Source organism: Morchella importuna (genome assembly GCF_003444635.1).
Source record: "Morchella importuna strain M04M26 chromosome Unknown Morimp01GS002, whole genome shotgun sequence".
NCBI lineage: Eukaryota > Fungi > Ascomycota > Pezizomycetes > Pezizales > Morchellaceae > Morchella > Morchella importuna.
The window spans coordinates 1,488,145-1,736,712 of NW_025763399.1; the positions used below are offsets into that span (position 1 = coordinate 1,488,145).

General features: G+C 47.8%; 49 protein-coding genes across 49 annotated transcripts; 26 read left to right on the top strand and 23 right to left on the bottom strand.

Annotated features, from left to right (window-relative positions):
- Window positions 1-371: 371 nt before the first annotated feature.
- On the bottom strand, window positions 372-2,480 carry LAJ45_01258 (uncharacterized protein; the record flags this gene model as incomplete). The annotated part of the gene is made up of 1 exon (XM_046110853.1): window positions 372-2,480. One exon carries the CDS (start codon window positions 2,478-2,480, stop codon window positions 372-374), a length of 2,109 nt encoding a protein of 702 aa, XP_045976031.1.
- Window positions 2,481-3,358: 878 nt separating this feature from the next.
- Window positions 3,359-4,325, bottom strand: LAJ45_01259 (uncharacterized protein; the record flags this gene model as incomplete). Its single annotated transcript, XM_046110854.1, has 2 exons — window positions 3,359-3,842; window positions 3,907-4,325. The coding sequence occupies 2 exons, from the start codon at window positions 4,323-4,325 to the stop codon at window positions 3,359-3,361; spliced, it is 903 nt and encodes a 300-aa protein (XP_045976032.1).
- A 3,866-nt stretch (window positions 4,326-8,191) lies between these two features.
- Window positions 8,192-10,667, top strand: LAJ45_01260 (uncharacterized protein; the record flags this gene model as incomplete). Its single annotated transcript, XM_046110855.1, has 2 exons — window positions 8,192-8,336; window positions 8,395-10,667. The coding sequence occupies 2 exons, from the start codon at window positions 8,192-8,194 to the stop codon at window positions 10,665-10,667; spliced, it is 2,418 nt and encodes an 805-aa protein (XP_045976033.1).
- Window positions 10,668-21,292: 10,625 nt separating this feature from the next.
- LAJ45_01261 (uncharacterized protein) lies at window positions 21,293-22,669 on the bottom strand (the record flags this gene model as incomplete). Its single annotated transcript, XM_046110856.1, has 2 exons — window positions 21,293-22,051; window positions 22,208-22,669. 2 exons carry the CDS (start codon window positions 22,667-22,669, stop codon window positions 21,293-21,295), a joined length of 1,221 nt encoding a protein of 406 aa, XP_045976034.1.
- A 7,613-nt stretch (window positions 22,670-30,282) lies between these two features.
- Window positions 30,283-30,736, bottom strand: LAJ45_01262 (uncharacterized protein; the record flags this gene model as incomplete). Its single annotated transcript, XM_046110857.1, has 2 exons — window positions 30,283-30,405; window positions 30,611-30,736. 2 exons carry the CDS (start codon window positions 30,734-30,736, stop codon window positions 30,283-30,285), a joined length of 249 nt encoding a protein of 82 aa, XP_045976035.1.
- A 3,264-nt stretch (window positions 30,737-34,000) lies between these two features.
- On the top strand, window positions 34,001-34,864 carry LAJ45_01263 (uncharacterized protein; the record flags this gene model as incomplete). Its single annotated transcript, XM_046110858.1, has 6 exons — window positions 34,001-34,014; window positions 34,145-34,154; window positions 34,217-34,330; window positions 34,397-34,462; window positions 34,535-34,550; window positions 34,617-34,864. The coding sequence occupies 6 exons, from the start codon at window positions 34,001-34,003 to the stop codon at window positions 34,862-34,864; spliced, it is 468 nt and encodes a 155-aa protein (XP_045976036.1).
- Window positions 34,865-36,567: 1,703 nt separating this feature from the next.
- LAJ45_01264 (uncharacterized protein) lies at window positions 36,568-38,217 on the bottom strand (the record flags this gene model as incomplete). The annotated part of the gene is made up of 1 exon (XM_046110859.1): window positions 36,568-38,217. The coding sequence occupies one exon, from the start codon at window positions 38,215-38,217 to the stop codon at window positions 36,568-36,570; it is 1,650 nt and encodes a 549-aa protein (XP_045976037.1).
- A 420-nt stretch (window positions 38,218-38,637) lies between these two features.
- LAJ45_01265 (uncharacterized protein) lies at window positions 38,638-39,165 on the top strand (the record flags this gene model as incomplete). The annotated part of the gene is made up of 3 exons (XM_046110860.1): window positions 38,638-38,692; window positions 38,773-38,949; window positions 39,065-39,165. The coding sequence occupies 3 exons, from the start codon at window positions 38,638-38,640 to the stop codon at window positions 39,163-39,165; spliced, it is 333 nt and encodes a 110-aa protein (XP_045976038.1).
- A 409-nt stretch (window positions 39,166-39,574) lies between these two features.
- LAJ45_01266 (uncharacterized protein) lies at window positions 39,575-40,832 on the bottom strand (the record flags this gene model as incomplete). The annotated part of the gene is made up of 3 exons (XM_046110861.1): window positions 39,575-39,974; window positions 40,045-40,553; window positions 40,620-40,832. The coding sequence occupies 3 exons, from the start codon at window positions 40,830-40,832 to the stop codon at window positions 39,575-39,577; spliced, it is 1,122 nt and encodes a 373-aa protein (XP_045976039.1).
- Window positions 40,833-43,558: 2,726 nt separating this feature from the next.
- Window positions 43,559-47,975, bottom strand: LAJ45_01267 (uncharacterized protein; the record flags this gene model as incomplete). The annotated part of the gene is made up of 14 exons (XM_046110862.1): window positions 43,559-43,814; window positions 43,894-44,054; window positions 44,110-44,201; window positions 44,256-44,333; window positions 44,396-44,720; window positions 44,776-44,876; window positions 44,936-44,939; window positions 44,998-45,039; window positions 45,100-45,158; window positions 45,216-47,272; window positions 47,329-47,365; window positions 47,435-47,704; window positions 47,766-47,884; window positions 47,959-47,975. The coding sequence occupies 14 exons, from the start codon at window positions 47,973-47,975 to the stop codon at window positions 43,559-43,561; spliced, it is 3,618 nt and encodes a 1,205-aa protein (XP_045976040.1).
- A 4,342-nt stretch (window positions 47,976-52,317) lies between these two features.
- Window positions 52,318-53,440, bottom strand: LAJ45_01268 (uncharacterized protein; the record flags this gene model as incomplete). Its single annotated transcript, XM_046110863.1, has 3 exons — window positions 52,318-52,494; window positions 52,623-53,298; window positions 53,370-53,440. The coding sequence occupies 3 exons, from the start codon at window positions 53,438-53,440 to the stop codon at window positions 52,318-52,320; spliced, it is 924 nt and encodes a 307-aa protein (XP_045976041.1).
- A 1,664-nt stretch (window positions 53,441-55,104) lies between these two features.
- LAJ45_01269 (uncharacterized protein) lies at window positions 55,105-56,992 on the top strand (the record flags this gene model as incomplete). Its single annotated transcript, XM_046110864.1, has 3 exons — window positions 55,105-55,140; window positions 55,239-56,255; window positions 56,453-56,992. 3 exons carry the CDS (start codon window positions 55,105-55,107, stop codon window positions 56,990-56,992), a joined length of 1,593 nt encoding a protein of 530 aa, XP_045976042.1.
- A 2,302-nt stretch (window positions 56,993-59,294) lies between these two features.
- Window positions 59,295-60,650, top strand: LAJ45_01270 (uncharacterized protein; the record flags this gene model as incomplete). Its single annotated transcript, XM_046110865.1, has 1 exon — window positions 59,295-60,650. The coding sequence occupies one exon, from the start codon at window positions 59,295-59,297 to the stop codon at window positions 60,648-60,650; it is 1,356 nt and encodes a 451-aa protein (XP_045976043.1).
- Window positions 60,651-65,107: 4,457 nt separating this feature from the next.
- On the bottom strand, window positions 65,108-67,118 carry LAJ45_01271 (uncharacterized protein; the record flags this gene model as incomplete). Its single annotated transcript, XM_046110866.1, has 7 exons — window positions 65,108-65,559; window positions 65,621-65,709; window positions 65,770-65,813; window positions 65,877-66,561; window positions 66,637-66,758; window positions 66,854-66,901; window positions 66,984-67,118. 7 exons carry the CDS (start codon window positions 67,116-67,118, stop codon window positions 65,108-65,110), a joined length of 1,575 nt encoding a protein of 524 aa, XP_045976044.1.
- Window positions 67,119-68,731: 1,613 nt separating this feature from the next.
- Window positions 68,732-71,716, bottom strand: LAJ45_01272 (uncharacterized protein; the record flags this gene model as incomplete). The annotated part of the gene is made up of 2 exons (XM_046110867.1): window positions 68,732-70,425; window positions 70,582-71,716. The coding sequence occupies 2 exons, from the start codon at window positions 71,714-71,716 to the stop codon at window positions 68,732-68,734; spliced, it is 2,829 nt and encodes a 942-aa protein (XP_045976045.1).
- An 11,082-nt stretch (window positions 71,717-82,798) lies between these two features.
- Window positions 82,799-85,590, top strand: LAJ45_01273 (uncharacterized protein; the record flags this gene model as incomplete). The annotated part of the gene is made up of 6 exons (XM_046110868.1): window positions 82,799-82,915; window positions 82,996-83,497; window positions 83,552-84,047; window positions 84,171-84,469; window positions 84,538-84,989; window positions 85,411-85,590. 6 exons carry the CDS (start codon window positions 82,799-82,801, stop codon window positions 85,588-85,590), a joined length of 2,046 nt encoding a protein of 681 aa, XP_045976046.1.
- Window positions 85,591-86,674: 1,084 nt separating this feature from the next.
- On the top strand, window positions 86,675-87,268 carry LAJ45_01274 (uncharacterized protein; the record flags this gene model as incomplete). The annotated part of the gene is made up of 1 exon (XM_046110869.1): window positions 86,675-87,268. The coding sequence occupies one exon, from the start codon at window positions 86,675-86,677 to the stop codon at window positions 87,266-87,268; it is 594 nt and encodes a 197-aa protein (XP_045976047.1).
- A 6,662-nt stretch (window positions 87,269-93,930) lies between these two features.
- LAJ45_01275 (uncharacterized protein) lies at window positions 93,931-96,049 on the bottom strand (the record flags this gene model as incomplete). The annotated part of the gene is made up of 3 exons (XM_046110870.1): window positions 93,931-94,974; window positions 95,027-95,599; window positions 95,678-96,049. 3 exons carry the CDS (start codon window positions 96,047-96,049, stop codon window positions 93,931-93,933), a joined length of 1,989 nt encoding a protein of 662 aa, XP_045976048.1.
- A 355-nt stretch (window positions 96,050-96,404) lies between these two features.
- On the bottom strand, window positions 96,405-96,983 carry LAJ45_01276 (uncharacterized protein; the record flags this gene model as incomplete). The annotated part of the gene is made up of 4 exons (XM_046110871.1): window positions 96,405-96,507; window positions 96,579-96,614; window positions 96,677-96,810; window positions 96,872-96,883. 4 exons carry the CDS (start codon window positions 96,881-96,883, stop codon window positions 96,405-96,407), a joined length of 285 nt encoding a protein of 94 aa, XP_045976049.1.
- A 5,741-nt stretch (window positions 96,984-102,724) lies between these two features.
- On the bottom strand, window positions 102,725-103,583 carry LAJ45_01277 (uncharacterized protein; the record flags this gene model as incomplete). Its single annotated transcript, XM_046110872.1, has 3 exons — window positions 102,725-103,052; window positions 103,116-103,341; window positions 103,424-103,583. The coding sequence occupies 3 exons, from the start codon at window positions 103,581-103,583 to the stop codon at window positions 102,725-102,727; spliced, it is 714 nt and encodes a 237-aa protein (XP_045976050.1).
- A 3,728-nt stretch (window positions 103,584-107,311) lies between these two features.
- Window positions 107,312-109,319, bottom strand: LAJ45_01278 (uncharacterized protein; the record flags this gene model as incomplete). Its single annotated transcript, XM_046110873.1, has 6 exons — window positions 107,312-107,314; window positions 107,578-107,792; window positions 107,847-107,872; window positions 107,930-108,147; window positions 108,985-109,014; window positions 109,083-109,319. 6 exons carry the CDS (start codon window positions 109,317-109,319, stop codon window positions 107,312-107,314), a joined length of 729 nt encoding a protein of 242 aa, XP_045976051.1.
- A 1,962-nt stretch (window positions 109,320-111,281) lies between these two features.
- LAJ45_01279 (uncharacterized protein) lies at window positions 111,282-112,621 on the top strand (the record flags this gene model as incomplete). Its single annotated transcript, XM_046110874.1, has 6 exons — window positions 111,282-111,347; window positions 111,412-111,429; window positions 111,519-111,765; window positions 111,828-112,079; window positions 112,145-112,295; window positions 112,345-112,621. 6 exons carry the CDS (start codon window positions 111,282-111,284, stop codon window positions 112,619-112,621), a joined length of 1,011 nt encoding a protein of 336 aa, XP_045976052.1.
- A 2,909-nt stretch (window positions 112,622-115,530) lies between these two features.
- On the bottom strand, window positions 115,531-116,225 carry LAJ45_01280 (uncharacterized protein; the record flags this gene model as incomplete). The annotated part of the gene is made up of 2 exons (XM_046110875.1): window positions 115,531-116,127; window positions 116,178-116,225. 2 exons carry the CDS (start codon window positions 116,223-116,225, stop codon window positions 115,531-115,533), a joined length of 645 nt encoding a protein of 214 aa, XP_045976053.1.
- Window positions 116,226-116,924: 699 nt separating this feature from the next.
- On the top strand, window positions 116,925-117,887 carry LAJ45_01281 (uncharacterized protein; the record flags this gene model as incomplete). The annotated part of the gene is made up of 4 exons (XM_046110876.1): window positions 116,925-116,952; window positions 117,059-117,381; window positions 117,472-117,714; window positions 117,780-117,887. The coding sequence occupies 4 exons, from the start codon at window positions 116,925-116,927 to the stop codon at window positions 117,885-117,887; spliced, it is 702 nt and encodes a 233-aa protein (XP_045976054.1).
- A 6,583-nt stretch (window positions 117,888-124,470) lies between these two features.
- On the top strand, window positions 124,471-125,943 carry LAJ45_01282 (uncharacterized protein; the record flags this gene model as incomplete). Its single annotated transcript, XM_046110877.1, has 3 exons — window positions 124,471-124,508; window positions 124,576-124,793; window positions 124,877-125,943. 3 exons carry the CDS (start codon window positions 124,471-124,473, stop codon window positions 125,941-125,943), a joined length of 1,323 nt encoding a protein of 440 aa, XP_045976055.1.
- Window positions 125,944-128,203: 2,260 nt separating this feature from the next.
- LAJ45_01283 (uncharacterized protein) lies at window positions 128,204-128,925 on the bottom strand (the record flags this gene model as incomplete). Its single annotated transcript, XM_046110878.1, has 3 exons — window positions 128,204-128,482; window positions 128,569-128,681; window positions 128,907-128,925. The coding sequence occupies 3 exons, from the start codon at window positions 128,923-128,925 to the stop codon at window positions 128,204-128,206; spliced, it is 411 nt and encodes a 136-aa protein (XP_045976056.1).
- Window positions 128,926-130,401: 1,476 nt separating this feature from the next.
- On the top strand, window positions 130,402-136,199 carry LAJ45_01284 (uncharacterized protein; the record flags this gene model as incomplete). The annotated part of the gene is made up of 4 exons (XM_046110879.1): window positions 130,402-130,702; window positions 130,759-135,559; window positions 135,632-135,741; window positions 135,817-136,199. The coding sequence occupies 4 exons, from the start codon at window positions 130,402-130,404 to the stop codon at window positions 136,197-136,199; spliced, it is 5,595 nt and encodes a 1,864-aa protein (XP_045976057.1).
- Window positions 136,200-137,846: 1,647 nt separating this feature from the next.
- LAJ45_01285 (uncharacterized protein) lies at window positions 137,847-139,764 on the bottom strand (the record flags this gene model as incomplete). Its single annotated transcript, XM_046110880.1, has 4 exons — window positions 137,847-138,666; window positions 138,746-139,187; window positions 139,249-139,499; window positions 139,601-139,764. The coding sequence occupies 4 exons, from the start codon at window positions 139,762-139,764 to the stop codon at window positions 137,847-137,849; spliced, it is 1,677 nt and encodes a 558-aa protein (XP_045976058.1).
- Window positions 139,765-141,869: 2,105 nt separating this feature from the next.
- LAJ45_01286 (uncharacterized protein) lies at window positions 141,870-142,876 on the top strand (the record flags this gene model as incomplete). The annotated part of the gene is made up of 2 exons (XM_046110881.1): window positions 141,870-141,938; window positions 142,028-142,876. 2 exons carry the CDS (start codon window positions 141,870-141,872, stop codon window positions 142,874-142,876), a joined length of 918 nt encoding a protein of 305 aa, XP_045976059.1.
- A 1,792-nt stretch (window positions 142,877-144,668) lies between these two features.
- On the top strand, window positions 144,669-146,228 carry LAJ45_01287 (uncharacterized protein; the record flags this gene model as incomplete). Its single annotated transcript, XM_046110882.1, has 2 exons — window positions 144,669-144,950; window positions 145,032-146,228. 2 exons carry the CDS (start codon window positions 144,669-144,671, stop codon window positions 146,226-146,228), a joined length of 1,479 nt encoding a protein of 492 aa, XP_045976060.1.
- A 1,656-nt stretch (window positions 146,229-147,884) lies between these two features.
- Window positions 147,885-149,109, top strand: LAJ45_01288 (uncharacterized protein; the record flags this gene model as incomplete). The annotated part of the gene is made up of 4 exons (XM_046110883.1): window positions 147,885-148,040; window positions 148,140-148,810; window positions 148,862-148,901; window positions 148,969-149,109. 4 exons carry the CDS (start codon window positions 147,885-147,887, stop codon window positions 149,107-149,109), a joined length of 1,008 nt encoding a protein of 335 aa, XP_045976061.1.
- A 1,859-nt stretch (window positions 149,110-150,968) lies between these two features.
- Window positions 150,969-152,781, bottom strand: LAJ45_01289 (uncharacterized protein; the record flags this gene model as incomplete). The annotated part of the gene is made up of 5 exons (XM_046110884.1): window positions 150,969-151,068; window positions 151,143-151,377; window positions 151,441-152,223; window positions 152,290-152,516; window positions 152,594-152,781. 5 exons carry the CDS (start codon window positions 152,779-152,781, stop codon window positions 150,969-150,971), a joined length of 1,533 nt encoding a protein of 510 aa, XP_045976062.1.
- Window positions 152,782-155,686: 2,905 nt separating this feature from the next.
- On the bottom strand, window positions 155,687-156,853 carry LAJ45_01290 (uncharacterized protein; the record flags this gene model as incomplete). The annotated part of the gene is made up of 1 exon (XM_046110885.1): window positions 155,687-156,853. One exon carries the CDS (start codon window positions 156,851-156,853, stop codon window positions 155,687-155,689), a length of 1,167 nt encoding a protein of 388 aa, XP_045976063.1.
- Window positions 156,854-157,294: 441 nt separating this feature from the next.
- LAJ45_01291 (uncharacterized protein) lies at window positions 157,295-159,838 on the top strand (the record flags this gene model as incomplete). Its single annotated transcript, XM_046110886.1, has 5 exons — window positions 157,295-157,307; window positions 157,361-157,728; window positions 157,794-158,050; window positions 158,120-159,454; window positions 159,514-159,838. 5 exons carry the CDS (start codon window positions 157,295-157,297, stop codon window positions 159,836-159,838), a joined length of 2,298 nt encoding a protein of 765 aa, XP_045976064.1.
- Window positions 159,839-162,697: 2,859 nt separating this feature from the next.
- Window positions 162,698-163,971, top strand: LAJ45_01292 (uncharacterized protein; the record flags this gene model as incomplete). Its single annotated transcript, XM_046110887.1, has 4 exons — window positions 162,698-162,902; window positions 163,113-163,185; window positions 163,365-163,805; window positions 163,878-163,971. 4 exons carry the CDS (start codon window positions 162,698-162,700, stop codon window positions 163,969-163,971), a joined length of 813 nt encoding a protein of 270 aa, XP_045976065.1.
- Window positions 163,972-166,647: 2,676 nt separating this feature from the next.
- Window positions 166,648-170,904, top strand: LAJ45_01293 (uncharacterized protein; the record flags this gene model as incomplete). The annotated part of the gene is made up of 3 exons (XM_046110888.1): window positions 166,648-169,655; window positions 169,721-170,212; window positions 170,280-170,904. 3 exons carry the CDS (start codon window positions 166,648-166,650, stop codon window positions 170,902-170,904), a joined length of 4,125 nt encoding a protein of 1,374 aa, XP_045976066.1.
- Window positions 170,905-173,265: 2,361 nt separating this feature from the next.
- LAJ45_01294 (uncharacterized protein) lies at window positions 173,266-177,600 on the bottom strand (the record flags this gene model as incomplete). Its single annotated transcript, XM_046110889.1, has 8 exons — window positions 173,266-174,520; window positions 174,753-175,948; window positions 176,051-176,186; window positions 176,246-176,473; window positions 176,871-176,895; window positions 176,954-177,087; window positions 177,264-177,413; window positions 177,485-177,600. 8 exons carry the CDS (start codon window positions 177,598-177,600, stop codon window positions 173,266-173,268), a joined length of 3,240 nt encoding a protein of 1,079 aa, XP_045976067.1.
- A 1,664-nt stretch (window positions 177,601-179,264) lies between these two features.
- On the bottom strand, window positions 179,265-182,697 carry LAJ45_01295 (uncharacterized protein; the record flags this gene model as incomplete). Its single annotated transcript, XM_046110890.1, has 4 exons — window positions 179,265-179,277; window positions 179,332-179,400; window positions 179,652-180,878; window positions 180,929-182,697. The coding sequence occupies 4 exons, from the start codon at window positions 182,695-182,697 to the stop codon at window positions 179,265-179,267; spliced, it is 3,078 nt and encodes a 1,025-aa protein (XP_045976068.1).
- Window positions 182,698-190,676: 7,979 nt separating this feature from the next.
- On the top strand, window positions 190,677-191,999 carry LAJ45_01296 (uncharacterized protein; the record flags this gene model as incomplete). Its single annotated transcript, XM_046110891.1, has 5 exons — window positions 190,677-190,989; window positions 191,059-191,109; window positions 191,184-191,492; window positions 191,631-191,758; window positions 191,823-191,999. 5 exons carry the CDS (start codon window positions 190,677-190,679, stop codon window positions 191,997-191,999), a joined length of 978 nt encoding a protein of 325 aa, XP_045976069.1.
- A 508-nt stretch (window positions 192,000-192,507) lies between these two features.
- Window positions 192,508-193,373, top strand: LAJ45_01297 (uncharacterized protein; the record flags this gene model as incomplete). The annotated part of the gene is made up of 3 exons (XM_046110892.1): window positions 192,508-192,594; window positions 192,666-192,736; window positions 192,803-193,373. 3 exons carry the CDS (start codon window positions 192,508-192,510, stop codon window positions 193,371-193,373), a joined length of 729 nt encoding a protein of 242 aa, XP_045976070.1.
- Window positions 193,374-196,222: 2,849 nt separating this feature from the next.
- On the top strand, window positions 196,223-196,759 carry LAJ45_01298 (uncharacterized protein; the record flags this gene model as incomplete). Its single annotated transcript, XM_046110893.1, has 4 exons — window positions 196,223-196,273; window positions 196,369-196,475; window positions 196,552-196,561; window positions 196,634-196,759. 4 exons carry the CDS (start codon window positions 196,223-196,225, stop codon window positions 196,757-196,759), a joined length of 294 nt encoding a protein of 97 aa, XP_045976071.1.
- A 1,174-nt stretch (window positions 196,760-197,933) lies between these two features.
- On the top strand, window positions 197,934-202,095 carry LAJ45_01299 (uncharacterized protein; the record flags this gene model as incomplete). The annotated part of the gene is made up of 3 exons (XM_046110894.1): window positions 197,934-198,314; window positions 198,362-200,040; window positions 200,115-202,095. The coding sequence occupies 3 exons, from the start codon at window positions 197,934-197,936 to the stop codon at window positions 202,093-202,095; spliced, it is 4,041 nt and encodes a 1,346-aa protein (XP_045976072.1).
- A 3,077-nt stretch (window positions 202,096-205,172) lies between these two features.
- On the top strand, window positions 205,173-206,428 carry LAJ45_01300 (uncharacterized protein; the record flags this gene model as incomplete). Its single annotated transcript, XM_046110895.1, has 5 exons — window positions 205,173-205,264; window positions 205,331-205,368; window positions 205,430-205,521; window positions 205,619-205,927; window positions 206,069-206,428. The coding sequence occupies 5 exons, from the start codon at window positions 205,173-205,175 to the stop codon at window positions 206,426-206,428; spliced, it is 891 nt and encodes a 296-aa protein (XP_045976073.1).
- A 3,898-nt stretch (window positions 206,429-210,326) lies between these two features.
- LAJ45_01301 (uncharacterized protein) lies at window positions 210,327-212,010 on the top strand (the record flags this gene model as incomplete). Its single annotated transcript, XM_046110896.1, has 5 exons — window positions 210,327-210,388; window positions 210,467-210,572; window positions 210,639-210,958; window positions 211,010-211,193; window positions 211,273-212,010. The coding sequence occupies 5 exons, from the start codon at window positions 210,327-210,329 to the stop codon at window positions 212,008-212,010; spliced, it is 1,410 nt and encodes a 469-aa protein (XP_045976074.1).
- Window positions 212,011-212,499: 489 nt separating this feature from the next.
- Window positions 212,500-213,297, bottom strand: LAJ45_01302 (uncharacterized protein; the record flags this gene model as incomplete). The annotated part of the gene is made up of 1 exon (XM_046110897.1): window positions 212,500-213,297. The coding sequence occupies one exon, from the start codon at window positions 213,295-213,297 to the stop codon at window positions 212,500-212,502; it is 798 nt and encodes a 265-aa protein (XP_045976075.1).
- A 670-nt stretch (window positions 213,298-213,967) lies between these two features.
- Window positions 213,968-214,643, top strand: LAJ45_01303 (uncharacterized protein; the record flags this gene model as incomplete). The annotated part of the gene is made up of 4 exons (XM_046110898.1): window positions 213,968-214,106; window positions 214,216-214,299; window positions 214,395-214,484; window positions 214,567-214,643. 4 exons carry the CDS (start codon window positions 213,968-213,970, stop codon window positions 214,641-214,643), a joined length of 390 nt encoding a protein of 129 aa, XP_045976076.1.
- A 5,493-nt stretch (window positions 214,644-220,136) lies between these two features.
- On the top strand, window positions 220,137-225,132 carry LAJ45_01304 (uncharacterized protein; the record flags this gene model as incomplete). Its single annotated transcript, XM_046110899.1, has 3 exons — window positions 220,137-224,044; window positions 224,102-224,743; window positions 224,802-225,132. The coding sequence occupies 3 exons, from the start codon at window positions 220,137-220,139 to the stop codon at window positions 225,130-225,132; spliced, it is 4,881 nt and encodes a 1,626-aa protein (XP_045976077.1).
- Window positions 225,133-228,109: 2,977 nt separating this feature from the next.
- Window positions 228,110-229,695, top strand: LAJ45_01305 (uncharacterized protein; the record flags this gene model as incomplete). Its single annotated transcript, XM_046110900.1, has 4 exons — window positions 228,110-228,236; window positions 228,304-228,501; window positions 228,564-228,785; window positions 228,851-229,695. 4 exons carry the CDS (start codon window positions 228,110-228,112, stop codon window positions 229,693-229,695), a joined length of 1,392 nt encoding a protein of 463 aa, XP_045976078.1.
- A 1,360-nt stretch (window positions 229,696-231,055) lies between these two features.
- Window positions 231,056-236,583, bottom strand: LAJ45_01306 (uncharacterized protein; the record flags this gene model as incomplete). Its single annotated transcript, XM_046110901.1, has 8 exons — window positions 231,056-234,035; window positions 234,088-234,207; window positions 234,266-234,413; window positions 234,475-234,618; window positions 234,677-235,527; window positions 235,598-235,915; window positions 235,969-236,092; window positions 236,178-236,583. 8 exons carry the CDS (start codon window positions 236,581-236,583, stop codon window positions 231,056-231,058), a joined length of 5,091 nt encoding a protein of 1,696 aa, XP_045976079.1.
- Between the last annotated feature and the right edge of the window lie 11,985 nt (window positions 236,584-248,568).

Sequence of the window (248,568 nt, forward strand, 5' to 3'; positions counted from 1 at the left end):
CCATCTTCTAAAATGCTTTAAAAATAAAAAAGTAACACCCAAACCGGCCCCCAATGCAAACCTCTAACAAAACACCGCCATATATACATCCATACACGCATTTTTCTTAATTTACTTACATTTGACTGACCTTTCTTTCCTCCAAACTTGATAGGGATGTTTATTCCTACCTTTCACATTATAAATTTCCCACCACGCCCAATCGATTTCTCCTTAAACCTCAACTTCCTCTTCTCCTCAACCTCAATTTCCTTCTCCCCCTCCTTTAAACCTTAGGCGCTAGTTTTCGGATTCGGATTATCCTTCTTAGGTGTTCTTTATCTCTTTCTTCTCCAAACCTCCTCCCCCTCAAACAACAGATCTACTTTGATCTATCCCTCCAGTCCCGCTTTGCTTGAACTGTCGTGTTGATCCTGAAAGGACCTCCCCTTCAAAGCCTCCCGCCTTTCTTCTCGTTTTCGGTGGTGTTCCTTAAGTTGGTCTTTCAGGTTTCTACCAACAAAGCGATCATCTCGAACCTCGCGCATACGCCGAGATAGAATGTCGTGCCAAACCCGAGAATTCACACGATCCGACGAGCGCGAACTGGCACTATGGGCATCGAGTTTTTTCACCGGTTCCAAATCCTCCCACCCTTCCTCTAATGAACCGAGAATTTCGACATCATCCCTCTTCGTTTCCCTCCTCATACCCCTAATATGTGGTGTTTTGTTGGTGTTCCTAACCCACAGTCCCTTAGTCTTATCGAGGCGGCCCAGTAACTCTGACTCTTCAAATCCCCTGTCGAGGGCCAACCGGATTATCCCATTGCGAATTTCCTCCTTATTGCAAACCCGACACAATCTCAACATTTCGCGAAAAGCCCTGATATCCGCAGGCATGCCTAGTCCGTGGCGGTTCCACTCTCTATCCCGCCTCATGATATCCCTCCAACAACGCAGTCCTCGGTCCCACTCTTTCATTTCCCTCCACATTCGCATAATAGATGTATACAACGGGATACTTGGTTTCGGATCATCCGGGCATTCCCTCGACATTGCACGTGTATAAACCCTTACCTGTTGCGCCTTTCCGAAACGGGCAGCGCCATGAATCAACGCCTCCAGAGTCAACTTTCCCCGTCTCTTCTGCTCTCTAGTTTTCGCGGTTCTGTTTTTCCCAAAGCCCCACCACCGAGCCATATTTCTCTCACTCGTGATTTTGGCGATACGCTCGAACCCTTCCCGATCGGCGGTTTTGACGCAGAGATTGATCATGCGAACCACTGTGTCTTCGTTGGGTTTTCCTCCAGGGCCGAGGCCTCCTTCAAGCATATTTCGAAACACGATGTGAGCGAGAGAGCCATTGCGGACACGTGTGAGTCGTTCAATGAGAATGTTGTAAGTCTGTACGTTTGGGGGATGTGGAGAATTAAGCAGGTTATAGCAGATTCTCGCGATGAGCGCCGGGGGAGGAGGGCGGGTGCCTAGTAAGCGCAAAAGGGATTGATTGAGAGTACTATTATAAGGACTTGAGGAATAATTTGGGAAGGGGGACATGTAGGGCGTAAAAATTGGGTTCTGGCTTCTCTTTGAAGGATCTAAACTGATATCTGCGGCAGAAACAGGTTCGGGCTCTGATTCGGGTGGTAAATCATAATAGTGAGTAGAGATGTACACGAGGGTCTTGTCCAGTAAGGCCATTTCGTCTTCTAAAGATTTTTTGATATCCTCAATTTCTTGCTCCGATTCAGGGTTTCTTCTGACCACCTCATCCTCGTTTTTGTGGATCTGACGCCGTTGGGTGGATAATTGCTTTATTTTCGCCCGTAGTTCTCGACTCAGACGATCATGCTCGAGAAATCGAGATGTCAATTGCGTAGTAGATTTTTCAATCTTAAGAATGGCCTCCTTGGAAATAAAACTCGGCTTGCGAACTGACCTTAGCTTATCCGGTGGGAGACGTGTAGGTGTTACCTGGTGTTCAGATTCTCTAGATTTGTTTCTATTTTGGGGAGGCGGTGGTAGTTGTATCGGTGGAGGTCGTATCGGCGGAGGTTTTATTGGCGGGGATTGTATTGGCGGGGATTGTATTGGTGGAGGTTGTATTGGTGGAGGTTGTAGCGGTGAAGGCTGTAACTGTGAAGGTTGTAGCAGTGAAGATTGCCCTTTCGTCCCCGCGTCCAGAAGCCCACTTTCATAAATAAAAGCCAATTTCTGCCTTCTCCTTCTCCGAGCCTTCGAACGTGTCTCTCTTGCTTCACCAGACCCTATTGCCCTATTTCCCTCGCCACCGCCAGCGCCCTTCTTCATCGGCCCCGCATCCCCAGAGACAGCCGAGTAAAATCGTTTATAGAACTCTCCAAACTTATTCTTCAGCAAGCATTCGTCCGCCCTATCAGACAATGCCCTATAAGAATAAGAGACCGCAATTGTTGATGTGAAACCGCCGCAGGATGGTCGAGTGAGAGAAGAAGAGGCTCTGAAAAGGAAAGGTTGCATATCTTCTCCTCCAGCGCCATTTGTTGATCAAACAAAAAGGTTGTAAGGATCTATGGGGCGATGACGGAGGGAGGCGGCGGGGGGGGGGAGAGGTAGGGATGTGTGTGGCGTGTGACAGGCGGGCGGAGAGCGGGGAGCGGTCAATTCATGACCAATTGAGGGCGTTGGTTGGTGGTAGTGGGGTGTTCCATAGATGATCATCCGATGTTGTATCTGCGGATTTTTTTTGGGCAGGGGCGATTTTTTTTCCTTTTTTGCTGAGTCAGGTGGGGTGAACGGAACCCCCCTCCTCTTGGCGGGTGCTGCGGGTATTCTGCGCTTCGCATTAATGTCAATTGGAGATATCGAGGAATCTTTCTTGAAGATTATAAAGGTAGAGAGGGATTCAATTCCAGGTGGAAATAATCACCAACAAGCGAATTCCGGTGGAATTTCTAACGAGTCTACAGGCGGATATAGAGTTCAAGATCCTGGAATATTACCGCTTTTGGAGCAAAATCAATTTATATCATATTGATATTTATCAAGGTCGCCTTTTATCTGGATTATTTTTGACGGTAAATGAATAGATTAATCTGGTACATCTATCTGTAGGTGTCACCACTTTTCACACAACGCAAACTATGTAGCAGTATAGTTGATAGATATTCAGACCCTCATATGAATTCTTGATAGTTATTATGTACCTGCTTTTCTTGACAAGCTATAGCTAAGAGATACTAAAAGAAAGAAAAGAAAGAAATTACAGGATAAAGAACTACAAAACTTATTGGTTACATGCATAGCGCGTCCGAAAACAGGATATAGAGATGGAAATTAGAAAAAATCGATTGTCAAAAAAGAAGAGATATTCGGAAAAAGAAAAATAAGACATGAATTTATTTCCTTCCCTTCTCCAGTATTTCTCTTATCTTCTCCCTCGCGCCTGTCGGTTTCCTCTCCAGCAGGACCTCCAACAGCGGGTCAACAATGTCGCCCTCTCCCGCCTCAAGCGCCTTGTAGATAGTCACAAAGGTCTTGACAATCTTCTCATTCTGACCAGCCTTCAGCGCCGCCAATACATACGCCTCCTCTGACACCTCGAACGACAATGGTTTCCCAGTGACCTCGGTGATGAGTTCGGCAGTCTGGCGAAGAGTGAGAGTTGAGGAACCGGTCAAAAGAGCGATAGTATTTCGGTACTCTTTGCTGTTGCTGAGGAGTATTCGTGCGTTGGCTTCGGCAAGCTCTTCTCGTGAGATCCAGGATAGGGGGCCGTCAGCAGGAACAACGACACGGGTAGTATCAGGAGTCCAATTGAGCATTATAGGGAAGGTTTCAGCGTAGATGCCCTCGCGCAGGATTACATAGTTGATCCCTGATCTATTAAGTTTTAAATCCGTGGATTAGTAGGTATTTTCGATCACTGATCTCAAAATTCTCTTACCTTTTGATGTACTCCTCAGTTTCCAAATGCAATTGCTGTACCTCCGACACGCTCTTGCTCTCAAACCCCCCATAGTAAGAGCTCGTGTAGTAAATGATTCCCACACCTGCTCTCTTGACTGCATCGATGGCATTCTTGTGTTGCACAATTCTCTTCTCATTATCAAAGACGTCCGTCGATATGATCAACACCTTTTCAGCGCCTGCGAACGCCTCCTCTAGAATGGCAGAATCATCATCAAAGTCGGCGTAGCGGAACTCGACTTCTGATAAAGCTTTGAGTTCATCGGAGACTTTCCTCAGGTCGCGTGATGTGCCGATGATCTTTTTGGGGTCCTCAAGCTTTTGGTTAAAAGCGTGGAGGTGCTTGATGATGGAACTGCCTAGAGCGCCGGTTGCGCCGGTAACAACGATGCTCATTTCTGAAGTTTTTGTGCGGTTTTGTGTGGAATACAAAGTCTGGATAGATGTTTTACGGATGAACTTTTTGAGGCGGGGCTCACTCTAAATAAAAACAACTTTTCTTCTTCAGGCGGGTATAGTATTCGTGCGTTATTTGTCAAATTATAGGCATGACATCGAAACAAAAACTTCCTGCAGGATGGTTGGTGGTGGCCCCATGTGGTGGTGTTGTCCCTGCGCATATATGCGGGGTACTAACCAAGGTGCGGGGTATCATTGGTGAATAAAATTTGCACGAAACTATTTCTGCTGAATAGCGTTTAACTGGAGTTGTTTCAAGAGTCATAAAAGTCCTAAAGTTGATCGATTTTGAGCCGGGATTGTTCCCGGTGCAGCTCTGATACATGTTGCGAGTGATGCCCCATGACTCGTTATGGTTACTGAACTCGCCCCCACAAGTGTTTGATATCTTTTGAGTTTTTGAAGTCGAAATAAGGTAATTTGTAAGATTAGTGTATCCATAACCTCGGGGTATTACGTACATCCCGGGTTCAGTAGGAACTGATAGGCGCCCTAACCCTAGAAGGGAAATGTTGAAACGAAATTCCATTAGATATCATCAGGCTTCAGACGAAATTCTTCGTATTCCATATCGCAGACAAAAACAATTTTGAACTAGAAAAGGTTGTCCTTCCACACGGACATGTGTCCGATGCTAGAGTCATTGAGCCGAAGTGCTCATGCTGGCAAAAGGAACATTCTGCTTCGTACCGGACTGCACCGCAACCAAATCTGCCCGGACGGGCCGTAAGAAAGCATCACAAGAAGTCACTCGAATTGCCATTAGGCTCAGCGGTTATCGAAGTTGGTACAGAAAAGAATCGAGATGTAAGATTCATTGAACCAACCTACTATCTTCTTGACATTAGCGTTCCCACGGATAAAGAAGAGTGGATCGTGGAGTTGGATCAGGAACGCATAAGCATAGAGTGGCTTGCAGCTATTATTTAGTGAAGTGGACCTTTCTTGGAGTTAAGACTTTGTTTGTTGTTTTTTACACAAGGCGCCTTCCCCCTCATCGACGTGGCAGCTTAGTGCGATCTCCTGATCACAGGTGATCACTCGCACACTTGTTTTTCCCCTTAGCACTAAACAAGCCGCATGGCCAGCGCGTCAAGACAACGAATAGATATAATCATAATCAGCAAGACTCGATTGTTATAGCCTGAAACAATTGAGTGCTTAAAGGACTTTGCATCTTTAACCGGACCTTCCCGGACCGTTGTGATGGTGTTATGGTAGGAAGAATTTTTCTCCGACATATTCCTTAAGCTGTGGATGTGCTAGAAACAATACGTAAACGTTTTTCGATCATCATGAATTATGATATCTGCGTGGGTGCGCGGAGTGTGTGTGTGTATGTGTTGGCTTTGGCTCAGGAGTGATTGAGTCGAGCCTGATGTCCAGTGCTCTGCGATTTCATCCTTGGCACAACAGGAATTGCCAATCCTAACCAACCCTAACCCTGGGATGCGGTTCGCATCGCATTTAAACGGAGCTGTTGCTGAATTTCCGGCTTCGCTACTGTACACATCTCTGAATGGGAAGGTTGAATGGTGACGCATTTTCCATGTGATAATAATATGCGGATTCAATTAGCAACAGCCCAGACCACCGGCAGATAGACAGATGGAGTGATGGCTCATGAGATCTCATCTGTTTCCTGATCTTATTGTTTGCACGTGGACATCGAGCGTCTCGACTATCTATGGGCTTCATCAGGCCCTGGCATCGTTCTTCAAATCGAGATGAGTTGGCGTTCGATTGGAGTAAACATAGTGGACGTTCGTCATTGAGCTTGACATTGAACAACTCATAGCTAATTGCAATAAGACTCATCTCTGCAGTCCTGATCTGACCGCATATCGGGATAGAATCATACATACCTTTCAGATCTCAGTGAGTCCTGAAGTCACTAACTGTAGGCCAAAGCAGAGGTTGGGGCTGTGATGTTTCTGGGTCCATGGAGGTGGACTTGGACTCCAGGTGGATCGGACAAGGTCAAAATGTGATTGGGGGGAGCTTACCATGATAGATTCCGTTATGCTCTGTGACACGTCTCTCCCAAACTGCACCTCACCGCATTACAGTATCTCCGTAATGCCGGAAAGTTAAAATTGACTTTCACTAGGGGTATTCAAAGTACGGGATGTAAAAGCTTGCAGTAGCTGAGCCCCTAGGGACTTCGACCAATGGGACTTGCTCCCATGTGGCATTCCCCCCCTAGATGGAGAAGGTACATGTAGTATGACATTAGTATAAATTTTCGTGCCTTTACACTTTGGGTGCCTCGATGTGCCTCGATGGCACAATTTCCTATAAGCATAAATAAATTACATATCTGTTCTATTTGGCTTTGTGAACATTGGACATATCTCGCGGTAGCTGGTCTCTTACACAACCGCCTTAACGTGCATGAAGGCAGGCACTGGGTTAGGCATAAAATACGAAGGAACAATGTCAAGTATGCATAACCTGATACAAAGAAACGTTTCATTAAAATGATCATTCGGGTTGAAGAATATTCACCTGTAGATGTGTAGTTCACTCATCTGGTCGTATAAGGTGAATAATGGTTTGATTTCGCAATTGGTATATCCCCCGAGCTCGGCTCTTTGCTCAATAAAGCTGGCATAATAAGTGTAGTGGAAGTTTAGATATCTCTCCAAGTTGGATGAGGCAAGGTATAAACGTTATTCTCATGCGTTTATGCCCACCCCATATATATCTATCTACAGGTTCAACCCAATTTAGACACAGCTAGTACTCCGATATTTCATATTTTATGGGTGTGTTATAGTATTTCTCTAAATTCAAACCTTCGAACAGGTGTTGATTTGCCAACGGACATCTCAGATATGTTTTAGAGTAGCCTATAGCTCTCTTCTCGATGATCTCTTTGGATCAACTAGAAGACTTAAGCTTATAAAACCTTAAAACTAATTTAAGGCCAACGCCTTATAATATGCATATGGTCCTTTGACTTATTTCATGCAAGATCCAAGCCTAAGATAGATTTTTGATAGAACGATCGATCTTTTTGCGCTATAAATCAGATAATTTGGTTTGTGTTTTTTCCTCGTTCATTTAATACATGCATATAATATGATAGCAGTTAACTTCACGAACACTAGCTAGGTTAACGCGTTACTGCATGTACCCGTTATATCAATACGAGAGAGTCGTAAAGAATAAGCTCGAGCTGTACTATATGAACAAGGTTGTGTGATGAGGCTGATGGCCCTGTGGCCGAGGAAGCAAGAATAATATATCTTCCCCGGAAAAGAAAAGGAGAGCACAAGAAAAACCCTTCAAACCCCGATTACAAATCAGACCAGCAAGATTCACAACCTCTCACTCGACTGTACTCCCCGTTCCTAGAATATTCCACCAACCATTTTCGATCAAGGTCTTATACATAGGGGCCCGTTCGGCAACAGTCCAAAATGGCGTTTGTAGGGTTAAAAACTCATTGAAATGGACTTCTTTGTTAGGCATTGGCCCTTGAAAACTTCGTGTTGTCTTGCTGCCGAAATATCTACCTCGAATGCCGCGACGCAGACACGGTTGTGCTTTTCTCCAGATTAGACTGAGGCATGACCCCACAAAAGATTCTCAAGGCTATTCAATTTGCCCATTTAGCCCACTTAGAAAATTCAAATTCAAATCCCCACTACAAGCTCTGTTACGAAGTAAGGAACCATGTTTGTGCACCCATGCATGGTTATCATGAAGCTCCCGATTTCCACTAGCGCCCCCACCACTCACCATCTCAACGCGTCTCCCCTCCAAACTCTTCCAACGCGTCTCCCCGCCAGGAAGAAATGTCGAATCCCAACTTCATCGTCCACGACTCCGAAGCCGAATCTGACGATGCAATCCCGGATGAGCACCATCAAAACCGACAGCTACAGCCAGCCGCTGACGCTCCCTTCCTTTCGGAATCCACCAACCCCGCCAGCACCGATGGTATTTGCCCCCAGCCCACCTCTAAGACTAAGACCAAGACCTAACACACTTTCTCTAGAAATCCAGCGGGAAGGGATCGATAAAGCGCATGCAGCGCTTCCCTCGACTGGCACGATAGCCCCACAGGTCCCTGCCGACCCTCTATCAGAAAGGACGAAAGCGAAGCGACGGCAGACTACAGATGGGAGGTTAGAGAAGGATATATACGCTTTCGATGCGTCAGAGGAGGATGAAGACGCTCGCCCAAACAAACGGAAGCGGCCGCTACCAGCCGAGAAGAAGAATAAGACGACATTCAACAGAGACGACTACGAGACTGTCAGTGACTACGGTGACGGGAGGAAGAAGCCCAGCAGTAAGAAGAAGCCGGCAAAGCGGGCAAAGTCTACTGGTGGCATGTCAATTATAGACTCTAACGGATCCGACGAGGATGATTGGCGGCCCAGTATGGCGAAAACCCCGACATTGGGGAGGAAATCTACAAGGAATAATACGCATGAAGTGGATTTATTGCCGCCGCTGCCAAAGCCGAAAAGGAAACCCAAGGAATCTCCGAGGATAACTACTACTTCTACTACGGGTCTGGAATTTGATGGGGACCTCACTCTCAACTTCAATCGGAGCACTGAGTTCCAAGTTACTGGGACAGAAGGGCCAACCCCACCAACGCCACATAATTTCATGGTAGATCTTAGTAAGGACCATCTAGTCCTCCCCGAGGAGCGTCGCGCGGAGTACGACCCTGTTCCAGTGTTGTACTCGTCCACGGAACTACCGGAGAATCCACCTGGCAATGGCGCCTACGGTACACCAGACCTACTCAGTACAATTCCCGACCCCCCATATGATCCCTCGCTGCTCAGTACGATTCCAGACCCCCCATATGATCCCTCACTGCGGTCATCACAGATCGAGTTTCAACATTTGGATCCCCCACATGCAGCTCCTCTAGCAGCTGCACCAGCACCTTCCGACAGCACACTATCATCTCTCCAGAACAGCCCGCCTCAGGATAAGCCACCAGCAAAAAAAGCAAAAAAGCGTGCCGCAACAGACCAGAATCTTGATTTTACCGCAGATAACGGCTTCGGCGCATTCCCAATTGCCTCCGAGTGGCGCGCAGCAAAGGGGAAAGCCAGGCAAGGGATGTCACAAGCTGCTCCACGTCGCAAGACAATGAACGACTTTGACCCCGAATCAGGAGACGATGACGCCTGGGTTGGCGAGGTAAAAAACACAAAGAAAAAGAAACCTGTAGCGAAGAAGCGGAAATCTGCAGTGGTTGAAGAGGATGGGGGCACAGAGGTGCAAAAGCAGAAGGCGAAGGCAAAGAGAAGTAAAAGCAAGCCAATTGAGACTGTGACGATCTCAGACTCCGAGGATGAGTTAGCGGTGCATCCTACAGTGAGACGATCAGCCACAGTTCAAGTTTCTGGTACTAGTTCTCGCAAAGATGCGACAGCAATTATGGTAGGCACCAAGACGGATGTCACTCCAAACCCTGGAGAGGAGTTCTCGGGCTCCATTGCAGTGACTAATAGTCTTCCATCGGTTGAGCCCAGTGAAGACCAACTCATGCCTAAGCCCAAAAAAGTACACAAATGGCAAATGCTCAAGAAGCAGGCCGTCACAGGAAGCAATGAGAGTGGATCTCCTCTGTCTTCCATCTCAGTCATGAACATGAATGATGCCCCTCTTCCCCCTCCCTCTTCTCCTCCAGTCCCTGTGCCCCTCGAACCAAAGGAAAACCCAGAGCCTAAAAAGAATCTCCCTGCGCAAAGACGCAAGAGCAAGAAGGAAGACTCTGATGAAGAAGATTGGGACGGCGATCTGGAGCCCAAGAAAAATCAGAAGAAGGAAACCAAGCCTAAGGCCCCACGTGCGACCAAGAAAGCAGCTGCAGCAAGGGAGGAGAAGGCGCGGTTGTCCAACGAGATGGTGAAGGATTCTGATGATGACGGGGAGAACGTGGAGGATCTTGCTCAAGCGGAGCCCGTGAAGAAGGCACCTACAAAGAAGGAGCCTAAACTCTCTAGAGCTGCGGCAGCTAAGGCAAAAAGAGAAAAGGAGAGGATAGAGGCAGAGGCAGAAGAGACCGCCGACGAAGAGGACGGGGAGAAGAAGGAGGCTGCTCCACCACCGCCGCCGCCGCCACCACCGCGGCAGCCTCTCAAGGTAGAGACGCAGCCCGAAACACCGAGCAAGAAGCCTGCGGAGAAGGGGAAGTCCAAGACCCTGCATAGTCCGATTAATAAGGGGCCTGTTAAGTTCCGAGTTGGGCTGAGTAGGAGGGCACATATTGAGCCGTTGCTGAAGATCATAAGGAAGTAATCAAGGATTGGTTTGAGGGGACTGTTTTTTCTTCTCTTTTTTTCCTATACAGGGTGGAGCTTTTTTTGCTTCTGGGAGTTTTATCGGTGGATTGGTCAGGGTATATATTTTCTAATGTACAAATCGTCGCTTTTACTTTCTATTTCTTTCTTAAGTATTTGTGGTGTTGGGGATGCTTACTTGCTTGTTTTATTACTTGTTAGGGAGGAGTCCTCTCTTAGGGTATTTGGCTGTAGATATCACGGCAGCAGATGAGTGTTAGAAGAGAATACCTGGCTACTTTGTAAATGCGGATGGTATATCCTCAAAAACAGTACATAATCAATGAGTTAACAACATGCAACATGCCCCAAATAAATTTGGAGAAACGACGGGTCGATTCACTGTCCAGGCTTAACAAAAAAAAAAAAAAAAAAAAAAAAAACTGTCCAGGCTTGGTGGAGTCGAGTGATAGACTATGATGTTGTCTCTTGCTACGGAAAATGGGAGGAGCTGGCGAGGTCTAGATTTGTCTAGAAATTCCCCCTTAATAACGGAATATATCTGATGGATCTGACCTCAAGTTGTTCTTCTGACGGCTACATCCTTTTTTTCCACCTTTACTATGTAGTACCTTGAAGATACAAACAGACCGACTAGTTTATTACAAGTTTCCCAAATTGATCGTTACTTTATGATTGGATTGGGCGTCTATTATCCAGGGAAGAAACGCCCTTATTGGTTGAGAAAGCAGCCAATAAATAACTCCCTTTTTAATTTTTTCACCGCAGAAATAGATGGCATAAATTAGAATTCTTTGTCGGCAATTAACTATGATAATCCTGGAGAGCACTGAATCAGGGCAAATCCTAGGCAGTTTCAAATTGCAACTGTATTTTTGTGAGACCTACTTAGTATTTTTTGAAACCCATGCATGACGAGTGCGAGTTACGGTAAAAAAAAAAAGCGTCCGAACACGTGAATATGGGGGTTTCTCTTCTAGATGGGAACCTCCTCTTTTAATTGTCTCCTGTTTTATTAACTAATACTATCATGTAGTGTTCTTGTGTGTGAGTACAGTTATGCATATGAGAGGACTCAACGTAAACCATCCTTTTGATCCAAGTTTTCCGAGTGATATTTCATGAGTATAGATATTACAGTTTAAAAATCGGCCAAGTGAAAATTTTCCGCATTGCAGCCTCATCGATATCAACAACTTCACCATGCATATAACCTATCCATTGTGTCTTTGACAGCATCAATTTACCCCCATGGGTGTTCCATAAACCGTCGGGACTCGCGGGACATGTCACGCTGTCCATCTCCTGCGCATGCGCGCGGGGACCAAGAGAACAAGTTGCGGGCCTCTTCCGAGTCATTTGACCTATGACTTAAATATTACATGCACCTCGTGGTCCTTGATAGAATTAAAAGGGTCATCATCGAGAGTTCACGAGGCACATTCGTACAGCAGCACTCAGCGTGGGTCAGTCATATGCTCCTCGGGGGGATTATAGAGCAAAGATCAATGGTTCAGACTTAAGAGACTCATATTTTTAAATGAGGCTCCGCCGAGGGAAGAAAAGAAATACGAATACTGATATCCGAAGGAACAACCAGTGCTTCACAGGTATTGGACCCAGGTTTTCACCATTGATGTCACCAACGTCAATGTGATAACCGACTGGCGAAGTCTAATCTAAGGGCCAGATAACCAGCTGAGCCGAGTAAGTGTAATTTCCAGACCAGGACTCCCCTTATTCCACAGCCTCTGCCTAACGTTACCAAACATTCCCCGAAATTGGGACCTATAGCTATCCTGGAACCGTGGGTCGTCGTCCTACGTTACTGGCGTGTCATCCGATCCGTGAAAGAAAAAAAAAGAAGAAGAGCGCGGGAAGGCAACGACATGTCATCCTAAGCTGAGAACGAGGAAGAAAACCGTTGCCAAAGAACTGGTTATGTGTCACATTACAGTCATCCAATCCAACCCTCCGATCATTTACTCTGGTAACGAACCAGTTTGATTTGACCTCTTCCTTTCTGCCTTAGCACGAATACGACTAATAATTAAGGGTACATAGCTAAAATTTGCAACCCTCCAAACGCTTACTTCATACCGTATTGACTCGAGTCACCGCCATAGGGTACAAATGTTACACAAGACGTCGAAATTGCCCTCTTAGGCAGTATGTCTCGGGCTCAGCTGCTCAGCTACCAATGCCTGTGTGACAGCTCCCTAAGGCGGTAGTGCTAATCTACATGCAGAAGAGATTCAGAACGGAGAAAGTGCATCTCATATAAGAAGCATTTCCTGGAGAGCCAAAAGTAGAGTAGCACACTCCCGCATAGGCCACGAATGATATCTGGTGATTCTGTATCATTTCGCACTTCTCATACAAATGCACATATGTACAATACACTCTAGCTTTCAACCTAACAACAACCACAGAACAACAACATCATGACCACAATGGAAGAGCGCGATTCTGCCTGCAGGAAAGAAAAAAAAATATTTTCAGACTACATATGTGAACGTCAATATCGAGAAGAGAACTGTCTCGCTGACTACGTGGAGAGTACATACAGTTAGGCATGGCAGAGTACTCCAACAACATACCAAGCGCTACAAGAAACAAGGCAAGTAATTACCTGCATTACAAGGACTGCGCGATCAATTTCTACAAAGCGGTTCGAGGTCATGATGTAATCCAGCAGGAGAATTACTGTATGCTTCCCACTAGCTCCCGGCGTGCTTATCCTTTGTTCCTAGCTCTGAAGAATTTCAAGGCCCACGCGCAGCTAGGATCGAGATATATATTATACTTCATGTTATTGGAGGCTTGTGGGCTTGCGTCAATGCTGTATCAGTTGATTAATACATACATATATGTAGTTTAGTCTAGGTAGTCTGTGGGTATGATATGCAGTAGACACGCTCGCTCGGAGACATATCTACGGCATGTACTGAACTAGAATATGTAAAGCACAGCTGCGCTGATAAGAATCAAGGACAATGCTATTTATCCCATCAACCGTAGCAACCGAGTTAAGGACCCGATTGGGCCTCACTTGAAATAAAGTGACCTTTCTTAAATTCACAGCAACACCAGCTTCGTGAGTACTATATTAGGAGCTCTTATTGGGATCGGTTGATAAACTTTCCCGCTTCTTTGTTATTAGTGAACAGGGCTGGATTATATCGTTTTTATGTTTTTATCGAGGTTAGAGTTGCAAAGTACCCAATTGGAACCTCAGGCTTCTACGGTTCATGGGATAAGATCACACCTACTCTGCCTCAAAGACAAAGCTACTGTAAGCTCCAATCACTACTATCACGATTTTGGTTAGCTTGATTAACGAGGAGCTCATATCATATTTTCTCCATAAATCACGAATTAGATCGCTGATTACGTGTAATAGACCGTAACCGCTGAAATATTACACTTATGCACTCGACTCTAAATGTATAGATATACTGATCTTAGGTCAGATAAATTATGCCTCCACCCCTCAAGGCTGACCTCCACAATTCACAGGGTCCCAAAGCACCTACATGGAGTTGCCCAGCCTAAGCAAGTGTCAAGCAGTGGAGGACTATGGTAATTTGAGCTGTCACAGCTCCTCCACACTAGAGATGTAGCTTCAAATAAACTAGCGATTGGGAGATCCATGATACATCCAGTCCCGTGGTAACAAGCCAGAATTACAATTCTCGACTTATATGGTGACACGTCCACTATTTCCCACTAGAGAAGAATAGAAAACAGTCTCAGGATGAATCTGGCTTCTCTCTCTCTTTTTTGGTACCTGCTTGAAAACAACCCCCCACCCCCCTGCATAAGGGAGAGCCTTCCTTCAGATTTAAGAAGAGGCATTGGCTGTATGTTAGATCCAGAGGAGATACTCTGAGTGGGCTGATATACAAGACCCCGGTAGTTGAGGGTATCTGCAGGAGTCCGTCCGTGCGCAATGTATGTGAGTGTGGGGAGCTTATCGATACGCGCGCACCCCGGATCTCCAGTTGAAAAAACGTGGGGGGAAGGGTGCGTGGGGAAAGATGTGGGGCGAGGCGGCTGTTCCAGATTCGCAATTTAGTGGGATTTGACTGCTTTTGATCGAACATAAAAATGCCGTGTCTCTCTGATGCCAGGCGCGCCGGATTCGTACTCTCCGGCGCAAGCGGCGTATCGGTCAGCGCTTATGTGAAGAAAAGTTCCACAAGAAAATATCTTATCGCCCGTTGAGTATGGTGCGCTGCATCTTCGACATGTTGTTTCCGCTTCGCGTCCAAATATTCCTATTCCAGCACAGGTTTTGCTCGTGACCTTGAAGTAAAACTCCAGTCGAGGGCCCCTGCCCGTCTCTGTGCCATAACTGCACAGACAGAACATGCTTCTATCACGAATGAACGGAGATCCTCATTCTCAGGAGAATTAATTCGGTGAAGTGCATTGCCGCGCCGGACCGTTCAACGATGTCCCGCAATGCACGCCCAAGCCAGTGGAGACGAGCCACGGTTCCTGACCTCTTTCCCCCGAGGGTGCCAGTTGGCACGCTGCCCCTTGCCGTGCCGTTTGAAAGAGTGGCTATCTCGTTTCGGTCTGCCTCTCAGCAATTGGCCCCCACTGAGGATGTGAAGCACCACAACAGCTTTTATTCATGCTGGTTACCTATTCGAATGTCGAATGAAGCACACCTCTCACTAGCCAACCGTAACAAGTTGCCGGTTATCAACGGTGTAGCCTAGAGTAAGTGGATGCTAGGTACAGTAGATAGCCCTACATATCTTGGCCTATCACAGAAGGATAGTTTGAGGCCTGAGCTGTGATGATTGGTATCGTGTTGACATGTTTCAGTCCTAGGATCCATGGGAATGAACGTGGTCGTATCTAGGGGCTCTTGGCAGGAATGTCTTAGTAGATCCTTAGGATAGAGGCGGAATGAGGTCTGCAGTTGAGATAGCATGAGTGCGAAGGCTCTGTGGCTTCCACGACGCAGGTTGTGCGATCCATTGTTCTCTGGAGCATCTTGCGCACAGGGTGCTGTATCACGACTTTAAGCTTCGTGGTGATGCTGATGCTCATTGTAACAGTGACAGCTCCCGAGAACCAGGTATCAGAGTCTGCCTTGAGTGTCAAGTGGAGTACTCCTGAATACACTTTTAGAGCGGATGTATACTATAGAGTATTATAGTTGCCGTTCAATTACCCTCGCCCATTATTGTCGGCCCGTGCCGTGAGAGCTCAAGTCTAGACCTCAGGCCGAACATGCAGAGCAGAGCCGTCGTTGATAAATTGGCGGTTATATAGGCACACACTACCGGGACATACCAGACTAAATAAAATTCATAAACTGCACTTGTATGTTCCGAGAAAAGAGCACCCTCCCTCCGACATGATCTATATGATCGCACAGCATACAGAGCTCGGCTTCGGCTATTTTAGAAGCACAATCCTGTTAGTTACTCTACTCTATAGTTGTGTCTGAAATCGTCGCGATGCTGCTCTCCGGCTCAAGAACCTGTGTACTACCTTCACCACCCACCACCACGACCTCTTTACCTACTCCACCACCTCTCTCCACCTCAATGATATGACATGACAGCCCATGAGAATTAATTGTTTAATCATTTATTTCCTCAATTCCCATCTGTCGTGCACATCACTCACTCTCGTCTCGCCGATGACCGATTCAGTACTTAAACCTATCACACCTGTATGTGCCAAAACCTTGCTTGCAATTGCAACCACCATACAACGACACCCCCTCAACCTCTCGATCCCGTCCGATCACCAAGGCGGCAATAACCCTGCTTCTTATTATCCTCAATCGTCGTCAAAATCATGGTCACACTAGGTCACAAATGCAAACTGCATGCCTGACCGTTTAAGTCTGGACCGTTGACCGTTGCACAATCACAATTTAAACAACCCCATCCACTCAAAACTAGGTATTCACATCTCGAGAGTGAATGAATCAGTCAGTGATAGCTACTGCATAATGACGCGCGCGGCTTAACGATGGAGGGAGAGATATTCTGGAACATCATCTCGAGCTTTCATCGCCGCCTTGATGAGAAGGCATCTTGCTTGTTTTCTTTCTACTCAGTCTAAGAGGTTGATTTCTGATTCTAAATTTAGAGACATGTAACTCTTCTCAGATCATCCCTCCTTCCCGGCGCTTGCGATTAGATTGCTTACTGAAACATCCACCCATCCCATCCATCCACCCATCGCTGTGCCGCGCCGTTTCTCTCTTGCGTCATGTCAGTCAGTCAGCAAAGGCAAGCACAAAGGCAAAGCGAAAGAAAAAAACAATTTTAGGGTTGTTGCGCAAAGCCTCCCAGGAACCCAGGAACACACAGAGCCTTCGTCTGAACATTTCGCAGCCTCAATCTTATTTTCGTCAGACCATAAGCTTCTATGATAAGATCCCACGCCCTGGTTAACGTTCGTTAGGGCATAACGGTACGGTACCGTACCTAGTAGGGTAGATTGTGGCCCGTTCGCTCGTGAGGCTCGTTTCGTTAGGTTGCGAAGGTGGCTCCTTCGGTCCCACAAACATAGCCCTTAGCTCCCGCCGCCTGCTGACCACGAGGGACGGGAGATCTCTCTCTCTCTCTCTAGGATGTTTCGTTTCGTTTCGTTTCACATAGCATGCTTTACTCTCCGTGATGACTAGTAGCAAGACACGGCAAATATGTTGATTTTTTTTTTTCTTTCTCGCTTTCATGTGATGTGTGCCAACTACTGCCAGGGGGAGGTGGAGGAGACTTTAGACATCTGCCATCTGAACTTTGTGGGTGTCGAACAAAAACCAACATTCTGTTGGAAATATCCCCAGGGTTTCCAACAAAAACCACCAACAGGGAGAGAATTGTGACTCTTATGATCATGAAGCTACTCACTCACATACACACTCTAGTGAAGCACATACTTTACATGCCATACCCTACCTACATACTCGGTGCCAATCCTGCAGGAATGTATGTACGCACATCCCGTAATCCCCGTCCCACAAGCCAAGTCAAGAAGTCCATGATTTTATTCCCTCGTCACTCAAGCAAGCCCAACAAAAAAATATTAACGGAACCGGGTAACAAACACGCGCCACAAGATAAGAAAAAAAGAGCCCTGTCAAATAATTTGGTGACTTGAGTTCTGAGTGCCCTGCACGCTTTATCATGATTTTACCCATGATCCGCCCGGTCGCGTGCGGGCCGAACAAGGCCTTACCTGCGTTCCTGCCTGCCCGAGTCCACTCGACGCTCTCGCGAACTCGCACAGGTGAGCGGGTAAGTGACCAACAACTTAAAAGCTCTCTTCTTCCAGAAGGGTCCCAATTGGTCATTGACCTCCACAACTAACTAAACTCTGACTGCATAAAATGCGGTTAGACCAACAGGAAAACCCCTCTTCCGCATTCGCATTTCTTTCCCCAAAGGTTGTAAAACCTCATTTTCTCCACCTCAATTTTCAGGGCTGGCCATGGGTCTCACTGACTCTCACACAGATATGTGTGTAACTTTTTTTATTTTATTTTTTTTGTAGGTGGCTTGTCGGGGAAACAAGTTTGTTCATCCTACGGCTCCGGGGGGTTGGTGAGACAGAACAAAGGAGGAGGTGGAAGAGGGAAGGGAAAAACTTCTGCGCCGGCCGGCAGGCTGGTTGAATTGCAAAAAAACCTCAACCTCAGGATCGGCGGCGGATCCGGAAGCTGGAAGCTCTCAGGAACTGAACTGAAAACTCAGCTCTTTTTTTTTTTTTTTGACCACAGTGAATCGCCTTACCTAGGTACATATCAATCATTACGGGTACGGAATTTTTATTTTTTTTTCCTTGCAGCCGCAAAAATAGGCGGGCTGAGTAGTAGAATTATCATCTAGTGTTCTACAATTGAAATTTGATGTAAGTATGTGTATGTAGGCGGTAAGACCTACATACATGAATTACGAGCAGAGTGAGCAGAGAACGGTACCTCCAGCCCAGGTCTTGAAATTGTCTCTCCGTGACGAGACGAAACATATCCGCTCTCTCCCTCCGGTGTGTGGGAAACAGCCTCCCTCCCTTCCTACCTGCCTGCTTGCCTGCATAATGAAAATAAGGTGGTTAGATATCAAAGGCACCCACCTATGACCTACCTGCTCATACTCTACGTCCCTACGTATGTACCTCTTCCCCAATTGAAAGGTTCCCTCGCATCGCAATCCCCAGGCCCATCATAATACCGCACAATTGGGCTGGTATCCAATCCAATACGGAACCCTTCGGCACGTGCCTGCACTGCCGCTGGGCAGACAGGTTTGCTTGTGGTGAGGGGGTGGGTGGTGGAGGAGATTGAGAATAAAGGAGGGGTAGAAGCATGGTGCGATACAATGCCATACTCTTCGGGGGGGGATGGGGACCCTAACCCAGGTTCACCGAGTGAGCGCGCGCGCCTGCTGCGATCATGATACTCTGCTATGTACATAGCTAGAGCATCTACAGTATTAGCTAGCTCCGCCATGAGGCATAAGCATAAGCATGAAGAGGAGGGGTAATGAATTATTTGGAACATCGCCGCAGGTAGCGAGGCGAAACAGATCTAGAAGAGAGATCTCTATCTATCCAAGCTCCGTTTCGCTCGTCCGCCCTCTCCGTCCCCGCATTGAATGATCATGGAGCTTGATCAAGACTCGAGAACGTGACCTCTAATCTTAGTACTAGTTAGCCAAATTAGTTGCTTTACCAACAATTAATAACAGGACATGCTTGAAGCGAGGGCGGGGCTACTTGCTACTAGAACTAATAATTGATGCAAACTCCCCTCCTGTGACGCAATGTAAGGGTTCCACGTTTGCATTTCCATTTACATTTCCCTATTTTCGTTTTGGGGAGGGAGGAGGACGTACAGGTGCTCTCCCACTCTCACTCTTCTGCGCGTCTAAGGGATGGTTGGTTCTTGCGCTGTGGGGCGGGGTCTACCTACATACATACATGCAGGTGGAAGGTTATGAGGCTCCAACACAGTCCATGATTGGTAGCGGGGACGATCTTGGTCTCGGTCCTAAAATACAAATGGGAAAGAAGAAAAAAAAACAAGCAACTAGAGTAACGAGTAGCTATCGCGAATAAATGTCATCCAAAGAAAAAGGTCTGCAGGAAAAGGGAGGCTTCATGAACGCGCGCGCGCAGGATAGACTTTGAGGGGTGCAAATGTCATGTTGGACGGAGAGATTGCCGCATATCAGTGCTGGATGGTTTGTTCGTTAACCGAAACCTACGATGCTTCACATTGATTTTCAGGTCAATCAATCATCGGCCTGCCATACAGCAAGCAGCATATCTATATATCTATCGACATCCGTCTTTACAGCACATAGATATAGATAAGTACTCTACAAGGTTATATGAATGGAAGATGAAGGTCGCCAGCGAATGTTTTTTTTTTTTTTTTTTTATATAGCAGCAGATAAACGTTAAGCAAAGGAGAGAAAAAGGAAATAAATAAATCTCGAAATCAATAACTTCTTTCAAAACATGATCCATTACAAGTACAGTCTTTCTCTGTCGAAACTTTTCCGTGAAATCAAAAACATCTGTTGTTACAATAATTCTCAAATATTAAGCCCTTAGACCAACCAACCCCGCCTCAAGACGTCAAGGCGTCAAGGATTCCCAAGCCCAGAAAAAAACACCCCCGACCACGCGATCTCAGAGATTCAAACAAAGATGGAGCAGGGATTTTTTGTGTGTGTTCAGTGTGCTGACGATGACGATGAACGATGATGTGTGCATGCATGCAGGAAGGGTTTCCATGACATGAGGAGGGGTAGAAGAATGAGGGGAGAATGAATGGAGCGCGCGAACTTGCAAAATAAAACAAAAGAGAATCGTATTATGACAAAAGAAATAAAGCGTATAACCAGTCACAATATTCTGACAAGCCTGTCAAAACTTGAAGGTCCGAAAATAATCCTCCACCGTACCCCGCGATAATTCACTCATCTCGCCACTGCGTACGTCGACCATCTTCGACTCCTTCTCCAACCCAAAAACAAAAAACAAAACTACAAGTGGTATCTTCGCAAATAAAAATCAAAAAATAGAAAACTAATCCCCCTCCCCCAAAACCAACCAATATATAATAAACCCTAAAGTTTCAAAGCATGCCAGAAGATTCAAGGACCCCCTTGTATGCAGATAACTTTTCCAGAAAGAAAGGAATAATAGAAAGAAAATGAAAACCAATGAACAGGACCAAAAATATTCCCAATGAAGAAAAGAACCCGATAACTTTTCCCAATACATAAAAGATAAAGATAAAAAAACCCCATCACGAAAACAAAAAGTTCCCCGCCCACCAACCCACCCGTGTAAGTAGGAAACTAATAATACAGCCGATTGCTTTTGTGGAAATGCTCCCAGCCCATGAAAACCAAAATGAAAGAAACTTACATAGACCAGAATAGTGATTAAAACATAAGAGTCACAAAGGTAAGTATAAAAAAGAAGAGGGTATCGAAAGTGGGTATTAAAAATGAAAAAAAAGTTGAATAGGAAATAACGCCTCAAATATCTAAATGTTTAACTGGTCCAAAAACTTTTTGTTCAATTCCAGTGAAAAGAACGCCGTGAAAACTTTTGGTTGCTGATTTCCACCTAAGCGTTGGGACTTCGCAGGATGTCCTCGCAGTTGACCTCGAACCTCTGACACCAAGTGGCCATGCCCCTCATGAGTCTCTCCGTCCTCTCCCATTCCTTCTCGCCGTTGAACATCGCGTCAACAAACTCAGCTCCAGACCTCTTTCCCATCTGGACAGCTGGCTTGTCTTGAGGGCCTGGCGAAGCGACACCTCGGGCGCCCCTCCACATGTAATCCTCGCAATTCCTCAACAAAGACTTCAACTTCTGCCAAAGCCTCTCTCCACTCTCCATGAAGTCGTCCAAGATCTCTCTGTTCTCTGGTGCCTTGATGCACCCAAAGAATTCCCTAGCACGCTTCAACTTGGAGCTCAGCTCAGTGAGAAGCTCCCACAATCCACCAGCAGTCTTTGTGGCGTCGTGGGTCTTTCCATGGTGGTACTTGGTCCAGTTGAAGATCCACTCTCCCAGAGAGTTGGCATCAAAAACTGATCCCAAGAGGATGATTGGTCGTTCCTCTGGGTCCCAGTTCTTCAAAGAGTAGTCTAGAGGAATTCCATGCTCTACAGCCTTGCGTCTAACCGCCTCAGCATCGGTGGTAGCTGGCTCGGTCTGAGATCTGGTGAACTTGGGCTTTGATTGCTGTGGCGGGGAGCGGGGGGTGGGTTCGCCGGCTTGCCAAGTCGCTTGACGCCTGGTGGTCCTTGACCTTCTACCATCCGAATCGCGGGTGGGGGGGGGTGATTGAGGGCCAGGGGTGTATGATTGCTGGGGAAACTGTGAACGGGGAGGGTAAGAGTCAGTGACGGTCCTGGAGGAAGAGTAGATATAGTAGGACCGCGGACGCCGGCGTCCCGACTTGCTATGCCGTGCCCGATGGCGGCTAGAACTACCACCACGATAATCTTCTGAGGGGAAGGAGGAGGAACTCACGTATTCGGCTTGCTGAGCCGTGAAGCCCGGTACGTAGGAGTAGATATGCGGCATTGTACCACTGCCACTGCTGTGGTGGGCATGTGCGGATGGTGGTGGAGTGTGGAGAGGAGTCGGGTTCATGTATGCGGGTCTGTGACCTGCACCTGGACGAGGAGAGGAAGTACTCGCGTGGTACTGTTCATGGGGGAATTCACTATGTTCATGGCCACTCCTTCGGGAAGAAGAAGGACGTTTGTGGTGAACATATTCTGCCGAAGCTCCTCCATTGAAATCTTGAGTCCTGCGTCTGGAGGCACTCGGAGTTCTTGGGGATGGGGCAGGGGTGGGGATAGAGGCGCCGAAGCCACCTTCGTAGAAGTTCGCGCGGGGAGGCATTCCACCTGGTGGGGGGCTTGTGTAGCCGCCGTATCCTGGAGGATAGAATGGACTAGAGTAGGCGGGATGCTGCTCGAATTGCATTATGTGATTTTTGGTGTTTTGATTGTAATGGTAAAATACGTTTCGATTTATTGATCAAAACGTAGAGAGATAAGTAGTTACGATAGATCTGTGATTCGTAACTCTAGCATGTAAGTATGGGGGGAGAATAAGGTTGTGGGTGATGGTTGATAAATATTGTTGTGATTTTTTCTTCTTTTTTGGTAGGGAAAAAACGACAAGCGAAGTTTCTCTAGATGTAGTAAAAATCAATCTTTTTGAGAGGAGTGCTAACTGTCACTCAAAGGTGAACCTAGGGATGCACAATGATAAGGAATGGGGATCTCGAGAGTGAGCAGAAAGAAGAAGTGGAAAGAGAAGGGCGTGGATGCAGGCGGGGGTATTATACTCTACCCTCTCTCCAAATTCATCCACACACCACACTAGCCTAGACCAGAGAAGCAACTCTTTCTCACTACTGACACAGCAGCATCCACACCAAAGAGAGTGCAGTATCCCCCTCATCCTCGTCTATGTACTATCAACCACACACAAGCGACCGAGGGCATATGTGACTCTACCAGAGAAATTTCGCAATACTATGCAAGTCAGGTTATCCCTACCCTACCCTCCCCAAATAACTTAGGTCCCACACCTACATTAGGTCCCACCAACCAGTCTTTTCTTCACAGAACAAGGAACACGGTTGCGAGTGCGACTTGCGACCGTGCGTGTCTTGAGGCTATGCACCTACTCAGGTCAAGGACTTCGCGATGTACTCAAGTTACGCCGCCATTCGTCGTTCAGGCGTTCAAGGAAGAAAGAGAAGAGTGAGGTAAGGTGAGAACAAAACCTCTGTACGCCAGTGGAGCTTTCTAAATAGCCATCACCTAGGTACTTTATGCAACGGCGCACACAGCAGCAGCATCAAGAAAGAAACTCGTTTACGCAGGTGCATTCACACATAACGAGTGCAACGTGCCACCCCAAAAAATAAAACAAAAAAAATATACATCCCTAACTCATACTCATCTCTCTTCTTTGCTGAGCATCTCCCCTGGAATTCGGAACTACTCAACCGTTTCTGCCCTTTTTTTCCTTTCCTTTAAACCCAAACCTATAGCGCTCGGCCATTGAAATGCAAATTAATCGGTGTTTCCCCGACGGCGGTACGGTATGGATGAAGCAAGGGGATCGATTGAGAGAGAATACATACAAGGAATAAAAAAAATAAAAATTGAAGGCGTTGTCTTACACACGCAACGCAAGTCCGTCACGTCCTGATTACAACAAGCGACTCCAACCAAGTAGCTTCAGTTCGCCATCAACTGGGTTTCGTTTGTCAGCTTCGTCTACATCCTACTACTACCTACTAGTACTACGATGATGTAGAGTACCTACATGTACCTACATAAGCGCAGTGCGTCTCGCTCGTTCGCTCGTTCGCCGCTGCCAGCTGCTGCTACATATGATAGTCTATTGTTCAGCACGGTTCAATGGTACCAACTGTAGCTTTCCAGCACTCTCCAGCTTTTCCTGTTCTCTTCTCGGCGATACGCGTCTGTATCTATCCAACTAAACCCCCCAACATACGGCTTTCACTTTCACCTTAGAGCTGGAGATGGACGGGAACCAGCTCCATTATCCTCCACCCTCCCCCAACTTCAAACAAGTGGCCGGGATATTGAGAAATGAACTAATTTTAAATGGGTTGAAAAATTTATCTAAACAGGGGGTTGATCAACTCCCCCCTTTGGTGCCCTAGTGCTTTTTTTTCACTCTGGAAACAAGGAGCGACGGTGACACAGCTCCCGCCATGGCAATTGGCCGTTGCAGAAACAAAAGGGAGCTTCCGTGCGCGCGCCGCAAAAATATTGACGAGGCCCACCGGTCCTGCCCCTTTTCCAGACGATCGGGTCCGGAAATTTGAGACTCGTTCTCAACAAAGTTTACAGAGGTTGAAACCGACTTCCCCCGAAAGTTACCTCGTTTATCAATTGATGAGTAACTTATTGTCTTCGGTTCTCTCTTTACTAGATACAGATAAATGATTGCAACTCAACCAATCCCAGGCAGTAGTAATCTGGAAGAAGGGAATGGTGTCCCTTGTGAGCCGGTCCCGTCGCAAACTACAGGTCCTGTTTGATATGTTTAATTTTTCACCACCACCATCACCCGGCGCTCTCACAGGCGCCGAAGTGTGATGTGACCCGATACACAGATCTTCAGGGCAGATAGCTCAGCTCTACCTACTCTACTCTCGAGTAGTAAATAATAATATTCCTCCTCTTCGGCTTCTTCTTTCACACCCTCTCCTCAATATTTATCTCCCATCCATCCCTTAGTGACTGCTAAAATAAATAGGTGAAAGTTTTTTCTTTCTTTCCCTCGTGTTGCATCACCAGTTTGAGTGATTTTTATTTCGAGCGTGTGTTCCATTTTTTTTTGTGATCATCGCGATTCATCCTGGGACCAAGGATGGGGGTTGCTTTACCACAAGATGGGGTGCGAAAAAATAGTTCCGCTATGATCGCCTCTGAGAATTTTGGGAATCTCGGCATTTTCTTTTTTTGCCATACCCACTCTTGTTTCGAGAAAGAGAGTAACGTAGCAGAGCCGATCGGTACATATGTACGGCCCCGCCGGTCATTCGGGCTTTCAATCGGTCGGGGTGCGAAATGCACCAAGACGTAGGTGTGCCGCCGAACAATGGGAACCTGTTCACAATGACGATGTATGCATTGTGTTGTGTAAGGCGGGGGGATGATCCTCTACGTGAGCTGTCGCCCGGCTTGCCTTTTCGAAATGGAGATTCTGATTTGACAGTTTCTCCTCCTCCTTCCTCTCCATCTGCGGCTAGCGACGCACGCTTCTGTCACCCAATTTGATTGATGGCTGCCGCTGCTGCTGCGCTGCTGCCGCGGATATGTACGATATGGGGAGGTTTTAAATATTCGCCCATACCTTTCTTTGGATGTGAGGGTGCGAATTGGTGATTGGGCCATCCAGGTGTAAAAGATGTCTGCCAGAAGAAGATATGGAGGGATGATACTTTTTGTCAACTGTACCAGTGGTCGGGCTGGATTCGGGGGGTTACCAGCTTTGAGATACCGCGGGGGGAGATTGGAAGCGAAATGCGGTAGTCTGCTGGGTGCATGATCGTGGTAGTGGTGGTGGGCGATTGATGTTGGGGAAAAGTAGAGTAGAGTATGGGGGAGAGTAAGTGATGGTGATGATGGGTGAGTGACTGCGGATGAGTGAGTGAGTGATCGTGAGCGTCGAGTATGTGCAACCTCAGAACAACCTCTTCTTCCCCCAACGCCTTTCCCACCCCCTGCCATCGATAGCATAACGAGTGCCCACAGACATACGGACTGTGCGTATCATTGAGACCTGTTCCACCCCCAGCCCAGTGCGAGTGATATCTATGCTTCCTCATGCATACTCTCTACATACATCGCAAGTTCGCAACTGCGACACCAGATTTGAAAGCAACCAGAAAGGAAAAAAAGCTGAGGCCATCCCTCCTTGTCCGCAAAGAGACACAGTGCCCGTGACCAGAAGATTCTGGAACACTGAACAGAACAGCGCGTCACCGAAAAGGTCCGTGATCTCAACTCCCCAATGTATGTACCTACCATATACTTCTCAGCCTTGTTGGGAGGTACCTAATCTAATCTGCGTGAGTAGAGTGCTACCTGCATGAAGTACTCGGCCCTATGGGAATCGATACCCAGAAACGGCTGCAAACCATCCTCAACCTCTTGGTCATGATGTATGATGTCGCCAGCTACATAGCTACATGTAGCTACCACCACCACAGCAAATAAACGGCGACAATTAAAACCGCAATCATCATCATCACTTCCTCATAGCCACACCAGAAATAGTCATCTACTATTACTAACACCGCTCAAAGCCTCCCTCCATCTAGTAATTTCTCGCACCGTCTCTCTTCTGAACAAAGTATTTAAAATCATCACTCACACCCACACCGGTACTACGTGTTGCGTTATTGTGCGTTGTCCACACAACGCCCCCAGCCAGCCAGGGAGAGAGGGGGGGTGGTTTGGTTGGTTTCAATCAATCAATCAAAACCCACCAGTATGGTATGGTCTGGTCTACGGTGAGAGCGAGCAAGAAAAAAAACCAGTGAAAAAAAAAAGAGGGGGTGAATGAGCGCTCTACTATTGGTCCGGTCACAGACCCTGGAAAACACATGTACACGGCGCTGCAGAGAGTCAGAAGTACTTACATGGAGAGAGGTATCCACTCACTCACCTTCACTCATGCTCTACGCGCTGACGTGTTTACTATCATGCTATGAAGAGGGGTCCGCAAATCAGGATCGAAAGTTTCGATTGAAGCCTGACGCCTGAGGAGAAGGTTAGGTAGCGAATTCAGCATTTCACGAAACGGCTGTTGGGTTGCTAGACCGGATGGGGGTGTGTGCTGTTGGACTCCCCATGATGACTCATTTGTCACACTAAGGGGCTTGCACGTGACAAAGCTTATCTCGATTGCTAAGCGAGACTGACGAATGACGCGCTCTCGCGTGTTACCCGGACGTCTTGGGGGTTCAATGATAAACGACTCTCTGCGCTCCCATTCATCCATCTACTCTCTCACACACACACTCACGCACGCACACCCCGGTCCCCACAACAACCGAGTTGACGAGCACGTGCAAATTGGCAAATATCGCAAAAGTCTTTGATATATCACAAGGAAACGCATAGAGGGAGGCAAAACAGAGTAAAGAGGAGGGCAGTGTCATTTCTGCTTTTGGCACTGGCGAAAAAATGAGTCAAGCCCGGGCCGAGGAAACAAATTCAACTGTTTACAAACGACGCGCAATTCAAATTCAATCCGACTACTTGGGATTGGACAGTTTCTTGTTAATTCGAGAGGGCATCGCCGATCGAAATGAAAATGAACAATCTAGTCTCGCAATCCTCACTTCGCTTCGCTTCCCGGCGCGCGCACCCCCTGACTGCAAGTGACTAAACCTGACTGACTGACGGACTGGACTGGGGTCTGACTGAACGAAGAGACTGACTGAGACTGAGACTGAGCGCACATGCTTCTTCCCTGGTTGCCGGTTTCTTGGTACTTCTGGTTTGCCCGTTTATTTGCCTTCTTCTTCCCCTTCTGCTTATTCCCCTACCCCACACACCCCTAAAATAAAACATGAGCACCCAGTTTCATACACATGCTGCATACCTCCAATCGCGAGGACTTTCTCCCCCCCCCCCCCCAGCCCCTGAAACGGTGGCAATCCCGACGTCATCCACAGCCCAACCAGCCCTTCTCACGGACGTCGGTGCGCAGCAGCACGATACGATACGGTCCTGCAGGCAGAGATAGATGTAGGGCATATTTGTAGGTAGGGCTAAGCTAGCTAGCTAGAATCTATAGAAAAAGTATCATACCGAGACCGAGGCAACCCAGGATAAGGATGAGGATGATGATGAGGCAGGCAAGGCAAGGCAAAGCAAAGCAAAGGCAGGCAGAGCAAAAGCAGGTCCGGGAGTTGAGCAGGGATGGCCGATGCTGGCTGCAAGGGACGCGGCGTCGCGGAAATCCCGGGTCATGTGATGGTGATGGATGCTGCTTGCTGTCTGTGAGTCTAGCTGTGACTATTGCGACATAACACTCTTCATACACCCCCCCCCTCCCCGCCACCAGATAGATAGATAGGGGTGGCGGACTTGCACTTGGACTCGGACTTTGACTCGCTTGTGGTGGTGGCTTCGTGAGTACTTACCACTGCGCGCTCGTGATAGGTATCGTAGAAGCTGCCGACCTTTATTTGGTTTGTGGATGGTAGGGTGGGAGGTACGGTCTAGCGTACCCAGCTAGGGTAGGATATAGCTCATCGGAAACCACGCATCCTGATTGGACGTGACCCGCATACAGTCACTCCGAGGAGGGTTGTTACGAAGACATGACAGGGCGGTGTTTTTTTTTTGGCTGGGCTGCAAAATCGACGGCCGTGAGAATGGGTGCTGGACGATACGATACGATACGATACGAGTCAGGCTGTGAATGGTTTGCTTTTTTTGTTCACTTTTTTTGTTGAGTTTGTCGATTGGAGAGCGAGAGAGAAAAAGTTTAAAATTGGATACAGCAGAGTAGAGTACATACATGGCTCTGCGCTGCGCTGCGTGGATGCTCTATTCTAGATCTACGGATGACGTCGTGGGGGCCGGAGGGCGAGAGCGAGAGCGAGGGCGAGGGTTAGCTAGCTGGAAAAGCAGGTACAGTAAGTAGAGTACCTATGTAGAGCACCGTATATACCGTACCCACTGTACAGTCCAGCCGGCGCGGCCGCGCGCGGTGCTCTATCGCCCCTGTCTTGTCTAGGAATCATATCATAATCATCTTGATACCTTATCGGTTTCCAGAACCCCCCCCCCAATCTCCCGCGACTTAATCACGAGTAATGCATCGCAGTCTACACCTACCCTACTCGTGGAAGGTAAGGGTGGATGGACATAACAATCGAGTCATAGTCCGCCGGCGCTGGCGCCCAAAGCTCCCTTCCCCTCCGACTGGACGTGGGTGTTTCTTTACTCTACTTTCGCTTAGGAGATAGCATAGACATCACACGTAGAGTAAAGAGTACCTAACCAGGTGCCCGGGCCGGGGGTCGCGCGCGCGGGGAAGAAGAGGTTGTGTCCCTCATCCTCATCCTCATCCTCATCCTCATCGGCCTGTTGCGCGCATGGAGAGTAGAGTACCTACTGCGCTAGTGTCATGAGATCGCACTCGGCTCGTTTGTTGTCAAGTACAACCTACATACTAGGCACACGCAGGTACTCCACTCCACTCCACTCTACTCTAGGTAGCTATCGACTTGCGTGTCAGAGTGCTGTGTGCAGCACGTGGGGAAGATCCTTTGGTTCGCGTCCCTGTCAAGATAGTCTGGCGAACCTCCCTCAGTGTGTGGGGTTTCCTGATCATCTCGAGGGGGTGATGAGGTGGTGATCAGGAGGGAGTGAGTTAGCCAGTACCGCCAGGGTTAGGTGTGGTGCTTCAAGACTACGGGATGCGGTAACTGCAGAGAAGAGCACCGTTCAATCTAGAGCGCTCATGTGCTGTGACATGACATATGGGAGATATTAAGACAGTTGATGCAGCCCGCCAGGTACTCTAGCTAGCAAGAGGCTCCGTCCGAGCACAGCGACAGATGACTCTCTCTCTCTCTAATAGACTCTCTGTTTTCAGTTCACGTCTATCTGACGGTCTGTCTGTCTGTCAACTGGCTAGCTTAACGGTCTCTTGTCCGGCCGGCAAGCTCGGGATGACCCTAATTGTACACTGCACGCGGACTCCATATACTGAGAGCAGCAATTGCTACAATGATAATAATAGTAAGAGCAATTCTTTGTGATGGTCCGCTCCCGGTGTTTGTGTTATGCTTGACACGACTTGACCTGACTCTCCAGGTCCAGGGAAGTACCGAAACGTCAGTCTACATATCAACAACAACAACGATCTTTACATCACTCGGCCCGGTGAAGTGCGGTCGTTCGTCTCCTAGCAACCGTTGCCGTAGCAATTCCTGCGGGGATCCATGGCAGTTTGGAGAGGATCACTTCTTCTTGCTCTTCCAGGAACTTCGGGATCGCCAGTACTAAGCGTCTCTGGGACTAGAACGTGAGGGGGAAAGATGAAAGGTGAAAGGTGAGCGAGGTGATGATGCAGCCCCCCCAAGCCCATCCATATCTCCCGGCCGGGTCGTCGGTCTGTCGGCGGTGAGGAATGTATGCAACCTGCAAAACCAGAAAAAAATAAAAAAAGAATTAGACTTGATGGAGCACATATCTGCATACGTTGAACTGTTACATGGTCACGAAAAAAACTGCCGTCAGGATATATAAAAAAGAAAAACAACAACAAGATCCTAACTTTACTACCCCAACCCGGAGTGGGATTGACCGCTGCGATGCGATGTTCGGGCAAGGAAGAGCGACCAACTTTAGAATAGAGGAGTAGCAACCCCTCTCCTCTCCTCCTCATCCTCTCTCGTTCCTCCTCCGCGGCCGCGGTAAGTATTCTAATCGAGTCGGATCGGTTTGCCTGGTTTGTGGGGAACTGGACCATGATCTGCTGGAGGGGGTTCATGGAAACGGCCCGTTACGTGCATGTGTGTGTGGTTTGTTTCGGCCGGCCGGCCAAACCAAACGGAACAGAACCGATTATGGTTTTCGGATGTCATGCATTATGTTCCGTAAAGGATCAATGGCGTTCCATCCGTGATAAACAACAATTGTCAATCGATAACCATAGAGTAAAATGCTTCAGCTAGAAAAATTCATCATCATTGTCCATAGTTCCCCCCCCCCCCCTTTGAGCTGAGGAGCTCCTGAGAAGAAAAAACGCCTGTTCGTGCCTAACTATTGATTAATTGTATGTAATAGCTTCATACTCCCCTGAAAACTCCAGTTTACTCTAGATATATTGAGCTTCCGCTACAGATCTGTGGTCACTTACTATTCGCTGAGGACCACCGGCGACCATTCCCGCGACCATTCTCGCACTAGAGAACCCTACTACTCTCACTACTGGCCGCGGAAAAGAGCCATACCCGCTCCAAGGAAATTCTCCGTAGCTAGAGTTATCCGTCCAAAGTGCCGGCTAGTAATTGTTCCAGAAACTCAACCCCATTTCCGTAGGTACATAGCTGCAGTCTAATCCCACTACTTGGACCTACAATTGCACGGGTAGAGTAAGCACCATACTTGGCCGCCCCCAACCCAATATCAACCGACGCCCACGGGATCAAGCCACATCGCCATCGGGAGCATGCGGGTGTGTTAAACCCGTCCGCGCCGTTCAGAACTTAGCACTCGGTTTCACCGTTTTTTCCGACCCAACATAGGGCCACCTTGCGGCTCAACCATCATTGGCAAAATACATGTATGTACGTATGGGCCGGGGTAATGTATTGGGTCTGTTTCATGTGTTCACCGGGGTGTAGAGTACCGGACCTACTCTACAGTACACATGAAAAATGAGGCAGCCAGCTGGACAAGTGGGACAAGTGAGTTGTCAGGACTTGGGGGGCAGATTGAAGTGGCAGCCGTAGGTTCGTAGCTGGTTTCATGATTCGGGAACCCGAGTGACGTGGTGTGAACCAGGGGATCGGGGAGGAAGGCTGAGCGTGTTTATATATAGTTTTTGAAACTCGATGATGGGTATAACTGAGTGTAGAGTACGCACACTCATGATACCCCATAGCTTTGGTGGGGAAGAGAAAACAGTGCTCTAATTCATCAGATCTATCCATTGTAACTGTCTCATCGATCGAGGCGGCTACCTATGTCTGGGGGAGAGGAGACGAACAAATGATTAGCGCCTGATTCTGATCTTCTGCAGGCCCCCATCTTAAGGCAGGCTGCGTTGTAGATGCGCCTCGAGCCCTTCCTGGTTGCAGTTCGCATAAACCTTTGTTCTCCGACTTGATCTAGCCTTCGGCATTTAGAGCATTATGTACTTATGCAGATCTTGTCCCGGCAGAGTTAGCGGGATATACATAAAACATATCGTCTCTAAAGCAGGCTACAGCTATCTTCGTTGGTATCTTAGTCGTGATAGTAGTTTCCCAGAGTCGAGTGATATATCATGAATATTTTGCCATCTGGATAGCGGATTTTCAAAGTGGCAACCTGGCCTCAAAATGGCCCATGTATTTAATTTGATGACTGCCAAAATTAAAATTAATTACTACGAGGGAAGAGAGAGGGGAATGTTCAGAATATAGGGCGGTGAGAATTAAAGACTTCGCACGAGCTAGCAAGGCGTATAGTAGCGTAGTTTTGCGGTGAGAATAAGCTCTTACGGCAAATAATATATCGTTGCCAGCAAGATAGCTAAAATCTCGTGATTAGAGGGCCTCGTTCGAGCTCCCGCTGCACACAGTCAGCAAGAACAGGGGAGGGGAAGGGAGGGAATAACAAGCTTACTAACTAACCTAGATAGTGACATGATTCCAAAGTTGACACCCCTGTAGAGGCTCTGTATATATTCCTTGCGTGCGTTGACAGCTAAGCAATTGATCTGGGGATGGTATATGAGGTGATATGCTCTAGAAAAATTGCATCTAAGGCGAACCGACTGAAGGACGTGAAATAACAGGGCCTCGGCCAAGATAACAAAACCGCCTTTTTCGGTTATATGATTTTTTGGACCTGGAATTCTATAAAATATCAACTTTCCGTGGGGCGAGCGGTATATAGTACAGCTGCAGGGTCAGCCCCAACAAACTGGATGTATAGGTATATACTAAAGAACTCGTACCGGGATTGATATATAACGGCACATATAGATAACATGCTATCTATCTCCAGTCGGGTCCCATATTCTATAGTACTTGTTAGTCTTGAGGTGTCAATCCGCGTTGTTGCAGACTTACAAGTACTTGGTGGCCAGATTTTGCTCGGAATCTTGTTCCAGGTTGTGGTGTGCCTAATTCATGTAGCTGTTTGATGAATATTGCATTGTTATGGATGAATAGCTGGCATTCGAGGTGATGTGTTCAAGTTCCGCGGATGTAGCTACCAGCGAATAGGTGATGAGGGAATAGAAGACACAGTTGATATTTGATTTTGTTAGTAAGATGCGTAGATATCAAGAGCAGTGGTAGGTGTCAAGAGCAATGTAGGAATAGCGCTAGTGGCCGGAAGTAAACACATTACACCCACAACACACACCCCGGTCAAAACACCTCGACTGATCTGGAGATCAAACTACCGGGTGATATTCTATGATGGCCCGCCAAACAGATGCATATGTGGCGGAACATAACCCGTACACAGCGGTAACGCCGCGAACACGTGCACTGTTTCGGGACCGGTCCGAAATGATTGGAGGGCTTGTTACCGGGGCGTTTCGGCTGCAGGGCCCGATGGGTGGGGCTCTGGGTTTCGATTCAGAGGGGAAAACTCGGTTTTTAATTTGACTATATGCATTTGATCTGGGGCGAAGATCTAATCTTCACTGGGCCGGTACCGGAAAGATAGGTGAATCGGCATATGTGGCTACTGTGACCATGTACTACGTTTGGTTTCGGTAAAATGTGGATTTAATTACTATCTATAGAATACACTGTAACTTCTGGATCTACATGTACTTTATACCAATACTCAACGCATATAGCTGATCGAAGGGATTTTCGATGGGAATTTATTTTGCTCGATCGAGCTCCCCAAAATATCTATCCAAACACACATGTCACTCACACAATAAATGAATTATCAATCACCTACGCATGTCATCCTATAGCTCTGTAGCCCTCTCCAGTCAACCCATTAACCGTTCCCTCAAGGATTCTAAGCCCAAACCACAGAAACCCACGAGTGAGCACCCATGACCCACGTCACGTGCATGAACCTATTCCACCCACCCCACCTTACCCGGCCCATCCCACGCCCCGCACTCCAATCAAACAAGCTCAAACAATAATCCCCACATCCCAACAACCAAAGATGCTAGTCCTGACCCTCACCGCAGACCTCTCCGGGTACCTCCCACCCCCCTACAGCGCAGCTTCGGAAACCAATGCTAACACCAGGCCGCCCCCAGAGTCACAAACCTCCGCCGGATGACACGGAGGACAACCCGTTCTACTACATGCTGAAGGTGCAGTGCACGTCGTGCCGTGAGGTGCACGAGAAGACGGTGGGCATTAGCCGTTTTGTAAGTTGGCGAATCCAGAGAGGAGAGGAAAGGGAGGGAAGGGGTGTAGGGGCTGACTGTGGGTAGGATGAGAGAGAGATGTCAAACAGCCGCGGCGAGTCCAATTTCGTCTGGAAGTGTAAGAACTGCAGTGTAAGCACCCCCACAACTAGCTCTCCAGCTTAGTATCATTGTATACATATCCTAACACCCCCGCCACTACAGCGCGAATCTTCAGCAAGTAAATAAGCCCGCCATTCTCCCAGCGGTAGTGGTTCTTGTGGGATACTAACACAACACTACACAGTGATCCGCGCAGCTCCAAAACCGTACACACAGTGCTCCCCGCCCAAGAAGCAGAACATCCTCGAGTTTGAGTGCCGCGGGTGCGAGTTTAAGGAATTCAGCGCGGAGGGCAACTGGCTTGCGGAGGGGCTCGAGTCTGGGACCAAGTTTTCGGAGATTGATCTCACGGACGAGTGGTTTGAATATGATGAGAAGGCGGGCGAGGAGGTGACGATTAAGGATATTAAGTGGGAGATTAGGAGGGGGTAGATAGCTAGATAGTGGGTCAGATGTTCTTTTCTTTGGCTGATTTTTAGGGCGCTTGAGGGCGTGGCGTTTAATGGATGGATGATATCATTGATGCGCGTGCTGGCCCTGAGGGCGGTGGTGCGGATGTGCTGAGGGGAGTTTATGGGCGGGTTGATGGACCTGCTCATGCTCGAGTGATATCGTGTGATGAGAGATGACGACCCACGAGGTTGTAAGCAAGCGGTGGAAATGTCTTGATTTGGAGCACCATTTCTAGACCACTGCTTTCGCAACTACACAGATCCCATAGGGTACTAACACCCAGGGATAGGTCTACTAATCCCGCCAATACTTGGTTTTTTTACAAGCTCTCAGTCGTAGTTACACAGCCCCCTACAAAAATAATATTGTACGAGTCCGGTACTGCGGCGAGTGACGGCGTGTGATGCACGTCCGGTTGCAAAATGTCCCTCCATCACAGCCATTGTAGCCAGACCAATTGCACTCGACTTTCAAGGCTGATATCTGTCCTTTCTGGGAGTGATACTTAAGGCGTTGGCCGCCACAACCCACACAGATCATCCGTTAATCATGACAATCACCGTCCAACGAGTCGGATTGGTGCATCCAACAAGCAGATCGAAACGAACCTATACGAACACCAGTTGTCTACTTTGAACTATCATCATAGGCTCATTTACGGGCCGTATATAAGAGTCCGCATGAAATTCCCTCAGGCAGCAGACGTTTTTTCTCGTCGACTTCTACCGCTGAAAGGACACATGCTAAGATGACGGGGAAACATGGTCACATACTCCGTGAAGGGTCTAGGCCAGCTGCATTTACTGGTATGCAAAGTTTGACTGGGACGTGCCAGGGCAATACTACCACTACGTCTAGTTGTTTCTCCTATTCTGAAAGAGTGGTCAAAATGGGCAATATCTCTGGAGTGAGTGCATTACTTTGCTTGTTTATATACATCTATCGAACTAGCCCTACCAACGCCATAGTGTCCCCTCTCGGAATGGGGCGACAATCACCACACTGCTTGGTGGCTGGTCTGCGTCTATGCCTATCCATGGCTATACCGTCTTCCTGCCCAAACCGTGTCCGAACGGTGTTTATCACAACATTCTCGACTGTCTTCAAACCCAGGGCTGGCAACAGCCTATTCTGGCTTCCAGGATAGCCTCCCGCCCCCCCTTTTGATTTATCTCCCAACAGTCCCTCAAAGCACCACCGACTTTCACTCCCTGCCAAAGCTACCACAGGGTGCTCTTCTGTTGGATGCCCTACAACTATAGTAATGCTTCCAGTCAATCATTGGCTACCCTTGAGTCCTCGACTGAACTCCTGTACTCGCTCCGAGTGATATAACATGCTACAACTACCTTTCTCTTCTTGTTTTATATCCTTTTCATTATGCACCCAGCCAAGTACTGATACTGGTGCTTATAGAAACATCCTTCTCCCTAACACGCGCCACAATACCGGGATCACACCCTTCCCTATGGAGCCCGGGCTCACAACCCGCCGAGGAAGTACCGCAGCAGGAATGCCTACACCCGTCTGCGTATGCGCCTTCCTCACCTGCTGCTGCTGCTGCTCTCTCGCCGCCTGCCACCCCCGTGACAAGCTATCAGTTCCCGCCCCCCACATACCCCACACGCCCCCCAGCCTCGGGAACGCCTTCCCGGCACCCGCCAACCCCAGCACCCCCGCCCTTACCCACCTCCTATCAACTCCCCCCCCCCCCTCCGCGCCCTCACCAGCGATGCCAACACCGCCAATATATCCCCCGGCGTCCCCCTCGTCACCGACCACCTCTCTCTCCTCCTATCCCTCCTCATCACTGCCCTCCCCCGCACCCTCATCCTCGTCGGCCGCCGCAGCCCGCGCGGCCGGTCAGCACGCACGAACGGCCGCCCGCGGATACAACGCACGATCTTGCGCCGACTGAGGAACTTTGTGATGCGTGGGCGGGGCCGGTAGGGCGGCGCGTGGGTGCGGTGGACGCGCGGGACGGGTGCATAGGGGCGTACTGCGACTCTGTGGGCGAGCTTCGGCGGCTCTTTGGGGGGGATTTCGGGGTCTCGGTGGATTCGGGGCGCTCGGGCTGGTGTTTCGGGGGTGGGGGAGAGAGAGGGGACGATGATGCGGGGAGAGTGGCGGGGAGGCGCGAAGAAGGTGGCGTGGATGGACTTTCCGAGGCGGCGGCGGTGGCTGCGTTCTTGGGTTGTGCCGGGGAGGGCGTCGACTTCCTCGTTGGTGAGGAAGAGGCGGCGGATTTGGGGCGTGCTGAAGGAGTGCCAGATGCGCTTTATTTTGAAGCGTTTCTTGGGAGTCTCTGGGGTGGTTGCAGTTGTGGATACAAACTCGGGGGTCATTATGGCTGTGAGTTCGAGCTTTGGGGTAATGATAGCGGGCGCAGGATCTATAGCTAGATCAGGGGTCAGCTCTAGGTTCACCTGTGTGGTTTCTGTCATTCCCAGTTTGGGCTTTGTTGCGATTGCCATGGTCCCCGGGATATCATTGACCTCTTCCAGTCTCGAGATCTGAGTCTCTGGCTCCTTTTCTGCGTGGTCGTGCGGATATGTAGGTTTCGATGCACCCTCCGATCCTACCACCACCGGCGAAGTCACCTTCCCCGCCTTCGGAATCCTTTTGAGGCCCCGATTTCTCCTCCGCTCCACATACAGCCTCTTCTCCGTCGCCGGATACGCACTCAGCACCGTACCCAGCTCCTCTCCCATCCCCGCTGCATATATCACACACAGATACTCCCTTCCCGGCCTGCCTCCCTCCCCACCAAGTTCAAGCTCATACCACCTCGATCTCTGATCCCCAAACACGGGCTTCCCATTCACCATATGCCACCTCACAAGCTCACACACCTCGCTCTCCTCCACCCCGTACGCAGCGAAATTGGCCTGGTGGCGCCGCAGGATGTGCCGCAGCCCCCAGTACGGCGTGCCTAGCTGCATCGCCAGATTGCCGCTCTCCCAGAGGCGCAGTGACGGCTGGAGGCCATGGGTGTGCACGGCGGCGCGGTTGTAGCGGTGGGCGAGCGTCCAGAGAAGCGGCTCTTCGTGGGTCTTGCGGCTGCGGATCCGACGCGTGGTGGCCGGCGTGAGCGGCTCGATCAGGGAGTAGGCACGGCGCTTGCAGAGGAGGACGCGGGTGGCTTCGGCGGCGATGGCGGACCATTCTTGTGTGTGGCGGGTGCGGGCGCAGTCTATGTCTATGTCTATGTTTGTGTTCCGGGGGGTGCTGGGGTGGTGGTGGTGGTGGTGGTGGTGGTGGTGGTGGTGGTGGTGCTGTTGTCGGTGACGGTGTCGGTGGCGCCCGGCTTGGGGGGTGGGTGGAGGGGCCATTGTGGGTGGGGGTGTCTGGCTGTCTGTCTGGTGGAGGTTAGGGATTGGGCATTGATCTTGGTGGGTTTGATATCTCTCTGTAGCTGGAGGTTAGGGATTGGGTATTGATCTTGGTGGGTTTGATATCTCTCTGTAGCTGGAGAGTGGAGGTTATTATATATGTAGATTATCGAGTAGAGTCTGTCTATTAGTAGTCCATGTATGTATCTACTCTATTTACATGATTTGGGAATAGTTGACCCCACCGCAAACTCGACCCAGAAAAACTCGCAACAGCCCCACCATCACCCGCAGAGCCGCACGAGGGTATTTGAATCTCCCTCCATTCATCCCCGGCCCTCTCCCACCCCCCGAACATCTCTCGATACCTCTCTCCCTCTCTCCCACCTCTATACACCTCTATACACAATACAACCACCAATGGCCCTCGCCGCCTACCGCCACCTCATCCGCGCCGCCCGCACCGCCTTCGAAGGTCTGTCTCCCTCCCCCCATTGTCCCCCACCCCATTGCTCCACACACACTAACCCCCCCCCCCTCTCCCGGGGGTTATAGGCGACACCTTCGTCCTCACCGCCGCCAAAACCGAAGCCCGCCGCGGCTTCGAGGCGAACCGCGCCCTCCCGCGCGACAGCGACGATACACGCTCGCTCGTCAGCAACGCGGAGGAGGTGGCCACGATGCTGAAGAGGAATGTGGTGCAGGGGAGATTGAATGGGGATGGGCGGTATGGTGAGTGTTCCACGACCCTGGGGGGAGGGGGGATGGTGGAAGGGGATGGGGGGGCATTGGGGCATTGGGAGTGAGAGGAAGGAGGGGGGGCTAATAGGATGGTGGTGGTGGGCAGAGTTGAGGATTCATGATGGGATTGAGAGGGGTGATAATGAGAGTATTAAGCAGGCGAGGGGGACGCTGGGGGCGGGGGGGAAGGGGTGTTGTTCGGCTTAGGGCTGGCGTTGGGGGAGGGTGAAGGGGAGGATGTGGGGGGGGGGGGGGGTTTAATGGGTAGGTTGTGGGCCGGTTTGGGGGAGAGGGAGAGATACCATGTACATGTAGTTAGAATTAGTGGGTAGAGGAGTGTAGTTTTTTTTCCCTTCATTTTAACTACCTTTTTCTTTTGCGTTTTAAATTTTTTTGCGTTTGGGGGTCTGAAGCTCTACTCTATAAATATTGTCTTTTTTTATGGTTTCCCTTTTGGAATGCGGAATGGCTAGCTAGCTACGATGACTATTGTACAAAAATTGGAATCTGATTACCCACTTCATGATGAACACGCAAAGAAAAAGAGCAAGAAAAGAAAAAGGAAAAAGCGAAACGCCCACACGCACACACTCATCAAATTGCCATTGCCCTCGCACTACCCCGCCACCTGACTCGGATACGCCCGGTCCTCACTCCCCGGCGGCCCGACCAGCATCCCCTCCAGATCCTCCACCTCCCTCTCCCTGCCCCCCTCCTGCGCCTCCTCCTGCGTCTCCTGCGTCTCCACGACCGCAGCACCACCACCGCCGCCCCGCCCGCCCGCCTGGGAGCGGTCCATGTTGCCCAAAGGCCGAGTGCGCCCCCATTGCACGCGCAGCGGGCAGCCGGCAATGACGGCTTTGCCCTGGCACGAGACGGCGGCGGCTTCGGCGCCGGAGCGCGTCTGGAAGTTGACGAAGGCGCAGCGCGAGCGGTGTACGCAGACGATGGACTTGAGGGGGCCGAAGGCGGTGAAGAAGGTGCGGATGTGGTGCTCTGCGAGGTCGTCTTCGACGCTGTTTGGGTGTTAGTAGTTCGGACGGAAGAGAAGTGGGTGTTAGGAAGATAGAGAGAGAGAATACGTACCCAGTGAGGAACAACGACGTGATACTCTGATCATCCGGCGGAATGACATCCTGCGGCCCCGGCGGCACCTGTCCCACCCCCGAAAACCTCCCCCCCCTCCCGCCCCTGCCGCCCCTGCCGCCCCTGCCACCAGCACCCCTCCCTCTCCCTCCCTCTCGATCCCTCGTCCTCACGGGCCCCACCCCACCACCACCTTCACCACCACCACCACCACCCGAGCTAGAGCCCTCCCCCCCGCCGCGCTTCCGCCGGTAGTACGGCTCGCTGCCGGCCAGCTTCTTGAGCAGGTCGCGCGCGGCCGCGTCCGTCTTGTCGTACTCCTCCGGCACCTGTCCGTCGACCAGCGCGCCCTCGTGGTTCTGCGCATAGTACTCCTTGTTGATGCCGGAGCTGGGGCCCTGCGCGACGAGCTTGAGCGCGGCGTCGCGCACGGCGATGGGCAGGCCGAAGGAGAGGTCGAGCATGCAGCATTGGCAGCAGTTCTTGAGGCGTGCGCAGGTGAGGCAGATCTGGGCGTGCGAGTGTCAGCGAATGTTAGAGAGCAGGAGGGAGAGAAGGGGGCAGGGGAGACAGACGTTGGTCTTCTTGAAGCGCGAGGTGCGGTCGGCGGCCCAGCGGAAGACGGTGAAGGGGCGCGTGCAGATCTTGCATTCGAGACCGCGGTCCTCCTTGATCATCTGGATGAAGGGGTTGTCGGTGGCGGAGAGACAGTCGTTGCACACGGCGGGGAAGTCGGTCACTTCGGCGCCCGAGCGGTTTATGTCGGATTTGGGGCCGGCGGGGGGCATTGCTGTGTTTTTGTGTGTGTTGTTTGTGTATGGGGGGGTTGGTGGTGAGGGAGTGGTGGGAGTGGGAGTGGAGTGGTGAAGTGGTGAGTGAAGATGGTGAGTGAAGATGGTGAGAGAGAGCTTGGGTGAGTTGTTGTGGCGTTAGTAAGCGTTGCCAAGGCGATGATGGACTCGATGGAAGAAGAAGGGATTTGGAATTCTGAGAGTGCAGATGGCAATACTCTACAGCTACTATGGCATTTACTTCCAACGCGGTCAGCATGAAGAAACTGATTTTACAAATGATGAAATTAATATATTTACAGATTAGCTAGACCAACTATGCTACAAAAAAGGAGATGATCGATCTACCAATCACTGACCGTGATATATGAACATGAGAGCTCCATGAATTGAAGCACTAAACAATACATGTTAAACGGCTACCGCCAGCAAAGGAAATACATCTAAATCAAGCCAGCATCTAGATTTGGGAAGTAATTTACAGATACGGGAACAGTTAAAGGTGCCCGTGATGGCCGGAAGTCTGTTCAGAACCGACCAGGAGGCTGCATACGTAGGTGCAGGGCTGTGTATAGGCATCTTATGATCTAGAGTTGAGCGTGTCTGGCCATAGTGTCGCGCTCCTTCTACGTGGCATTGTGGTGAGAGAACTAGCGGAGTGGGTTGGCGAGTGATATTCTATGAGTTTAATTGCTTGTATCCATGGGCTCACTCTCGGTATGTAAATTATGTATGTAGCTATGGGCCGTGTCAATGGTAGATTGACTACAAGCACATGTATATTATGTAGTCCTTGCCAACGGCAATAACACTGTGCCCGTAGTTATTGGCCTGGGAACGAAACAGCATACGGGGCTTAAACGGGTCCTGGCAGCGTCAATTACCAAATTTGCAAACCAAAGAGACGACTGATGTAGTTTACCTATAATGCATAACAGGCCTAGGGAATATACATATGGGGGGGGGGGGGGTACTGTGATAGTTTAGACTAAGAACCCCCGAGTATCGAATGACTGTAGAAATTCACATATTTAGTAAACACAAGGTTTAAATCTGTACAGTTCGGCACTACTATTAAGAACCAGCAATGCATTTTCCTTCAACAACGGGAGTTTTAATTCCCCTGGTATTTAAAAAAACAAAAAACAAAAACATACCGTCAGGATCTAGCACCATGTACTGGCAGAACGGCTGCCGGTAGAGATACGCCACGGCGTTAATTTGGACGAAGAATACCCAATTCCACCACTCTTGCCGACTATCGACTACATGTATGTACCTAGCACTCCACTACTCTCCAAAATCTGTCGCAGCGGATCATGGAGTATCACTCGAACTGGTTCTGCGTAGTGCTTGGGCTAGACCACCACAGTAACTCAAGTAGGGCCTTCGGGGCGAGCAGTAAAGTATTATTGCGCCGATTAATTTTTGGCGTGGCTGTCTGGTGGTAGGTGGTGGTAGGTAGTAAAGGGTGGCTTATGGGCTTGTAGGCTCGTGGGGGGGGGGGGGGGGGCAAGGGGGCTTTTGTTGCACTATATATTTCTTCTCTCTTCCCCTCTCCCCCTCTTTCTCTTACATCCTCTCTCTTTCATCATCATCATCATCGCCACCATCATCCTCCGCGATTGAACATATCATCAATACCAATGGTATAACTGACCACAGACAACATAGAAGTTCTTTCCATCGACTAAAGCAGCAAACCGCAATGCAATGCAACGTACTTCTCAAGCCTTACGGAAGGATGGAAATACGCCCCACAACAAACACAAACAGTCCTCGCTCCTGGATGGATGAACATCAAACGCCTAGCTAGTACCTCTCGCCTTCTTTTCACTGCAGGTGAGGGGGGGCGTCATATCCACAATTCTCCTTGATCTTGCCCCAGCCAGCCAGAGGGCGTGGGCGCCAAAGCATCCGCGATGTTGCCGCTAGCTAGTGAGCATGAACTGTGTACTCCCACTAACTACTTACCACTGCCCGGCCAGGCAGAATCTGGAGATAGGAACCCTAATGGGTCGCGAAACATCATCTAGATTGGTTTACAACCAGTCCCTGGATGGCTGTCACGGCACCGCCATGGTCAAGGGATGCATAGCGGAAGCAGGATCCATATCCATGAATTGAAGAAGTATGAAATAGGAATAGGGAATGAGCAAGCATACGATATACATGGATCGGGTACACCTAATCTCCAAGTCTAATTGTGCTCGGTGTGGTAAGATCTTGGGTGATAATGTATGATGCAAACGCTTATAAAAAAGTTTACAACTGTTCCGCCGGCGCCCTCGCAACTGAGAACAACAAGTTATAAGAGATAAGGCCCTGCGAGACGATCTCTCTACTTAAATGTATAGAACAGTGGCTGAATCATCACTTATGCCTGCTCTGGCTAGAGATAGAGAGAAGGAATCCCGGTTCGAAAACCGGGTTGACGGCCAAATATAAACGAATTTCTCATGTATCAAGTAATTCCCTACGCAGGGCACCCATCCTCCGCGGTTTTTGGCAGCTGGTTTCTCAAATGGTCACTTGCGCTACGCTTATCACTTGCAATTCATCTAACTATAGCTGCTGGCTGTTTAAACAACCAATTAAGGCTATACGCCCCTCTAATAATAGTAATAAGAAAAAACGCAAACAAGACAGCCGTTAAAAGAAAATCGTCTAATAAAGAAACTCGTACAATACAACTAGTGTTACACCAGTGCGAAAAAGACTCATTAAACAACAGAGGAAACGTTGACCGAAGGGATGGCTACTGCTCCCGGAACATCCTCTGTTTTCTCTACTGTTGCCGTGGTGGCCGGGGCGGCATAGGTTGTGCGAGCGCCCGCAGCAGTAAGGCCCTTGCGAATGGCGAGGACACTGTCGACAATGACAGCATCAATGCCCTGGTCTACTTGAACCTTTACGTTTTCTGGATCGTTGTTCAAGACACCGTAGGTGATGCAGACCAACCCAGACTCCTTTACAACCCTGTAAATAAAGAATTATATATTAGTAATTGGTATATCAGGACGATAACTCTCTGGGCGATAAAGAAAGGGGGACAGACTTGATCAACCGCGGGCAGAGAACCAAGGGTTCAGCTGCAGACACAATCCCTAGCAAATTCCAGTTGCTAGCGAATCTGATGGCTTCTTGGACACAAGAGGCCCTGATATCTGCCATGGGGTGGGTACCACCATCTGTAAGGAATAAGATGGGGATGGATGGCTTCGGGATTGTTAGTAACCATAGAAGCTACATTAGGGAGATTCATGCGACATACCTGCTTAAAGGAAAGCAACAAGCAAATATCTGGATTGAAACTTGAGAAAATCAAGTCTCGCCCTTTGACATTATCATAGACAACCTTGAGGACTATCGGAAATGTTAGTGAGCTTATCCACATAAAACAGAATCACGAAAACCTACTTGTGTCGACCCAGTGGTTCATCTCGATTGCAAAGCTATCCATTTCATGTTCCTCGGTCTCCTGTAGCATAGGATATTCTGTATTACCATCTAGATTAACAATTGCTTATCATGTTTATCTTGAGGGTCAGGTAACGTACTAAGCTCAATGTTGAACCCAACGCTTTGTGGCAACTTTTTAAATGTTTCCTCAAGAGTTGTGAATGGTGATTGGATACTGCTGCCTCTGACATTGGCCTTGAATCCATTCTTCATGAACCCCCTCGTGTGTTTCATGCGACCATGAGAATCAACATGGTGATCGTCATGCTCGTTCAATGACATGGAGCGAGTCCTGCGGAGACGCTGGGGCGGCACCTGACGACCTTCATGAATGGTGTCAGGGCTATTACCACTGTCCCAGGGGCGATTAGGGGAGCCCGTTCTCCGGTGGCGTGGGTTTTGATGTTCACTGATTGACATGAACTAAATTTTAAGTTTTAGTAAATCCCTTATCGTGCGAAGGCTGATTTTGAAATACCTGGTCCAGCGTCATTGTGTGTACAGGTGCATCAATTCCTGTCTCGCCAACAAGGAAATCATGATAGATGACGGGTACATGGTCCTTGGTTAGTTGCACATCTGGAAAAACAGCGGTTAGCATGCCTAAAATGATCACACTGATTTTTTTCGGGTCATACCAAACTATATATCAAATTAGCACAGTCTCAAAAATAAAAAAAAAGACACAAGGGCAGCTCACCTCAACATACTCGGCCCCTAAGTTGGCAGCAGCAATAAAAGACTATGAAATCGATTAGTTCATGTTCACCTTACATAAAACTTTATAGCATATTTAGCATACCAGTAGAGTGTTCTCGCCTAGCTGAAGCGACTTTCTGGTGGTCGTGTTCTTTCCAAGGCCTTCACAAGAATTAGCTATGATGAATGTTTAATGAAGATCACTAACAAATCAAGTACCTCGATGACCAATAACTCTTGTGGGTGCCAAGCTTTTCCAGTAAGTCTGCTTTTTGGTGACCTCCATATTCGGGTGCTCGAATGGAGTAACAACCCGAAACTCAAAGTTGACACATCCGATGATCTCTAGGCTGTTCACAGCAAGAATCGGGACTTGGATATCGCCTTGCAGAGCAACTCTACTCCTCCCCAAGCCTGGCTTGATCGAGCTCAAAAGCGCCACAGCACGGCCTATGATTCTATCTTTGGCGCCTGAGTATGTCGGTACTAGATCAAACATAAGCTTGACTTTACTAGCGTCCTTAGTCTCAAAGCAAATCGGGTCCTCAGAAGCAGAATTTGTGTGGACGGGTAGGTCAATGATTGAGGGCTCGCCAGTCGCATTTTGGGCCGAAACAACGAGGGAAAGTGCTGTATCCAACTGGGTCGAATGTGCCTCAGATAATGGGATTTTGTCTAGCTTTACAGCAGACATATTCTTTCGAGTGTCTGTGCTTCCTAGAGTAACCAAAATCATGGTTTCTCCCTTTTTCAAGTATCGATGCCCAAAGCTCTTAACTGGTTGAGCAATAGGCGCTGTAGTTTTTCCGGAAGACCCGTTGAGAGATATCATCTTCTCCAAGCTTGATGGCGGAGAAGGTGTGACAGAACCTGGGAGTACTTCGGGGACGCTAACATTCTTCGCCAATATCCTAGCTATATCAAGGTGACCTCTAAGACTTGCGTGTTCTGCTGCTGTCCACCCAGATAAATCAATTTTATCCAGCTCACTCCCAGCTTCTAGCAAAGTCTCGACAATTTGGGTTTTGCCCTCGACAGCTGCAACAAACAAAGGCGTCCAGCCATAAGTTTTTTCGGCAAGCTCAAGGTCCGCTCGCTGAGTATCGTTTCCCTCCAATAAAACTTTCGCGCACTCAACATGACCTAACCTTGCAGCATGATGTAATGCGGTCTCGCCATTACCATCCTGATAATTGATATCAACACCAGCCTCAACCAATAACTTGACGATAGCAGTGGCATTTGCTTTTGCCGCCAAGGCCAAGACTGCAGATGACTTTGAAACAGCCTTTCTGGCTGAAACGATCTTGTCATCGCTGCCCAGACCGCCATCCCAGCTCTCAGCTTGTAGCAAAAGCTTTGTGGTTTTTGGGTGCGCTCCCATGACGGCCAAATGCAATGGCGCAAGTCCATCAGAATCCTGCCAATTTGGTGAATCGATTCCGTCTGAAACGTCAAACTGCCCCCACTGCCGCATGTACTTGATGACCACTTGGCAGATCACCACAAACCCATATTGTGCAGCATAATGAAGTGCCATCCGACCATAAGAGTCCCGAACCGCCAGAGCAGGCCGTTGATGGGGACGAAGCTTGCTCAGCAGGTGTTCCAACAATTTCACAGAACTATCATGTGCAGAAAGCTTTAGGGTTCCGTCAAGCTCAGTGGTATTCCGAGATGAGGGAGGTAAAGAGATTGGAGATTCTGCTGGGGTGATAAAAAGTGGAAGGTTTGAAGATGTCTGAAGTAGAGACGATCCTGGCGTTGGTGTATCTAGTAAGGACAAGTCTGTTGATGAATCAATAAGGGATTTGTTTCTCCCGATGGAAATTACTAAACGATGAATGATGTTCCTTTCGTTGATATCATCATCCTCGTGTAATGTCTCGATGCGTCCTAAGAGCAAGTCGATACACGCCAAGGCCTTATTGGTGATTGCACGTTGTAGAAGTATAAGCAAGAGCTTCTGTGTAACATACTCACCCACGAGAGCATCCGATAAGCTCGTCGAATTATCTTCACGTATGCAAAGGTCAACCTTATCTGCTGTTCCCTCCGGCGCCCCTGGTGCGGTGCCCGATGCAAAGCGACGTAAGGTAGGTCGGACAGAAGACTCAACATCGTACTCAGCACCATCTGTCCCACCAACTTTGGAAAGCCAAGTATTGACGGTTTGCATGGCCGCGATAACCTCTGTGGCCGAAGCAAACGGCTTAAGGATTACTTTAGACTCGAGGTACCGCTTTTGTGCGCAGACATTCGTCTTTTTATCCACTCTGTTGAAATATTAATGAGGCGCATTCATAGCGGGGTATAAATTGCGGAGTCATACTTTTTCAAGATTTTGATAAACCCTCTTCGGTTGACCTCTGCACAGAAAGAGAAGTAAGTATCATTGACAGCTAAAGCATAACTTGACTATGAATTTTGAAGCTTACCTCCATACCACTGCAGCTTCCGAAGCCCACTTCTCAGCTCAAGGAGAGCACCTAGAAGCTCAGACATCTCATCGCTGTCCATGCCAAAACCATCTGGGGCAGTCTCTCCAGAATCTTCGCTCTTGACACTACCGCTCTCAGAAGTCATCCAATCAAAGTGTTCGCCATAACGCCCTTGCAACAATTTCAGTCGTCGCTGAGATTCGGCAAAACGTTTATTGAAGAAGGAGTCAACAGTCTCAAGGTTGCGGTCAAGTTCAAAAAAGAATGCTGGGTTTGAGTTGTCAGTGGCTAAATAGCTCCCACAGTAAAATAAGACAGATGAGCTTACGAGTCAAATCAGCTTCTCCAGCGACGCGCTGATCCGAGGTGACAGATTTGATATGTTTTTTGAGGCCCTTGTAATCGATATAATTTGAAGACCATTCTGGGACCTGGTTCCTGGGTAAACTATATGTAACGAATTCCACAAAAGTAAGCGGACAGATCTAGATCCTGGCAGTTCAGGGGAGGATATGACGTACGATTTACCGAACTTCATCGCGATTGAATCCTGAGCTTTACTCTTCAAATGCGCAAAAAGAAAAAATAAATGGGATGGGTATAATAAATAAGATTTAGAGGGGCGGCTTTGAGATGAGATGGAATTGGAGTGGTTATGTTGTTCGCTCGGAGGGATGTTGCGCCTCTTTCAAGTGAGCTTTAAGTCAGTAGGTGTGCCTGTCGACAAACCGAACCTGATCGTGTCCAAGCTAAAATCTCCGGTTGGTCAGCTAGCCTTCCCTTGGTACAACGCGTTTGCGCAGCAAGGAAACAAGTTGTAGAGCAAGGCGTTTGATTTTGCAGGGAGGGGGTACTAACTCAATTCCTTTCCTTGTAGCACCCTCCCTTGAGTACACCGGCAGCGGGAAAACCTAGGAAGAATTCGGAATATGGAAATGCTCTGTTCTTGACAACCCTCTTATCGAAAGGAACCGCGGGGCTTTGGTGATGGAAGAAAATTCTGAATTACAGAGCTTTCAAGGTCGAGGGGCACAATGCTAATTAAAAGCCCCCGCGCAAAAGATTTATTGGTCATAGCTCATAGCTCTTTTTCTTTCTTTTTATGGCGGCAAATGCAGTTTCACTCACACACAGTAGCTATCAACGCGCGCCTTTCCCGATTAAAATAAGCTCCGTAATCTGGGCTCTGCGGCTTCTGTATGAGAGATGCAGTGCTTCTCGAAACACAAACCCTAACCCTCTACAGCTCCATCTCAATACCGGTATCTGGTCTGATTATGATGAACATCTGCTTGCATATATTGATATTCCTTTTGATTGGATACGATAACAACACCCGGAGTTGGCCATACCGAGTCCTTGTCTTCGACTCGGTAGATGCACGATCAACGAATTAATCTATCCTATTGACAGAGCAATTGGAACACGTAGCAGGAGATCTGGAATCAATAATGCAAGTCTTCAACCTCGACTTGTACCTTCTAACTCTTGAGTAGGACCCCTTTATTTCCTTGCATCAACTTCGTACTCTTAAAAAGTGGAGTATGTACATACATGTACCTACTCTATTCTAGAGAGTAGTTAATGCCTCCTCGGCACAGTGCCTTGAGGTGGTGGGTGTGCTCAAGGCAACCTATCAATAGGAAGCTCGGTCCCGGTCCGGACAGCGGCAGAATGCAGTGATGCTTGTTCAAGGACCCTGATCTAACCAATTAGTCTCAAAACACCAACACCTGACCCAAAAGAAATCTCACGATAGTTGCTGTCTTGCCCCTTCCTTGCGCTACCACCTTGTTATATTCAGCCACCAGCGCCAGATCAGCTACATTTCGCCCGGTATCCAATTTTTCTAGAGCTTTTATCCTGTGGTCTTGTGATCCACTCCGCTCGTGGCCATGATTCCATAGGGTATCCGAAGCGAAGTGTGCCCGCTATAAACCCTAGGTATGCGGGGTGCATGCGACGTTGGATGGAACATTTACCATCTAGATTCTAATGGCTGACGTGAACCGATTACATACATGTATCCACCAGCGTGGCTAATAATGCAAACCCACGGACTCATCCAGGAACAACCTCTCATCCGCGCTGCGCATTTCGACACGTACGTAAAGAAGAACCTCGAGATTACCTATAATATATCCGTGTGGATGGGATGGACTTAAATTTGTTTTGCTTTGTTCAACGTCGCCTGATCAACCAAATGGCGAAACAACTTGTGCTCTATGAGCAATCACAACGCGTTACAAACACAATTGATTGTAGACTACATGTACCTACTATTGAGAAATAGCTGATATTTGCTTTGGGCTTTCTCAAAGTAAGGTGGGGATGGTTTCGTTGGACGAACCCTGCAGAATTTTACTTTTTGCTTGATGAAGTCTTCGAATCAAGGCTACACGCTAGAATCGAGCATTTGAAATCTCTGGCACGCAAAGCACAGCCCCGAGACAATTGAGAACTAAAGACCGGCACTGGAGTGGGAATAGGTACCAGCTTTAGAGTAGGAGTACCGACCGCATCATTGGAGAGACTTACTAGATCATATATCAAAATCCAAAAGAAAAATGACCTGCGATCCCAACTGAGAGTTACACAAGTCATGAAGGTATATCAACTGCGTACCGATGGTCATCTCAATGCACCCCTTTGGCAAAGCTCGCGTGCTCATTTTTTGAAGACTGGAATTGGTTCAATTACAATTGACATACATCAAAATTGGTACTTGCGCAGTTTTTATACCTTATGTGAAGTACCATGTTCATGCAAAGGATAGCTGTCTCGTGATTGGCTCTAATATAGTAGGAAATGTGTATCTGGTATCCCTTGCTCAACACTTATCAATGACACCATCCACTGTTGAATTGTTGAAGAGCTTATATAGATCACCGCCCTTGAAACCAGCTGGGTCGACGTTTTTGGGTTCGAGACCCATGTTTCACGGAAGGGGGCATATTTCAACAGAATCAGAGCGTGCAGATCATCGGCTTATGGCCTCCAGTTTATTATATATTTGGACGCATGCTAGAATATGCTCGATAGGAATTGCGTTTGGGCCACAGCGACAATACCCTAATAATCAATTTAGACGAGTGGCCGGTCACACAAGACGTCCGAGTCCTCTTGACTTGATGAAGAAGAAGAGAACCTGCGAGGTTGATTGGTTGAGGTTGATTGATCGATAACTCAATAAGTACGAGAGCCCGCTAGTTCAAAGCCGAGTCGGACCGAAAATCACCGGAATAGCAATTACAGTGTTATCAGAGATTGATTCAAACTGATGTGGTGTTTATGACGTTCTGAAACACGGCAGATAGGACCTCGAAATCCACTTTGACCATTGTTAAGCCCATGAATGAATCCTATCGATCATATTATACTCTATTCACTTACATATATGGCGGCCCTAAATGTCGAGCCTAGAATAACCGTTAGTATTATGCTAGAACAGATAGACCTGAACGAAGAGGTTTGCTAGTTAAGATGATGTGTGTCGACGTCACTGCTGATGTGAATCCTACTAGATAATATACACACACCCAAGACTAACGTTATTTAAACATTTTTGTAGGGCTTGAATTATTTGTTGATGCCGCTGTGCCGAATATTAATATACACTTCTACCACTGATATCATAACACACCGGAGAATTGGCTATGCATGCAAGATCAAAATTGCGACTAATGGTCACTTTTAAGGTTGATCAATGGCCTTCGACCAATTGGTTAGATACATGTAGGTAATAAACCCTAGCCAGATATAGACAATCCATCGAGTTCTTGTGGTATTCTTTGTCAATATTACATATCCACTAAACCTAGAGGCTACATGTGCTTTTCTACATACAAGGTGGCCGACTATCAGCGCAGAATGACATACATGCTTTCTCAACGAAAAAGCTCTTGAGACAGTTCTACCAGTTCGAGCTACTTCTGAATATACTCCATTTATAAAAAGGATTATGCCCAGCACGATGAAGCCCAGTGCATGAAATTCTACACAAAACGTTGTGGTGCAGGTTACGCGTATAGGTGTTGGGGACACGATTCAGCAATTACGTGGCTGAATTCGGTCAAGCATGTCTGTTCGTTTCTCAGACTGTATAGGACTGGGCTGCGGCACCACCGTCTCAATACAATAATTATCACTCCTCAATACTCTTCATCCGAGCATAACCTATATACATATGATGGCGAGATCCCGACCACGAACAGTATGAAAACGTGTCATTTTGATGATTATTACTACCGAAACAAGCGTGTCCACCCAACTACATGTATTGTTAGTAACCCCATCCGAGGACGATGGATTGCAATTTATCTTTAATGGAGGGCAGTGCTAGGCATTACACCGTGGTATCACCCAGATAGGATTACCTTCACAGATTATCACTCGGCTCATGAAGTTCACTATTTCAAATGCAAAAATGTCCGATTTGGAGGATGAAAAAACCAGATCTATTGCAAACTTTACTTATGCCTACAACCAACCCTGTATCAAAGCCCATTTTACGCCCAAGAGAAAGAATCACCCTCCACACCTAGGCAGTCGCAGAGGTTCCGTTGATTTGTTTCGCCGTTTTTTTTTTCTTTTTTCTTTCTCTAATTAATCCCTTAATCACATGCAACCTTACATTTACGGCGATACCGCACTACCCTAGAACTATCCTACATCCGCCGCCATCTCAACAATAAAGAAAATGAAAATGTAAGGAGAGTAATGACAGTAAAGAAAATGAAAGTGTAAGGAGAGTAACTAGTAAACAATTTTGATCCGCCTCTACTAACTCAATATGTGACCTTTTTCTCTCCTCCCCATACTCGGAGGCCGTACTACATATGCCGCTTTGTGCTAGTGGCGACTCGCCGAAACCCTGTATCTTATGCCTGCCCGTTTTGTCTTCGATTTTCCCCAACAATACCCGCCCTTCTGATATCTCGCTTTCTTTGCCCGTGTGGGTCCGGTTGTCTTTGCTTCGCCTTTGGCTCCTCCTCCTCCAGTCCATCGAGTCGCTGCAGGAGATACTCAATCTCGATCTCCTTTGTTTGTGGAATAACCTGAGGAGAGAAAAAAAAAAAAAAAAAAAAAAAAAACAGTTAGTTCCATTTTCGGTCTTCCAGAATTGAATCAAAAAAAATAAAAGGAAGAAAGAAAAAAAAGAGAAATAAAAAAAAAAAAAACTTACATAGTCCTTATACATCGCCACAACAGCCTCCACATTAATTTTCGGCGCCGCCGCCCCGCCCTTGACACCCTCCTTCTCCGCCATCGGATCCGTCCCATACGTCTTCGCCTTCAGCTCCAGCCTCTTCAACACCTGCTTCTCCACCGCCTCATTCGTAATCGCCCTCTCCAAGCCCTCCTCATCCCGCGCGCGGATCATCTTGGCATACTTCTCCGGGTCCTCGCGGAACTTTGCCTCTGCCACAAACTTTCCAAAGTGGATGCGCCTCGACAGCGCCTGCAGGCACGCTACATCGCTCACTGCGGTGCTGCCATAGTTCTCGCGCGTCTCGCCGTGGTCGTCGGCCGCGGTGGTGGAGCACGCGGCGGGAAGGATGTGGTTGATGTACGACTCCTTGAGCTTCTGGTTGCCGTTGACGGTGTTGGGGTGGAGCAGGACGGGCCACTGGAGCGGCGCGAGGATGGGCTCGGGGAGGTCGGAGGGGAAGAAGGCGTACTCGTCGGGGGCCTGGTAGCGGCGCACTTGGGCGTGGATGCGCTCCTGCTGGTGGAGGATCCAGTCGAGGAAGGAGCCGGTGTGGTTGGGGATGTGGATGGCGTTGGGGGTGTAGATGGTGGGGTTGAGCGGGAATTGGACGCGCTCGATGAGGTGGAAGATTATTGTGTCTTCGAGACGGCTGTTGTGCTGGCGGATGGGAAGTTAGTACTGTACTGTGGTGGGGCGGGGGGGGGGGGGGGAGGTGCGAACATTAACTGGTAGCGGATGTTGTTGAGGTCGAGCGCGGAGGAGGCGTCGAGAAGGTCGATTGAGCCGTCCATGGTGATGTTTTGGGGGGGTGGAGATGGGGGAATTTGGGGGGTATGTAGTATTTGGGCGAGGGATGGGGAGGAGAGTTGGCGTGGAGGTCTGGTTCTTTTGTTGGCTTGTTCCTCCCTTTCAGTCTTTGCTCTTGTTCGTTCTCTCCTCTTGATTGTACTCGAATTAGCTGTGGTGTGCGGTGTGTACGGGGGGGGGGGGGCAATTATCCCCTTAACCCGTCAATTGCTGGACCCTGGTGATATTATAGGGGTTGAACTTGTACGGGGGATCTATTATTTGATAAGAAAAGATGGCGGTGGTGGTGGTGGGTCAGCACTTTGGGCGACGGTTGAAAAAAAAGTCGGTTGCAACGGACTATTCGTAGGGTAAATCCGCGATCATAACAGTAATTATATACAAAAAATATATAATTTAAATAAGTAAAAACAAAACTTTGGTAGGTTACAAGACTACAATCCCTTGGAACGGACATTGAAAGTTGTCAAATTCACGACCTGGACCGTGCACCACTTAGTAACTTAAGGGGAATTATCTTGCTTTTTACAGTAACAGAGCCAATCAAAAGTTACCACACAAGGCTAGTGAAGGTCGCGAATTTGACAAATCCGTGGAAGGGATAGCCTGTATCCAAACGATAGTCCAACCTCACTTTTCCGTACATAGGCCTCTACCTCCATTGATTTTTGCACACTGAGCTACTGTCTATCCCTTGGACTGGTGAGACACTGATTAGGTGTGTGGCAGAGTGACTTCGCCACAGAGGGCAAAGTCACTTAGCCACCGCACATAGTTCCCCAGTGAGGAAGTCAGGGAATCTGCAACTAGTCTAAGGGATAGTTACATAGATGTGTCATGTCTCACCGGAGGTCTGGGGCCCCTCATGATGATGATGCGGTGGATTAGTCAGACAGCGTATGTCAATACTGATCCCACGACGACTGTATTATTGTGTTGTGCTGGATATGAGATGCTGCTAGGTAGATACATATATACAGCTTTAGATACAGTAAAGATATACCTCAATGTAAATGCCTATCTCTCAATATACAAAGTCCATTTACTCCTCCCTTGAGATAGAATCAGATCAGTGAACACAGTACGACACCAATTAAGGGCCAAGAAAACTACAGTATGTATGTACAAACACGGGAAACGCTAGCTGAGTAGAGCACTCTTCCCTACGGCCGCCCAATGCCTATGCCCGATATGCGGCCTGCCTCCTCCGTAATGAAAATTCTGAGTATCTTCATGTCCCAAAGACAAGGCAAGACATCTCGCAGTGCCAATCCACATCATCCCACGGCAAGCCACAAAATAGCAATTAATTAGATTACATGTACATGTAGTTACCCATTTACCGACATCAGGCTCAGACATATATACACGTAGAGTAGAGTAGGGAAATGCACAAGAGCGCTGGCTGGCTAGTGTCGTTGTTGTCGTTGTCGTTGTCGTCGGAAAAGACTTCTTGCGGGCGAACCAGCCAGGTTACACCAGGGTCAGGGCCAGGGTTAGGCTCCCGCAGCGCTAATAAGCATTGCGGCTCTTATCGCCCTCCCCACCCCGGATCAGGCAGGCAACCCCAGATAAAAGTAACATCACGAATATCACAATATCACGGGGATTTCATATATACCGACAAACACTCACGCTGCTGCACGCAATGGCAACTCCCCTGCGCATTGCGGTCGAGGGCTGCGTAAGTTTCTCTCTGCTGCCCCCCCCCCCCTCCACAAGAACCTCCCCCCACGAGCCTCTAAATCCTCTCCCCGCACTCACCACTAATACTATTACCAGGGCCATGGCACTCTCAACGCAATCTACGACTCCATCGCCAAAGCCTGCGCAATCAACAAATGGCCTGGCGTGGACCTCCTCATCATCGGCGGCGACTTCCAAGCCGTGCGCAACATGCAGGACCTCAACATCATGTCCTGCCCCGAAAAGTACCGCGCCCTCGGCGACTTCCACGAATACTACTCTGGCAAGCGCCGCGCTCCCTACCTCACGCTCTTTGTTGGCGGCAACCACGAGGCCAGCTCGCACCTCTGGGAGCTCTACTATGGCGGCTGGGCCGCACCGAATATCTACTACATGGGCGCCTCGTCGATTGTGAATTTCAGAGGCCTGCGCGTTGGTGGCTTGAGTGGCATCTATAACCACCACCACTATCACCTCCCGCATCATGAGCGCCTCCCGTATAGTCCCAAGGATGTAAAGTCTGCGTACCATGTCCGCGCGTACGATATGTTCAAGCTGTACCAAGCGCAGGAGCCCATCGATGTGATGATATCGCACGATTGGCCGCAGGGTATCGAGCACTGCGGCGACATGGACGGGTTGCTGCGCAGGAAGCCGTTCTTTCGGGCTGATATCGAGAAGGGCGAGCTGGGGTCGCCGCCGGCGAGGAGCCTCCTGTATAAGCTGAAGCCAAGATACTGGTTTAGTGCGCATATGCATGTCAAGTTTTCGGCGATCGTGGACCATGAAGCTGCGAGTGGCACGGTGAAGAAGGTAAACAAGACGAAGGACGTGGAGAGGGTGAAGGCGCGGAATCCGGAAGAGCTGGATATCGGCCTTGAAGATGGGGAGCCGGCTGCGCCGGTGGTGGTGAAGAATCCGGACGAGCTGGAGATCGAGCTAGATGAAGAGGACGTAGCTCCGGCGGTGCCGGCGAAGAATCCAGACGAGCTGGACCTTGACCTGGACGACGAGGAGGAAGGCGGAGTGTCTGTGCCGCCAAAGAACTCGGACGAGATCGAGCTCGACCTTGACGAGCAGCCCGAGAACCTTCCTCCCGCTGCGGCCACCGCAGTCTCTAAAACCAACAGCGACGAGATCGACCTCGACCTCGACGACGACGCGGCGCCAAGTACCATCCAGCCCTCAGCGCCCGCCCCCAAAACCATCACACCCCCCGCGCAGCCCCGAAGACCAATCCCCGCAAACACAAACCGCCACACCCACTTCCTCGCGCTCGATAAATGCCTCCCCGCCGCGAATTCCTGCAGATCCTCTCCGTCACGCCCACCTCCCCTGCGCCCCCTTCCGCCTCCAGCAGCCCATCCGGCCTCTCCTACGACCCCGAATGGCTCGCCATCACGCGCGCGCTGAATCCGTATCTGCACAACCCGCCCACGCACCCGTACGCATCGTTCCAGGACCCGGTTCACCAGGCGGAAATCACGGCCGAGATTGCGCGGCAGAGGGAGTGGGTGGAGGAGAATATTGTTGCGAGGGGAAAGTTGGGCGTGGAGGAGAACTTTGTGAAGGTTGCGCCGACGCAGGCGATGGTGAAGAGGGAGGAGTGGGGGGTGGGGCCGGCGCCGTATGCGAGTCCGATGACGGAGAAGTTTTGCGCGTTGGTGGAGATTGAGGATGGGACGCTGGTTGGGGGAGGAAGTGGAGGAGGAGGTGGATATAGAGGTAGCGGAGGGGGCGGAGGGTGGAGAGGTGGCAATAGGGGTGGTGGTGGTGGTGGGCGGGGAGGGGGCGGGTACAGAGGCGGCGGTGGAAGAGGTGGTGGAAGAGGGGGTAGGGGTAGAGGGTAAACCTCCCCATTTAACTGATATCATGTAAATAAAAATAATATTTTCTCTCTCACACTCACCGATAGTTATTTGTAATTTCTCGAAGCCTTTCTCTCTGATCGAAGATAAACTTAGCTTGCAACTATATATCCCATAGTCCTTGCCTATCAACCCTCAATTTTTGACATAACCGGCCGCAAGTATGTATACTTGAGGGAGTGAGCGTACGCATAGGAGTCAGCTGATATTTACCCACTGTCATTAACGGTGAATTAAGCTTACTGTATCTATAATATCAGGTTACGTAAGACTCACGAGTGATGATAAATGATGCAAGCAAGCTTCATCGTGTTTTGTTTGGCTTATTTGAGTCCACTCTCGTTATCAGGCTGTTGGTGATCGAATGGATGTCTCGCTATCTGAGGTCTAGAGAAGGCTATGATAATAAATGGTCGGATGGTGGAAGATGAGAGTGATGATGAGTGGATTGGATTAAGTGGGCTGCCGCAGCTTAATTTATGGATCTTTAAACTAACCCATATGCTTAATCGAGTCCAACCATGTATCTACATGTACATGTAGCCATCGAAACTTGCTTGAACACATACATGCATTCTGCTAACCGCTGGGCGCGGCGGGGTGGCGAGAACCGGGAAGTGCGGTCATGGACCATCACTCGGCACTAACGCCCGCACGTAGGGACTAGACCTAAATCGTGATCTGGTTTCCAGACGGTAACGTGCGCACGTTCTAAACGAAAGGCGTGCAGCTTACATGTATGTTACTGTGTATGTTGTTTTGTATGTACAAAAGTTGGAAGTGTCCCGCTGTGAAGACACGGTTTGGACCACGCGCCAAAAGACAACTACATGTAGTGTACTGTATTGTGGACGTGCTATCTACATATATATAAGACATCACTTGAGTACGTGAGAGCCACAGATTTCTTCTCTCTGATTGCTTTTATATCGGTAGCCCTTTCCTCAGTGACCCAGCTCATCTCTTCGTCATACACAAAGCACGGTGACCTATTATCTTCCATCTCCATATGCGTGCTGCCTACTCCCCGGACGACTGCTACTGCACATAGACTTCAACAGTCCATCACATGTTTATCGGGTAGGTAGCGGTTGGGCAGCTATATAAGAAACCAGGCAATTCCCGAATAGAAGAATCGATTGTTGGGATCGATCTTGGCTCACAGATACCCACTCGATTTTTTTTTTTTTTTTTTTTTTTTACCAAGCCTGCCAATTGCCAGATTAGTGCAATCATTCCACGATTAAGGCGAGAGTACAGGGCTGAGACTTAGTCTCGTCCTGGCTCTCGAGCGGTTTCGTCAAGGGCGCTACACCGCACCTCACCCTCATCAAAGAACAAAGAAACGCCCAAACAAGTAGTACTTCTGCAAGTGTTGCTGAAGGAGCATGCCGTATATACGTATCTGGCTCCTCAGATGATGATGAACCTACAGGCGAGCCGTCCGCACATCATGTCGACACGCTATACATATTGACACACACTCTGTGCCGATACAAGGAGCAAGGACCAAGTCACTCAATTGTCGCGCATACTCTATACAAGTCTTCCGGTGAGGATAATGAAATGGACAATGACTGGTTCTAGTAATAAAAGTGGGGTTGATAACCCCAACAAAAACCAATCACATCATAATAGTCACCGAATGATCACAATAATTACTGTCATAATCACCAGAGCCGTATCACAATTAATCATCAATGTATTTATTTTACTTTTTTAACAAACCGAAACAGCCCCAAATAACACCTACAAACCAAAAACACCACAATCACTAAATAACAACAAAGATAAATTTCAATCGCCAATTTTCTTTTTAGCTGACTCACTCTACTCAACAGCTTGAGAAAAGAGAAAACATCCAAAACCCAGCCAACCAAAACCTTTCAAATCCACATTGCATACTCGGTAAATCTATTATATGCTAATAGGATTGGGGCGAGTGATACGCCATGACGATATCACCCCTGCGACCGATTGATTAACTAGAAACATTGGTGATATATACCGATTGTGCACATGTCGGGGATTAATTGACTCAAACTGCAAAGGCACACCTCCGTACATGTCGTCATATGATTATGCGGCAATGCCCGCAGAGGGTTGGCTATAAAAACAACTGCAACTGCAACTGCATCTTCCCTTCCCTTAACACTCCACTCCACCTCACAGCGCGGTTTGACCCCAACCTCCCCCTCCCCCGCCCCCCACCACCACCACCACCACCACCACCACCACACCACACACATCCACCACCCTCTCTAGGACCCCAAAACCTACAACAATGCCTCTCAGTCTCCTAGACCTTCCCGCGGAAGTCATTCTCATGATTAGTGAGAGCTGCAGCTCTAGGTCCGATACTAGCCGCCTCAGCCGCACCAGCCAATATCTGAATGCCCTCCTCACGCCCGTGCTGGACAAGGCCCTCATTGCCGACTACTACCCCGACCGGGTGCTCATCTGGGCAAGCCAAAACTCAAACCTTCCCCTCGTCCGCAAGCTCCTTAAAATGGGCACAGATCCCAATCTCTCCAAGCAAGTCCCCTCGCTCAGAAACGCGCACCGCGGCGAGCGCAATTGGCCCGAATACGGGCTCCTCACGTGCCCGCTCACTGCGCTGCATCACGCCTGCAACCAGGGCTTGCCCGAGATGGCAGAGATCCTCATCAAACACGGCGCCAAGGTCAATTTCAAAGAGCGCCGACGGGACTCTCTGCATTTCGCCGTCTTCAAGGGCAGCCTCGACGCGATCAAGGTGCTTCTCGCCCACAACGTCACCATGACCTGCGTCGACGAGAGCGGTGCAACAGCACTGCACCAGGCCGCCTGCGTGGGCTCTTTCGAGCTGATGGAGTTCCTCATCAACAACGGCGTGCCCATCAACGCCGTCGACAAAAACGGCCGCACACCCCTCCACTTCGCCGCCAGCCGCAAAATGAGGAACATCGAGCTCCTCCTCAAGCACGGCGCCGAGGTCGACTGCATCGACATCAACGGCTGGACCCCGCTCTCCCAGTGCTGCATGAGGGGCAACCTCCTCGCCGCCCGCCTCTTCCTCGCCCACGGCGCAAACCCAAACCACCACTGCACCCCACCCCGCGTCCCCTCTACCAACCTCCTCAGCGTCCTCGAAGTCTCCCGCGGCGACGCCATAACCATGCTTCTCCTCGACCACGGCGCAGACCCAAACTACTGCCAGACGCGCTCCCAGGAGACGGCGCTGCACCGCGCCGCCCACGGCGGGAAAGCAGAGGTTGTGCAGAAGCTGCTCGAGAAGGGCGCGGACGTCGCGGCGCGCGACGTAAAGGGGCAGACACCGCTCCTGCACGCCATCAAGTCCGCGCAGCGGAACCCGGCGGTCGTGAAGCTCCTGGCGGAGCATGATCCGGATGTGGAGGGGATGACAGAGATGCTGCATACGGCGGTGCTGGAGTGCTATGAGGAGGCGGTCAGTATCCTCCTGGAGCGCGGCGCGGACGATAGGGGGCTGCGCCGCCATTGTCGGCCGAGGGTCCAGTATAGTGCTCCTGTACGGGGGCGGGGTGGTGGGCGGCGTGCGCAACGAGCAGGGGCTCAAGCTGCTGCACCGCGTGGTGGTGGGCGGCAGGCTGGGGGCGGAGAGGGTACTGCTCGGTCATAGGTTGAGGGGGGCGGGCGTGGAGAGATTGTCGACTATCTGCGGATGGGCGAGGGAGTTGGTCAATCTTGAAAAGGTAGAGGGCATATTGTGCGGCATTTCATTGGGGAATTTCAAAACGTTGTTAGATTTGGGTTCGAAGTCTGAGTGGTTGTGAGGATAGCTGGGGCCTCGATGGGGAAGTGTGGTGGTATGTAGGTAGTACATAGACACCTCTCGAGGTATTTTACCTACATACACATATAACTACGTAGGCCATAATAGATTTCTAAAAATTGGTGTTCTGGGTTTGGGGGTGTTCTCGGCGTTTTTGGTTTTGGTTTTGGTTTTTGGGTTTGGGAGCTAGCTAGGCGTTCTTGTTCACTACATTTATATCCGCTTTCTCTGTTCTGTTGTAGATATTTGTATCAAATTAGCTATTGTAAGCATCATTATATATACTTAGAAGTGAAGAGGTTACCTACAAGTACGTACTGGATAGATTGCTGTTTGTAAATACAATCGTGTGCGGTGTAGGTACACTTACACTGTCGGAGTTGGATCTTCAGATAGTATAGCTAGTAGAAGTATATATGTGGAGTCTCTAATAGACCTTCAACAAAGTCTGTAACGAACCAAATCTGCAGAATCTAAGTCAGTGAACACATAACAGCTATCAAAGTCGTCGTTGAAAGTACACAATCGTTGTAAAGTTTCTACAATTGAAGTCAATAGAGTTTTTATAATTTAGACAAATTGGATTGGCAACCCTAACCCTATCTCGCTGGTGGCGTTCGGCATGATGGACCATTGTTTTTTTTTTTGCGGGGGAGCTTCGGCGTTTATAAGTACTGTGGATATGGGCGGGGGGGGGGGGTATTTGTTTTGTGGGTGTGGGTGTGGTTTGGTACTATAGGGCTGTGACATGATGTGCGTTCGATACTTATTGGGTATTTGTTTGCTGGATGTTAACTTGGTATGGGTATATATAGGTTAACGGATTGTAGTGTCGTGTAGTGATAGTCCATGAAGACGAGTGCATGTGTGCTTGTTCTGATATCGGGGGCTTCTATATAGGCATGATATTTGGCTGTGGTTTATGTAGGACATGGCTTATACTTGATCATATACTCATGCGTTCGGAATTCTTAGTAGGGATTTGGTTGCAACGATATCCGACCATTTAATGAACGCCCAGTATATGCCCACTTATAGTTGCCCTATAAGCTCGGTGCTTGTAATACTGGTCTTGTAGTGGCTGGTGGAACTAGAACCTAACCCATAGCTACGACTGGCAATATATATAGTCGACTCTCGTCGTAATAGCTATAGTGATACTACGTATGGGTATGTATAGTGATACGGAGGTCTGGAAATGCTGTTTTACTGCTTGTAGGCCATTCTTCTTTCTTATTCCTTATGCTGTGCTACTACTAGCTTCACTAAAAGGTTGTGGAACTAGTGTGTGACTTGATGAGGACGACTCACATGATCAACTTGACTTATATAAAGCATAATGAATTGATTCACATTAAGCTTGACTTTAACGTCGTAATAATAATCTATATGCCCGGTTTTGATGGAATAAATGATTCGAAACAGTTCTATAGTAGTTTTGTGTTGTTCTCCATTGCATCGAACTCACCGGCCATGCACCCTTCACTGAGCGCCGAAGTAAAGCCTAGATGCCAACTAGATCTTTGAATGTGGTATCTCGGTTCAGATGTGTGTGGATTTCGTCTGATGTTACTGTATAGACCTCATGTTGGTGGCATTTAAGTAACAGCTTAAAGAATAGCGATACTCATCTTATTAGGATATAGATTTTCGGTCGAGGTCTCAGCCGTATGCTTAAACTGAGAGTCAACAGTACTATAGCGGTTGCAATTGTTGTTACTATGTTATGAAATTTGATAGATGTTGGTATTTTCAGCGCACCCCGAGTTGGCCATATATATTGGATAGGATATAAAGGGCCCAAATTTCGTTTTTATAAAATGTATGTTTAATTGATTGACTATGTTAAAGGCGCAGTTATGATTACATGTAGACCGTGCGTTGAGGAAAAGTAAAAAGGGCGATAAAGGGTTGGTTAATGGGGGTTTTTCTTTTGTGGCTTTTCTAATGGACGGGCCGCGGACCCAAGCCGCCTAGCTTAAAGGCATATTAAGAAGCGTATTCGATCCCCGGGACCTTTTTCGTATGGGTCACGTATAACGTACCTATTGATTCATTTCCCTACAGCGGCAGAGATTATATACATTCGAATCTCTCTGTAGGGGTACGCTCGGGACCGGAAATCGGTACCCTTATATAGTGCGTGTACCCTTATAACAAGCTAGCTGGGTCGATCTGTACTCAAAAAGCCCAATAGGGAGTCGGGACCGAGAAGTTGTACCCTTACCCTTATAAGGCGAGTATTATTATAGAGAGTACCCTTATAGGGAGGTTCGACGGGATATCTTTGTATATTCTATAGTTTTCGTTCGTATTCGGAGTTAGTTCTGAGAAAAACCCGGGTTTTTAACGACTATCCCAACGATTTTCCTATGTGTTCCTTGGCTCTCGTAACAGAGGGCGCCCGAGCCCTTTCCAGCAACCAGAAGTACCCATTTCTCAACTGTATATTGTCGAAGCGAATCTATAATTCCTTAATATGGTCCTTAGTACCAGAGCCCATCATTGAATGCGTGGTTTCGGGAGGTTGGATATTGACTACGAGCCATGCGATAGGTGTAGGTGGAGGTATAGGTAAAGTTATTTATCGCTTCTAAACCTTATCTGGTTCCTTTTCCGAAGACTTTACTCGGAAATGTTGAGGCATCTAGGAATATGAAAGGTGCAGTTAAATGTGTCCATGGCAGTATATTAAAGCCGATCTAGGTTAAAGTATCTGTCGATACATTTAAGCAAGACATCACCTGTAAATGCATGATTGCTTGCATGGGAAGATTGATTAATATAATGGTGAATTAGTGGGCTATCAGAGCATACTGTAAGGTCAACAGCTAGGTCATGCTGTGCTATGCAAGTCTCAATTGACAAATACCATTGCAGAATGGACTTAAGTTCGGCCCAAGATTACTCTTCAATTGTCAAGGTTGACTGAGTAGAGCACAGCTGGCCATTGGACTAAAAAACCGTGCATCTAATTAATTGCCGAAAAAGCCTACTTTGTATCGATAATCTCACCTCACATACCCCCCCCCCCCCTCCCTCCTCAAATTGTATCAATTAATCAACCTCCCCCAAGATGGCCAAATAACAACTCCTCCCCCACGCGCCCGCCAACTCCCAAAAGGAAGCAAATGTCACGCCTCAGCTAGCTCCGTAAGTACATGTAGATAGGTAGATAGGACGAGAAATACCAACAATCGCTTTAGTCATTTCCACCTGTCCCACCCTGGCCCACGGCGGGAGACTTTTTTTTCTTCTGCTTCCTCCCCCGTCATCGTACGTTGCACATGGTTCTTCCCAAATACTAGGTTTATTTTTAGTCCCTAGCATGCGTAGTTCACCACTGAGGATATCCTTGCTCCTATATCTTTAAAAACCGATTATTGGCTCGACATCCCTCCCCAACCCCCCAACCCCCCAACCCCTGGATGACGCTACTCGCAAGCGAGTACATGTATGTACATGTAGTAGCTGGCTGGCTGGACATACATGCCTTAGTATGTACCTACATAATTCCGCCTTCCCCTCCGATCCTGGAGCCAGCACCCCTAGCTACCTGATCGAAACACGACGTTGCCGAAGGCGAGGCAGGTCCCAATCGATGCCCGTACATATGTACATCTGCAGCTGTCATATTCGGTACGCATTGACCGAACGTCTCGAAAGTTCCTGTGGCCGGCACTCTCGTTTAAGGACGGCCGGGGATGGCCGGATCTTCATCGATTTCTTTTTTCCCCTAGGCCCTCCCCCCCCCCCCCTCTCCTGCTCATCATCCACCCCCCCCCCCCTTCCTCTTACGACCCCCTTTTTAATAATGGCGGCCGAATGTGGAACTTCTAATAAGCCGTTGGATGTTTAAGAACCTCCTCCCCCACCCCCCCGGTGGGGGCCCTGCCCGGGGTAGTGGTAGAGGTGGTTGCAGGTATTCAGTCTGCTACATCATCATACGAGTATGAGTGGTGGTTGTCTGTGGTGGTGGTACATGTATGCAGTCGAGACTCATTCAGGAACGGTCGCTAATACTGTTCCATGCACAGATTATCACTCGAGGGGCTAGTACATAATAGGACGGCTTGGTCATGACTAGTGCGGGCACTAAACTCTTTGAAGAAGAACAACATTTGCTTTTAGGTATATTATAATTGACAGCTAAACTCAACCAACCCAACCAACCCCTCCACACCACCTAATTTTTTTTTCCAATCACACGATCACTAGACGAATCGGACTATCCCTCCCTCTTCTCCTCCTCGTATTACATTACACCACTTTCTTGGGAGAAAAAAAAGCACCTGAAAGAAACATCAAAGCTCCATCATTGCAGTCCCCAACAACTCTGCTCCACTCTGACCTGCATTCACAACCACAAACCAAATGAGACCCATCGCAGCACCAAGAACGATCGAGAACGGCGCAGGAAACCCGAACCAAGCGGTTCCCACAAAGGAGGTTGCCGTGATAACAACCCACCAAGGATCTCTGCCCAATGATGATCCGTTTGCATGGTTCTCATCAACATAGCCCATCTCCCAGAGCCTATAGACAGCGGTATAGATCAACCCTACTGCAGCGGCATTGAGACCTCTGAGGATAGACGCAACCCAAGGTCGACTACGGAGTTCGTTCCAGAATGTAATGGTTGCTGAGGCGAGCAGCATCCCTGGGGTGAATATAGCAATGAAAGCAAGGAGAGCCCCGATAGCTGATGGCAAGGAGCCTGAGTTAAGTGCTGTGAGGGAACCGAGATAGACGGCAACTGTTTTGGGTTAGTCTTGATCTTGGCGATTGGGAGCTAGGATACGGGCTGTCTGGCTTACAGTTGAAGTTCGGCCCTGGGAATGCCTGAATAATTGCCAAACCGAGAAGGAAGTCACGAGCGGTCACCCATCCTTCGTCAACGATATATCTATAATTTACGAGTTATTAATCTACCACAGTAACTTCATGGGGATTATCCTTTACTCACTGTCGGAGCAATGGAATAACGACAGGCCCTCCACCGAAGATGATCTAAAAAAGTTTGTTAGCGACTGAGATATGCATACTGCGCATGAGAACAACGTGGCTACTTACTGTTCCTGCCAGGTACAAGTTCGCAAATAGAGACAACCCAATTGGCCGGCTCTTCAATTCCGCTCTCAACACCAAAATCACGATGAAGGAGATGAAGAATCCGACCACAATCGTGATGGCAAGAGGCATGGGGAAAACCTTGTTCTTGTTGGCTGTGGTAGTGGCCGCTCCCTCGACCACTTCATTCACTTCATTGGCCTGACTTTCGGGATTCTGCGATACTAGCTCCTCGTTCACGGCTGGCCCACTGGATCTTCGGTGAGCAGCAACTGGCTCCTTGACGGACGAAGAAGTCCATGCTCCGTCACCAAGTCCTTCTTCGACAGGTCTGTCGTTGTTACTTTGTCTATGACGCATCCTTTTGAAAAGGTTCTTCGAGTAAAGCAGGGCTTTAGGCCCAAGGCCTCCATCGTATGACATTGTCACAATACCAGCGATGACCATCAAGAGCGGAAAATACCATAGTGCGTTATACAACATTCCCGCTGTGGCACCCAAAAATAAGAGTGCCCTGGAGACTTTGTCAGTAACAGCACGCTGGCCCAATTGAACCGCAGCCAGAGCAATGATCCCTACGGTGGCTGAATTCAAGCCACATAGTAGTGCGTAAACAGGCCTTGGGAGGGTTTCGTCCATTCTCGACACGCCGAGTGATAGGGCAAACATTCCGAGTACTCCCGGCAAACTATGGTTATGTAAACATCCAAGTAAGTAATCAATTAATCGCCTGATGCGGGGAAGAACAAAGGTTAGTACAAACCTGAACAACAGAAACGCCAAAAGCGCGGGTATGAACCCAGAATGAATTAGAGTGATGCAGAACCCAAACTTGGTACTCGCAGGCCCTGGAAGGGCCTGGCAGATAGCAAACAATTCCTGGTACTGTTCCGATTAATACAATTGTTAGCGCCAATATCCAAATATCACTCGGCCCTCTCGTCAGTTAGCGAGATTGGGTACCCCTGAAGGAATCATACCGTCTGCTCATCGATCCACTTGTAGCCGTCGACGAATCGTTTGTGATACTGTATTCAAGTGTTAATCGCTCCACCTTTCATTATCCGACCTTCAATCGCAGGTCAGCATCCGAGTAAAAGGGGGACTTACGATTTGGAAGTGAACAGGCGGTCCTCCAAAGGAGATGAACCCCAAATCCCACATTGTCCTGACCACTTCAGTGAGCCTACTCATCAGAGGCGCACGCCTCTGATAAGTGGTTGATGAGAGTGATGGTGCAGACATTTTGTTTTTGATTTCACTCGATGATAAATGTGCGTTTCAAAATTCTATCTAAAAAATATCTAAATACCCAAAGCCTCCAATGTGTCCGAACGACTGACTCCTGCCGACAGGAAAGAATAACAGAAAGAGGGGAAAGGGATCAAGAAGAGCAAGATCACTCGCAATAAATAATGGTGCAATTTCTCCGCCAAGCGAGTCATTGATCCCTTGGCGAGAAATCTTTTGTCACTTTTGCAGTCCTTTATTTCCTTTTTTCCGCTGTGTCGCTTTCTTGGCCGTTACTCAGCGAAAGAACATTGGACGAAGGATTGTCCGTATCCTGAACACGTGCGCCGGGAGATCAACCAGGCAACGAATAAGGTGCGACTTGTGTGAAGTCAACTAACAATTATCAGTTCCGGGTATTTGTCGTCCAAGACGCGGAAATATCCAATCGGTAAACCACTAATAATTCTCAACGGGTACTAATCTCACTTCAGGAATCTACAATGCTTGTTATTAGAGTAAGGGGGCATATAAGTGGAGAGATAGCTTGGTGGACAGCATCTGTGACATTAACTACTACACGTGTGTATGTCACGTACTCGATTTGCCCACGGGTTTGACTATACTTTAAATTATAACGCACGTGTGACCATACCTTTGTCTTACGTTGTGATTTGCGATGGGACTTCCCGTTGGACCCTCCCGGAATCCGGATAGAAGAGTCGATACTAATAGATATTTCGCAATTTAATTCCATGGGCATCTGTCCGGTATATATTTTTGGAAGAAAAAAAAAATACGTATAACACTATGGAGAGCAGCTCGCGTAGATGGGAAGAGGTATGTAGGCACTCTAGATGTAGTTAAGAGGTGGTGGGGGAGGTATATTTGGTAAGAAGGTACATGTAGGCCTAGCCTTGTATACCGAGATGGGCCGAGTGAGATATGTGCGACTGCGCGGCGAGCTAATCAATTCCATCCGATCTGGCATTTCCACAATTATTGATTTGACATGATGCTAGCGCACTTAGAATATATCTGAGAAGTCTTTTATTTAACCTTTTGGCCTGTAACCCACGTTTTTTTTGTTTGTCCACACCTCTACCTTACCGACCCATCTCCCTCTCCCACGTTCCCAAATGCAAGTAAGGCAGTCATCCGAAGGAAACATACAGGAAAAAGGCTATATACAGTAAATAACAAACCAAAAAGAAAACTCCCTCCTTTTGTCCACGCGCTTTTTAGAAATTAAAAAAAAAAAAAAAAAAAAGAGGAAGGAAAGGAAAGGAAAGCCAAGTAGAGTAGAGTTGAGAAAAGAAACCTGGACCCAATAAGAAAACCAAAGTGCCGATACCTAGATTTTTACCCCGACCAATGATGAAACAAAGGGGAAAAGATTGAATATATGCCAATAACCTCTCGCATTTTCTCTCATCGTTCCATTGATGCTGCGCTGCAGGTAAATTATCTGAAAGGGGGGAAAAAGAAAGAAAAAATCATAAAATCATAACCAAAAAGCCAAACCAAAAAGCAAAAGCCACCGATGTACTCCAAACCGTTATGAAACATTATAAACCGTAGAAAACCCCGCCATGCCGTTTTTATGTGCGTCTTTTTTTCTTCCCCTTTTATATCATCAAATACTCAGCATCCTCGTGACCCGTGACCTTCCTCCACCTCAAACCTCTCCCGCCCACACTCGGGCTGATATTCCCCATTCTCTTTGCTCCAGCAAACATTCCATTTCCCTGATGACCTCGGTCCTCCTCAATGATATCTTCTCTCCATATTTTCTCTAACACATCAAGACCAGAAACTTTGTTGAAGAAACCACATTCACGCTGCATCTCCACACATCGTTCCCTGATCATGTTTCTATGAGCATCTACGACACACTCTGTTCCAGTGATAAAAAGAGGCCAGAGGAGTCTGTGACCAAGCCTAGAGTTAGAGATGCAGTTGACATGATCAAGAACCTCTCTGACTGTATTTTGAAATATAGAGTGCGACGAAGGGAGATGTGGATAGGCAAGTCGATCGATATACAAAATGGCTGCGTAGCGGTAAACATTAGACGCATGCAGCCAATGATTAATCTCGACAGCTTCGTGTGCCTTAGATGACTTTCTTCTCGGACTTCCAGCCGATGGTGGTGGTGGTGGGGACATTGAGTAACTGGATGAAGTGGGTGAAGGAATCGGTACTTCCAAAGGCCTTGAGGGGCTGGCTTCTTTTGACGAGTGGCGTGAGGGTGTGGCTGCATAGATAGCTGTGGGTCTCCATTCGCAAAGATCTTTCTTTATAGCGTTCCAGGCCAACCAAAATTCATCTCTTCCATCATTCTCATCTCTGAAAGGCTCGGTGATCCCATCATCCTCTTCCATATTTCTGCCATGGCTGTCACTGGCAACCGTTGGCATCTGACTCAACATGTTGATTCTTCCCAGTCCAGCCAATCGCATAAACAACTCCCTGTCACAGCCTGTCAAACTTTCCAGGTCCCAGTCATCGTTTGATGAAAAGATCATGTCGAGGTATCCGCCTCTTAATTGCGCCTCTCTGTTGTTGATTGAAGCGCTCATGTTGTCAAGCCAAGTAAACACAGTTTCCATCCAGCCCCAGATTCCCGTCTCCTTTCCAACACATCTCATTCCCATCAGTTTTTTAACTCCCGCAAGATGTGTCTTAAACTGCCCGACACCTGTCTCACTGATGTGATAAAACAACAAGATCAATAGAGTGGCCATCGCCGAGTCTGACTTCGCAAGTTCAGGAATAGTAAGTTGTGCATTGAGAAGATGAATGGAGTTGTTCTTATGACTGAGTGCAGTGGCAGACTTCTCCTTTACCACTGGAGCAACGGCAGACAGTAAATGTAGTCCCTGATGAGAATCAGGAAATGATTGATGGCCTGGAGAGACAGGAGACGAAGGCGAATGAGAGTGCATGGGAGAAACGCTTTTCGGAGAATCTGTGCTGGTTCTTCTTTCGAGTGAGAGTGCGCCTTTCTTTTTTGAATCCAAATGACTGGTAGAAAGGGCATAAATTGCCTCCATAAGAGCTTCGTTCTTGAATGCCATTGGAAGTATTTGTTGTCTATATGGATTACCAGGACCGTCAAAGGCAACCATTGCGGCACAGACTGTTTTATCATAATATTCGATGAGGAAATGAAGTTTTGGAGAAATATTCGCCAACTCAGGAGGAGGAAATTGCACCGACATAGGGGAAATAGAAATTGAAAAAGACTGGTTGGTTGGAGTTGGGGAATTCGAAGTTTGGAATGAAGATGCGTTATAAGAAAATTCAGGGCCACGAGTAACTGAAGAACAAAACCCATCCGGTTAGTAACAATTATGGAGATTTGAAAGAGAGGGAGGGGTATGTAAAAATGGAGGGGGAAGTGTACACTTCGCTTGAGTTCAATAAAATAATAAAAAAGGAAAATCACAAGACACAAAAACGCTTTAGAACGTACCAAGCATATCATCATCGTACAACAAGTCTGACAGGTTACCTGTTCCCGCTTGTACATGTTGTTGATGAAGATTGCCCATCCCGCTGACTCCATTCCACGATCCGCTGTGATGGGGGTGTTGGTTATGATTTTGGTGTATATGATCACTATCCATCATTCGGGAAGATGTTTGCATGATTGGTGCAGTCATAGGGGCATAAGAAACGCCAGATGAAGTGACAGTCATTGAACTTGTGGGGTGGTAAGTAGAGCTTGAAACACCAGTGACCATGTCATACAAAGGAGCAGTTGTTGGTGCAGAAGACATGGGGTAGTGCTGCGAAGAGGGGAAACTAGGTTCATATTCGGACATGGGAGATAAAAGTAGCGATGGAGTTGTTTGGTGTGGAGGAAGTGATACATGCGAATATGGTGACTTGTGATAGTGCTGAATTGGTGCCTGGTACTGCTGCTGTTGGGGTGAAATATGCGAGTGATACTGCTGCTGAGGATTTGAAGAATATGGGGAGTACGAGGAAGGATTAGGCGATTTCCGTGCTTGGCTTAATCTCTGAGACGGGATGCTAGACTGGGAGATTGCGGACAGAGCTGGACTTGTCCCAGCAGTGCTGGCAGAAAGAGCAGAACTGGCTCTGGAGCTAGAACTTGATGGAACCTCCATATTGACGAAGTCGTAACTGGTGATAATGCTTAATTTGCCCACACCAGTATTACGCTGACTATCGTAATCATGTGGATTGCTCTCGGGGGCCTTGGACTTCTTTGGCTTTGCACCGCTTCCATTTGTGGATTTGTCCTCAGACTTCTTCTTGACAATCTTTTGAGTGTTCTTGCTGTCAACAGCAAGGTTCACAATAGGCAAATGCAGTCCTCGAAGCTTCCCACGACTGGCAACGCCAACTCCCCAAGTGAGTTGAGTTCTGTAACCTCTGCAATCATTCCCAACTTCGAGGCATGGACCGCAGTAAGGCCGACGGCGATCACATTTGATACCGTTTGCCCTGCAGGTGAAGCAATCCTCTGCAGCACCAGTGGCTGGAGCTCTGCGGCGGCGCTTTTTGGTGGGAGAAGTAGGGCTAGCGAGTGACGGGGGCATGGAGACAACTGTGGGTTGAGAAAGCATTGCAGTCGACATTTTGAAAAATGATTATTGTTGAAATAAGGAATAGTTCGAGGAAGTTATCTGTGGCTGATTCCTGTTTGGTGGGAGGTCTTTATATATATTTCCTTGTGGGGGCAAATGGCAAGGACGGTGGTAATCAAGAAATAAGAGAATCCTTGGCTTTTGGGAGGGTGGGGGACGTAATTGGCTGGAGGGGAGCAAATTACAGGCAGGATTTGAATATCGGATGGTTCAAGTGAAGGTATCAGCAGCCCATAGCTCGACTTGCACGTCTTTCTCAGCTTTTCTTTTTAGATGGATGAGGGGAAGTTTGATTGGTGTTTGAGATTGTTTGTGCAGTGGCGATTGAGTTATAGATGAGCGAGATTGATAGAGATGTATAGACAAAACGAATGGGATGGATGTGGAGCCTGATCAAATAGGGATAGAAGTGAAAATAAAAGAGCGGCAAGAGACGGGCAATAAGATCTATATGTAGATTTGGGAGGAAGATGAGGGGGAGGGGGAAGTAAAAGACAAAAGGGAGTAGCAGGAATAGCAGCAGGAGGAGGAAGATGAGGGTGTGGAGTGAGAACCACACTACTATGAGAAGTTACCAGGGAAAAGAAAGACGAGAAGAGAAACTAGGCCTGTCAGGCGCAAGGTGGAGGTAGTTAGACGGAAAGCTAGGTACTATGTAGGGTCCTAACCGTGCAGTGAGCGCAAGAGTTTCGCCGAAAGACGAGATCACAGTGGGACACACGGCGAGCACTAGGAGCATGTATTTTAGTCACAAGTGCTGTGGGTCCTGGTCATTTTTACCCCCGGATTTATTTGGACCCGCCGTGGACAAAGCGACAAGCATGCACCGGCGGCGACACAGGGACAGCTACAAAGATACATGCCCAGGCTGTCATATTGGTAGAGTAAAGTAATACCTAGACTTGCGGGACCAAGACATATTATTATGTCTCGAGTTGTCATGATGCAACTGAAGCGCCAGCTTAACCGGAGAGAAACAGCACAATCAGCGGAGAAAGGAACTTAACTGATGTTGTAACATACATTCGCTCATGGCCGGCGCCGTCCTTGCGAATCTTTGGACCACTGTTACATCCACATCTCAGATCGACTCGCCGAGGCCCTTCGACTTAGTCTGACCAGGGGTAAAATCGAGGAAAGGGTGAGGGAGTGAGCAGTGCTTGTCCAGTGCCACACAGGTACACAGTTCAGGCTACTGCTTGATTGCCTGCTGCTGCTGCCGCTGCCGCTGGTGAAATGGGGGATGGATATGATGGTGGGGACTGGGGTTAGAAGACAGATGAGACAAGCGGCGGCTGTTCCCTGCTGCTGCTCGTGATGTCCTTGGCATCATCATCCCCTGTCCAATCAATCATAAGAAAATTATCAACATCGCCAAGAGTAGAAATTCTCAAGAAAAACAGCCTCCCCAGTTATCCCCAAACACTTCTCGGTAGGGATGCGCGACCCTCTGGCCATGGAACGTTCCTGGTCCCTGCCGCTATGCTGCACAACTCTCCACACCTTCTACTCTAAACCCCCAGGGGAGGGGGGGGGGGGGAGTGTGTTAACTGGGGCCAAAAAAAAAAAAGCCGTTGTCAACGTCTTGTCTATCCGCATGCATACTGAGCACGACACCAGGCTGTCTCGGGAGTGGCTTCATGGTCCAGGGCACTGACGAATGGGAAAATCAGATGCATGAGACACCGAGGCTTCGAGGGCGGGGATCAACAGAATGTTCTGCAAGAGTTCCAGAGACGCTGCGGGGACAAGCTGTGGCTCCTCCAAAAGAGAGATCACAATTATATCGTGGTAAAAAGCAAATAAAAAACATTGCCACAATGCTACTTGCTGGATTGGATAAGAAAAATACAAGAAGCCCATGATCTACATCTACGCAATCAACGATCGATCAAGGCTTCCTGAACAGCACGCTGCAACTTACCATGATCCCCTTCACTGGGTCTCCAATCAATTAAAACGTTATTCTATCAACGATCAATGAGCTAAACGATGGTGTGCCAAAAATACACCTTATAAATATCGGTAATATTTTCAAGCTGATGCACTTGTATCTGTATGTATGTACCTGCAACCGAATAATGGCGCACGTGTACCATAACTCGAGGTGCGCGAGTGCGAGACCACGATAGACCCTTTCATTAAACACAGGACTAATACGTAAAACCCGATCATACCTGCGATTCAGGCTGTATTAATAGCTTAATGAACTTACAGATGAACCCCCGCCGTCTGCCGGAGCCCTTAGGACTCTCCTTTACCCCAGATCGAAATTCCAGATAATCAAAACACCGACATCTTTTCGGAGTCGACCCAATGCCGAACCAAGCCAGCAAGAAATGCAATGCACTACACTAACAGTGCAAACGAAGCATAAGCATATGCCCACTGCATTTGCTGTCATCATAGATTATATAGTTAGCCACACCAACATCATGATTGTCCGTTTCTCCTCACAAATTACTACATGGCCGAAGGCTTCTGCCCCCACACACAACATAAAAATGTCCGTGGCTGACCGATTTTTAACCCCCCCCCCCCCCCCCACTTCCACCGCTCGTGTCCCGGCCGGAGGAGGAGGGTCTTGACCCGGCACAGTGGGCTTGTCGGTCACAGCATCGGACATACTTTCAACTTCCCGCTTCCCCTTACACCCATCCATCCTTGAACGATTTTTTTTCTCGGCGCAGTCAATTGCACCCCGGCAGCGTCCCGGTTTTCTTAAACACCTAAACCAGGCCACACGATGATCATCAAGCCCCTGAGCCTGTATATGTATTTGACCTCAGCTCTTCACAACTGATCCTGCCGAAAGAAAAGCTTAGATCAGTATTCGCAATCATTGCCAAATCCAACTGTATCAGGCTAGATATACAACTAAACAAAGCACGAAAAATCCTTTCCATCTTCTCAATACTACGTATTGAAAACATCCCATATCTCACGTGCCGTCTGTGGGTACCAGTGCTACATTGTCAAACACCACAAACAACTAAACGTGCTGGCTAGCGGGGGTGACACGACCGTCAGTGGGGAATTTCGCAGGCTCTACCTGTCTCGGAGGAGATTCCGTTAATATGACTGGTCGAGGGGTAATCTAAGTCATATTGAACCTAGTATGAATTGGGAATTAAGGTTATTGATGCCCCGGGGCTGGAAATATATGTGGTATCGCAAGTCATAGCGTGGACTAAACAAGATCTTTAGTGGCACGACACTGAGGACTTACAGTTATCGAGTCAGTTATAGTATTTACTTGAGCATTTTGACTATATAACGCCAGTATTACATTTAGTACTTCTCTAATATTTAGACCGTCAATCTATCCTAGGTTGAAGCTCAAGTCATCAAATAAGAAGCGCAAGTCTAGATATGTACGCATTAATTCTACATCGGAAGACAAGGTTTCCGGGACTAATCTTCGAACCCAACTCCGAGCACAGAGACTGTCGCCGGTAACTACATAACACTTGGTGTTTTGATTGCAGTGGAAAGGCATGATCACGGCTATCCATGCTGTATTTCCCAGCGGGGTAGCCGTTGCAAAACGCTAATAACCCCAGCGAAGTTTTTCCGAGCTTTGGTAGAGCATGCATAGCATGGGTGTGGTTCTCAAAAACTAAAATCTCTAGATATCACAAAACGCCAACCAAAGCCAAGCGAACCCCGCAGACTGACTTGTTTTTCTCCCGCATCATAATCAATGATTCAATTCATTACCTAACACCATACGGAATCTCGGCGGGCGGTATCTGATGAGCTTCATCTGACCTACATACATATGTATGGTACATAGATTATCACCCGCAGCATGGAGCTTCTTCCAAACTTCCAGGAACATAATTCCCCTCCTTTATAACCCGACAGAACAGTCAAAACGATACTGTATAAGGCATAGAAACGATTACTGATATTTATCTATTAATTTGATACGATAATCTTTATAACGCAGCGTTTTTCACCGTTATCAGACGGCCTAGCTAGGTAGTTAGCTACTGACTTGACCTCCCAGATTTATTAAAACCCCATTCTTGTGTAGTATCAAGAAAGCCATCAGCCACATGGTCAATGATACCGGTCTTAATTTAGATATCTTTTGTCTGTGACTTTCAAATGTCAATGAAATAATGGCAATCAGCTCAGACAACATTTGCATAATCTGCCTCGAACTTATCAGTACATTATCCACTCGCACCAGCGTCTGCGGCACGTAATTGCTTCTTGAATTTTCCCTGACGGCGCTCTGTTAACCCTCGTTCCTTGCATACTCCGCCGAACTATCACACCAACTATATCTCATCAACTATATCTCATAAAGCACTTAGGGTTAACACCAGTTTGTGTTCCGGGAACCGTAGAGCGAGTTCGCACTTCGAGAGAACTAACGTGCAGGCGTTAGTGCTTATTTTCTTTTAGCAGACTTAAACTCTACTATTTCTTGGCAGCCCAGGAACCAATTGCTTCTAAGCTGGCCACGGAATCATTGCTTGAGCACGCTAGGTAACGATGAACTGAGGAATCTCAAGTACTAGTAGGGTCCTTGCAAATTTAAAAAAAAAAAAAAAAAAAAGGAGAATTAACATCTTTGTTCTTGGGATAGTCAGTGATAAAACAGGGACTACATACATAGTCACTCTGCTCTCTACTCTATGTGCATACATAACTGTATGGTCTAGAATACACCTCAGACGCACACGTGGAGGACTTTCTCCCTCAAAACATAGCAATAGAAGGAAGGGAAAGAAAAAGAAAGATTAAGTGTCCCGGTGTATACCGAGATCAGAGACTGATTGCTTCCCCTGGTTTTCAAAAGAAAAGAAAGGCGGGAAAACAAAATACAACCCCTAATTAATTAAAATATGTAGGTAGTCTGAGTGTATGGACGCTGTGCGGTTTTTGGAGGTATGTCATATCGAATTCCCGCGATAAGCTTTTTACCTTTACCATCCTTGAGTATGTAGTTACCTTGCGCACCTGCCTGAGCCCTGGACAGAGTCGTCAGTTAATACGGTATCGCGATATACATATATCGTGTCGGGCCCCTCCGATCAAACAGACCAGACGCCAATACCGACGATAACCACCCTCATTGGACACTGCACCGGTTATGCGACCCTCCCACGCTAATAGAAATATAAACGCTAGGGTGAGTGATCAAGATGAGATCAACTTTATGCATACCTCGCTGTGGCTGTGGTACGGGTGCGGCCATGTATGAATCGGTACTGCACCTCCGCTCTGCCCACCCAACTAATTGGTCAACCATCCAACCCGATTATTACTTCGGTTTTGAATTTTATTCGGTCGGTCGCAACCACCGGTTAAGGAACCGGTCCGTTTGACCATTTCCACCACCACCCTCCCCACGACGGTGCGGTGCGTAGCAACCACGACATAACTCAAGAGTAGGTTCGAGATCGATTGGGAACGAGCCTATCTACTCTACCTACATACATCCTCACACCGTAAATTCGGTTTACTCACATGCGCAGAATACTCCAGCTGCTGACATGTTGCCACCGGCACATTAGGGCATAATCAAGTTTAATGAAAGGTTCTACCCTACTCCAACCCACCGGAGGGGCAACGAATTTCAAGGACCGGAATTATATCCGCCCGTTTTTCCGGCGACAGGAGAGGCATGACAAAGAAAGATGAGTGAGAGTCCATGGCCTAAACTCCGTAGATATATCCAGCAACCCCATAGGTAAAGGGAGACTTGAGTCCAACCCCCTCATATTGTATTGCATGTTGTCGGCATTTAAGGTACTATACTCTACATACATAGTACCTATAGTTCGGATGAATGCGAAACCCGCCCAACCTCAAGATCCAAGCGAAATAGTGGATGGGATTATGATACGAGAGGCATGTAGGCATGTATGTATGGGGTACAGGAGGACAGAACGTCCGCGTGCCTCGTGAGTGAAAAGAAAGAAAGAAAAAAAAGAACGCAGACAGAGAAAATTACGCCGTCATGTTGGCATGTAGGTAAGAAATGATCTGTCTTCCTTTCTTCCCCTCCATTATAACGCGCTAGGTTCAAACATACACTTACAAGCGTTCTAAATTCTAATTCAGATTCACGATGCTCCCTCTCTCCTCCTTTGGAGCGCGTTTAATATCGGACGCGAGTTGGCAAGGTTTTCGGTGATTGATTTTCTCACACGTGAAATGCCTCGCTACCTAGCAAGCCAGCTAACTGGAACGGTATGTATATTATTATCTCTCTTTCTCTCGAAACTTTGCCCCATTGTGGCCATCAATCGAAACCCTAGAGGTGTGAGAAAAAACGGGGACATCTAACATGGGTCATGTTGGGAGCTCTGCTCTGTATCACCCAATCATCCACAGATCAACCAATGGCCCCAATATGCGCGCTGTTAATTCTTGGCTTATGGTGGGGGAGACATCATACATGTAGTGGATGATAGGTTCTATCCAGTCTGATCTTGGGACCAAACAAGCCTCCAACTATCCAGCCTCAAGGTGTGTAATTACGGCCCGAAAATCGTCATTTGCGCAATAAAAAAGCAAGTAAAGACCTATCCTGAATTACCATTGCCATCACCTCTACCTGAGAAGGAGAAACATCTGCCATCAGCATCACCATCAGCAGCAATTTCACAGGGGCGAATTAGTTAACCACGAGCTCGTTTCGTTTCGTTTCGTTTCCTTCACTAAATAACTGCCTGATTTAAGATTACCTTTCATGAGTGGGAAAAATAAAATTCAAATTCAAATATCAACGAAAGAATTCCGAATAAGAAACCTAACCAGCCCATCCACCGTGGGGGCCATTCTCTAAATCCTTCCACCTATCTAACTATACATCATCCAACTATAATAACAGCTAGAACTAACATACGGTGTTAATTTATTTCCCTCCCCCCTAAAGTGGGTACGGTAGATACAGAGGTAAAGTACCTAGGTAATTACAGCAGGGCGGTGGTCCGCCTCATGCACGCCCGCGTTTCTGGCAACTGTGATCCACACCGTCGGGAATCAGACGTCAGTTCTGTGACCTGGTGGGGGAGGGGAAGCTAGGGGTGGTTGGCAGCAGTAGCAAGAACAACAACATGCATGCATACGCCGCTATGGCCGCCTCCCGTCACGCCGAGATTTTTCCCTTAATTCATGTCCTGCCTGTGTCTGAGTGAACCATGGTAGATAGAATAAAATATTAATCAGGAGCTTTTTTGGCTTCTTAATTCAAATCTTGGTTGCGGCAGTTCCGTCATATACCTAGGTAGAGCAGCGGCGCCCCCTGAGTTGAAACTGAGCGTGTCTCCAGAGTGGCTTTGTAACTGATTCCTACACATTACCGCTACCTTTCTTTCTCCACATCTCCATTCAACTACCGCTACCGCTGCCTGCTTGCTTGTATACCCAGCATAGCCCCACGACCAAGGAGGTGGAAATCTCAATCTCCTCCGCGAAACAGCTATACACGAAACCCGCTAGCGATATAAGCTCTTCAGATAATTTAGTTAATTGGACCGAGAAGAAACAACCTCAAGCTAGCTAGAAGATAGCTACCACAAAGATTCCACCATCCGGAGGATACATGTACTTGAAATTATGAGAAGCCGGAAGTTGCTGGGACTGATCCATTATTGGCCACCTGATAGTATGGAATCTAAAATCCCCACACTTCCTTGGCCTTGTTATAGTATGCAGGGGCAACTGTAGTTCTATTCTAGTGGTCCTTATGAAAAATAATGCCTATTGTCCCAAACTAGAGTTGCACTAGTCACTCAGGGGCCATTAAACCTGATAGCCTATATGGATAAACTGTGTCATATACATATCCTCACAGGTGCTAGTCGAATTTTAGATAACTAGGAAAATTCATGTCATTCATTCACTGTGATTGCCTCCCATTCACTCTCAGCTCCAACAAGTATGTATGGTGGTATGAAGATCGAATATCACCTCCAAACTCGTTTTGATATACATGTCTGTCAGTGGCTATATCAATGCAGGGCCAACTGAAGCCTCTGAGGAATACGTGATTGAAATATTCGAATGTATAAGCAAACAAAAGAAATGGATAGTAGATGGAGCAGTAACGTTTGAGGTTAAACTTATATACTCACATGTATCCTAATTCCTCAAGACTTGTCATTTGTTTCGAAATATAAATTATGAGGCAAGCGAGCTTTGAATAAATTTAAGAACGCAAGAATATTCTTAGGCGGTGTGAGCAAGGTTCACGATCCACCTTCTTTCAACAAGAGGCAGTATATCAACTAGCGGCATGATGAGGTACAGAAAAGAAACGGCATTCTATAAGCATCACCATGCATAATGAGGTTATTCTATTCGTCATTCCCGCAAAATAATCTGCAAAATGATCAGTCGGAGTACATTATTAGGCCAATGACCTCAATTCGTTCTCCATACATTCCGAGTATTCCATACATACGTACATGTACATAATAACCACATATCCTCACATCCTCTCCGATGTTCTTCGTTCCCTCTACACATTTCGTCCCTGCAGTAAAAATTAGCTATTTCCAGTAATAACATACGAGAGGGTAACTTATCAAAAAAAAATGTACGAGTCGCCCCCGTAGGAACGACCCGGCCCAACTCTAACCAGCATCAACCTCAACATACCACCACTTCTACCTCCAGCCCTTCAATCTCACTCAACTCCACACCAGCCCCATCCAGAGAATAACCGAAAGGCAAAACGGACCAGTATGAACTGTCACATCGGGCGCGGGGGTCCAAGTGCCGCATGCCTCCCTGTCAAACTGAGAATAAAGACCGAGGAAATTAGAGTAGTGTGGAGAGAAGGACTGTTAGTTTTCGATGTGTAACATCGCTCGCTCTCCTCTGTTTAGTATGATCCAATCACCTTATCACCTGAGGTGGTAAAATCTCGGCCACTCTCATCAACGCTCTCGACGCTTGAATCTCGCAAGACGCCCATTCTCCTCTCGAATGCAGTCTGCATCCCTCTGACCCGAAGGAGAGGGAACCTTACCCCCGGCCGGATGGCAAGGGTCTCGTTCTCCGTGGTTGTTTGCTCAGCTCCCTTTGCTCCGTTTGTAGGTGGCAGAACTGTCTATACTGTTTTTTTTACTTTCTATTAATCCCCGTTTCCGAGGACTAATGCACGGGAAAAAGCAACAAAAAAAAAGCCGCGTAGTTTATCTCTGAGAGATAGTTTTAAATCAATGTGTGTCTTTCCTCCAAGGAGCTCCCCCAAGATACGTCCTCAGACTTATCTCAAAGTAATTCCAAGGAGGGGACATTCTCACAGTTGGCTGATCTTATCTCAAAATGAGAACTGGTCCTGATTTTAAACCAGTCCAGGTGGAGGGGACGAATGAGGTCATGTTCTAATGACCACTACACTGGAGCTTGATGATGCTGGCTGGTGATGATAGGTACCCATCATCGCCGTGATGATATGTAGTTACCCATCATCGCCAACGTACGCTGAAAGGATTGTGATCATGAGGTTTGGTATGCCTGCGGTCCCCATCAGGAGCCTAGCAACCCACGCTGATAATGACTATTGGGAGGGCTTCCGTATGTAAACCTGAAAGGTTCGCTGTACACCGCGTAGAGCTACATCTGCGTATGCATTGCCGGCAATTTGCCTTTCAGGTGAGTATGAAGCCACATCCCAATGTCCGTTTGTAAAGCATGGGTTGGCTTGCTAGGGAGGCCGACCCTCATGCACAATCCTAACGGTGCGTAACAAGCCTGGGGGGGGACGGCGTCAACGCACTACCAAACATCACCAAACTCCAATGACGTTCGTCACCGCGAAAATAACTCCGCAACCGACAGATTGTGGGGAAAAAGATCGCCCAACAAAGAGCGAATTACGGTAAAATTTACCTCCACAAGACGCATCCCCGAAGGAACGCCTAGAGCCGGTCTAGCAGAGCTCGACGAACCGCGAAACAATCTGTAACCCGCCTGGAAGAGCCCTATTCGACCCGACTGTGACACAAGTGATTGGGTAGTTAGGGTTAAGTTCCCGGTATGGGCGACGAGAACATCTCCCTATACGCACAACCCTAGCCTATTCTTTTTCCATTGACGACGACGGTCGGAAAGTGGTAGGTGGGTCTGCAGGAGCCATAACTTCTCTCAAGGACAACTTCCCCGCGCTGATACCGGGAGACTATGTGGTCGTTTGACTGCTAGAGATTTGTGTTTTGTCTCAAGGAGACGAGCAAAGGGAGCTAAAGCCAACGGACCAACGGAACTAAGGCACAGAGCAGCAAGACAAGTGGTATATGGGCAAAACGAAGGGGGAGAGATGATGAGAAGGATAGAAATAGTACCAGGCGATCTGACAAAAGGTACCAGTGACGAAAGGTTGGAGCAAATCGATGGTTGGGGGCAATCCAGTTATTGTGAGTTGGGTGAGGAAAGAAGGAAGAAGTCTGTGAGACGCGACGTTAAAGAAGTGGAGGCAAACGCGTGCCCCACGTCGTCTTGGCACTCTCAACCCACCCTAAATTTTCACCTTGTGGCTGGCATTTGCATTGTATGGTACGCCCAATCTTATATAACCTGGACAGTGAAAACAGGGTGCTCTGCAGAGTATTACGCTGTGAATTCTCCCACTGGCATTCTTTTTAACTCTATCCTGTCGATTTATATGGCGACTAATATATCGTTATGCCATACTCGGGCGTTCATTAAATGGTCGATATCGTTGCAACCAAATCCCTACTAAGAATTCCGACCATTTAATGAACGCATGGGTATATCTACATAAAAATGATTTACAGCTAAGCAATTCGTGGCTGATAACTACACCCTGTGTTATGTTGCAACCTGACCCCTGCCCAACTCAAAATCATGGGATCGATTTACGCAGATGCGGGGACGTGCACAAGCCACTCTCGCACCCCGCCATCATTTTGTTGCATCGCGAACTGAAATTTATTTTTGGCCGGATAGGTTCTATGCAACTATCCTACAATACTCCACCACTCGCGGTTGCAGCTCACGGTGCTACCTCTCCATCCACGGACACCAACGTACCTCACAATCCTCTATTGTTGATTTTTTCTATTTCCAAGAGATCACCCGATGGATGCCCACCAGCCTGCTGAGCCCAACGTACCCGTATGGTACATTGGTCACCATCTTCCCACCCCAAATGTTGGAATAAATATCGGCACACTCGAGGAAGAAATCAGCAATGGCGTAAATCTCCCCCCAAAAGAAAAAAATAATAATTCTTCACTTGCGCTGGCAGATCTCTAATTACTATGTAAGCATATTAGTATGATATGATAACAACCTACATAACAAATGCCAACTTCCGCGCCCGTATTGAGCAAGCCACGTCCGGCGCTCATGCAGACAATAAAGCCCACCTTTACATCCCCTCTCTCGACGCTGAGGAAGTCAATATTCACCCCGGCGAACACATCCCCCAGGTGATTGCCTTTACGTCCTCATGGATTGACTTGGACTCTGAAGATCCTTTGTTCGCCCATGTTTCTCGACAAGTTCTAGCGCACGAGTTAGAATATGCTGCGTTTTGCGGCGTAAGCACAGTAGTCATTGAGGGGCCAAAAAGGAAGACAAATGTTGCGCAATATGCGCAGATCATACACACGACATTGTTGAAGGGATCATATACACAGATTCATGTTCACCTCCCTATGACAGAGGAGGAAGGAGTTGCGACGAATAATGGGGAAATATATGACGAATTTTCTATGTGGGATGTATGGAACACGATTCGAACAGTGTGCAAATACAATGCAAGACTGTCTCTTGGTACTTATCCCACTCCCCCGAATTATGCTGCCAGTCATTAACCTCAAGCTTCAGCACTCCGCATTCCTGCTGTACTACCCTCCCGTCATCTTGTGAATCGTTGGTTCGCCGAACCTATCCGCACTCTCCTTATCCCCTCATCCACATTCTGCCCCAACCCCAAAGGCTATCCCACTTTCTCAACTGCACATCAAGGCCTGCTTACCCGTTACATGAAGCTTCGCCCTGTACCGTACATCCTCATCTCCGACACACATGTTGAGCCTACACCTGTAGTTGCTGCTGGCTCTGGATCCCGCTCAAAGCCAAGATACGAACCCCTCGGGTACTTGGTATATCTTCGTCATCTCCAGAAGAACCAGCCTCCGCAATCAACTGTTGAAAGGTTCGGGGCAGGATACCAGGACTACCTTCAGGCGCCACTCCAACCACTAGCCGATAATCTCGAGAGTATTACCTATGAGGTGTTTGAGAAAGACCCCGTTAAGTACGACCAGTACGAGAAAGCGATCAAGGCGGCATTGGATGTGAGAGATCCCAACGAGACAATGTAGGTTTCCCCAACTCATTTTTTCCGGACCTTTCGATCATTTCCCTTTAGCCCTATTTTGGTTTATCCCATGCTCAGGATCTGCTGAGATAATCTCCCTGGTTACGCTAATTCGACTGACAGTATCGTCGCCGTCACTGGAGCCGGCCGAGGACCCCTCGTTTCCCGAGCCCTTCGAGCTTCAAAATCGGCTAACCGCAGCATTAAGCTGATTGCAGTTGAAAAGAACCCTAATGCCTACGTGCATCTCCTGCGGCACAACCGCGATACATGGGCTGGACAGGTCACTGTGGTGAAGAGTGATATGCGCAGCTGGAACCCTCCATTCAAGGTGGATATCATCGTCAGCGAGCTTTTAGGGAGCTTCGGTGACAATGAGCTTAGTCCAGAGTGTTTAGATGGTGTGCAGAGGGTATTGAATCGTATGTTTATTTTTTGAATCCACGTAACGAGTGGGGAGGTTCACTGATGATACTACCAATCTCACTAGCTAATGGCGGTATCTCCATTCCCGCATCATACTCGGCACACTACACGCCTATCATGGCTCCTAAGATTCACGCCGACATCCTCTCACGGCGATCTGACCCGGATGCCCCAGAAACTCCATACGTAGTGATGCTACAAGCCATTGAATCACTCGCTGAAAATGAGTACATCCACCGGGCCTGGGATTTCCATCATCCGCTTCCCGCCAACACCATGTCCGAGGCGGCCGCACTAGGTGGTGGCTTTATCGGGCTCGGCGACGGTGGCAATGACCACAACATAAGGAAGTCAAAGGCCACCTTCAAGATTCCCCGAAGGGGAGTGGTGCATGGGTTGGCTGGATACTTCGAGAGTGTCCTGTTTGGGGACGTAGAGTTGAGCACCAGGCCGGATACGATCGATGCGAAGAGTAAGGATATGATTAGTTGGTTCCCGATATTCTTTCCGTTGAAGGTACGTAATGGGAATTCAGATTTTTTTTTTTCTCCCCTTCGTTTCCTCTCTCTATCTACCTTTTTTCATTCTTCCCTGCAAATCCCAGATGGTGCAGATATATATATTTATAGAACCACCCACTACCACCCTCCCCCTGGTCGGTATGGCACTGATGTGGTGTGCGCGCACTGCACTGCACTGGCTGGGATCCTTGTTTTCTTGATTACTCTCCACAAAAATGAGGGGAAGCGAGCGATAGAGTAGATACACATGCATGCATTCTGATCTATTGTTTATCGAACTCGCTTCTTGCATACTCTAGGGTGAGAGGGGAGTGTTAGTAGGGAGTAGTAGCAGGGAGTGGAGGGCTGTCCGGTGTATCACACCGCATGTAGCCGAATCACTGGATGGGATGAACTCATCACTAACAAACCCGCAGACACCGGTGCAGCTTCCTGACGATTCCGAGGTCGACGTGACGATCTGGCGAGAGACTAGTGAGCGAAAGGTTTGGTATGAGTGGAGCGTGGAGGCTTTCACCAAGGGGAGTCGGGGGCAGAGGTTCAGGGTTGGGGTCACAGAATTGCACTCTAGCAAGAAGAATGGATGCTTGATGTGAGCTTGGTCTAATGCCGGAAAAGCGGGCGAAGGTGCGGGAAAGAGTCTAAAAAACCCATACCACTCAGCGCAATTTTGTTCATATCCTTCTATGGATTCATTTGGGAAAACCTGTCCTTTTTTTGGAAACTAATTCTTTTTCTCTATACTTTTTGCACAGACTGGTGATCACAAAAATAAAAAATAAAGTGAAGAGAAACAAAAATAAGCGGTAAGATATGTAAATAAATGATTTGAGTATCGTAAGGTAAGCAATTGTAGGCTCTGCTTACCAAATTGACAACAATTGAAATTCTCATCGGAGTCAGCCGATGCTCTCTTTCACTTCTCTGTCTCCTTTAGTCTTCATTACCTCTTCACACAGACGTTCTTCAAGGATCAACTTTCCCACCCCCCGGCATATAAGACTGTAGAGTAAATGATTAGTCTTACAACGGACGGCTTCATTCTCCGGCTTATTAGGTGAGAAAAATTCTCCGGGCAAGGGCTTATCGGCTGTTTATCGTTGTTGCGCGCGCCGGGATCGGAAAATATCGACATATGAGACAAGCCAAGTGCAATTTTTTTCTTTTCCCCTTTGTCAACGGTAAACCGGGTGGTAAAGATTTTAATCTACATACATACTTACAGTCGCAACTCGATATGCCGGATTGCCAAGATTCGAAGGATTTCATACGGGATAGCAAAAAATCCGGGATAGCAAATTGATTTTGCAGTAAAAAAAACCAAAACCCCAGAGGATTTCGTACGGGATAGCAAGGGACCCGGCGTATTGAGATCCGGCATATCGAGTTGTGACTGTCCTTTACTTCACCTAGGCACATATAGATAACTCTGCGGTCAGGTCTGCTGCTTCTTGCTGCTGTTCGTTCTCGAAGTAAATAAGGAAACTAAAGTTTTGAATCGGTCCAAGGCCCACATCCCTGCTTTAAGCCTCGAACGAACCCTACAGTACTCCTCAAACTACCCCTACCCTACATACCCTACACTCTCTTAGCAACCGACCAATCTTGTCCCATTCCCTCACCGCACCACCCACCACCCGGACCCAGGTCACAGCCCAATCGCCGCACCTCCGCCCCGCCATGACCTCGAACCCCACCACCGCCCTACAGCTACGCCACCTTTGGGCCGCTTCGCACCTCCTCGCCACTACCTCCCCCTCGGTATCGGCACACCTCGCAACCCGTTTACTGCACATCTCGTCCGAAAAGGGGATCAACCTGCCAGACAGTGTCGAGCGAAGCGTCTGTAATGCCTGCGGCACGGTGGCGGTTTGGGGTATCAATTCCCATGTGAGCAAACAGAGGAAAGGGAAGGACAAGGCGATGATGGTGTTTGAATGCCAGATGTGTGGCAGGAGTCGCGCGTCTGCTGTTCCCCTGGCAAAGAGAAGGAGGGGCAGCAGGGCCAGGAAGTCAAAGCTTAAGGCTGCAGTCACAATTGCAGCTCCTCCTCCTCCTACAAAAGCCGATGCGAAAGCTGAGGTTGGCGTGGTCCAATCATCGGGGAAGGCTGCTGGGGCCCAATCGTTGGCAAACGCCAACAGTCGTAAACGGGCAAAGTCACGGAAGGGGAATAGTCTCTCGGAGATATTGAAGGCGAAGAAGCAACAACAGCAGGCTAGTAGTGGAGGAGGCTTTGGATTGGATCTTATGGATTTGATGAAGACGGGGTAGTTAAAGTAGATAGATAGAAATGTTTGGTGATATCATTTTTACCGTCTGATTTTTCTTTTTATGGTGATGTTTCGCGAGGCCTTTTTTTTCCTTGTACCTGTGTCTGTGTGCCTGGCTGTTACTAGTTATGTCTCATATTTCGTGATGTCTGTCTGCCTAACTAGCTCCATATAGATTTGATGTGCAGCGCAGTCCCTAGAGTAGGGTAGAATCGATATATCACTCGCACCTTTAATCTAAATATATAGAGTACGAGAAAAGGGCCCAGATCTGGATCTCCATGGCAATATGGCACGGCGAATCCGGTCAACGGGAACGGATTTGATGAAACTCCACCGTGCACGGGTTTTGTAATGATAGATAACAGATACCTCAGCAGTCATCAGCTAGGATGGGTTCCTCAATCTAGTATATCTTCCTTTGTTTGAGGTTGTCTAAAGGTTGAGATATGATATTGGATGAACTGGCGGTATACGAAACGTTAACGTCTTGGAGAATTGACTGGAGACCAAGAAGTCGGTCAGCATTTGGAAGGTTTTGGCGGTTTCTGGTGCATGTGAATTAATAATAGTGATATAGAGAGTCTGGTCACGGCATCTGGTCACGGCAAGACACTCTAGGCCATAATAAATTAAGGAGAACAGATAGTATTAATGGTACCGTTCTTATAACAGTCATTATGTGGTCTCAATTACGGTTATAACCTTCATTGGTAAACTTAATCTGAGAGTAGGAACGGGCCACCTTTATCAAAGAATCACACATGCGTTTCTGGAGACGGGTTCTGTTTGATATATACGTAAGTAATCAAGCAATACCCTGGGTCGTCCACTCGTATCTTCAGGTTTTTCAATATCGTTATTACCAGGTATCCATACACCGAATGGTGAAGTACTGAATTATCAAACACTCTAGATCTATCGTGTAGAGTAGGTATATCGTGCCACCGGGAACAAACTGTCAAATCCCATCACTGTAGCTAATTGCTCTGCATGACCCTATCTAAGTAGCCGCATGTATGTATGTAGAGTACCTACATGTCTACTTATCTATACTCTACTGAGTCTACTCTACACTTAGAGCGCTCGCCCGAAATCCGATGAAACCCCGGTTCGGCATTCGGCCCACCAGCTCCAATTCTCCGAAGTCCGACCGAGCAACCGCCGACTGACGACAACTATAACTAGCTCTCCCCCTTCAATTACGGACTTCGCGGCCCTAGCAAGAAATATAAATGCACGTTTGTCACACAACGGGCCCTGCAGTGGAGAATAGAAAGAAGCCTTCAAGGCAGAATACGCACATGTACCGTACCTAGGCATGCTCATCTCGTAACAAAACACTAGGGTCCCTTGCTGAGGTTATTTACACATGATAGAAAACTACCTACACCAAGGCCTAGGTACAATAGAGTACATGACGGAGATCACTCATGAGGAAGAAGAAAAAGAAAAACGATGATGATGCGGTGTTTAGCTGCATGATGATGACCGGAGGATCAAATAAGTGCTTATTTAATGCGTATGATTATCATGCGTTTCCTTCCCTTTTTTTTTCTTCTTTTCTTTCACTTTCATGTGTGGTGCGGTTATCGTCGCTATTAATTATCGCAGGCTGGTGTTAATTGTAGCACTGCATTCGAATCTCACTCACGCTATCTACTACCACGTTAGCTTTCTGCGGGGAAAGGAAAAGTAAAGCAAAAAAAAAAAAGAAGATTCGAAAGGAAACAAGCAAACAAGTTTTCCAGAACCCACGATCATTCTCCTGCAGTGTGGTCTGGCCTTGATCCGATATGTGCGGTTCTACATCTCCCCCCCCTCCCTGTTCGCTGCGGTGCGACGCATCGTCTATATCTGTAGCTGGCTAGTGGGCTACAAGAGCTTAATATTCGATACCTAATGGTAGAGTAATAACAATTACTTCGCTGCATCAAGTCATATTTTCCCGCAACCCTTCTTAAATTCTCCCCCTCCCTTAATTCCCATCGTCCGGTCAGCAAGCAAGCAACGCACACACCTCACCTACGGGTATCCGAGACATAACTAAGTTGTTCCTTGCAGCTACTAGCTACATCCACATTTCAAAAGTACAAGTACGCACACATCGCAAACCATTTCTTGCTCTCTCTCCGCGTTGCCATGCCGGGGGAATATCGCACGGGGGGGTAGTCGGGATTACCGCCCGCGACTCTTCTTTTATTCTACATACACAAAAAAGAAAAAAGGAAATCTGTGACCTGGAGCGAATTATGCGGCCGGATCCGGCTTGAAGAAAAATAAGTTTTCTTGGACAAACGCGGGGCAAGATCGTGGATCTCTGGGGAAGTGCTCCTAGCTAAGCTACATAAGGGGGGGGGGGGGGTAAACAATCAGGGGTTGTCATGATCAGTAGCCGCGGTTTGGGTAAACATGCCTCCCTCCCTCCCTCCCTCCCTCCCCCGCGTTATGTATGTGTCCACTCTGGGACATAGAGCACTCGATCGCTATGTATCCAGCAGCCAGCTAGAACAACAATCATAAAAGCTAGCTATGTTTTTAATTAGCCAATTGTGAATTTCCATGCCAGGCGCTCTACTCACCGCCAGGTACACTGCTCAGCGAGTAAAATACAGCTGAAAGTTTATCTACTCGAAACCAGGGCAGTGCGGTTTTGTAGCCGGCACTAGGTTTCCGGCTGGTCGTGGTGATGCAGCGACCAATCAGATTGCAATAGTGGTTTGCCATTGAAGAGTCCTAGGTGTACATAGATCGGTGTTTATTTTAAGCTTAACATATTTTTGACGTCATTTCATCGAGTGGTATGCTTGTTTGGTCACGTACTGGATGGCGACTGAGAGAAGTTGGGTGGTTGTTTGGTGGTAGGCGGTATGAGGTTTTCTTGGGTGTTTGTGCTTACGCGGAGTTGTAGTATACCTAGCTAGGACGTATCGCTTTGATACGACGATAAAGCCTAAGTGTAATTTAAGTAACTCCTAAATCGAGGTACTAATTATCCTAATGAGTGATAAGGGTATGAAGTAAGAATGAGACCGAGAAGTCACAAAACACCAACTGTCACCATGAAAACAGACCGGGAGTCGTAGCAACCTAAACCTAGGGCCGCATGTCCTTTATTTGTTTAAGGATCCAACTGGAATAGGCGAAACAGCATAGTGTAGATACAATGTCTTTCTTTTAGACTATTAATTTGAACTGTTGGGGTCCAAAAACTAGAATCGGCAATTACCGAGTGAGTCATGGTGATTCAATCTTTGTTTGGGTTGGTGTGTTAAAATACATTTTTACGAAACATGGTGATAGAGGCTACGGAATATGTTGGGATAATAATATCGGCGGTATATCGTATTTGGGGACTGTTGTTTTATTTCGGACGGAATGCTTTCAGTCATCCGCAGAAATACATGTAGTCACTCACCACGTTTTTATCAATCCTTAGAGATATTGAGTAGTGCGCTCATATTGTACGTTCAGTAATGCCGAGCTTGTTTGTGTATCTATCTCAATGGATACAATAAAAATCAACGAGATATTTATCTCAGATCAGACAAAACATATTTCTTGTAATCCTTAGGAATAATTATAGTTATCACCATGAATACCCGCTGTAGCGTTGTCCTCAAACCAGGAGCAGAGGGATATTACTTTGTCGTATCGTTTTAGAAATGTGAAGCTACTCTCTTCCTATGAAAGTCTTCCCTATATCCGTGCTCATGCTTGCACGTCGAGGGGAAGGTTGGTCCGAAAAACGCAAATATTCCGCCCACGGAATGGAGTGGGTAACACCATAAACGTAATTAGAATCTCCCAAATCTTCAAAGAGAAAGTAATCCCCTCATAACAATAAAATACAAAAGCACAACCGCCCCGCTATGTAGGATCGTCGACCAGTGTAGTATAGTGCCCAAATCCATGACATACATCAATAAATCTGTAAGATCCGCTGATAGCTATATATACTATACTAACTGTTAACCTAAGTCACGTATGCTCCAAGGTAAAATACCACAGCTAGAGTACAAGAGAGTAACGATATCAGGGGGAAACCCTGATAAACCACTGTTATAAACCCTCGTCGGCTGGGAGGGTTTGAGCCTTCTATCAATGGAGTCGACATTAGTGCTTACGGCCAAGATTCATTCCTAGATGTGATCGGAAGGATAAAATATGTAGAGGTGTTTTGGGTCTCCATTGGCCAGCCATGTTGTTCATCGTCCATCTGTTATTCCTCTTGTCTTCCTATTGTATTAGTCTCAAGACATGCTCAAGAACTATACTTCGCATACATACCTACCAAGCTTGGGTCTATGGTAGCTGAAAGACCGTATATCAATCTGAAAGTCCAAACTCCAGAGACATAAACCGAAAGGGCCCCTACCACGCGCTAGTCGTGTATGAGGAAAAACCAAGAGCAAGAAATACGATGGCGGCTATGGATTAGGAGTCGTGATGATTATATAGATGTAACAAGTTCCATCTTGCTTCTGTTTCTGTTCTGGAGCCATGATTCGATAGCCTCACATTGCCCAGAGCCGAAGTAGCGCCTTGGATCCTGTACCCAAGACCTGCAGCTGAGGTAATAGAAAAATGGAGGGGGGGAGAGGGGACGGCGCTGCATTATCCTTCATGGCCTCCATGAGGGGGTGGGGGTGCTTGACGCATTCCAATACCCTCTGGTAAGGAGTCAGTCCGCACTAGCAATAGCCTGCGACTGCACAAGGCCGCTATAGATGCCGGTGTCTCCACTTCGTAGGGGGCACTGACCGCCGGGGGGAAATCGATGGCTACTTCAACCAGAGTAAAATATTGAGGGGGCGGAGGGGGTGGAACGGGCGCTCTCTGTCCTGGCTTTTACTTTACAGACAGCTTCTATAATCAACAGTAGGCCTAGGTTCGGAGGGGGCTCTGGGATTTTGAAATTCTTGTCGGCTCTTATGATGCTTGTCGGCCTGGGACCAGGTGGGGGGCGAGGTGGGATACACGATAACATTGAAGCTTTGTTATCTTGCTAAAGCATGATGATGGTGGTGTATCATACTTTTGTAGTTTGTGGCGGTTTGGGGCACTGTTCGGTGTGGCGGGGTATGATATGGTGGGGTGTGTCGGTGGTGGGATGTTGGCTCATGTGATTTGGTTCATGTGATATCACTCGAAGGTCTCAAACAGGCCCCCCCCCGCTAGTGGTCACCCACAAATGCTCAAATATTTGTGGTCTATGCTCATATACAGCTTGAATCGGGTATAGGTGTTGACTACATAGACACTCAGGCATGCTAAACTCATCTCACATACATGTAGTCTCTGCTCACCAGATTGCAAAACCAACTATCCTACTTATCCTTAAATCCGCCACTTCTACAACATCTACCCGTCATGACAACATACCCGGGATACACCACCGCACGGCCAATCACACATACAGCCAGCATTGCTCCTCGGTGTCTTGAACACCGCAGCCCCACAGAGCAAAGTCTAAACTTGAGCCTGACAATATACACTTTTTCATTTCTAAGGATAAATTGAGAGGATCTACAAATAAGAAAGAAAAGAAAGAAAAGAAAGAAAGAAAGAAAGAAAAAATATTAAATCATTCGAACCCAAGGCCTCTCTGCTGTCGTCATAAGTTTCCTAAATCAGGGTGCATAGATCACCACTATATATGCTAACAGAGCTTGAAAATCTGCCTGCTGGGGGGGAGATGATAAGCTCTAGTAGCAGTAGCAAAGAATGAATGAATGGCTTAAGCTAGCTTGAGTTTTTCTAGTATTAGCTTGAACTTGAGTTGGCTTGAGCCCGTAAAAAGCAGAGCCCGAAGCACCCGAGCCAGCCCGGCTCGTGCCCAACACTACTCACCCCCGATGCAGGCCGGCATGTTCCCCTCCCTCCCCTCCCTCCCCTCCCCCCCCCCTCCCTCCTTCCAGTGAGACTAGAGGACACTCTACACCCACCCCAACCGCACCACCCCGGGGTTCCGAGGTTTGGTTCTTGGCCCTTATGAACCCGTCAAACCGTCTCCTCTGTCTGCACCTGCGCCTCATGATCAAGGCAGAGTAGTATACAGCACGTGCTGGGGGGCTCTGTCTTCTCTCTACATAGGTGTAAGATCATGTAGCTACTGGCAGGGAACCAAGAGAGTGAGTGGTTATGCTTTAAACCCACTGTTCCATCCTCTCTACCTCTACCCGCTCATGGGTGGTACGTGTGGGTCAAGTGTGTGCTGGAGGAAGAGTTAACGTTACTGGCGCTGATGTGTAGTATGTTGGGTGAGGGGTCGCGGGGCTCCTAGTTGGATCACTATTTATAGCCTCTAGCACTATGCTGCAAACTCACTCTAGGTGATTCATAAAAATCCTGTCGCGCTATCCCGCCCGTACTGCTTCCAGACCCGCAGACCCCGGGTGGAAGATTACAATCACAGATTATCACTCGGCGTCTTTAAGTCCCATAAAAATCATAATCAACACTGCGCAACCATGAAACGAACAAGCTCCTATAGAGTCTCCGAGATTTATTCGTCTTGTTGGGGCTATGTGTATGGGAGTATAAAAAATAATCATAAATAAACAAGAGGACTAAACACTGCATGTATAGCTATCCATGTATACCCCCCTCTACCCTCTACCCTCCACCCTCCACCCTGTCCACCTTCTACACACTACAACCCTACCGCATCACAGCCCTCCTAACCCTCCCACTCCTCCTCGCCCCCTCCACTACCACAGCCCCCGCCGCCGCCGCCTCACGATCAACCTGCAAAAACACCTCCTGCTGCGGCACACTCGGCACCTCTTCATTCTCGTCGTCGCTGACCAGTGGCGGCGAACTCAGGTCTGATTCTTCTGCATCTGCATCTACAGCGGGTGCGGGTGCGGGTGCTGGTGCTGGTGCTTTCTTTGTGGGGCGTTTTTTTTTGGTTGTGGCCTCTGTTGCTGTTGTTGTTGGTGGCGGTGGTGGTTTCTGGCGTTTTGGGTGTGGTTTTGTGGCTTCTGGGGCGGCTTCTGGGGGTGGGTTTGCGGGTTTGGGCTTTCGGGGTGCGGATTTCTTTTTTGGCGGTGGTGGTGCTTCGGCTTCTTCTCCGTCTCCTTCAGGCTCTGGCCGCTCTACTTTCGGCCTCCTCGCCGCCCTCTTTTTCGGCGGCGGCGGTTTCTCGCCCCCCTCTGCATAAGCAGCGTCCTCATCCCCGTCTTCATCCTTCACCCCCTTCTTCGCCCTCCCCCTCTTCACAGGACTCAACCAATGCTCGCACCCCTCCGGCCAATACACTCTCCCCTCACTCCCCCCCATCGCCACCTCCCCCTCCTCCACGCCATCCTCATCCCCCCTCACATGCGGCACCACCTCCGCCACCACGCCACCCCCCGGCCCGATCCCAAACTTGCGGTACAGCTCAAACACCGCCTGCTCCTTGTCCTTCGCCTCGATCATCAGGTCCATGTCCTCCGCGCACGGCGGCAGCCCATACACGCGCTTCGAGTGCTTGCGCATGTCGCGGTCCGTCAGCGCCTCCGGGCGCGGCTCGGAGTAGTGCTGCTTCTGTGTGATTCCTTTGTTAGTCCATGTTGCGGCGATGGCGGGGAGCGTGGGGAGCAGGTCGAGGCTGCCTTCGCGGAGGTTGGGGGAGTGGCGGATGTTGTGGTGGTGCCAGTCGAGGACGAGCGGGATGGAGAGGTCCTGGCAGAGGGGGAGGAGGTCGTGCACTGTGTAGTTCTGTCGGTGGGTTTGTTAGTGGGGGTGGTGGGAAGGGGAAGAGGGGACGTACGACGTCGTCGTTTTCAAGCACAAGGCGTGCCTTGACGGCCGGTGAGAGGGTAGCGTAGTTCGTGCGGAAGCGGGCGAGCGTGGCGTCTTTATCGCCAAACACCCCACCCATATGCAGTATCATAACCGCATCCCTATCCGCCTGTCCCTCCAGCCCCAGCAGCCCCAGCAGCTCCGCATGATACTCCAAGTCCCTCACCGATGCCTCAACAACGTTCCTCTTCGGGCTCGCAATCTGCGTGAACTGGCCCGGATGCGTCGTGAGCCTATGGCCGTACTGCATGGCCAGCGCGCCGGCCTCCCGGAGCGCGGGGCCCGCAAAGGTGAGGGGGTAGCCGTACACGGGGTGGCTGGCGAACGGGAACATCTCGCTGGAGATGCGCAGGAAGCGGATGTTGTAGCGCTCGTTCCAGCGGATCATCTTTGAGAGGTCGCGAGCGTTGGCGAGGCCGAGGGATTCGATGTAGGATTTGCCGGCGGCGGGGGTGCCTTGCTTGAGGATTGTGTCGATGCGGCAGGTGCGGGAGCAGAAGATGGGGGGCGTTGCGCTGCGGAGGTAGGTGTTCAGGCAGGCCTAATAGTGCGGTGTCTGTTAGCTCTCTGCGAGGGGGAGGGGGTGGGGGGGTGGAGCAGGTAAGAGCAGGCGAAGTACATAGCCAATCCGCCCTTTCCACGGCAGTGGGAGATGCGTGCTATTGACCTGTGGCTCGCGCGTGATCATTGTGCCGTCTTTATTCATTGTCTTTATGAACGTCTTGCGATCAATCGCCGGCTTCTGCTTCTTCTTCTTCGGCGCGGGTTTGTCCGACTTCTGCGAGGCCCTTTTACCTTTCCCTTTTGTAGTTTTAGTAGCAGTGGCAGGCTCTGGATCAAACTCATCAGACCCCTCCTCTTCCTCTTCGGGTGCAAACTCGTCTCCAATATGCTCCTGTTCCTCGGACGTCGTAGAGCCTTCGGGCAGTGCGGCGAGAGTCGCCATGCTTGCCTCTGCCTTGATGACTGCTGCGCGCTTGCGCTTCGTCATTGTGGGCGCGGGACGAGGGGGCGGTGGGAAGAAGGGTTTATGTAGCGTGGTGGTAGAGGCAATTGATAGACACCTTGTTGACCTTATAGTTGTGGTTGTGGTATTAATAGTGAGAAGCTTAAGGGTCTGTATCCTCAGCATGCAGTGAGTGTAATTGATGTATCTGAGAGGAGGGTCCGGTCTTCAGATCGGGGTGTGTGTGTGTTCTTTTATGGTGCATCTTGTTACAAGTTCCACTTTACAGACCTGGTTTTGTTGTCGTGTGTGGCGGCGGGCCTCCGAGATGCACGGATGCAGGGTTGCTGTGTGTGAGATTCGCGGGTGGTGGCACAAGATCTGCCCATCGGGAAGCTTATTACGTCGTCATGGCCTGGTCGGTCGGGATAAGGCATGAGCTGCGGGGAGGATATCTCAGCACGGGATCTGCATGCCTTGTCTTGTTCCACTGGACTACTCTCCTGGGGGCAGATGATTAGAGGTGTTCAAATACAGTACTCCAGCATTTAAGGTCTCTTCAGGTGTCTCTTACCTATTTGGACGGACCAGTTTGCAGTGCGCAGCCGTGCTGGGCAATACACAGATCGTTCCTGGTATTACGATAGCGTTTGATGGTTCACAGGTTATCACTCGATCTTGGCACTGTCTTGGTGAGGGGGTGTGGGGTCGGGGTTCAGGCTGTTGGTGGTCGATATCTCGTTATCTGAGGTCTGAAGATTTCTCAAAAAGATGGCCCAGACTCTCTTGCTCGAATGAAGAAAAGACTAACACCGATTGCTGTCAGTCTCTTCGTCTTAAACCCTTCAATAAACACGTGACGCATACCCACACATACATATGTACATACCGGATACAGCAGCTACACAGCCAGCGAACTTCTATGCACTGATATGCGAGCTTATACTTCTTTTTTATATTTATATATAGGCAGAGACATGTCGAGTGATCGGCCGTGACTGGATGAATAGTGCCACTGCAGCAAGTGGTTCAACCCTGCAGACGGATATCTCAACGTCGGCAAAAATGTTGGTTTTCAACGAAAGGAGGGCTGCATAGTCGACCTACAGCGTGGGTGTGACTTTTTACTTCACTGATAGGTAGTGGTGATAGCAACTGCTTCGGCGGCGTTGTCTTCTGTGTCGGTGATATGGCAGCCGATAAATCCTCGTCATTTGCAAATATGGCCATAGTTATTCTACGTGATTCTGCCTAGAAGAGCTGTATCAGATCCCCTTAAGATCTTCAATCTAGATCTAGTTCCTTTCTGTCAGCAAGTATTGCTATCCAGCCGGAATGTTGTGGCATTAGTATTGATATATGACACGCGCAGAAATTGACTGGATAAGCCAATTGTGCATATACAAACCTTTCGAAAACGGGGAATCATCACTACCAAATTATAAACCATCACACATTTTAGGGGAAGATATCTCAAGCTGAGCCCCTTGAGCTCAAGAGGTACGGCCCCCCCTCCCCCACCAACACTTGTCTCTTAGCCACCCCACCTCCCACCAACGGCGCTATCACACCCCCACTGCGTCCCCATAGCAATCTCCAACACGGATTCCCCGTCACCTTAACTCGTACACTCACCACCCCCGCAGAAACCCATATATCGTCCTCACGCCCACAGTCCCCACATCCTCCTGCAGCAACGCCCGCCCCGACCACCACCAACACCCCCCCTTCCATCATCCCCACCCCCCGCCGCAAATTCCCGTCTCACATAGCAGTGACCCCGGTCCATAATCCGCACATCCACTCCTACCCTTATCCCATCCTGCACAATCTCCGCACAACAAGAACCTCCGCAACCCCCCACACCCCGCCCTCAGAACAGGATTCACTACGCACCTACAGCCTAGTAGATGGTGCCGCGGATGATGATTGGGAGACGGCTATGACAGATTCTGTTACTGCGGTGGTGGAGTGTGGGTGTATGGATTGGTGCGCATGTTTAGGAGAGGGTTGTGGTTGTGCATGCTCTGGAGGAATGAGCGGATAGTGGGGGTGTTGCGGGCGGATGGCGGGTAGTGCGAGGCTTCGGGTAAGCTATTGATTAGACGCTCCAGGCCTCTCGAGAGTTCCAGGCGTGGGGGTCAACACACTCGGGGCAATCACTCCTATTCGCCTCGAGCTATATACTGTATTGTACTCGATCAGAGTGTACTCAGTGGGATTGATGTTTCCGCGATTCGAACGTAAGGTTAGAAGTATTCCCAGAGCGGACGATCAATTACTATATCTATACCAAGCTGTAAATATAGATTCAATCTTGATAGATCTAGGTACCCCCTCGGCGGTCCGGCTTAATCAGTGTCAGGTTAACCATATATGGAAGTCGTGAACATCAACAACTGTGAGAATGAATAAATGCGCACATTCATTCACATCTGATAAGATATTGATAATGTATTAGTGTGAGGATATCTCTGATTAATTTTAGGAGTATCTTCTATCATACCTTCCTTCTCCGGCTAACTTGGCAGGTACTAATGGGGCCTGACCGCGGAGGGGATAGTTGGGGAGCTAGAGCGCCTTGATCAGAGGCATCATGTACATCTCTTTGCATGAGCAAGGAAAGGTACGTATGGCTTATACGAGGCTGAGGCCACTCGTCCCTAATGCTCGCCTTGAGTAGCCTCGATCGATCGTGGGCCGGGCTAGGCGCCGGCGGTGAGGATGTGAGGGTTGGCGGGAGTGGGGGGGGGGGGGGGGGGGGTGAGAGGGTGAGAGGTTGGAGAAATCGTGACATGATAGTTTGGAGGAGGATGTTTGGAGGAGGAGTTCGGGTGGGAGGTCTAGGCTGGAAATTGCAGGCCCGGGGGGAAGAGGAGGTTAGTTGTATATTAATTTGCGAGAGGGTTTGATTGTCGGTAGTACTACTGGAGGGTGTGGAGATGCATATGGTCTGTTAAATTGTGCTGGGTATTCTGGGTTAAATACCACTGCATGTAGGTACTGGCAGCCTAGAGCGCGGGGTTACAAAGTCGTTAAGTATCATCTAGAGTATGTATATGTCGACACATGACGCTATCCCTTGGACGCGTGAGACATTTGGAGAATCTCTCTCATGCATTAGCGGGAATTGGCAGTCATGTGACCTAGAATTTGGCTGAGAAAACGTCCGGGTAAGCAGTTTGCTGCATTTATTGGTCTTCGGAATACTCAGAGATGCCAAAAACTTCGCAAGTTGCTGCTTTATTATAGTAAATCGTTTCCTAGGTAGGGCACGCTAATGCATGAGAGAGATTCTCCAAATGTCTCACGCGTCCAAGGGATAGCGGTCATACATGGGATGATCATGGGGGCTGTGCAGAGATGGTGTAACAATAACAATCACAGGATATCACTCGCGTACGTACATACCCTCTGAAATTATTTGCAGATATTATAGATGTATGGTGCGCCCAGTCATAAATGTAGTCAAAAATTAGGGCAAGGTTGAGGTTGAATAACTTTTTAACCAGGACAGATATCAAAAATCGGGTTGGTAAATTTGAAGTACTAGTAATGAAGAATAATTTTACCAACCCGATTTTTGATATCTGTCCTGATTAAAAAGTTATTCAAGCTTGAAATTCGGTATTTTAGTATGTAAAAAGCGCCAAGACTGAGCAAAGTGGAACAGTATTATACCCATTTATACCCTTAAAGAAACAAACCCGATCAGGCCATGGCAGTGATGCAGCAGAAGGCCCTCTTTTATTGGCCCATGAGGCCATATTGCAGCCACAATTGTTCCACTTCTGTATCTTCTGTACGCCACCCCATCACCTTTATGAGTGTGCGCACCATATGTATGCTGATCCCTGCGCTGCTGCATGCAGTTTGGAGGACTAAGCTCTCGATGGAGGTATGCGTGGTCCGAGCGTCATCATGATTCGTCAATCGAGACTCTTTTTTCTACCTGGGCTGAAGTAATTTTGATCCCAGACTTATAGTAATTCTTTTATGGTGTTCGTTGATACTAAATCCAGACAGGCCACGCGTGTACCTTTCTATTTATTCACCTACAGATCTATCTAGCCATCATCATACAATTAATGGAAGCCTTCCCGTGGATATTTTTGAAGGTTTGTAGGCGTCCAAATGTGGTCTGTAGATCCCCCCTGGCCTAAGGAATCTACGGACCACATCCGGACACCTACAAACCCCAAAAACATCTATAGGATGGCTTCCAATCAATCAGTTAATATCTAGCCATCATGATACTTCAACTCAGCGACAGCTAGCTCAAAGAACAATGATGACTAAGCAACACCTGGGGTTTCTATATTGTACCAGCCCAAAACTGAAGAAAACTTTAGGGCACTAGGTAGGTGGTTTGGCCTTATCCCTTTCGTGACCGAACGTGATATGGCCTAACAGTAACAAAGCTCAATAGGGGACGTCGCTAGGCCATACCGCGTTCAGTCACGATTTTGATTTTGACTGACCGCCTAAAGGATAAAGCCAACTTTTGAAAGGCCACCTACTCAGCCTCAGCCTGCCCGCTTAGAAACAGCTTAGGCACTTTAGATAGACATGTTTTCTGTGGGGATGGTAGATGAGACCTAAATATAGATATGAATCAATGTCTGAGGTTCCCCTGTTCTCAGAACTACAGGTGGGTTTTCGAGTGCACGGTGCACTCTGTGGCCCATTTAACCAAAAGTTGACAGCTTCACCAGCTAGCGAAAGGGATAGCACAGATGGATGCTAACAACCCTAACCACCGAGTGATAGTTTATGACTTCGGCGTAAACCCCACTAAGCATTCTAGTTGTGGGGGTGTTAGCCGTCGCTCCAAGGTTTAAGCCCCACTTCCCAGCAGCGAGGTTCAAATAAAGCCCCTTTCACAATGCGTTGCGTGTGCGTACAAACAGTCAGCCATCAATTTCCATCATCTCGGACGTACGTACCGGCCGTATTATTGTTCGGGTGATGACGGACACTGGGTATTGACCGATAGGAAGCTCAAGCAAACGAGTTGTATTACCCCTTTCGGTTGAATGATCCGTCAATACTAAGTGCCTATCAATACATGTATCCATCCTATCTCAACATGAACGGTTATATCCGGCTAGCTGCGCTGCTACTAGACTAATATATACTCGGGCATTCATTAAATGGTCGGATATCGTTGCAACCAAATCCCTACTAAGAGTTCCGACCATTTAATGAACGCATAAGTATGCGGGGGGTGGAATTTCTGACCGCATGTCACCCCCTTACAACCATGAGATTTCGGGCCCAACTGGCGCGCACCAAAACACGCATCTTAAACTATTGCGCACCGTATGCATGCATGCACGTATGTAGGTACTCTAACCATGGGCACCGCGCATGATCACCGCGTGTGGGGGCCGCTAGATAACAAACTTGTTTTTCCTCGAGTAAGATGAGCAAGAACCAAATTGCAAAAGACACGAACATTTATCGGCCTGAAATGTTTCAGAGGCCGAAATCAACACATAATGAGCCGGCTAATCCGGTAGCTACGTATATGGTTTAGATAGTAGGATATAAGGAAGTGGCAAGGAGAACTTCTGGTCGCAGATCTACATGTACATGTAGTTACCCACCGCCGCGTATTATACAGATGCGGCTCGAGTATCGATTCTTGGCTGACGTGATGCCACTTAATTGTAAGCATATTTATTTTAACAGTACTTAGGGGGAAAAAAAAAATTGATAAAAGCATGTTTTACAATTAATGCCGGTTAATAGAGCCTCTATAGATGGAGCCTCTACGAGACCAACGTAAGAGAGAATCAAATATTTTCTTGAGTTTTGTGTGGGACCAGAAGGAGCTCCCAATAACCGTCCTCGGAATGAGCGAGACGTGATAAATCCCTTTTGACCATGTATGAAGCAAAACCACCCCAATTTTGCAGATCCTCCTTGCTCTTTTCCAACGCGTAGATCTAGAGAGAGAGAAAAGCTTGAACCAGCCGGATCCGCGGGTCTGTTATAAATCAATGAATTATAATGCCCGATACCATATATTTACACATGAATTTAATTCTTTAAACCATAGCTCATACATTAATTAAATTAACACCATAATAGATACATACCGCTTGAACCTTCATACCCCACAAATTGAACCGGGGAAACCATGCCTGCGGGTTTTTAGAAAAGAAAGAAAAATGGAGACTAAATAGTTAGTGTTTATCACAAGTGAAAGAAAAACGAAAGAGGTAAATTAAAAAAGAAAGAGGTAAAAAAAGAAAGAGGTAAATTATAAAAAAGAAAGAGGTAAAAAGAAAAGGTAAAAAAGAAAGAGTCTCATGCCAGCTAAGCCTATCCAAATCTCTAGAAGTACAAAACCAAGACCACTAACATAATACAGCGGCCGTTATTTGGTTAGAGCTAGCCGAAATGAAGGTCCTTCCTTGTATTGACCTTGATATTGACTTTGAAGAACCATTCCTTATGCATGCCGCGGGCATGTACATGTATATTCCCTAGCTAAGCTCAATACAGTTACATGGCAGCACCGTATATATATATCAGCTCGAATCTCATAATATGCTTGATGACATGGCCTGATGTATCAAGAGCTCTCGTCGGGTTTCTCTAAGGGTTTCTTGACTACTGTAGTCTGTAGCTCCGAAAGGCCATGATTCAGACAGAACAACACTATAAAAGACAATGTCAGAAAGAAACATGTGAGGGCTTAACGTAGGTTACTTACTCATACTCATCATCAAACAAATTCCCCATGAAGCCCCTGCCGTTCCAGCCTGAGCTCATCCATACACAACCTCGTAATTCCGTGCTTTTGATAATATTTCTATCTCCTTCAGCTTCTAATATTCCTGTGTAGGCTAGATCTGAATGCAGGTCATGATGTGTGCTAGTGATCATCCCAATAAAAGACGAGCCATGCATGCCGATTAGCTCTGTAGATAGTTCAAGATTCTCCACAGGCCACCCGACTAGAGAAGGCATGTTATCTTTTAACTCCCGATCCCCTTCGTAGATGGGCTCTATACTATCGGTCTCAGGATTGGCGCGTCTATAGACATAACAGGACTTTAATATCATAAAGATGCTTTGCAAAATCTTGATGTGCTCTTACCTTGGCTCAAGCTCTTCGCGTGTTATATTCGTCCAGTCGTCAGATATTTCTATTGAATCTTGCGAGTCGCCATCATAACTGTCCTGAGAATCGGTTCCTCTTGCGGCACCCTCCATTCCATTGACCATCATATACCCGTCTTCGTTCAGCCCCTTATATTTAATGGCTTCATATAATTCATCCTGCGGTTCTGGGGTAAAGTAACCTATTTGTGACGGGACAACATCTGGGACAATAATTTTGATTAGATTAAGCCAATTGATCCGCAATTTGTACCTTCTTTCCGAAAGCTTTTTCTTTAAACTTACCTCTTATATATGTCAGGCCCAAATCAACCCCATAATCGTGATTTTCGCGAGCACGTTTCACCTTGTTTTCCGAGATAGGCACCCCACATAATACGAAGGCTGTCCGTTTTCCATCGACATTTGCCCGTTTGTCTTGGATCTGCGCCATGCTCCGCGCCATTCTCTTGCTAATGTTCCTCCAGAGACCCCACTTACTGATCCGAGTTTTATATTGCGCTTTCCTAAGTTATCAATATAAGTCTGATAGTCACATAAGGTAGTACGTTGAGGGAATGAACGGCCAACGAGCGATAAAGACTTGAGCTTGGCCACTGTCTTCGGGTCAGCGCTGTCTTAAGCTAAGCTTAGCTTTCATCGCTCGATGTTCCCTCAACTACATGCAATGTACTCAAGTACACGTAGTACAGCAGATTCATAAAAGAATTCTTACTTTGCGTAAAATCCATGTTCTTCCGCCATGAGTTTCAGTATTTTTCCGAGGGTATATGTATGTTTGCCATTGGTGTGGCTCCTCAGGTAATAATTCTCGATTATTTCACGATGTTTCTCCCAATCTTCAGGTGTCGGTGAGCCAGACATTTCGAGGTGTTTTATACAATAAATGTATATGGTTAACGTAACGCACTTTTCAAAGAAAGATTTTGATAAGATCACTCAAGCCGAAAGAGAGCTCACGAGTAACAACAATACATGCATGTTTGTAGCTAAATGATGTAGGATAATCCGTCTATAAGTAGACGCCATCTGATATGAACGGTACGTCTCGTGCGTGTACCTTTCTTTCTGCCGCCCTGGGTGGAAATATCATTTGCAGTACATACTGCACACCACTTTAATTGAGAGGCTCTCATGTGTACACCATCTACATATTTCGCCAACGTGGCCGGTTCCACAAATTAGAGTCATTTCGCGCACAATGAATTATGTATGTATTCATTAGGTCGACTACATGCACACATTACTTCAAACAAAGATATTCCCCATATTGCCTGTTGCAATTGTTCTACCAACCTTACCCCACAACCAAATTAAGTAAATGCAAAGAACACGACTTTTAATTTATCAGCCGATCAAAAGTTTTGTGGAACACCCTGCCCACCGAAAGAATGAACCGTCGCGTCGTATTCAGTTTTATAGAATTCGGAAGGACATATGCGCGATTGTAAGGGTGAGGAATTTTTTAGCGAGATTGTATGTACCTACATATATATTGTGCATGCGCGTGAACATCTTTTTTAATATATCAGGATAATTTATTCCCCGGCTTTAGGTACCATACTAGCTTGATGGCCCCGAGTGATTCCTCATGATTTAATCATCTCACAGAAGTTAACTCCGATAGCTATCATGACCAAGATAGGGGCCTCACTTCAATCCGGATATGATGATGGGTGTTTTATGTGCTCAGGACTTGGGTCATACTCAAGAGGTTTGGGCATATCCCTGATCATGGTACATACTTGCACAAAGAATTAATATAGAGGACTCGAAGCTAGGATTTACATACTTTTAAAAGGTGAATCTTTGTCTAAAAGTACCTGCATGGCAGTTCATCATACATGTACTGACACCTTTGGGGCGAAGGAGGGATTAAGATGGCGACAGCTTTTGGCTTCAAATTGTGCGAAGTGCTTACATGTAGGTACACACGTCTACCTCGCACAAAATTGGTGATCAGCGTCGATGTGGGTTCTTAGAAAAATTCTTATATGTACATATGTGATATATAGATTTGAAACGACAAGTTGGCAGGGGTCTGGGGTACGGTGATACATACAAATACCTAACAAGGCTGAATATTTGGTCAATTGATCATGATCGTGATTGGGGGCGGATCTGGACGGCAGAGGGCACAATAGTTTGGTCTACTGGAAATTGCATACTTACATGTACACAGTACTTACATATACACAGTACTTACATATATGCATACATGTACTATCGATACATTTATTTGTTTCCATAGCTATCAAATGCATCTTGGAAACCCAAGACTACCTGAACCCCTACTGTCACTGCATTTACTAATTCATTTCTATATGCTAGTAGATATATATATACGTGCTCTGTAGATTTACTTTAAAACCTCGGCCTTAAATTAAAGTGTTTCATAATCTAGACATCCCTAAATATTTCTGCCACATTTCTGCTGACCGATCATGAAGAAGCCACTTGCGCCACACCGGCACCATTTTACACTGTGAAATATAGAGTTACAGAATATTGCACTCCTAGAACTAATCGTGGTGCTCATACTACATACGTATACCGTACGCGTGACTGTGGCCGCGGCCAATGTAATTGATTAGTACATAGTACTGAACCTCCACATGTCTCAGCCCGGCCGTCACGTCATGTCAAATCATTATACCCGGTATAGTATATATATATTTTACCGGCCGGCTCTGGGACAGGAACACCCAAAAATCAAAATCAAGGGCCTGGGCGCCGCATTCGACCCAGTGGGGTAACTATGCAATCATATATTGACTCCGTCGCTTTTTTCCTAAAGACAAGAGATTCTGGTGGGTGCATGTGGTGAAGATAAAGGAAGCTAACCTACATAGTTTGCCTTCCCTGTAGTAGGCTCGCGGATCCTCTCTGAGTCAGAGAGTTAAAACCAAGGTCCCGTTCGGCAACAGCCCAAAACGACGTTTACAGGGGTGAAAACTCCGTTTCAACGACCTTTTTATTAGGCATTGACCCTTGAAGACTCTGTTTTGTCTTGTTGCTGGGCGGGCTCTAAATTGCTGCAAAACAAGATCCGCCGTGAGTGAGTGTACTACATGTATGTTCTCGGTCGAAGACATTAAGCGCCCGTCCGGGAGTCTTGTTAGCACATTGCTAACTGAGAAATATTAAAATAAAGTTCTGGTCTGTCGGACACGAACTCAGTTGGGTGATTTTGTTACAGGTTTTGATGTTGCAACGAGAAAAATTAGGTCTAGCCCAGTTTTTCAGAGTTCAGTTATGGTATCGATATTTCCTTAACAAAGTGGCCTTCCAAACAGGCTGACTTTTGAGATAACGGAGTTTTGGGAAAAGTGTGTGCATTTGGGGGGTCTTAACCTCCGTTTAGGTGGTTGACTAGATTTGTATAGCATGGCACGATCACAATAGGCCGGGGAAATTAAGTGGGATCCTATTCAAATGAGGAATTCATTTTGCAGTAAAAAAATATCGTAGGAGGTGAGATAACTTTGGCCGCAGAAACCCCTATACAAATCTCTTCGGCCATGGTGGTCGATTGTTTCCAGCTTTTGAGCCCTGCCAACAATGAAACAATCTAAGAATTTATCGGGTGCACAGTGCGATATGCTCCCATTCAGCGAAAGTAATAAAGAAATTGTCCAAGCGTCACAGCACATGTGTAGGAGTTTTCCGAGAAAATTTCACTCAAGTTTTCTTCTATTTTGTAGAAAATCACGGGTAATCAATCATTGACCAGAACACGCCTCGATAACTTTATGTAATAATTCCCAAACCAGGCCCGAAAAAAACAAAAAAATGCAGCAAGGTTGTCGAAAAGAAAAGGAAAAAAAAAATAAGAAAAACCCAAGCTCAAACAAGAAGGGAGGAAAGATCGTCAGGAAATTGCAGGCATGAGAAATATCAAGACTGGCGTATACAAGTGATCTGTAGAGATGAGAACAAACGAAACTTAAATTGTGAAACGCAATCCCTCCAGAGAAACAAAAAAAGAGACCTCCTGAACCAGCGATACTTGGGATGACGATAGTTCCCAGAAAAATCGAACGAATCTGCCACCTTTCTCGCCAACTGCGAGACGCCCGATTCCCGAATTAAAAGTTGAACATTGTGTTGTTATTCGTAGGATGCTTCGTAATGTGTTATCGCGTACAGCGTAAAGGATAAGAGGCATGCGGTTTACTGTAAGATAGGATCCAGAATCAGCTTACTATTCCCCAGAGATTTGCTGGAGATTCTTGAGGTAACTGAGAGTGGGAAAGATGCAGCGAAGGATTCGGCGACTGATCAAATCGAAGAGACGTGTTTCGCTTCAGCCTAGGCTTAATCCCCACTACTGCCTGATAGCAGATGCCAAAAAGCGTTGCGTACTTCTGGTGGATTGCCAGTCCACCGCACCAGAGGAAAAGTGAATAAATCAAGAGTGATAATCAGGGTGAACCAACCAAAACGTCATCATCCATCCCAACATCACCATTGCTGGCCCCAACCGCAGTTGGGGCAGCCCCGCCGGCTGTGGCAGCCCCGGAAGTTCCACCAACGAAGTAGTCTGCCATATCAGCATCCAATTCCTCGGCGGTTGGCTTCTTTCGGCTAGGATTGCCAGAGCGTCCACCACGTGCATCACGGCCCCCACGTCTGCCTTTAGCACCGCGAGCTGCTGATGTACCCATGTTTTTAGTGACAGGCTTTGGCTTGTTAGCGGTAGAGTTACGAGCTACGGGAACCTGCTTGGGTGCACTATAAAGTAGTTAGTGTGATTTCTCTGGAATTTTTTCCGAAGGGTACTGGGCATACCCGATGCGGTCTGCGAAACTAGCTGGCGCGGTGGGGTCCACAACAAGTTCAACCTTCATCGGCCTTTTGTCGACCTCAACACCGTTGTATTTTTGGACTGCGGTGGCGGCGTCAGAAGCTCGAGAAAATTCAACAGTTGCAATTCCACGTGACTGGCCGTTTGGTCCATAGGTGATGACGCAACGCTTAATTGGGCCGACAACCTTGGTGAAATATTCCTTGAAAGTAGAAAAGTTGATGTTAGAATGTTCGGTTCCAAAAAATTGACGCCTGACTTCGAATTCTCCAAAAGCTGTAGGAAAATTAAGACACAAAGCTACGGAAACGGGAGCGAGTTTGAGTCTCAAGGAGCATTAAAATGAATACTCCGTGGTTATCGCAAACGACTCCAAAATGCAATGACGAACGATGATGTAGAATGTTCGTAATGGCAACAGCAAAACCAAAAAATTGTATGACGACGTCTGCGTCAACAAAATCCAGGCAGTTCCCAACAGCTTCAGGCATTCAGAAGCTCCCCAGAATTAACCTTCCACATTGATCCAACCTCCTGATTCGAGTTACGATCGAAATCTAGTTGTTTTCAATCTTCGTTCGTTTCGATTTTAGAGGGTGAACCAGAAAGGCATCTGGGAGAGCTCTGCAATATGGCCTCATCGACATGCGAGATATATGCCTGCCAATGTCTGTCCTGAAGCTGTATACATTGGGATATGTAGGGTCGCCACTACATATTGACAAAGGGGAACTGCGGGAAGTATGCAAAGGCATCAGGATGGTTGCAAAAAGACAGAACCACATGATTTTTACCAACAGGAAAAATCTGTACGGAAGTCATTATGCATGGGGAATCATCATCGTTCGCCGTTATGCATTTGGATTCGCGCCGTTGAGTCCCATAGAAGGGTGGCAAAAGGGTCATCATGAGGTGCTCTCATTCCTCACTCCCAAAAAGGATAGAGAAGCTCGCTCGCTGCTTCTCCGGTCCGTAGCGTTTGTGCCTTCGCTTCCCAGACTCATGCCGTGTGTTTGACTTCGTTGTACAATCAACGTACCTTGATCATAGCCTCATCCACATCGTAGGGCTATTATGATTTGTAAGTGACGCGTTCAAAATCAGGCGAAAATCATCAGCGCGTAGAAGCGAGCTTACCAAGTTAGAAACAATAATTTTAGATCCAGCGACCTTTCCAGACGGGCCAGTTGGCACAGTCTTGGTAGCGTTCTGCGTGATAGTTGCGGATGCCTTTTGTGCGGCAGCCCGCTGAGGGCGTTTGCGGATACCGCCAGCGGGAGCATTGCCACTCCTGGCACCGCGACGGCCAGCGGCACCAACACGAGGGCGCTCAGCGAGAATCTCATCCAGAGACTGATCGAGTTTTGAAGACATTATTATAGAATGATGAGAAGGAGTTATGAGGATGAAAGTCAAATGAATACAGTATCGAGCGGATAATGTTGCTGCGAGAGATGCCAACACTTTATCAAGCGGGGTTGATGTTTAGTAGCGGGAGATGGATAGATGAGCAGCAGAAGAGAGTAAGATAAGACGTAGGAAGCGGACGAGGGTGAGAGACTTTTATATGAGAAGTTTGTTGGGGTTGGTGTTGTGGGTGGTGTTGTGGGTGATGAGGATGGGATGCAGAATAGAAGGGACACGAGCGCGGACTTGGGAGAAAGAGAAGGGAAAAGGAGACACAGAACACGTGTTATGTAAGCATATTTGCTCATCAACCAGTCAACCCGAATGCATTCAGCCACAACTGAGAGCTGGCAGGATTGAATGGTGGGGATGCATCACACAGAATACCAATGAATCGACCGGCACATAACTAATCTAGACGCCTACACTGCCCCAGTTTTTCAGCAGGAACGCCTCCAGGTAAAAATCCTCTCTACATTCTTTGTCCAATCCTGCTTTGTCCGGCTGTTTGCACTTGTCACTCTCTGTGCAGTAAAAAATAAATACATCTGCCTGCATCCAGTATAGCGGTCGATGTGGAGTATGTAGCGATGTTGGTTCATGCGGCGCTACAATAGATACTCTATAAAAAGTATTATTCAATACATCCTAGGTTTTGAAGAGTCTTTTATCTCGCTGAAAACTACCCCTTTGACGTAACTTTACTCATCCCATTCAAAGGGCCGGCCGGAATTGTTACATGATCGATCCTAAAGCGATTCCGCTTTCACTGGACCAGTCCTTGGCAGATATTTACTAGATTGGATACATGTTTAAAAGTTGCTCTTCCCGCTTCAGAATAGACTGAACAACCTTCCAGTAAATATTCGAAAGCGGCAGATCATCCGATCGAGAGGGTATATTTGTTGCTGTATTCACAAAGCAAATGGAAATTGTAAACAACAAACTAAAGGTAAACTACATGTAGAAAACCTGTTTTTGTTTTTTGTCCTTAATCCCTCTAAACACCTGGTAGATATCGTACAGATTACAGGCCCTCTACAAAAATCATAGACCTCTTTGCAAAGTGTCAATCGGCCAGTGTTTGGTTACACCTCCAATCCCATTGACCACATCTGTCTTCGCTTTACGAGTTCTTAGCTCAACCTTCCCTCTGAATCGCATCGTATGGTATCGTACTATGTCTATCTGTTTATTGAGCGCGCAAATTAGCCTCATGCGCACCAGTTGAATTCTGTAGTTGCTATAATCACGTACCACGCATTCTCATCGACCAGGCGCCTCCCTAATTACTTCCCACAATCGATGCCTTTCCGTGTCCATTTGTCAGGCCATTCACAGAGGAGTGAGAGAGCTCTCGAGCGTTGACAGCCAAGAAGTGGTAGAGCACGATAAGGCTCATCATTAACGTCCCCAGAAATATTGCAATTGAGTTGAGTTCCGAGTCGGTGATCATATCTGCGGTATGGTATTTTCAAGACAAAAGACTGTTTCTAGAAGGAATACCAGAAGTGAGAAGGGTGTTTTGGATTGCGAAAAAAACGGCGGTTATTGCAAAACAAAGTAGAGCTATGGAGGACGTGTTCTCTTCGAGCTGTAAGAGCCTCCGACAAAGCTACGTAACGGCTAAAGCGGCAACCCATGCATAATACTTCCATGCTCATAAATACGCGTAGATCACAGCAAAACCACTCTAGCCGCCGCCAAGAATCCACAGTTACGACCTCCTCAGCAAGAGAGAAAAGTCAACATTCTAGTGTTTCTAGCGTGCAACAACCTCACTCGTTACAACTCAACTCTGTTGGTTTTTTTCATATACAGAAAAGAAGTAAAACCTCCGTAAGCCTCTCCTACAGGAACCTCAAGATCCGACTTCGGCTGCGAAAAAAAGTTTAACAGAATTGATTAGATACCCCACTACAGCCCACCATGCCACCAAAAGGAAAGGATACCAAGGGAATGAAGCCCTCTGTCCAGAAGAGCGTACAGGACAAGGTAGGTTCCCCCCGCAAGTCCCTTACCATGCTGACACTAACTAACCCTAAACTGCGTATTCCAGACTTTCGGGCTCAAGAATGTTCGTCCACCCCCCTTCCACCTCACCAGCACACACCCCCGGGAATGAATACGAATCAGTCCAGTCACTCAGTCTAACAACCTTCACAGAAAAAAGGTGGAAAAGCACAAAAAGTGATCGCACAACTACACTCACAGGCCAGCGCCTCTGGTACACCCGAGGAGAAACGAAAGGCTGCTGAGAAAGCTCAGCGTGAGGCAGAGAAGAAGGCCGCTGAGCAGGCGAAGAAGGAAGTGGCGGATCTGTTCAAGCCCGTACAGGTACAAAAAGTACCATTCGGTGTTGATCCCAAGAGTGTGGTTTGCATCTACTTCAAGAACGGCCATTGTGAGAAGGGTATGTGTTTGCTTCCTCTGTGCATTACGAAAATTGGGGGGAAATGCTGATTTCTAGTCAAGGCAAGAAGTGTAAATTCTCTCACGACTTAAGTGTAGAGCGAAAGACGCTGAAGAAGAATCTGTATGAGGATGGTCGAGACGAAGGGGCGGACGGTGAGGGAAAGAAGGAGGACGATATGGACAACTGGGATGAAGAGAAACTGCGAAGCGTTGTTTTAAGCAAGCACGGAAACCCTAAAACAACTACCGACAAAGTTTGCAAGTTCTTTATCGAGGCCGTCGAGAACGGGAAATACGGATGGTTCTGGCAGTGTACGTGCTTCCTTTTCGCTCTAACTTAGGAACATATTACAATAACTAACAAGAGTTTATTGCAGGTCCAAACGGAGGTAACGACTGTAAATATAAGCACTCTCTACCGCCTGGCTTCGTTTTAAAGACGAAGGAGCAACGTGCGGCGGAGAAGGCTCTTATGGACAAGTCGCCACTAGCTACGCTCACCCTTGAAGACTTCCTGGAAGGCCGACGGTAACTCAATTATCCTCTATCTAATAAATACCCTGCTAATCATGACTAGTCTCGCCCTTACGGGTACATTAACGCCCGTCACCGAGGAGACTTTCAAAAAATGGAAACTAGAGCGCACTTCTAAGAAGGAAGCTGAGGAGGAAGCCCGACGTGCCAAGGAAGCAACCGGAAGAGCACTCTTCGAGAAGGGCGACTGGCAAAACGAGACCGACAGTGAAGAAGAGGAAGAAGACGACGACGATGGCGACTTTGACCTTGCTGCTCTTAGGAAAGAGACAGAGGCGCTAGAAGCAGATGATGCGCCAATCAAGGTTTATGGGAGCTGAACATATAATTATCTCAAAAAAATAAAAAAGCAAAGAAAATATGCGGAGGAATATATATGGACAGGGAAAGGAGAGAAACGAATACATATTCATCATTGGTGCTCTTAGAAACGCATCACGGGGGAGCGCTTGCTTTTATGTTATGTTTTTATTTTTATCTTTCCTTCCTTTACATTCCTTTGTATTGGCGTGATGTCTTTTTTGGCTTCTTCTGGGTAGGTTTGGTTTTCGCATTTCCTTTGGGGGTGTAACTACATACAGTGTTAAGATTAGGTCTATGGCTTGGCAGGCCTAGGGGGTGTGTATTGTTCGAGTTTGGGCATGCGTCCGCTTGAGATTAAGACTAAAATCAAAGTTCTACAACACATGACAATCATTGGTCATGGTCTGTATGCTAAAAAGTGGAATGCACTCAAGTGTTCCTGATCCAAACTTACAGTTAATTACATGCAAATGCAATTAAGTAATTTAAGTATGCTTTCCTTGATATTTTGATATTGGTGGAAATAAGAGTACAACTGTGGTCAGTACTCTACTTAATAATTTAGGTTACGTCAGTGGGTGTTTGTGTTTTCCGTTCGGGCTCAATTGGGGAATATTGTTGGTTCTGAGTTGATACATGCATGCTCTAAATATTGCAGGGTGACAAAAATAACTACGCACCAAAGTTTGTATTGGAAAAGAGTATTTTCTAGACCTACCACTCCGAAAATGCGACCACTAACTTGATAACCTACAGGAAAGATCTTTGGAGCTCTAGAAACTCCCATATACACTTATGTCTCTCACAGCCTATATAGTTATGCAATAGCTATACTTCAAAGTTCGGCCTTTTTGTTAGTAATCCACACAGCAACCATACAAAAATTGACAACTTCAATTCTTTGTAACTCCATGAGTATACAAGATATCAGAGAGATAACCATATCTCTAAAATTCTGGAGCTTGGGAGATTTGGTCTTTCTGATATGAAATTTGTGGCGGTATGTTTGAAGTAGCTAGGTCCAAAAAACGTTATTTTACCATACAAATTTGGGTGCGTAGTTAATTTTGTCACCCTGCAATACATCTAGTATAGCCATCTGCAAACTTTTCTACCGGTTTACTCCACCAGAGCCGAGACGGCCAAAGCGCCTCCGGAAGGGACCTAGCATCTTTGAACGAACGTGTTACAGTTGGGCAAGTCCATAACTAAGAAATAAAACTACGTACGCCCAGATTTATAGATCCTCCTATAAATCCCTTTGTCTGGGTGTTGCTCTATATACTATGACGATTATATGATTTGGCTAAAGTCAAAATACTTGCAATATGGCATTGCCTGAAGAATATCCCACTTCCCCCAACTCTCATGTCCGCTGCCTGAACCATTATCAACCGTAACGCGCAAGATCATACGAGAAATAGCTAGAGGCGCTCCCATCTTCCCATTCGCCGGTTGGAACACAACTCCCAACAATGTCTATTCCGTCCAAAATTCAAAGGTATCATTGATTGGTGGCCTATTTTCTCGACTTAGACCAGTCTATGAGGAACACATGTCAAATCTAACAACCTCGTTTCCATAGCTCGGGCAGATAGCATACATATCTACAACTACATCTTGTTACCGCCGCCGCTCAGGCTGATTGGCTAGTTGTAGGTCTAAGATTCAATCATCTACATTTCGCTAGCTAAAAGTTATATCGAGTAATCTCTGATATCTAGTAAGCTGCAAAGATTACTATATCCAAACATATCCCCCCCCGCTTTCGCTATTGTCTAGATTTAGAGGGAAATAGAATAGCGGTGTTTGGTGCTTGTATAGTATATTAGTCTCTCTACTGTCATCTAAAGATACTTTGTTGAGGTTTATTTGATGACTACATGCACCTTAGCTTTCGTAAGTACATGTATCGCTCCACGCTCACAACTCCTCAAAATGATCATAAGCTATCACTCGAGGGTTAGGGTTATTGCTGTGTTGGTGGCAACGGCCTAAGAGACCCTGAAGTTTGTTAAAGTGGCTATTAGACTGTAACTGTATATATACGACTTGAATCCCAAGCTTGATAGTAGTCAAGGCTTCATGGATCTGGATAGTTTAACAGGGACATTGAACGTGCTGGCCTCCGCTAAGTTAAGGTTGTACTTACTGGAGTACGAACTCAACTTATAATTATTATGTAGCCAAATCGTCCTCTACTAGTAGTAGTATGTACTCCATGTCTTCTCAAGGTACCTCACTACATGTAGGTATCAAGTACGATTCCGAAACCAGATCTACTATTAGCACTATTAGCACACAACACTAAAGTCTCTTCGGGCTTCTCCAGAGATCCAGATCCGCTAGTCGGGTTCAAACCAGACCAGCCCGATTTAAAATATGGCTAGAGATTGAAGATGGTATGGCTCGAGAAACTATGGGGGGTAGGTGTGTAAACTTCGGCGTTTTTTAAAGAATCGGCCAATCAAACTTATAGAAATTGGCCATAATGGTACTAGCGCCTAGGCTAACCCTAGCATTTTCTCAGACTCCCATACAAACGAAATTCCTCTGAAGTTGACACACCCGCTCTCTAGGCCTTCTCACGCCATAGATAGTTCCTGTTCGTGGATCCTAATGACTGGATAATTTATAGCAGGAAGAACAAGAGCAAGTGCTGCTTGTGTATATATTTATATGGGAAGAGGAATAAAAGGCGACATTCATTATGCGAGCTCTAATGATGGATGAATAACACATAATGCACATACAAACGTCCAGAGTGTAAGTAAAACACAGTGCCCAATTCCCCGGAGGGCAGTAAGTAGAGAAAAGGAAAGGAAAATAAAGGAAGGACTCCCGATGGTCTACACGACCCAAATCACAGTACCGCACAAACAAAAAACAGCCGCGCCACTCACTATCTACTACTCAAACTGTAAATCTAACTCTTCAACATCTCCAACCTTTCCCTCATGTCGTCTAGCGTATCTTGATCCTCCTCCTCCTCGATACCCTTCTCGGGTGATACCGGTGCCGCGGGCGCCGCCACAACCGTACCGCCCATGACCTCCCTCAGAGCCTTCTCAACCTCCTCCTCTACCTCGTCATCCTCCATCTCCACATCATCTGGCAATGAGTCTGCCACCATCTCCTCGATAATCCCAGCCTTCACCAGCTCCATACTGAGCTCTCTCATTGTGCCGGTGAGCTCGGGTAGGCGGACGAGGCTGTTGACATCGCGCATAACACCCGTGCTCGTACGGATAGAGCCCTCGATCTTTCGGACAGAAAATGCCTCGTTGACCTGCATCCCGACGCTCTGGAGCTGGGCCTTGCTAGTAATGAGACGGGAGGATTGCCGCCGGATGCGAACGAGCTCGCGCGCGATGATACGTGTTTGGGCAGCGCTGTTGGCAGAGCGCGATTTGGATGTGGTGAGGATTAGGGATTTGGTTTTGGACTCGAGGCCGCGCAGTTGTTGGATGTGGCGGTCGAGCTCGCGCGTGTTCTTACGGATGAGCTGGTTGCATTTGCGGAGCTGGGGGTTGTTAGTGTGGCTTGGGAGGGAGTGCTTCAGGGGAGATTCACTTGGACGGCGGGATCAGGGCCCCAGATCATGGCTTTGATGGACTCCATGGTGGGTTTGGGTGGTTTGGAGATATGGGTATTGTAGTTGTTTGAGGGAGAGATAGCAGTGAAATAAGAACAGTAATAGGTAGTAGAATAGTAGGATAATACGGTAGTAAGTAAAGTAGATTAGTAGAAAGCGCTTGAATTATTCAGGTCTGTGGCTCTACTAACAACAGCTCATCAGGGGAAGGCACAGCACAGTTAGAGTCCTAAACCAGACACTGCCAGGCCGTGGTTGCAAGAAGTCGGGCTGCAGTCGGCGGTTGACGTCTCCCCGTCCAGTCGCGATACAACGTGACGAAGCTTGATTCCGCTTACGCCTCACCCCCGCGCCGAATCAATAAATCCGTAATGTATGAAATACCCCAATTCACCTCCCATCGCATTTTGACATTCCCATTTTCCCTGAATCCGGGCTCTTGGAAAATCGCTGGCGTGGCGGGCGATGACGTTGCGCGGGGTGTTCCATTTGTTTCGCTGGGGTTCGCTCGTTGGTGGGGTTGTGGGCGATCATTACATTACGCCCATGCCCTTCCTTCTTTCCAACCCTTCCTTTAACTTTAAGGCTTTCTCTTTCTCCCCTTCCCACCTTCCATCAATCACATCAATCAACGTTCATCCCTTTCTCTACCTAAAAACAGAGGAATATTGAATTGCTACCCCACTACTACAAATAGTGATACCCCTCTATACGTAAAATAAGCTATGGCTGCTGCTACCTCAACCCCCGAAGGTTAGTAGCAGGATGATCCCACTACACCCCCCCCCCCCTCTCCTTAATCGTTCATCTCATCTTATCCCGTGAATCCCCACTAACAACTCCCGCCAAAAAAAAATAGTCATCTGGGCACAACGTTCCAGCGCCGACGAGCCTGAGAAGAATGTTGTCTATCTTTCAATAAACGCCTACGACTGCGCTGCAGATACCATCAAGCTCGATATTCAGCCCACCAAGATCACATTTAGCGGAGCGTCCAAAGCTCGCGCATTTGCCGTTGAGCTCGAGCTTTTCGCCGAGATCGACCCCTCACTTTCAAGGCACTCTCATTCGGCTCGCGGTGTCGACTTTGTGCTCAGAAAGAAGGAGGCCAAGCAGGAGTTCTGGCCAAGACTGTTAAAGGAGTCAAAGAAGCAGCACTTTGTCAAGACTGACTTCGACAAGGTGCGTTTAGTTATTTATGATGGGGATCAGATCTACCACCCCCGCCCCCCTCCTCTTAGTTAATGCAATGCTGATACAGTACATGTATAGTGGGTCGATGAGGACGAGCAGGAGGAGGCCGCCGAGGACCCAATGGGCGGCCCTATGGGTATGGGCGGTCCTCCCGGCGGTGAGGACGGCGGCTTCGGCGGCATGGACTTCTCAAAGCTTGGCGGCATGGGCGGCATGGGCGGTATGGACATGGCCTCTATGATGGGCGGCATGGGCGGCATGGGCGGCATGGGCGGCATGGGCGGTATGGGCGGTATGGGTGCTGACATGGATGAGGACGATGTATGCTTCTCCCTTAAACCTTGATCAGATACGAAGAAAGAGTGCTTGCTGATTGTTTTTCTTAGGAGGATATGCCAGAGCTTGAGGACAGCTCAGTAGGTGCCGATGTTCAGGCGGAGGGTGCGAAGGCTGATGCGGCCCCTGCCGCATCTAAGATCGAAGAGGTCAATTAGGGAAGGGCGAAAAATAAATGATCAGCAGTGGCAGACGTGGCTTTCCTTCTTGTTTCTCGTCCATACTAACTTGCGTCTGGTGCGCTCGCTGACCATGGTTGCTATTGTGAAATCATAAAAAAATTACAAAGTAGAATTTCCACCATTCTTTTCTTCTTCTGTGTGTGTTACGAGGTGCGGGATGTGAGGATGTGAGGTGTGAGAGTTGGCCGAGTGATTCTTTGTGAAGTGAATGCTATTGTAGGTAACTATATTTCATCATTTAACAAAGGCCGTGTTTTATTTGTTTTCTTTTATTCGGTGTAATGCAGTGCATTTGTATGTAATGGTTCCAATGTATACCTCAATTCTTTCACTACTAGCATCCGTTGCTGCCTAGATCTACCCATAGATACAGACATCTTCGGTCTGGCACAAATAAGGCAGCCCGCCCAAGCCAAACACAGTACCTACCCCAGCCCTCCCTTTTTCAGCTATACTATCTACCTACCTCTATAGTCATCAGCCCTCATAGTGAGTATATCCAAACCTCTCTACTAAATACATACCTCCACTAGTTACAACCCCTAATCTTTAACTTCGCCGTCGAATTCTAAACTGGGCTAGTCGGGTTTAGAATCAGACTGGAATATGTGGAAAAAGGACTGCATAGTGGATCTACTTCTCGAGGTCAGAGGTCGTCATTTCGCCCGGCGGAGGTGTATAGGGCTAGACATAGTTTTGAGAATATCGAGAAAAGGAGTGGGGTTCGGGGCTGGGATTGGGCGCGGATAGGTGGGGTCGGGGGATGCTTAGGCTTGCTGTAGGTACACGCAGGGAGGTAACGTAGGTACTCGTACTGCCCTCACACTCGACCAATACACTCACTAGCCGCGGTGAATCGTAGCCTCTACATCAGTACTAGTTCACAGTCTTTCGGCTTCATAGCTATATTCTTCTGACCACCGTCACCCCCTGGTGAGCAGGTTATATCAACCGTGAGTGGGCTAACAAAACTCGGCCGGCGAACCAATACCCCATTATTTACCATGGACCCACGACTCACTGCATCAGATCTCGAGCAGGGGGGTATGAATCTGCAGTTGGTATGTACTGAGCTTCCTACTATTATCACCCCTTTTAGGCGCCACTTGTTGGATCGCCGGAAGCGTTGCCTCCCCAATCGGCGTAACCCTAACCCTACGAGTGATATGCTGTGAATATTATGAGTGATAGTGTGTGATTGCAATGTTTGGAGAGCTGGAGACGGGGGAGGATTGGGCGCTGTTTTGATAGGGTGTCAGAGTGGTATGGTGCGGGGGTTTATCGTGCTATTACCCGCTGCTCGCGTATTGACTTGATTACTCTCTACGTCGCTGGGCTGGTGTCTGCGGATGTTGGTGTCGGAGAAGGTGGTGGAAGGCTGGCTATCGGGGGGCCCGCGTAGAGGAGGAATTTTTTCTTAGTGAGAAGCTACCGGAATAAAAACAGAGAGAGGCCGGCTGGGAGTGGTGGGTTCTGTGGTTCGCTTGGTCAAACGTATTGATGCGCGGGCTGGAGGAAAGAGGCTACGCTTCGCGGAGAACGTCTCCTTGACACGGTTTTAAAAACTTGAGCTCAGCTTAATTAATGCTTGACCAGAACAGAGTACACCACTCACTCACTCACTCACTCATCCACTCATAGCTAGCCCCATGCGCCTCCTATTTGCTTGTTTGAGGCTCTAGGTTGTTTTCCCTGCAGCTGCGCAGCCCCTTCTCCCGTCTACACACGTACCATAACTCCTGGCTACACCTCACTGTCAACCTTTGATCCCGCACCCCCCACACCCCTGCCACCTGGCATCTTCATCACAGTATACACTGTAGAGTCCCACTCCAACCGTCACCCGTACCCTACTACCCACACTCGATGCTCTCAGGCCGCGCGCCGATATACAGCGGAACCCCGCCTTAAGACTTTGGAGGCTCAGTAGATGTGGCGGTCGGATTTGAAACACGACTGGTACGTCCGATTCGAAATCATGTTGGTACTGGTAACTTCCTATGGGGTCCTACATACCTACTATCGTTTTGCGGCAACTCAGTGTAACACCGTGACCCTAAATATGTTTGCAGCTGTAGTTGAGGGGTGGCATGAGTCCTAGACAAAGACAATGCAAAGCTTCAGTTCCAAGATATCCCTCATGCTTGGCCAACAGTATCAGGACGGATCTTTCCTTTCTGCAATTGAGGGCACCAGTATTCGGAGCGACTTGCTAATACCTATAGAAGTCGGATGTGGCTTGAGAAAAGAAGGCACTGGATGGGCGATAAGGATAACAGACGCACCAAACTCCTATTGGAATTGGCGGAGCGTACATAATTCGGTTTACGGTTAATGCCCCGAGTACGAGTGATAATCTATGACGACGTTTTATACTTCCTCTTCCTATGTGCACGTCTTCTCCCCCAGTACTTCTTCTTTCTTCTCCACCATACCCACTCGCCGCAAGCACTAAAAAGCTTACTAGAACAACCTCATGGAGAGGGATGTCATTATATTCTAACTTTATTTCTCGATTTATAGGCGCCGCCGAGGGGCTCTAACGATCGGATGGATCGACGCAGTTTCTTGCCCATTTCCCTCTTGTGGGAGCAAAGTGTTGCTTTCCTTGGTTATAGTCCGGGTTTTATGTGGGGCACCCACCTCCAGCCCTAGGACGAGGGATTATCATCGCCCAGTGGCCCTAGACCTAGGATAAACTCCGACTCGAGTCCGCTTTTAACATGAAGAAGGGCTTGAGGTTTTCATTAGAGGTGATAGTCCAACCATACAAATATTTTCGTCTAGCGTCTAAACCCGGAAACAGGCCTTCTAGACGTTGAACGGAGTCTTGGGGCTAAGAATTGTGTGGGGACTACATGCAGTACTTCTGGGTTTGGATAAAGAGAGACAACGCAAATTGTTTTTAACTAGTTACTTTTCTTTCCTTTTCTTTTTTTTTCCCCCTTTCTTTATTATTGAGATGGCGGTGGGGGTGGGGCAGTTCTGGGGCAGTGCAACATGACCGCCATAACTGACGTAAGGTTGCACGCGATTAGCGAACTAAACAAAAAAAACAAAAAAATACTTCTGGGTTTCTTATTCACAGATGGAGCCGAGTCTGTTCTCTAGGCTCTGTATGGGTATAGGAGACGGTGACATTTAGAGGTCCTCGGGGGATAGTAGGGGTGGAAGGGTGCACTCATCGGTATTCATTCGGTGGTGTCTGACAAATACATCGTTTCGTTATTATGCAGCTGGGACTGACAGTTTTCTGCACTGTGTAGATTTTTGTATAAAAGATTATGACCATTGGTCAGGTATATTAAATTCCTTTAATTGTACTGAATCTAGATGGGAAGCCTCAAAACCAACAGCTTTGCGATAAGTTATCGAAAATATTGACACGAGTGTTTTTCTCGATGCCCTTGGGTCTTGAATCTTGATGAGGGCCGATCCATCTCATGTTCGCTTGGTTGTGAGATCGAGAGGTAGATATAAAGGCAACACGGTACTAGCCTTAAGCAGTCTATAGGGCTGAAAGAGTAGGTGGGTGGGGTACCACGTATAGAGGAATACTGTTGCAATGTATACATGTAGTTCTTGACGTAATCATGGGAAAGCACCCATTTTAATTTACACCAAAAATGCCGCTTTCCAGTCCTGTCCCCCAACCACTAATTATCATAGATATTTTCTGAGAAGAAGAATATATATTATATGTTAAGAATCTTTCTATCAGCTCAAAGTCTAAATGGACAACGACCTCGGATTTGTAGCCATGGGATGCTCTCTGGAGATGGCGGCCATAGAGGTCATATGGTATCTTTTTCTATTACAGTTCTAGGGAGTACTAAATCAATTTACAAATGGATATAATTCAATAGGGTCCTGGATTTTTCAAGTTTCATACGATACTTCAAATTTAATTATTCTTGTAAATTTAGCTGTCCTGCGCGGATGGAAACAAACTAGATATCCTCGCACCCCGTAAGCGCCGTAACCTCTTCTAGGGCTTGATACAAAAAGAAGAAAAAACGGAAAGCGCACGTATCTATGTGACTGTCTGGTCCCGTTGTTTTCCTGCATAGCGACCAGCCCCCCCCCCCCCCAAAAAAAAAAAAAAAAAAAAAAAAAAAAAATGCCACCTCCAACGGCGTACCTAACCATGCCACACCCCCAAATTCGAACGGTATGTCAAATTCGTGAGTTCGAAGGTCTTTCTTTCCTTTAACTGCGCAGACTGAATAAACCCCCTAAAATATTACTGGGTTGTATTGAGATATCAGCGGGGTATATATCAAAAGCTTTTTATTAACGGGGTACGGCCGGCCGGGGATGTATATCACTAAGTTGTATTAACTGGGTGGTAGAGAGTCAATGGGGTATCAAACTATCAATGGTGTATTAACTGGCAACGGGCTCATGAGGTCACTGCCCCCACCCCCCCGGGGGGGGCGCAATCAGGATGGAAGGCCGGAATTAATTGGAGCAGAAGGGACCCGCGCTCGCGAGGTCAGCCACTGATGTACATGTACATACATGGTTCCTTTTTTCTAGCGAGAATTTAGGTCGCGGGGAATTTCGGTGTCCGGCTAGACCATCACTTTTCTCGGGTCGGCACGCAGTGACCCAGCCCGTGCACAACTCACACCGCACATGGAGTTTCGCTGGGATGATGAGACAAAAAGTTTTCCGCATCTTTAGATCTGTGAATCATTTACTTAAATTAGTGGGGTGGACATTCGTAAATTTGGATAGACCAATCGAGGCAGCCTTTGGACGAAATTTCTCAGATTTCGCGGTAGTATGACATCAGACAAGATCCAGTAGGTGAGCGGCTGTGCCTGTTTGCGGTGACGACACAAGGATCCTCTAAACGTTGCTTATCATGCAGGAAACTTTTTGAGGGGTACTCGTAGTATTATTTACCTACGACTGTAATAATTCAGCCTTGGTTTACGATCATGAAGTGGTTTTGTAGGTACAGCGACCAGCAAAATTACCCAAAACCACCCAAGTTTGTGCACGCGTACGATTTATACGTTCTATATTCTCCCATAACTATCCCTCTATATCCGTGAATCTATATAAATAGTTTCTCATGCTTTGAGTATATTCCAACAGTATATCTATAGCTATAGTAAGGTTTGCATATGTAGTACTCTAGACCATAGGAGGTACCGGTACACTCTGGTAGGACCGTTGTGGGGATAGGTGTTGTGTGCAAGATCTCTGTTCTTAGCTCTCGATCCTGGCGAAGGTTTAGGCGATAGAATTAGGTAGAAGCCCCCTATTTCCAGAATAATTCTATAAAGCTGTAGGTGATAGGTATTATATTTCTTCTGGGGAGCTCGCGGACAAGCCCCATACATTCCCGATGTTCCCCGAGACCTGCACGTCTCGTGGACCCTGGACTCGCGGACAAGCCTCATACACCCCGTCTTTCTTCGCTTATGTAAAAGTATCATGCATGCGCATGCGGCATGCACGAGTACTTTTAATGGGAATCGCAAATATTCCCTTTTTTCGCTAAAACCATAGCCAATCCTTAAAGTGTAATCTCATCTCCTGCTCTTGTCCCCCGACTCCCAAGCCGTTAAATCTAGGGTAGAGTACCTACATAGAGTACTAACATATATGTATGCAGAATACTTACGCATATATGTACATACCAATTAGATCCTACAAATCCTACGAGCTCAATGTAGTGTATGTATGTAGTTAATCCTTACCCCACCATACCCTGGATCGATTCGATACCGGTAAATATATTTACTTTTTGCGCCTGCGTGTAAGTACGAAAGGTGATACGTACATGTATTGATTTGCCGGTATGCTTCCGGAATGATGGAACCATGGCCAATCACGTGACACTCAAACCTTTACAACAATCGTGATGAAATCAATTCGCTGTGCGGGTTTAGCCTTTAGCATGTGTGGTATATGCTATATATGTGAATTCATTTTTTTATCACGATTATCACCGAAGTTATAGAGGGTTTAAGTATCAAATTTTATTCGGCCTGACGGATTATGATTAAGGAATATGTGCTTAACTACGCTTCAGCACAGGGCTGTCACGGAAGGGAATTTTGGAGTTAAAGGACGGTTAAGGATACACGCACTGGTACCATGATTGAGACTCAGTATTGCCACTCAGCAACCCAGAAAGCAATATGTCTCAGCTTGCTCAACCCTGTTCGTATTGGGTCAACATGCCCCCCATCTAGTAGGTATATGGCAACATTCCCTAGACTCCCCGTTAATTAGATCCTAATGGGCATATGTGTACACCTACATGTTAAGCATGTAAGGCTCCGGAAGGGTGAGCATGCGCAATTCATTGAATATAAAACCAGTCGTGTGAAGAGCATCCGACTACCTAACAACTGGATGGACCATTCCGCAAAGAAATTAATATATCTTCGATATCCCCCACATATATATCTATGCGATGGACCATAAACACGTCAAGTTATCAAAAAGACCCCGTGTCTACACACGAGATGAATGGAAAGACAAGCGTCATGCATTTACAGAACTTTATCTGCATGAGAGCAATACACTGGCTAAAGCAATGGATCTCATGGCAAAAAAACACAATTTTTATGCAACGTGAGTCAGGCCCTTTATCGATATATTTGTGTAAAACAGAGATTATTGATTCCTAACGATAAAGTAGTGAAGCACAGTACAAGGACAAAATCAGAGATTGGGGGCTCGGAAAAAATAGAGTGTACAAATCAAAAACTGGGACTCGAAGGAGGTCTTCCAAGTTCAAACCTGGAATGAAGCCAATAGGGACGGATGAGCGTACCGGAAACTTGCGCAAAAGACACAAAGGAACCGGCCGTAATGATCCGAATACAGATTTGGGTGATTGCGAAAATATTCAGACAGGTACATATATGCATAATTACACAATGTTTTATGTAATAAAGTCAACATTAAGATCTCGTATTCTAATTGCCACTGGGATCTAGGCTTCCTGGTTGTTCCCGCCCATGTAGCACGGCCTACAGAACCTCCGATAGAATTCGAAGCGGCTTGGGAATTCAAACACAATAACGCGGTCACAAGCAGCGTCAATCTTCCTCGCCCCAATTTATATACAGGAAACCCCGACGCCGGCCCCGCGCAAAGTGTATCGTTCTCTGAATCAGCTGCGTCAAGTTCACCGTTAGGGCCTTTCAATGATAATACCATCCAAGAAGAACATCACATTGACATCAACGAATTCGAATATAATAACCATTATATACAAGGGGAGAAGCAAAAGCCCTCCGACCCTATTTTACTCATACCTCCTATCATTGACGAAGCAGTCAAACCATTGACCAAAAACAAGGATATCGACTTATCCGCAGATATAGAGTTGCATGGTGCATCCGAGGGCCATAAAGGGATAGACAGGCTTATACTACAAAAGAACACATCTATTTCAAGTGAGGACTGGTCATGTGGAGAAACACCTCTGAACAAGGCTGCGCGCGCGTATTGCAACTCTGAGGGCGTGATCCGTTTTTTACTTAAATTCAATACGGATGTTTCGTCACGGGGCTTGGATGGAGAAACAGCACTACATTGGGCAGCTGTACGCAATCATAAGAAAGTAGCTCGCCTACTACTAGATAAAGGCATTGATCTTTCACCAAACTCACACGGGGAGACTGCGCTGCATTTGGCAGCATGGTATGGCCACGAAGAGATAGTCCATCTGATACTCAGGAAGGATATCGACCCCTCGCAACAAGATAAAGATGGACTTACAGCACTAGGTTGTGCAGAGCGTAACAATCATGAAAGAATAGCTTGTTTACTGCGTAGGAGAGATATGCTGAAAACCTGGATGGGAGATCACGACGAACAATCTGGTCCATCCGGCCTACACGATGACCCTCCTACCTCAGATTCTAAGACTCTTACGACGTCTTACCCACCCCTCGACACAACAAGCAACTGTCCAGATAATATACCTCCTCTTTGGGGCCCTTATTATAACCCCAAAGAGCGTTCACAGCAAACTAAGCTACACATATTCCATCCGTAGCAACCGAGCAAGAAAAGTTACCATCAACTTGCATCACCGAATGACTATAAAGGCGGCATAGATAATGTATATCATATCTATTGATCGAGAGGAAGTGATTACCACACAAACTTCTTCCGTAAGCTATTCCCGGTGCGTTACCACTGATCTTATTGACCCATATAATGAGGTCTCGGATGCCTCATATGTAGGCATATCTTTGAGCTTCCATGAACCTCTAGATATAACTATAATATCAAGGAGTGGTCCTCGGGGCTCGAGCTCAGCCGGAATAGTGATGTTTCGATCATGGGTCATCACTCGTTATTCGCAGGACCCAAAAATGCTAGTACGAGCGAGCGGTAGAGGTTATTCATCTCTCACGTTCGTATAAACTTTAAATTGTTCTTATCAAATTTACGATGATTTCCAGGGCTTGTGTCGGTGGTCGCCAACTGACCTGGTTTGGTGGTTCTGAGCTCATGGACGGATCAAAACTCGCCAGATGATCGCGTTCACACAGCTTTTTTGTTATTGATTCGGTCATAATTATAGTGGGTAATTATACGGGCTCTATACTTTTGAACATCCATCTCTGATTTTTTTGCGAGGCAGTGAACGGGAGGGAGGGGGATACTGTGTGATGGTGTTAATTTCCAATATGGTGTATGTAAATACATACATATACGCATTTAGAGCTTCGTGGATATACTGTGTGCATACCTTTATAGATGGAATACGACTGGAACTAGTTTTGAGCGAAAAATGATTTGTAAATCAAAATCTTTCGTCCCACAAAAAGTGATCATGAGCTTCCTACTAAGGTCAACTTTCACGACTCCGACCCACCGAAGTCAAAGTTCCACTTGCTCTTTGATTAATGTACTCAAATCAACATTACTGTCCCGCCAAAGTTGGTGTTCTCGACTCTCCGACATCCCACCTGTGGTTTTCTACACTGGATTTATGACGTCTAATTAGATCTGTGATTTCCTCTTTTTATCATAGCTTGTCCACGTTACATCTTTATCACGTCCCCGGTCTCAAGAGGTTATACTATAGATACTCCACAAACATGGAGGAGCCCCACCAAGCGTTGAGCAGAGTTTCGAAGGCGGTAGCTTACGGATACATGTATACCGTGTGTATATGTAGCGAGCATGTACCTGTGCCGAGAACCTTATGATCTCATCTACATAATAAGACAACAATATTTTGGCCAGCACCTGGAGTAGATCCTTATAGACCAGACATGCACATACAAGAAGCCCGGCACAGGCACATTCTCGCCACAGGTGCACTAAGTCCAGTTATTCAAGCAACCTAGATATATATACGGAATCATAAAGACTTCTGGTTGATAGTACCCTATGATAGCTATCGATCCGGTTAGAGTACTTCAAGGTTCTAATTCCGGACGGAACTGCATGTACTGGCTAGTACATAGGGTGAAGAAAGCCACCGAGTGAGAATCCATGCACCAGGTTTTAAAGTTGAAACGACGTCATGAGGCACAAGCAAGCAAGTAACGATTATTTATTACATGAATTAAAAGGAAAATCCATTTATTGATTAAAAGTGCACTTCTATAAAGATTGAGTATGCATGTACCTCGCACTCAAACCGCATCCCAGCACTAACTACAATTAAGTAGCCTCTTCGGGTACGGTCTGCGTGCAAGTCCTGAAAGCCGGATTCAATCGGCCAGGGGGTTTTACTATACGCCATTCGTTTACCTCATCAACCGTGACTATAGCCCCGGAGGGCCGCGATTGGTGAGGAGATAATAGGCGGGATATGATATGGGAGAGGGAAGGTGGGCGGGCTTTAGAATATTTCCGAGATTTATCTGTTGAGCTCCAATGGTATTCATGTCATTAGTATTAGGGGGGTGAAGTCGGAGAGATGGGATTGAGCTTGATGCATTTGTTGCTCCAGAACAATTGTTGATACACAGCCAAATGACAAGAAATGCACCGTACCCCCCGCGGTCTATGCACCCAAACCCCCCCACTCCGTGCCCGCGCTCAAAACACGGAGCTCAGGGCAAAAAAATAAAAGGAAAAAAAACCCCCTAGAATAGAAAAGAAATCCCCCCCCCCAACCGCTGGCCTTCCCCCCTTCCCCCGAACTAAATTTACTTTTTGCTTTCATATATGCGACCGGAAAGAAGAAAAAAAACCAAACCAGTTGTAACCCTTTAAATTTTTGTTTCTTTTTTTTTTTAACGGTTGTGTGCTCGATTGTGTTTTTTTTTTTCAAGGTAAAAAAAAAGTTGAATTTATTCCTTGTTCTTGCCCTTGTCATCCTCCTTGGCCTTTCCTCCCTTCCTCTCTAGAATGGCGTCACGGTCCTTGTCGATCTTGAGCTTGGTGATCTTCACCTTGGAGGGGTGAATGCCGATGGGTACGGACTGGCCGTTTACCTTCTCGCGGTTGAGACGCTCGATGTGGATGACGTACTTGAGACGGTAGACGGAGACGACCTTTCCCTCGCTGCCCTTGTGGAATCCACGGGTGACCATAACCTCATCGTCCTTGCGGATGGGGATGGAGCGGACCTGTATGGGAGGTTAGATCTTTCTTTCTTAAGCTGTAGATGCGAGAGGGAGCTATCCGGGGGGAGGGGGGGGGGGGGGGTAGGTACGTTGTGCTGGGCGCGGAGCTCCTTGGAGAGAGGGGCCGACATGATGACACGGCGCACCGATGAAGGGGCGCTGAAGTGTGCCTTTCTCGACTTTCTGCGAGAGGACGCGAGGGCTAATTGTCGTCCAATGTTTTGTCAGTTCAGAGGTTCACTTTTTCAACAATTCCATATCTTTCTCGTTCCATCTTCCCCAAAAATCTTCAATCCCTCGATCGATTCCCTTCTCTTTCTCTCTCTCTCTCTCCCCTCCAACTTTTCCTCCGCTCAAAAAAAAAATCCCATTCCCTGTTTTTCATTTTCCCGGGGGGAAGGTGGAGGGGGAAAAAAAAAATACGAACCGGAGTTTTGCTTTGCCATTTCTGTCGATTTTTGGTCGTTTGGTGGTGGGGTTGGATTGTCGTGGAAATGTTGTCGTCGTCGTCAATTTTCGGCTGGGGGAAGGGGCGGAGGTGATTTTTCGCTAGGCCTGGGGTAGTGCGTAAAGTTGTGTGGGAAGGGGCAGTCATGGGGTTGGGCCCTAACCTCAGGGTAACTTTGCTGCACCCAACGTCAACAACATCGGATGGTAGGAGCTGGGGTGACACAAAGTTCATGGTCTAAGACATGAGACGAGAATTGGTTCAATAAGTGAAGAATCGAAGACCTAATTTTTATTCGTATACGCATGCTCAGTGTTTATGCACGGGAACGAAAACTGCATAAACGATTCGATTCTCTCAAAAGAACTATTAGGTGACTTTAGCGCTGTAGACGGTACAGCAGTCTCTCGCTTAAGGGTACGCCATAGAAGTTTAAGGATTAAGTGTTAAGAAGGTTTTAACGGGCAATCCTATCCTTATAGGACACCGACATTACCGAGAGGCTGCCGTACTCTGTAGTCGTAGAGGATCATGCGTGACTGACTGTCAGCTACGTATACAACAACTGTGGACTGGACTTATGGCGAGTAGGTGGCATGACAGCTTGCCCTCAATTACGTCGTATAAAGCTAGAAAGTCTCGTCAATTTAGATTTGCCTCAGCTATTATTAAAAGACGCATTGCTTTACAGTACCTACTTGCTACGACCCACGTGCACGCCTATTATATTATCCCTACTAGAAGCGAGAAGGATCAGTGTGCATCGGATCACAAAATCTCTTGAGGAAGCCAGCATCATATTACAGTGGATTCAAGCAAAATTCGCGCTTTCACTTGTTTCATTTATCCAGGTAAGAACACCCATAGTTGTAGTCTGGCGACTCTCTGTGACAACCGTTATGAAACTGCGACTATTCGTTCAACCCTAGCCCAGACCAGACAGGGTAACCACCATCAGATAACGCTAAGATCCTCAAAGCGGATCTGATATGTAGCGCAGAGACACGCCAAGGGCCAGGGCTCCCGTTGTGGCTCCCGTATGATGCTCACACACCCCAGCTTGTGTGTGTGTGTGTGTGTGTGTGTGCTCTGTGCACTGTCCCTGAGGCTCTTCCCAGACAAACGAGCGTGAGAGAGAGAGAGCACACTGTCCGCTCTCTGCCTGCTGTACCTACGAAACTGCATAATCATAATACCTTAATCTGACCTCTCCCCGTGAGACCGTGTTTGTTTTCCCCACAACGACTCACTCCCCCCCCCCCCCCCCCCAACACATCCCATCAATATAATCATCTTCATCATCGTTGAAAGCTCGTCCCAACTCCCACCGGGTTTGTTCCTTCAAGATTCATTGTTCTATCATGTCGCACGCGTACTGACGCGTCTGTTTTTTTCATCTACAGGCGGTTTTGACTGACTCGTTGTCTGCCTTAACCCAACCCAACCCCGTCCGTCCGTCCGTCCGTTCCTTGGAATGGCGTCCAATAATCCCGGCTACACATACCCGCGCCCGCAACAACAGCAGCAGCATCAGCAGCAGCCCCAACAGCAGCACCCCTCGATCCAGAACCACACCCACATCCAGCAGAGCTTCTCACAGCAGGGAAACTACGGCGTAAGTAGAGGTGGCGGAGATGTCGGCAGTGGTGGAGGAGGAGGAGGTGGTGGTGGTGAAGCTTCGGGAAGGACTGAATATGCGGCAGAGAGATGGCCCGACTACGGGGCTCCGCAGCAGCACCATGGACAGTACTCGCCTGGGCTCCAGCACGTCCAGGGTATGGCGTCGTTGGGGGTGCAGTGTCACGCCCGAATTCTCGTACAGCTGATGTAGCACCTTCGTCTATTAACTCTAGGACATCTACTGTTAGCCCAGTACCGGGCCGCGCAGTGGGCACTTTCAATGGCGGAGGCAGTAGTGGTGGAGGTGGAGGAGTGGGAATGGCAGTAGGAGGAGGAGGAGGGGGAGGAGGGGGAGGCTACGACCAATACACTGGCGCGCACTATCAATCGCAACCATCAGCCACCACCGCTGCTACCGCAAACCAGGGCAGCTCGCGGACCGTGACTGCGGGCGCTAGTTTTGGCGGCTACAACAACTACGGCACCCACTACACGCAGTCGCAGCCGCCCATAACCATCGCCGAGATGCAACAGCAGCAGCAGCAGCGCACGGCACCGCAGCAGCGAGTGGCGGCGCCAGAGTATATCGACTACTCCACTGCCGCTGCTGCTGCCCCCTCTACCCACGCGCACACCCACACGCACACCCACACCCCTGCAACAACCGCGTCGCAGAACTACACGCCATCGTACCAGACTGCAGACTCGATCCGCACGCAGCAGGCAACGTCCCTGTCCACGCCCACGCCCGTGTACCAGAACGCCGCCGCCGCCGCTACCACCACCGTCCCATCATCCTATGAGGGCACATACACACCCGTGGACCCGCAACCCCAGCGGCAGCAGCAGCAGCATCGTCCACGACAACCCCAGGCCCAGCCTGCCGCCCCTGCACAACAACCCGCGAAACAGAAACAGCAGCCTCGCGCCCCCCAATTCCAATCGGTGAACCAGCAGCAGCAGTCACGCAACCCCCAACTCCAGGCCGTGAAGTCGCCGCAATACCAACAACAGCCCGCGCCTGCCGCAACGATGCAGTACAGCAATGCCTTTTCCCAGTCGCAGCAGCAGCAGCAGCAGCAGCAGCAACAGCAACAGCAACAGCAGGAGCAACCAGCGATCCAGCGCACACCCACACCATCTTCAGTCGCAGCGCCATACCACCAGCCGGCGCCCGTGCACTCGCCCCAGATCCAACACACGCATGTCACGCCATCGCAGCTGCACTCCCCGCAGTTACAATCCCCACAGATCCACTCCCCGCAAATGCAAACACAGTCCCCGCGCCAGGCCCCCGCCCAACCCCAAGCCCAGATCCCGCAGCAGCAGCAACAATACCAAGCCCCCGCACCCCCCTCCGAACCCCCCGCCCAGCAAAAAGCCAAGCCAAAGCCCCGCACTAAGAAGCCGCAAGACCCGAGCCTCCGCGTCAAGGCCTGGGAACCGACAATGCCCATGCTCTACCGGCAGGCAATGCACCCGGCGCATAACTACATGCCCTCCGAGCCGCCGGCACAGGGGCTCGGCGGCGGCGGTGGTGGTGGTGGTGGTGCCAAGACGATCACGATTGATCCACAGCGGGAGCAGGAGCAGCGCCAGCTGATTGAGGCCCAGGCGAAGCGGATAGAGGCCGACATGCATGCGGATCTGCAGGCACGGAAGCAGGCGGAACAGAGGGTGCAGTATGAGCGGCAGCAAGCGGAGCACCAGCAGCGGGCTTATCAGGAAGCGCAGCAGCGGGCGCAACAGGGACAGCAAGCGCGCCAGCAGCAGCAGCAGCAGCAGCAGGAGCTACGCGCTCAACATCTGAAGGCAGAGCAGCAGCTGCAGGAGCAGGAGAATGCGCGGCAGCGGCAGGAGCAGGAGCAGGAGCATTTGCGCGCGATACAGGCGGCCCGCCAGCGGCGGCTTGAGCAGCTGGCGGAGCAGGAAGCCCAGCAGATGCAGGTGCGGATGGAGGCCCAGCGCCAGGCCGACCTACAACAAGCCCACCAGCAGCAGCAGCAGCAGGCCGAACAGCACGCCCAAGCACCCCCACAGCACGCCCAAGCACCCCCACAGCAAGCAAACCAAACCTACCCCGAAACCCAGAACTACCAAGCAGCCCCGGCACCAGAAGCGCGTCCAGCGGCACCGGCACCGGCGCTCAACAAGGAGCTGATGGAGGCGCAGATGAAGATCATGGTGGAGCGGATGCGGTACTACCAGTCGGCGGACCCCATCACGTTCCAGCAGGTGTGGGAGAACGTGCGCAAGAGCGGCGGCGGAAACAATGCAGGCGCAATTACTAACGGTAGTGCAAACGGCGCGATTATGGCTAGAGACGGGAGCGCGGGTAGTAGTAGTGGTAGTGGTAGTGGTGAGGACAGGGGACAGAATAACAGTAATGTAGATACCCAGCGGCAGCCAGCCCAGAATGCCAATGCCAGTGCCAGTGTCCCAGCAGCCCCAGCCCCAGCCCCAGCGCCGCCGCCTGCACCAGCCCCAGCAGCAGCGGTGGTGGCCGCCCAACAACCAGCGCCAGCGCCGCCAGCACCCGTAGTAGTAGCAGCGCCGCCAGCCCAAGCCCAAGCCCCACTGCGCAAGTCCGGCCCCGTAGACATCAAGACCGCGCGAGCAATCAGTAAATACCTTCACCAGCACTCTGGCCACAGCCCCCCGGAAGCCGCCATTCTCGAGCTCATTCTCAGCGTCACGAGCTTTATTGCGCTGTGCGACAGGCTGGAGGTCATGGGGTATAAGTTCCACCGCGGTAACTTCTCGAGGTATCTTTTGGTCGAGGTTGATGGTGGAGACGCTGAAGAAGAGGAAGAACAAGCGGAGCTGGGGGTGGAGGCGGGTGAGATTGATATGGGGGAGAGTAGGGTGCTGGGTGAGGTGGAGGATGATCAGGAACAGATTCTTAGAGAGCTTAATGAGACGCGGAGGTCGTCGCCTTCTCCTGTTGTTGTTGTGGAGGAGGTTGTGGATGTGGAGGAGATTGTGGCTAGTGTCACACCTGAGAGGGCTGTGGTGGGGGCGGCTGGTGCGGGCAGAAGTGCGGCTGAGGAGACGGGTATAAAAACGAAGCGGGGGAGAGGCAGGCCGAGGAAGTCGACGGGACAAGAACAACAACAACAACAACAAACGCAGACACAGACACAGGCGGAGAGCGCGATGATGGAGGCTGAGGCACCAAAGACGCCGTCTGCGGAGGCGGAGGCGGCGAATGGCAGCTCGCTTCCGACACCGACGAGTGTTGTTGTTGGGGGGTTTGGTTCTACTTCTACTTCTGCTGCTGCTCCACCACCATCATCTCTCTTTCACACCAACACCAACACCAACACCAACACCAACACCAACACTACATCCCACCACACCAACAACGCCAACAACAATAACAACAACACCAACAAGAACAAAAACAACAACTTCATGCCCCCCCTCTCCAGCAACACCACCTCCCACTCCTCCCCCTCCCCCTCCCCCGAAGCAGGCACGTCCCCCACCGCCGAGTACCTCGCAAAACAATACGTGCCCCGCCGCCCCACGCCACAGAGCGTCAAGGCCCGCGCCGCAGCAGCGCCCGCAACAGCCGGACGCCAGTTTGTCGCGCCATCGCAGATCTACCGCCCGCCGACGCCGCCGCCAAGGATGGTCGAGCAAGAAGACAGGGCAGATGTTGAGATGATTGACCCTGCCCCTGACCCTGCCCCTGCCCCGGCACAGGAAAAGGGAAAGGGAAAAGGAAAAGGAAGGCTCATCGTGAAGCTAAAGGTTAAGAAGCCACCCGCTCCCGCACACGTTCCGGTACCGGTCCCGGCTAGCGCGACGATCGATTTGACGGGAACTACGCCTGAGCCCCCTACACACAACCACAACCACATGCCCGCGTTTGGCGAGCTGCGCGAAGCAGACCTAGAGTGGGGGCAGCACACGCACGAGGCAAGCCCTGAAAAGCGCCCCGTTCTCATCCCCATCCCCATCCCACTCCCTCTCCCACACGCAACCCCAGTCCCACCCCCAGCCCCAGCACCAGCCAAGCAGCGCGAAACCGTGATCCAGCCGCTGAAGCGCGAAAAGGCGCTCGTCAAGCTCACATACGACTCCACCACCATCGCGCGCGACATCCTGCTCGTAATGGGACGGCACCCCGAGATGCGTGCGCTGAATGCGCATCTGGACGCGCTGCGGTCGGTCGCGGGGAATGAGGTGGATCTGGCGACGGTGCGCTGGGACCTGTTGGATCCTGGGCCGGAGTTTGTGATGTTTGGGGGAGATATGGCGATGGAGGTGGGGGATATGGCGGATGACGAAGATGATGGCGGAGGTGCTGTTGCGGCGAGAGTGGTGGTGCCGCCGGCGGTGGGGAAAGTTAAAGGTGCGATACAGCAGGTGGCGCCCGTGGCTGGAGCTGGAGCGGCAGGAAGGGGGAGGGGGAAGAAGAGGGGGAGTATGAGTGTGCTGGGCGCTTCGGTGGCTAGCTTCGGTGCTCAGGGCGGGTTCACGACTGCGTCGAATGGGAATAGTGGTGGTGGTGCGGGCTCGGGCAACAATACTACTGCCACGCCCGCCTCCGCCTCCGCCCCGGCCACAACACCGCGGACTCAGACTCAGACTCCCGCAGGGAACAACAACAACGGCGGCTCAACCGCGCGCACAGCCAGCACCCTCCGCACCGTCATGACACCCGACGCCGCGGCAGCAGCTGCCGCCTCCTCCCCCTCGCGCAACTTCTCCGTCGTCATCCAATCCCCACGCACCAGTGGCCCGCGCCCACCGCCCCCCACCACAACCACAACCAACGCCCTCAAGCGCAAATCCACCTCGCACTCACCAGCGCCCAAAAAGCCCGCGCGAATGCGGCGCACCAAGGCGCGCGACGACCCGCCGCCATCGGGGTTCAAGGTGTTCAAGTGCCGCTGGGAGCACTGCTTCGCGGAGCTGCACAACTTTGAGACGCTGCATGTGCACGTCGTGCGTAACCACGGGATCAAGGGCACGCATGGCGGGTTTACGTGCCGCTGGGCGGGGTGCTCGCGGCCTGCGCCTGCCGCCGCGAAGCGCCGTGGGGGAGGGACGGGGGAGGGCGGGACGGGGGCGAGGTATCCGTGGGATTTTGATACGCTGGAGCTGTGGACGGGACATATGGATTCTGCGCACCTGGACGCTGTTCGGAGCGAGCTGGGCATGGGGCCGGCGGTGGGGCTGTTTGGTGCGTCGTTGGCTTCTTCTTGTTTTTCTTCTTCTTGTTAGTGGGTGGATTGCTGACGGTAGAGACGAGTGCTAGACCGTGACGCAGCTGTCGCAAGCGACGTGGACTATCTTTCCGATAGCCGCGGACGGCAGGTTACGCCGATTGCGCGGCCCGCGCCGGAGGGGTATGTGTTTTTGCCGCCGCCGCAGGTTGCGAATCGGCATTTGGTGCGGGCGAGGAGGTTGGGGGCGGGCATGGAGGGGAATGAGATGGAGGGGCTGATTGATAGGGAGATGGAGGCGTCGTTGGGCGTGGTGTTGATTAGGAGGGCGAGGCCGGAGGGGGAGGTGAGGAGTGGTGCTGGGGGGAGTGCTGGTGCTGGGGGGAGTGGGAGTGGGGGGCAGGGGCAGCAGGCGGAGGCCCCGGATGCGGATGGGTGGGTGAGGCAGATGAGGTTTACTATCCACCGTCCGTAATTAGGGGACGCGAGGGTTTCTTCTGCTGGGGCTAAGGAGTCTGTTGGCGGATAGATGGCTGGGTAATGGGAGGAGTAGGAGGAAGGAGGAAGGGGGGGTGTAAAAAGATGGGTCTTTCTTGTTTTTTTGTTTTTGTTTTCCTTTTTCTTTTTCAATGTCTTTTGTTTAGAAATACACGAATGACGATGATGCGTTACTCAATCTTGGTTTTGTCTTGGTCTTGTCTTGGTCTTGGTCTTGGGCTTTATTTTTATCGTTATCTTTAGCTTTATCTATAGTCTAGTCTAGCCTAGTTGGTTTGTTCTGTACGCGGTGGTAGTGGTAGAGAGGGAGGGAGGGAGGCGGTAGAGAGAGAGAGAGAAGGGGGGAGGGGAGGGGAGGGTGGTATGTAATACCCATGAGCCTGGGCCGATATCTAAACATTATCTCTTTTTCTTGCTGTTGTTGTGGGTTGTCTTTACTCTCGGTCCAAACTTCTAGCTAGCTGTAGCTGTCGTGTATTTGTTATTTTATACCATTGGATTTTTTTTCTTCTTTTTCTTTTCTTCTTCTTTTGGTTTGATTTGTTTTCTGGTGGCCGGTGGCTGGTAGCTAGTACAGAACTGCGTGCTGCTGGCCTGTTTCTGGGGCGTGCATGGGGAAGAGTAGAAGTAGTGGGTGCTAGGGCGCCGGGGGCGCCGGGGGCGCCGGGGGAGGGGGAGGGGAGGGGGGGACGGGGGACGGGGGTGTAGAATTAGAACGCGGACATCAATCAATCAATAAGGGTATAATAACTCTGGAGGGCTCGGACCGAGTGATGGGTTGTGACTAGCCGCGTGTTTCGGCGCTATGGGGGGGGGGGGTAATGATCGGATGGAGGGTAATGATCGGATGGAGGGTAAAAATGGGGGGTGTGGGTGTGGGTGGGGGTGGGGGTAGGAGGGGTGCTTGGGATTCATGGTAGATTGCATGTGGTTGATGCTCGTCGGCTAGGTATATATAGTACATGTCAAGCACATATGTACCGGGTGTTGAGGGTAAGTGATCAGAATCTGATAAGTGAATGTTACGGTGAATAGGTGTATTTGTCATCACATTCTGATCACTTTTCGCTACACCCTAGTACATGTAGTTATGCGGGTGGATTGGCCGTGGTTTAAGGCTTTGGGGGGGGGGGGGGGGTGTTCTTATAAAACACGCTAATGTGCGATGTTACTTACATGTAGTAGATACTCGATGGCCAATATGTATGTGCATGGAGATTTATAACGGTTGCCAAGGCTTGAGATACGTGCGGGGTTTGGCTTCTTTCATTCTGTGCCGGTACCTTGGGCTTGGATATCATATCAGGTCTCGAGATTTAATTAAAGCAAAGGGAATTTAATTCTTGGTGTGGGATGTAGTTGATACATAAGAGAAAGAAGAAGAAAAAATATAGTCTGCGTGTGTAAAACATAGAAAAATGCATGTGTTTGGATACGAACTTAGAATCGCCCCCCCCCCCCCCCCCTCTCCTAAACACCACGAAAAGAAAGAAAAAAGAAAAAATGCCCTATCTCGCATTGACCTCGGGGATATGAATGTGTAAATAAGCCATTCTGAACAGTTTTTGAAATGAAATGACTATCACGACTATATCTGGCGCATTACCGGGGCGTCGATATCACTCTAGAGCAGCAACTGGACTACCTTTTCATAGCCTTTAGACGCTGCTAGATGTAGGGCCGTCCTTCCAATTTTGTCCTTTGCTGAGACATCGACACCGCTCTGGAGCAGCAGCTGTACTACCTTTTCATGGCCATTAGACGCCGCCATATGTAGGGCCGTCCTTCCAATTTTGTCCTTTGCTGAGACATCGACACCGCTCTGGAGCAGCAGCTGTACTACCTTTTCATGGCCATTATACGCCGCCATATGTAGGGCCGTCTCTTTATACCAGTCCGAGGTTACTGAGACATCGGCACCGCTCTGGAGCAGCAGCTGTACTACCTTTTCATGGCCATTAAACGCCGCCATATGTAGGGCCGTCTCTTCACTTCCGTTCTTTGCTGAGGCATCGAAACCGCTCTGGAGCAGCAGCTGTACTACCTTTTCATGGCCATTAGACGCCGCCATATGTAGGGCCGTACCTTCACTTCCGTCCTCTGCTGAGGCATCGACACCGCTCTGGAGCAGCAGCTGGACTACCTTTTCATGGCCATGATACGCCGCCATATGTAGGGCCGTCTCTTCACTTCCGTCCTTTGCTGAGGCATCGAAACCGCTCTGGAGCAGCAGCTGGACTACCTTTTCATGGCCCCCATCCGCTGCCCAATGCAACGCCGTGCGTTTTTTATCATCCCTTTCCCAAACACTGTGACCTTGCTTGAGAAGCAAAATAACTATCTCTTCACGGCCTTGATATGCTGCTTCGTGCAGGCTAAGGGGTTCGTTATCGTTTCCCAATCCATCCCCTAGGACGTCTTGCGAGGGCCAAGAGAGCGATGATCTGAGGTCAGGGAGAATTGCAGTTTAGAGATCGAAGTCCTATTTAATAATTAAGATAGATGAATGGGTGTGAAACTCACTCGTCACTTCCCAAGTCGGCATCAAGCTCAATAATCTTATTCCCCTCATCAGAACTGTTATGAATTTGAATTGGTTGCTCTTCTAGAGCCGGGATCAGCGGTGCAGGGGACGATGTGTTGAAGGATCTCTGGCTTTGTCTTTGCTGGCCAGAGAAGGTTTGTTTAACCGAATAGTCGTGTTGCGTCTTATTGTCAAGTGTCTTTCCGCAATCTAAAGCTCTACCTGTATTTGCTTGTTGATCGAGGACTTCGTTTCCCAGCCCGGCTTTGTTGATCTCATGGGTAATAAGAGAAATACAATCCATGTGAGGCCTTTCACTGTCAACACCCCCCTTGTTTACAATCTGTGGATCCTGAGATGAATTTGCAGTCGTCTCATAATCGACTGCCGGGGGCTCATCAACTGGACGAGGTGTAGAGTAGGAAACAAAAGGGGGTGTATCTGTGAGCGTATACATGTCAGATACTTATATCTAGGCATCCCATATTCTAGAGGTATTTACCAACTTGTTCCCTTCCCCAATATTGATCCAGATCCGGACCTAGACCCTCAGTATCTAGTACTCCTTTGTGTCTTTTGCGCAAAAAAGTAATTTTCTCTCCGCTTATCTCTTTACCTTTGTATATGAATGTTGTTTCCTTATCTTCCACGTATTTTCGCTTGCGCTCTTTCCGTAGAATCCCCAAAGCAGTAGTTTTGTCGATATTTTTTTCTAGACCCCAGGCTTTGATTTTTTTCTTGTATTGCGCTTCACTATAATTTCACTCGTATATCAGCCAATTGTCTTTCCTCTTTGCATTGCACTTATGATTTATCTTCGCATTTTAAAAACAAGGTCGAGATATCCCACTTACGTCGCATAAAAGCCGTGATCTGCTGCCATCAATTCCCTTACTGTCGCTAGGGTATAATCTTGAGAGTACAATTCCACAAATACTGGGCGCTTTTCCTCCCACTCCTCCTTTGTATAGACGCGGGGCCTCTGAGGGGTAGCCGCGAGCACTGGGTATTGGTACATTGGACGAGTCCGTTCTTATTTGATAGTGTGTATGTAGTAGGATAATATAGTACTAGTGATTTGAACTGAAGATATGAACTTTTGGTCTGTGGTTTCGACTTGGAATAATATATTGCTGTTGTGATGCCGATGGAAATAAAGTGCGCGAAGTGCTCTGTTAAATAATTCGGTTTGACACTTGAGTACTGCAGGACGAGGCTGAATACGTCGATTTAATGTTGCCAAGGATATTTGATCATTGGCTGGACGGAGGTTTCGTGCATAATATTGGTGTGGGTGTCACTCAGAAGGCGTGTGTGACGTGACCCGGACGGAAGTTTCATGCATAAGTAAAAATATCGCTTGAGGTTTCCGATTTTAAGACATAGCTACATGTATGTACATGTATCTAGGGAAAATCTGAATGGGCATGAAATCAGAAAACGAGCAATTGTGCAAGGAATACTCATAGAAATTCCTCACTTAGTGAGGTGAATTAACGGTACTCTACTACTCCTCTTGGAGAGCATGGATGCTGGCGCATGATCATAATATCTACTAGGTACTCTAGCACAACTTCCACCGAATTGATGGAGAATAGCAGTCAACACAAGCTGGAGTATATATCATATACCATCCCAGTGGGAGGACTGGGTACGAGCCTAACCATATACAAATACGTATGTTATACCGGCCTAGGTGTAAGTCGTGCTAGTAGAGTGTTGGGAAGGGCTATATAATATGTACATATGTATGTACGTAGTATAAGTAAAGCTACATGTAGATACCGACCTCTCCAACGACAGGAGCCAGGCTTTATCGGTACGAGCTATAGCGCTAGTATTCTGCTATGGTATAATTAATCGACATATGCAGAAGTACGGCGCTCGACAAAGATCGAAGAATACAAGATCGATTCGTACGTATGGAGCTAGTATGCATCTATGTATCTGTTAAAATGTCTTCCATGACACTATGGGAAGTACTCTAAACATACGGTAGTTTACCAAGACTCCTACGACTCGCGATTTTATTTGTAGAGAACGGCTCCATTTACCAAGCGCAGACACCTGGCACGGAATTACAGTGGTACTCATACGGCCGGGCTATTATATATCCGAATCCGGCGGCCCGAGCAGCTAGCTGGCCAACAGCTATTGGCTAGCCGAAAGTATCTCGCATATATATTCTTGGCGTCCTAATCCACAATAAATATGCGGCTTCGTGGATGTCACACTGTTACCGTAGGATCTCGAGTTATTTGGGGGGTTGCCAAGAAAATAGCGCTCTTCTGCAGGATCTAAACTAAATGTGGTTTTAGCAGGTGGCCTTGGCAACCCCCCGAGATTTTACGGTACTCCACTCGGGTACAGTTAACATACTTACGTAGCCAAAACGAAACTATAAGTGTAGTTTTTGGGTGTTCTGAGTACAAACCTCTAATCCATTGGCTAGACAATAGTTTCGTGCATCAAGGGAGGTGGGGGTGATCCCGGAAAAGACAGGAGTTTCCCGCATGAGAGGCTACAATAACTCCTTGCTATTGGCCGAACAAAAGTCGCTTGCATAAATCGTCAACGGCTCGCGACCAGGAACTCATACAGGTGCTCCACGAAATCGCAGCTTAGAACATTCGAAACCCTCCGGAACCATGGAGGCGGGAAAGTAGCTTTACTAGAAGGTGATTCTGGTGTTAATAATATTGGACAGACGAAAGTTCTTTGCATATATTACTATACAGTTCATCTCATGCACGGAACTTTCGTTCAAGGAAATGATTGCCGCCGATATACCAGTGCCAGCTGCAGGTTGAATCTTGCCTCCTCACTCACTCACATACTCCTCGCTCGACGTACTGAAGATACACATATATATATCTCGTTCATTTCTCTTCATGAGCCGGTCTCAACTTTATCAACCCAATCCATATCCAACTTAACATTTCAAATTTTGCCTCACTCCGGGAGAAATCCCTTCTTAAATATATGATATATATATCGGCACCTTGACTCCTCTTCCTCTATTCTCAACATAAACTACCACCACTTCCTATCATTTATAAAGTCGTCATCCTTGAGAACCCTATTATCTCTAAATATTTACTTGCCTAGAACTGTCAAAAAGAAATGGGCAGTATTTTATCAGATTCAGGCCTTTACTATCCAGAGACTGAAACGTCCGAAAGTAGCGCAGAGGTAAGAGATATCCACCTACATGGAGTCTTTGAATATGTCTCTATACCAGTCATGATCAATCGATCTTAACTAACATAATAACAACGCAGATGTCAGAACTTTTGCCGAACTCATGGACCGATTTCCTTAGCAACGATAGCAACGAGGCGCCTATCGACGAAGTGACCCCTAATACATTCGATGAGGTGGATGACATCGATATTCTGTTACACTATCCACTGATACAATCAAGTACCGGTTATTCAATTGATTATCGACCCTTTGGCTACTCATCTCATTCCTCATCAGCTCTATTTCAAAATATCAGTACACATTCACTTGCGAACTCGCCCCATAATTCTATCCAAGAATTACTCCATGCCTCTATCCAGAATTCACCCCATACCCATGCTTCGATCCAGGACTCACCCTATACCTCTATTCAGGGCTCACCCCGTACCTCTATCCAGGACTCGCCCCGTACCTCTATTCAGAACTCGCCCTCTGTGGCCGAGAATTCTACACCCGGTGCATCACCCCCTCCGCCAGTCCCTGCTCTATCCAACGACTCCCATCTCAGCCTCAAGTACCATTGCAATATTCGCGGCTGTCGAAACCGTTCGGGCTTCACGAGCCTGAAATCACGTCTAGTACATGCTCGCAAGGTCCACAAAACCCGATTTTTCTGCAGTTGCCCGGAATGTCCATGGGTACACACGTACAGCAGTTTCTCAACTAAGGAGACTTTGGATGAACATTGGCGGGTGTATCATCCAAACGTGAACCATTTCAGATGCTCAGAGTGTTCATATACGACCGATAATGTGACAAACATCCAGTTGAAACATCTTAACGTGCATTTTAAAGAGGAGGGCGATATATCGGAAGCAATGGTGAGGATTCGGCAGGAGAAGGGGGCAAGACGTGGACGACGTAGGGGACAGGTTGAGAGCGATTAAATACCCCACCTTCTATTTGGGCTTGTGATTTTCTTTATCGGCCTGTTTTACCCTATCGCTCTGTGTTTTCACTACCATCATTACCGGTTCCTTATGTTTCTTAGCGTCTCTATATATTGGGTCATTCCTCTTCCCTTTGTAATAATTTAATATTCTAAACCATGAAGTTTTTTTTGTAACGTCACAATGTTTATCTTCACAGGTTATCACTCATGGGTGTAAACAATAAATCTAAACCAGTTAGCGTCGGCCCCCTCTACTTGCCGAGAAATAGGGCGTTATCCAAACAGCAACGGTTTCGCCCAGTACAGCTCTAAGTTGATAAACATCGCAAGATCTCATTTCAAATAGAATAGAGTTCTTCCTATATAAATCTGGTTGATATGATCATGAGTGTTGCTCTGCGGGACTGCCTCGATGCGACTCGGTTTTCGAGGCTTCCCTTGAGACCACAGTACCTTTTTCCGGTAAGTAGAGTATAGGCTACTGACTACATTTAATTAAGTATAAGGATCGAACACCCGAAATAATTGCGTTGATCTAGACGGAGGTTTAAGTCCTCATCATCATCTTCTTCATTTCGCGCTGAAGCATCGCCGTAAGGTCCATCTGAACTAAAACGTTTCATAGCATGGCCCATAGGGTTTTTTTCTGCTCGTAACACAGAAGAGACGGCAATCAGTGGACACATGGTTGGCCGCTAGCCAGCGCATGACATACAGATAGGTCACTTGAGAATCGAGCTCCCACTGAGATAATTGCCACGAAAAAGAAGATTTACTCAATATATAACATTTTACACAGCTGTCTCAGTAGATCTATTGAAAAACTCGGTCAATGATGGCCTGCTCGAGTAGAGGGGGAGAAGAATCTTTCAGCGATCAGTACACATTTGTCTCCCAAACGTCCCCATCCTACAGTACATGTATTTATCATTAATGCCATAATTTAAGCCGTACCTTAACAGTAAGTTTGATTGCGCGGCGTGACTTATTCATATTCTTCTTACTTTCTCATCCTGCAACGGGTAGTCAGAGCATGGATGGATGGCCATGGGTGTAGGTAATCTGATGGTTACAATTAATGAACTAAACAAACCAAAAAAAAGAGCTGATGGTTACGGGAGTTTCTAATGCCAAAAAGGCTTGGTTTTTTGTCCTGGCGGGCGCGCGTATGCGCACATAACAAGGCCTGTTCGGCTACAACGACCGTGGTTTTTGAGTTGGTGGTTCTGTTGCCTGAAGTTCTTGCCTACCAACACCGCCAAAACTACAAAAGTGCCGAAATTAGCCTAGTGAGTTCGGTTTATCCAATAGGTAAACCCGAACTGTATCATTCCCGCGTCGATAAGCTTTTCTAAGTGAAAGAAGCTTAGAACCATTCGAATTTCAATTTTGCTTAGCACGAATTATTACATACATCCACGGCCGGCTTGCATAAATCGGGCTTTCCGGCACTCGATCTACGCACAAATAGGAGCGGCCCTTTCCGTTTGATCGAGGGCGGGAGTTGTAACTTGTCACATTAACTGAAGTGGGAGGTTCGGAAGACATGCGGGGCATCTACCTACATGAGGTAACTCTACTCTAAGTACGTAACAACCTGGTCCTCATCTATGGGCTTATCTTTATCTGTAGATACATGTATACACCCTGCATTGAGATGTGGGTGAAAACACCCCACCGCTTGGATGAACATAAAATGCAACCTTTCCCCCGAATCCATTGGACTCTGCACACAGGAAAATACCCTTCAAAAGTCCCGGGTCGTGAGATTGATCAAGAAGCCAACAATGCTATACTCACTTACTCTTTCATTGCCGCTCTTGCTGCTCCCATTGGGCGTGCAGGCAGCAACAGAGACCGTCCATGGTGCCGTCATTTTCTCTCGTCATGGTGACCGTTCAGCAAAGGTCTTTCCACCAACAAAACTTACAGCACTCGGCAAGAACCAGCTATACGACTCTGGAGAGTTCTATCGTTCGCGATACATTGGCAATTCCTCGACTGTGATACCGGGTATCAGCTACCGAGAATTCAACAGTGCACAGCTCTACGCAGAGGCGCCGGATCAGGTGAGTCAACCGGCAATCATGAGCTCGCACTCGAGTCTTTTCCACACGGGTGTACTGTGCTAACAAGACATTGGTGGCCAGAACCTCCTGGTAACTTCTGGCCAGGCATTCCTCCAGGGCCTTTACCCTCCCATCACTGGCTCATCCGCAGCTGTCACCACCGAAACTCTGGCAAACGGCTCCGTTATCTCCCTACCACTCGCTGGTTATCAGTACACAACTATCCATACTGTCTCTGAAAGCGATCCATCCACTATTTGGCTCAAGGGTGATGACGGATGCCCTGACTTTACAGCAAAAAGCGAGGAGTTCTATCTTTCTGAACAATATCTTCATCTTCAAGACACCACAAAAAGCTTTTATGAATCTTTCTCCGATATCCTGGAGGGAGTTTTCTCGTCAAGACAATTGAGTTACCACAACGCATATGCTATCTATGACTACATCAACGTCGGCTCAATCCACAATACCACAATTGCAGATGCCGTGTCCTCCGAGCAACTCTTTCAATTGCGTACTCTAGCCGACTCCCACGAGCTAGGGCTGAACGGAAACACCTCAAGCACCTCTACCGTCGCACTTATCTCCGGGCGCACTCTCGCAAACAAGATTATAACACAGCTATCCACAGTTGTTGATTCCAAGGGCGAGGATAATAAGCTCTCCTTACTCGTTGGGTCTTACGACACATTTCTCTCTTTCTTTGCACTCTCAGGCTTGTCCGCTGCCTATGAGAACTTCACTGGCCTCCCAGACTATGCTTCGACACTTGCGTTTGAGCTTCTCTCCTACCAAGACAACGCCGCCTTCCCGAGAAAGACTGAAGATCTCTACGTACGCTTCCTTTTCCGCAACGGCACCAACAGCGATATCAAAGAATATCCTCTCTTTGGAAACACCGATGTGGTGGTCTCATGGAACGATTTTAACGAGAAAATGGCAAGCATCGCCGTCGATTCGGTATCAGAATGGTGCACGCTGTGCAGTTCAGACGAGTCAATCTGCTCCATTGACTCCGATAAGTCTGTCGATACCGCGGATACCACGGACACCAAGTCTGGTGGAATTTCAAAGGCTGTTGCGGGTGTTATTGGTGCACTAGTCGCATTGGCCGTTGTGGGGCTTGTTCTTGCAGTTGCAATGATTGGATGCGGCCTGAGGTTCGTATCGAGAAAGAACAACGCGGATGCGGTGGTGTCTGGCGGGGTTCAGAAATCTGCGGTAGACGATTTCGATTCGGAGCGCAGCGTGAAGGCGGTCTTTCCGAACAAGGTTTAGACTTACACTTCACTAGTAGTGATAAGGATAAATGACGTCCCCCCACAGGCCCCACCTTCCAATTTTGGTTTTCAACAGGGGTCGTTTTTGCTTTCTTTTTGGAATTTTCATTCTATATAGATATTACTTTGAAATTATTGTCTGAGATTTGGGGGTTTTTATTTCACAACTTAGCTGGGATTTGATATTCTGTAGGGAAATTGATTTTATCTCAAAGCCTATTGGGCATTCACAAAACGAACCTAAAGTACGGTCTGTATGCTGCACGTTTTCTGCTGTGTCAAAGTAGAAAAAGCTTAATTGCTGCTGAGATCGATGGTTCGGGTGCTAGATTTCTCCTCGGGAATAAACTGAGCGGAGAAGAAACGTTCCGTCTTACCCTTGCCATCTAGTTGATCTTCGGTAGATAAGCTGTTATCAATAGCAATTGCCGATAAAGGATGCCGTTATCATTAAAGCAGTCGGCATTTGCCCTGGACTAACCAGGTTAATAAAAACCATTTTTGACGGAAAATCTGGATTGTTGGTGGGAAATGCAAGGATTACTAGCCTTTAAATTTCAAAATTGTAGGGAGCAAGCAATCCTGTTTCTGGATCCAGCTCGAGGTTAGGGTTTGTGTCTGTATGGAAACGAGAACCAAGGTGCATTTGAATAGTATCAGTTTTGATCTGTTCAACTGGTAAACATTACGCCGGAAGATCTCGACAATGAGACATTGTAATTGCCTTCATCCAAGCACAGCTTCATTAGAGGGCTACATAATTCCCCACGCGTTGGGAGCATGGGTAGTTGCAAAAGAATGAACTTAAACGTCCACAAAATAACATTTGAAAGACTCAAACCATAGTTTTACCCGGTTTGATAGTGACGGCGAAAACGCTGAGCGCCGTGTGAGAATAGTTCTACAACGAGTGCCGTAAAGTCGACGATTCGGCGTGTGGAGTAGAATCGAGGTTTTATACATGGCAGATCGAATCCTGGTCTGTGCTGTGATACCCCCAAATGGCCACAATTTTTAGGAGAAATTGTTCTGATTACTGGTGGAATATGCCGAAGAGACTGTACTGCTAGAAATATGCTGTTTCGAGTTGTCGTAGACATCAGCTGCAGGTGGGGTACACTGCTCGCACGTGCCATATGGCACCAGAAGCAGACAATCCCGGGAATATTGGCCAAGTGAAATGCACAAACCATGACCTCCACGTTGAATATATAGATGTACAGATACTTCTTGTATGCAGTCTGAAGTGGCCCCTACACGTACTTAGTAGACGGAGTTGGGGATCGAAGAGCCTAGGTCTGGAGCTGGAAGTATATAAGGGTAACTGAATTCTAATGGGCACGAGTTACCCGGGAATCTAGCGGGGTGGGGGGTTGTCCTTTTGGTTTGTCGTGTGCAGTTAACTCCATCGTGCGAGGGAGGGCATGTACCTGTAGTGAGTTTCAATGTAGCACGCTATGTGGGAAATTCATACATGTATGTACATGTATGGCATGCGCACTAGCATGTATGTAGCTAACCGAGTGCTTTCTGGTGATTCGATGTGGTGTCCAGGTTATCAACACTACATAGAATCCATCATCCTCACCACGACATCATCTGAGCAGCCGGTCCCTTATCGATTTCACACTTTTATCCACACCTACGAGAAGCAATGGCCTCTGGGAGCCACAATGAAAAGCTGCACTACCAGCGTAGAAGGTATACTGTTGCCGAGCTTCTGGTGATGGGCAAAACACTACCATTTGTTTGTTGTCCCGTGGCCAATTTCAAACCAGTGGCCTGGACAGAGAATATTCTCATCACAGTGGTACGAAGCTCCGTTGTTCTCGCTAGAATTCACCTTATCTGTTTTCCAACGTCCATTCATGTTATAAGCTTAACTGATCCGTCTCGGTTTTCTTTTCAGGCCCCAACCAGCAATTCTAATGAAAAACACAAGGCTAGGATGATCGCTACAAAGCTTGGTACCCATCGTCCCAGTAACCTCATTAACAGCCGCCAGGAGCAAGAAGCCACCGAACGCCTTGTCCCCAAAAGAAAAGCTTCTCTGCGTGGAACAATCGCGAAACAACAGGCGCTTGCTACAATCCCCGAGGTCCCGACGCCAAAGTCAATCATAGCTACCGAGGCTCCGATGCAGCCGGTTTCTTTGGATTATAGGCTCTCGGGTGGCTACGGGAAGAATATCGAGATTGAAAAGGGTCAGGCAAATAATGTTGGGTTGACGACCAGCATGCATGCATTTGTTCCCGGCGGGACACTCAAGACCCCTCCTATGACTGCCCTTAACGCGGGTGACCTGAGGGACTGGGAGATGGGAGGAAATACACTCGATCACAGAATGAACACTCTTAGTCTTGCTGATGGACTTGGGCTACAAAGGGCGAGCTCCAATGCGGAAATTCTTCCAAGAGCGTCGAATCTTAGCTTCTCCACCAAGCAGAAATTGCCTGCAGAGAACGGGAGGGAGAATGTCAGAACTGTATCGATGACAACAGCAGCGGCAAACCAGACTGTCAAGCATAAGAATAATCTTTCCAACGGAACTTTTCTCCCTACTCCAAGAAACCTCATGAAGTATATCTCTCTCAAACTCATCTAATGAGATTTCACTAACACAAGTAACAGTGAGAGGTCTAGCGGTGACGAGCAACGTGCTTGGATCGATGTGAATGCCCGCCAATCAACCTCTTGAATAAAATTCCAATTAACTGACACGTTATTCTATTCTATAGTACATGCTGGCCAGGCCCATCATGTCCGCCAGCCGATCAGCCCCACAGATCAAGGAACCTCTTGGTGCTAGTATCGATGATTTCGTCGATCCTGACCGTTTTAAACCACTAGACGATTTCTACCTTGATGGGATTAATTGATTGAGTTGATTGCATGCAGTATGTTGATGGGATGCATGGTCGATGGTCATTAATGCCGCTAGTTAATAAATTCAGCCTTTCTTGTCAATCCCCACGGTTAGTTCTGCTTTTCAAAACCTTTGGGGAAAAGGTTGTCTCGAAATATGAGATTAGATCAAAGGTTTCTTAGTACAAGATGGTAGGCTGAAGGTTTAGGTTTAGCATAGGTTTTTACTGATATCAATGTTTGAGAAGTTGTTTTAGTTGGGTAGTTAGATGGAAAAATGGCACCAAAATAATTAAGCTGATGGTAACGCACAGGGGTCAAAAGCCCGTATTGGTGTATACAAATTCGCCCAAACCCTTTTGAGCGAGCTAAGTACAATACATACAGCCACTCAGCAAAAGTGTTCGTGATTTAGTTTTAATGGCAGTGCGTAGTGTGACGCACCCGTAATGTTGACGTTATCGACGTTGAGATTCAAAACAAGGAAAATATATAATATAGTTCGTGACTGTATATAAAAGAAGGTAGGTAATTAGTCTTATTCTTCATTGATTCCGGGCGCTACTGGTCACTGAGAAGTTGTTTCTTGGGATTATTTAATGATTTGCCATGGTTACATATAGAGAAATGGCTCGCTCCGAAATCGGAATCACGAACACTTTTGCAGAGTGGCTGCACGTAGAACTTATATACTAAGTGTTACACATGTTTGTTGCGTATTATCTCGGCTTAAACAAAGCGAAACATTGTAAAAATAAAATACAATATATTATCAAGCCTAAATCCCTGCTCCAGAAGAAATCCCTTCCCCAGAAGAAATCCATGCCAATGATATCTCAAAGTTACAAGTTACCATGATTATCGAATCAACGTTTCACCACATCTGGACATCTGAAGATCTTTGAATACTTCTTTGATGGCCAGTGATAGTGAAAAGTTTGCGTATACATGAAAACTAGCTAGGGATGGCCACCTGGCGACCGCGAATTGTACTTTGATTATGGATATCAAGTCTTCTCTAAAATAATGAGAAGCCTTCGATGGGACTTCGCTTCACCCCCACTCCTCCTCTCCACTCCCCTAGTTAGACCTTTTTTGGTTGCACCGTAGGGTTCGAATATGAATATCTACATAACTTCTTTCGCGACCACCACCCCACCATCCCCCATCCCCCATCCCCCATCTCCCCCAGTGAGTGCTTTTTTTTTTTTGCGTACTTGCATTCCGCATGGTTTATTGATGGGGCGAGTTGGTTCATAAGGGGTAAACACTCTCGACCAATCAAATGCTCAAGCGTTTAGAAAGGCAATATATTGATAGATAATAGATTTTATAAACCCGTGCTTATCTAGCAGAGTCAGTGATAAGACTAAATATCCCCATTAAGCTGAGTTATAGCTTGAGTCAAAGGCTGGGAAGGGCATAGCTAGGGACTAAGACGGCGGTATATACGTACTGGCCAATTATTCAGCGGGTGAGTCGGGCCAGAATGATCCTCGTTCAGTGTGGTCCATGAGGACGCTCGAGGCGAGGTTTGACGGTGTCCTCGAGGTTCCTCGTCCTCGTTGACCCTTGCCCTTGGCTGTCCTTGAGGTTGATCACTGCTGTCCTTAAGGTACCTCGAGGTACCTCAAGGACGATTCCCGGAGAGCAGAAAGCGGTCTTTATTTCAATCAAAAAGCATATTCCATCCTAATTAGTTGACCTCATCTTAATCCAACACGCTATAAGTGTATAATATTCCAAGAATTGTCCTTGAAGGTGCTTGAGGCGGGGATAGATAGTGTCCTCGAAACTCCTTGTCCTTTTATACCATTGTCCTTGAATTTCATCAAAGACATGTCCTCGAGGCGAGGACACAAGGACGCTGGTCCTAGTGGACCGCACTATCCTCGTTGTGTCGTTCAAGATTTTCGCGAGAACATACCGAGTGAGAATCAGAACCGAACGGTGATCTTCCAGACATGATAATGCTATTTCGAGTTAGTTAGGTAGAAATAGTATAGCTATGATATGGAAGAAGAAAAGGAAGGATTTTAAAGCTCACTCTTCTTTTATCCAACTCCCGATAACACTTTCGCCTCCCCAGCCCGAGCTCATCCACACGGAACCTCGCATCGATGATTTCTTATCATTGTACTTGAGAAAATTTTTCCGTGGATGAAATGGGTCTAACTCAGAGCTAGGTGGTAAAAGCTGCAACCAACTCAGATTGTATAGTGGGTCAGGTAGCTCTATTGCCAAAACTGCGTGTACAGGCACCGGAAAATATAGTTGCCGATCTAGAAAGAGACATGTTTTAGAGACAATGTAATTAGGGAATCGCCTCCGCCGTCTCCACTTACTTCTTGAAACTGTTGGTTGAAACTCATGACTACCTAACGAAGAGGGTAGTATGCTACGTTCATGTTTGAATGTCGCAGATACACGTCCCCGGGCCTTCGCTAGCCCTTGTGTACCTCCTAGCTGTAAATTATGGAAAATTTCGGATATGCATTTATTCCATGCCCCTGGGATACATGGGTGGAACGAGATGGTTCTGGATGTCTGTATCTGCCTCAGGCCAACTTGAATATATGTCTGTTTCTGGCTCAGGTCAATAACCTCAAAACTCATAGGAGGCCGTGCGCCAGGGAGATTCCACAAACTGAACTCGATAATTCTTAGGTGTGAAAGCCTTTCGCAAAATCCGTATGGTGTATAAATAACTACAGAGAAATGCTCTTTCTCAGAATCAATACATATAATGTCCATGCTAATCGGTTCGGATGTGGTAATAGGATCGTTTGAGAGCATTTGTTCCTCAAAAAATATGATTTCCGAACTGATTTTTTCATCCAATCCAGCGATATCAACCGAACCCGAATCGAAAAGTTCATCGTTTATAGCTGCGGCTATCTCGTTCGTAGATGCAGCTATCTCGTTCGTAGCCGCAGCTATATCGTTTGCGGCTGCAGCTATCTCGTTTATAGCTGCAGATATCTCGTGTATACCTGTAGCTACATGTATATCGTTTATAGCTACAGTTATCTCGTTGACGTCCGGGCCGTCAACTTCAGCCGAGACATCATGCATAGTAAAATCATTCTGTAAAGTTGGGGTAGAGTAGCTTATGCTAGGCGGCGTAACTGAGTATCCCGTATTAAAATGGATACCTGGGATTGCTGAATGCTATAGCAAGATGGGAAAGTTACCTGATAGCTCCGGATCAGTTGCGACTACTGGTCGGGCCAATCCCAGACGCCTACACGAGCGCTCTAATCTTTCTTCCGAGACGGGTATTCCATGGAACTTGAAGGCCGTCTTTTTCCCACCACTCTGTGCTCGTTTGTCCTGTATTCGTGCCATATTCTTGACTGCATTCTTGTCGAGATATCTGCCGAGTTTCCACTTTTTGATCTTATTTTTGTATTGGGTTTCGCTAATCAATTGCATGTTAGTTGAGGTTGTTATAGGCGTTATAGACGTTACACCAAAAATTCTATCGTTTACTCTTACTTTGCGTTAAACAGGTGATTCTCAGCCATAATCTTGCGGATCTCATTGAGAGTAAGTTTTCCATAGGTATTATCAATGTTGAGATAGTATTTTGTGAAAATCTCCTTAACTTTCTCCCACTCTGCTGGTGTTGGCACATTGGGTTTATCCCATTTAGGGCGTGTCGGGGCTGGGATCGGTTGCACCATTTCTTATTTGTCTGGTGTTAGATGCTAGCTGGAAGGAAAGAGCGAATCAATTGTGCTATACTGGTATGATATAATAATACCAGCTACTCCATGGGAATCATCCCGCTTTATAAGGAGTGCTTATGACCTTGCAACTAGATATCTGGGGCATAATGACAGGGTTTCTTGCACACTCCACTTAATTGCTTTGTCGTGCGTAACACTGATTCTCACGAATCTATTGGCGGATAGAAAGACTTTTGCAGATGTTGTCGCACACTCTGCGGGCCGCAGCTAGGGTGGGGGGCCCCGCTTGGCGCACAGAAGTATTGTGCAGCGGGGTATGTTTAGGGCTAATCCAATCAAGGCTCCCTATTGGTGTAACAAAAGTGTTGTGCAGGGCGAGTCCAAATTTGGAATAGCTACTCGTTGTGGAGTAGAGTAATCCTGGTACTGTCGTCCAGGGGTATTGACGGACAGGGGTCTTTTGAAGGCAAAACTGGGCTTGGCTGTCTCCCAGTGCCTGTCCTGTGAAGGATAGTAGCTAAGTAGTAGGTACAGACACTGGGTGTTGACGGGCAAGCCAAAAGGGAGCCCACCCGTCATCATGACTCATGAGATAAGTGCTACATACATGTAGGTACATGTAGTCTCGTGCCCAGACCTGTTTTGAACTTGTGTCTCCACGAAGTGCGACAAGATGGCTCCAGTTTACTTAAGATCCATGATACCCTACGTACTTACCATCCTAAGCTTCCTCCCAAGCTGGGTAACGTCGATCCCTGGATAGAGTCCTTCTACACATCAGTGAACTGAAAAACGCGGTTCAGTCAGAGCAGGCCCCGGCATGCCATATCAGTTACAGCTGCAGCTGCAGAGCTACACCCCGTATGCCCAGGGTGGTAAAAACAAACCCCATCACAGCTAAACAGCCACAATACCGATGGGAGGAGTTTTATCTCACCTCTCAGCCACCAGAGCGGCAAACCGAACAACTCCCAAGCACGATAGAAGCGGATCAGGACCACATACACGTTCAGCCCGTTCGTTCCCCCGTGACTTTAGCTTGGAGAGGGATATATCGTGAAGACGACTGCCCGCTGAGTTACCTGTGCGGTAGAGATTCTGCGGCTGCGCTATTGTTGCTGTTGGGAGGAGAGGGAGGTCGGGGTATTTGGGCGGATGGAGGAGTCGTTGTTGCCCCGCGAGCTGAGATGCACTATGATGGCCCACGCTGGTTATACTGGCTGTTAGATCTTACTACGCTCGTCATTGGATCTTGCTACGTTACGTCTGCCGCTGGACCTTAATACGTCGGTCATTAGATCGTGCTACGCTGACTATTAGATGTTACTGCTACACCATCGCTCTTTTATCTACTACGCTATCAACCTTACTTCCAAGGACGTACACCTTGCACGGTGCCGCCCAAAGAATGTTAACTGCAGCTAGTGATACAACGATATCTTGCAGCCAACAAGAGCTCAGTCCTTTCCAAACTTGAGGTCAATTACGCTTCTTTATTTGCGTGGCTTTAGTTTGGTAGTATATGCGAACGTTATTTATTACTGATATTATATATATAGTAATGGAGTTTTAGTTTCGGGGGCTAGATATAGTGTGTGTACGTTGAATAGAGGCTGGGCTAATAGTCTAAGGTGTAGATATAGTTAAATTCCCTATAATCAGACCCCGGAATGGCATCATTTAACTAAGGCTTATACTGCACAACTAGAAGAAAACCAGCCTAAAGCCATGAGGGGTGTTCTTATCCCTTCATTAAACCATCAGGCCGAATTCAAACAATAGGATCCCTAACGCAATTTAGAAATCGTGGTGTGTAGAACGCAGAATTTGGGTGTGAAACATATAATCTATCACACATTACCTAAGCACCAGATTCGTGGTGGATTCTGTCGTTGCTGTCCCTATCCTATAGGCATTCTAGATATCACGATTTCCCCCATGACGTTAGGATCCTATTATTATTTGAATTCGGCCTGACGGTTTAATTAAGGGATAACATGAATACGGCCGTCTGCGCGCCCTTACTTTACTAGGGAATTAAGGGGGCCCCTCTATATATGCTACACGAGCACGAGACAAGACAAGGCTCAAGCTCAACGCAAAACGGTCTTGTCTTGTGCCCATCATAACCTGGAAGCCTCGGCACCTGAGAAAAGTCTCGAGAGATCGATATAAGCTAAAACCAATCAAGAAGTTGCCCCTTCTGCATACGTTAGTAACGTTCAAAAGTAGGGTGGGGGGGCAGAAATCCTTGCAGTGGTGGATAGAAGTTGGGGACGAAGTGCACACCGGGTTTTCAGAAGCCTGAGTATGCATGGAGGAGGCCTGAACATTAGGAAGCAAGAATTGCTTTGGATCATATGACATCACTCGGAGGGCTCGAGCCTTGGAAGAAATAAAAATTTTTTTTTGTTTAATTCATTAATCTTGGAAGAAAGAGGAAAACACTCTTGAGACACCTCGTATCGTTAGGGCTCCTGCCTATCGATAGATGGGGAGGTTATTCTTGTAGGGTATCGTATCGTATAGGCTGATTGGGTTTTAGGGACGTTGGTAGTTTTTGTTGGACAGTGGGGGCTAGGGATGGTTTTGATACAGACAACGTTCTGTATATGGCGAACGTCCCGTGTCCACACAGCGTAAAATACCATCATCCCTCTGGGACGAAGATCTATCTGTGGAAATGCACTCATAAATATCCAACTAGCCGTGACAATGATAATGCTCCGCTATTTATTCACATTATTTACTACGACCATCACACCCGCGCGCAGAGACCACCACAATGCACAAAAGCCAGCCAGCTCCATTCGCATCCGCGCGCGCGCTATAGCCACCACTACACATGTATCTATCTACAATAACCCCCCCTCCCCCCACAACCCACACTCACAACACACTACCACCTCCCCGCCCTCCCCTGATCCCCCTCACTATACCCATCCCCACCGCCACTCCTCCGCTCCCTCTCCACACTCTCATCAAACTCCTTCTGCGCCTGCGCCTTCGCCAGCTCCCGGTCCTCCGCCGTGCTACTAAACGAGAACGAGTCCGTCTTCGGCTCGCTACCTGCCGCCGGGGCCCCAAACCCCTTCATCGGCGCCCTCTGCGGCCACGGCGACGTCTGCTGCGGTTGCGTCTCTTCCACCTGCTGCTGCTGCTGCGGCTGCGGCCGCTGCCCCTTCCGTAGCCGCTCCCACGTGCTCTCGCCAGTGCTCGAATGGGCATTCCTCCACCCGCCCCTCACCGGCGCCTCCGCCGCCCCCTCCTTCTCATCCGCAAGCAAAAACGGGTCGTCCCCGCGCTCGCCCTGGCGCTCCCCCTGACTTTCTACCCGCGCCGCAGCAACAGCCTCACTCGGCCTCCCAAACGGGAACGCCGTGCGCTCCGCATTCACCACATCCTCATCGCTCCTCCGCTTGTACTCGGCCACCTCCATCCCGCCCAGACTCTGCTCATCCCTCTCCCTCTCCCCCTCCCCCCCGCGCTGCGCCCCCGCCTCCTGCGCACCAAACGCGCGCGCCCGCACTTCCCGCTCAAGCGCACTCAGCTTGCGTGCCCTTGCGGCCACAACACGCCCCATCTCCGGATCGTCCTTCTGCTCCTTGCGCATGCGATTCAGCGCCTGCACGCTAGCCGTGGTCATGCCATAGAGCATGCCCAAGCTGCCAAACACGCCGACACGCAGCGTGACAGCGACGTATCGGGGGTTGACATTGAAGATGCGAGCAATGGCGGTGGGGATGCGGCCGGGCTTTCGGGAGCGGAGAGCGAAGCCCAGAAGGGCGCCGAGGGAGGTGCCGATGACGTCGCCGTAGGACTGGTAGGCGTAGAAGATGCCGTCGTAGTAGGCGAGGCCGGCGAGCTCGGTGGGGGTCAGCGGGAGGGAGAGGAGGCGGGAGGTGGCGGTGGCTTGGAGGGTGGTGTAGCGGGTGCGGTCGGCGGGGGTGTAGCCGAGGAGGAAGGAGAGCGGGGCGAGGGGCGGTGGAGGGGGGTAGGTTTTGGTGGGGGTGTCGGGGTCGGTGTCGGTGTCGGTGGGGAAGGTGTCGGCTGTGTCGAGGGGCATTGTGGCTGTGGTTGTGGTTGTGTCTGGGGATGTCACTGGCACTGGTGGTGAATGGATGCAGCTGTGAGACAGACTCCCCCTCCGACAGATGTCATGCACAGAGACGTCATGTCTCATTACCCGGCCTGGGCTACCCTCAACCACAACCTCTCCACCACCGCGTAACCCTGAGCACACCACTCCTCTCCGTCCCCCGTCACCCCACACACAAACCCCCCAATCACACAATCTCACTCCCACCCAACAACCACACCGAGTGACACCCCATGACGCAGCCGTGACAGCGCACAGACCACCGCCTGCCCCCAGCCCCCGATCCCTGCCGCGTCGTCACCCCAGCACAGTGCAACAAGCATACCCGCACCACCACTACAACCACAGGCACACCTCCCCTCCCCTCTCCACCTCTCCATCACCACCCCACCTCTATCCCCGCCAAACATGTCGTCCGCAGGTATACACCCCCCCTCCCCCCCCCCAAAGATGCCAAAATCCTAACCCGCACAGACACGCTCCGCATCCTCCTCGCCACCGACACCCACGTCGGCTACCACGAGCGCGACCCCATCCGCGGCGACGACAGCTGGAAGACCTTCTCCGAGATCATGACGCTCGCCAAGACACGCGACGTGGACATGGTGCTGCTGAGCGGCGACCTGTTCCACGAGAACAAGCCGTCGCGAAAGGCAATGTACCAGGTGATGAAGAGCCTTCGCGAGAACTGCTACGGCGAGAAGCCGTGCGAGATCGAGATCCTCAGCGACACCAGCTCAGAGTTCCAGAGCGCTGGCGGGCACGTGAACTATGAGGACCCCGATATCAATGTCGCTATTCCGGTGTTTTCGATTCATGGGAACCATGATGATCCGAGTGGGGTTTGTGGTCGTCTGTTGGCTTTTTGGGTTGCGGGTGGGGCGCTAATGGGGTGTGTGTGAGGTAGGAGGGGCGGTTGTGTGCGCTGGATATACTGTCGGTGGCCGGGCTGATGAACTACTTTGGCCGCACGCCAGAGAACGACAACATCACCGTCACGCCCGTGCTGCTGCAGAAGGGCTCCACAAAGCTCGCACTCTACGGGCTCTCTAACGTCCGTGACGAACGCCTCTTCCGCACCTTCCGCGACGGAAAAGTAAAGTTTCTACGTCCCGACGTGCAGCAGAACGAATGGTTCAACCTGATGTGTGTTCATCAGAACCAGTACGCTCTCTCTCCTCTCTTGCAAACTATCTACAGCTACTAACATAACACCCCCCCCCCCCCTCCCAGCCACGGCCACACAGAAACCAACTACCTCCCCGAAAACTTCCTCCAAGACTTCCTCGACCTCGTCATCTGGGGCCACGAGCACGAATGCCTCATCAACCCGCGCCTCAACCCAGAGATGAACTTCCACGTGATCCAGCCCGGCTCCTCCATCGCCACCTCTCTCTGCCCCGGCGAAGCCGTCACCAAGCACGTCGGCATTCTCTCCATCACGGGCCGCGACTTCCACCTCGAGCCCATCCGCCTCAAGACCGTGCGTCCCTTCGTCATGCGCGAGCTCGTCCTTGCCGACGAACCCGCGCTCAAGCACCTCGCCAAGAAAAACACAAACCGCACCGCGGTCACCGCATACCTGTGCGACCTCGTCGAGACGCTCATCGCCGCGGCCCTCAAGGAGTGGGTCGACGCGCAAGAAGACGACACCCTCACCGCCGCCGACGCGCCGCTGCCGCTCGTGCGCCTACGTGTCGAGTACTCCGCGCCGGATGGCGGCCGCTTCGAGACCGAGAACCCGCAGCGCTTCTCGAACCGCTTTGTGGGCAAGGTGGCGAACGTCAACGACGTGATCCTGTTCTACCGGCGCAAGACGGCCACGCGCCGCGCGGGCACAAAGGGCGCGGTGTTGGACGCGCCGCTCAACAGCTCTACGCTGCTGGAGGACTACGGCGGCAGCATCGATAACGTCAAGGTCGAGAACCTGGTCTCCGAGTTCCTGGGAGCGGCCACGCTCGAGATCCTGCCCAGCAATGGCCTTGGCGACGCTATTGGCCGGTTCGTTGACAAGGACGATAGGCATGCGATGGAGACGTTCGTCGAAGACTCGCTCAAGAGCTATCTGGTGAAGCTGCGCGAGTACGACGACCTCAACGAGGAGAAGATTCAGGAGGTTGTGGACGCGCAGCGCAGCTATCTCGAGGAGGTGTTTGCGAAGGGGCTTGTGAAGCCGAGGTGGCGGCCGGGGACATTCAAGCCGATGCCGCCCGGGTGGGACGAGCACATCGGCGGGCCGTGGGAGGATCAGCCGGCGGCGAGGATACAGCAGGCGGAGAGGAGCGACGATGAGGATGTCGATGACGATGATGATGATGTGCCGGCGCCGCCGCAGCCGCCGAAGAGGGGGGCGACAAGGGGGAGGGGCGCGAGGGGGCGTGGCGCGGCCGCGGCGAGTACGAGGAAGGCGCCGGCTGCTAAGGCACCTGCGAGGGTGACGGCCGCGAAGGGGAGGGGCCGCGCAAAGAAGGCGGTCAGCGAGGAGGAAGAAGAGGACGATGAAGACGATGTCATGATCCTCGACGACGACGACGAGGAGGAAGAAGAAGCACCCCCCGCAAAACCTACGTAAGAAACCCCCCATCCACCCACCTCACTCCTTCTATACAGAACTAACCCCCGCACAGCCGCGCCCCCCGTAAAGCCCCCGCCCCCAAGAAGGCCCCCGCGCCTAGGAAAGCCGCCACACCAGCGCCAGCGCCAGCACCGGCGCCGAGAATAACCACACGCCGCCCCGCCGCCGCGCGGCAGACACGGCTCAACTTCTCGCAGTCGGCGTCGACATCGGCGTCGGGGGTGGCGGCGTCGACGCAGGACAGTATGGCGAGCAATGCGCTGTTCCATCGTGCGATTGTGCGCATCCCGAGTAGCGATGATGAGGACATTGAGGATGATGAGGATGCGGATGAGTTTGTGCCGATGGCGACGCAGAGAGGGGGTAGGAGGCGGTAGACTCACCCGGGGGGGGGGGGGGGGTTTATGGGGGTAATGCATATTTCTGTTTTTAGCTCGAATTGACTCTTCTTTTTTTTTGCTGGCATTTGTGGTTTGGTTAGGGCTGGTAAGTGCTGGTTCTTGCTGGAGATTAAAGGTGGGCCGTATATAATATACAGAGACGGTGGTTAACCTATGAGTCGGTCTGGGTTTGTTTTGTGGCTCTCTATCTTTTCGTGGGCTGTGTTCTACATTAGCCATATTATCACAGACTGAATCTATAGCTATAGCACCTCACTAAATACAGCGGTAAGTTGTTACCAAGTAAGGGTCAAGTATATTTGTTTGTGGTTGTTATCCGTAGAACGAAATCCTCAAGGGATATCCATCCCCAAGCAGGTTCAGTGTTGTAATAACCCCCCAGAGGTTATCTGTCATTGGGTCTGGCAGTAGGAGGTTCCACCTGTCTTTTTTCTCTTTTTTTTTGGGGGGGGGGGGTGGTGGTGTATATACAGTACATGTAGTAGTTGGGTCTGAGTAGAGGAGCCAAGCTTGCGAGAGGATAGGTCATGTGCTTTATGGAGAGCAGTGTGTGTGAATCAGAGATGAACTTGACGATATGGTTTGCTAATCTACTAGAATCTAACCATGTATAAGTTGAGTTGAACAGGTGTCGATTTGACAAGTTCGAACAGATCACCGCTACGTATATACTTAGAGGCAATTGGATTAATTAGGTGTAGCCTCGTTCAAAGATCGCTTTCATACCTATATTTCGTGCAGACACAAGCCCAAAATACAATATGTCTACTAGGCACGAGACTATTCTAGCCCTTGTTTTGCCCATCCCTACGAGCAGCTTTGCTCACACGAGGGCTCTTACCCCTACCAGGGTTATCTAGAGTATATGTTCTAGGCGCTCTAATCTACTGGGGTACGCCCGCCAGAGCCGTAACTTCATAATGTTTTTGAACCTGCCTACCACCAAAATTTGGAGCCTCATGCGGGATCTTGTGGGTGTGCATGCCTAGTTGTAAGTTACACTGGACAGGCGGCGTCTTGCCTTACTGCGAGTCGCAAATGGAGCTATTACCAACTTGGATGATTTCCTGCGCAACACTTTTGTTACAACCAATGGGGGCCTTGGTTAGTTTGGCCCCTAACCCTACTGCGCTGCACAACACTTTTGTTGCGCCAATAGGATATCTTTGTGATTTACACAACCCTGCTGCGGTCAACGTCTACTATGTACTAGAATACACTTTTTCTTAATTCGTTGCGGTCTGATTGGTCGACACCGACATGGGTGTTTAGTAAGCATGACACATCAAAGTACTGAGCACTCGAGAGGAGGAGGACGGGGGCCGAAGGCCTCTCATAATTCTAGAGGGAGAATTAAACAGAGGAGGTGGAATGGGGGGGCCGAAGGCCCCCATCGAAGGCCTTCAATAATTATTTGATACCCATAATCCAATAACTCGCGGTCGCGAGTTGGCACACCCCTAGTATGTATGTACAGGGTATTCACGGTATGTGTGAAGAACCCCCTTTTAGGAAATTTTATTATTGACCAGTCTGCGAGGGCCTGCCATTGGTCGAACTTTAAGAAAGGGGCAACTTGGCAGCCAAGCAAGTATTTGAGGGGTGTGTGCCCCAGCTTTTGCAACTCAACCTCTACCACCGCAATTTGATTCTTTTTCACTCCCGATCCTTTGGAACTCATCCAAAAACCCCTTTGAAAAATTCACAGTACTACTCACATCAAGCAGGGAGCCAGCTCTATCCTATAGTTATTTTTTTGTATTTTTAAGTTAAACATTTAAAGCTTTTAAATAAAGATATGTGAAAGTTCTTCAAACATACTAATTGTGTGGCTAAGCCCATTGTAATGCGTTATAACTCTGAGGGTTATTGGTCAGTTTTGGCTGCCACACGTGGCACCCATAGGATTTCGGACCAATCAATCGATGTTCTTGGTATTTAATGTGCACACCCTGTACTCTAGCCCGCACTGTGCGTCAATACCTGCACAACTCTTTTGACACGCCAATAGGATTAATATGATCATGCAACCAGATCTTACACATGACAAGACTCAAGTGAGTTGTATGTACGTATGTACAAGAAACCCGTCATAAGTTCTCAGATAAATGTGATAAGAAACCTTTATAAGATGGGATAAATCCCATGGAGCAACCCATCATTACAATATTTCATACCAGCATGGAGTACAATTGATTCGAACCAGCTTTATTCCTTCATCAAAGCTTTTCCAGCAACACCACCTAACCCCAGACGAACAAGAAATGGCCCTACCAATCCTAGCCCCAACACGTCCCGGGTGGGATAAACCTAACGTACCAACACCAGCACAATGGGAGGACGTTAAGGAGATTTTAATAAGATATTACCTCGATACCGATCTTACTCTTTTGACATCCGCAAGATCATGGCTGAGGAGCATCAGTTTCACGCAAAGTAAGAGTAGCCTTTGGTGTAAAGTTTAAAAATCCTCAACTGACATGCAATTGGTTTAGCGAAACCCGATATGGAAATATGATCAGAAAGTGGGAACTCAGGAGAAACCTCGACAAGAATACAGTCGAGAATATGTTATGAATATAGGATAGGTGAGAATGGTGTAGTGGGAAGAAGATAGCTTTTAAGTTTGGTGGAATACCCGCCTCGGAAGATAAATTGGAACGCTCGCGTAAACGTCTCGGATTACTCCAGCCCGTTGTAACTAGCCCGGAGTCCTCAGGTAACTTTTATCTTCCTATAGTTGCAGGGATTATAAGCACGAGTTCTACTATACGATACTCAGTTACGCCGCCTTCCATAAGCTACTCTACCCCAGATTTACAGAGAGATACTACTATGAATGGTGTCTCGAACGAACATGATGTTCTGGATGTCAACGAGATAGCTGTAGCTACAAGCGAGGAATCCCCCGACCCAGAACCTGTTGATACATTCGAATTGGATGAGATGGAGATCAAATTTATTGAAAAAATGGGCCCAATCTCCAATCCTGTGAGCAATCGTGCCGAAGTTGAAATTGAAATCACGCGTACTACTTCGGGTTCGTTCTCAGCAGTTTTTCATACACCATACGGGTTTTGCGAAAGGCTCTCAGGCATAAACACTATCAGACTTACTTTGGAGGGACGTGGCACGGAACAGGCAGCGGTCACCAGAAGGAAAAGAAAAAGCAACATCGGTCCTGAGTCCATCTCATTTAGTCTTTCATAGTTCGGGGATGACCGCATATCCGAAATTTATGACTACTTAGCAATATTCAGGGATCTGGACAACCGCACGATTGTAAGGAGTGTGCATGGGCACGAGACTTGGACGAGTCAACGGTATGGCCTGGGATAGGTAATTATTACGACGACCGTCTTTACTCATTGTGAGATCCGAATATCGAATCCGTGGGATGATTATCCGTCCATTATTCGTAAATGTAAGCGGAGGCGGTGGGGGGCGATTCGATCCCTAATCACATTATCTCTAAAAATATATGTATTCTCTTTCTAGATAGGTCACAGAGCTTTACTTCTCCAGGGTTTACAGAGGAACATTTCACAACGGGGGAGTATTTGATAATAAAGGAACTTTTGGCAACAAAGGAACTTTTAGCAAAATACATAGATGGGTATATCCAGAAACCTCACGAGAATAGATGGCTACTTAGCCCTGAGCGAGACTCTAGCCCTAAGCGAGACTCGTTTTCTCCAAACAACTTTCTCGGGGGCAACAAGAAGAAACCGTCGAGCCCTAACCCCCCAAGGTCTACGGAGGAACCTTTGACCACAGAGGAACCTTTGGGAACAGAGGAGATACTAGAATACAGCCATGGGCGAGACTCATTTTATCCAAACAACTTTCTCGGGGGCAACAAGAAACCGTCGATGCGAGGCTCTGTGTGGATTAGCTCGGGATGGGAAGGCGAAAGTATTATCGGGAGTTCGATAAAAGACGAGTGAGTTGAAAACTATTCATTTTATTCTTCCATGCCAATCTATAGAATTTCTCCCTAACTCACTTGGAACAGCATTGTTATGTCCGGAAGGTCACCATTCGGTTCTGAATCTCATTCGGTATGTGCTCGCGAAAATGATAAAAAACACAACGCGGGCCCTCTATAGACCTAAGTCGCCCACTTAATATAAAAACAAGTCTTTCCCGGTACGTATACATACCGCTGCCAAACCCCTAGATAAGCTTGCATCTATATATTCGGACCCTTTACTCAAGCTGACGCCAGCTTAATGGGTGATATTCAGTCTTCCCACTAACCTTTTTTTAGATGCATGATCTATTCGGTACGGAGAAATTTATACCGGGGGGTTACAGGTCACTCTGGAGTTCTGGTTTTTTTTTTGACAATGCAGATATATGTATATATATTGTTAAAGGCCCCCCCCCCCCCCCCCGGGGGGGGGGGGGAATCGAGTTTGAGACCATCAAACAGAAAATAGGGGTGCTCATGATAGACAGAAATCTGCTCACCGGGATACATATCAGAATGGGGGGAACGTTACATGGCAAGAGATTTGAGGGTGGAACGAGAGAGACAATCAAAACTGTAACGGAGTTATTTTTTTCTCTTTTCTTTTGTTGAGATGGCGGCGAATGGAGGGGCCTTCTGGGGAACAATCTTTTATTGGTGTAGGCTGGGGCGGAGACCACCAGCAAGTGTCATAGCCTCCAGGGGCCATATACATGAGTAAATAATTATCAACCAATCAATCTATCTATACATCTTTCGCTACTAGTACTGCGGATACAGAGTTTTGATTTGGAATGTCTTTAACAACCAAGGAACCTCACCACCGACTCCAAAAAACTAAAGTCTATTTTGTTTCGCTAGCAGCTTGATTGGTTGCTTTCAGCCCAGGGGCTATGACAATTGACTTAGGGTAAGATTAAGTAGGGTATCGAATGTACATCTCTACCATGGTACAAAATGCATCAGTAAATGCATCATAAATGCATCAGTGAAAGTCGTCAGTCAACTTATCAGGCCTTGTTCCTAAAACGTGTGGATAATGCATCCACTAATGCATCCTTAATGCATCACAGTCTCCTTTTGCCAAGAGGTCGGGAAATACTTATATCAGGAAAACAGAAATACAAACAGTGCCGGAGTCCCCCTGAATCACGGGTTGAAATGCATCAGTAAAGGCATCGGTAAAGGCATCGGTAAAGAGATTAGTAAATGCATCATACCGAAGAACACTCCTGCCCAGATGCAAAACAAACGAATGTGGAGGGATTGAACCTGAATCCTTTCGATTATCTAGCTTAGACTTGGAGCTTACCACCTGTACCATTATATCTTTTCAATATATAGCACTTACTAGTACAAGCAATAGTGTATAAGCTGACTCAATAGGTATATGTAGCCGAACTAGAGATCCAAAAATATCTAAGTCAATAATCAGTAGAGACAAGAAGTACCAAGAACAGTACTAGTACTAGTAGTATTCGCGGTCCGACGATTTTCCCTACTACACCTTTACCTACTGTCAACGATTTTACCTACACCTTTCCCTACTAAGTACATACTGTCGATGATTTTACCAGCACCTTTCCCTACTAAGTACATACTGTCGACGATTTTCCCTGCACCATTACTTAGTACCTACACCTTTCCCTACTGATTGACAATGTTCCCCAGGAAAGTTGTAGGGAAAGGTGTAGGTAAAATCGTCGACAGTACTTCAAAGTAGGGAAAGGTGCTGGTAAAATCGTCGACAGTATGTACTTAGTAGGGAAAGGTGTAGATAAAATTGTCGACAGTAGGTAAAGGTGTAGGTAAAATCGTCAGCAAATGTGTAGCCTGATGCATTTATTGAGGCCTCGACAAACTTATGCATCAACTGATGCATTTGCAAGCCGCTTTCGTATGGGAAATGCATCAATTGATGCATTTCCTGTCGTGGTAGAGCATGTCAGACCTTCAAATTTGGTAAATTAATTAAGCGTTGATTTAATAATCACAGTGACTTGTATCGTGGAGGTATCGATATATAAAGTCGACTCGGGGTTCTTCTGGAGCAGGAATTTAGGCCTCATGATTGATTCTTTTGCTTTGTCTACAACGAGAGAATATAATATGCATTAAAAATTTCGTTAAAATAGTGCAATGTTTAGGATGTAAATCTGTTATGTACTGGATTAACGATTTTTCAAACGCTTGGGCATATGATGGTCGAGAGCGAGGAACCCTAACCCTACATTGCATGCCGAACTCATTAATAGGATGGCATTGGAGGTGGAATTAACTGGAGGTGGCATCAACTGAGGTGGCATCAGCTGCGGCGATTGGGGGCGGTATTGGGGTTGGTACCTTATTATTAACTGAAGGAACTAGATCTCTACAAAGGAGGTGGACATTTGCGGGAGCTGGCAATGATATAGTTAACAGCAGGAGCTGGCTCATCTACAAGATTCTCACCATGCAGTTATCTATTCACAAATCTGATAGGTGTCGATACGACAAGTCCGAACAGATCACCCATTATGGTTCGATAGGCTCATAGTTAGGGGCGCCAAGTCAAACGAGTGAGACACCATGACTCACACCACCTCACCTCGACCCCATCGAAAGCCGCCAAGACCCCACGAATCCGGAGTCGATTGATTGATTGACTGATGGACCGCGAAGCCCATTTACATGGCGTAGGCAAATCAACACCTATGTTTATTTCGCTGTCCTTAAGGGATGATGGATATGATTAACCCCCTCACCACCAGCACTACGCCCATCTCCCTCACTGTCACTTATATCTCACCACTTCGTACAGTCACTACTCACGATGCAAGCCACCACATACAACGATGAGGGTCAACTTACTGCCTGCGACTTCGTCCTCCTTGTACCTATCGACACACCTACTCCTACCAACACGCCTAGCGAGGCCCTAATGCCTGCTAACCCACCTAGCGAGATCTTAAGTCCCCCGAATAGCCCACTCCATGATATCCTCGTACGCCCCCTTAATGAGCAATTCGAATATGGCATCCATACACCCGCCAATAACCAAGTAACCGGCCTCGCAACACCCGCCGACGAGCACTATTTGAATGACCCCACTATGTCCCTCGAGTATGAGGACCAGTCTATCGCCGTCCAAACCTCCTCACACGACGTGCCTGTTGATGCTACAGCCCTTGCCGGCAGCGGCGAGTCCATGGATTTAAGTATGTCCCCCGAAAATCAATTTGTGGGTATATCCATCACCGCGGAAGAGATATCCATGGAGAAGGCATTGTTACCCTCTGATACCGGATGCATTGAGTGCAGTCAACCCCCCTCCTCCTCTACTGACTACAAGTCTGCCGGAGGTTACTTCAGGTGGGCTGTCGACCGGCACAGGGAGTATACCGCTGCCCTGGCCTCCCGAGACCAGGCCGTTAAACCCCCACCCCCCGTTGAGGGCCGGTCTATCGCCGTCCAAACCTCCTCACATGACGTGCCTATTGATGCTACAGCCCTTGCCAACAACGGCGAGTCTATGGATTTAAGTATGTCCCCCGAAAATCAATTTATGGGTACATCCATCCCCACGGAAGAGGCTCCCTTGGAGAAGGCATTGTTACCCTCTGATACCGGATGCATTGGGTGCAGTCAACCCCCCCCTCCTCCACTGACTACAGGTTCGCCGGTCTCTACTTCAAGTGGGCTGTCGACCGGCGCAGGGAGTACACCGCTGCCATGGCCTCCCAAGACCAAGCCGTTAAACGCCCATCCCTCGCTGTTGGAGAGCCTGTCAACCCCTCAACCGCCAAAGACGAAGAGCCTATTGGCCCCCTTACCCCCGCTGATGGTGAGCCCACCCAACCCCATGCCAGCTGACGATAAACCCGTTGGTTTCGTCAGTCAATACATCAAATATATTGCTCTTCACAACAAGCTCACCGAACTCATAGCCGCCTGCAGTCAAGAAATCCCTGCCTACACGCTCACCGAAGGCCAGCCGGACGACCTCATGTCCGTTGACGATCAACCCATAGAGGCCGTGCCCATCCCCATCCACAGCCCTACGATGGACCTCTACCCCCACCTTGACGAGCTTATGGTAGCCACCGCGAGAGCTAGAGCCGGTGAGGCCCACTACCCGCGAGAAGTGCCGCGAGAAGAGAGTTACAGATACCGGTTTGTTAGAAACGTGATTGCGACTGTCGTGCGCCCACAGAGCAGAATTGTGCATGGGGTCGACGAGCTGATGTATAATACGGCCATGGAACGGCTCGAGGCTGATATACTGCCAGGTGTCGAGCGTGTGTATCAGGACGTGCCCAACTATGTACACCAGGTACCGCGCTCAGGTCCATTGGAGGCAGACCCTTGGTATGTGAATCAGGCGCCGTTAAACACCGAGCATGTGAATCAGCCACCGATAAGTCCCGAGTATATAGATGAGCCGGCGCCGTTAATCATGATTAACGAGTATGTGGATTGTGATGGCACGAAGAGATTGGGGGTCGACGAGAACACTAGTGATGTGAGGGAGACTGATGGGCTGCAGGAAACTGATGGGGTGGTAGACGTATCGAACCAAAAAAGGTTACTAGAGACATCTGAGATCGAAAGTCAAAGGCGCCGAATTAATGATGCAATACAACTCATGATCATGTTTGGAAAACGTAAGCCTGAGGGTGAGGAGCCACCGCCGCTTGGAGAGGAAACGCCTCAACCACTTGACGTGGGGGTGGAAGATCGCCAATTGCAAATGTTTGAACGCCCGAACCCCGGGATAGGACTATTTGCGAATCTGGAACTACAGGAACAATATGAAGTATTCCAGGTGTCGAAAGTACAGGAGGGAGCACTCCAGGTTCCCGAGGTTCAGCTTTGCCACACAGATCGGACACAGAGTTATGAGAGTTGCGAACTGCGGGTGCATGTGACTACCCCCCGGACGCTTGGAAGACAATTGCAATTAGATAAGGCTTTTCAATTGGCTCGAGGAAACATAGATAGATCCCCTGGACTTGAGGCAGAATTTGGGGACCTAGAAGTAAACAGGTATGAGCTCCATGAGCCACAAGCGTTAAGGGAACTACACGAAGTACCTGAAGCACGAAAGGAAGAGTTTCAAGCACCTGAAGCAGATGATGAAGCTGCGGTTCCACTTACCAACCCGGAGGTGCAGAGGGACGGAAGCGAGGAGTTTCCAGATTGGGACCCTGAATTACTGATAAGTTTTGGGAGCGAGGAGCCGGTACTGGCGCAAGAGGAGATATTCAAGATTCCTAAAGTATGGGAAGAAAGGTCCCAAGTATCTGTATTAGCAGAGGAGACGCTTCTAGTGCCTGGAGTAGATCTAGAAGGGGAGGTGCTTAATGAGAGCCAGGAGTGGGAACAAGCGTTGGAAGAGATGTCCGAGGGGCTCGAAGTACTAGATGAAGGGTGGAAAAAGATACTAGAGGTGTCCGAAGAAATAGATGAAAAGTTGAAAGAGATATCCGATGCACTAGATGAAGAGTTGAAAGAGATATCCGAAGCACTAGATAAAAAGTTGAAGGAGATATCCAAAGTAGATGAGGTTTTGGAAGAGATATCCGAGGGACCTGAAACACTAGATGAAGGGTTGAAGCCCCCAACGCCTGATCTTCAACATGACGATTCGGAAGCACAGAAGACATACGAGGGTCAGAATCAGGAGATGCACAGCACAACGCACCAAATACCTCAATCCCAAGCTTGCAACTTGGAAACACCGAGATATGAGAGCCAGAGACCGCATTCCCAAGTATCAGAGGCAGAAGAGGGAGAGCATCCAACATCCGTTATTGAATCTGAAGGCCAGGATGTACAAAGGTATGATTAACAAATCTTCAAAGTGCAAGATGAAAGGACGGGTGTTTAAAGCGGAGAACATATAGGTACGAGAACCAGGAGCCACATATGCCAAAGGAAATGTCCCAGGCGCTTAAAACACAAGAGCAGATGAACCCAGTGCTTGGAGCACGAAAAGAGCCCCAACTACCTGAAAATAATGAATGGCACCCAGCAGTTAAGAAGCACTGCTTACAAAGGGAGGATGGCATCACGTCTCCGGGTCCCGAAGTAGTCCAGGTTTGGCACAATGAAATACAGAGATACGAGAGCCATGATCCGCAGTCATCGGAAAGGTCTCAAACGCCCGAAACACAAGAGGAACATCCTTCGCCATTTCCAGGGATTCCGAATTGGTTTCCGGACAGACCGAGGCTTAGCCAGGAGCCACTTCAAGTTTGGTATCATCAATCACAAAACTCAGATAACCAGCAGTCGCAAACGTCGAGGGAAACATCACGATCTCGGGCTTCTCAAGGACTAGAGCAAGGACTTCAATTGCCTGAGGATGAGCTCGATGGCCCTGGAGTACAATTAAGGTATGAGTGCCTGTTGTCTAAAGCGCAAGAGAAAAATCTCCAAATAATTAAATTATAAAATATATAGGAACGAAACTCAGTTGTCAAGGGTAGTATCCCCGATTCTTAAAGAACAAGAGCAAGCTCGCCAGATATCCGAAGCACGAGAGGAAGAGTCGCAATCACCTAGGACTCGAGACCGGCACCGTCGATCGGAGGGTCTAGTAGAGGGGGAAGCAAGCAATATATCTGAAGAGCGAGAAGAACCAGAGACTAACATACCTGGGATTCAAGAGTGGTATACTCCGATAGAGGCGGAGCATAGGATGTCCGGAGCGCAAGAAGCGCCAGAGACCAACATACCCAGGATTGTAGAGTGGTACCGTCTAATAGAGGCGGAAGCGCGCGGGAGGTCCGAAGAACGTAAGGTGTCGGAAGCACAAGAGGAAGTGCGCCGGGCGGCTGAAGCACTAGAGGAAGCACGCCAGGTGCTTAAAGCACGAGAGGAAGCGTGCTGGGGGTTTGAAGCACGGGAAGAGTCACAATTACCTGGTACTCAAGAATTGCACCCCGAATCACGTAGGGAGGATAACCAGGAGTTGGAGGTGTCGAGAGAAACCTCTCAGACACCTGAAGCACAAGAAGGGGAACTCCCAGTGTTTAGAATGCATGGGGCGCGCGGGGTGTCAGAACCACAAGAGTCACATAGCTAAATACTAAAACCACAGGATGATAGCAGCGGGCACAGTTCATCAAACTAGGAAACAACACCGATAGATACCGATCCGCACATTCTGGCTTAGAAAGAGACTGTTTTAGAGGACTATCTGGAGACAAAAAACTGATTTTTATCTTTGGAATTGGAAGACTAGTATTAGATGCAAAGGAGGCGTAAGATGATGGTCATCTTCGCCCACTGTATTTTAGCTTAGTAGACTGTTGATATAATTCAACTAATTGAGAGGTTTTATTATTTTGAAGTTCTAAAATGACACTTTCGGTATACGTACTCTGAAATAACACATGACGCAAGATGACACGGTTTGCAAGAGGTATTTACTCAACCTCATGCACAGACAATTGGGTAATACAGGTCGATTCCCAGCTCCACTACCCGCCCCTTCCTCCTCTAGAGAAACGAAACATTAAAATAGCGTTTGTAATTTATTCACGGCCACTACAAAAAAAGAACAAAAGTTTCTACAAAAGTACAAAAAGTACTGCAGCGACTTGCGCTACTACCCCCACCCCTGGTTTGAACCCAGGACCTTGTGTGTGTATCCTGGGTAAACACTCAGTGTCTAACCCGACGAGCAGTCTACCACTAGACCACTCGCCCATGCCGGATGTTGCACTGGAAATGATACTTGATCAATTGGCTTGGCATTGTGCCAAGATAAGGAAGAACCCTAACCCTTCGATGTTAATTCTCTCATAAAGAAGTATTCATTTGGACCATGTTGAACTGTGTTATCTTGCATCATGTGCTATTTTAGAGCACGTCAATCGAAAGCTGTATCATTTTACACCCTTTCCGTATTATTTTTCCCTGGCGGAGGTAGGGCAAAGTCTACATGTACTTGACTGTGGCAACGGGTAAAAAAATAAGCCTCCAATCACGATTTACTAGCGAAAAAGGCATATATAAGCGTTTTTTGGTGATTTTAGCATTATTTTAGTATGAGGCTCTATTTTTTCTAAGACTCTCTCCAGAATAAGGCACATACATGTATATGCCTTTAGCTATACATATACATTATATACAGATAATTCTTAAATAAGTCTTTATACCAAATCTGTCTTTTTCATCAATCAAGACTCTCTGGTAGATAAGACTTATTTAAGGCTTATTTAAGGCTAATAAATTCAAATTTTATCGATTATCTTAGCTATATAATAGTTCTAATATCAAAATCTTAATTCTCCCATAGCCTAATGGGTAGATTGAGAGCTTGGGGTATCCCTTGGACGCGTGAGACATTTGGAGAATCTCTCTCATGCATTAGCGGGAATTGGCAGTCATGTGATCTAGAATTTGGCTGAGAAAACGTCCGGGTAAGCAGTTTGCTGCATTTATCGGTCTTCGGAATACTCAGAGATGCCAAAAACTTCGCAAGTTGCTGCTTTATTATAGTAAATCGTTTCCTAGGTAGGGCACGCTAATGCATGAGAGAGATTCTCCAAATGTCTCACGCGTCCAAGGGATAGTATACCTGCAATGCTTTGGGTTCAATCCCTTCCCTTTTCGTTTTGTCTTAAACTTAGAATAAGTCTTAAGATTGAATCAGCCTAAAATCGATCAAGGCTTACATAATCCTTAAATCAAATAAGTCTTAAATTAAATAAGTCTTAAATAAGTCTGAAAAATCAATAATGTTTAATCGCTGGAGTTCGCTGTTAGAGACTTAAAATTAGAATAAGGAATATACTACCAAAACGGTGATATTTGCCTTATTTGAGCCTACCCTAACCACTATTTTTTTACTGCTTCCCGCAGTCAAGTAGTTGCTGAGCCCGTGTCTTGGCGCATGGAATATCACTCGCTTCGTTTTGAGACGATTTTTGTTTTTGTTTAATTCATTAATTGCATTTTTGAGACGATTATTAGGTTGTTGTTGTTTTTTTTTTTTTTTTTAAATCTATTAATTGCATACGATTATTGGTTGGATACAAATACTTGTACCTACATATGCAAGAGCCATATGTGATTAGTGAAACCACATATCCACGCCCCAGTAGTGATTGTGCTCCGGGAATTGAATACTCGCATCTAATCCGACGAATGGCACAACTATGTATTTGTCCGACTAAATAACCGCAAAACCTAAACTCCAAGCCCATAGCAAAATAAATTTTCAAACTCCCCGCCCTAATTTCGCGCCCTCCTAAATCTATAGCTGCGGCATTAGTCAGGGCACCCTAGTAGACGTTATACTACCAACAGTACTTAAGTATTTGGTTTACGTTTATGCCAAATAAAGTAGATATGGGGGAATAAGATCGTTGATAGATATTAATTCATGATTTTTGATATGTTTAACGTTAGTTGCAGCACCGAAATGCTGTGGAGAATATCATGCATATGCATCAGAAACAGATTGAGGTGTTGACACTTTCCGCTCCCGTCCTTTTTCATTGTCGGCCGCAAACCTTCGTTTCAAAGTCGCCAGTTTTTGTGCCGTTAACCCACAGCTGTTCTTTACCGACTCGCTATCAACCAACAAACCAGCCACTACTTCGTGTCCTTTTCTTGGCTCGGCGTCGTCTATCACTTCACCAGATCCACTTGTTGTCAATACTGAAATATAGACTTTTGGGCTCTTCTGGAGCAGCAATTGGACCATTCCTTCATGACCTCTGATTGCTGCAAGGTGCAGTGCTGTGTATCCATGACCTTCCTCCGCCAAAAGGTGTGGCCCCGGACATCTCTCGACTAGCAAGCGAACGATGGTTTCATGACCCCACGATACAGCGAGATGCAACGCTGTATACCCTCTCATGTTGCGGATGGCGAGGACACTACTCGGAATTTTTTCAAGCAGTAACCGAGTGATCTGCTCATGGCCCTTAAGCACTGAAATGTGTAACACAGTCTGCCATCCGGCGGTAATCATGGCTGAAAAATCGATTTTATGTTCGCGTTGTAGCAGTAAATGGACTATTTGGTCGTGGCCTTCCTGTACAGCCCAGTGTAGCGCGGTGTATCCGTTTCCATCCTTCATGGAGAACTCGCTTTCCGTTACACTCTCCAGCAGCAGACAGACCATTTCTCCATAACCCTTCATTGCTGCGATATGCAAAGGTGTCATTCCATTGGCATTCTGCACGAATAAACCAGGAGTCTGTTGTATTAACAAACTAGCGATCCCGGTGTGGCCATTCCTCGCTGCGAGATGTAGTAAATTCCCGCCTTGCCAGTCCGTGGATTCAGCCTCCGTCTTATGAAGTAGGAAACGGACAACTTCTTCATAGCCTCCCTGTACAGCCCAGCCTAGCGCAGTGTATTCGTTTATATCCTTTGCCGAGGGGTCAATGCCATAACCGTTATCAAGAAGAAGCTTAACAGTGGTGGCGTGGCCTTCGGAGGCTACTAAATGGAGAGCTGTTTGTCGGTGGGAGTTAACTTTCGAATGGTCTGTGTTTGGATCCTTTGAAAGTAGTACACGGACCACAGAATTATGGCCCTTTAGCGCAGCAAGGTGCAATGCCGTAAAATTCTCAATGTCCTGCGCTAACCCAATACCCGGAACACTCTCAAGAAGCAAACTGACAATTTTTTTCATGCCCACATACAGCGGCGAGGTGCAGCACAGTCTGTTTTCTATGGTTCTGTGCAGAAAGATCGATTTCGGGATGCATTTCGAGCAGTGAACGGATTATACTCTCATGGCCATTCCGCGCAGCCCAATGAAGCGCAGTACACCCTCCTTCGTCTTCAGATAAAACGTCTACACCTTGGTCAAGCATTTGTCTGAAATTTTCAAAATCCCCTTCTGACGCTGCTTCCCTCAAATCTGATAGACATTTGCAGGAGCCGCCCGTAACCTTCTTGAGGACCTACTCAGAGTCCTCATTTCTTAGGTCGTCAGACAAGAATCTAAGACAGCGAGGACACGATACTGCAGGAGTAGCGCCGTGTTGTAGCAGTAATTTGACAGTGGAAAGGTGACCTTTAGACGCAGCTCCATGTAACGGGGATAGTTGGCCAACTTCCGATTTACCGGATGGTGGGATACCTTTCTTGAGGGGTATCTCTACCACCCTCTCGTGCCCCGCAGCTGCCGCGTTCGCTAGTGCCATATCCATCGGACAATCGTCTGATCTTTCGGGACAGAGATCGCCCAACCTATTGAACAGCCACTCTAATATTTCTACATGACCACCAGATGCGGCGAAATATAGGACGTATGTCTCGCTATTTTTCGGTTTGTTGTCTTCCCTTGGAGTGGAAAGTGGTGGCGCTGTGTTGAAATCGTCTTGAACAGAGCAAGGAAATCCATTCTTGAGAGAACTCTGCGTGTCCTCTATTTTTTTTCCTTGATCAAAATGATGAGATCTTTTGCAACCAGCAAATTTGTCTAGTAGAAGCTGAACTATCTCTTTGTGCCCATTGGCAATCGCTAGAGTGAAAGTTGTCTCTCTATAGCTATCTATTGCTATGATACCAACTCTAGTTTCTAGAAGTACTTGGACAACTTTAAGATGGCCTATTGAACAGGCAAAGTGCAGAGGAAGATAGTTTCTAGGGTATGTCGGCTGATCTGATGAAGAATCAAGTGCCTGCACGTAAGAAGAGAATGTGCCTGTTCTTTTCAAAAACCTCAAAAGTGGATTTTTCGTCAGCGAATTGTCATATTCTACCAAATGAAACATGAAATTCTCAGCAGCGTATCCTAGGAAAGGGTATGCTGCAACCCGTGCTTCGAATTCAGATTGGCAAATCAAGGCTCCTCTCGAGAAAGCTTTGGATAAGAGGTGGGAGGCACAAGCTATGGTCAGTGCCGAATCTGTAGCAGGGCGTACTATTGATATTTTTACGAGGTATTCTTGAGCAGTGGAATGCACAAACTGAACTTTCGAGGTTTTCTCGTCTATGGTCACCAGACCAGAGCAAAGGTTGAGTATTGTTTCTCGATCCGGTAGGTCCAGCACATTGAGCTCAAAGCCGAGTTGAACACCCGCAATATCTTGAAGCTTCTCAGAGGTGATATTACCGTGTTCCAACTCATATACCCCCTGCTTAATACTTATTGCATGCTGGAGTTCTTTGAATGTAAGTGTTCGGTTTACCCCCGCGAGCCATGTGAAAATCCCTAATACCAGCATTCTTTACTCAAGTGACTGCATGCAAAGATTTACCACGATCCTATCGTATATAAGGATGAGCGGGGGTCGATCTGAAGATGTGCTCTTGAAAGCTTTGAGCTCGTGGAGGATTTGGTTTATACTGGGCTGTTGACACAAATGCTGTATGTGAAAGTCAACCAGCAAGAACCTTGAAAATATTAGCAAAGGCTTGGGGAGTAATAAGGACATCATGACCGAGGTACTTACATTCCCTTTGCACATTCTCCGATATCAGAGACAATCCTTTCTCTATACAATTCTTTGCCATATAAGCGGTTGGCCAATAAACTGTCACTAACCCTATGCTCGGCATAGATCTTGATGTCCTCTTCTCTCGCCCTTAATTCGATTTTAGTCGCGAAGTCTAGAGTATTCTGTATATCCCCTGATATGTTTTCCCTACTTGTTAAAAACACATTGGGTGCTCCAGCCATCCTACACAATAACGTCAAAAGTAATTTTCTCTGCTCTCGATCTCCCTTTCCACGCTCACCCAGCGCATCGCAAATTATAAACGTGTTTGTAAAGAAGGAAGAAGCAGAAAGGAAAAGATTGTAAAGACTATCGTATTTAAGAGGGTTGTATGTCTCATGTAATTTACCGGCTCTATCTGGGAGAACTGGCAGTTGAGAAAGTAGCTGTCTCACAATACTGGCAAGAACGCTGGTTGTATCATGAGTGGACTGCTCTTCATGATCGAAATAAATATATGCTACTCCGCAGTTGGATATTGATGCTATATCTAGGAGGTGGTCTACTATTATTGAGCTTTGATGCCGAGGGAATCATGTTAGGTGTTGTTCTATTTATGGTTAAAATCCCGAGTAAATACCTTAGAAATGTTTTTCCAGAACCAGCTATAATAACCATTATCAGTACTAACACCAACTCAAATTCATAAAACAGTACACGTACCAATTCCGTAACCCCAAAGTAGTTGAGAATTTCTATCATTCTTCGCCTTCACCCAATTCAGGAAATCAGGTGACGTCAGGATCCATGCACCAATGTCGCCGTGCCTTTTTCCCCTGGTAGCGGTATGTTTCTTGCTGTATATCTCCGGGTATATCCAGTCTAGTATCTGTTGCCGCCTATTTTCTGGGATAGGGTAGGACACATCAGCTAAAAGGCTCTTCAAGTTTAATGTATATATATATATTTGTTCCTGTCAATTTCGGCAGGATATTTCTCTAAATCTAAGGCTGGGGATTCCTGTGAAGCTAACTCCGGCTGGGAACTAGAGGCCTCAATTTTCATCCCAAGTTCCTGTATCTCAGCTCTTCTCTGGAAAAACGATTCTATTACTTCGCTGCGATAATCTCTGGCTTTTACTTTAGGCTCCTGCGAGGCCTCTTTGGCAGACTTCTCCAACACCCTGGGATTGAGAAAAGTCAGAAACTTCAGCTGAAAAATCAAAGCAATTAAACATATACGACTTGTACTCACGAATGAACGCCCAACAGTAGTTCCTTCCACCCCTCAACACACTTCCTCACATTTCTCCAGTCTACTCTTCGTGTTCTTTTCTTGAGCTTACTAACAAGCGCCTGCAGATCGACCATGCATTTATCCACTTGAACAGCCAACCTTCCGAGGCCTTTCTTAAACTCCGGGTTAGCACTAGCGAAGCCCTCAATCGCTATTACGGCGCCATGGCAGACGCGGAACTCTTCTGTTGTTATTTGTACTATTTTAGATAATGAAGATGAGCCTATGTAGAGATGGCTGAGGTAGAAGTAGCATAAAGGTGTCGCTTCTAATGTGAGCTGAAGAAGCGCTGACGTTGTGAACAGGGGAGCTGGTACTGGGGTAGGTGGATTCGCTATGGGTATGAACTCTCTAGAGAGAGGTGTGCTATTTTTCGGCCGGTGCTAATAAAGTTTAATTTTCGCGCTAAAATAAGGTTCAAAAACACTACTGGGAATTTAGTAAGTTTATATGGATTCCACAATTGATATCTGTTTGGCGGCTGTTTTGTGCTTATGCAGCTCGAGACTAATTGGAAATGGATAGCCCTAATGTAACCTAGTAGATAAAAGTTGAAGTTCTGAGTACATTTCGGCGTTGCTAGGTCAAGCGTTGCATCACTTTCCGGCACCCCCGGGTACATGTATCTATATCTCACTTTTCCTCCTCGCATGGTAGGTAAGCTCAACAAACAGTCCGCAGGAGGTCTAGCTAGGATAATATCTATATTTACTAATTATAAGTTGCAATCGATAGGCTGGCCGATTGCATATTGGGGCCTAATCGATCGAGTAGAGGGCATTAACGGGCTTGAGTGATACAGATCTGTTCAGCAGGAGCCTATATGTTGGAAAAGTCTAATTCACGCAACCTTCATGATCAGGCAGCTGAAATTGGGTCGGTAGAAACAAAAAACATCTCTATCCTACCTACCCCGCTCTTCGTAGAATCATATAGTCTTCATTTGGCGGTAACACAAACATACTTTGTACAAGTAGTTTCCGGCCTTCGGCCGGTACTATATGTATATCAATCAGTCCAATATACAGGCAAACCGCTTTTCGGCTTATTTCTCTATTTACCTGTCAGTCGGGGCTCTCAGGCCGCTGCGCGGCCCTCGACCCCTCCTGGCAGGCAAAGTCCATCACTATATCTAGATCTGCTCTGGTCAATATGTGCATTTTCTGATATCCCCGATATATCAACGGATAGGTCAGACAATTTCTCCAGTTAAAACTACAGGTATATCCCTTTAACAGCCACCAAGCCGCTAAAATCGAACTACTAATCGATTCCCAGAACCAGTAGAAACCTTATTAACACTCTAACAACACTCAGCACAATATCCTATGTTAATATCCAACACAACATGTTTCAAGTGAAACAAAAACATCCCTCACTGAACCAATCAGAAGACTATAAAAGCACATTGCATATGCAGGTTATAATTATATACTTATTAGATATAATTATATACTTATTAGATATAATTATATACTTATTAGATATAATTATATACTTATTAGATATATATTCGAGTCAAAGTCTATTTGTGCCTCTAAATACACGTAGTCTGCTCACGACATCGTACGAACAACCCAATAGATGGAGAACTGCATGTACCAAGCCATTGACGCCTACAATGTTATAACGTTAGTGCATGAATTGCCTACTGAAATTAAGTTTCCATTAATTGGCCGTGCGCGCGTCGAAACGGAGTTTTTGTGGTGAAATTTGTATGTTAACCGAATAACTGTTGCTAATATGAAATCCTAACTCAAATTCATGAGATTTAGATGGACCAAGTGATATTACATGATCAATACCTAAAATCATGATCCCAATATCGTTCCAGGGAAGTGTTCGTCAAAACCACAGAACATACATGCAATGTACTACGAACAACATTTCAAAGTTTATCAATCATTGTCTCGGAGGCCTTCCCTCACCTCTCATCACCATCCTTTATTTCCGCCAAAAAAAAAAAATTACCAAACTCCAACCCAACGTCTATATCTATCCTTTCAGGTGTTTCAGTAGTTAAAGGGAGGAAAGAAAATGGAGGGGGGAAACGAACGAGGGGAGAACCCCACGAATTTAAGTCTTTTTCTTTAATAACGCCCTCCTTTTTCTAGCACTCATGTACTCCTTTTTTTCAGATTTCTCAATTGGGGCCGTCGAGGTCGTATCACTACCCGCGATCTTCTGCGCCTCTGTCACCGCATCCCATACACCTTCTCCCATAAAACCTTTCACCTGTTCCAATAGACTCTCAGGATCTTGCGGCTCCACTCCAAGCACAGGCGAGAAGTTGTTGCTAAAACTCATTATGTTATCGATTTCTCTACTCTCATCATTGTCATCGGTCGCGAAGAGACTTCGCGCAAACTTGACTGATTTCTTAGATGTCGAGGGGATATCAAATGTGGAGAGGCCATGCGGCGAGGATTCACTCTGCCGATTAGCTTTTGGAGATGATTCGGGTGTAGCAAAGGCGTGGAACGGGGTAAACGTTGTTCCAGACTCTTCACTGCCGAATGAGATCTTAAATGGTGATAACTGGCGGCTCGGTGGTGTCTTTGGCGGCGACTCTTCCCTCTCCCTTGGTCCTGGCTCGACTGACCATTGAATAGCTTCTAACTCTGGTGTTTTGCTGATAATCCCCCCCTCTACTTCGTACGATTGATCTGCCCATTGAAGGCTGGAAGTCTTCGGTAGGGTTTCTCCTTTATTCTCTTCGTCGCGCGATTTAGCCAAGCCTTCGGACCCTGGGGTCTTTAATAACTCATCGGGCTCAACAGTCCATTGAACATTCTCCATTCCTGGAGTCTTGAATGGACTTTTCCCTCCGATTTTGTAAGAGTCTACGAAGTGATTCGCGGTTATCAGTGTCTCAGATCGAGTTTCGTCGTCGAAAAAACGAATTGGCCTCAACAAGTCTCCCCCAGGAGTGATAGAAGTTGATGGGTAGTCTCCTAGTGGAGCAGGCGGCTCTTGGATGGCCTCAGCGAAGCCACTCTGGGGGGCGAGAACAGCGTCCTGTGTGTTTTGCCAGGACTTGTGTTGATTCACTAGCTGTGTTCCCAGCGCAGGGTGGGTGGTGCAAAATTCTGTTGGGCATTCTTTATAGGTGTCCTTTGATACAAGTTTTGGCATTGGCTCAGGAGAGCACGGTACATCAATCGTGGCGGTATGGGATATGATAGGTGATTGAGCTTTTTCAAGTCGTGAGATTGGTGTAAGTGATGCGGGGACTTTTGCTGGAAGTTCAACTGGCCTCGCAGTAAAAGGGTCATAGCGTGACACTACTGGCATTTCACCACCATTCATTGAGCTATCGGGGGCAATGTTCTCGACTCTTCTATTTGTATTCCTACATAAATCAGTATCATGAAACCTGTCGAAGCACAAATCCCAACATACCTGTACACAACTGGGCTTTCTGCCACCGGCGATAGAAGGTTCGCAATGGAAATTCTCTTATGATCCGCGCTAAACTTTTGCGAAGCAGCTACATGGCGATTAACCCAGTTTTGAAAAACCTCCTCTCTTGTAGGGTCTTTGCTTGAAGTTGATGATTTCGCTTCTGCGACTTGTTCCTGCCCCGGCTCTGGTATAGCCAAAGTGATAGAAGGCTCTTCACTTGTGACCTCTACATTCCCACAAGGATTATTTGGTTCTGTTACAGCTGCAACTCTCGTATCCGCCAGTCCAGGATCTATTTCTTTGTTCATGATCTCAACCATTTCCGGTCCGTCTTCGGGTCCCGGTACATAAGTAATAGCATCTGCATCCTCCACCTGTTGAAGCACTCCTGGTTCTGTGAACCTCTTTATATCCATGCTCCCTGAAACTTCCTGCTCTTCCGTATGGGTATCCGCTGATCTTTTCCCTTTCTTCTTAGAACCCCCCCTTTGCCTCCTTTTCGCTTTCGGCCGTTCAGGCGCCATGCCGAACGGTGGTACCGCTCCAAAATCATTCTTGGGTCTTGTATTTTTCATATCTATATCACCCGACTGTACTTCAGGTGGGGGCACCACTTCTATAGTATCTAAAATCTGCTCTTGCTCTTGATCTAATGACTGAGCCTCCAGTGTTTTGAAGCTATTTCGTGTGGATCTATGTTTTGCAATTGAGCGAGTCTCTTGAGATGATTCAATTGATTTAGTTCTAGACCGGGTGTTTGTTGGTTTGGGGGCGGTTCGGGGTTCCTGGGGCGGTTCTAATTCAGACTCAGAGGCCCTAGTTAAGCTGCACGTAGACCTGGATCTCGAAGCTAAATCTTGGGTTCGTATCGGTACTTCTAGTATAGGTTCTGTGGTAGGCTTTCGTCCAGGCCTGAGCCTTGGGGCTGTGTCTCCGACCTGCGTTGGCGTATCTGGTGTGATTTCTTCCAGAGAGTTTTCCCTAGGCCTAAGTCGCGGCGTTGAGTCTCGGACTTCTAAAGACCATTTTCTTGTCTTCCGCACAGAAATAGACTTCGAAGTTGAGCAAGCTGACTCCAAAGGCGGGGATGATTTCTTTGCGCTCGAAGACTTTCGATGATTGGAAAAATCTTCAATTGAAATCTGTTGAGGTTTAGGTTTAGATCTATAGAAGGTTCCCGGGGAGAATACTGATGCTACTTCAATAGGAGCCTTTGGCTTCTTTTTGACTGGTGTCCTAAATTCTAGTAAATCTTTATCGGACGGTGAATGAGATCGAGATTGCGATCGATCCGGTACATTTGTTGCTTCAGGCGGCCTTGTACGCAATGGGGTCGGAGTTGAGGGGCCTGATCTGTCCCAAGTAGTATTTGTCCCTCTACTCCACATATGCATCGCGTTTCTCCCAACTTGCGAGGGACCTGGTTCTATCTCCCTCTCTTCCTGCCTGCCCTTTAATCTCTTACTCATGTCTTCCTCCAAAGTCCCTTCTTCTAGTTCTATTGCTTTTCTTTTGGTCTGTTTCTTCCCCTTTGCCCATGGATTCTTAACTACTGGACCCCGTAGTCCTGCAGAATGTAGATAAAGCGGCTCTCCCCGCAAGTAGCTCTCGGCGTGTTTCAACATGCGGCCCCGTTTCGCGGTGGTTTCGGTATCTGAGTCTGAGGAGGATGAGTCTCGTGAGATGATGTCCGAGGGAAGATTATCAGAAATAGGATCGAGAGGGAGTGGCGGAAATAGGGGAGGCGGGGGATGTCCGGATGACATGATGTACTGTGATGATTGATGGATGATTGATTGCGTCGTTACTATGGAGACGGGACTGTACGCGTGGGAAGACGGGAGCTTATCTGATCGCCGTAGGCTGATTATCTGATTGTAATTTACGCGTCTCAATCACGTGTTCATACATATATTACACATAGTTAATTATGTCTTCGATCGCGAGGATCAATAGATACAGTTTTCCTCTAGCGGTTGTTGATGAAACTCAGAGTGGAAAGTCAGACTCCAGAATGTTTTACCTGTGACCTTGCGGCAACCACCCAGCTAAAGCACTGAATTTCGTACTCTCCAAATTTTTACGTTCTCGTCCATCGAGCTTTATGGTGCTTTCAGCATGTCTTCCGCCTTGTCGCTGAACAGTAACTACATCTTAACCACCCTACATCCCTTGCACATAGTCATTGCTCCAGAATTCACCCTTTATTTGCAACTCACACAAGCGGTCTTCTCTCCCACTAGCTTGGGGAATCCGGACCTATTAAGGCTTTGGCCAATACCAACAACCACCCATTCTTCCTTCGGATCTTATTAACAAGAGTCTTTATACAGCTGGCTCTAAATCAATAGGGACATACGCCCCCAAAATATATCCTATGTTGAAGTTCTACATAAAACATATCTATGGATACCTATCTTAAATTATTATAATTTGCAAGTTCTTGCGAACTATATCTGCATTTTGGTTCAATTCCATCCTAAAGATATTTTTAAGCACCTCTACATCAGCTAGCCTCAAAAGGGAAGTTTATGAACTCCTTTGGGGAATTTTACAAGCGTTTACTCCTGATAAGAAGAGTTCGAAAACGTTCCGGTCATATGTGGCGCCATGGTGGCTATATCTCCACTGAGGACATACTTCGATCTTGTGCCCATTGGATCCTCGCCGAATGCTTGTGTGTATATCGTTGAATACAGTAATCATTCTAAGATAGAACAGGAATTACTGCAGAGAAGAGCACGAGAGGCCTAACATGACCTTACAAACTCAGTGCCTTAATTTAGTCGAAAAGCATGGGGCTAGTGAGGAATTAGATATATTTTAATCACCGCCGTTCAATTTCAATGACGTTGCTCGCTAGACTTACATATAGTCAAACGATGCAGCGTCAGGACCCTGTTCCCGGCGACCTCTAGGACGCGACAGAAACGAAAGCAAATAATGATCATACCCCTCAATGCCACCAAGCTATAGGCTTTTGCTCATTTCTTGAATGGAATCTGGGCGGCCTCAATAACATCATCATAAGCGGCGCTCTCTTGGTTCGATATTCAAGACTTCGACTAGAAGTCTTCATAAAGAGGGCTATTCTCCGGTAAAATGAACCCAATAAGTGTGTCTTGCCCTAGGTCGACAAAGGCCGTTTCCACCAGCTACGCCAACCCTGGAGAACAATAAAGGCTTGTGTAATGCACTGCTGATATATTGAGAATTGATGCAAAAGGATCTATGGAAGAGAATAAATCCAAAGTTGCAATTCCCTTTATATCCCAATCTTCTAAAAACTTGACAAGAGACGCTAAATATACATCGGATTCATATCCCTCAGAATTTTTTATCTACGAGCGGCGGACCTGACATTGAGTGTCTTAGCCATGCCAAGTATCAACTATATTACCGAGTTCAAAAACAGAAAGCTAGGCAAAATTGATAAGGCGGTAGAATATCCTCCAATGATTTAGAGATCGTTCGCCTAGCTTCCAGAAGATACCTCGTCGAAGTGTCCCCTTTGGATAGAATGCTGGGCCCATAAGAATTTTGATTTAGTCGAATTAATTCCACCAGCTCGTAGTTACCAACTGCAGAACAAACCAGTAATTTAGCTTAAAACCCTACAAGGTTTAGTCCCTTTTCGTCTCATGGATAATGGCCTAGATGTTTAAGATCCACCAAATAGGAATAGACCCATGGTCACGAAGAACCCCCTATTGCTGGTTTGTTTTAGAGGTAGGTGGGCATAACTAGATCGACTAGCCCCCAGTGCTATTCCAGCGATTCAATCAGTGGTTGATCTCAGTATTAGATCCACCGATAAAAATACCAATAATCGTATCTAGTTTGTGAGTGCAAACTGTGTGACAGATAAGTTTTATGGTCTCTTTTTACAACCTAGGAGGAATATTAACTCCCCCCAAGTAGGTTAGTTGTCGCTAATTGACAGCAGCACAAAACGCTAATATAGAGGAACCTTTTCATTTTTCAGAGGGTTTAATTCCAAGCAATATAATAACGCTATAGCTAGCATTATCTAGGTTGTTGAGTATGAGAGCTAAATCGATATAACAGATGCATACATATAATGAATGAGGTCTCTTCTGAAATGAAGAGTACTGGATGCCTAAAAATGTGGTTTCAGTATCGATTGGGAAGCTCGACTTAGCGTTGCAGATTCATGTAAGTATAATAATTTGTTTTCCCTGATGTAGATCCAACTCAACAGTGACAGAGAAGTGCGCTCCATGATGCACAATGTATCTATATGAATGCTCGAGACAAGAATTCTGGAACCTAAAAATACGAGCTACAAATATGGACAATCAATTTGGTATGCGTACGTGCCCATGAGCATGCGCTTTATTACCACCAAAATCCTTTTCTGTACATATATCTCTCTGAGGATCTCACATGTTCTTATTCCACTCAATTCTATCGGGAAACCTGGACTAGTTATATTAGAATTCCCTTATATTCACATTGTAGTTAGAACGTACAATTTCAAAACACACCTGGCCAACTGAGTATTCTAGAACTAGTGTGGTCGACGAGCCGGCTCGAGACGAGCAAGAGGAAAAGCTCGAATCGGCTCGTGATAACAGCTGCTCGTCTCGATTCGACTTGTAAGTGCTCGAGTGCAGCTCGAGCCACTCGAGCTTTTCAGTGGTCTCAGATGTTTGTCCTTAGGTCATTCTAGGTGATATCGATCTCTTGATCATTGGAACGGGTGTTTCCAGGGTTAGGGCTTCCTACTGACACATTTCGTAAAATCAATTACCAAGGATATTTTCCGCGTTTTTAGTATGGTTAAAATAACACCTCAAAAGCTCGAGCTTTTCAAGTCGAGCAGTGGAGGGAGCTCGAGCCAACTCGACTCGTGAGGGTGGCTGCTCGTGGCTAGTCGAGTTAACTTGTTTTATCGACCACGTACACTATCCAGAACACACGTGCACATTTGCACCTATAGCCGGATCAGATGTATTCCCATCTGCTAGACATGCCAAGTGACGGATCCTAATTTTAGTACCTACAGAGTAGCAGCCCGGCTACCTTGTGCAACATACATACATATATACTCCATTAATTAATGGATTTCGGGCTGGTGAATAAAGGTTCCATGATCAAGGTTACGATTGAATGGTGGTTTGTTCTGCCGCGGCTGCGAGTGGTTTCTGTCTCGATACATGTGGTTTCAATCCATTCATTTTTTGAGTACACCAATGCTGCTGACTCTAGATGATCTGGAGAATAAAACAGAGATCTGATACGGAATAAAATGCCGCACTCATATCAACAACACCACCATATATGAAATCAATCTAGGCCCAAGAACTTGGCGGGAGTCGTTGCGGGCCGGCCGGATACGTACATAAATGTGGTACGTATGTACGTAGGCATATCGATCAGCATGCAGACAGTCCTCCTTCCAGATCAGGATTCGACACTCTAACTACATCACTAGATGAGCCTTTCAATCCATGTGTGAGAATAAAATCGAGCTGGGGCTTCGTCCCCGATAGCATCCTTCCCTGGCCAGTTAACTAAGCCATTGCAGGATGTCGGCATCCAGGTATGTGTATGGGGAGTACCAGCTGCTTATTCAAAGCACAAGCTTCGACTGACCGCTAGGTTACCATCACAAAGTATATGGAGTGGGTCATCTACTTGTTTATTATTTCCCATGTACGTCCCGTGTCGATCTCCATCCCTTGCACTCACCAGGATGCCGAGGGCGACAAAAACGACAATATAGCGGATCTATCCATAGAGCGGGAGTACAAAGCGAAGACTCAAGCTGGCAACTAAAAAGTACTAGTAGGATCCTAGGTAGGAATAGCTCCTCGCTATTACAGGTCTCCAGCCAGTGATTTGAAGGGAAACAGTACGTATACTAGGGTGGGTGTACTCCCGCTCACCCTCTACATATGAGTAGATCCGCACATATTTCCCGATTATATATACGGCTATCTTATTAGAATGCATCAATAGAATGTAAACGTATTGATTTTCACCATGGTCTACTAAGGCGTTTAGTGAAAACAGGCGACTTTTCACGACCTTTTACTGAACGCCATAGTAGAAAGAAAGCCAATTGTTAATACCACCGCAATTAACACACTGCCGAAAATTCATGTTTCCAATCCGTGCCACTGTGGTGTGGACCCTTATGGTTAAGCTTATACCTAGACTTGAATTATAAATGGTAGTCACCGGCCTTTTGATGGTTATTGGGCAGTACAAACAACTACATGTAGTACTTTTGTCATGACGCTTTTTGGGTTATGTTTACGCTCATAAGGGGATCTAGGGCGTCTACAATATAGAGTAATCCGAGACGGAGATATCTATACCATACAAGGAGCCCCTTCTATGCAGGTATATAGGTCAAAACTGGATAATACATGCACTAGTTAGTATTCATCATCGTACGTCATTCGTACCGCCAGCTAATGAAGATTCGATTCTCGTTGATTCCGAGACGAATTTTCCGGAAACCATGCCATCAAAGAAGCAACATATAGGTGTCTTGAGAAACAATCTTTATATAGGCGTACTTTAACCATAGTAAGCATAGGTCGTGAGTACAGCGACGTCGATGTTGAGCCGTATTCTTGAGTCTTCAGGCTTATAATAATCAACGAGTTGTTAATTCGTTAACTATATACATGTACCGGACCTTCTATTTCAAGCCATGCATGTGTATGGTTTCACTAGGGTATGGTCTACTCCCTAGGAACGAAGATCAGTCCCCCAATTTGGCGTGGCTTTCCACCACCAAATGGGTCTGGGATCGAAAAGATAAATTTTAGGTCCTAATTACATGTAATTACAGTATATATACATGTATTCTTACATAGTTTTCAAAAGTCTGCAGCTCACTTATTCTTTAGGAAATACCACTTGTGTACTAGAGTATTGATCACACAGAGGCTTATGTCAACTCTGGCACGGTTACATGGCCCGGCCCTCGCACGAGGTTCACCATATCGGCGTCACGGCAACTCGAAGATCAACATACATAAAATTTTGACCCAATGACCAACTTCCCACAGCCTATGTTAAGCATTGTCTGATATGTCAATAGGGTTGTAAATACAAGTATCTGAGCAGCATCTGCTAGCTAGACGCTCCATTTTAGGACAACTAAGGTTGAAAATATATAATTTCCACGACGTCGATAAAGGTTGCTGAAAAATTTTGCAAGATAATCTCGCATTTTAAATCTCTATATACTCTTTAAAGACGGCTAATAATCGAAACCATCCTTCCGAGCCGGAGACGGTCCACATCTGAAGGGTGACCACTTACCCCGAACTTACATCTAGACAAGTAACACCACATGTCAGACCAATCACTAGATGTATGTACTTCAAAATGCCGCAAACTGAAACAGGATAAAGGAAAGTTTAAACACCAGGATATCAATTGAGTTTTGAGTCTATTTCTCTACAATTCCGGCTATTGGTGGTACTAAGATCGTGTGTGAACTACAAGGCACATCTAAGTGCAATTTCAAGTGTTACGTACATCGAGTAGTATGTACATGTACTTGTATGTATACAGATTTAACCCAATCCAAATAATATAACTCTGCTAGATCCCCAAGACTAGGGAATTAACTGGCTTAGTTGCACAGGTCTATTTACATCTACGAGCATATAATTCAAGAAGTACTGGATCATAATGAAATGCTACCAAGATACCCCATTTAGTGGCAAATGTTTGGCAGGCTACATTAATACATTTTACCTAAAGCCATTGCAGAATTCTATTAATAAGACGTAAATCATTTAAACACTTAACTATACCATTATAATAGTCTATAGATGACCAATTACAAATTTCAGAGACACGTTCGAGGATCTCGGCATGAAATTATCCAAAAGAAACCTCATGCTCAGAATAGTGATAGAAAGCTTAAGAATAACGTGTTTCACGATCACCGGGAAAGCAACCGAACCTCACAAAATGAGGTTGTGGGCACCAAAACACAATATGTGAAGGCAGGCACATATAAGAGGGTTCAGTGTGTCCTTTCCGAATCCTGGAGTTACTTTATAATGAATATAAACCAAAATTTGGTAAAGTCGATAAAGCTTACACTCCCTAACCCAGTCAACGACCTCTCTGAAACAATACTCTCGCTAGATAGAGGTAAATCATGTCAAAAATATTTGGGAGACATCTAAATAATACCTCTGGCTACTTAGTTCTGTAATTGTATATAAATTCGACTTTCTTCAGCAACTTTGGATCATCCCGTTGTCACCCTTGATTGCTTTCCCGGTGACGATCGCTTTCCCGGTGAAACACGTTATTTGGAAGTAATGTAAATGAATATTATGACAAGCTACCAGGACTTTCCGATTAGCAGTTAAGAAGGACTTGAAGGCAATGATGCGAGATTCCCATATACATTGTTGCTGTCAACTCGTACGTACTATTGATCCCACGCAAGTGCTAGTACTGCCCCAAATGCATACATTAAGATTTTATCTTAGATTAGGTACATATATGAATGGGTCATTTTGAAGATTCGGGGAGCAGTTTCCCTGCATTCTCTGGTTTATCAACTCTAGCTACCAAGAACGTCATGAGATGTAGTTAAAAACTACTACGCATGTCTGGGCAGGTTTCAGATGCGACAGAGAGATCTCCACAAACCCCTCCCCCCCCTTTTCTTTTTTTGTGATTACATGTAGTGATGATTGAATTGAGATTATCATCTCTGAGACATCATGTCGTATAGTGACTTTACACTAAACCCCTAGTACCACGCATGGTGTGCGAGTGATGAACCATAAAGAGTTCAAGAATCATACTATATAAAGGCCACCATTACCATCTTCCAATGTAAAAATACAACATCCTCAATTTTCTCAATAAAAGCTACCTAAAATGCCTTTTGTTATCGAAACTTTCTATCCGAAAGCCTCCTCTGATGAAGACAATGCGCAACACCAAGCTGTGGGTGCCATGGTTTCTCGGACCTCAGGCTGAGAACTTTGCCTGGTTCAAGCCATGTATCAACTCGGTCATCGACGAACAGAGACGCGCTAGAGCCTTATACTATCCTACCGATGGGTACGTCCCCCATTTTGTTCCACGGACGAAACAATATTAACTACTTTGGCCGTTTCCAGAAATTCACTACTTCTGCCGTGGGAGACTCACCGACATACTTAGTTCAAGTAGCAAGGCTCGAAAACTATGTCGATAAGCTTTCTGGGCTTCTCAATAAGCATTCGATTCCCTTCTGGTCAGCTCGCTACAGCGCTCATATGACATGCGACACTAGCATGCCAGCTATCCTAGGTTATTTAATGACAATGCTCTTTAATCCAAACAATATTGCTCTCGAGGCAAGCCCAAACACTACTTTACTCGAGATGATGGTCGGTGAAAAGCTATGTTCAATACTTAAATATAATTTCAACCCAAATAATACCAGTAACCCCAATAGCGCAGATAACCTCCCAACAGCATGGGGACATATCACCTGTGACGGTACTGTGGCTAATCTAGAGTCTATTTGGTGAGTCCATGTCTACCATTTCTCCCCCGTGCATTTACATGGACATCTAAGAAGGGCTATTGAACTGACACTAACAATACGAGATAACTTCATATAGGGTTAGTAAGATGAAACTTTACCTATAAGCCTAGTATATATAAATGATCACTAAACTATGTATTAATTCTTCCAGCTCGAAACATCAAATTCTATCCCCTTTCTCTCAAGAAAGCCATGAAGAAAGAACTTTCAATCATCAGCAAAACCTTCAAAGTTGAGACCTGCGAAGGTGGCGACCCAAAGTTATTCAGTCAACTTTCTACCTGGGAATTACTTAACCTTAAAGTCTCAATTATAGCTACTCCAGATACCCCTGATAGACTACAAAAGGAGCATGGTATCTCGTCGAAGTTTTTACAGGACTCGTTCGGAAAATATAGCATTCAAACAATTGGAAATGACGCCCTCGAAAAGGAGTTTGAAATTAATAAACCGGTACAATATATGGTATCTGCCACTAAGCATTATTCGTGGCCAAAGGCTGCTGGTGGGTTTAAATATCTGACCCTTACACCTTAGTTAACAAACCTGCTAACCCACATCTTCATCACATTAGCCATCACGGGTATTGGCTCTGAAAACGTCATCAATGTTCCCGTAGACAAAGGTGCGCGTCTTGACGCAGATAAACTAGATGCATTTTGAAAGAATGTCTCTAAAGAAAACAAGCTGTTTTTGCAGTGGTAGCAATCATTGGCACGACGGAGGAGGGTGCCGTTGATCCACTCGCTAAGGTTCTCAAGCTCCGCAAAAAATACCAACGCCTCGGCATGTCATTCATCGTTCATGCTGATGCTGCTTGGGGAGGCTACTTTGCATCTACTCTTCCGCCAAAACGGGCAAAGGGTCAGCCCGATAATTCTCCAGACGAGGGTGACTATGCAGCAATTCCTCTACGAAAAGAGACAACAAAACAGCTGCTTCATTTGCACCTCGCAAATTCAATAACTATCGATCCGCACAAGACCGGATATGTTCCATATCCAGCTGGTACATTATACTACCGTGACAACAGGATGAAATATTTAGTAACATGGACAACCTTCTACTGAGAGCATTGGTGTCTACGGTGTTGAGGGAAGGTTAGTTTATCCTTTTGTTTGATTGACTTCGTAAACTGACGTCTAGATGGAACAAACAGCAAGCCCGCCGCCGCCGCCGCCGCAGGTGCAACCTTTCTATCACATAAGGTAATCGGCTTGAACCAACATGGATATGGTGGGTTACTCGGCGAAACCGTTTTTACTTGTAGCAGGGTATGTATGCAAACTTCAAAGCTATCCACTTATAACAGCACTAACGTCATCTTTTTATTCACAGCTGTCCGCGCATTGGGCTCCGATGGAAAATAAGAAATTCATCGTCGTCCCTTTAAATACGCCCCCATCAGAGGAGACCGAAGGGCCGGTTAGAGCTGATGCTCTTGACAAAGAGAAGCAAGAAATCCGGGACCGTATCCTCAAAAGGACGAACTGGGAGGTATCTCAAGATACCTAGAGCAACGCAACTGCTTGGATCTCTGGAATCTGATTTAATCGTAAATACATTTGCGTGCAATTTCCGTCTTGAAGACGGGACTTTGAATGACAATGTGGAGGAAGCAAATAATCTCAACCGGCGTATCGTCAATAGGCTGTCAGTCACATCACCTGACAAACTACCTGCCGAAGTTTCCCTTTTCCTTACATCTACGGAGTTCTTACAGCACGAATATGGTGCCTGTGCGGACCACTTCAAGCAACGACTCGGTCTTAAGGGCGAAACAAACCTATTTGTTCTTAGAAACGTGACGATATTACCATTCCCGACAGAGAGGAACTTCATTGCGAAGCTAACTTCAATCTTTGAAAAAGTTGCCTCAGAGGAGGTCGATGTATGTCTATAGCCAGTCTTGAATACCCCCAAAAAACGATTTTGCCACTAACTTGGTCTCTTTTTAATTACATGTAGGCTTGCCGGTTCCGCGTTTCAAATTTCAATCGATGCTACAAACCACAGCTTCACCATGCAGGGCACCACAAAGCTGTACCTTGCTTATAAGCCCTTATTCTATGAGGCGGATAGCCGTACACAGCTTGTCCTTGAGGCCGAGGTTCCAGATGATGCAATGAGTGCATATGTGGAAGCAAGAGAATCCAATCCAAAGCTCCATTTGTTTTGAAGACTCCAGCAGTCAAACTTCCAGATATTTTTGCAGCGGGGACCTTCAAAGCGGATATCAACTTTAGTGGTGGGTATGTATTCTAAATAGGGAATTGCCTTTAATCCTCTAGAAATGTTACGGACTTTCTCCGACCCAGAACGAATCTTCTCAAGAATGTCCAAGCCACCAAAGCCCGCATTTTGAAGCGGCGTGATCTCCGCGCCAGGTTCCGCGACTCCAGTTACCCCCAGAACTACATGCCATTTTACGTTTATGGTACACCCGAGGAAACCCATATCGACCATATGCTCCTCTGTGCGCCCAATATCCAACTCTCGGCTGATAAGGTCACCTTTGATCCCCCGCTCCCTGGTTTGAAGGAAGAACTTGAAAAAGGCGCGATCTTATATGTGAATGAAGTATCTGAGGTCTCCATGCAACCATTTGTTATGCTTCCGAGTGCTACTGGGTTGAGTGAGTCCAACTTCTTCTTCCGCCAGGGGGCAAGCTTCAATGTGACTATCTACAAAGACACGCATGAGGCCGAATCTATGGGTCCGGGACTATCAGCAGTCAATACCGATTTAGAGTTAATTTCGGCAAAAATGACCCTCACTAACAATGTCTATGTCGACAAGGATTGGGTTAACTCTGACCCTCTTGCAATCAAAGAGGTGAATGAGGGCCTCGAGGCGTGGAAGGCCAAGATTGATAAAGAGCTCCCGTGAGTACCAGGGACAGATTGCCGTTGCATGGTAGTCTGGCCTCACCAATCTTTGATTGCGAGTGATCAAGCATGATTGGTGCATTTCAAGTTGTTTTTATTTATGTATTTTTTCCTTTTAGCTAAAACGAACACAAACGATCTCATACCCAGATACTTTAATACGGTAATTATATTCCAGAGTCGTAGTTAGAGTCAGTATGGGGGTGATAGTGATGGGGCCCGGCCGGGTGGTATGGTCTAGATCTATAGGGCAGCTCCTTGAGGCCTGGGACTCGTAGAGCGATGTATACATGAGCTCACGATAATAAAATGTAGTGCAATGGCCTGTGGCACAGCGTACTTTCCTAGCTAGAAAGTGTGCTGATCGCAAAGGTAACCCGAATTAAGTGGAGGCGCTTCCACAACAGATAACAGAGAGAAGTCAACCCAGTGAACGGCCTAAACTCGTGAATAACCTAAAATCCTAAAATAAAAGGCATAGTCCAGTTTGACACAGAGTGATAAGGCATACTCTTAATGAGCCAGAATTGAGCTCGCGCGCTCGCGAGTCGAGCCTAAATCTCGAGCTGACTTGGCCCACGGATCGACAACACTGTCTGAACATTGTCATTGACAGCGAGACCAATTGATTATCTGTTTAGTGTTTTGATCTGAACACAGTGAATAAGGTTCTTAGCCTTTACATTCATCACGCTGTCGTAGGTTGAGACAGTGATCATCCGATCTCTGCAGCTAAGACACTACATAGACCATGCCTTACCATGGCCATTTTATACTGCATTAACTAATTAGATGGAGATTTTCGATCGGGTAGGTTGGATGGAGATCAGAAGCTATGTAATCACAGAACATACCAAGCATTATGCTAAATTTGATGATTTCCAGCTGAAGTCTAAAAGCACGTGCATCATCCCTTGTACTCTATTCGATGCGTATCTTAAAAGGCCTACGATCCTTGTCTTTCCATGATTTGATCCACTCCAGAGCACTACCAATACCACGTTTTACCCAGGCTGATTGAGATTCAATCATGAACGATCACTCATACACGATACTAAAGTAGTCAAGCCGAGGCACCGCATTGTACCGCATTGCGTTACGATCGCAACTGAGGGTAGAGATCTCAAGATACACGTATCTGTAAGGACAGCTACAGAGTTTCATAGTAAATGTAGGTACTTGGGTACAAATAGGTGAGCTACGATGCGCCCGTAAAAAGAAAACACTTCAGTCTTCTGGGGTGCAAAAGAAAGTATGTAGCCACTATCCCCCGTTAAGCTGCATACAAAGTGAAACCTCCGATGCCCACGGCCCGTGACCGATGGCCATGCAAGTGAGCTTTCGCGACTGTACGTACGACATGTACTCGTTTACCACGAAAAGAACCAGAAAATGCAAGTGACGGAAACAGGGATAATTTGTATGAGAGATCACCGCCACTCCATACAAATAATCCTTGCCCTGAGCAACTGCATTTTCTGGTTCTTTTCGTGGTAAACAAGTAGAGCGACTATGAACGTACATGGATAGGCACATACATCACTCAAATCACATGAGCCTCCATTTTGTTTTTCTGCAATTTATCGCATCTACGGCATCGACAAGTCGGTAGAGTTTTCTTGCTGCCACATTTTTTCGGTCCTAAATCGATTTCCCCTCCAGAATCTGACACCCCCGGATTTGCAGTTTCGTTTTGGGGAGTGAACGATATTATTTCCCCGCAAAATCGCACTTGGGACCAGCCGGCACCTGAGAAGCATCGCGCCAGCGCCAGGGGCATGAGATAGCTGAATTTCCCAACTTGGAGTCTGTATACGAGACTAGGATCGCTGTGAGGTTTTACCGTAGTGATGATGCCTGGTACACTTACCACCTGCCGGAGGCCTTCGAGGTTCATATGTATTTTTAAAAAGCTAGAGCCCTCGATGTGAACGTTTACTCTGGACACCCAAGACAAGTTCATAAATCCCGCATTCCGGAGTTGGCCACATTACAGGTATGATTTACCCAACAATCGAGCTGAAATTGATGAATTGGATTTCTTTGCATAGCTGGCTGGTGACCTTAATCCGTGGCCCGCGGAGCCGGCACCGAACGTCTTCCAATTGCGCTGGCACGCCTTTGATGATTGGCTCGCTGGAGTAGCTGCATCCTGTGAAAGTTAGTACGTTAGCAAAAGACTATTCCTCGTGTTCGTGTCCACATATAACCTTTTCAAACCATTTTATTTTGCATCAAAGCGGCTATAGATTTCTTGAACTACCGGAGTATTACGCGAGTTAGAATTTCAAACCATTGCAGGCCAGGGATAATGTCGATGATCGGGGGTGGAGTCGAGGGCCAATGAAATAACAAAAACTTAAAGAGTGTCGGTAGCGGATAACCGCATAAGCAGTTTATACAGGAAAGGGGCATCTTGTCTACATACTTGCTTGATCATTGAATACCGCAGTATTTGTGTAATCTTGTGTAATTATAAGTGGTCGGCTTTAGTCCCCGTTGGACTTGGTATAATTACTGGTATCACAACCAGTCACAATATTCATTTGTAGAGGGAGTGTGGTTGATTACTAGCTCAACTCCGTCCGAAGAAAATCTCATGAATCCCCGAGGAGCATTAGAGAACTTATAACACATGCTCTGGGGATGTTATAATCAGTGTGGTCGAGGTTTGCCGGCAGTGGTTGATAGACCCTAACCCTGGCGCCATCAGTACAAAGCAATATTCCTAAGAGTAGCAACTCTCCGCCGGGATGTTCCGGTAAGATAAAGTTTTCTTGGCAACGATCTGGCTGCATCATGTCAAGAGCCGCTCCTCTGCCGTTGGTGTGCTCTAGGCTTTATCACATCATGTGTAAATTCCCCAGGGTTCTTTCGGGTATCTTAGCTCTCGGAGCTTTGGTAGCTACGATTACCCTTATCTTCTCAAGTCTCCCAATAATTCTCGGGCAATTGTGTTATCCACTCGGCACATCAGGATCAGTTGTTCATCACAGTCCCCATACCCACCGGCAAACTCGCCCAGTTTACCCGCTACGTTCAACAAGCGGGCTAGACATTGTGCTTTCACCATCCGGATAAACCTCAAGCCAGGCCTCCACATGTAGGTACTACGACTACATATCTGTATCCAATGATATGAAACTTAAATGTGATATAACTAAACAGAATAATAATAGGCTCTGCACTGTAAACTTCCGGCCGATTATCCTTAACCCCTGGTTCAAGGATCTAGGAGATCTACTGATCAACGTCTACCAGGTAGACATTACGGAGAAACTGCAAAGAATGTTTCATGTTTCTGGTTCACCTTCTATGGCTAAATACAGTACTGTAGTCGGATACCGCCTAGTTAAAGTATGGGAAAGATTTCTGGTGGACAGATAGTTCCCCACTACTGAGCCGAACGATAAATGGGGAAGCGGCGGGTGCAGTAAACCGAGATTAATATAAATGGTATTTTCACCCCAAATTCAATTTGCAAATTCTGAAGGGTCCAACAGGATCCCTTGGTTCGGCAGTATGTCCCGCTTAGCACAAGTCGACTTGCTTGGCTTTGAAGAACTTTTTTCTTCTTCGGAAATCTCACGATATACACATACGAGATGTTCAGAGCCCGGCCATTACATGTATGCAACTGATGTAGTTTCCCCAATGATGCTGCGAATATTTTTAATGTATAAGTCGGATTGTTTCAAACCACTCGATGTGGGACATCAAGACAGAAAATCTTGAATCGAAAGGAATTACTCAAGATGACGGAGATTAAGATGGCCATGATAGAAGTATTCCGATGTCAAACAAGCTAGGACTTGGCGCCATCTTTTCTTTTGATAAGGATGTTTTGTTTTTATCCATAATCCTATCAAACCCTTGATTGATTGGTTTTGGGATCCCACGTTAGGTATTGTGTGTAGGAGGTTGAGTTGTACATATTGAAATGTGGCCGTGCTAGATCGAGTGCTCACTATCTTGCTGTATCTTGGAACGGTACAGGCACTGGGGTTGCTTAGTTTGGGTAGGTACTCGAGGACGTGTTAGTGTAACTTAGCTAGTTAGCTGGTCTTATGAGGGCCAATAGCGATGTAAGTAGGGGGGAGCTGGGGAGGGAGTGGATTTTTCCCCTTCTTCTCGATCCTGGTTGAGCGCAGTTGGCATCATCTGCGTTGCTTTGTCCGCTTCAACACACACCTTGCACACACTACTGGATAAGAAGAGTACATACATGTATGTTCCTACTTGGTAGACACTGCGTCTCTTTCTGCTCTACCCCGAGATCACATCACAAGGTCCCTCCTGTTCCTGCCTACACCTGCTCATAGTCGCCCCCAGCCGCTCTTCCAGTCTTCACGGCTAGCCAGGACCCCTTCCTTCAAAGACCTCCTCTTCCCCCTTCATCACCCCCCCCTTCCTCTTTCCTCTTTCTTCTCCTTCTCTTCTTTCGTACTCCTGTTTTTGGTGCTGCTTCACCAGCTCCGGTTATCTCATCAAGCGATAACGTCATCACCCCCATACTTCTCCCATCGGACACCTGGCTTCCAGCAGGCTTCAATGACTCCCCATGCCAGTCCCGTTCCATGACCCATTACCTTTGAAGGATTCCCGCCCTCCATTCCACCCTCCTGTCCGCTCAAAGACTCTGCCGATCTTTGGACCATCGACAAACAGTGAAGGTGGCGTTGAAGATCTAAGAGGGTTTAACGGAACACTCCCTACATCACCGTCTCCATCTACACCACAACCACAACCACACCAACATACCTCATCATTACATCCACCCGCATCTACAGTATCCTTTCAAACACTTTCGAACTCAGTTACTCCAAATATTCTGCCCAACAACGACAATGGTTCACGAGCCGGTGAACCCCTTGTTGACGATGATACCCCCCGACCACAATTCCGCCACTGGAGGCCTCATTCTACATCTTCGTTCCCTCCGGTACATAAATTTACACTTGCCGGTATCCTACATTCTAGCATTCCCAGCCACCACCCCAACGGGGTGGCTACACAAACGACTCAAATAACGATGAGCCAAAAGCAATACTTCCACCATATATAAGTCCCGCGGACAGTCCAGACCGTCCATCTACCCCTCTCCCTGGTGCCAGTGGCCTGAGGGCTGTTCTGAGAGCTAACTCAACCGTTGATAACACAATTAATTGGGATGAGAAACTCAGAACTTCGAGCCCTGAAAACTATTTGAAAGCCACATCTCCTATCAAGGAGGGCCAGGTCTCTATAGATTCCGAACTACATATCAGTTGTGAAGATGACGTCGCAAAAGGGCCCATCGAACGATCCTCCTCTATTTCTGCCGTCATGGCCACTGAAAGCAATTCTCGTAGTAGGAAAGCAACACAAAGACTTGGATTGTTCAGAGAAAACGAGCAGGCCATTGAAGAACGAGGGAGAGAAAAACAGCGTCGAGAGGAAAAGGAGCGAGAGAAGGAAAAGGAACGACAGGAGAAACAGCGAGCCAAGGAGGTCGAAAGAGAGGAAAGAAAGAAAGCGGCGGCAGTAGCCGAGGGAAATGAGCAAAATCCTTGTGTTGCTTTGGTTTCAGAAACTGAAGAAAATGAAAGCAAATTACCGCAAGATTCTCTCTCTAATTCTCTCTCAGTTACACATACGAAAGACGATAGATATTTTCCATCATCTTGTGATGAGCTCTCCGTTCTTAAAGCTGTCCCTGGTGATACGCCTTCTTCGGCATCTCATTTTGTGTCTCGCGCCCCAGAAGATGTTACCTCAGTGGCTTCCATCTATATCAATAGATCGGAACTTGAACCACCGCCCCAATCAAACCAAAGGATCATTCCCAATATTCATAACCCAACAAATCTCGCCGTTAGCGCTTCCGAATTCCCAACCTCAAACTTGGTTGAAGGTCAATTAGGCTGTCACGAGCTGTCGGTTGATGTTTCCAGAAAACAAACAGCAAATGATCGGGTTGACCAGGTGGAGGATGAAGATGAGGATGAAGAGTCCGATAAAGATGAGATATCCTCAGCACTTTACTTTCCACATCCGACGCCATCAGTTCTTCCAGACCCTACCACAGCCCAAAATAAATCAGCCTCGGCAATAGGCCTGCATAGTCAACCGATGCGGAAAGATCCGTCTACTACCGATGTTACACGAGATGACATCCTTCCACCTCCTGGTAAAACAGGGCCAGAATTTGATTTGTCTATTCAGTCTGGAGATGACGAGTTTCACTATCACGCAGAGCGACGAAATCGTGTAAATCCTGACGATGATTACAGTAGTTATCACTCTAATAATGAGGGTTATTCATCCGCAGCATCCGGGTTTTCGGAGCTTTCAGATAGTAATGATGATTCGTCGGGAAACGAAAATGGTCAAGATGGATCCGAAATAGACACAACTCCAACTGCTACTCCCATCGCCCGGAACCCGAAGCCGGATCGTTCCCACGGTCAGTCTGCGAATAAATCACATTCCAACGCGTTAGCCCAGACAACCCCCCAGGTACCGCTCGGTGCTGTGGAACTCAAACCTTACAATCATCAGGTCGGAGGTCATACTGCATTATTCAGGTTTTCTCGGAGGGCTGTTTGTAAGAGCCTGAGCAACAAAGAAAACGAGTTTTATGAGGCTGTGGAGAAGAGACATCCAGAGTTATTGGGATTTTTGCCAAAGTAAGCTACCATTTCTATCTAAAAAATTCAACTTGTCTCATTTTCATACGTACTGATTTATTGGGGAATCTAAGGTATATTGGGGTATTGAATGTCACCTTCCGGAAAGCACCTAAGAAGAAAAAGAAGAAGGAGATTGAGAATATCTCTGGAGAAGCGTCCACTGGGGCCGAGGCAGCCACCGTCCCCCCCGTTTCTAGTGACACTACTAAGACAAAAACTGCACCGGCGGATTCCGAGTTTTCTAAAGAACCCAACTTCGTGTCAGCATCAGAAAGCGGGCAAGGAAATCCCTTGTTTCCTTTACCACAAGTAGTTTTTGAGAATAACAGGCATATCATTCCTGAGAACTTGTTCAGACTTTCTACCAGTGCTTCCTCCCACTCTTCCAAATCATCTGTAAATAGCGAGAAAGATTCTGGTATTGGGAATGGAGTAGTGCATGGTAGCCTCGGCTCTGAGAATGGTAGGACGGAGATCAATGGGACACATACAGGAGAAGATACTAGTCCAAAAATCACTCCTAAAAGCCCTAGTTGGGGAGCCACCTCTGTAAATCGCAAATTACAGGAGCAAGTGTTAAGAGAGGTGTTTGGACCCCCGCCAGTACATCACCATCGTCCACATTCCCGGTCACGTTCCCGATCCCATCACACTAATCATCACCATCGACATCAGCATGATGAAAAATGTGCTGCAGGCGAATCTTCGAGCTGTAGCAGAGGCTTCAGAAGAAGCAGCACCGACCTTTCTCACTCTTACGGCAATACACCTGAAGATCGACGCATCAAATTTCTTCGCGATGATGGTGACAGAAAGTACTCTTCTAGCGCCAATGCTAAAGAAGTTTCGACAAGTGGGGCTACCGAGAATAGTGGCTTATTGGAGCGACCAGCAACTGCCTCCCCCGATATTTCTGCTTTTAGCGTTGATCGCGGACTGAAAACTAAGCTGGCTAGAAGGCAGTCAAGCGGAAGTATGCGCAGACGGACAAAGAAAAGGCCATCTTTGAGTCCTCATAACTTTGGCGCGGAGGATGATGGTTACGGAGGCGATCGGGAAGATGAGGTTTTCAAAATGGATGAGGACGATATCATTCCAGGGAAAAAATCATGGGCAGAGAAATGCATGTCACGAAGGTCTTCTCCAACTACTGAGGTCCAAGCTGCTTCAGCCCAAGAACTGCCAACAACCTCCCTTCCTCCCCCTGCAATCTCCCTAAGTCACACGCCAGATAGCCCGTCACCGCCATCGCTAACGTCGCCACCACCGCCACCACCTACGGAGCATCCGACAGAGCGACCGGCGGATCAGCCGGCAGATCAGCCGACAGAACGCGTTGAGCACTTTCTTCTCCTCGAAGATCTCACGGCAGGTATGAAACGGCCGTGTGTTCTTGATCTTAAGATGGGAACTCGTCAATATGGGATCGAAGCCAATGAAAAGAAGCGCCAATCTCAGGCCAATAAATGTGCACTCACTACCTCCCGAGACCTTGGAGTGAGGCTTTGCGGGATGCAAGTCTGGAATGCCAAAAGTAGTACTTACACCTTCGAAGATAAGTACTTTGGGCGAGATCTCAAGGCTGGACGTGAATTTCAAAGTGCGCTTACCCGATTTTTGCATGACGGGAAGGCTGAGCAATCTGTCCTGAGACATATCCCAACAATTTTGGAAAAGCTCCACGCTTTGGAGGTTATGATCAAACGCTTGCCTGGGTATAGATTTTATGCAAGTAGCTTACTCATGCTGTATGATGGGATGGATCATGATCGACAGATCGACCTGAAAATTGTGGATTTTGCAAACTGTGTGACAGCGGAAGATCCTTTATCACCTTTTGCGACTTGCCCACCAAAGGATCGTACCGGTATCGACAGAGGCTATCTCAGAGGGTTGAGGACTTTGCAGAGATATATCCAAAGTATTTGGAGGGATGCAAGAGGTGAAGAATGGGTTGAAAGAGGAGAGGAGGGGCATGGCGGAGGACACCAGCGAGACGAAATAAGCTCAGGTTGGGATATGATGGAAGATCTAGGGGAGGTATCTACATGAGTATGATTATGAGGGCGGGTTTCAATGAAGGTGTTGGAGGTTTTTTTCTTTTTCTCTCTTCTTTTTCTCTCTTCTTTTTCTCTCTTCTTTTTCTCTCTTCTTTTTCTCTCTTCTTTTTTCCCATTGATTTTCTTTTTCTTTTTCATTGGTGCATTGCGGGTTTCTTTTCAACTTGGCGAAGTTGAAAGATTGGAAAGAATCGGTGCTACGGATTGATTTTTTGTTTTATTGCATAACAGCCATTGTGGGGCCCTGCATCCACGTTTTGTGTTCTTTTTGAAATTTGTAGAGGGGAAGCTGGCGAGAGAGCACAGGGGCATTATTTATACATATCTGCTTATGTTCTTTGCTACCCTCATCCATGCATGTTTATGTATCATGGTTGTGATTTTTTCCCCCATCCGGTTTTGGTTTGGATGGTTTTGTTTGTACTTGCCTGGCTACTGCTTATTATAATCATCGAGTCTTTTTTGACATGTTTTGTGTTCTAGTATTTTGTGTGAGATTAAAAAAAAAAGCGTTTTTTGGTATCTTTGATGTCATCTGGGGTAGGGTTAGGTTTATCCTGGCTACGAGTGATGTGTAATGATCCATGTTCAGAACAATGCGCAGTTGTGTGGAGCGATACCTGTGTTACACTCGCGCCGCACATTGGAACTACCTACATATACTGATATTCCTCATAGACCTTTGGTGAGGTGCCACAGATGAGTATCATCATCATGTTCATGTCGTGATGTGTTTTTCTCAACCCCCCAGGGCCAGGAGGAGAAGTAACCTTTGGTCAGACTACATCAACAGATTGCCACTTTGTCAGGTATAAATAAATATCTAGGTTCGCCCCATGAGTTATTTAGAGTATATACATGTAGATATGTATGTCTTAGGTCAGCAGAGATAGGCAGATGGCCATTTCATACCCTACAGGCTTTAACCTACTAACGCACCAGGCGCTGTGTACAGTACAGTGGGATTTTGATTACCAGATCAAGGTCGCCACAAACATGTAGAGCACTATAAATGTAGCTCGCGGGTTGTACAAATACCACCTAGTATACCGGCCAGATGAGCTTTGAAATCAAGTATAACTACGGTACGACAGTACTACATGTAGTCATGGTGGATCTTGTGTACGTTTTTGAGTTTCCTGTTGCTCGCCCCGGCCCCTTAAGTTCAAACCAAGCTTTATCTCTTGTCAGGGCTCGTGCACCCGGCCCTAGCTGCGGTTACCCGAAGTGCCCAGATAAGGCTGGATCTCCGATACATATACGGCTGCGAGAACCCGCTCTTACATGTACTTGGGGTAGAGGTCTGTGGGGGCTTATCTCTGCGCTGGGGCTTTGTGGGGCTTTGGGGTTTTAGAGGTACTCTAGATGTTGAGTGTTGGGTGTTGGGGGTGCGGCGGCGTGCGCGTGAGACATACAGAAAGGTCACGGACTGTACTGATAAGAAAGATCAAGAGGACGTAGAGTAGATAATAATAACTAATCTTGTTCTCAACAACTCCCCCACCCCCCTAAAAGCTGCTTACTATAATTTTAAAATATATAGTGCTCTAGAGTGCATGTACATGATGCATGTCAGACGCAACCTAATTAACTCACGTCATGGAGGGGATCACTTGGCGGAAATAAGCTTTCGCTCGCTATATCCCGGTGCAATTTATTGTATAGGAGGAGTGGACAAGTGTCGTTTAAAGGTACTGGGATGTTACCCTGGAGTACAGTTATGTATATGCCTAGGTGGAGCCTCTCCGTTTCTAAACTTCGTATCATCCCGCCGCACGCCACTCCACTCCGCAGAGCTAGCATCGTTCTATATCACCAGTGACAGCAGATATATAGATGTTTATTACTGCAGCCCAAGGGGGCCAAACATACCCGCACCCAGCTTCGATCAAGTGATGTTTGCTGCTGTTTTTAATTATGGGAAGCATCTCACATATTCATACCGCCTATATGTACTCTATATAAGACGATTCATATATACTACTACCACGTACCAACCCGTATATGCGGCTGGGAAGACGAAACTATTGTTACCATTTTCGTGTGGCTTGTTGTTTGTTCGGTGATAGGTGATATATAGTTGAGACTGCGCGCGTTCCCGGGCCGATTTTTGGCACCAGTGCCGGTGCTTTTAGCTCGTCCGGACATCATGCGTACATGTGTATAGTCCACATCCTCAAAAGTTTAGCTTCCTTCAGTTCCTCTCGGGGTCTTGAGTGTTACTCGGCTTTTTAATATGGTTGGCATGATGATTGAGTATTGGGGAATGGATTTGTCAACCACCGGTCAATGATAGCTCCTGGCACATATAATTGTAATTTTGGTGTAGTTAGGGCTGGAATAAGTATTTATTTACTAACCCAGATCATCCGGTATTCTCTATTTGCAATTTGCAGATAATATACGGTTTGTAGATTGTGTTTTCTGACGTAGCTGCAATCGAACACTCAAAGCCCCCTCTCTATCTGGACGGGGTGCACAGGTGGTTTGTAGGTACATGTAGTAAATACTGACACCGGCGCATCCTCAGCATATATGTACTCTAAACCCACAATACCGCCGCCTTTTCGCTCTGTGAACGGTACGTACATTGCCGGTAACTACATGTATATTCTCCCAAGCCCGCCGTTTTTCTATGTACCGCATACATATATCTTAACAACCCGGCTATCTACATAGTATATAATTCTACTTCAGTTGCATACTTTATAGCTTATGACTAGTGCGCACATCCATCCCAATACCGGCCGGCCCGAATACCATATATAAGTGGCTGATCGCCCGTCAGCACGGATGCTGTCGGATACGGAGCGTTTCGCTAAAATCCGGCACCGGTATAGCAAAACAGTCCATGAGGGTAGTGGAAGTAGTAGCAATTGGGTTACTATATTTACGTTGTCCTCATATTCATAGAATCCGTAGTTGTAGCTTGTAGATAGGTAGGCAACCTGTAGATGTACAGTAGAGTACTGTAACCCATTTTAATATCTCGCCTTGGCGGCGACGACAACCCCGGTCAATGATCGTATCTCAAATCGATAAGCAACCCTGTCCTGTCCTGCCTGCAGCATGCAAGCCGACCTCCGGCCAGCAAGTACAGTCGCAAAGGAGGTACTATATGTGGGGAAGAGTGGGGGAATTCGAACGGAGAAGGGAAGGTGGTTAGTAACGCGCTTTACATATATAATATACCCAGCGGTGACTCACGGCCGCCTGGGTACTACTAGGGTACTTATATCTCTGAGCCCGCGCCCCGCGCAGCTCAGTACCAGTTTACCTACCTAAACGTTGGAGATTACAGTGAATTGCAGCCAGAAAAATGCCAGTCTACTACCAATCCCTCTCCCCAGAGCTGACCGCATGGCTCATGGAGCAGAGCGTCTTCTTCATCGCCAGCGCGCCCTTACTTGGCAAACACGTACCCCCTCCCCTCCCCCCACTCTCCACCTGCCCCATTGAACCTTCCCCCCCTCTCCCCCTCCTCCGACACACAGCTAACACCCTCACCCCTACAGATCAACCTCTCCCCAAAGGGCCTCCCCGCCTCCTCCTTCGCCGTGCTCGGCCCCAACAGGGTCGCCTACATCGACGCCCCCGGCTCCGGCAACGAGACCATCTCGCACGTGTACGAGAACGGCCGCGCCACAGTCATGTTTGCGTCGTTTGCGCGCAGCCCAAGGATTCTGAGACTGTTCTGTAGGGGGAGGGTGGTGGAGAAGGAGGAGGAGGAGTTTGGGAAGCTGTTGGAGGAGATGGGGATGCAGGTGGGGGAGGGGAAAGGTTTGGAGGCAGCGAGGGCGGTGGTGGTGATGGACGTGTGGAAGGTGAGTGTTTGTCTGGGTGTGTGGGGTGTGCGGGGTGTGCGGGCGGGTGGCCGAGCGGAGAGGCGGAGAGGTGGCCGGATGAGATGGGTTAATGCGGAGGGCGGAGAATGGAGAGGATGCTAACGCACCCATCACCAACAGGTCCAAACCAGCTGCGGCTTCGGAGTGCCCATCGCCAGCACCACCGCCTCGCCCGACGGCGAAGTCAAGGCCGTCTTCACCGAGCGCGACACACTGGCAAACTGGGGGCGGAAGATGGTGTCGCAGGGCAAGATGGACGACTATGAGGTAGAGTGGAACTCTGACTCGCTGGACGGGCTGCCGGGATTGCGGTCAGCGAGGCGGCACGGCGGGGAGCGCTGGCTGTGGGTCGGGGATGCGAAGGCACGGGTGAAGAGGGTATTTGGGGAGTGGGATGCGCTGCTGGTGGGCGTGGCGGTGGGCGCGGTGGTGGGCGCGGTGGGGATGAGGGCGGTGGCGGTGGCGGCGGCGGGGAGGTAGTGGGTGGTGAGGAGGGAGAGAAGGAGGTGGAGGGGTGTAGGACACGAAGGTGTGGAGGGGATGGGGTAAGTGTAAAGTACATGTAGGAGGTAGGGCTGCGGGTGGGTAAAGTACATGTATGTATGTAGATCATGGATATACCAAGACACAGAAGAGGCCCGGTCATGAAAGACACGGGGAGAGTCGGGGTTAGCAATTGCAAATAAGCCCTCATCTCAGATATCCCCAATACCTCAGTTCTCAGTCCATGTGTTGCTATATTCACCAATTATCACCCGACGCCCATTCGCCTCGGCCACCACTGACCCGAAAACCCGACACACGCTACCAGCAACACCCAAGGAGACCACAGCTACACAGACAAGAGATAGCCCGAGAAGGCGAGCGGACTTAGACCAGACTCTGCTTAACTACGGTGTTTCTAGTGAAGAGTTTTCTCCGGCCTAAGTGTCGGCAGGGCGGCGGCTGGCTGAGTTCTTGAAAGACCCTTGTAAGTAATTGTTGATGTGAGAGCTGTAGGTACCGGTACCGGCACATGGGGGTGGGGGAGAAAAACGTGGGAAACGCAGATTCCGGGGAAGAACAGATCGTACATGCCGCTAGCTAGGAAACTTTATTTAGGCTTGTTGGGGGTATCTTGACGACATGCAGTGAATTGTGAGGGCGGTCGTGAACGACAATTGCAATATATATGTATTGCTTCGGTGCAGCTGACAGACCAAGAGATATATATATTTTGTGAAAACCGCAATCGTAGCTTTTGTTAGCCTGACTCTATAGACACTTGGCACAAGGCGGTCTACATACGTACCGGTATTGGTTGTGGCAAGTCAATTGCGCTTTATTATGTAGTTTGGACGCTGTTAAACTATCTGTACCTTTGTATTGGAGGTAATTTGTCCTCTAAACCGTAACTATAAAGAGAGGTCTTCCGCTCTCTCTCCTTGTTTCTACTCATCAATTCAAAGAATACATTCCCTGCGTTCTCGTTTCTTTACTTTGCCCCACAAAGATATATCATCTCTGGAAATAGAAACAGCATCATAGCACTGGCCGATGATTTTATTATATATAGCAGAGGTCAGTTTTTCGCTTTGATCCCAAACCGCATTTTTCATTTGCCAAACCACACCCTCGGCGATACGGCTCATCCATCCAGCGAGATAAGCGAAGTTCCAAAAAAGAAAAGCCCGATATCAAAAAGCTTAATTACGCCCCGAAGCCTCTTCGTGACACAAAAAAAATATGCCAATCCAGGTTTTGGTTTGAGCAATCTGACGTCCGTCGCTCTTCATTGGTCGAGTAACTTTACTAATTGGCAATTGGCCCGTAGTTGATATACCCCACAGTTTTTGAAAAACAAAACAATTTTAGTTGTTTTTGAAAGACATCTAGACGGCCCTGGCTACGGAATTCGGAAACTTAAGACCCGGGCCCCGCATAAACTACTACTGAAGGGCTGAGCTGGGGAAAACGCGGGGAGCCGGAGAGCTAAGAAGAGGCGCTTAAGGGCGCCGAGCTCTAAACAACACTACATGTATCCAGGGCGACACATCTTCCCCGAGAACATAGCCTTTGGATATGCGGACAGGATGGAGGAAAGAAAATTCTTAAAGACACCGTAGGTAGGTAGGGCGCCGACAGCTTTATATCATCAAAGACCGTCCCCCCACGAAAGAACAGCCTCCTCCATGAGCCTTCAAAACTGTTGAAACTCCCCAAGCTCCTTACACTAGTCAGAACGAAGTTGGAGCAGCGACTATCAATCACCCCATCCTCTCCTCTGGTGAGAACGTGACTGTCACGGTGCACGTACAATGTCTGAGCGCACGGAGCAACTGCGATAGCGAGTACCCAGGGTCACAGGGGGGAGCTGGACAGATCGCGACATAAAACGTGGCCGGAGGGAAGTCCGGCCAATTGTCCAGACCTTGATGATATCAAAGCAGGTCGAGTACCGTGCTCTTGCTAGGTTTGCCCAGACACATGTACCTACATGAAAAGCAGGTCCGCCGTCATATATCTTTTGGTAGGATTGTGTCTTTTTCATTAACCGCGACGAAAAACAGCCATCAAATTGTTTGAAGAGTAATCTGTCGCGTCGTGCCGAGAGCTAGCTATAGGAGGAGCTCATCTAGAGTAATCGACCTAGTTTTATTCCCGAAAAATCGATTTGCTGGGATGTAGAGCAGAGACATCTCAATAACCCATACCTGTGGTTTATGTGTACAACCGGGAGGCGATTTTTTTGCAGGATACAGACAGATGCAGACAACCAACGTCTTACAAAGGACGGCGCAGCGGAGAAAGTACGGATAAAAGGAGCCCCCACCACGATAACCGCGGAAGGGCGTACGGATGAAAATATGCTCTTCTGAAACCTTTGCGGTCACAATTCCTTATGGCAGAGTATGTAGGTAAATTTGGTTGATATTTTAGTAGAGCTGTCAATGATTTCATACCACGTTTCTGGTGGTTGGTTCTATTGCGTTGTTACTGCTTGCTTGGCAGCTCGGAGATTATTAGTAGGCGGTTAGTGTACTCAGCAAGCCATGGCTTGGGAGCTTGGAAAATTCCCCGACAGCTTGCTCAGAAATCCATGAGAGCTCCTGCTAGCTAAGCTCTAAATTACAATGCTTGACTTGAGAAGGAAAGTGTTGAGTTTGGCCCAGCCGCTCTAGGAAATCCAATCATGTAAACACAGTCAACAACTCTGGGCGGCGGGAAACCCCGGTCGTCCGAGTTCAAAGGAGGTCATCGGGAATACGTGCTACGCCCATGCAGTATCTCCGTTAGAGCGCCGCCCAAAAATCGATGCAGTTCATGATGATTCCGGATCACCCCCTGATTTGTAATTTATCGCCCACCGCGTGGCCGTGGCCGGCCCAATCGAAGGTCAATGCGCATGCATGCCGTCAAAATGGATCATAGGGGTGAGGTTGAAAGCTGCTTGACACCAAAACTCTAAACTTGATGCAGCATCACGACCTTGGCTTGTAAGGAATGATATGAGAAAAGCAGGAGCAGGTAGTGATTTGCAACGATTGATGATCATATAATCACTTCCAATCCCCCAACACCCCAATTCCACGATGAGCATTTACCTTCATCAGAAGGTTGGGAGGGAAAAAAACGAAAGCTCAAACATGGACTCGCGTAACGGCAATTTCCGTTATCGGTTAGTGGGGGGTGAGGGGGGAGGGGAGGGGCGGTTGTGCGGGGCAATCATCGGATACACTAAGCTTTAAGTGGAGTAGCCGTGTGGGACCCTGGTCACCCTTCATCTCTGAGGTTGAAACAAAAACATAGCTGCTGTCGTCATGCCCTCCACCCCGCCATTCGGTGCAAAGGGTCGCGAATAGAGGAGATCGAGAGGGACCCTGAGTATAACAGAACACACTGGTAGTAATAGAACTTTAACCACAAGGGTAACTGCGATGCGTCGCATTCTGATGGAGTTCCTGAAACAATGGATGCTTCGTAGATGGCCACATAGGTGCTTGTTCTAACTCGATGGCTCCAGCGGGGGCCGGGGGGGGAGGGTGTCGAGATGCTTCAAGCTATGCTATGAGCTAGCTTATTCGATCTGTAGAGCAGACCGCCGGCGGCGGTGTGCAGCATGTGCAACCCATATCACATTGCCCGGGGTGTGTTCCGTTCCTTAAATCCTTAACCCCACAGTTGGTACAACGAAAGCCCAAATCATCAGTAATTTCACTCCCTCCCTCGGCTACCCTAGGCCTCATCCCCACCTCTTCTTCCCCAAGAACTCATATATAGCCTTGAGATCCCCCCTCCTTCTTCTGCTTCCTATTCTTCTGTCTCCCCAGAATACCACAGAGTATCTTCTTCATCACCGCAATCTCTATCATACCCACCACTACTACAACCTTCAATCATGAGCCTTACACAGACCATCGAGTTGCCTAATGGCGTCAAATACGAGCAGCCTCTTGGACTGTAAGCTTCTTCTTCTTTCTCTATCTATGGTTGATGATTGATGCATGATGGAATTGGGGACTAAGTGTTTTATCATAGGTTCATCAACAACGAGTGGGTCAACAGTGTTGACGGTGGTTCCTTCGAGGTCATCAACCCTACCACTGAGAAGGTCATCACCTCCGTACAAGAGGCCTCCGAGAAGGTAACCACAATCCCCCACCCCTCACTGCCATCAACAACATCATTGCTAACAATACGGTTTGAACAGGATGTCGACATTGCCGTCAAGGCAGCCCGTGCTGCCTTCGAGGGCGAGTGGTCCCAGGTCACCCCCCAGGACCGTGGAAGGTACCTGAACAACCTTGCGGACCTCTTCGAGAAGAACAGGCTCCTCCTTGCCTCCGTCGAGGCCCTCGACAACGGAAAGGCCGTTTCTGAGGCCCAGGGTGACGTCCAGGCCGCTGCCAACGTCTTCAGGTACTACGGTGGGTGGGCCGACAAGGTCCACGGAAAGGTTATTGACACCGCTCCCGGAAAGTTCAACTACACCAAGCAGGAGCCCGTCGGTGTTTGCGGACAGATCATCCCGTATGTCCCTTCTTTGCTGTGTGGAGAGAATAATTGCTGACAAGTCTACAGATGGAACTTCCCCATTCTCATGTGGTCATGGAAGATTGGTCCCGCCATTGCCACCGGTAACGTCGTCATCATCAAGTCCGCCGAGCAGACCCCTCTCTCCGCCCTCGTGGCCGCAACCCTCATCAAGGAAGCCGGCTTCCCCCCGGTGTCATCAACGTCATCTCCGGTCTCGGCCGCGTCGCTGGTGCGGCCATCTCCGCGCACATGGACATCGACAAGGTCGCCTTCACTGGCTCCACCCCGTCGGACGCATGATCATGAAGGCTGCCGCCAACTCCAACCTCAAGAAGGTGACGCTCGAGCTCGGTGGAAAGTCGCCCAACATTGTGTTTGACGACGCAAACGTCGATGACGCAATCAGCTGGGTCAACTTCGGAATCTTCTTCAACCACGGCCAGGTGTGCTGCGCTGGATCCCGCATCTACGTCCAGGAGGGCATCTACGACAAGTTTGTCGAGGCCTTCAAGGCTCGCATCACAAAGAACGTTGTCGGCGACCCCTTCCATCCCGAGACCTTCCAGGGACCCCAGGTCTCGCAGCTCCAGTTCGACCGTGTCATGTCGTACATTGAGCACGGGAAGCAGGAGGGTGCCAAGATCGAGTGCGGTGGCGGCCGCCATGGTACCAGTGGTTACTTCATCCAGCCAACCATCTTCTCGAATGTTACGGAGGACATGAAGATCATGCAGGAGGAGATCTTTGGCCCTGTCGCCTCCATTGCCAAGTTTAAGACCCTGGACGACGCTATTAGGATCGGGAACAACACTACCTTCGGTCTGGCTTCGGCTGTTCACACTACTAGCTTGGCCACTGCCATCGACGTCTCGAACCGCCTCAAGGCCGGAACTGTGTGGATCAACACCTACAACGCCCTCCACCACCAGCTGCCGTTCGGTGGTTACAAGGAGTCCGGTATTGGCCGTGAGCTGGGTAAGGCGGCGTTGGCGAACTACACGCAAACTAAGACAGTCTGCATCAACTTGGCTGGCGGCAAGGACTAAGCGTGTGGTAGCGTAACGAAACTTTGAAGCAAAATGGGGTCCCTTTTTGTTGTTACTGGGTGGGCGCGGGGTTTTTCTATTTTCTTGTCTTTTTCTTTTTTTTATGGATTTGTGGCTTTTGTTTCTTTTTCTTTTTATGGATGTGTATAGCCTTGTTTACGGTGTATGATGATTTCCCGTGGAATGAATGTGAATGGCGTCGTTGAGACGGGTTCAAGAGATTTGAATTGTGCAATTGCAAGTGATGTGATGTGATGTATGTCCTTTGTGAAGTATGTCCAGGGTTGTGAAAATGGGTTCTGTCATGAAGTCCTTGTGAGGATTTTAGTTGACTATTTGCCCAAGCGGTATCAATGATCAATTGTACACGAATTTATAAAACCGATGCCATCACCAATACTAGTACCATCCCCCAATTGAAGCGATGATGCAGTCCTATTCTATCTATAATCTATCCAACCATCCTCTCCCCGCACCCCTCCTCCCCCTCTAAATACCCACATCCGGCCTCGCCGCCATCACCACATCATCCCCCAACACACACCACGCCACATCCTTAAACCTCGCCGCCGCGACCCTCCTCCCCTCCGCCCCCGTCCTCCCCACCGGCGACACATTAACCCCACCCCTCCCCAAATACACCGGCGCCACCGTGACCACAACACTATCCACCAACTTCTGGTTCCTCGCCTCCAGCAGCGCATTCACCACCTCCCCGCCGCCCTCGATCATCACGCTCTCAACCCCACACTCCCTTCTCACATACCGCAGCAGCACATCCCACTCCCATCGCTCTGCACCCGCCGGCGGGACCGGCAGGCGGAACACCCTCCCGCCAACACCCTCGATGACAGCCGTCTTATCAGCGTGCTCCGGCGCGTCCGCGCGCACAAGTACATACGGCGGCTTCCCGGCGCCGGAAGCGGCGGTGCGGATGACGCGGGTGGTGGCAGTGGGGCACCAGCGGAAGTGCGGGTCGAGGATGATTGGTGTTGGTTGTGCGGAGAGCGGGGTGGAGGGGATGCGGCTGTTGAGGCCCGGGTCGTCGGAGAGGGCGGTGGTGACGCCGATGAGCAGGGCGGCGTGGTGCGTGCGCAGGTGGTGGGTGAGGGATTTGGAGAGCGGGCCGGAGAGGTGTGTTTGTGTGCCCGGGTGCAGGGAGAGGTGCGAGTCGAGGGAGGTGGCGTAGGTGAGGGTTGTGAAGGGGTAGTGGCCGCCGGTGGGGTGTGGGAGGTAGGGGGTGAGGAAGGTTGTGGTGGAGGGGGGGAGGGGGGTGGGGGCGCTCATTGTGGGTGTGTTTGTGGTGGGGTGGTTGGATGGTTGGTTGGTGGAGGTGGGGATTGGTGGTGGTGGTGGTGGTGGTGGTGGTGGTGGTGGTGGGCGTAGATATCATTTCCGGGGTTGTGAACATTGGCAGCCCTCTCCCCCACTTTACGGTTTCTCCATCATTGACACCTGGCCGCGTATGCAGTAGATCCACAGCTCTGTACATGTATCTACTCGCCTAAACGCGCGGTCTATACATATAGGGAATATCTTCTCCCAAGGTAATTCATCTAATCATTCACGTAATCGCTTTTGAACCTGGGAAGCATCTCGTATTCGTACGTTCATCATAGTTTCAGGCCTAGTCACTTCACCACCCATGTTAGCCCACCCATGACATGCACGCTGAATAAGCGTACCCCCCTCCCCCGGCCACAAGCCACACACATCACCGCCAACCCAAACCCAAACCCAAACCCAACCCAACCCAAGCAGCCAACCAAACAACCGCCCGGGCAGCCCTCCGTCAACCCGTCAACCCTTCAACCCAAACCTAACACCTTACCTCTCTCTCTACCTTCACCTCCTCACCACAACCACACCGCACCGCGCGTCCATATTTTTCTCTTTCCATCACCACCATCCATCGACCGCAACCATTCCGCACCTCCAGACGCCCACGACCCTCGCAATGGACAACATGTCGAACATCTTCCGCCTCGTCAACCTGGGCGTCGGCGGCGTCATGGTCTTTGGCGGCATCTCGCAGTTCTTCCCGCTCGGCCTGCAGAGCATCATTATTGGGTGCTATGTCATCTTGTTTGGGCTCGGTATATCATCATCTCTCTGCTGTGTTCTGTGCTCTGTGCTTGTGATGTGAGGTGTGAGGTGTGAGGTGTGTAGTGCGGTTGGCTAACCTGTGTGGTGGTGGTGGAATAGCGACCATGCTCCTCGAGTTCCAGACCCCGCCGCAGCTATCGCGATATGCGAGCTTCCTTTTCTCGTTCCTGGGAAGGGGTATCTGTATGTCTTCTCCTTCCCCCTCCCCTCCTCCTCCTATCTCTCCTCCTCCTCCTCCTCCTCCTCCTCCTTATTTCTAACATGTGGTGTGCCCCTAGTCTACATCTTCGTCGGGAGCATCCTCCTCCACGACCACATCCTCCGGGAGATTGCGGGCTCCATCGTCGGGCTTGTCGGGGTTGCTTATGGTTTGCCTTCCTTCCCCATCCCCCCCCCCCCCCCCCCCCTGAGTGAGTGAGTGAGTGGCCGGGTGCTAACGAGTGCTTGTAGTCGCGCTCGAATACGTGCCCTCCATTGAGCCACCAGAGAACATGCGTGATTCCCAGTGGGACGGCGAGCAGGTTTAGAGCTTTGCCGTGCCGTGCCGGTTAGTGTAATGTAATAGTGTGGGGTTGTGGTTGTGGTTGTGGTTGTTTGTGGCGGGGCGTGGGGTAGTGAGAACGGGGGCGGGGTTAAAAAGTGGATTGGTGTGAAATGGGAATGGTGGTGCTTTTTCCTTCTTCTTCTTCTTCTTCTTATATTATACGGACTGTTGAATTGGATGGGAGGGGAGGGGAGGGGATGGGAGGGATAGCTAGATTGAGTATATGTAAAGAGGCGGGAAATCAATGACCGGGTATGCGGGTGCGTTTTGTTTGCTACTGTGCGGGACTGTATCGTAGGGAGCGGGGCGTGTTGCGGCTAGCTTGTTTATTGTTGCTGTTGGGCCTCGTGTGCCCCTCTCGCTACTGATATGGTGTTGTGAGTGTGCGGTTCCTGGTAGAAACATGTTTTTCGAGTGACAAGCCGTGATCTATGGCTGCATGCTAGGCGTGCGAGTGATTGGATGTGATGTGGTGTTGTTATGAGTTGCCTGTGGCATGCATGGTTCGTAGAGTACATACGTAGCAGTAGCGGAAAGGTTTCTTTATACTTATATCTGAGATTATTGACGCTGTAGTTGTTATTTCTGTTTAGGTAAGTTATACTAGGTAGTGGGTTTTGTTTCATATAGTTGGACACGTTTATATCTGGCTATGAATCATTTGTTTGTTTTTTACTATTATTTTTTATAAACATATTACAAAGGTGCAAAGAAAGTCCTAAAAAATACCACAGGGAGAACAGGCAGGCCCTGGGGGTAACTGCTCTACCCCCCCCCCCCCCCCAAAAAAAAAAAAAAAAAAAAAAAAGCATAAAGTAAAGCTCTCCGGTATAAGTCTTGCTTGAGTGCGACAAAAGGCACTATCACAATATGTACTCTCTTATAATATTGTAAAGCGATACCTTCAAACATTAAGTTTTTACCTCCCCTTATCGGTAGGATAATCAGAAGCGGGCTAGTTCCGTCCGGTACTCTTTTCGTTGCGAGATGCTGTTCTAGTGATTTCCATTTCGCTCCCCCCCCCCCCCCAACCCACAATAGACTATTAGTCTAATGGCACGTTCCTTGTAATAGGCATCAATTGGATGACGGCGATGCCCCCCGCTCTGTATCCAGTAGGTGAGGGCGGAGATGGGGAGGGCGGCATCCACACACGATGTGGTTAGGCCGCCCCCGGAAGAAGGGGGGGGGGGGGGATAAACTCCCCCGGAGCTCCAAGTCACAGGGAGGTGGTGATGACTCCATGGCGCAAAGGTGGCTTATTTGTGGTGGGTTTGAAGTAACTTCGGAGGTTGATTCTTGGTTGTATTGGTGATGAGCGGGGTTGGTTTTTTTCCCATACCACCGATCGAGATTAGATGCGGCCTGCAGCAGGAACAGTGAGTATGTCCTCTGAGAGCCCCCGCCCCATGCTCGAGATGCTTCTTTTTCGTCGGAATATTCCACCGCATATATAATCTCACGGTTCGTGATCAACTGAGATAATTAGTAACTAACGTATAATAGCTTCATATCCAACGAGCAAACTCACATCCTCAATATGGATTTAATATTGCTGGTGGATTCCGATGTATATTCCCTTCATGAAATGTGAATCCCGTAGATGAATCCCAGGGCACCTTCATCCTCAACGGTGCAGTGCCACAGCACCCAACAATATCCCGCGCCTAGCTGCGTTCCCCCTCATACCCCGTACATAACCACGGCAATTTGGCTATTAATAAGACCATTAGCTAACCAATCTATTAATTTCTATAGAAAGTGTACACTTACACCCTTATGCTGGGTTCCATTTATAATTTCCCTTCCAGATGTGTGCAACACCGACTTGTTGCTACCAGAGGTGTTGCAGACGGAGTGCGTACTATCTACATGAGGGATGTGAGTACAGAGTCCAAAACTTTGAATTTTTGCAAGATGGTTTGTACTCCTACTTTCTCGGGGGCATATCATGCCTGTATTTAGTGACGCCTTTGTCTTGAGCCAATCGTCTTGTTTGTTTACTTGGCCTGTGTACGAGTTAGTACAGACTGGCTTTTTCACTAATACCGTACAACTTTTAATACAGACTTCATATATATCTCACATTATTTGGAGTCTGAACCCCGGCTGTTGCTGTAGATACAACTATGTGCACTGTTTGCACAACCTCTCTAATGTCAATGCTCCTATTCAAGTTCCACTAATATCACTCGTCAACTACATGAACTACTCACAAGTCAACGAATTTGCTAAAAAGAGAACTTACAAAAGAGACATCGAATAGCGTTGACGCGCTAAGTTTGACTATTTCCCCCATATTGGTTGTCCGCTTCAGTCACTCCTCCATATGAGAATAGATGGTTGTGAGCAAGGAGAGGGAGAAGGAAGAGGGAGTTTATAGCACGGTTATTGCCATCCCTCTGGGTGCTCTATGATATTGTAACCAGAGAGGATAGAAGCCGTTGTACTCATTCCCAAGGTGTAATTGAATCTCTGCTTTGCACTTTGCAATTAATGCCCAGTCAGTCGATCACTCAGTGTACGCAAGACGGTGCGACGTTCTCCTGTAGACAAGCCAGGAGTGCATACAGGAGACGTAATATAATAGCTGTATGGCCTGGCCCGCTTTAAAGCTTAGTGTCGATGTAAATGCCACAAGATCGACCAACAGAGCCGATTTTGTTACTGTATCGTGTAGTAGGAGAATTAAGAATTTGGCTATATTGCAAAAGACGTCTAGTGCACGAATTTCAACAGCCTTTTGTATCCTAGGCTAGATATTCCCTTAGAAGCATTCACGATGAGTCTTGAGCTTTGTAATCTATCGAGGAGAATAGGTGGGAGAAGGAAATTCTAAACGAACGATGGAGGAACAAGGAATTTATAACTGCCCAAAGCAAGGATGACTGGAAGTTACATCGTGAGTCCGAAGAGAGATACGATTAGGAACGATTTCTCGACACCCTTCAAAGGTAGATCTGGAGGATGTTGATGCTTATTTCAGAGACATTTGCCATCCCCTTGGGTGTTCTAAAACATGGCGATGATCCACCTGGTCCTTAAGATAAGGGAGTGGATTGCCATTTTCCTGGGTGTTCTAGGATATGGATGTTCTGTATGTGTTTAAGAAAAGAAAGCGGATGACGAGTTGAAGGGGTGGGCCTACTTATACTCGAACCCGAATCTAGCTAGCGAATGTGGGGTACAGGGTACGAGAACAGGTACTGGGTGATGTATATATGAGAACATCAGCTAATGAGGATTCGATTCCCCATGCTAGCCTTCAAAACCATCACTGCACGTGATGCAGTACTTTGAATTCCATTGATACGTTACATGTACAGTGGAGTCTCGATAATAGCATATGGTCGGGAACGGATTTTCGTGTGCCACTATCGGGGATATGCTTGTATCGAGAACAACTTTGCCCGTACCGACTCGTTTGGGATTGCCCAACTATATGCTACTATCGAGGATATGCTATTATCGAGGTTGCTACTATCGGGACTCCACTGTATATAATTGATATTTATGGTTTGAGGTACTCCGCTTTCCCTAGTTTTAAAATTTAGACTTTCTGCTGCATATAGGTACATGTAGTTCACGGCTCTAGTATTATCAAAAGCGGGTTGTACTGTAATAAATAGCCATTGTACGAGGCTTAGTACAACGGGTGATTTCAGGTGTTATGAGTGATATCTGTTGTAGTTTCGCTTAGAACTGTGATGCAGGTAGGTGATTTGATGTATAAATGATGACATAGATCAAAGCACCTCATATCATTGTAGTTGGGTGAATGCATGTGCGTGGTGGGTATAACTACATTGTGAGTGCTTAGATGGGTGCTTCGAATTTCTGCAAACACTGTTTTGTTTCTATAACTCCTGGTGAGGACTGGCACTCATTGGTTGAGCTGTTGCTATGTGGAGTCCTACTATTGTTATGATAATCCATGTATATATGTACATCCTTTAGTAGGAATTTATCGGGATGACCCATAGTGCATGAATACAGTGTTAGATTGAAAAGATCCCGTATATTCAGGCCTTGAGACGGCGAAACTGATTCTATAAGTGAGATATGTATGCCATGACAATGATCTGAGTCGGCCGGCAACAAGTAGGGTTAAATCTAAGCTTCAAGGCAATTCTGCAGTACGACAACGTCCCATGTGTAACAAACACCACACACCACGATCCCGGCCGAGTGATGCCCGATGATGCCAGACATTTTCCTCTAAACTTGAGTACATATTTTTAGACCCCACTCTATATCACACTCATATCACATCAAATCTCTTAACCATTAATAGTCTATTTTATCGAACATTTCAAACAAGCGAGGAGCCAGTCTCCGTCTACGGCTCGCGTAATATATAGGTAGGACAGCCCTATCTCTCATCAATCCAGGTTACCCCCAGCAGAAATACTAGATATTTTGGCTATTATATTAACCCCCTGCCCTCCCAAACGCATACAGCCGAAAGTCCGGATTTGAGTGGAGTAGGTAGAGTGCAAGAAAAAAAGTGCACAGGTCGTCATGCGAAACAGTGAGATCTGAATCCAGTTGTTGGTACTTTAGGACGCTGCAATCAACCCTGTCTCGAGAAATCGATAGGACAGGACAGGTAGCGAGGCCGGGGTTAGATTAAAGGTTGAACACGTAGGTAGCGATGCGGCGGCGAATGAACGAAACGAAACGCAAAGAGCAGAGAGCAGATCGCAGAGACCCAACTTACCGTTGATTTTCCTCCACAACAGCTGAAAGAAGTTTCTGTGTCTACCAGAGATGTAACTCTTGACTCCTTCTCGAAAATCTCCATTCTCCATCTTTTGACATTTTGACATTCCCCCATCCCCACTAATTGATTGGCGTTACCACAGCAACCCCCCCAGCCAGGAACCGAAACCCCCGACCGCTGCTGCTGCTGCTCCTGCTGCTCTCTCTGCACAGGCCACACTACAAACACATCGATCGACTAGAGCGACAGGCATTGTGGGATCTTTCTACCCAGTCACTGTTCGACCAGTCAACTGCTGCAACTACTGTCTCTACCTAACCTGAACTGATTGAACCCGACGCTCGATCACCCTCGACTCTACCTACTCTATCTACACTACTCTACTCGACATACACATCACCATCAATCGAGTAACATAATTCCTAATCCGTGCAACTCACAAATAACTACACCAACGCGTTACAACACCACGTCCGTCCGACGACGCTTGAACAACTGCGAATGTGAATTTGAAAGAGTAATACGTACAATACAGACAGCCAGAAAGCTGCACCAGGCATACAGACACGAATAATACAAACACGTCCATACAGTACAACACTAATATACGAACCATAACGACAAGGAATATCATACACCAGTCAACCGGTGCACAAGTGCCCCTCCCCTCTCTTCATTCCTCCAACCCCAGCCAGCTAATCCTTCCACAGCACTACAACCCCCCACCCCCCCCCAATCCACCACACATCTACAATGTCGGACGCCTGGGCCGACTCACTCTCCGAAGATTGGATCTCTCAACCCCGCGACTCCCCGCCCCCACCCCCGTCAACCCGCATCCTGCACGAATCTAGCACTACCAATCGGCGCCCCACTTCGTCGGCCTCTTCGACTGGCACCGAGAACATCCGTTCCTCCTCCGCCAAAGACACTCCAGAATGGAAACGAATGGTAATGGAGGACTTCCGCGCCCCAGGCGGAAAAGATCTTTTCTCACCAATGCCGCTGGAGTGTATGTTCCGCCCGCCGACCATTGGTGGCAGCCCAGACCCCATTAAGAAGCGCCAGGAGGCAGAGCAGCGGTGGAGGGCCAGTACGTCCCCCGAGGGAGGAGTGTCTACATCGCCGGAAAGGAATATTGCGGTACCGCGCAATAAGAAAGTTTCGTGCGCCGTTGCATTGCTGACACCGGAGGGTACATCGGACCGCAAGAATGAGAATTGGAGTTCAATACGGGCCCTTGGTGATGCTACCACGGAGGAGGCAAAGAATAAGGAGGATATACTAGATATGGTGGACCGATTGCGGATGCTGAAGAATCCTGGTAACCGCTCCTTTGGTAGTTCGCCGGTGCCGGGCTCAGTTGGGGTCACGCTTGCCAGTGACTCGCAATATCTGCCTATGGGTTCTGACGACGAGGGCTCTGAAGCCGCAGATACGGTGCCTGAGCTAGGGTCAGCACCGCCAACGGTCCCGAGAAGGAGGAAAAGTTTGGATGCCAATGCCAGCGAGATAAGCTCAGTGTATCCAAGCTCACCACCTGTTGTGGGATTGGGATACCAGTACGATTCAGAGGCAGAGGATGATGACTACGATGCCTCCTACCTTGATGCCTCTGGCTCTGGTTCAGAGGACGATCCCCCCTTCGTATCACCCCTAAAGCAGTACCCACCCGCCGAGGAACTCGCAAGAAGGCTGCAGCTAGCGTCCCCTTTCCTTCCCTCTAGTCAGGACCCCCAGCCTCCTAACCTAGAAGAACCCAGCAAGCGGGCCGCCCCTGCCCTTCCGCCGCAGGGCGAACCCCTAGGTTACTCCATCCTCGACAACATTCGACGGCACAAAGACGCCCCGAAATCACCAGTCAAGCCAACACCACCGAGTAGAGACGATTCTGCGAGCCCAGACGAGCGCGAAGACCCCTTCTTCACACCACACGCCTTCCGCCATCAGCTACTGGATATTGACCTCAACGGCGATAACAAAACCCGCACTAGCGGCAGCCCATTGAAGCTCTTTGCGAGCTTCTACGATACATACACTAATAAGCGACTTACGCAGCGACTGGGAGAGTTAGAGACAAGCGCGAACGTCTCCGGTAGCGACGACGACGAGGAGGTGAAGGAGGAAGAGCAGGAGGAGAGTGTACGTGCCCAGGAGATTGACGAGGCCGTTAGCCCTACCACCACAGACATCTCATACTCTGGTGCTGGCGCATCGGCAGTCGTCAACCGCCTCGAGAAGCTAGTGCTGAAACAAGAGAAACGGCGAGCCAGGCCGGCAGAGCCGCAACGTCACGGTAGTGCCCCGGAGGTGCGAGGGCCCATTGAAGAAGGCCACCGAAAGCACCGTAGGTGGAGAAGCGACGAGAGCGGGACTGCTACTGCGGCATCGGACACATCTTCACGAACCCCCGTAAAAGAGCGGACACCGAAGAGGGTACGCAGGAATATTAACGGTGTGTATAACCAGCGAGGGCCATCGAGCGGAGTACCACCAGTACCAGGACCACTGGGTTCAGTTAAGACCGAGGAGGTCAGAGCGGTAGAGTGTGTCACGCCAACTGGGGGTGCGAAAAGGAAAGATCGAAAGGTACCCGTGCTCAAGAAAAACTACGAGTACGGCGACAATCTTCTCTCTCCTGGTGCGTGTAAAGGGCCACGAAAAGATCTGGTCGTCTTCTCAGGTAGCCACGGCGACGGCGCAGAAGGCGAGCCCTTTGAGATGCCGAGTCCCATGCAGCCAGAGACTGTCCGGAAAGGCAGTGTAACAACACAAGACTTCCTCGACCAGGCTGACGCAGTCATGAACCGAATTCGCGACCGCGGCCTTCATGGCGTCGCACTCGACTTCCAGAGCCCCGACCGCAGCCAATGCGACGACGGTTCCTTCTACGACGATTCCTCCGTCCGCCGCCACTCCCTCTCACCACTACGGAATGAAGTCGAGCACTCTCATGAGGGCTCCTTTAACCAAGAGGTCGGTACAACTAAAACTGCAGTATCAACTTCCTCACGCAAGAGCGCAGTAGAGGTAATCTCCCCGCGCGACGGTGTCATGTCGCATCACCTGGCTCTGAAAAATAACGGCATGCGCTTCGACGAGAAGAAGATGACGTGGGTGAAGCGTGACGACGACGGTAATGAAGTAGCGCGGGTTGAGGATAGTGATCCGTTCACAGGTATCTCAGACTTAAGCGTCGACTCTCAGGAGGAGGCGCGGGCGCTAGAACTGGCGAGAAGGAACTGGGAGGGTATGGCGAGCGATGGTGAGAAGAGTGGGCTGTGGCCGAGTAGTCGCATGATCGGTATTGACGAGGAAGATGAAGAAGACGGTATTGGTGATGAGACGTGGGATCGCCAGCAGTGGTTTGGCGATCAAGGAACAGGAGGAGAGGAGGGCGAGGGAGTTGTGGGAAGTACTGTGGGTAGCGGAAGCAGTGAGCGGAGCAGTCGCTCTACAAGGCCTGGGTCGGGTGCTGAGACTCGAACAACAAGTTATGGTAGCGACGAGAACAAGGAGAAACTTCTTGCTGTAGAAGAAGAGGAAGACGACGAAACAGAGGAGATCAAGCGAGTTTCCACTGCCTCCGCTGAACCACTGCGTAGGACACCACGTAATGTCTATGCAGAAGACTACGAGTCACCCACCGCCATGATAAGACAAGAACAGCACTCTTCGAGCCCTGGTGGACACCCAGTTCTATGGACAGACGAGGGAGACTCTACGACTGATGGTGGCGCAGAGGGCTATGGAGCCCTGCGAAAACCGCGCAGGAATGTGTCTCGTACATTCTCCGGCGTTGGATACCGTGGTGCTGCCAGAAGGAAATCTAGTGGAGCGAGGACCTTCATTGGGAGGCCGATATCGCGTATCACAGAGGAAGAGGAGGATGATGGGCACCACCATCAGCATCATGGCCACGGCCATGGAAATCCCATCCTCAATCCGGTGCTACAGCGTGAACTTAGCAGGATCAGCATGAGCAGTGCACTTACGCCGCTGCCCTCTCCTTTTATTAGTAAAATGAGTATCAATAATAGTATCCGCAAAGTCGGCGATATCTCCTTCCAGATGACCCCCCTGGCAGACCTAAGTTATCAATTCGAGACCACCGACGCCCTAATAAACCTCGAGCTCTCCTTTTTCGCCACTCGCAAAGGTAAAGCCGGCACCACCGACATCAAGTCTGTCGAAGCATCGTTTAGCACCGCGCGCGCCAATCTCCTCAAAAATCTGACCGATGTACAGCCATACGAGCCCTACTGGGACCACATGAAAGTCCTCGACCTTTCAAAACGGAAGGTGGAAACATTGTTCACACTGAACGAGTGGTGTCCACGACTGGAGAAGCTGGATGTTAGTGATAATGAGCTGGGTCAGTTATCAGGTGTGAGCGACAGTGTGAGGGAGCTTAAGGTTGCGGGGAACTTTTTGAGCTCAATTACGCATTTTGGCCATTTGGTCAATTTACAGTATTTGGATATCAGCAGAAACGGGTTGGAGAGTTTAGATGGGCTGAGGAGTTTAGTCCATTTGAGGGAGGTGAGGGCTGATGATAATGTGCTGGAGAGTGTCGAGGGTGTAGTGAGGATGGAGGGGCTGTGTGTGCTTAGGGCTAGGAGGAATAGGCTGGTGGCGGTCGATTTTGGGAAGGCAAGGATGTAAGTTGTTTCTCCATATACGTCTCAGGATATTTAGAACTAATTTTGATACTGTAGGCACCGACTGACAGAGCTCGACCTCCGCGGCAATGCCATCTCGGACATCACTGGTCTCCAAAACCTGCCTGCCCTCATCAACCTCAATCTTGACCAAAACAACCTAGACACGTTGCACCTCCCTGCTGCTACTAAAATGGATACGATCCGCTGCGTAAAGTTGACACAGAACTACTTCACAACCTTTGATGTCACACCCTTCCCCAACCTCCGTATCCTCTATATGGATAATAACCGTCTCCACACCATCACTGGCCTGACTCGCGCCAAACACCTTGACGCCATTTCCGTCCGCGAGCAAGATCACGAGCTTTCACTGAAGCTCGAGAGAATGTATGAGGCGCGGAAAATTTACATGTCTGGTAACCCGCTGCGAGAGCTGTCGCTCAAGCTCGACTTTCTGAATCTGCAGTACCTGGAGCTGGCGAGTGCACAGTTGACTGTGCTTCCGAAAGACTTTGGAGAGCTACTGTGTAACACTAGAGTCCTGAATTTGAACAATAATGCGATTTCGGACCTGAAGCCGTTGTTGGGCATTATCAGATTGAAGAAGTTGCTCCTCGTCGGGAATAGAGTTAGGAGCGTAAAGAAAATTGCATCTGTCCTGAGCGGGTTCCCGAGTTTGAGTTATCTGGACCTCAGGTGAGTTTTTTGTTATAAGGATTTGGATCTTATTTATACTGACTTAACTGTGTTACAGGATGAACCCCCTCACCATTGGATTCTACCCGCCGTCATCCGTGCGCAAAGCCATAAAGAGCGCAGAGGACCCGGATGAGTACGCTAAAGACCCGTTCACTATGATGCCTGCGGACGAGAGCATCGATGCCACGTTCCAAGCCCAATTGGATATCGATTCTGCGGTAGTCAGGCGTACATATGAGATCACGATTGGGAGACGCTGCCCGAGGATGAAAGAGCTCGATGGTTTGCCGTATAATAAAGAGGGGTCGATGAGAGAGGACGAGGTGTGGGCTGAGTTGGGGAGAAGAGGCTTAGTGAGGATAGAGCCAAAGGCGGTGGAGAAATAGGGATGAGGCAAAGCTCTTTGCAATATGGGAGCTATGGGTACCCGCATCTCTCCACATTCTTTTTTTTTCTTTTTTCTTTTTTCTTTCTTTTGGTTTCGTTTAACCCACTACTGCAGGCTCCGTTCACTCCCTGTGAGCTGCACTGTATTCTGTAAAAGTGGCCATTCTTTTTCTTCTTTTTGTACCATTATGTAGTAGTTACACTTGTTAGATTCCCCTTTCTGCGTATTTTCTTTACTCATTCTGTATCGGGTCTATTGTCTTTGTTTGTTGGGGTAGTTTGGAGTTTTGGGGTGGTAACGTTTTGTTATGAGGTATATGTCGTTACGAGTTTTGTGTTCTTTTCTTGGTTATTTTTCGATTCTACATACATTACCTTAAGCATTACTTAGTTTAGTTACCTTTACCTGTATACAGTATACATTTTCTTATGGCAATGCATTATGATGCTACTGTCAACAGACAAGTTCCGTAATTGAATGGATCATAAAATATCACTCGGTCTCTATTTACTTGAATCAGCACTGGATTTGTTCCTAGCGAGCCGAGCCGGCTCGAGTTCTCCTTCTCCCGAGTCCAATTGAGCTCGAGCCATATTCCCGAACTCGAACATTCTGAGCCTTCGTTTGCACAGTACGAGCCAGCTCGAAAGTGGGAAAGTTACTCTGCCAATATACCTTCCCCTCCAGCCCTAGCGTGCTCGGCCCTAACCACCTTAGCTAACCCCCGCCTCCCCTTCGCGAAATCCGCCACAGGATAAGAAACCACCTGAAGATTGAGTTGAATTCATTCTATATGCCAACTATCGTCTACCATCACCATCTACTCTGGCCGGGTGTGCGTTGGTCTAGCAGCCCCCGCACGGTAACCCTTGACACAAAGGAAACTAGAACTTGGAATATCAGAAAGCCTCGCCCACTTAGCTAAATAAAAATGTTCCTCGGTCTACAGCAGGCAGTAGAAATCAAGCGAGGTAACTGCACTTAAGTGGTAAGGCAAAGGGTTTAGATGATACTTATGGGAACAACAATCGAAGAATGAAACCGAAGGTAAGAGTGTGGGGTGATAAGACGAAGAAACTTAGTCACACCAAGCAAACCTAAGAAAAGGAAGCGAAAGAGAAAGTTGTTGTTTAGACACCTGTAAGTTCTGCGCGTGGAGTTCGGAAACTAAGAGGTGAAAGGTTGTTCCCAAAAAGGGGGAGTCAGTGGGGTGGTGGTAGCAGTGGGAAAGAAGCTAGTGGTATAAAAAGCCCCAAAATTATTGTCCCTGCAGCCTGTGTCCACTCATGTATAAGACTTGCAGAATTGTCCGTATGCATTTGACTCTCAAGTAGTGATGCTGCTAAATGTGTTTCTACTCTCTAGCTAGGGATCATGCTTCGCTCTAGATCTGCTTGAACAAAGAGAGATCGAGACCCCACTTCGAGATCACCCTGGGGCGTGTTCATGCATGTTAGCATTCCATTCCCTCACTCTTCAATTCGTTCACCATTCCCCGGCGGGTGCTCACAAAATTCATCCATTGCGCAGTATATATATCCCACCAGCCGTCAATAATCTATCATCCCGTTGCACAGCTTATAAGTGGCCATCGATCATAGTAGGTAATTAACATAGGCGCCAGGCACCGGAGCGGAAAACCTATCCACGCCCATATCAAGCGGTGGTGTTTGGTCCTATAGATGTATGCATTATATGTTAGTGTGAGAAATTCGAGGACGCATGATATTTAGCTGCGATATCTCATAGCTAGACTCGCCTCTACCCACCCCAACCTAACCTATCTTCCTTCTATGGGATGCAATATTTGGTCTCGGCCGTACTAAGTTCTCGCTCCATTTACTCACCGTTTCGTGTACACGTATACGTATGTACTTAGGGAGCCGTTAGTAGTGTGTGTGATGTATATGTATCTACGTAAACAGCCCCGGGGAAGATGATGTCTGATAGAAACGTGGCTTTAGATCAAATATCTAAATCCAAGGAATCAGTCTCCTAATAGAACCATCACCGCTGGTAAGTATTATCGGACTGTCTCGTACAGCTATTTACAGTGATGTTGGGGATTTTGTCCTTCTGGTTGTCCCATATTGCAAAGCACTTTAGCTCAATGAACCGGGCACAAGTTCCGCCGCCCCGCCCCGCCTTACAACCGTAAGAAACCTTTTTTTCTAGAGATAACCTTAACGTTGATAGACGTTGTGAGAGGATTGTTTTACAACTGTCGGAGACGACCGTTTTATCCTTCAGGGGTTGGGGTTTGGGTTCGGTTAAGATGCATGCATAGGTATTATAATTAATATAGCCGTTTATGGACCCCTTTCATCTCTTTTGAGCCAACCCAGCTCTTTTTTCGAACGATATACGTTACGGAGGGCTATCGCAGTGATCTGCTCATATGATGGAACATTGTGGGGTGTTTGAGATTGAGTTTTTAGCTGTAGCTATGTAGGCGGCGCCTTCTGGCTTGTATTGGCCTTTCTGCTTATTGTTCTCAAACTCCCGGCCTCTTACCAACTATTACCCTCTCTTCTGTGGCTGGTATTCCTTAATTCTTCCACTCCCCCCATCGCCTTTAAATTTTATTTTTATTCGGTCTTTCTCTTCTTTTTTACTTTTTTTTTCCTTTTCTCACCCCCAGGTCAAACTCACTGGCTGGCTAATTGTGCAGTTAGTTGAACCACGACTATTGCTACAATACAGTGGGGATAAACAATCATGATATTGGCAAAATATACTACTGACGCGTACACCTTTTTAATATAATTCCCCTCTTCTACTACATGAATATCGTTATCATTTCCACTTTCACAGTTTTCTTCCTGAGTTTTTTCGTTCTTCTCCCTTTACTGCTGGCACATTCAATATCCACGTTCTTTTTACCCCCCCTACCACCGCAGCCTCACGTTTAAACCCTAATTCACGCCCCTCCTTGACAGGTCAGGGTCAAGGGTTTTTCTTTCCTTTTCAAAGACATGCTTGTCGGCCTTGGATCTTCGAGCTGGGCTCTTGGAATCGCTGTTGCAGTGTTTACATTTTTCTCTGGTGTCACTAGTATCTTCCTGTTGGTTATTAACATCCGAAATGGGCAGCACTACAACTGTGAGTGCTATTGAATCACTGCTACAACCAATACTTCTTGTTGGCTGACTTTGGCTCAATTATTTAGACGTATCAATATTAGCCATCGTTATTGCTTTGGGGAATTTCAACAGCTTTGTGCAGCAGATTTATACTCTTCTGCATTTCTCAGACCTCATGCTTGAGGCGTTCCGATTGGCGACACGGATGTTTCAATGTAACGGAAATGAGCCATTCCCTCTTTTCCACACAAACGACAAATATGTCTCTGCCTTCCTCTCACTTCGTAAGATTCTCCTGCCTATATCTCATCCGCACCACACATATTAACTCTACTGCCCGAACCAGAAATGTATTTTGTCAACTCTCAAGGCCTCCTCTTTTTCTACTGGTCCTTGATACTCTTCTCCTCATCATGGTCTCTCAGCCCCGTCTGGTGGAAAAACCAAAAAATAATCATTGGTACCAAAATCTCCTGCTTCGCCCTGCCCGCAATCCAACTCGGTCTTCTGCGCCTAGAGTCACTTCGCGATAACGACCTTGCGCAACTAATACTCATGAACTGCATCAGTAAGTATACGTCCTCCCATTTCATACAAAAATAGATCTCCCTTCTAATAACTACCCCCCGAAAGTCCTTGTAAACATCGGCATGGGATCCGTCTTCCTGGTTCTCACCCTTGTCCATGTTATTACCATTCACCGTCAAGCAAAAGGAGCCACCGAGGTCCGCCTCTCCCGCACTTATGACGGAGTTGTCGAGTTCCGCCCGCGGCTCGACCACACCCTTGAGAAGGGCAGAAAACGTACTGGTCTCGGCCGTCTTTATATCGGCTCTGATGGCTGGCTTATAGCGCGCATCGCGCTGGCTTTTGTCATGGTCGAGGGCCTGCAAATCTACATGATAGTGATGCAGATCTTCTTCCTCCAGCGGTGGGCACACTTCCGGATAGAGTGGTCGCGAGGACTACTCGAGCCTCTCATTGACCAGAGCGAGGAGTTTGCCAATATCTGCTCCCCGATCCCGGGCAGCTTCACGGGGTATCTGTTTTTCTTTGTGTTTGGGACGACCATGGAGTCGCGGGCAGAAATGCGCAAGATGAGAGTTGCGGTGGGGCGGTGGTTCTGCGGGAGTAATACTTCTAGCAAAGGCGATGAAGAGGGGCGCCCAGAAGTGCAAAAGATAGGGTCTAGCTTCGAGCCGGACGCGGAGTTTCTGGGGATGTCATCGCCGACGGGGACTGTGTCATCAACGCTGGCCTCTGATGGGACATCACCTGGGCTATCTTCGCCGTTAGCTTCTAAATCGCAGGGACTAGGCTTTGGTTTCCAGTTTGGACTGGAGGCGAATAACGGGTTGCGGATATATACGCCGCCGCAGATCTTGACTGTACCTGTTACGCCGACGCCGCCGCCGCAGCTTAGTTTTGGAGAGGGGCAGCATCAGACGCATCACTACCCGAGACGAAGTTCTGGCTGAGTTAGCGGATGGTGATTGTTTATATATATGTGCGTGTATGTATGTGTGTATTTTTGTTATGTTGATGTTGCTTTGAGCTTTTTTTCCTGCATTTTTGATCATTTCTTTGTGTTGTGGGATCAGATATCATCTGTGGGGTGGTGGATTGACTGTGCCAAGATAGTAGACGGACTAAATGTTTTAACTAATAATAGTTCCCAAAAGGGGTAGTTTGGCACGCATTATTAGTTAGTAGTCAATCACAATACATCACTCGTTGATATATGTTCCGGGCCACTGGCGGATACCTCGAATTCGTGAATGGACTGCTTTCTCCATACACCCGGGACCGGACCGGTCCGTTGGCGAATGGACTGGGCAAAAGGTAGTGAAATTGACTCTTGGAACCAACACCCGAATTGCCTGGGGTCTATCAGAGGCCATATGGCTTTACTAGAGGTCATAGGGCCCAAATAAGAGCTTGCAAAGGTGCCTGAGGCTGATAGAGGCCACAGGATGTCACTGAAGCTCGCTAAAGATCTTGAAGGTGCTAATTATTATTCCAGACTCGATATTTAGGGTCGCTAGTCTTTTTTAGAGGTCTCTGGTGATTGTAGTAGTCATCGGGGTTAATATAAATCATTATTAGTTATCAGGTGTTGATATTAAAACAACAGTTTCCCCAGGCTGTTCGTGAATAGACTGGTCCTGTCACAGATGTATGAGCCTAGGAGTCCATTCACGAATACCTCAAGTCTGTTCGTGGATTTGTCAAGTCCATTCACGAATCTGTCAAGTCCATTCACGAATCTGTCATATTCGCGAATGGCCCGGAACATATAGGCACGAATCATTAATCAAAACTTAGGACTGCCAAAACAATAATCATGCTAACTACTTCATACATAAATAAGCGTGTAGTTGACGTATCACTTTTTAAAAGACATCATGTTACTCTCCAATTCTAGAGGGGGGAAAAAAATAGATACGTAAAGACAAGAACACCATCCAGGCCGCGGAGCCAGTGCATTGAGAATGTCAGAAGGGGGAGGGGGGAAAGGATGATCCTCTATTAATGAGGCAAGTGAAAGTAAAGGAGAAAAAAATCCAAGAAAAGTAGAAATGAATGTAAGTACTTGTCGTCACCATCCTTATGCCGCCAACCAATTCCTGCACCCAAACCAGAAAGAAAAAGAAAATAAATCGAAAGCCACCAAAAACACCTCATGAAAAGTTAATCTCGCCCTATTTAGCATACAAAATTATGGTTCGCGCAATATATAAAGTAACAAATAAAGACGGGGGCATATTCTCCCCGATGAAATAAAAGAAGAGAAAGGAAAAGAAAATCGTGAAGAAAACAAAAGAAATGAATTTTTTTCTAAAACTGGTTGATACTTCCAATAGCCTCATTAGATTCTCTCAGCTGGTAATGGTTATTGTGACCATGCCCACTGTGCCCACTATGTTGACTGCCAAGGCTAGGGCTTGCCCCATGCCCCCTCAACTGCTGCATCTCCATCTGATAGCGTTGTGCCTGCTGCTGATTATAAAGATTTTCTTCCTCCCAGCGGAGTGCCGCTTCATGGGCATCGAGACCGATCGTGATGTGCTGCTCGTGGTCCCGTAATACCCCGTCAATGGGGTTCATGTATTCCTCCTGTCTCTGCCTTCTTACCACCCTTTGCTGGCCCTTCCGACCAGGTTGGCTGGGAGCAAGGCTCATATTCAACAATGGGTGCACCGGGAGATCGTGTGGCAATGGCGGGGGTGAGTCTGGGGGTAGCTGAGGCGGGAGTTTGCGGATCAAGGGTTTGAAATTGGGGTCATTGGAGTTGTTACGCGAGTGGTTTCCCCCAAAAGGAATGGTTGGAACATCAGGAAGAATTGGTTTTCTGGTCGCGTCGTAATGATCGGGCTCCTCATAATAATGGTTCTGAAGGCGAAGAACAGTCTCCTTCGTCGTGCGGTTAGTAGCTACTTGGCTGTCGGAATCTGCACGTTCCCTCAGGGGGAAAGGGTTCGCAGATGCAGCACGAGGAGGCGGCGAGAACGTTCTTGGATTTGGGGTCAGTCGGGGGCCGGGTGTCATTTGTCTGCTAGGAACCTGTTGGAATTTTGGACCCGGAGTGTTCTGCCTAGGACCTGGTGTGAATGTTCTTGGGCCTGGCGTTACCTGCCTACTAGGGCCTGGTGACATTGTCCGAGGGTTTGAAACAGCGCCCAGCGTTGATATAGCCGGCGACATCGCTCTCCCAGGCTGCATAAATGGCTGCGGTGGTGGTGGTGGCGGTGGTGGTGGTGCAGGCGCCATAGCCATAGACATGGCAGGTGAAGCAGATCGGGGAGCTGGTGCCGGTGAACCGGCGCGAGATTCGCTCCCAAACTCATTCCTCCATGCACGAGGGTTAGGAGGAAGGCCACGGACTGAAGCATTCCGTTTCATCATCCCCGAAACCGAAGGCGCACGTTCCAAAGCTCCCGCACGTTCAAGCGCATCACTCCATTGACGCATGGTGGCTTCTGAGCGGGACCTCCTAAGACCACCGCCTTGTAGACGATTTCGGGATTCCTCTCGAATTCCGCGGTGGGCTTTACGGGGCTGCCTTTCTTCATATTCCATCTCCTTGGCCATCTCTGCGTACATCAACGCCTCTGGTGCCATCGGGAGTGGACTAGAGGGTGATCGCATATGGGAAGCTTGTCCGGGAATTCGCAGGTGAGACCTACCTCGAGACCTTGCCCGGGATGCCTTGTTTAACGGTGGGCTAGCGGTATAATACCTCTCATCATCGAAACTGTCTTCCTCTTCTTCGCGGTAAAACTTGGCCTGGGAAGACGAGGGGAGAGGAGTAGAGGGGGATCTATACAAAGATCCTCCAGGTATCCTCAATTCTTCACGACCTCGGCTTCTTTGACGGCTCCTCTGACGGCTCCTTTGGCGACTTGGCTGGCGGCTTCTCTGGCGGCTTCTCTGGCGGCTTCTAGAAGCGACACGACGTCTCGAAGGCTCTCGCATTGGTGGCGGCGGGCTGGAAGTATAATATCTTTCGTCCTCAAAATCGGCCTCATGCAAATCTTCCTCCTCGACATCCTCCCTGTAAAGCCTTGCCTGAGGCGACATTGGGAGTGGACTAGAAGGTGACCGCATCAAGGGAGTTTCTTGGCGGGCTGCTTGCCTACCTCTCCTATCAGTGCTTTTCTCTCTATTGTTTCGGCTCCTATCCCTTCCTCTAATATCGGGAGATTCTGCCCGGCGCCTGCTTCCAACCCGAGGTGCAGCACGCTGAGTATCCATCCTCTTATTATTTACGTTGTCAAGCAAGGTGAGGAATCCATCCAGGTCGTTGGCTTCCGCTCGTGCTGGGGGTCGACCATTAGCAACTGGGGGTGTATTACGAGAACCAGTACGCTTGTGTTTAGAACCGCCTGACGAAATTGGAGGTGTAGCTTCACGGATTACGGTATCCATTGGAGGCCACTGGACCGACTGAATGGCCAATCCAACTGGCTTTCGCGAAGCGTGACCACCTTTACCACCACTATCTCTATTATTAAAGACATCTGAGGGTGGGGATGGAAGTGCGCCGGTAGGCGCCTGCGACGTGGGTGGAGCGGGATTCTGCGTGTAAGCCAATGCAGCCAATGTACGAGGGGGTGGAGGTGGAGGAGCAGGCGCCATTGCCAAGGAAGGTGGTCTAGGGGTGACTGTTCTCGATCCAGTGCCAGGAGCGGGTGTATTGTTGTTGGACCTATGTTCACCGAAGGAGACTGGTCCTCGACTTTCAGAAAATCCCATTTCATTACGCGCTTCAATTGGGGACGAGATATTCATCCCTCTTTCTGCCTGTGATGGAGGCAAAAGCTGCTCGATTGGAAGATTAATCTGCTGGCTGGGTGTATCAGGTGACATCTCTGTGACAGGTGGAAGCTTTGCTGCACCTGGAATCACAGTTTTTGCAGACATGGCAGCGAAGGGGTCGCGACGTTGCCAGTGACTTCCCTCAACTGGTGATATTGCAGACATTGCAATTGGGGTTGCGGCCACTGGTGTTTTACCTCTATCGCCGGCCCAAGCAAAAAACCGTTGAACTCCTCCCATTTTCCCTTCATTGCTTGGCGAAGTAGTGGCAGAACGAGCAATTGGGTCAGCTGCAGGTGCTGGGAAAGCAGTAATCAACTTTAGAGGAGAGTTCTTTGCAGTCATCCGTAGTGATGCTTTGTTACTTGGGGCGCTGATAGAAAGACTACGGACAAAATGCTGGATAGACTCTGTCTCAGACTTTGACCGTGAGTGAGAACGGGACATTGATGCGGCTGCCGGCCTCTCTGCGGATGCCTCAGAACCAGCACAGGCAAAGCTTTTAAAAAATCAGCAAACAGAGTGATAGTTTATGAAGAGAACAAACTTACCAACGGGCAGCAAGTGGTGCATCTGCATTCTCAGCACAATGTTCACCCCACTTCCGAACCAGTTGAGATTGTCTCTTCCAGTCTTTTTTCCAGAGAAGGGAAACAAGTAAAACAGCCTCCCTATGATATCACTGTAAGTCTCTCTTTGTATCATCCAAATAAATTAGCTCCAACTTACATATATCGCTTGTGAGAAACATAAACCTCCACTGCGTCGTTCTTATCCCCAAGGGCAAGAAGACACAGAACTGCCGTATGTAAGTCGCCTCTTTGAAGGAGTCGCATGACAAAAGCACGGACAACATGGTTCCACGACTTTTGACCCCCTGTGGAGTTGAGCCTCTATGTTAGCCATGAGATAGCCCACAGAATGGGGATGTATATTACCCATAGCACTCAGAGCAAGGAACATCCAATCGCCAGCTACCACGAAATCGGCGCCTAGTAAAACTGACAACGAATTTTGGTCAAGGTCACCAAGCCACATTCGTAGCATGATGGCACTCATAGACCGAGAATCAACAGAATCAACTATTGAAATACGTTAATCATCTAATGGGCATGGGATGAAACCTGGTCATCTACTTACGCTGATCTGTAATCAGATCCTCAATATCTCCCTTCCAACCGAATATACAATATAACATTTCCTTGCGGTGATCGTCCTCGGTCATTTTTCCTTTAGGAGACCCTACACGCGGGCTCTCGTATGTAGCGGTAACAAGTCTCGCTCGGAGGCCACTAAATGGATCCTCATCTTTGGGCGGGCTTGCACCCTTTTCTTCCTCTGCTGGACTCTGGTGAATCTCTTGTCGGAGGGGGTGAGGATGACGGCCTGGAGAGTTCATTGAAGTTGATCCAATCGAGGCTTTTCGACCAGGCGAGATGGTCGTAATTGTAGTGTGCGAGAGTTCACTATGATCACCGCTAGATCTTTTTGCACTCATGATAGACGGGGATGTTGAGCCATTGTGGTTATGACCCTTGCCAACGCTATCACTTGAGGATCTTGAGCTGATAGACGCCGCTCTAGGAGCTGTATTTGAGATACCAAGACCGCCGTGTTCATGTTCCATCATTTCAAGTTGTTCCAGCTCATGAGCTATTCTTCCAAACGGTGACATGACTGCTCCTGCGTAATCCTCCTCGTGCTCCTCCATCTGATGGAAGACACCGTGATCGTGGTATTGCTCCTCGCCCTGCTGCATTATTACTCCTCCGACCGATACTGGAGGTGAGGGTGGAGGAAGGCCTGGAAGGTGTTGTTCGTTGTGCACATAAGTAGGCGGGTATAAGGAGAACTGCTGCACTGTATGATCCTCGCCGAGAGTGAAAAGAACACCCTTCGGTCCATATACTGTCATGCCGAATACTTTTGGAAATGTTGGCACATTTTCCCAAGTCACCTTCTTTGTCCTTACATCCCATATTGTAGTTTCACTAAATTATCAATAAAAGGTTAGCCATCCTGCACCATTAACTATAGGCACTAAGCTCTAGATATACATACCCATCGGAGTACTGCACGATCCGCCCATTTCTAGACCATGCCATCCAGTTATCTCCCCTCCTATTATTGCTATCAGGCTTTTTAAGGATTCTAACAACCCGAGCTGGTTCGTCTGATTCCAAGCTTTTGGGTATGCTCCAGACTCTAAGATCTCCACCCCGAGTCTGAGTTGCGAGCATATCCGATTTCTGTCGGGAAGATGATGCATGCCATGCCAATGCTGTGATAGGTGAAGGCTGCAACGAAGTTGTCGTAAGAGTGTGAAGGATAGTAAATGCGGGTGAAAGCGCCGCAACCAATATAGAGCCATTCGCGTATCTTGGAGTAACATTAGAACCTACTAACTTCCATGACTATTGACGGGTACTTACCCCAGAGCAAAACTCTTGCAATCTGCGGCGGGAGCTATCGAACACAATGGATCGAAAATTGTTCTGGCAGATATCGATTCAGACCTCAGAGGATCAAATAAGGTTACGTTTCCCATGGCATCACCTATAAATTCGTAAATGCAGGAACAGTCAGCTTGCATGCATCACTCAAAACTCTAAATGTTTCATGGGGTGGGTGATGAACGTGCCGAAAGCTAGATTCCCGTTTTTCATCCAAGCAGCGGAAGTAATATGTTCAAATGAGGCATATCTTGCAATCTCATGCCCTGTTCGTGTGTCCCAAACAATCGCCAGCTTCGATGCATCCACCGAAACAACCCTGGAACCCTCTTCTCCTTCGTTGTCGCTTGTATTGTCTACCGCTATCATGGTCACATCCTCCAAATGCCCCTCAAAACGTCTTTCCAAAGCCAATGATTCGTACTGAAGACACAATATCGAGGTGCCCTGCGCGAAAAGAAAAAGGTGAGGTGTAGCACCGCATGGCCCTAGGCCGTTACTTCTTGAACCTCCAACACTTCTTAAAGACATTGGCGAAGGTAATGGAGCCGATAGTGCTGAGCTCACAGAGCCTGAGCGCGAACGGGGGTGCATTGTAGAGTAAATCGCACGAGGCACTATGCGAACCGTTGCTTCGTAAGTCAAGTTCGCTTCAACAAAATAGAAACTGCATAGAAAGGTAGGGAATCAACGCTACTTTTGTAGGCACGCAGGGCAACAGCGAGATCAATAGGTTATTATGTAGTTTTTCCTTCACACACTACAACACAATGTGACCGCCCAGGCGAGCGGTTCGTCAAGGTAGGCGGCAGATGGGCGTCAGGCTGTGTGAGGGGGGAGTGGAAAAAAAAAAGTAAGGGACAGGTGGTGAGAGAAGAGGAAGAGGAGGGTGGAAAATATGGAAAAGATAGGATTTCCAAGAACCAACAGAACAGATAGCTCAACTATGCCGCTACGGAAGAATTATCATGGGGCTTTTTTCGGCTGCAAAGGTTCGGTAATAGGCCAGCTCTGGGTAAGTGATGACAGAATTAGGGAATTGTGGATAAAAACCGAAATAAAATATCAAAAACCCGCGTGGACAGCAGGCTGAGAGGAGAACGAGTTGGGGACTAGGTCCCAAGTCCAGGTACTCTGTCGTCGTCCCCTGCAGCCGGTGGCTGAATATGGCCTATGTAGAGTATTCCCTTCTTGCGATTCTGATTTGTTCGTGTTGGTTTTGCCTTCGTCAATCCTAACTATTGTTGGAGATGAATTCGTCCCATCCAGCCAAATTCTCAGTGGGTTTTCCATCAGACTCATCAAAGCTAAACACGCTCTACCAGCATACAGGGAATCCCAACTTTTGATAGGACAAGACCCTTGAAGCGAGAGGAGCAAAAACACCATCGCACCCAATACTTATGATGGGGCGCACGAGATGCACATTCCGCCCGTCTTATTGAGTGCTCTACATATTATTCGATCAATTGTAGGTACCCTCGAATAGCCTGCATGAAGTATTGGAACCCTTGTGCATGAAATGCCTAGGCTGGGTAGAGCACGACTTCGTAGTAGGTTCTCCAATCACTCGCTGCAGGGGGGCGAGAGATCTCAATTCGTGGGTATTGGCTGAGAACGATTGCCCCTCATCACTGAGGCGGAGGGGAAAACAAGATGTTGATCTTTTTGCTGAAGTCCTGTCAGCCGGCAATCACAAATTGAGGTTGGTGAGATTGTGAGCGGCCACCAGGATTGGGCATATGCACGTGCATCCTGCTCAAGTAGACGGCCGCTACTGCACAACACGCAGGTGCAAGGGTTAGGCTTAACAATACCGTATGCAGTCAATTGGCTCTAAGCCCATGAGCGTTTCCTTTCGTTCTCTCCGGAGTTGCATCAGATTCACCGCCATTTAGCGAGCAATATTTATCGATAAGTGTTTGTACCTACTCTAGTAGTGTAGTACCCTCTTTTGGAGCAACGTCCTTTCCCCTTTCATAGCTCAACCGACATCCCCCATATTAGTGTTTCCAAGCCAGCCCTGTCAAATGCACCCCGGCCCGTTTCTAATCGCGGAACCCATAAAGAAAAGGAAAATAGGCATAGGTAGCCAACATCGCATCATCCCTCACGATCGCAGGCCCTGTTAGTTCGATAAATAAGCGCTGAGCGTGGTCCGTGGTGCGCCAGGGTGGGGGTGGGGGAATTTGGAAATTAGATGAGGTAGGTGTTATTGCTGGACCTTTTAATATATGGTACCTTATGACGGTGGTTTACTCTAATTACTTTACCAGGTATTATTACATTGGTACAGTACGCTGTACCTATATGTACTTGGGTACATAAAGTACGCCCCTCTATGTGAACATTAATTCCCACTGGGTACATACAATACATGTATCCAAGGACATGTACCAGATATAAAATGACTGACCTATTGTTTGGCTCAGTAACAGCCACCACAAATCTCAATCCCTGGTACCCGACTGAGGCCATGGAATTTGCCTGTTAAGGAGGGAAATAGTTCTTTTCGACCAGGTGGATCTCTCTGGCTGAACGGTTCATGTGTGTGTTTTTCTAGGCAGCTCTTTATCTTGTCTGCTTTGTACATGTGTTTTTAACTTCTTGCTGCAGTGATTTCCCACCCCGAATGGTGCGTGCATGCGCCGAAGCAATTTCTGGCCAAGCAGATATAGATAGGCCTGTGGTCAACCCATACCATGTCTTTTCCCGACAGGCTTTCCAGTTGTTCTCGTGCAGGCTTGCCTGTCCATACAAAGCATCAGCGACACATTCCACCACGTCTTCCTTACTCTACGCAGCCCTACCCTACTCACCTTTTAGCCCCGACCTTGACACTGGGAAGTAGTGGTGGTGGTGCAGTATTTGGTTACGGGTGCCACTCAAGTCACTTGACCCCCTCCCGCCGAATTTCCCGCGGGGTTTTGGACGTCTGCATGGTGGTTCGAACGAAGTGAGTTGGAAGTGTGAGGTCCCAGCCTATCGACGTTAGCCTCCAACCGCAACCAGCCTATGTGAGCAACATCATAAACCAACACAAGATGAACCATGAACGATAAGACCACTGTCACCACATAACACTCCATTTCTTGAGGTTGCTGCCAAGCGGGAAACTTATTGTCGATTTCGCTATCTTTGCCTATTCGTCATTTTTTTGCAAATTCCGGCAGGTAAACTTCCGTAAGACAACCACCCCCATGAAGTCCCCCCGGATGCCTGTGGAAATCCTGGCTAATCACACGTGGTTTTATGAGATATCTAAGAATTATCTGAGCGCGGGCTGCGCGCAAGAACCACTTCTTGCTCATCACATAGAAGGCACGCAATTGCCTCGGGCGGAACAGCTGCCGGGTATCTTCGCAAGAATGCAAAATATGGTAGCGAATATTAATGCGTCCTGTAAGCAATAGCAAGACTGACTATACGTCAACCCTAACCCATACTTTCAAAGAAGGTCATAGTTTTCGTGAGCTGAACCGAGTCATTCTTATCATAAGGCAAAATATCATAAATAGGGACTCGTACCCCGGTATGCCGTCTTTCAATGCACGAGAACCCTTTTGGCGCAGGCTTAGTACTCTCGTTCCCACGGTAGAAACTGACCGAGATTGTCAGGACTAATGGGCAACTGACAACAAAGATCAAGAGCATTTTTCCCGAAGGAAAGTCAACTGTCGTGTTGGACGCTCGTGGTGATGCGCCCGTGTCTCCCGGGAAAGAGGGCGTCGATCACCAAGTTTCCTTAATGAGGAAGTCATATGTACACACACGTACATACCTACCTACTCCGCTCTAGCCGTTCGTATTCAAGTTTTTCGGCACAGAAACAGAACCGCTCACTTGCAGTGATCAAGTAATAAAAAATTGAGTTTCCAGTGTCATATTTCAATGTCAATTGAGATTGCGGATCTAGCTACCTACTCGGTCAAATTTTTTAAAGGCACCGCCATCGTACGCAAAGCTGGAAGATATAACTAGTCCTTTGTCTTGAAGTAAGTTTCAATAGTTAAATAAAACCTGTTATAACGAGTTGTAATGAAATTTGGGGTCCTGCAGATTCGAATATTGGAGATTGGAGCAAAAAGGCTGGACCGTAAACTCTTAATGATCTAGACCATACTCAGAGATTAATCTCAGAGTAGTAATCTTATCATTATTATGTACTGCTGAAACTCAAGCTGGTGATCGGACCTTTTTGTTTTTTCCTTCGATGGTTTGCCACAGATTTCCTCAGCGATGAAATATTCTAGTTAAGATCCTCGAAGTTCCAGAGGTCAGATCTAGAAGCTAGAAAACCGTTTATGAGCCTGGTGATACATCACTTAGACATTTGACTTTTTTCCTTACATGGCAGGAACTTCCCCTATTTTTTCTCGCAATTCCGGAGGAAAAAAACGTTAACGCCAGTTTATGTTGGGTCTTGGCCCTAACCAACTTCGCCGTCTTCAGCCGTGCGATTGGTCGAAATCTCAAAACTGATTCAAAACAGGTTAGACTAACTCTCTAAGGACGGGATGCACCAATGATGTGCGTTGTAACACCCATTCTCACTCGGCCCTGCACCAACTCTTTCGGCGTCCACTACAACCGTGCGCCGATGGTGTATCTCGCTAAGAATCAGCGGATCAGCAAATGACGGCGCTCCCGAGACCCAAGACGATTAACACTCATGCGACGCCTATTTTTATGGGACTAGACTGTTTGATTCAATTTCGACAACGTTCCTCTACACTTATGTTCTGTGTACGACAACAACAGTATCATCTTGGTTTTATTTTGTTTCGTCTTCGGTTGGCTACAGGTGATCCCCGTGCCTCCCACTGGCATAAGCTCCAGCCACCATCCCACGTGTGGGAATTCTTACCATCCCATCATCCAGAACATGTGGCTGAAAACAACATTCACCTATAGATTTGTCGTTGGTTGGGGTAAAAGCAGAGTTTAACCAACCGAGAAAGGTCAGTTGATATCTCTCCTGACTGAGGTTCCTGAGATTCGTTGCTTTATTTTAGATTCCAGAGCGGATAGGGGGATGAGTTAGAGACACCGGTAAAGAATATCATTTCATGCGATGTCCTATATATTGGGGGTACTCCAGGAATAGAAACGAGCTATGTATATGGTTTCTGATAGGATATTAATGAACAGATCGGGACTTTGGTCAGGTACGTACTAAGTGCATACTATAATCTATATGCACATATATGTGCTCTGTTCTAGGTGCTCCACCCAGAAGAGCATGAATCTACATCATTGCGTTTACATTTAGGCAGGACAAAAAAAACCGTACTTAGTAAGCTAGACTTCCCCACAAAAATGAAGGTTTAGGTTCATGGCTACATGTACCTACTTAACTTTAAATCTCGAAATTTGGAAGCGAAGGAGAATCCCTGGCCGAACATCAAAATTAGGTTTAGAAAGGATGAATTCAATCTGGGCAATATTTTGACTACCGCAACGGCTGATGCTAAGTCTCGTTGGTGGGGAGCCGTAAGCATGATTATAAAGTGCAATTGTTGTATCCTCTTCATAAGGTATCAACCGCCGATTTTAGATGCTTACAACCACGCGGATATCTACTTAGTTTTATCAGCTGCGCGACCAACCTTGAATAGCCGGCGGTAGCGATGCTCATTAGACGCGCATTAACGCCTTACACCCAAACATGGACCCGGACGTCCACAATAGTTGGACAGTATGTAGCGGCGATTATTTGATCGGAACTTTGCCGGCGCGGCTGTGGTGTGTGCGGGATCTATTACCAACAGCATGGCGTGCACGAGGGATGCATGATTGGAATACATACTCTACCTTTTTAAGGGCATCTTGCATATGACTCTCCGCAAAATCAGATCTCTGTAAATTTTTTTCCGCACACAACATCAAAAACGGTGTCCATGAAAGAAAAAAAAGCAAGTTTGCCTGATGCGCGTAAACCGTTAGAGTAACGAAAAACCGGTAGATGGGATACGAAAGAAGGATCAGAAGAAGAAATGTTCTAATATAGAGGAACTTGGAAATCCGACGTTCATGTAGAAAAAGCCTTGGTTGTGTTTACCATTGAGACCTCCGGTGAACCCGGTTATAATGTTCCTAGGTAACCGCCCGATCTGTCATGATCTATCACAATTGAAATCTCCTTCCTGCAGGTTAGTGCAAATGCAAAAAGAAAAATCGCCGGCGGTGCTCGCGATCACAAAATATCTGGCTTTGCGACGCCCTAGGATATATATATGGCTCGAGAAGCTATGGGGGGTAGGTGTGTAAACTTCGGCGTTTTTTTTTAAAGAATTGACCAATCAAACTTATAGAAATTGGCTATAATGGTACTAGCGCCTAGGCTAACCCTGGCATTTTCTCAGATTCCCATACAAACGAAATTCCTCTGAAGTTGATACACCCGCCCTCTAGGCCTTCTCGCGCCATAGGTCTCGGAAATTCCCATCTGAGTCTACTCTACATACGGTATGAATTACTCAAAGGTACTTGTAGGTACTGTCATTCATGGGGTAGTGGCGGATACTGGGTGATGGTGGACAGGGCAAAAAAAGAGACAGCCAAGCCAAATTTTACCTGCAATTCGCCAATACCCAGTATCCACCAATACCCCGTGAACGACAGTACACTCATTGAGTCAACAAGGATGCACGTGCGTGTAGAGTATGCATAACTAAATGCACAAGCAGAAGTTGTGAGAGTATCATATGGGGCGTTACCCTTCCTATGTATGGGACGCTTTTGTTTTCTTCAGCCTTCATGCAAACAATACTCAACTAGAGTAGTTTTGGTGAGCCGGTGGTTAAGTAGTTCCATCATGAGCGGACGCCCCACTCCCTAAAGTAGGAGTTAGAGTACAAGTACTGGCAAGTACCTACATACCAAGAACCAAAACGAGGTACATATTTGAATTTTACTTGGCCAGGTAAACGCCCACCCCACAAACCCCACATCATTGTTAGCACATGTTTTTCCTACATATTATCCATGGGTCGATAAGCAAATTCTCTATTTAGCGCGCGCCACGGTAAAGCCCGCAGGGAATGGCAACAGGGGCAGGGCGGCTATATATCTCATAATGATCAATAACTGGTTAGCTCTGGTTAGATCCGGTTAGCTAAAGTGTAGCTCAAGGCTGTATGTAGCACAGCCAGTCAAAAAGCAAGATTAGGAATCATTAGGAATCACTCGATTTATAATGTACCGCAGAAGCCGTTTTCCCCTGAGTTGGCCATGATCGAACAAAGCCACATCAATTTCCGCCAGCATGTCTACGGGTCGGGGAATTAAGGGATGGGGAGTGCTGGATCGAGAAGGATTCTATGAGGTACTTGCCACATTGGTGGAAATTTGTAGAAATCCTGCCTGTCAGTTGGCGCCGGTATCAATCATTGTCTCGGGGAGTTGGGATGTAGGATTTTGCGGCTGATCATGATATAATGCCTTGCGCGGCTATTCTTGATTACTACAGATAGATGAGCTCAATAGGAAGGGGCTTTGCAGGAAATCATGTAGAGGCCAACGTTTTAACAGACGTGTGCGATATTAAGTCGGGGGTAATTGAACGCGCAAAGCCATACCTACTATTGGTATCTAGAACCGGTAATGTAAGCTTATTTTCCTATCTTCTGGGCTTCCGGGCAGCCTTATATTGTAAATTGCTACTACATGCACCTATACTGCAACAGGTATAACGTCGGTACCGTACGCATCGTGCCATATTTCCACAAACCAAAGGAGAGTTTGATATCGAGGGCACTGCAGGTAACACTTGCACTACATTACAACAGGTCGACATGTCTTTTTCTTTGTTCCATAAAGACGAAAATAATGTGGAGAAGGAGGCAATACATTCCAACCCGATAAAAACTCACGATAGTAGTAAATCCCGAAATCATATTAAATGATTGGCTAGCTGGTCACGATAGAGTTGATAAAGGGCGGTTGGTTGTTAATGGTTGTTCATGCTAAGGATATTGTGTCCTCATATAACTACATCTGTATTTGCTCGGATAATCTTTTGAGCAAATACACTGGTACACCGAAACAACCTTGCGGGAAACCGCATGGTCGTTGGCCAGTACTTATCCTAGCTGGCTGAACAAAAAGTTTATCTGACACATGTGAGGACTGTAGTATAATTTGTATGCAATTAACGAATTAAACAAAACAAAACAAAACAAAAGACTGTAGTACAATTTCTGCTAAACAGCTATCGTGGAAGTCTGTTGGCAGAATGAGATGCCGATTACTGTAGTCATATTGAAGAGGTTATTAAGAGAAGTATCAATCATGTCAGTAATTGGGGAAGACTACAAACCATGAGCAAATTTAGATGAATCTATCTAGCTGTAGCGGAGTCGTTTGTGCAAACTTGTAACGGTGAAGGTCAAGCTAGGGGATTCGCTAATAAGCCTGTTGACAATAAGTTAATTTAAGAATTGTGTTTCTGTAAGCTGTTGTTTCTTGCTTTAAGATTTGTTGTGGATGTAAAAGGCCTCATACGGCTCCCCGCTTTAGTTCTGTTGGGATACTGGTGATGTGACGTTACCCCGTTGTGTCCTTCATCGAGTCGGAGTATCACAAGAGTCTTTAAGAACAGTTGTGGCTGGCATGCGTGGTTGTGTATTATTTGAGTCATAGAAACACATCTAAAAGTAAGATTCTTGAGTCCCGTAACATAGATTTTCTAGACTTTATAACCATCATCTTTTGGTGTTTTATAAGCGTGTCTATGGTGATTATATGGAGAGTGAGAATTACCTTTGGGTATTTTTCATGCACGGATAATCCTCAATTCTCTTTCTAGCCGTCAGCTGTGATTATTCACGGGATTGTCCTTGATATACTGTCTGACCTAGATCGAGTGATATTCCGTGCGTAAATCGTTCATCGAAAACTACCTAATTTCCACAACTGCACGTAAGATTTATACAGTAGTTTTAATTTGACCTGCTTTGCTCATATGTCTGAATTGCTTAGATGAGAACGTATGTGGTCATTCAGTGGATAGTTGGCGCGAAAAGAAATAGGTGAATTCTAGTGATGGGCACGAGACAAGACGAGATCATATTTAAGGTGATATTGTCTCATCTTGTGTTTAGGGGTAGTAGGTTTCGTCTTGTCTCGGGGCTTTTGGTAAAGTCTCGAGAGGTCTCGAGACTTTGTGAAAAAGGCGAAATATACTCTAGTAAGCATTTGTTTGCAACGGGATCAGATCATTTAATTAATGCGCGAGTAACAAAGGTAATAATACCTGTCTAAATGTTTGTGCTATTTATCATCTCATGGAAGAATCATTTCTGAAAAAGTAGAGTGCTTCCAAAACCTTGCCAATTAAAGGGGTCCAAAAGAATACAAAATAGTTCCGAAACCTCGTCAAAAGGGCCAAAAATAGTCTCGAGATAATTTGGAGGCAGTTTTCATTAGTCTTGTCTCGTTTGGAAAGCTCGAGATCTGGTCTCGAGACCTTAAGTCTCGTGCCCATCACTATAAATTGACCAAAGTATAAGGACCTCCAGGGGAGCATACTCAAAATAGGTCCTTATGATCGAGTTTCAGGTGGCAGACATATATCTGGTAGCTTGATGATCCCGGGAGAATTCTGTTTTTATACTCAAAGTGAATAGTTGTAATTATTTGACTTGGTAGACTGTAAAAAAACAACAGAAATGCCGTTAAAGCTGAGGTATCTGTCATTTCTAGAAATTATTATTTTATCAAGGAGATTTTCCTAGCTATCGATATCATGCGTGAACGGATTACCCAAACGGGTTCATGAAGCTGACAACCTAAGTCGTTTCTCATTGAACAGGGTTGAAAAGTCAACTTTCCGCCGGCTTTTCGTTATAAATATACTCCAACGGGTTAATTACAGCATCTGAGTGGATCTAGACGTTATAATAATGTTCGGAAACCCTTCCTGAATAACCAGCCACTTGGGGAGCCGAATTCTTTGCCAATTTGGATTAGTTTGTAATTTTCCTCTCGTAACCTACTAGGAGACAGGGGGCCTAAGTAGGCTAACCAAGAACTTAAGTTGTGGAAGCCTCAGCATATGCCTTATGTATATAGAGTCTAGAACCCTTTGTCCAGTGAAGGAAGCGCGACCTTGAAAGGTTAGAGATTCCTGTAGATTATAAATCAAGCACAGCAGCGAAGGGGGGGAGGTTGGTGGGTACTTGAGAAAAGAATCAACAATTTCTGGAGTATCACTTTATGGTGGCGAGAGGGCGGCGTTGGAGGATGACCATGTAGGTTGGTATATAGCAAGGTGACGATGAAAAGAAGTGCACGTGAAGAAGGGCGGATAAGGATAAGTTGTGTGTTCCTTTATGTTCGTTCTCAGCCCTCTTACCGATTGCCCATCAGAGTTTCTACCTAACCTCCGCTGGGAGTGAGCATGTATTTACGGTATGTACAGCGCTATGGGAAGGCGCGAGGTCGCAACGCCTGAACACAAAATCTTTCACCACCACCGATGGCGCCCAGAGACCATGTACCCCGCCAGACAGCTAGGAGGGAATGACCAGCCTCCCTGCTGTGGCAAAAAACCAGAGTCTTACAACTCTGGTTAGAGGAGAATAGGGTAGATGTTCTGGAGGACTGGCTTGCCTATTCCATCCCATTGAACATGTTTGGGTGCACCTCAAGAAGCTTTACCATCAACAGTACCCCCATTTGGCATATGGTACTAGATCACCTTAAGTATTAAAGCCCCTCATGGAGGAAGGTCTAATTCATTGCTGGGAACTGTTACCTGATGATTTCTTTGGTACCTAGTTGAGAGCATGCCTAGGAGAATAGAGCTGTTATAAAGGCAAGGGGTTGGTACACAAGATATTAAATGTCAAATTATTTTTATTTAGCTACTATTTAACAACTATACAAAAAACCAGCTCTCCAAAGGATCCATTGTGGTTGCTGGGTGGGTAGTCGTGGTGGCCCGGGAGGTTGCTACGCCGCGCCTTCCCATGATTTATGGCCTAGAACTACATGTATACGTTTGTGCTAACAAGAAGTAGCATCAATATAGCGAATTGAGGTGGAAATTGATGTATCCAACCAGGGCAGGGCTCCTCGTATAAGACGCCTCATCATGGGGTGCCACCTATAGAACCCGCTGTTGGACTCGACGCTCGATCCCGGAGCCACGGTATTCGGTTCTTGAGTTACACCGGACCGCATGATAATATAGTCGCCGTGAGCACTCGGTCGGTACTATTACTATCACATCTCCCAACAGGATCATAATAAGATAAGATAACCGCATCAAGCCCCCTTTCGCTCGGCGGTGGGGTTCAACAATGAGTTGAAACGCACTAGAATAGGTGTTCAAAGCGGTTAATTGTAACTGGAGAAGTACAACATTTTGCCATTTCAGCTGGCCCTCACGATTTTAACCAGGAAAAGCTTCCCACTACAGGGCATGATGAATACTTTTTTAGCTTTAAACCTAGATCTAGTACCAAGAGTTTCTCCTGCTGGGATAGACTCAAGTTTATAGTTTCCGGAGTCATAGCAGATGAACTTGGATCATGAATTATCACTCGAAACCAAATGAAAGGTATCTTCATGACTTTATAATTACTGGAGCTCGAGTTGGCCATGGGCTGGGGTGTCCTTGGTGATTAGTTAGTATCAAAACAATTTTCTTAAGCTTGATATTTCAATGTACATAACTTATAAACCTAAAATTTAAATATTATATATGTACAGATCGTGATTTGGCTATTCCAGGGGTTATTTTCTAATATTTACATCTACCGGAAAGTTGTGATTAGCGGCCCAAACGGCCTATTTAGTTGCCTAGGGCTAGCTTCTAAGTAACGTCTTGTATATCCATCTTCTAGCTCTAAAAGCTTTGTCTTTCCCAGCATCCCTTCTACTGATCTGCTAACTCTCTAGATTACTGAGCCCTTGAATACTTACTAAAAACTATACCTTGTAACCTGTATTATGTAAATCTCATGCGGTACTATGTATCGTTGCACGTTGCATATCCTCGGGGCGGGAATAAAGTACCGGACAATGCAGGTTTTTGGTTCACCAATGGGTGCGCGTGCTAGGTGTGAGCTACTGCAAAAAAAGCCCGGAGACAAAACTTGCATTGTCCGGTACTTTTTGCCTGCCCCGAGTACTACCGCCACACCCTAACCCGCCATGCATATGCTGGATGGCCAATATACAAACAATTTCACACTATATGTGAGATGGAAAATATTAGGGGAATTTGAGAGCGAATTATCCTTTAAACCGTCACCAAAATGCTGACCTACCAAAAAAAAAGCAAATTTGGTGTGGCTTTACTAACAGATCTTATCTTTCTTACCAAATAATAGATCTCCCATACAAATTCAACCCCTATATCACCTGGGTCAGCAATTGACGGGTTAAGTGATAGTAAAAAGTTATTATATTCCTATTAGGTTCTGTACGTTATACTAGTAAACTGATATCATGATACTATAGCTACATGTAAATACCGATCGGTTCATAACTAGCGCTAAGACCTACGCTGCATTTTTTTTAATTCATTAATTGCATGCAACCTACGCTGCGTTAACTGTAGCTGCGTTG